General features: G+C 42.7%; 14 protein-coding genes and 2 long non-coding RNA genes across 51 annotated transcripts; 7 read left to right on the forward strand and 9 right to left on the reverse strand.

Annotated features, from left to right (window-relative positions):
* The first annotated feature begins 1,643 nt into the window (after window positions 1–1,643).
* On the forward strand, window positions 1,644–14,872 carry SEMA6C (semaphorin 6C). 8 transcript variants are annotated; one of them, XM_082474287.1, is made up of 20 exons: window positions 1,645–1,903; window positions 3,903–3,952; window positions 5,682–5,853; window positions 7,458–7,572; window positions 7,856–7,919; window positions 8,076–8,132; window positions 8,499–8,600; window positions 8,826–8,916; window positions 9,124–9,243; window positions 9,423–9,511; window positions 9,836–10,053; window positions 10,338–10,469; window positions 10,743–10,895; window positions 11,138–11,311; window positions 11,583–11,729; window positions 12,024–12,101; window positions 12,226–12,281; window positions 12,461–12,505; window positions 12,865–12,960; window positions 13,364–14,872. In XM_082474287.1, the coding sequence occupies exons 3-20, from the start codon at window positions 5,736–5,738 to the stop codon at window positions 14,401–14,403; spliced, it is 2,895 nt and encodes a 964-aa protein (XP_082330413.1). In that variant the 5' UTR covers window positions 1,645–1,903; window positions 3,903–3,952; window positions 5,682–5,735; the 3' UTR covers window positions 14,404–14,872. The 8 variants fall into 8 exon arrangements, with proteins under 8 accessions (XP_082330418.1, XP_082330413.1, XP_082330414.1 ...); XM_082474288.1 differs by having other exon boundaries at window positions 1,645–1,899; XM_082474289.1 differs by lacking the exon at window positions 1,645–1,903 and adding an exon at window positions 2,900–3,238.
* Window positions 7,464–13,339, reverse strand: LOC309667617. The gene is made up of 3 exons (XR_014267847.1): window positions 13,328–13,339; window positions 12,196–12,273; window positions 7,464–7,499 (listed from the first exon to the last, which is right to left on the reverse strand). It is a non-coding gene; the product is annotated as an uncharacterized lncRNA (long non-coding RNA).
* Window positions 14,873–21,036: 6,164 nt separating the features above from the next.
* On the reverse strand, window positions 21,037–48,132 carry GABPB2 (GA binding protein transcription factor subunit beta 2). Of its 4 annotated transcripts, XM_082475062.1 has the most exons (9): window positions 47,994–48,132; window positions 43,833–43,940; window positions 42,242–42,409; window positions 41,491–41,685; window positions 39,415–39,553; window positions 33,283–33,399; window positions 30,616–30,801; window positions 26,627–26,757; window positions 21,037–26,499 (listed from the first exon to the last, which is right to left on the reverse strand). In XM_082475062.1, the coding sequence occupies exons 2-9, from the start codon at window positions 43,938–43,940 to the stop codon at window positions 26,200–26,202; spliced, it is 1,344 nt and encodes a 447-aa protein (XP_082331188.1). In that variant the 5' UTR covers window positions 47,994–48,132; the 3' UTR covers window positions 21,037–26,199. The 4 variants fall into 4 exon arrangements, with proteins under 4 accessions (XP_082331188.1, XP_082331190.1, XP_082331189.1 ...); XM_082475064.1 differs by lacking the exon at window positions 42,242–42,409; XM_082475063.1 differs by lacking the exon at window positions 33,283–33,399.
* Window positions 45,575–51,081, reverse strand: MLLT11 (MLLT11 transcription factor 7 cofactor; the record flags this gene model as incomplete). The annotated part of the gene is made up of 2 exons (XM_082475962.1): window positions 45,575–46,917; window positions 47,994–51,081. One exon carries the CDS (start codon window positions 51,079–51,081, stop codon window positions 50,809–50,811), a length of 273 nt encoding a protein of 90 aa, XP_082332088.1. The 3' UTR covers window positions 45,575–46,917; window positions 47,994–50,808.
* Window positions 51,082–55,637: 4,556 nt separating this feature from the next.
* On the forward strand, window positions 55,638–61,635 carry CDC42SE1 (CDC42 small effector 1). Of its 2 annotated transcripts, none has more exons than XM_082476045.1 (5): window positions 55,638–55,783; window positions 58,940–59,257; window positions 59,787–59,897; window positions 60,614–60,702; window positions 60,972–61,635. In XM_082476045.1, exons 2-4 carry the CDS (start codon window positions 59,204–59,206, stop codon window positions 60,686–60,688), a joined length of 240 nt encoding a protein of 79 aa, XP_082332171.1. In that variant the 5' UTR covers window positions 55,638–55,783; window positions 58,940–59,203; the 3' UTR covers window positions 60,689–60,702; window positions 60,972–61,635. The 2 variants fall into 2 exon arrangements, with proteins under 2 accessions (XP_082332171.1, XP_082332172.1); XM_082476046.1 differs by lacking the exon at window positions 55,638–55,783 and adding an exon at window positions 55,814–55,961.
* On the reverse strand, window positions 61,578–66,060 carry LOC309667179 (protein MENT). The gene is made up of 2 exons (XM_082475501.1): window positions 64,879–66,060; window positions 61,578–63,967 (listed from the first exon to the last, which is right to left on the reverse strand). The coding sequence occupies exons 1-2, from the start codon at window positions 65,884–65,886 to the stop codon at window positions 63,947–63,949; spliced, it is 1,029 nt and encodes a 342-aa protein (XP_082331627.1). The 5' UTR covers window positions 65,887–66,060; the 3' UTR covers window positions 61,578–63,946.
* Window positions 61,578–74,380, reverse strand: BNIPL (BCL2 interacting protein like). 9 transcript variants are annotated; one of them, XR_014267525.1, is made up of 12 exons: window positions 74,161–74,380; window positions 73,504–73,861; window positions 72,596–72,691; window positions 72,326–72,390; window positions 71,890–72,114; window positions 69,168–69,350; window positions 68,885–68,987; window positions 68,590–68,721; window positions 67,550–67,636; window positions 67,262–67,360; window positions 66,581–66,800; window positions 61,578–63,967 (listed from the first exon to the last, which is right to left on the reverse strand). XR_014267525.1 is itself a non-coding variant. In XM_082475415.1 (11 exons), exons 2-11 carry the CDS (start codon window positions 73,545–73,547, stop codon window positions 66,764–66,766), a joined length of 1,071 nt encoding a protein of 356 aa, XP_082331541.1. In that variant the 5' UTR covers window positions 73,548–73,861; window positions 74,161–74,380; the 3' UTR covers window positions 66,199–66,763. The 9 variants fall into 9 exon arrangements, 7 of the variants coding, with proteins under 7 accessions (XP_082331541.1, XP_082331544.1, XP_082331545.1 ...); XR_014267526.1 differs by lacking the exon at window positions 61,578–63,967 and adding an exon at window positions 66,199–66,235; XM_082475415.1 differs by lacking the exon at window positions 61,578–63,967 and having other exon boundaries at window positions 66,199–66,800.
* A 101-nt stretch (window positions 74,381–74,481) lies between these two features.
* On the reverse strand, window positions 74,482–98,181 carry PRUNE1 (prune exopolyphosphatase 1). Its single transcript, XM_082475060.1, has 9 exons — window positions 98,056–98,181; window positions 96,642–97,560; window positions 90,110–90,202; window positions 89,357–89,559; window positions 87,523–87,707; window positions 86,624–86,782; window positions 85,430–85,524; window positions 83,342–83,500; window positions 74,482–76,355 (listed from the first exon to the last, which is right to left on the reverse strand). Exons 2-9 carry the CDS (start codon window positions 96,678–96,680, stop codon window positions 75,927–75,929), a joined length of 1,362 nt encoding a protein of 453 aa, XP_082331186.1. The 5' UTR covers window positions 96,681–97,560; window positions 98,056–98,181; the 3' UTR covers window positions 74,482–75,926.
* On the forward strand, window positions 98,056–106,964 carry MINDY1 (MINDY lysine 48 deubiquitinase 1). The gene is made up of 10 exons (XM_082475009.1): window positions 98,056–98,655; window positions 100,859–101,669; window positions 102,028–102,085; window positions 102,482–102,546; window positions 103,161–103,319; window positions 103,655–103,757; window positions 104,126–104,268; window positions 105,343–105,534; window positions 106,018–106,167; window positions 106,444–106,964. Exons 2-10 carry the CDS (start codon window positions 101,217–101,219, stop codon window positions 106,522–106,524), a joined length of 1,404 nt encoding a protein of 467 aa, XP_082331135.1. The 5' UTR covers window positions 98,056–98,655; window positions 100,859–101,216; the 3' UTR covers window positions 106,525–106,964.
* Window positions 106,965–107,640: 676 nt separating this feature from the next.
* Window positions 107,641–123,962, reverse strand: LOC309667411 (uncharacterized protein). Of its 2 annotated transcripts, XM_082475835.1 has the most exons (7): window positions 119,850–123,962; window positions 112,549–113,951; window positions 112,326–112,426; window positions 111,750–111,840; window positions 111,496–111,583; window positions 108,175–109,206; window positions 107,641–107,948 (listed from the first exon to the last, which is right to left on the reverse strand). In XM_082475835.1, the coding sequence occupies exons 2-6, from the start codon at window positions 112,754–112,756 to the stop codon at window positions 109,134–109,136; spliced, it is 561 nt and encodes a 186-aa protein (XP_082331961.1). In that variant the 5' UTR covers window positions 112,757–113,951; window positions 119,850–123,962; the 3' UTR covers window positions 107,641–107,948; window positions 108,175–109,133. The 2 variants fall into 2 exon arrangements, with proteins under 2 accessions (XP_082331961.1, XP_082331962.1); XM_082475836.1 differs by lacking the exon at window positions 119,850–123,962 and having other exon boundaries at window positions 112,549–113,955.
* CERS2 (ceramide synthase 2) lies at window positions 119,154–127,939 on the forward strand. 4 transcript variants are annotated; one of them, XM_082475365.1, is made up of 11 exons: window positions 119,154–119,298; window positions 124,009–124,182; window positions 124,611–124,728; window positions 124,921–125,039; window positions 125,269–125,326; window positions 125,432–125,482; window positions 125,719–125,811; window positions 125,998–126,126; window positions 126,353–126,459; window positions 126,597–126,750; window positions 126,930–127,939. In XM_082475365.1, exons 2-11 carry the CDS (start codon window positions 124,010–124,012, stop codon window positions 127,068–127,070), a joined length of 1,143 nt encoding a protein of 380 aa, XP_082331491.1. In that variant the 5' UTR covers window positions 119,154–119,298; window position 124,009; the 3' UTR covers window positions 127,071–127,939. The 4 variants fall into 4 exon arrangements, with proteins under 4 accessions (XP_082331491.1, XP_082331493.1, XP_082331492.1 ...); XM_082475367.1 differs by lacking the exon at window positions 125,998–126,126; XM_082475366.1 differs by lacking the exon at window positions 125,432–125,482.
* A 240-nt stretch (window positions 127,940–128,179) lies between these two features.
* Window positions 128,180–162,738, reverse strand: SETDB1 (SET domain bifurcated histone lysine methyltransferase 1). 6 transcript variants are annotated; one of them, XM_082474177.1, is made up of 22 exons: window positions 157,605–162,738; window positions 156,197–156,467; window positions 155,350–155,501; window positions 145,043–145,077; window positions 143,998–144,097; window positions 143,112–143,237; window positions 142,743–142,944; window positions 141,987–142,060; window positions 140,857–141,047; window positions 139,938–140,067; window positions 139,093–139,258; window positions 138,851–139,009; window positions 137,595–138,218; window positions 137,022–137,138; window positions 132,506–132,675; window positions 131,313–131,941; window positions 130,472–130,500; window positions 130,226–130,358; window positions 129,787–129,952; window positions 129,229–129,440; window positions 128,893–128,981; window positions 128,180–128,703 (listed from the first exon to the last, which is right to left on the reverse strand). In XM_082474177.1, exons 2-22 carry the CDS (start codon window positions 156,454–156,456, stop codon window positions 128,586–128,588), a joined length of 3,882 nt encoding a protein of 1,293 aa, XP_082330303.1. In that variant the 5' UTR covers window positions 156,457–156,467; window positions 157,605–162,738; the 3' UTR covers window positions 128,180–128,585. The 6 variants fall into 6 exon arrangements, with proteins under 6 accessions (XP_082330303.1, XP_082330304.1, XP_082330301.1 ...); XM_082474178.1 differs by having other exon boundaries at window positions 138,851–139,006; window positions 157,388–162,738; XM_082474175.1 differs by having other exon boundaries at window positions 157,388–162,738.
* LOC309667571 lies at window positions 129,851–130,836 on the forward strand. Its single transcript, XR_014267818.1, has 2 exons — window positions 129,851–129,987; window positions 130,497–130,836. It is a non-coding gene; the product is annotated as an uncharacterized lncRNA (long non-coding RNA).
* A 9-nt stretch (window positions 162,739–162,747) lies between the features above and the next one.
* CTXND2 (cortexin domain containing 2) lies at window positions 162,748–179,863 on the reverse strand. 2 transcript variants are annotated; one of them, XM_082476068.1, is made up of 2 exons: window positions 179,733–179,863; window positions 162,748–166,503 (listed from the first exon to the last, which is right to left on the reverse strand). In XM_082476068.1, the coding sequence occupies exon 2, from the start codon at window positions 166,428–166,430 to the stop codon at window positions 166,263–166,265; it is 168 nt and encodes a 55-aa protein (XP_082332194.1). In that variant the 5' UTR covers window positions 166,431–166,503; window positions 179,733–179,863; the 3' UTR covers window positions 162,748–166,262. The 2 variants fall into 2 exon arrangements, with proteins under 2 accessions (XP_082332194.1, XP_082332193.1); XM_082476067.1 differs by lacking the exon at window positions 179,733–179,863 and adding an exon at window positions 173,502–173,631 and having other exon boundaries at window positions 162,748–173,183.
* A 14,460-nt stretch (window positions 179,864–194,323) lies between these two features.
* Window positions 194,324–257,897, forward strand: ARNT (aryl hydrocarbon receptor nuclear translocator). Of its 7 annotated transcripts, none has more exons than XM_082474418.1 (22): window positions 194,324–194,495; window positions 218,654–218,765; window positions 222,429–222,473; window positions 227,862–227,906; window positions 230,904–230,948; window positions 233,022–233,235; window positions 236,959–237,172; window positions 238,311–238,449; window positions 241,304–241,369; window positions 241,787–241,872; window positions 243,423–243,499; window positions 244,158–244,292; window positions 246,565–246,639; window positions 248,817–248,968; window positions 251,363–251,473; window positions 251,634–251,706; window positions 251,860–251,983; window positions 252,175–252,277; window positions 252,659–252,806; window positions 253,962–254,121; window positions 254,909–255,075; window positions 255,840–257,897. In XM_082474418.1, the coding sequence occupies exons 1-22, from the start codon at window positions 194,471–194,473 to the stop codon at window positions 255,927–255,929; spliced, it is 2,406 nt and encodes an 801-aa protein (XP_082330544.1). In that variant the 5' UTR covers window positions 194,324–194,470; the 3' UTR covers window positions 255,930–257,897. The 7 variants fall into 7 exon arrangements, with proteins under 7 accessions (XP_082330544.1, XP_082330547.1, XP_082330543.1 ...); XM_082474417.1 differs by having other exon boundaries at window positions 194,325–194,495; window positions 253,959–254,121; XM_082474420.1 differs by having other exon boundaries at window positions 194,325–194,495; window positions 238,347–238,449.
* A 1,307-nt stretch (window positions 257,898–259,204) lies between these two features.
* On the forward strand, window positions 259,205–270,416 carry CTSK (cathepsin K). Its single transcript, XM_082475532.1, has 8 exons — window positions 259,205–259,362; window positions 260,952–261,075; window positions 261,561–261,683; window positions 261,769–261,921; window positions 263,394–263,612; window positions 267,293–267,458; window positions 267,720–267,825; window positions 269,730–270,416. Exons 2-8 carry the CDS (start codon window positions 260,953–260,955, stop codon window positions 269,827–269,829), a joined length of 990 nt encoding a protein of 329 aa, XP_082331658.1. The 5' UTR covers window positions 259,205–259,362; window position 260,952; the 3' UTR covers window positions 269,830–270,416.
* Window positions 270,417–271,522: the final 1,106 nt, after the last annotated feature.

The following is a 271,522-nucleotide window of genomic DNA, read 5'->3' on the forward strand; positions in this document are numbered from 1 at the left end:
GATTTTAGTTGGGCCCTAAAACTTTAAATGAGTTATACCTTAATCCCCATTCACTAATCTATTCAATAAGCACATATTTTAATACCTAAGCCCTGTGCTAGGAGCTGGGGACATTTCTTTCAATCTCTGAGTGCCTCTATATTTTGAGGTGTCTTTCTCCCAAAAACCTCTTTCCAGCCTTTAAAACAGCCCCGACTGACCACTGAACCTTGGACCCAAGACCCCTCTGCAGTTATCTTTGTGTAAGTATTGTTCCATTGTTTCTGATTCTGTTTCTCTCATTGCTTCACCTTCTATTTCTGTCTCTGTGATTGTGTGTGTATATGTCTATATCTCTTGCTTACTTTGGGGCTTAGCCCAGTCAGTGATGTTACCCACCCTGATCTCAGTCCATTAAAGACTGTCCAGAAGTAGCAAACCCCTGCCCCTCTTTTCCTTCAGTCCAGAGACCGGGCCATGTTTGTGTGTGTGTGTGTGTGGGGGGTGCCTGCTTAGATAAAACTATCCAATAATGTCAATGTCTCCCATGCCACCCACTATCCTAGGAATTTTGAGAACGTCTTTTGTCCCAGTCCCCACACAGGGAAGAATCTTAGCAGGTGGGAGCCAAGCAGTGATGTTTGAAGTAGCCTCATTCTTCCTCCCCACTGACATTCCTGGAATCAAAGGGTCTTTATGGAGGGTGGGGATGGAGAAGGAGCAGTTAGTTCTGCTGTTTGGAGGGATGTCCAGGGCCCTCTGAGGAAAGATGGGACATCACTAATCCTTGTCTGCGGGGCAGTAAGTCTGTGTGGTGTTGGGGCAGCTGGTTACTTTCCCTCTTTCAGGTCTCCGTGTTGCTCTTCTTTCTGTGTGACTCTGAGTCAGTTGGTCCCGATCTCCACATCTCTCTTTTGGTTTCAGCCCCACTCACCTGTCCTCTTCCATCAACCAACATCCTCACTGCTGGCCACCCTGGCTTCCTGGCTCCTTAGTTCCTAGCCAACTGGCCCAACCCCATCTTGCTTTGACAGTAGGGGTGGGAGGGGAGATGATGGGGATAAGGAAAACTTCCTAGCGACATCTTCCTTTCCCTTCCCAGGCCTCAAGTCTTCAAGTGCATGCTAGGCCTCCCTTATCTGGGGCAGGATGAACCAGAGGAGGCACATGGGAAGAAATAAAGGGGTTGATTTAAAAAGAGTAGAGAGGAGGAACAGAGGTTTGGGGGCAGAGTAGGGGAGAGGTGTACCCAGGAGCACGGTAGCCAAAGCCATTGGAGAGGAGAAAGGAGGGAGGGAGGGTCACGCCGGCTCTGACAGCCCAGCCCAGCCGAGGTCCTCGGGTTTCCTGTCTCTCCTCCCAGCTGCTGTTCCTTCCTCTCTTGTTGTGAGATTTCTCCCCAGGGCCTCTCCATGTTAAAGCGTGTGACCCCCTCCTCTGTCCGGGTCTCAGCGACTGTCCGTGGATCTCGCGCCTGGCTTTGGTCTCCAGCTCAACCTCCCGGCCAGGCCTTCTCGGTGGGCGGTGCTCCCGGCGTCCCTCCTCCTCCGAGGGCTATTGGTGGAGAGGTGTCGAGAAGGCGGTGTCTAGCCGGCCTCCGAGAGCCGGATTAGTTGTGCAGACCCCGAGGCGGACCGGAGGCGGGTCCGGCCAGGAGGCGGGCGGGGCGGCTGGGGCCCGGCCCAGAGCTCCGGGCGGTCGCATTGTTTTCCTCCGCGGAGCCGCGGCGGGAGTGGGGTTTGCGACTGGGATCCAGGGCTCACCCGACCTGACAGCGCCCGGGAGCCCAGATCCAAGCTCCATCCAATTCAGACGTTCGTCACGTCTCGCTAGAGCCCCAACCACCGATTGCGAACTCGGCGCGGTGCGCGGCCGCTGCCCGCCCGCTGAGATCTCTATTCCACTGACCCGGATCTCGGAGCAAGTACCCCGGAGCAGGGCTGGGGCTGCAGGGCGTCGGGGAGGATCGGGGCGCCTAAGGCTGGGGGCAAGCTTCCGAAGTGCCAGAGGGACCCGCCTGGGAGGGTGCCAGAGCGATGTGTGCTTGGTTGACGGAGAGGGTCAGCGGAGTTGGGGTGCGTGGAGGGAAGAGGGGACCGTGGCCAAGCCCCGTCACGGGACTGTGGGGCGCAGGGTCTGGGCACCTCTTGCGACCCGGCTTCTCTGAGTCGCATCCCTTGGATTGGGGAGCGCGAAAGGAATTATTTAAGGCGCGCACCGTACAGAGGGTGGAAAACCTGGTCTCTTTCCTCTCCAGCAGAGAAATTAAGGCTTCGAGACCCGTGGAGAACTGGACCCTCTCGTTGCCCCTGCAGGGATGGGAAGGGGAACACGTCGTTTCAGACTTTGGTGTTACAGCTGCACCTCTGTCCTTGTGCAAGCGGGAGTCTGAGCACCTCCCAGGGGGTTGGCTTGGGCATAGAGTCGGGAATGGGGCCCCTGAGAAACACCAGTCCTAGTGCCCATATCCTTCCTTCTTCACCCCACTCGCCCTGGGGCTTTGTTAGACCGAGGTCTCCCAAGGAGGAGAGCCCAGCTGGTGACTGCATCTCGAGCCCGCGGTCCCCGCTCAGCCCTGGCCCCAGGCCCGCCCTCATCGGTTCCAAGCCTCTGGCCCTGTTTCCCTGGCCTCGGAGACCCGCCTCCACTCCCCAACCCCCGCTCCCATCCCCATTCGGTCTGCGCCTGCAGGCCCCTCCAGCCCCTCCTCCCGCTAACGTGGCTCTGGGACCCGGTCCCGGCCCAGACTCTCCTACCCGCCCCTCTCGGAGCCCCAGATCCAGTGAGGGGGAGACACGTAGAGCCCCTGGCCTCAGGCCCACCTCATGCGAGGCTCTAGACACCTGGATTATCCTCGTTGGGGACTGGGTGGGAGGGAGGGTAGGTAGCAAGCCTGGGGCTGAGAGCTAATGGTGGGGGCAACTGTCTTGGAGAAGGGAACGTGCCCGTTCCGTGAGGCTCCTTGGCGCGCCCCCCGCTCCTTAGAGGAAGGTGGACTGGGGCGGGCGACCAGCCTGAGGGCTTCCTGCTATTGTCCCCCGCCCAGTCTCCCCTTCTCCATCCCTTCCCCAGCCCCCGCTAGAATCTGGCTTTGACCCGGGCCACTCCCCAGAGGTGGCTGCGGGGCCAGGAGGAGACAGAAGGGCTGTTTCCTCTTCCCAGCAAGGGGAGAACCTAGGAAGGGGAGAAAGAGCCGGCCAGGCCTCCCCCATTCGCTCCAGATGGGGGGTATGAAGCAGCTGGGATTGGTCCCGGCAGGGTAAGCCTTTCCCCAAGCCAGGGGTCGGATGGGGGCCGCTCAGATGCTGCTCCCTAAAATCAGCTATGGGAAGCCCCCTTAAAGATATGTCATAGTTAAGTCTAGGGGGCCAATGCAATGGCCAACCAAGTGTTTTTAGAGGCTGGACTAATCCAGTCTAAGGTGGGGGGTAGGGTGGAGAGAGACTGGGTGGGAGGGAGGCAGGGACTGCTCTCTGGGAAGAAGGAAGGGGCTGGGGGTGCTTGCTATCAGAGCATTTTGCCTAGAAATGAAGAGCATGCAAATGAGATGCAAATTAGCCTCTATTGTCCCCAGCTAGGGAGCTTTTGCTAAGAAGGCTGCTGGATTCTGAAGGTTTTAATGTGGGAGTGGTCGTCATGCCCTCCAAACTCTCCCAGTCACCCCTTTTCCCAAGACTGGTCCTGCAGTTCCAGGAGTTTCTGGGTAGGGGCCAGCACCAGCCCCTGCCCTCACATCTCTGGGCATGAAGCAGCCAGCACCTTTGTAATTAAGCTCAATGTCAACGTGCCCCCGACTTCCAGGGCAGCATCTCCCCTACCCTAGCCTCATTAGACTTCTCCTGAATGTTCACATTCACTTTTATTGGATGTGGTAAGGAGGTATAGCTCAGCCTCTTCCCTCCTTCTGTCCCTTCTTCCATCAGGTCAGAGGTCTCCTATCCCCCTCAAACCCCCACAGGAGTCACCACCCCAGGTAAGGAAAGGGCAACAGCTCCTGAGGGCAGCGGATGGAAACAGGCATGGCCTGGGAGCAGAAAGAGGGTCTGACTGTCCTCCCCACTTGCCTGAAACTGAAGTTGTTTCCTGGGTGAAGATACCAGTTGCCCAGGGCAACCTGTGGGGGAGGGGGCAGGAGGGGGTGGATAGGAGACAAGCTGTGTCCCTTTCTCTTCCCCTGGGAGCACCAACATCCAGAAACATGGGGCGGGGGTGGCAGAGGGAGGCTTGGCCTTTCAGCACCAGAGGGTCTTTAGCTAGCTGACTGCTCTGCCCCTGGGGAGGGGGTCATCGTTAGGTGCTCCTACCCCTTCCCTTCCTCCAGCTCTCTTGGGACCCCATCTGGCGTCAGCCTCCCCACCAGTGACGCTGGATTGTGGGTGGGGTACACGTGGGTCCTGGCTCCGAGAGTGGAGTTGTTGGATGGAATGGGCTAAGCCTGGAAGCCCAGGGTCTCTTCTTTAGGGGACATGGCGGGACAGGCAACTAAGGATTAGTGAAGGATGACTGTCTGTTCACAGAAAGGAAGGAGTCTCACCCTTCCTGACCTGATTTCCCGAGCCTACTCAGCCCTTCACTTCAACTTCAGGGGAAGGCAGGAAGCTGGTGTACACCTCCCACTGTGGGTTCCAGCCAGGGTCAGCTTGGCTGGGGGAGGCTGATGGAGGCTGATGGGTGGGAAGGAGGGCTGTCTCACCGTCCCTTCCACCATATCTATCTTTTCCTGGACTTTGGGCTACAATCGCCTGGCTGTCATTGAATTATTTATATTTTCATTCCAAGGCAGTCCGAAGAGGGAAGGGAAGGGAAGGAGAGACATGTTCAGCCATATCTCCTCACCAGTATAGCCCCTTCTATGCCTGGCTCCTAATAGCGGGTGGGTCTGCTCTTCCCCACATTAAGCACATGCAGTGGTTCTTAGGAGTCAGGGAGGGAACAGGGGGCTAGGGAGGCTGGGAGGGGGCACAGTGGTCGGGCAGACAGCTGCGGCCAGAGCTAAATTTAGCCTCTGATCTGGCTTTGATGCAGATTCATTTTTGGCTAAGACAGCCCCCCTCCCCCACTCCCCTCCCTACTCACTCAGCTTCTCCCTAGCAATGGGAAGGGCCCCAGAAGCGTGAGCTTAGACCAGGACAAAGACCCCTAGGCTGCCTCCCCCACTCTGTTCTTCCTCAACCCTAGACAATGATGGCTGCTTCGCAGCTGCCTCTACCAGGGCACAGCGCCTAAATTGCTCCCGGGTGCCATGGGGGTCCGGGAGGGAGGGGGGAGGCAGACATGGTGCCCTCTTCCTCCTCCCCAGTGCCAAGGAGTCACTATTTATAATTTTAAGGCTTCAGTGTCTAATTATAGCTGAGAAGAGGTTAGCAAGAGGGGGGCCAGGAGGTGTCACCTACTGAATGTCCCAGGCCCAGTCAGGAGAGAGGAGAAAAGGTTGAGTGAGAAGGCTGGGAGGGGGAGCAGGCGGGTCCTGTCCTTACCTGGGGTCATGCTGGCAGGCTTCGTACCAGCCAGTTTGGGCCAGTTGGACAGGGAAGGGCCTTGAGTGACAGTGACAGCTGGCTGGGACTGAGGCAGTGCCAGAGAGAGGGTTCTTCTCCCTACTGCACTGGGTCTTCTGGGGATAGACCTGGGAAGGAGTCCTCCTGCTTCAAAAGGTGGAGGAAATTTGACCCCTTCCCCCACTTTTCTGTCTTCTCTTTCAGGGCCAGCATATGGGTGAGGGGGCACCCCCTGGGGCCTGAGCTGCCCCACACAGGATGCCCCGTGCCCCCCGCTTCATGCCCTTGCTGCTACTGCTGTTGCTGCTGTCACTTCCCCACACCCAGGCTGCCTTTCCCCAGGACCCCCTCCCTCTGCTGACCTCTGACCTGCAAGGTGAGTGCTTGGTACCTCGCCCCCTCTATATGAGCTCACCACTCAGTCTTGGCAGGTACACAGACACTGAGACCCCTGTGTGTGGGTGGCAAGGTGCAGGAAGGCTCTCAGTCTCAAGGAAGCTAAGAGCCTGACCAGAAAAGGGGAGAAGACAGGTAGAATGAGCTGGCACCTCAGGTCAGTCACTTCTCCTCTGTGGGCCTACTTCCTTCACTTCCAGGCAGCATTGTTCAGTGATAAAGGATGTGGACTCTCGGCCAGACCAAACCTTAGCAGGTTTGAATCCCTGCTAAGCTGCTCACTAGCTGTGTGAGCTCTTCAAGTTATTTAACCTTTCTTTGCCTCAGTCTCCTCATCTGCAAAATGAAGATAGTCATAGTATTTTACCGGGAATTCCCTGGTGGTCCAAAGGTTAGGACTCGGTGCTTTCACTGTGGTAGCCTGGGTTCAATCCCTGGTTGGGGAACTAAGATCCTGCAACCCATGCAGTGCAGCCGAAAAAAAAAAAAAAATACTACTAATAATAGTATTCTACCTCATAGAGTTATTTAGGGATTAAATGAGGTAATACAGGTAAAGTTCTGAGAACACTGTCTGGCACAAAGTAAATGATTTATATATGTTTGCTATTATTATTAGCTACAAAAGGAAGGCTTGGGACTAATTCAGTGGTTTCCAACACCTCTTACCTCCCTTTCCACCACGTTATCACTACCAAGTCTAGGTCCCACCATGAGGGAAACCACCAGCCAACTTTTTCTGAGAAGGACCTTTATCTGTTTGCAGGTTCCTGTTATATATGCAGGATTTAGAGTAAAAGTCCTTCGTCCTTAAATTTACTCTAAATCCTGCATATATAACAGGCAGTTAGGTTATTGGGAGTAACTGTTGGGGGATAGATAAGAGCAGCAAACACATGTGCCAGACATGGTGCGAAGCACCATACGAATGTTAAATCATCTCTCTCTGAACTCTGGGGTCCCTTTGAACGCTGATGACTGTGGTTTCCATGATCAGGCCAGGTGGATGCTGGAGTTGGTCAGAGGAGGCAGAAACCTTGGAGGGCTGAGGTGGCCTGTGAAGAGCCTTGAGGGGAGGGTGCAAAGAGAGGGCTGGGAGAAATGGGGTGAGTAAATGGTCCACATGGGACAGTGTACAATGTGGGAGTGAAAGGGAATTGCTAGCCCTAAGGCAGTTCCAAGAAGGGGTTGGGCTCAATTCCGGAGTCAGACAGACCTGGATCTCAATTGGGGTGCCTGCCACTTCCAAGCTAAATGAGCTGTGCAAATTTCTTAATGGCTTTAAGCCTCAGGTTCCTCATCTGTAAGATGGGGCCAATGTTAGTACCTGCCTCATAGGGTTGTTGTCTAAAGTGAGACAATGCATCTAACCTGCTAACATAGTGCTTGGCAGAGGTTAAGTGCTCAGAGTTAGCTGGTATTACATTTATTAATAGCCTTATTAATAGCTTTATTAATACCTCACAACTCATCTCACATATCCATTTTACGTCCGTGGCTGGGTTTCATCTGGTTGGAGAGGGTGTTGAGGGAGTACGTGGTGTTCTGGCTGGTCCTCAGCACCCACCTCTCTGTGCCTTCTAGGTATTTCCCCATTATCCTGGTTCCGGGGCCTGGAGGATGATGCTGTGGTGGCAGAACTTGGGCTGGACTTTCAGAGATTCCTGACCTTGAACCGGACCTTGCTAGTGGCTGCCCGGTAAACTGGCTGTGGCACCGCTGTGGGGCTGACAGGCCTGCTCCTGGGCAGGCATGGGACCTGTGTGGCCACTGCAACATCTTGCAGGGGACACGTGCAGGTGTATAAGCCATGGGACATGGGATGCTAGGACCCAGAGCACAACTGCCAAGCTGTGGAGTAAGGGGGAGGAGAGAGGGCACTGTTTGTCCCTGAGCAGCTGAGCACGTGCAGGGTGGGAGGCTCAGGAGTTCGGGTGGGGATCCATGGCTTGGCTCTGATCCCTCCTTGCCTGTCTCTTCAGGGATCACGTTTTCTCCTTCGATCTTCAAGCCCAAGAAGAAGGGGAGGGGCTGGTGCCCAACAAGGTGAGGGGCTGTGTGGGAGGAGGTTGAGGCATGGAGATGAGGCTGGGAAAGGTCTAACCGGGATCAAGTGGGTAGGTAGAAGACTCCAAGAGGAGCCATAATGTGAGGTGGTTCCAGGTTGCCCCATGATTTTTCCCCTTCTACTTCTCCCTCCAGTATCTAACATGGAGGAGTCAAGACATGGAGAACTGTGCCGTGCGGGGGAAGCTGACGGTGAGGAGTGGGATGAGAATCTTGAGGGAAGGAGATGACCCTGCCTCCAGGCTCTGTCTAAGTGGCCCTCCACTGTGCCCAATTCCCCCCACTTCTCTCATCTTGGTCCACAGAGGAGAATGTACAGGAAAGGGAGTTCATGATTTTTAGCTTCTTTCACACACCTCACACAAAAGGAAAGTGAGGCTCTGAGAGGCCAAAGAACTTGCCCAAGGCCACAGGACTAGGAGTAGATAGCTTAGTTGGGACTTTACCCCACACTGCTCTACCTGGCTCAAGTGGAGTAGCCCTACTTCCTGTGACCCCCCCCACCCCATCCCAGTCCCAGGCAGCCCTGTCACTGATCGAGAATTTTGGATTTTCTAGGACGAGTGCTACAACTACATTCGTGTTCTCGTTCCCTGGGACTCCCAGACACTCCTTGCCTGTGGAACGAACTCATTCAGCCCCGTGTGCCGCAGCTATGGGGTACAAAGGCGAGGGCGGGGCATCAGGACTGGAGTGGGAGAAGAACCCAAGCTGGGCAATCAGTTCAGTGGGGATGGACCAGCAGGGGTAGGGGAACAGGAGTGCCCAGAGTGGAGGGGTCCGGAAGGGGTGGAGCAAGGAGGCAAGGGGACACGAGGAAGTGGGCTATGGAGCCAGACTCGCAACACCCCAAGGGTTCCAAGAACCTGTTTCCTCTGCCTCCAGATAACTTCGCTGCAGCAGGAGGGTGAGGAGCTGAGTGGGAAGGCTCGATGCCCCTTTGATGCCACCCAGTCCAACGTGGCCATCTTTGCAGGTGTGCACCTGGGCATGTGAGCAGCAGGCATGTGGCTGGAGGGAACTCCCACGTTAGCCCCTTTCCTAATATGGTCTTTCCCCCATGCTCCTGAGTGGAGGGTGAAGGTAGGGGCCAGGGTCAGGCCAAGGGAGGGGTGTGGGAGGCCCAAGAAGAGCCAAGATACGGATCCCTGAGCCCTCCCCTGACCCCACCCCACCCCTCCAGAGGGCAGCCTGTATTCAGCCACAGCTGCGGATTTCCAGGCCAGTGACGCTGTGGTTTACAGAAGCCTTGGGCCTCAGCCTCCACTCCGCTCCGCCAAGTACGACTCCAAGTGGCTCCGAGGTCAGGGCGGGCCTAGGGCAGGGAGGCTGCTCTTGGGGAGGAGGTGCAGGGGGCGGTCGATGGCAGGCAGATGGTGGTAGTGGTGAGCATGTATGCAGAGGGGAGAGGCTGTGGGGGGCCAGGAGCTTCTGAACAGGTGTAGTTTCTCTTCCATACCTTTCCTCTCACTCCCCCTTCAGAGCCACACTTTGTCCACGCTTTGGAGCATGGAGACCATGTCTACTTCTTCTTCCGAGAAGTCTCTGTGGAGGACGCCCGGCTGGGGAGGGTAAGGAAGTGGGCACCAGGGGTGGGTAGCTAGAGGGCTCTGCTGGATGGTGAGGAGCCAGTCATTCAGGGGAGAGCTCCTGGCCCTAATCTCCACAACGCAATCCCCTGGACTCTGAGGCCCCAACTTGGAGTAGCCCCCAGGCCTCTGCCCCCGCATCCTGCTAGGTCCCTCACCTTGACCCACACTGACCGACCACACCCTTCCTTTGCTGTGCCCCTAACATTTGTCTCTTGGTGCTCTAACTCACCACATTGCTCTCACCCTGCTGGCCCTGGGGTTCTCTCTCACAGTTCTCCTCGTCTCCAACTCTCCCCCACACAGGTACAGTTCTCCCGTGTGGCCCGTGTGTGTAAGCGTGACATGGGAGGCTCACCTCGGGCCTTGGACCGCCACTGGACATCCTTTCTGAAGCTGCGGCTCAACTGCTCTGTCCCTGGGGACTCTACCTTCTATTTTGACGTCTTACAGGCCTTGACAGGGCCTGTGAACTTGTATGGCCGCTCTGCTCTCTTTGGGGTCTTCACCACCCAGACCAATAGGTTGGTACCAGACTAACCAATGTGGCCCAATCTGTCCCCTGCCCCACCAGCATCCAAGTTCCTCTCTCAACGCCTATTGATGAGGGCAGTGAGCGGAAGCTCCATTCAAAGCCAGTGTGCTGTTCTGCCCACCGTTTTTCTCCTAGCGTGGCCCCCAGGGGCTGCCCCACCCTCTCAGTCTCCGCCCTAATACGGTATATGAAGGGGAGCCGCCATGTCTTACCTAGGAGGAACTGTGCTGTCCCTTCCCACACCTAGCCCACATCCTTTTCTGGCTCCCTCAGCATCCCCGGCTCTGCGGTCTGTGCCTTCTACCTGGATGATATTGAGCGTGGGTTTGAGGGAAAGTTCAAGGAGCAGAGGAGTCTGGATGGGGCCTGGACCCCTGTGTCTGAGGACAGGGTCCCCTCCCCCAGGTACGCAGGGTGGGGTTGGCCTTTGTGGAGGTAGAAACAAGCAGTGTGTGCTCCCCAAATGGGATTATGAGAAGTGGGCAAGGTGTCCAAGGCCTGGGGAGGGGGCTGTAGCGGGTTGGCAGCAGGGAAGGGAAGCAGTAGTGTGAATGTCTGTGCGTAGGCGGAACAAGGGTTACCAATCATGTTTGGGAGCAGTGGGTAGCTGGTGGTCACAGAGCCTAACTAAGCCCCAGCTCCCTGTCCTAAGGCTCCCTCTCCCTTTGTGTCCACCAGGCCAGGATCCTGTGCAGGAGTAGGTGTAGCTGCATTGTTCCCCTCTTCTCGAGACCTCCCTGATGATGTCCTGACCTTCATCAAGGCTCACCCACTCCTGGACCCTGCCGTGCCGCCTGCCACCCATCAACCTCTGCTCACCCTCACCAGCAGGTATGGGGCTAGAAAATGCTGACCACTGCCTTCCCCCCACCAGCCACTCTCTTTCCCTGACCCCACCATGTAAATCATATTGGTAGGAGGAAGAACCCGTGAAAGTGGAAGGGAGAGAGCTAAGAAGGAAACACTGGGCTGGGGGAAGGGCAGAGAAGGGGGTACCCAGACACATGTGCTGTCCTTGAAACACTCAAGCTTCCACTGGTCAGGTTGTCCTGACCTGAGGCCTATCCCTCCAGGGCCCTACTGACCCAGGTAGCTGTGGATGGCATGGCTGGTCCCTACAGTAATACCACAGTCCTGTTCCTTGGCTCCAACGATGGGACAGTGCTGAAGGTGCTGCCCCCATGGGGGCAATCTGGGGGCCCTGAGCCCATTCTGTTGGAAGAGATCGATGCCTACAGCCCCTCCCGGTGAGCCCTTTGTCCAGCAGGCCCCCTGCAGAGCAGGGATGGGATGTGAAGTGGTAGATGGGGATATGGGGATGGGGTGGGGACTCCAATACTGGAAGTTGTGGGGAAGAGAAAGGGCCTTGGCGAGAAGCTGGACACTGTGTTGGGGCAGAGTAGCCCTGTGAGTTGTACTCAGTTGCTTGTATGCCTCCCCCCCTTCTGTTCTTTAACTCACCCAGGGAAAAAGGAGCCTCACCTGCTCCATCTCTGACTCCTTCTGGCCTCACCCTAGGTGCAGTGGGAAGCGGGCAGCCCAAACAGCACGGCGGGTCATAGGGCTGGAGCTGGACACTGAAGGTCACAGGCTCTTTGTGGCTTTTTCTGGCTGTGTCATCTACCTCCCTCTCAGTCGATGTGCCCGGCATGGGGCCTGTCGGAGGTGAGAGGGACCTGAGGTCAGGCCCTGCCTGGGTGGGCTCTCTGGGCCTGCAGGCACACAGGAACACAGGCATTGTGGGTGGCAGGGAAACGCAGGGGATGGTTTGGGGCTGGGTATCTCAAGCATTCTGCAGGTGGGCAGTAACCAGGGACTGGACTAGGGATTGGGGTGGATAGGATGGGAGTATCAGGCTAAGAGCCTCCTGCAAGCCAGGGTGAGAGTGGAAGAGGCAGGGGAATGGAATGTGATGAGGGTGGAGAGGGTCCCAGCCTCACACGACTCAGTTTTCCCTAGGAGCTGCCTGGCTTCTCAGGACCCATACTGTGGATGGGATAGCTCCAGAGGCTGTGTGGATATCAGGGGACCTGGTGGGTAAGTGAGAGGCTCCTGGATCTCCTGAGGAGAAAGTTCCCCACTAAGAGAGGAAGCTGAGGGCTAGGGTGGGGGATGGGGGCAAGATGTATACCTGCACTGAGCCACCTCCATTTCCTCCTAGGATTGATGTGCATCCAGCTGGGAACCAGGAATCCATGGAGCATGATGACTGCCAAGGTAAACAGAAGGGGCAGGGGTAGCTGTAGCCATTGTCGCGCATGGCTCTGATGGCCATAGACACCATCCCAGCTGTGGGCTTTTGTCTTTCTCTCCTTCTGTGGTACAGTCATGCCCATCGGTTCTTCATGAAGCTTCCCTCTGCCCCCATCTTCACCCTCTCTCTCCCTTTTTCATAGATGGAGCTACTGGGAGTCAGTCTGGCACAGGGGATTCTGCTTATGGTGAGTTCTATTGTCCCAACTTCACCTTGCTCAGCCCACACTCACCCAAGTCTGTGCCCCATGGCAGCAGCAGACCAGCACCCTGGACACCCTGAGAGAGTCTCAGAAAAGGGTTAGCATCCTCCAAATACCTAGCATATAGCTCAGTGCTTGGCACATAATAGGGTGCTTAATAGATAGTTTTTGAACAAATAAATGAAAGAATGCCTTGCATGGTGAGCCCTTCCCCATTTCCAGAGGAAAATGAAGGCTGCAGTTCTGGACCTTTGGGCTCCAAAGGGGGTGCGGGGACCCGCTGAATGGGTATCAGAGGTGGAGAGCAGGAGCCTCACTGGCTCTGACCTGGTCTCTGTCACCAGTGCTTCTGAGTCCTGGCCCTTCCCCTGAGACCCCAAGCCCCCCCAGTGATGCCCACCCCCGGCCCCAGTCTTCCACTCTTGGAGCTCACACTCAGGGTAAGGGGGCTGGCTGGGAGGGACAGGAGTGAAGTGTGGGGCTGCTGATTCTTGAAGAATTCTAAGCCCCTCCCTGATCGCTGTTTGGTGCTCACTAATAATGCCTGTTTGGATCCTCCCGTCCCAGCCCCGCCTCCCTCAGCACGGGCAGAGGTTTGCAGTTGCTCTTGGCATGGCTACAGGGGCCAGAGCTGGGATGGGGACTCCCCAGGCCCAAGCTCTAGCTTGCGTGTGAAAGGTAGTTCGGTGGGTTGTGTGTGTTGAGGGGTCAGGGGAGGTGATTCCTGAAGAGGGTCAAAGCTGAGTTGGAGCTAAGCAGCAGCAGGAGAGAGGCGACACTTCGGAACCTGCCATCCCGCTGGCCTACCTTCGCTGAGCCTCCCTCCTTCCTCTCGGTCGGCAGGCGTGCGACGGGACCTCCCGCCAGCCTCAGTCTCCCGCTCCGTCCCCATCCCACTCCTCCTGGCCTGTGTGGCCGCAGCCTTCGCCCTGGGCGCCTCGGTCTCTGGCCTCCTGGTCTCCTGTGCTTGTCGCCGCGCCCACAGACGTCGGAGCAAGGATATCGAGACTGCGGGGCTCCCGCGCCCTCTCTCCCTTCGCAGCTTGGCCCGTCTGCACGGGGCGGGCCCAGAGCCGCAGCCAACGTCCAAGGACGGAGAGGGGGCACAGACACCCCAGCTTTACACCACCTTCCTGCCTCCTCCCGAGGGCGTACCCCCGCCGGAGCTGGCCTGCCTGCCCACCCCGGAGTCCACGCCGGAGCTGCCGGTCAAGCACCTCCGCCACGCCGGGGCTCCCTGGGAGTGGAACCAGAACGGGAACAACGCCAAGGAGGGCCGGGGCCGCGCCCGGGGCGGCAACACGGCGGGCGGCCCCGCGCCGCGCGTGTTGGTGAGGCCGCCGCCGCCCGGCTGTCCCGGGCAAGCCGTGGAAGTCACCACCCTGGAGGAACTGCTGCGCTACCTGCACGGCCCGCAGCCGCCCAGGAAGGAGGCCGAGCCCCCGGCCGCCGCCCCTTTCACCTCGCGGGCGCTGCCGCCCGAGCCCGCCCCCACCCTCTTTGCCGGCCCCAGCCTGCTCCCCCGGGACTGTGCCACGCCTCGGAGGCTGGACGTGCCCCCGGAGGGCAAGCGCCCGGCCCCCGCCACCCGGCCTGCTCTCTCCGCCCCAGCTCCCCGGCTCGGGGTGGGCGGCAGCCGGAGGTTGCCCTTCTCCACGCACCGTGCACCCCCCGCGCTGCTCACCCGAGTCCCCTCGGGAGGCCCCTCCAGGTACTCCGGGGGTGCCGGGAGACACCTCCTGTACCTGGGCCGGCCTGAGGGGCACCGGGGCCGCGCCCTGAAGAGGGTGGACGTCGAGAAGCCCCAGGTGCCCCTGAAGCCTCCCCTCGTCGGGCCTTCCTCGCAGCCGGCCGTCCCTAGTGGCAACCATTTTAACTTTTAAAGGGAGCTGCTCCAAGGCCTCAAATGGGACCCTCGAGGCCCATGCCCTCAAAGGCCGTGAGCGTGGACGCATCTTCAAGGACAGGTCACCTCCCTCTCTCCTTGTTCCACACCTCCAGCCTTCCTGGACTCTGAGAGTCTCCCGGGGTCCCTGCCCGCCCCGGGTTTATTTATTGACTGCCGACTGTCTTTCCCCCTGTCCTCGAGAGAGGAGTGGGAGGTGAGAAGCTCGCCCCCTCAGTGAGCCAGCTTTTCGGGGGGAACTGGCACACTCCCACTCCCCCACCTCCCTCAGCCAAGCTGCCTTAACTCGCCCCTCCGGGCCTCCAGAGACTGGGCCCCGGGCGGGCCGCACGGCGGACGTACGGGGCTGCGCCACGCCCGTTGTGTACAGAGTCCTCGGGCCTCCTGGGACGTGCCTCCTCCTACTGTGTAGGAGCCTCCCCTTCCCAATACAGCTGTGTCCCCGAGCCGCTGCCTGACTTTACTCGCGGAGGGGGCGGGGCGGGAGTCGGTCGGCTGCTCTGAGCCCTTTTTCTCCATAATCTCTGCCTTCAACTTGGCCTTGAGCTCCCTCCCGAGTAATTGGGATGGCTGCGCTCCCACCGGGGTTAATCAGGAAAGATTTCCTGAAGCAGGCAAGCTAAGAAATGGTGCGTAGAGATGAACCAGGGCCCAGGAGACCCCGGCTAGAATTTAGGTGGGGTTAGGGAGGGTACTCCGAGCACGTTTCTGGACCGAGATAAGAGGGACTTTTTCGTAGAATGCTCTGGGGTGGGGGGAGGGTATTTTTGGAGAAATAAAATGAAGCTGCAGCGTAAGTGACTGAAGTTTCGCATCAGGAAATCTTGTCATAAAGGGAATTTGGCTGGAAAAACCTGGGTCGCAAGAGGGGTAGGCTGCAAAAAAAAACCCAGCAAAGTTCTGGTGAAGTTAGGGGTTTGCCCCAGCAGTTCCCTCAGGAGCACTTCCCCTTCGCGGAGCCAGAGGGGTGCCGAGAAGCGTATTTTATTGCACGCATGCGTAGCCTCCTCTCCCGGACTCCCGGGCCGCACTCCAGCCCCGCGCGCGGAAGATCAGCTAGCGTGTGTCGTGAGGTTCCTCTGGCCCGGGCTGGGTGCAGATACCTGTCCGTTACTCCCGAGGGCCAATGAGAGGGACGAACAAGACGGCCTGCCCCGCCCACTACCTGGAGCTAAAGACGCTTAAGGCCTCGCGCGGGCGTTGGCTGCTTTTGCGGCTTTACAAGTCTGGTTTTTACCGGCGCGTGGCGGGGATATCCACCGGGTTGGAGCCCTAGGCCGTCCTGCCGCTGGCGCCGCCTGTAGGCCAGACCACGCCTTGCAGCTAAGGAAGCCTCGCCAGTTCCTCTCCCGGTTTTTTGCCTAAAAGCCCTCGGCAGGAATCCGCTGCGAACAGTTTGAAGAACCCTGAGATGGTTTCTAGCTCCGCCCTTTACTGCTTGTGATCCTGCCTAGTCAAAGCTCTACCCTAAGCCTCCGTTTCCTCACCTGAAAAATGGGGTTGAGAGGCTCAAGTACGATAATGTACGTGAAAACCCTTTCTAAAGGAGAAAACATGGTATCTTGTGAGATGGTGGTTCCTTCAAACTCACCTTGGGCTGTTATTCCTAACTTTGCGATCTGCTTCTACTCAGCAATCCGTTTCCCTTTGTATCCTTACAAACTTCGTTTATAGATTTTACCCTCAAGGTTTTAAAATGCCCTCTGAACACTTCTCATACATCGGATAGCTTGTTCCACCAAATTTGGCTGTCCTCCAGAGTCTACCCTCTTTCTGCTTGGAGCTTGTTTCACCGGGCTGGAGAGGTCCTTTAGATCTCAATTTTTTCTCTCACTGGATGCCTTACTTAAACCGAGATACTTTGAAATCATTGCTAGTTGCTAGATAGTGGAGGAGAGAAAGGAAGAAGTAAAGAATCTTTCCAGTCGCCTGACTTCATTATCCTTTTCAAACCAAGCCAGGACAAAGAAAAATTCTAAGACTGCAACCTTTCATAGCCCTCTAAGGGCCAAGTCTCACAGATACTTCAGTTCTTGCCCTGATGGTGGTCACAAAGGGGTAAAAGATCCTCAGGTTTAACTGTAGACCCAAAAGAGAAGTACAGTAGAAATTTAACCTTGTGACTCTGCAGGAAGCAACAATTTACAGGTTAAAGTCCTGGTTTCAGTTTAATTGTAAAGGATGTTCATTTATTCGTATTTCTAAACTATGGGGACTTTCCTGGTGGTCCAGTGGTTAAGAATCCGCTTTCCAGTGCAGGGGACGCTGGTACAATCCTTGGTAGGGGAACTAAGATCCCACATGCTGTGGGGCAACTAAGCCCGTGTGGCAATGAAAGATCCCGCCTGCGGCAACGAAGACCTGACGCAGCCAAAAATAAATAAATATTAACAAACAAACAAAAACACTATGGCAACTTCTCTAGCCAAGAATGCCTAAGCTGGACTCTCAGAACCTTCTCAGGGCTAGTGAAAGCAACTATGTTGCAGTGAGAGCAACAGTCCTTGGACTCTGCCACTTAATAATTTTATGGGTGACCTTGGCAATTCCACTAACCTCTCCACGCCTCAATTTCTTTTGTAAAGTATGGAAAGAACATATGCCAACATGGGGTTTATAAAGCACCATATAAATATATAGGCTTAAATTAAGTGCTTTGTGGGAAATGGTTATTTGCCCAAAATAGACTATTAAGAATGCAATTCATTAGCACTCATCCTGAAACACCTCATCCTGACAGAGTAGTGAATAATAAATTAGGGATAAACTGAAAGAAATTATTATCACTGTCAACACAGGGATAAACATGATCCTAACCCAGGAATCTGCTGATAGTCTTTTTTTTTTTAATAATTTATTTTATTTATTTTTGGCTGTGTTGGGTCTTCGTTGCTGCATTCAGGCTTTCTCTAGTTGCAGTGAGCAGGGGCTACTCTTCTTTGTGGTGCACGGGCTTCTCATTGCGGTGGCTTCTCTTACTGCTGAGCATGGGCTCTAGGCACGCAGGCTTCAGTAGTTGTGGCTTGCGGGCTCTAGAGCGCAGGCTCGGTAGTTGTGGCACACGGGCTTAGCTGCTCCGCAGCATGTGGGATCTTCGCGGACCAGGGCTTGAACCCGTGTCCCCTGCATTGGCAGGCGGATTCTTAACTACTGTGCCACCAGGGAAGCCCTGATAGTCTTTTTCTAAAATTAGGATATTAGCTCAGACTTCGTCTTTAGAAAAAACAGAATGTACCAACAGGATAAAGTTATCATCCTGAGGGATTTCTAAACTGATTTCTCAGAGGTATCCTGGGAGGTTATGGAGAAACCAGGGCCCCAGTAGGCAGAGTCCATCAGCTTGTATAAAGTTTTGGGGACCTGAAACAGAGAAGGTTCCACAGTCACAAAGCTTGAAAAGCTGTTCAGCATCTTGGGTTCTTTGGTAGCTAAGTCACAGGGGCCTGAGCTATTATTATCTCTCAGATTTATGACTCCTTGATGCTACTACCCCACACTTGGGAACCACACAGGTATGAGTCACTCCCTGTTACTTAATCCAGCAGTTGACCCTTCAGAACTGTTGACTCATAAGAATTTAAGGTCACATGTATGAGAGTAAGATTGAAGTACATGGATAAAATATGAAGTCTATGAATCCAAAAGATCACCTATCTTCACCAGGTGTATTAGGGTCCCAACAGAAAATAGTTGACATGCTCAAAATAATGAAGGGCTACTTTTAAAAAGTGTTGGCAAGGGATAGGTCAGTAACTGGAGGCTAGTAACAGCCTTACACCTGAAAGGACAAAGGGAGGTAATGGCTACTGAGACTTGGAAGGAGAGATTGCATTGAGTGGAGCAGTGGCCTTTAATCAAAGGATACAGCTAGGTCCAGGTGACCCCAAGGGAGGGAACCTGGGAAATCAATACACTGATTTCAGTCTTTTCTCTCCATCCCATCTCCTGCCCAGAGCTCCCTACTGACTGAATCCAACTGGAAGCCAAAGCACAGGGAACCCGTTGATGAAATTCATACAGGTTAGCCTCCCAGGATAGAGAACGAGATACAGAAAGGAGGAAAGTGATCTAAAGGAAAGACAGAAGAATCCAGCACACCATCCATTTCCTGCAAGAGAGGTTATCTTTGGACTCTCCTTGCTCAAGTGTTGCTGACCAGCAGCTTTATGGAGATGCCTCCTGAATTAGTTCTGAAGCAAAACTTAATTTGAGGATTTTGCTAGAAAGGCTGCTTGGAGAATTTACTTCTCTCCAGTTTCTTAACTGCAATTTGAGATGAATTAAGCTGCCCAAAGTCAAGTGAGACGATATTGTGACTAAAGGACAAACTACAGAGGAAAAAACGCTACTAACTCTATGTAGAAACTGTAGTTTTAGAAAGAAAAAAAAAATTTTAAGCTGAGGGACTTGGGGCAAAGTCACAGCCGGTTTTTTAATATCTATATACTGAAGATAATACACACCTTGCAAGATAGGTATGTTTGTGTGTATGCAAAGTTCCTAGCTCATTGACTGACACGTAGCACAAACTAAAAGCATGTTATTATTTATGATATTGGCCTCTAAAATATCATTTTACTTTACAGTAAGAACTTTCTTAAACTTTAGGACTGTTTATGGTAGCAGAGTGCAGCCCCACACAGGGATCAGGGGTCCCCTATAGTCTAAACTTACTGTTAGCTATCAGACATCTTGCATAAACTCCTACATAGGTGTAATTATCACTAGGCTGCTCCCACTTCAACCTTCTCTTGTATTTTCTACCTACTGATCTTGGAGTAGAGGGCTCACTTTCACAGAGAGAGAAAATCTTAGGCAAGTTGCCCTAGTTCATGGTTTTTTCCATCATTTAAGAATATTTACCCTTCAGAGAACTCTAGGTTCCTATCTCTCCAATTCCCTTCCAACTTTCCCATATGCCTGATGATTTTTCTCACTAGGATTTTTTTTAAATTTTTGGCTGCACTGGGTCTTTGTTGCTACACGTGGGCTTTTTCTAGTTGTGGTGAGCGGGGGCTACTCTTCGTTGCGGTGTGTGGGCTTCTCATTGCGGTGGCTTCTCTTGCTGCAGAGCACGGGCTCTAGGCGTGCAGGTTTCAGTAGTTGTGGCACGTGGGCTCAGTAGTTGTGGCTCCTGGGCTCTAGAGCACAGGCTCAGTAGTTGTGGCGCACGGGCTTAGTTGCTCCGCGGCATGTGGGATCTTCCCGGACCAGGGCTTGAACCCGTGTCCCCTGCATTGGCAGGTGGATTTTTAACCACTGCGCCACCAGGGAAGCCCTCTCGCTAGGATTTTAATTCAACACTTTCAGTTCTTTGCTTCTCAAGGCTTTCTGAGTTCCTGCTCTTTTTCTCTCAGCAGAGCAAAGACCATATATACATTTATGAGGTACCTGCCAGATGTACCTTATAGTTAATATGTACACAGTATTGTTTACCAAAAAGCAATTATCCACATGCAGCCTAGTACATGGTAAGTGTTCAATTTCCTAAATATTGACTTTGAGAGCTTACCTGGAGATTCTAATGTTGAACACTGATACTTTTATTTTAAATTTATTAATTTTATTTATTTATTTTTGGCTGTGTTGGGTCTTCGTTGCTGTGCGTGGGCTTTCTCTAGTTGCGGCGAGCGGGGGGCTACTCTTCGTTGCAGTGCGCAGGCTTCTCACTGTGGTGGCTTCTCTTGTCGTGGAGCAGGGACTCTAGGCACGCGGGCTTCAGTAGTTGTGGCTCGCAGGCTCTAGAGTGCAGGCTCGGTAGTTGTGGCGCACGGGCTTAGTTGCTCCGCGGCATGTGGGATCTTCCCGGACCAGGGCTCGAACCTGTGTCCCCTGCATTGGCAGGTGGATTCTTAACCACTGCGCCACCAGGGAAGCCCTACCTTCCTTTATCTGAGAAAGGCATCTTTATTGCCAATGGAGCAGCTTTTGAGAACAGTATACACTAGACTAGAACACCCAAGTAGCCAGCCAGGTGGGTCTGTTCAACCCTGGCTATCAACAGGGATTGCGCCACAACCAGACTGCTACTCATATTTACTTAATAAATATGTGCTGAATTAGACTGAGATAACAACAAGCACCTTATTAACTAAGAGTAGCTTAGAAGCCAGCAGAGCAAATGCACTATGTCCAAGCCTCCCTGGGCCTGATGTTCTTCCCGCACCCCGCCCCTTATCTTGGCATTGACTTTACTCCCACACAAGGCACAGAATCATTTACTTCAGCTACTATTCTCCTCTCTTGGTGGTTTGCTTTTAGGGAAGGGAGTGGGGGATAAAAGAAGGAAAGAAGATGCAAATTAATAAGCCAGTCAAAAGTTCTCTCCATTCTCACTTCTTACCTCAACTTGCTCTGCCTGTTAAGAATACCAGCTGACGAGTAGCTAGATAAGGAAAAGGTAGAGAGTGTGAATGGGTCAGAAGAAGGCACCAAGAGGGGAAAGAAGATGCCCCCCACAAAACCACCCTCCCACTGCTCCACCCTCATTAGCTCAGTAGGATGGGGAAAACTTGCTCTTAAGGATTATCTGTGACCAGGGAGTAGATACAATTTTTGCCCAGGAGACGGAAAAAATTTCAATGACACCTGAAATGGTAAGACTTTGACATTTTAGTAAGAAACATTTTTTTATTTTAAATGATAGTACAAAAATTGTATATATAATATAGATCTGTATAGGTGTACATACACACAAATGCTCACACACACACACACACAAACTTGCTCAACAGAATCAAACCCTATTTAATTAAAATCCTAAATAAAAAAGAGAAGTATACTTAAGTTTTCTTAAAACATACTGTACATAAAGCTGTCAGACAACCTGAAAAACTGAAGATGTTTTGAGAAGAAGCTAGGCACCCCACCTACCCTTTCTCTGCTCCCCCCAACACAGATGGCCTTGGCAGAAGGACAGTACACAGGGCAAAGCCAGAGAAGGGAGCTGCTGCTATCATTACTGTTGATAGAGCAAGATGCCTGAAACCAACTAGGAAGCACAGGATATAGGGTATGACCTAGATTAATTCTCAGAAACAAACCACTTAAGAATAAACAGAAAATATGTGGTAGGGAAGAAGGGGAACAGAAAGAGGAAAGACAAGGCCCATAGATTAGAAATGACCTATTAATTAAATTCTAGTGCCTGGGAAAGACTCAATGAGATAAGAACAATGGGGTCACAGACGCAGAAGTAGTTAGAGGGGAAAGGGGAGGAGAGAGACAGGGAACCACAATTTCCTGCCATTAACAAGCCAAATTGCTATGTAGTAGTCTGGAGTCTAGGGATATCACCCCACCTCCTAATCTTAAGAGAGGCTTAAAAAAAAAAAAAGGCAGCACCAGAGGTTTAAAGCTACTTAATTCGAATTCACATCCTTCTTGCTCCTGGTCTCTTGTTAAATATATTGGCATAGGAAATAGAGTACTAACTCAGAAGGAGAAAAGATCACATAAAGTGGAAATAGATAAGAGCCTAGAGCAGCACATAGGCGGTCTTAATATGTATTCCATTCTAAAGCTCCTTTTCTGGCCATACAGAGATGTCTATATAACAAGTAGAGAACAGGAGGCCATTCTCCAACAAATCTGGACAAAAACCGATTCCCACTCAATATTAAACTTCTGGGAATAGTTCACTATATGCCTCATGTCTTCTAGCTCTGGGGGTGCATAATGTTGTTTGTTAGGAAAGAGCCACAGAAGCTTTCTCAAAGTGATCATTCCTTCAAAGGCTGAGATGTCTAAACTGGGAAGCAGATGTATAGAATGTCTGCTCCTTCTGCCATGGAACTTTATCTAGGGTTTCTTTCCTTTTCAGAGGTGTAAGAAATTATACAAATGCCAGTCAAAACAGCTACCATAGGAGCTGAAAGGAGGTTTGCTCTGTGGAAAGGCAGCTCCATCTCTACCCCTGACCCTGCTCTGAATCTTTCAGTTTACGCGATGTCATCACACTGTATGCTAAAGAAATCTCTGCAAAGCTAGGTACTAGCTCTCCCTAGGGCCTCACTCCCCAGGTTTCTCATTACTGCCTGTTGAGCATGCCTCTCAGAAAAAGGGCCAAAGTAATGCTTTTTCTTCCTCAGTGCTTTTACTCAATTGAAAGAAACCCTCTCTAATGTTTTTAATGAAATAAAAATATTTCCAGCTTTTACCAGGTAATTTAGAGTTGAACCTCAAATAAACAAAGAGAAAAGTGGGAAAATTCATATGTATTTATAAACATACACAATATATACATGCAGCAAAGGGGTGTTAAAAATGCCCTGGTCACAAAACACCTAACTTCAACGGGAGAGCCCTCTGTTAAATTCATTTCTTTTACAGCAATATAAAGAAAGAAAGTCATTTTGCATGCCACAGATTTCTAATATTACTAAGCAGACACAAACATTTTAATAATGCAGTGCTAAGGCTGAAAAAGGGGGAGAAGCAAAGGCAAAAATTACGAAACACAGATCTGACAGAGAAAAAGAACATCTTTTAAGGTGCTGAGTTCAATATACAGAAAACCTAAAGCCAAGTTCTCCCATATTTCAATTAAGAGACCTCAACTCTGGCATTACAATTAAGGGATCCCACAGAGGTAATGATAGGAAGGGAATGTACATTTATACATTTGTAAGTAATTTCCCTGAAGCCAGGAACAAGAACAGAAATATTAAAATTTATTTCTTTCTCCTTTTTAGGGGAAAGCTTAAAACTAAAATGTAAATGTAGGGTCTAATATTCCTATATTAATACTGATATTATTAAAGCAGCTTTATTTTAAAGTAGGCAATCATCCTAGGCTTCAGGTTTCTCCTGCTCAAGTACCATCTCTGAACCATTTGTCTGTTTGATTCTCTGTAATCCAACCTTACCAATAAGCCAGCTGGAATCCCCAAACCCAGAAGACATAGCAACATTTTTCCAACTTCCATGGCTGATCCAGAAAAATACGCAAAATCATACAACGGTACTGCCATTCATGTCTTTAATATTTAATCTAACTACTTCAAGGGATCCTGACCTACCATTCTCTCTATGGCAATACAATTAGAGATCAAGTCCTATTTCCCTTCTCTGGGATGCTAAAAGGTCTATTCCAAGTAAATAAAAACAAATGCCCTTTTGCTACCCACCCCTTTCTAGACATTTCCCTTCTCTCTCTCCCTATCCCAACCCCCCCTTTAACTCCCTATCTCAGAGACCCCATCATCAAAAATGACTTGGGCTGTATTAGATATTTTACTGGGTGGGAATGATAGGCTCTTACAAAAAAAGAATAATAAGAAACTCTAAACAGTTCCCCCAAACAGTAGGGACTCTGTATGCTCAGAAGGGAGTGTTGGATGGAAACTCCCTGCCCTCAATCAGAAGTTACCTCAGAGAGTGAGGTGGTTGGGCCTGCATATTTTCTACACAGTTAACCTCCACTCCCTTAACAGGAAAGAATAAAAGAAGGAATTAAAGTCAATGTATGCACCAAGAACACACACAAAACACATCTAAAATAACACTTGGTCCCTCTATAGTTAAGCTAAAGCTTTGAAATGGCACACAATAGCAGCTTATTGTTAGCACCTGATTCACAAAGGGACTCAGAAAAAGGAAAAATATTGCAAACAGAAATAGGACGATTTGACAGCAGATACCACAATTTTACCCTCTCCCTTACCTAGGCTGCTCCACTGCATTTCTCCATCATCCCCAACAGTGCACACTAATCTCTGATAATCTGGGAAGTGCTTAGTACTTGGTCCATGGAGAAAACCTAGCTATGGTGGCCCACAGACAAGATTAATTTCAAAACTGATATTTTTGGGCCTTCCTGGTGGCACAGTGGTTAAGAATCAGCCTGCCAACACAGGGGACATGGGTTCAAGCTCTGGTCCAGGAAGATCCCACATGCCACGGAGCAACTAAGCCCGTGTGCCACAACTACTGAACCTGCGCTCTAGAGCCCGCGAGCCACAACTGCTGAGCCCATGTGCTGCAACCACTGAAGCCTGCGCACCTAGAGCCCGTGCTCCACAACAAGGGAAGCCACCGCAATGAGAAGCCCGTGCGCCGCAACGAAGAGTAGCCTCCGCTCGCCTCAACTAGAGAAAGCCCGCGCACATCAACAAAGACCCAACGCAGCCAAAATAAATAAATAAATAAATTTAAAAAAACAAACAAAAAAAACTGATATTTTTGCCTATAAACCTCTAATAGCCAATTCTGTTTGTTAAATTTGGTTTGGGGAGTTATGTTTTCAGTCTATTTTGAGCCCCAAATGATTCTGCACCTCTGGAAAACTGCAGCAAATTACTTCACTAATCAAGGTAAACAGAACCATGTTAACTGTCACATTTTATTCCAAATTAAAAATGTATGTTTTCCCCATGATTGATAATTAAGAAAACCATATTCTAAACAGTCATTCAAATGTTTACTTGGCACAGCTCCCTCTGGTTGCTTCTAATTTACAACAAAGCAAGCAAGCAAGCAAGTCCAGGATGATGACCTCTCCATAACCCCTCTCTCTCCATCCGTATTCCCTTTTTTTTTAAAAAAACTCCAAGAAATCCCAGCAATGAAACACTTTCAAAAGTATATAGGCAAAGGGAGCAGGCATAGTGGGAGAGAAGACAGTAAGGTGACGAAGCATCTGGTCAGAATCTTTGGTTCCTTACATTACGGCACTGGTAGTTCTCACTCCCTCTGCCAGCACACACTGAGCACCTATAAGGCACAAAAGCTCTGCACAAGGCCCGACCTTAAGGAAATAGAGCGATTTACTCAATCCAAATAAGATGGAGAAAGCTATACAACGTCCTCAGCATTCATCTCTCCCCCGTCTTTTCTTGCATATGAGAGGATACCACGTAAGTTCCACAGAAAGGCACACTTAGAAAACTCAACAAAGTTTTATAAAATTAAAAAGTTGATATTAAAGCTTGACATTACATAAATAAATGGTTGGAAGCAAGTTGTTCTGACAACAGACTACCCTCCTGATTGCAATTTCATAAAATCCAGCCAGAGCAAAGTTGGTATCTCAGGATCAGATTGTTTCCTAACCCCACGAGCCTCTTTCTGGCCACTTTCCAGCATTGCAGAGGCACAGCCTGGAGGATTTTGGATTTATATACACTTCTCTCCTTTCCAGTTTTTAAAAATTCTATTTCAGTTTCTTAAACTGGCATCTGAGCTATGGACACACAATGGATGCAAATTTAGTCAGGCAATCACACATTTCTTTTCAGTGAAATTAACTCAGGATAGTGGGGAGTGCCTGCCCGCTCCTTCGGAAGTGGAATATATTTCTTTCTCTTCCCCAAAACTTGCGTCTAATCCCTCCTCCCAATTAGGTTTCTCCTCTAACAGGTACACATCATAAACCTAAGGCAAAGTTTCAGGTCACTTGATGGTACAACTATAATATTAAAGGCTCTGGGCGTGTCCATATTAGGGATATTATTTTAAAATCTTTTGATAGAAAGTCAGTTATTTAAAAAACAATCAATCTGCAACATCCAGCATTCTTTTACCTCTATGCTTCAAGCAATGATGTGAGCTGAGAAATCTGGTCCATATTCTTTTGGTCCCTCAGAAGACTTGTTCCCTAAATTTGGCTTTCAATTTTCCAGTTGCATAGAGAGCCTTCCTGAGCCCAAACTCTGTACCCTGCTATAGTTTTCTTCTTTAGGACATTCTTAATTTTTATACAATGTTTGTCCTTTGTATTTTCTTTTAAAAAGAGGAAAAAGATGGACACAGCACAAGCTGTGGCCCTTGCACATTAAGTTGAAACAGTTTCCATGGAAACTCCAGTATGAGGCTCTGTGGTCCCTACTGCTCCAGTCATTTCTGTCTCTCTCTCTTCCATCTCCCCCTCTGTAACTACTACAGCATCTACCTCAGCCACCTCTTCAACCATGGTGAAATCAACTCCATTGGGCTGTTGTCGGGCCATGGCCTCTAGCTTGAGGCGGTACTGTTCTGCCTCCTGCTCTTTCTTTAGGAGCTGGTGTCGGTATTCCTGGGCTCTTCGATTAGCCTCCTGGAGTTGCTGCTGAAGTAGCTCTCTTTCAGTGCCTTCCTGTGAAAGTAAACCACCACAGGTAAGAATTCCTGAGAGTAGACAAAAAAAGAAGGGTTTGGGCCTTGAAAGTTCTGGCTTTTGAATCTTTGCCTTCTCTTCTCTCCACCACTGCTAAAAACATTACCTTGCTTTCCTCCACACTGTTTGTCATCTCTTCTATCCTTGGTTTCTTAGTCAGTGGCAATTTCTCTGCTTCTTCTGCCTCTTCTTCAATGACAGTCTCCTCTGCAACCTGACCAGCAGGTACAGTTAGAACTATAAGCCAAAGGACACCAATTGGAGGTGATGAATACATAGTAAAACAAAGAGACTTTGCTTACTTTGAATCAGACAATAAACTAAAATATAGGGTTTCCCGGGTGGCGCAGTGGTTAAGAATCCACCTGCCGATGCAGGGGACACGGGCTCAAGCCCTGGTCTGGGAAGATCCCACATGCCGCGGAGCAACTAAGCCCGTGCTCCACAACTACTGAGCCTGCGCTCTAGAGCCTGTGAGTCACAACTACTGAAGCCCATCCACCTAGAGCCCGTGCTCTGCAACAAGAGAAGCTACCGCAATGAGAAACCCGTGCACTGCAATGAAGAGTAACCCCTGCTCACCGCAACTAGAGAAAGCCCGCACACAGCAACAAAGACCCAACGCAGCCAAAAAAAAAAAAAAAAAAAAATCATCTAAACTAAAATATATTCTCTGATATCTCACTGTTCATATCTCTTTGGATTTTAGAATCAACAGGCAAGGCATGGCTTTACAGAGAGAAACCAAAAAGATTAGAGGCACTAAGAAGACCTCAGAAAGGAAGGGTGAAGATTTGCAGGTTTGGAAGCCATGCAGTTAAGACCCAACTCTGAGGCTTTTATATAGAAATGTCTGACTGTAGATCAGAAGCGTGACCACTTAGCTTACAATTCTGCAGGAATAACTTATCTAAAATAGGTCTGATATCTTAAATAAGAATTTTGAGAAACCTTTCATGAAAGCAGTTTGCCATTAGCTGTGTCTAATTTAACGATTTCTCTTATAGATAAGTGAGAAAAGGGTCAACACACATATGCACACACCACACATGATGCACTACACACCTATCCGAATGGCTAAAAAAAAAAAAAAATAGTGATACCACCAAACGCTGGCAAGAATGTGGGAAACTGGATTATTAATAAATTGCTGGTGGAAATGTAAAATGGTACAGTCACTGTAGAAAATAGTTTGGCAGTGTTTTATAAAAGTAAACATGCATTTACCATATGACCCGGAAATTTTACTTTTGGAAATTTACCCCAAAATTGAAAACTTATGTTCCCATACAACCTGTACATGATTGATCATAACAGCTTTACTCAGATATAGCCAAAACCTGGAGACAGATTAAGTAGGTAAATGGTTAAACAAACTATGGTACATCCATACCATGGAATACTACTCAGCAATAAAAAGAAATGAACTATTGATACAAACATCAACTTGGATAGACCTTAAGGGAATTATGCTGAGAGAAAAAAGCCAATCTCAAAAGGCTATATACTGTATGATTCCATTTATATAACATTCTTGAAATGACAAAAGTATAAAGATAGAGAACAGATGAGTTAGATAGTGGTTGCCAGTGGTTAGGAATGAGGTGGGAAGGGAAGTGGCTATAACACAAGGGAGACAGAGTAGCACAAGGAATCTCGGTGATGGAACTGTTTTGTATCTCAGCTTTGGTGGTGCTCATGCATTAAATTGCATAGAACACAAACTCACAAATGAATGCATATAAAACTGGAAAAAATCTCAATAAGGTTGGTGGATTGTACCAATGTCAATTTCCTGTCTGTAATATTGTACTAGAGTTATACAAAATGTTACCATTGGGAGAAACTGGGTGATAGGTATACGGGATCTTTCTGTATTACTTCTTACAAATATACATGAATGAGTATATGATTATCTCAAAATAAAAAGTTAAAATTATACTTAGGTTTTAGGATGCATTACAATTTTTGTTTAAAGCAGATTTACCTAGTTATTTGGTTTGGTTGATTTTAAGATTAGCTTGTATTCCTTGAACACTCATCAACTGATAGCAGTAGAAAGCAGCTTGGATATCTGCTAAGTGGAAATGGAAATTCTGTCTGGGATTAAAAATTTCTTACAATTAATTCACAAAATTTCAGCTCTCCTTCTTTGGGCCTGGTTAAATGCATCTGTAAAAAGTAGTGTAGTGGACTTCCCTGGTGGCACAGTGGTTAAGAATCCGCCTGTCAAGGCAGGGGACATGGGTCTGAGCCCTGGTCAGGGACGATCCCACATGCTGCGGAGCAACTAAGCCCGTGCACCACAACTACTGAGCCTGCACTCTAGAGCCCGTGAGCCACAACTACTGAGCCCGTGTGCCACAACTACTGAAGCCCATGCGCCTAGAGCCCGTGCTCTGGGCTCAATGAGAAACCCTGCACACTGCAACGAAAAGTAGCCCCCGCTCGCCGCAACTAGAGAAAGCCCGCATGCAGCAACAAAGACCCAACACAGCCAAAAATAAATAAATAAGTAATTTTTAAAAAAAAAATTTAAAAAAAGTAGTGTAGTTTATCTAGGCAAAACCTCAAATTTTATTTTTTCCTTAAAACAACTTCGTTCTCATTTATTTAACTCCATTACAAGCAGAGTCTCTCACTTACTCAATGAGCCCCCCAAAACTTTAAATGATAATCATGTCCACAAAAATATCAGTGGTATATTTCCAAATAAAGCTCCAAGAACTTACGATACCAAAGCCTGAATTATAAAGGTTTAATTTCTACTCTTTCTTCCCATACTGCAAAGATCCATCAATTCAAATATTTTGAAAATTATAAAATCCCCATAATTATTTAGGCCAAGTCAAAATTTTGATGACACAAAAGGTAATTATACCAACCCTCCTTCTCCAGCATTTCTGAGGAATGAAGTTGTAATGATTAGTTTCTTTCTTTTTTCAAAAAAAATTTACTTATGTATTTTTTGAATAGGTAATACATTCACATGGTTCAAAGATTAAAAGCGATAAAAGCATATACATTGAAAAGCTTCCTATCCATCCCTAGCTACCCAGGTGCCCTGCCACAAGGGAACCAATGTTATCAATGTTGTTTCTGAATGTTCTTCCAGAGATAGTCTAAGTCTATGAACATATTAGCAAATATACATATATTTCCCTTTTTAAAAAATACAAATGTAGCATACTCTACACACCCCTGCATCTTGCTCTTGTCACTTAATATATTTTGGAGATCAGACCATACTTGTATACAAGAATCTTCCTCATTGTTTTTTATAGCTGCATAGTATTCCATTGCCTGGGTGGGGTGTATCATAATTTATTTATCCAGTTCCTTAATGACTTCTACTTAGGTTCTTTTTAATCTCTGATGATTACAAATAATGCTGTAATGAATAATTTAGTATATATGTCATTTCTGTGTGTGTGAATATAAATTCATAGAAAAATAACTTTTTAGCCAAAAGGTATATGCATCTTCAATACTGATATATATTGACAGTTTGCTCTTCAGAGGATGCAGTAATTTACACCCTCACCAGTGGTTTATAAGACTGCCTGTTTCCCCATACCCTTGACAATATAGTGTTTTAATGGTATCTTGCTGCAGTATTTATTTATATTTCTCTTTCATGAAAGAAGTAGGTTGAATGTATTTTCCTATTTTTAAGAACCATCAGTATTTTCTTTTCTGTGAACTACTAGTTGACATTATTTGCTCTTTTTTCCACCAGATTATTGGTTTTACTCACAGATTTTATATATATTAGGAGAGTTAGCCTTTGCCAGCCTGGCTTCTGTTTCTTTTCCTTTTTCAGAGCTTCTTTGTCCCATCTGGCATCTGGCTTTCTCCCATTCCCACTACTTGCCTTAATGTCTCTTTTTTTTTTTTTTTTTTTTTTGGCCATACCACGTGGCATGTGGGATCTTAGTTCCCCAACCAGGGATTGAACCCGCGCCCCCTGCACTGGAAGTGCGGAGTCTTAACCACTGGACCGCCAGGGAAGTCCCCCTAATGCCTCATTTTTAGAGGTGTGTTGAGTGTCTAAAGTATCTTTTAATAAACAATTGTCTAAATGGTATAACTCACCTTGCTGTCCATCTTGCATAGTTACAATAAATGGCTGGCCAATGCCTCCAGTAGGGATTGCAGTTTGGATATTACCCAGAGGGACTCCATCGGTCACTATGGTGATGACCCTCTGGCCTCCACTCCCCACCACTTGCTGGACTGATGAGTCAACAGAATTTCCTTCTATGATTTCCTCTGAATTAGCTACAGATGACAAAAGGAAACATAACATTTCAGCTTTAAAAAAAATAGGAGTATAGTAATTTCAGCCCCCTTAAAACTGATAATATCAGGGATAGAAAAACTTGAAAAAAAAAGTTAGATTCAACAGTTCACAAAAGCAAGCTCCTGTAAACAATGCTAAGTCAGAGGCGAAAAGAAAACAGGGAGGGCTTCCCTGGTGGCGCAGTGGTTAAGAATCCGCCTGCTAATGCAGGGGAGATGGGTTCAAGCCCGGGAAGATCCCACATGCTGCGGAGCAACTAAGCCTGTGCACCACAACTACTGAGCCTGCGTGCCACAACTACTGAAGCCTGCGAGCCTAGAGCCCGTACTCTGCAACGAGAAGCCACCGCGATGAGAAGCCCGTGCACCGCAATGAAAAGTAGCCCCCGCTCGCCACAACTAGAGAAAGCCCGCACACAGCAATGATAGACCCAACACAGCCAAAAATAAAATAAATAAAAATAAATTAAAAATTTTTTTTAAAAAAGAAAGAAAACAGGGAATGCATTAGAACAGTATTTTCTGAAATGTCTTCAGGGACTTCCCTGGTGGTGCAGTGGTTAAGAATCCGCCTGCCAATGCAGGGAACACGGGTTTGAGCCCTGGTCCAGGAGGATCCCACATGCCGCGGAGCAACTAAACCCATGTGTCACAACTACTGAAGCCCGCACGCCTAGAGCCCGTGCTCCGCAGCAAGAGAGGCCACCGCAGTGAGAAGCCCGTGCACCCCAACGAAGAGCAGCCCCCGCTCGCCGCAACTAGAGAAAGCCCAGGCACAGCAACGAAGACCCAATGAAGCCAAAAATAAAAATAAATAAATAAATAAAATGTCTTCATTGACATGTTAGCTTTCACTAAAGATAGGTTCTACGTACAAATACATTTTCAAAATGCTCGTTTAAATATGCTTACATTTTTGTGTTTGTTTATTTTGTAGGAAGTATCAGAGATCCTAATAGACTAATGAGCATTGTGACTCTCTAATATAAAATAAGATATGCTGAATTTCCCAAACATATTTTATCTCGGAACTCCTTTTTCAGAAAGCATCTTGAAAGTCTAAATAACTTTAGAGAGCTTAGAAAAGTAACTATAAATTAGAGTAGATCTATTTCTATAAGAAATAAAGGCATTTAATAGTGAATTAACAAAATAATATGTCAAGAAGTCAAAACATTGAAGAAGTCTGACAGACAAAAATAGTAGATGGCTTCTCTCATCTGACACATCAACAATAACATTAACAGCAATGACACTATGTGCCAGGTACCTTTCTAAGAGCTTTACACGTATCATGTTGAATAAAGAATTCCAGTTTGGTTAGTCAGTATCCCCAATAACTATTAGGGGAAACAGCTCCTACCACTATGAAATTTCTATATCTAAAGAGTCACAAGTAGAACTTTGCAATAAGTGGGGTAGGGACTATCCACATGAGACACATTCAGGCAGTTCAGTGGAAATAGAGCATTCACACCTCTTAGAAAAAAAGAACAGTTAAATGTTATAGCTGAAAGGACGCTGACAGGTAATCTAATCCAACCATCATGTCAGAGATGAGGAGACTGAGACCTGGAGAACTTAAATGATTTAACCAACATCAAAGAACAAATCAAAAGAATAACAAGCACAAGTTTAATACATTGCTTTTTCCTCTGCCATGCTGTTCACTCATACATATCTGAGTAGAGATCTTTATGATTGTTGCCAGTTGGAAAAATAGGATTGGAGGAATGTTCTCAGCATCCGAATGTCAACAGCAGAAAGAAATCAACAATCTGCTTTCATTTATGATGGAGCAGACTGTCAGAGGTTTCCAGAAAGATTCCTAAATGACTACTTAGCCTTCCCTATGACTATTTGTCCCCTACCTATATGAAGCCTTAAGCCTTTTCCCTGTGGGTCACTAGCTCTGGCTAAGTGACCTGAAACCTTTCTGTTTTAAAATAAGAAGGGCACTATACAGAATGTATCTTCACAAGTCCACTGGAAATGCCAAAATAACATCTCCAGTGAAAATAAAAGCAAGCCAACCTGAGGTACAAAGAATATAAAAATGAGCGAGGTAGCAGTCCCATGTATTTTGATGCTTTAATAAAAGATATTTAGGCTGCTATTTTGAATCATTCTATGATAGCATCAGACAAAACATAACATAGAGTATTTCCAAAACTCTGCTAATATAAGACTAAACATTTCAATCTGATGCAACTGGAGTCAGGGTAAACAAACTTGAAGCTGCAAAACTACAAAGGAATAACTTAGTCATTCTCTGATATTATTCAGCTGACTGATTGTATCACTTAGCGATTTTTCTTTCTGATGCTCAATGACTCTACATCCCTTTATCCTAGCTGTCTCTAACCATAATTCTTTAACATTTCATGCAAATTAAATCTGCTGGAGATTCAAAAGCAAAAGAAGAAATGGTGATTCACCCAGCAGATATCCCTTACCTACCTGTGGCTCTGTGTGAGTTGCAGAGGGGGGCTGATGCCTCAGCAAGAGCTGCAAGGGTGGCCAGCACTGAGGTGGTAGAATTTGAGAAGTGTACTGTTGAGGAGGCATGGGGGTCACCTATTTCGGTAAAAAAGGCAAATGAGGTCCAGCGGAGAGAATAAATGGAGATGAACTAAAAATGGCTTATTAAATCAAAACCTCAGCTTTTCACTCTAATGTGCTTAATCTTGCTCTCTAATACAAACTTACAAAAACCAATTATCATGGTGTTAAAACTCTTTTAAGGTTTAAAGTCTTCCCTTTAAAGTGGATTAAGGTAATATGCTTGGTATAGGGCCACACTACATTCCCTTCATTTGATCATTCTCTTGGCATTGCCAATGCTGAGCATCAGTAGCTAACAGACCAGGAGTGCCACCCACTCCCTGGGCTGGCTATGCAGAGCTCTCCTTGGCAGCAGGCAGTAAGCGTACAAAGCATGCCTCACCCCAAACTAAGCACTGGTGAGGGAATAGGCCCCTCCTGGGCTTTACTCAACCATGCTACTTCTATTCATCAGCTAGAGAGGTGAGAAGACTAGGACTGACCTCAAGTGCAAAAACATTAAAAACCTGAAGTTTCACATTTTGAATGTCAAAGGCTAAACAATTACCTACTTTACTTACTTTAGTTATGTCATGATGTGCTTTTAAAAAACAATTTGTTCATAACCTTTTTCTCTTGTATCTGTGTGATATCCTTACAGCTAAGTTCCAAGAGGGAAGTGTATTAGGTCTGGCAATAGGCACTCCTAACTTTATGAACTGAAAAGTATTACTCAACAGTTTTGCATAAATCAAACTTTTATAACATGAATTTCATTTCCCTAAGTCTTTCACTATAATTTCAGAGATACTTATTGTACCAGTTGTGAATTAATTACTTCTTGGCTGCAAATCCACTCTTCTTTGCCATATCTTGTGATACTGAAGCTGGACCCCCATAAATATTTCTTGTCATCTGGCATGAGATTAAGTTTTGTCATACAGAAGTAGCGGCTGCTCCCTATACTGGCTATTCCTGTTTGCTTTAGAGTTCTCCTCCGCTCGTGGTAGTTACTCCACTGTTACTAACAAGTGTTTATAAATTAAGTTTATAAGCTTATAAATTATATACTTATATATATATATATTTTTTATTATATATGTATAATAAAATTACGTATAATAAAACTACACCATACGTAGCTTTGTCTCCTGACTGAAATGTGACTGATACACTTATTTTCTTCTTAAATGTGCTCTTTTTTTTTTTTTTCTTAATTTCATTTATTTTATTTTTGGCTGCATTGGGTCTTCACTGCTGCACGCAGGCTTTCTCTAGTTGTGGCAAGTGGGGGTTACGCTTTGTTGCGGTGCGCAGGCTTCTCAATGTGGTGGCTTCTCTTGATGCGGAGCGTGGGCTCTAGGTGTGCAGGCTCAGTAGTTGTGGCTCATGGGCTTAGGTGCTCGGCGGCATGTGGGATCTTCCTGGCTCAGGGCTTGAACCCGTGTCCCCTGCATTGGCAGGCGGATACCTAACCACTGCGCCACCAGGGAAGCCCTAAGTGTACTCTTAAGTTCTCCTACTACTATGCTTAAAAAAAGTCAATTATCTGTAAAATACTTAAAAAAAACTTAAAGTCCTTTTCTGATATGATTAATCTAGTTAGTTTAACTGGTTTATAAATTTAAATTTCAGAAGATTTTTCCATAAAAAGGTGGATTACTTGTATAATACACATAGCTGCAAACTATCTTAATCAAAGCTTTTGGATGATGACTGTGGGAGTGAAGATAAGGGTAGAGATAGTAATGATATCCTTATTTTAATTTCTCATAAAATACTCAGGGAACCAAATGGTCTGAGTAGAACACAGTGCTTGACCTCTAGAAAGGAGCCTGTGTCTATCTAATGACTTCAGTAAGAGCAAGATTCAGCTATAGCCTATACTCTAATTTTCCTGCTTAGTTCATGTTTTTCTTATCACTCAGACTATCGTACCAAGTGCTGACATAAAACTCAGAGATGAAACAAACAAGGAACAAGCAATTTTCAGATATATGCCTCATGGAGGCTGGAATATATGTGACAATAAGTCACTAACAATAAAAAAAAAAAGGCTGTTATTATTTTACCACAGTTAAAACACACACATACACACACAGACACACACACAAGCAAGGCTGTTATAATTAAAGTTCTAGGACAGGGCTTCTTTGGTGGCACAATGGTTAAGAATCCACCTGCCAATGCAGGGGACACGGGTTCAAGCCGTAGTCTGGGAAGATCCCACATGCCACGGAGCAACTGAGCCCGTGCGCCACAGCTACTGAGCCCGCGCTCTAGAGGCCTCGAGCCACAACTACTGAGCCCGCGAGCCACAACTACTGAAGCCCGCGCGCCTAGAGCCCGTGCTCCGCAACAAGAGAAGCCACTGCAATGAGAAGCCCACGCACCGCAACCAAGAGTAGCCCCCGCTCGCCACAACTAGAGAAAGCCTGCGCACAGCAACAAAGACACAATGCAGCCAAAAATAAAAATAAATAAATTTATTAAAAAAAAAAAAAAAGCTCTAGGACAAACATCAGGTAGGCCACCAAGCTAAAGGAGAAAAGCGGGGTAGAACTGCCTCATGAGAAAGGCATTATATACTTCTTAGCATATAATGGTTCCAACCTAAGGGTGCTGCTCTCCCTTTGATTCAAACATAATGACTCACCCAACTTCCCCTCAATAGCAAAATGAAGAACTTATGTGAAAAATTACGTTTAGTGTTCTGACATATACAGTTGAAACTGAAGAGATGATGCAAATTACCTCTTTAGACTTACCCCAGGGAGTTCTAGGAAAATAAAGTACTTTATTGTCAAGTAATGTTAATTCCTTCATTCTCTTTCATGTAAGACCCCCACATCAAATAAAGTGAAATGTGCACGGTTGCTCTTGTTTTTGGAAGGGAAATGGCATTGTTAGTGACAACTTTTTACCTATTCAGAATGAGGCTTATATAAATAAATAAGCTCTTCAGACCAGGATTTAGGGTAGTGTGCTATGGTTGGCTAGGCAACCTCAGCAAACTAGATCCAGAAAAATTAAGTAACTTGCCCAGGGTCATGCAGCTAGTAAATGTCAGAGCCCAGATTAGAACCTAATTATTAGATTCCAAAGCCTGTACTCTTTATGAACCAACATAAGGCAACTTATATTTGATTTTGCAGTGCATCTTATGATTCTACAGAAACAGGAAATTCATCTTCATAACTTTGTTTTGCTCTGATTAATGTTTAAATTAGTCTGCCTTCCCAAATCACTGCAGTTTGATGGTGGCACTGATGACTGATATCTTTAGTCACAAATGGAAAATTGAAAGCAAACTTTATAATCTGGATTTTGCTATCAAAAATAATCCACCGGGCTTCCCTGGTGGCGCAGTGGTTGAGAGTCTGCCTGCCAAATGCAGGGGACACGGGTTCGAGCCCTGGTCTGGGAAGATCCCACATGCCGCGGAGCAACTGGGCCCATGAGCCACAATTACTGAGCCTGCGCGTCTGGAGCCTGTGCTCCGCAACAAGAGAGGCCGCGACAGTGAGAGGCCCGCGCACCGCGATGAAGAGTGGCCCCCGCTTGCCACAACTGGAGAAAGCCCTCGCGCAGAAACGAAGACCCAACACAGCCAAAAATAAATAAATAAAAACATCTGATTGTCTTTAAAAAAAAATAATAATAATCCACCAAGGACTTCCCTGGCGGTCCAGTGGTTAAGACTCCGGGCTTCCAATGCAGGGGGCATGGGTTCAATCCCTGGTCGGGGAACTAAGATCCCACATGGTGTGGGGCGCAGTAAAAAAAAAAATCCACCAAAATGATAATCCTAGGATACTTTCAGTTAATTCTTTTTTTTTTTTTTAAGGTCTTTTCAGTTAATTCTTTTTTTTTTTTTTTTTTTTTTAAGTATACAATTCCCTATCCTCTCTCAGGTGGTTTGTTTCGTTTCGTTTCAAGGAAATTTCTATATCCTACTCCAGACCTGATATGTTGGACCTTCAGGGAACAGACTCTAGGAATCTGTATTTTTATTTATTTATTTATTTACTTATGGCTGTGTTGGGTCTTCGTTTCTGTGCGAGGGCTTTCTCTAGTTGCGGCAAGTGGGGGCCACTCTTCGTCGCGGTGCGCGGGCCTCTCATTATCGTGGCCTCTCTTGTTGCGGAGCACAGGCCCCAGACGCGCAGGCTCAGTAGTTGTGGCTCACGGGCCTAGTTGCTCCGCGGCATGTGGGATCTTCCCAGACCAGGGCTCGAACCCGTGTCCCCTGCATTGACAGGCAGACTCTCAACCACTGCGCCACCAGGGAAGCCCCAGTTAATTCTTAAAAATATTACTGGATGATGGGAAACAAGAGGCCTACCCCGCCATTCAGGAAAAGAAAATCCTTTAACCCAGTTCAATAACACAACCTGAATTTGGCTTATAACTTTTCTCCTTTCTTTTATCTGCACTGATTAAACATCAGATAGGCCAATCCCCTAAAGGGGAATAGCTAGGTAGAAATGCTTCATGAGTAAGATGACACTGGAGAGATCAGCTCTAATTATGTGACGGTTTAGCAATTTCAATTTGCCGTTATCAACATACAGAAGAGAGAAAGAAGAGTAGGTTTGCCAAAAGCAACACGACAAGCATGATATAGGTCCATGGGAATCAAGGCTAAGAATCTCTATCCTGAATGTCTTCAACTTTGCTTATCATTCCAGATAAGAATCTGGAGAATTTCAGTAGTTAGACTAAAGACTTAACTCTAGTTCTTTTTATTCAATACGTGTTTGTGAACGTATAACTTTATTGGCTTCTACAAACTTTTGGATTAAAAAAGCACTTGTTCTAATCAGTGTGGCCTGAACCACAACAAATCCAAATGGCTGTGAATATTCTGATTACAGTGATTTTAAACAAGTTGATAGTTTACAAAATGAAGGTGACTACTGCCCCCTTGTGGGCATGATGGACTCAACCTTCACTGAGAAGTTATACTTCCACTTAACATTAGCTATTATTGAAGCCCTACTATAAAATGGGTACTGAAATACAAAATCTCAGTCTCACAACAACCTCATAAAGTAGATTATTATATACCAATTTTATATATGAGTACAGAAGGCTTAGAGAAGTAATTTTTCCAAGGTCAAGCATCTTAGTCAAGTAATAAATCAGTATTTGAAAGCAGTTCTGAATGCAAAATTCTAGGTATAGTGTGTATATGTTCTTTCTATTTTACAATGCCTCTCAATAATAATACCTCATTCAAGATCTTCCTTTGATATTTTACAAACTTAACTATGAATACAGTTGCGTATTTTTAAATGAAAGTCAGAAACAGAAAAAGAAACCAAGAGTCAGTAGGAAAATTTATTTAAATGAGGACACAAGTTCCTTCATTGTAAAACAAGTATTTGTAAGGAGATGTTGAAAATAAACTCAATTTGCTCCTTTTTATTTTTATTTTTTAAAAATTTTTATTAGAGTATAGTTGATTTATAATGTTGTATTAGTTTCTGCTGTACAGCAAAGTGGATTTGCTCCTTTTTAGATAGATATTTTTGTTAAAAACATACACGTCTCAAAAGATCAACACCAAGTGCTTTTCTTTGCTATTTTGTTGTTATATATGTTCTCAAGAACAAATCAAGACTCTTACACTTTAGTCAAATAATCACATGTACCTCTTTTATATCAACATTCCAACAACCATTTATGTTTATTCTTCTTTGTTACTGCCTTAGACTATAAATATTTAACTATTTTCCTTAGCAGTACCATATTAAAGCACCCGTACATTTTCATTTTGGAGTCAGACATAACCCTTCAACAGATTAATCTGTAGAATATTTTACTTTTAACACAGCAAACACTTATGTACAATCCCAATGTATGATTTTCCCTTCCCCTAGAAAGAATAAGTGCATTAGCTTTTAAATCTATTATAAATCTTCCATTTGGGGAATACCTTAATAAAGGAGTGGGTATCAGACAGGGTACCTATTCATCTCATAAGAAAACCTGTAATTCTGTTCATTTAAGTCTAAAATAAATGTCACATTATCAGAACATTACCTGAGGTTGTTTTGGTGCTGGCTGAAGAAACAAGGCTTGCAAGGTTGACAACTTCTCCTGACGTGAAGATGAATGGGGTACCCATAGTCACAGGGTTGGCTCTCTCAGGATTAGCATTCACCTGATTCTGCATTGCTTCCTATAAAACAATGCAAGATATTTCAAAGTCAGAACACTTACTAACCAGCCTTAGTTATACAGTTACTGAACAGCCCCCCCCACAATGCTCTGTCAAGCAGAACTAGTTCCGGCGCACAATGTCCCAGGGACCTCACAGTTCTCATTAAGACGACTGTTTTTTCTCAGACCAGGGCAACAGAGACGTTAGATTGCTTTCCCAAGCTTATCTCTACTTTAGAAAAAAAAAAAAAGGCGTTATTATTTGCAAAAACTTCTAGACAATTCACTTAACCTCTCTGGATATTGGTTTTTAATTTGAAAAATAAAGGGGGTGGCCTAAAAAGTAATTTCCAGCACTAATATTCTATGATCAATTATGTACAGCACAATGTGCTAGCTGGAGATCCCTGCAGAGAATCTACAGAGAACAATATTCTCCAGAGTTTTGTCCAACTACTTATTCCATTCTGCCATTGAAGAAATCCCTAAGAGAATATATAACAAGCAAATAAATGAGTGCCGGATTTTAAAGTCTAGTTCCATATGCTGCACTTCTGCTTCTAGAGATATCTGCACAATTTCGGTATAAAGATGCTTATCTTTATTTTATTTTTTTACTTTCATAAGCAGTTTTCTACAAACATGATCACTACTAAAAAAAAGTCGAATTATAAAAGGGCTCTAAACAAGGAATTGAAAGTTGAAGAGAATAACCAGTCTATAGGGAACCATGTCAGAAAAAAACAACCAACCAACCAACCACTGATAATACAGTAGAAATGGCTATTTTTTTTACATATAATTATCCCCTTGCTAAGAGCTTCAATTGAAACGGATTATCCATTCTCTGATTACTGTAAAATTCCTTCTTGAATCTGCCCCTCTACCCTCCATTATCACTACCTTAATTCAAGCCTTCATTGGCTCTTGCCTGGCCTAATGAAGGTCTTCGGCATTAAGTGTCTTCTCTCTCAAGTCTGTACCACACTCCAAAGAATCATCGTTTTAAAAAATCTTATCATATCAATTCTCTACTTAAAAGCTTCTATTGGATACCCCTTGCCCACAAAATAGTCCATACTCTTTTGCATGCCATCTAACAACCCTATGTTCAGAACTCAGCCTCTCAAGCCTTAGCTCCTGCCACTCCCAAACTCTGCTTCTCTTGCCCAATCTCTGGTCACAGAACTACTTACTCCTTCCTGAATAGTCCATGTCCTTTCCCACCTCTGTGTCTTTGATTTGCTTTTTCTAGCCTAGAATATCATTTTCTCACATCTCTGCCTACTACTCCTTCAAAACTCAGTTCAGAGTCTACATATACTTTAATCCTTGCCTTAAGCATTATCAATACTCCCTCCTGTAACACTTCCTAGGTATCTGTTTACCACCATAGTATTGTAATGCTTTATATCTTGTCTTTACCTTCATCATACTGTAAACACTCCAAGGACAGGGCTATGTCCTATTAATCTTTGTATCTCTCATCCTGTTATTTCCTGCTATACCAGTGCTGGCTTAGGAAATCAATGGATGATATCATCACAGCTGATTTTTAATTCTGAGATGGCTTCCTTATGACTCAATATGCTTTAGAGCTATGTACTACCTCACAAGAGCTGATGTATATTCACAAAATATAAAGAGGGTTTTAATATTATCCCAAGTCAAGTTTAATTAGAAAGGGAAATTTTCATGGAGAAAAAACATTCTAAAGCCAAATAAAGCTTATTTTTGTACTGGCCACAACATTGTTCTTCAATCACCATGAATAATTCAGGGCTTTATAGAATATTATTATTATTTTTAAAGATACTAATGACACTGAGTCACAAGATTGAGACATAGTGGAAGTACTACTTTGATAAGACAGAGAAAATTCAGTTTTGATTCAGTTCCTACAAAAAATCCTTAACTTCAACTGAAGTATACTGTTGTGTATAAAAAGAACAGGACCTGAAGGATGACCAGAATCTCAGCATTGTTTTTCTCCAGGGCTATGTCAAAGGCAGATTTATCAAACTTGCTGAAAGCATGGACATCAGCTCCATACTTGATAAGTAGCTCTACAACATCTCGATGGTGGTGCTCTGTGGCCCAGTGCAAAGCTGTCATCTTCAGCATGTCCTTGGCATTCACATCTGCACCATTCTGTCACAGAAAAGTAATTTTTTTCAAAGAGACACTGGTTACAGTAGCACAGGTGCAATATCCCATCACCATATACAGAGGATTTCCATAGAGATTACACATATTCAAATTTAGAAATGTTTAAGAAATATCAAAGGGAAAAACATGTCTCCTGAATTCAAATTCTCCTGAATGCTGATAGACACAATGCCTTAAATGAAAGGACCTTTTAAGGACATAATTGGAAATTATAAAAGATGGGAGAGGAAGGGGAAAAGAACAGATTTTTGTTGCATTTATTAACAGAGAGCTGAGTGCCTGAAAAAATAGGCATAAGACCAGAGAACACCTGCAGAAGAAAAATGAAGAAAGATCAATAAAGTCTGTTTAGCCTTTAAAAAATTAGAAAATAAAATCCTCATAGCCATGATGACTCTTGAAAGAGATGCAATTCAATGCTATAAACTGTCCTAAACTTAATCTTTCCCAACCTAGTTTCCTACCACCTGTTTAAGTAAAAAAACAGGGAGGTATTTGTCTTTTTTACAATATAGACCCCTCACTCTTCTTGCTTTACCCTAACAAGTAGTTCCACGATGTGTGCATGTCCATCAGCTGCAGCCATGTGCAAGGGAGTCCTGTCCACTTTGGTCCGGGCATCCCTGCTAACGCCTGCTCGAAGGAGCACTTCTGCTGTGGAATAATGACCATACTGGGCTGCAAGGTGGAGGGGTGATGTTCCAAGCTGTGGGAAAATAATACTCATTTAATATCAACTGTGTGCAGAGTCCTAAATCATTACTGGAGGGATACAAATGAACAACAGGTGACGCCTAGGTTCCTGTCCTTGGAGCGAGAATCTGTCTGGACAGATAAGCTGAAGAAATTATTTCATTAAAATTAATACACTAATGGACAAATAAATATACAACCAATTAAAGAAGCGCTAAGTATAATGGATTTAAGTCAGGTGGACTTACCAGGTAAAATTCCATAAAGGGTATGATTTTTAAATAGGGCTTAGAAGAAGGTTAAAAAAAATGGATAGAAAAGAGCATTCTGAGTCAGGGATAAAGGAAAGGGATAGGCAAGTTCAAAACAATTCTAGGAAAAGGGCAGAGACTAGAAAGTTACATGTGAAATTTAGGGTACAAATTTAATTGGTTGAAATAGAAGTTTGTTACCACAGTAAAGCAAAGCAAAAAGACTGGTAAGATGAAGTGCCTCCTACCCACACCCGCAGAAAAAAATAGCAATTGTGTGTCAATAGCAATAAGCAAGTCTGTATCATCTCAAAGTAAGTCTTGTTACTAATCACAGTTATCTATCAGCATCCATTTTGGCCAGAGATGTATTCTTTTCTCGTGTTATGCTCTCTGTTTTAAAACCTATTTCGTTTATTCTTTGCTTTTCATATATTCACTCTCTTTACCTGATTGGATTTAATTCACATTGCTCTTTTCAGGTCTATTTATAGAAATGCTAATCTCATGGGTTTCCTTTCTTCCTTTTTGTGAAGTTCTAAGAAACTGCTGGCCTCTAAAGTTATGAATTAATCACCCCAAAATAGAGGACAGTGCTTATCGAATTGTTAAAAATTAGGCAATGCTTACAAAATCTATGAATGCTAAGCAAGCCCATGTTATAACCTGGACCTGGATCTTCTGACACTCTGCTCTCCAAGTTGACTGTCTGAACTCATGAAATTACACCTTCCTCTTTAATGTTTTTTAACAGTGGTAAAGGAAACAAAATGGCTAGACTATTCCTTATTAATGAGGACATTTTAGAGAAAAGGAAACAAGGAGTTTCATTAGTTTAGAAATGCACTCAGTATACTGATTTTGTTCAATTTCTAGCTAATTACAGCCTATAACCCAAGTACACTCCAGGCAGAAGTAAACCTTTAGAAAATACTCTAAAAAAACATTATAGAAAATCACAAGTATATAGTATCTTACAATTACCACCCATATATCCACAGGAGATTCTTTCAATTTGGAAAACTAAAAGAAAAGGAAAACCACATATTCAGATGAGGCAAAGAAAATGAAATGCTTGTAAGGAGACTGAGGCAGAAAGAGAATGAAGAAAAATCAATACAGACTGTTTAGCCTTTAAGAAAAAGGTTGGTAACAGCGCACGCTGGAATAATTAAGAGAGCTTACCCAGTCTGTGGTGAATGGGGCACCATTTGCCATCAATGTTCTCACTTCATCATCTTGGCCTTTTCTTGCTGCTTCTAGCAACCTCTTCCCCAAGTCCACCAAAGACATCTTTATGCATAGGAACACAAATTTTTGGGAAGCTGTCACTCAAACACAAGGAAAGCTGCCTGTAAAATGTTTTTAGAAGACCTCTTGTATGTATGTTTTTAGCAGACCTCTTGTATATATGTAAGATATTCTCAAGCAGACTATCTGATAAGGCACTTCTTTTCTACTTCATCTAACACAAACAGTCAGATATTTGGGAAGTTTCAGGCCCTAAACCATAGTTCCCTCACTTTCAATCTCCAGAAAAATACTTTGGAAATATGTGAAACACATTACTGCCTTTCTAGCTTAAGGAATCAATAAAACAGCATTTCACCCCTTTGAAACAACCATGGGTAGAAATAGTATGTTACAACAAAAAATGAATAGATAAACCAAGGATATTGAAACTCAGGTACATGGCAGACACTTTTTCAAAAATGAACAGAGACGTCACTGCACCTGTTGGAGGTGTCTCAGCAACACCTAGAGTTTTTTTTAAACAAAGTCATCAGCTTGGCCAGATTACATACTTTGTTTAAAAGTATAGTTATAAGAAAAAAAAAAGTATAGTTATGTCTAAAATCATTACAGTTTTTCACTTAATAATGTGGGCATTATTAAATCTTTGTGAAAGCTCGTAGTAAAAAAAGCATCTCAGTAGGAGAGATTTTTTATTCCCTGTAAAAGGCATATAGCCAACTCTCAGTTATTTAGGGTAAAAGAAAAAACAAAACTGTTGCTAAACACATGAAATCAAAGGTAATGGTGGAGATTAAGTCTGAAGAGCATGCAAAATGGTCATTTAAATGGATGGTTACTGGGACTTCCCTGGTGGCGCAGTGGTTAAGAATCCCCCTGCCAATGCAGGGGACATGGGTTTGATCCCTGGTCCAGGAAGGTCCCACATGCCGCGGAGCAACTAAGCCCGTGTGCCACAACTACTGAGCCTGCGCTCTAGAGCCCATGAGCCACAACTACCGAAGCCCGTGCGCCTAGAGCCACGACAATAAGAAGCCCGCCCACTGCAACAAAGACTAGCCCCTGCTCGCCGCAAATAGAGAAAGCCCTCGGGCAGCAACGAAGACCCGCTGCAGCGCCCCCCCCCCAAAAAAAATGATAGTTACTGTAAATTAGAAACTGGCCTGGGTATTAAAGGATACCCAGGATAGTGAGAAGTTCCTATATGCAATGTAGAATTGTCTGAATGGTATATAATCACCACTCACTACAAATCTTCCAACCAACGAGGAAACGGCTATTCTTGATAAATTTAATTTTTATTATCTGTTTCCTTTCATCTTGTACTGTTTTGTCCATATTGTAAAAAGTAATTTCTCATTAAAAAAATGAACAAAGAGAGTCTGCCATTTCAAGGAAGACAATCGGCAGTATTTACTGCCAATTATCAATTATAATTTCAGCTTCCATGCAAAAAACAGAATTTTGGGAATATCCACCACCATGAGTTGATAGCTTACTACAAACTTTTCTCATAAAAGTAGTGGTGATACTAATGAATGTGATTTTTTATATTGTATAAAATGCATCAACATTTGGAGGATGGGAATTATTTGGTGAACCAATATTTTTCAAATGACCGATGCATGTTACAAAATCATGCTCAGGTAAAAAGATTCATTCAAAGTGAAAGCAGATCAATGGGTTTGAAGGTAATCAAGTATAAAACATTCATTGACATGGTTTCAGATTCCTCACTGCAACTAACTTTTAAGAAATTGCCACTTGTTGAGTTTTTGTGTAACATCAAAGAATATCCACAATTACCTGAACAAGCTATTAAAATACTCCTCCTTTCTCCAAGTACATATTGCAAAAGACTGAATGTAGAATAGATATGAAAATAAGGAATACATATGAAAATTATTAAGCCAGAAGTTAAAGAGATTTGCAAAAATATAAAACAATGCCATTCTTTTTTTTTGGCCGTGCTTGTGGGATCTTAGTTCCCCCCGGCCAGGGATTGAACCCAGACAGTGAAAGCGCCAAGTCCTAACCACTGGACTGCCAGGTAATTCCCAAACAATGTCATTCTTCTCACTATTTCTTTAACTTGGAAGTTATTTACTTTCATAAAATTTTGTTATTTATGTTAACATGTAATGGATTTATTATTGTATTTTAATTAACATTTAACAATTAATTTCTAAACAGTAAACAGCAATAGATACAGCAGATTGGAGTCCTTAATAATTTTTAAGAATATTAAAACATGAAAACCAAAAATTTTGAGAATCATCTAGCCACTATGTGATTTAGATTTATTTTATTTAATATTCCAATCTATATCATAGAATATTGTGCTCAAACATGGGTATCCAGGAGACCACCAGGGGAGTTTATTCAAAATGAATATATAGTCCAGGCCCTGTGACTGGACTGGAGCAGAGGATGAATTTTAATACTGTGAAAGTCTATAACCTGATCTAAGTTTTTACGACTTAAGAAAATGTTACAGAAAAAATGATAGCATACCCTTCTTACAGAAAACTTATATTTGCATTCCTCCATGGTTATCTTTCTTTTAAAATATCAAACCTGCCTTTCAATTTAGTTATTACTATTTATTTATTTATTTATTTATTTATTTATGGCTGTGTTGGGTCTTCGTTGCTGTACGCAGGCTTTCTCTAGTTGCGGCGAGCGGGGGCTACTCTTCCTTGCGGTGCTCGGGCTTCTCACTGCAGTGGCTTCTCTTGTTGTGGAGCACGGGCTCTAGGCACGCGGGCTCAGTAGTTGTGGCTCCTGGGCTCTAGAGTGCAGGTTCAGTGGTTGTGGCGCACGGGCTTAGTTGCTCCGCGGCATGTGGGATCTTCCCGGACCAGGGCTCTAACCCGTGTCCCGTGCACTGGCAGGTGGATTCTTAACCACTGCTCCACCAGGGAAGTCCCTACTAATAGTTTTCGTTTTTGGCTGCACCCATGCCCGCCGTTGTGGAAGCGCAGTCTTAACCACTGGACTGCCAGGGAAGTCCCAACTAATAGTTTAAAACAAGAACAAACACTGTTAATCAACTATACTCCAATATAAAATAAAAAGTTAAAAAAAAAACAAAAAATAAACTGACAGAAACAGTGAAAAAAAATAAGAACAAAATTTTAGGTGGTTCATTAGCAGAAATGACTCTCACATTTTCTCAAATTATACTATATATAAAAAGTATATCACCAAGACCTAAACACCTCTACTGGGAATTCCCTGGCGGTCCAGTGGTTAGGACTTGGCGCTTTCACTGCCGGGGCCAGGGTTCAATCCCTGGTTGGGGAACTAAGATCCCACCAGCGCACAAGGCGTGGCCAAAAAAAAAAAAAGGAAAGTCATAGAATGTCCTTTTCCCGAGATGTTTTCAAAAGAGAGATGAGAGAGGAAAGTCCTCCTGGGAAGGGGGAGTAGAATAAGATGATGTCAGCTGGCTCAAGGAAATCTGTGAGAATAGGAGAAAGCTAACGGGAAGGAGAAATGGAAGCGAAGAATCCATGATCTGACGACTTTTTTTTTTCTTTTTCTATTGCACACGTCCCCACTGGGCCGCCAGCTGTATAAACAACTGTGCAAGAACTGGAGGCGGGGCCCTTACTGCTCTTGCTCAGTTTACTGAGCTCACTAATAATCTTTAGGCTATTACTGGGGTCAGAGAATTAGGGTCTCCGTTTTCTCCTCTATCACAACTCATCCCGTGCCTCACAGCGATGTTCTGTCTTTCTGGAAGAAGGGGCAGGGAGCCACGGTCTCAGCCTAGGGGGCAGCCCCCGGTACGGGCTCCGCGCTGCCCCCTAGTGGTCACCTCTGTGGCCTTGGTTTCCCTCGGTCCAGCTCCCCAGCCCCAGGTCTTACACCCACCCCGTTCTTCACCTCCTCCCAGTCCCCTCCCCTTCCTCCCGGCAGCATCCCCTTCCTCTCCTTCCCCCAGCCGCCCCCGCTCTGGTGAAGGGGCACCGCTCAGTCTGCACCCAGAAGTCTGGGGCTGGGCTGGGAAGCGGTGCAAATTTTCAAGGCAGTCTCCCTCCCAGCCGTGACACCCCCCGATTCCACGCATCTCTTCTTCCCCCTCACCTCCTCGTCCGGGACGCTGCCGGCTGTGTTTTCACCGAGCCCGCCAGTTTGGTCCTGTTTCCTTCTCTAGTTAAGACTCCCTGTCACTGACGGTTACTTTTTGACCTTTTCACATATGCATATTTTGGGGGCCTTTAACCCCCCCCCTCGCGGAGAAATGGAGGCAGCAAAATGGCGGACCCGGAAGTGCAGACTCGGAGAATATAATTTCTGGCGGAGGAATCTATGAAGAGAAAACGATTAGAAAACCCACATTTGCATTCAGAAAGAAGGGTGGTGTACCCCAGAGGCTCATTTTCTATGCTCGGAAGGGCTTTGAGATAAAATAGTGTGTATCCGAGACATTTTAGACAGGACTATTTAGCGAGGCGGAGGATTATCGATTACGTGTCTTATAGTTCCGGCAGGGGACGGACCCGATGGTTTGTTTTGGCGCCAAGAACCCCGCAAACCGCTGAGAGATCGGATTCTGCATCGCTCCTGCTCTCTTGGCTGTTTTTAGGGGGCCAGCCTTAGGGTTGATGAGAAAACCCTATTTCTCTGTCTCAACCTCGGGTGAAGATGTTTGGGACATTGCTGGCTTTGCGCCATGAATTGAGCTCTGGTGCTGGACGGCCACATTTCCAGATACAGCCTTAATATAAGGAGCCCAGAGCCAAGCTGTCAGCGCGAATATTGAAACAACGGCTTCATTTCTTTGTGGGGGGCCTGGAAGAGGACGGAGCATGAATTTGCAAATCCATTTGGGTACTTTATTTACCAAACAGTTGATTCCCATCTCCACCCACCGTTCTCCTTGAACTAAAGGACAGCGAGAAGTCGGGAAGGAAGACCTTCAAAAATAAGTAAAAATAGAGGACATATCACTGCTCCACTCTTTATTCGATTTTGGCTTTTGTCTTTGATGGTGGGCCTTTCAAAGTCTACGGGGAAGATTTACATGATTCGTCCTTCTCTGGATTTCTTTCTTTTTTTGTAATTTATTTTATTGTAGTTGATTTACGATGTTGTGTTAATTTCTGCTGTACAGCAAAGTGATTCAATTGTACATATATATTTTTTATATTCTTTTCTATTCTGATTTATCACAGGATATTGAATATAGTTCCCTGTGCTATACAGTGGGACCTTGTTGTTTATCCATTCTATATAGTTTGCATCTGCTAATCCCAAACTACTAATCCACCCCTTTTCTGAATTTCTCTAGATCCTGTTCATGTACTTTAAAGGACTTACGGCATACTGCCCAAATTGGTATTTGCAGCTTCCCTTTTTGAGGGTCAAAATCATTGTCTCATTCTTGTTTACAACCTCTCTGTTGTCCGACTCTGTCTCATATAGTAGGCACCCATAAACTACTTGTAAATTAGTACAAATAGTTTTTTTTTTTTTTTAATGAGGTGAGTTATATAAGCAGATAATGTATTTGGGTTAATTCGTTTATTTTGTTAGGCACCCAGGCTGAGATAATTCAGTGCAGATTTAATGCCATAGGTGCCTTCTGAGGCATCTGGAATTGTTACCTCAAATACGTTGGTAGTCAGTGGGCAAGCACAAGAGTGGTTGGTTACAGCTTTCTCCCAAAATACTTTAAATAATTTTAAGCTGATTTCAGCCTTGTTATCTATCTGTTCAACCTGAAATTCATCATTTTAATGTATAAAGGCTACTCAAACCCTCCTCAAAGTTGAATATTAGATAAAATATATAAGCTGAACTTGGAAGCAAGGCTAATTTTTGAGATCTATACTGCTTCCTTGTGAAGAGAGAAAACTAGAATCCAGTCCTGGGATTGAATGTCTTTATTAAAGAAGTGATTAAGTGGCAGCACAAATCAGCAGCAATAATTTCGGAAGGAGTGGAGACAAGGTGTAGGGTCAGAGTTGATTGTTCATTTCATGGTATCAAGGTAGCTGAAGAACTGTGCCTGAGGCCCATTTGATCATTATTCTACATTGCAAATGCAGGAGGGCAAAACTCAAATACTAAGGACCAAACCCTACTACGCCTTTTAGAAACTGAATAAAACCCTACAAATTATCGTAATAGTCAGCAGGATTGCCTCTTAAGATTTGAAATCCCAGTGGTTTTCCCTCAGCTAGAGTTTTCAGCCCACAGGAGCAAAATTGTAAAGTAAGCTTGAAGAAGGAAAACCCTTTTGAGAGAGCATAGCTATTTCTGAAATGATTCAGTGCTTTCCCCTATTGTCATCTCCCATGATGTATTATTTCCCCTTGTTTTAAACCTTTATCCCCAATTTCTCTGAGAAAAAGAGTGTATTACAAGAAGGAGCAGGATCGCCTTAGCCTTTTAGAGATCCTACAGTCTTATAGCAGATAATCTCAAACTAAAACTTACAGGGTTTTCATCAACCCTTGAAGAAATATTTGTGTTTACTGGCCTGGAGCAAGAAATTAGGAAGGTTTGAGCAATCTCTGAAGCTGATTAAAATGAAGTAAAAAAAAAAATCAGTCCTCCATTTTGCACTCCATACTACTCTCTGGTGCCCTCATCAGGCCTGTTTTCTGGAATTAATATCTGGGGGGAGGAAAGGAACCCCTGTGACCCAATACTCCATTGCTTGAACCCTTTACTTTGTGGCTTGATGGTTTTTGAGAGAAACTGATAAGAAAGAAAAATAGATAGATAAATTAAATAAATAAATAAATAAATAAATCACAACTCTGGCAGATTCATCAGCACCACCTCAACACAATAGAGGGGAGAGAGCAAGACTGATAGGGTAAAAGGGTGGAAAGGAGGGGCTTGAAAGGGCAGGAAAGGAGGGCAAGGTGGTGGGAGAGAGGTCTTGGGCTTAGAGCAAGTCCAATTCAAAGGAGTGGATGCTGGCAATGGGAGCTCTCCAAAAGTTGAAGGTGCTGTACTCGAGGAGGGCATCGCCTTCAGGGTTCTTCTCCTGCTCTGCTCCGGTTGCTTGCCCCGTCGTTTTGCCAACGCTGCTGTCCTTGATCTTGTAGGTGGACGTATCTGACAGACCCAGGCCTTCCAGCTCCGACAGATCCAGTTCTGGAATGGGCATCCTCCAGAAAAGAAAGGAGCTGTACTGGCTACTCACAGGGTCCCTCATAACTTCCTAGAAAGAAACCACTTCATCAGTCTTCATGGTATTGCCACCTCTTTGCGGCCCATGGCCTTTCCTTACTGAGAAACTTTACATCCCCATTTGCCTCTGTACATAATCCAAGTTCCCTAGGACAAGCTTCAGGAATCTTCCTCTATTACCATTTTCTACCATTTCCTAACTCCTCCCCATCTTGGAATGACTTATTTACTGCCTACTGCTTGGGTCTGGTTTTCAAGGCCTTCCAGAATCTGGCCCCATTCTTCCTAGCAGTAGTACATTCTCTGCTACAGCTATGCTTATTCCTGTCTTTCTTAACTCTCTCCACTCTCCACCTTAAAATACTATCCAAGTTTCAAGACTCCATTCAAGTCCCTAGAGGAATCTTTCCCCTGAACTCTTATTATATTTCATATTCTTGATTTCTTCCTGCCTTTGGTTTAATAGGTCATGGTACCTCTGAAAAGAGTTTCCATGATTTTTCTACTTTCTGTTTTCCTCCCTGCTTTCTAAACCCTACTGTAAACTCACCTCTTCCTGGACATCCTTAAACTTACTCAGCTCCATCTACCCTATTTCTTCCAGTATCTCCCACAATGCCTGTAGAGTTTTACCTGACTATATCAGTTTGGGGTTACAGATCACTGTTACATGTCTTGTATAGGGATAATCTTATCTCCTTCAAGGAACTGAGAGTTTCCCCAAGGGTAAAAACCAGTCTACTTTGTACCTTCTTCACAAGTGCTGGGCTTTAAACACAAAAAACACTCAAGGCTGCTGACTAATTTTCCCTTAGTATTTAATACAATGAATACCTTGCCACTCCCATTTATAACCCCACAGATAAACCTTAACAGCCTATCTATTTCTCTCTAGCCTACCTCCCCTTCAGAACAAAATGCAGGTGCTAAAAGAATTTTCCTATGCCATAACAGGATCGCTTCTCTGACCCAGTGCTAGAATACACCTGATGATAGAGCAAATGGATTGGAAATTTCAGGTAAGGAAAGTAAAGTTTAGATTCGAAGGAGAAAATCTTTTAACAGAATTAGATACTTTTCCATGTTTTAATGAGTACTTCTCTCACCTTTCCTGCCCGTTCCACCCACACCCTGAACTTAGACTATTATACCTCCCTGCAGCCTCCACCCTGCTGCTTACTAACCAAGGGAAGGGGCAAGAAGCATTAGTTGAAATGTTCCCAAAGGAGCAGAAAGAACATTCTACTGCCTCCAAAAATAGAACCCCCATTTCACAAGGCCTTCCTCCAACAGAGTCCATTGGCTCTCGCCAGGCCTTGAGACTCCTAAATAGTGGCCTTAAATAGGTTCCACAATGCCCCCATATAATGTGGCAGAAAAAGTAGGCCTTAATCTAGAATTCAGTTATGTGTGAGTGTAGGGCCTTTAGGAATGGTAAGTGGGTAGACTAGAATGTTTTTAATGTTAGAGTTACTCTTTTTCTTCTTAGGTTCAAGCTCCAAAATAAACCCTGGGAACTGAGCATTACTCAGCAGACAAGCTGCTTAAAAGGAGGGTAATTCGGGGGCTGGAAAAGGGTGGGGGAGCATGTTGAAAAGGTGAGGTCATCATCCTATGATATTCAGCCCTGATCATCTCCATAGTAATTTGCAGAGGCAAGTGCACAGAAAGCTACAAAAAATGTTGTTCCTATCAACCAGCCAACCCTGGCTTAGTCTGGGACTGTAGAGATTGTAAGAAGCAAACCTTAGGCGTCAGCAGCATTACTGACTTCTTCCCATGGGAATTTTTTTAAACTAACAGTACTAGTTGTTTCCCAATCTAGCTGGCTTCTTTTATATCCCCTCCCTTACCAGTCCCCTCCAGAGTGAGCTTAGTATAATGCTGGGCACATAATAGGCTCTTTAAAAAATAGAATCATAGGGGGGAAAAAAAAGCATAGAATTTTAAAACTCGAAAACACCTTAGAAATTATCCAGTCAGTTTGGATAGGGTCTCATAATTTCCAGTCTGATTCTTTTTTGATGTGTTGTACATAGATAGTTGCCTGCAGCTTTTTATAATCCTATACCAATATTCTCAAAACTTGCAAGAATTTTTAGTTCCTGAAGAACAGATATTCAGTGGGTTAAGTGTGATTCTGATATGAATGGTGAAAATGCAAAAGGCAGAAGAGAGGAAGATAGGATCTGAGAAAGGGAAAAAGCTCTTTGACAAACTGACTCCTTTTCTTCAAGCAGTATATGTATAAAAACAGTCCAAACAATTCTGAGTGTCTGGCAGAGCTTCTCTTGCAATTAAAAAAGGTAAAGGAAATTGTACAAAATATTAACTTAAAAGGCCCAAAATCTCTAGCCATGCCATTGATTCAGAGACATGTACAGAGTACCAAATGCATTTCGGAAAGGCACTCAATCAAGTATATACAGCATTTAAAATCAAGTCAAGAACATTGACTGCACCGAAAATTGACGCTAAAATACCCGAACATTTTAAATTTAACATAGTATGGATTTAATTCCCAAATACCCAAATTTTGCACAGGGTCCCTTTTCAGCTAGCTTTCTCTTCCCCAAATATTTTCTACCCATAGGTCATCTATCTTTATATCTCTCATTTACTTATCTTAAAGGGCTTGGACAGTGCCTTGTACCACAATATATGTTCAATAAATGCTTCCCACTATCCTTCATTTTAAATTATTCAGGTATTTTAGGCAAAGGTAATTTCTAAATATCACTGTCTAGTCTTAGAGATACACAATTAGCAAATACATAGCATAAAGTGGTTCTCTCTGAGCCACACAGACACGCCCAGATACCCTTTGTCCAGATCCTCAGTGGGACTCTAGGGCCTACCCAACAGGGCCTTGCTGTGTCATGCTGCCACTGTAGAGGGGAGGACAAGGGATGGTGGTGGAGGGGAATGGAACCTCTCTGGCATCTCATTATATGTGTCTCATTCTGCTGCAAATAAGCATTCCTTTTCCAGAATCTGCCCCCATACCTAGCTCTTGTGGACTGTACTGATTTCAGTATGGGATCAGGCAGTTCTCCAGTACAGAAGCCCTTACCTTCCTACCTCAAACTGCCTCTTTCTTTGGAGAAAAGGTTTGGGAATGGGAGAAGGAGACTGTTAAAAGAAAGATCAGGATTAATCTCAATATTATCTCAATATTATCGCGTATCTCTCCCTCCAAACTCCTTCCTATGGAGACAAATAAGTTTGGGGTGAGGGTAGACACATCAGTGGAACACAACAGAAAACATTTGAAAATACAGGGAAGTAGAGGCTAGAGTGGTACAGTAGGACTAGAGATTCATCAAAAACCTGGAAGAACAAATTGACAGCTTGAAAAGGAAGATGTAGATTACTAAACTGAAGATAATAAAATTAATAATTTTATTATCTTCAGGACAATAAGTTATAGGCAAACTGACAATTGAAATAAGGAGATAAATGCTGAGAAATAACTACATGTAAATTGTTAGAAATTAATATCTGTGTAAAGGATTATAAGGCATGGATGGAGATCTTAGCGAAGATGTAAAACGGTGAACAAATAACTACCTATTGTTCACAGCGCCGCCTTCGCTTCTCTTGAACTGTCCCCCAACCCCATCCTCATTTGGGGTCTTCAACCTAACTAGAAGCACCTACTATCTTTTCAGCCCCTTGCCGCCGCCCCGGTTTCGTTTACCTGTTATCAGTGAATTATTAGCGTGTTCCAAAGATGGAGGGAGTACTTCGGGGGCTCCGACGTCTGCTCTGGGCTGGAGAACAAGAAAGCTGTTGGGGCTTTGACGGCTTTGTCTTCTCACTCCCTCTCTGTTCGGTGACTGAGTCAGTCTGCTCAGTCTCCCCCTGCAATGCAGCCCCTCCTAAGAATGGCGGAAGGACTCCCCGCCCCCTCCCGGCCTGACTCGGCTAATTCAAATGATAGGTTCCAGAACACTTGAGGGAGGGAGACAGGACTAAAGCATCTCCGTAGGCTTATTGGTCTGATTCCCGAGCTCTTCCAGCTCCCCCGTGCAGACTGAGGGTGTAATGAATGAGTAGTTAATTGTCCTCTAATTTTAGATGTATGGATTAAAAGTCTTGACTCTAGACAACGTGGAGGAGTGTCCCTTTATTCCCCAATTTAAGGATTTCAGGTTACCCGAAGTGTTTTTGAGACCACAAAAATTTTCCCTCCGTCCCTCCCGATTTGCCTTCCCACCCTCACAATGGGTAAATAAACCTAGCCCTATTGCATTTGCGGTAGGGCACAGGAACATCGGGGATGCGTGTGCTTTTGCCAATCTCTGAACTCGGTGGAGGCCGGAGGATTTGGGGGCTCCGCTTTCGCCCCGCAACGCCTGACGCGCAAACGGAACGCACGATTCTGGAGGGTCCAGCTTGGGTGCCAGGCCTTCCTCGAGGGTCCGCTTTCCCGGGTTTTCCCGGCAGGGGCGGCGGCCCTCGGGGGCTTCCGAGGCCCCTCCCACGTCCCTCCGTCGTGCAGCGCCACCTCAGTCCAGAGCGGGGCTGTGCGCCCGGCTCCCAGCCGGACGGGTTTCGTAATCGCGTCGCGGCCGTTTCCGCCCTCAGCCAGCCGCACCTCTGCCGCTCCGCCCTCGGCTCCCCCACCGCGCCGAGGAGCGAGCCCGGGAACCCCACGCTGGCGGGCACCGAGCGGGAGCCCCCCACCAGCTGGCGCCGGACGCCTGGATGCCGGAGCAGAGCAGGTGAGGCCTCGGGCTCGGTCCCTCGGCCCGTGCGCCCCGCCTGCCCAGTCAGGCGGAGACGCACCGGATGCTGGGGGTGGGGGAGGAGGGCGTCCACGGCTGTCGAGATGCTGGGTCGGTGGCGAAAGGGGTGCGCCGGCTGAGGAGCCGTCCCTGTCCGTGCTCCGGCGGTGCGCAGGTGAGGCCGGTGAAGAGCAGAGGGGAAGACGGGTGTGGAGTGTTGGGGGGGAGACGGGAGGTGGGAAGAAGGTCTCTTTTGAGACTCACCAGCCTCGGTGCTGGCGTGTGCCAGCAAACTGAAGCAGAGCTGGTCCGGGAAGGTCTAAATCTGAGACAGGCAGCCACGCCAGACAGTGACAAAGTCGGAAAGATTCACGGAGAGGCCCAATGTTAGTTCAGCCTTGGGAGGAGCAGAGAATCTCTGGGTAGAGTCCGGGAGTGGGCAGAAATGGAGCCTATGTGACTGAACCTATTGGGCAGGGGGAGCTGAGGGCCTAGCCCTGTTTCCTCTTAAGCCTCCACAGGACCTTGCCTGGGGAAGGGCACGGTCGGTGCTGGGGCAAATGCCTGTCACTTGACTGAAAGTTGGGGGCCACCCCCACTTCTCTAGAGCCCCGCAGCAGCCCTTATGTCTGGAGGTCTCCATAGGGGACCAGCTGCAGCCCTGGGCTCATAGCCAGAATTGCCCGCTCCATTTTCTCAATTCTCTTTCTCTTTCTCTCCAGCTGCTTCTTGTGAAGGCTTGTCAGGCAGCGGGTAGGAGGCCTTGGGGCTGGAGTCAGCGGGACCGGGAAAACCGGTTTGGGGCTAGAACAGGACCAGGGAACTACCTCTGTACATCCTTCCTCCCTGGAACCTTTCTCCCATCCATTCTCCTGCTCACTCCCCAATAGTTTTAAAGCTCTTAAGCTCTACTGTGACCTTGGTGTCTTTTCCAGCTCTGTATTTCACCCTTCCTACTTGGGACTCAGGCCCAGGTCACAGCACTACTTGGCTGTCAGGGTATGGCCTTATACGATCTAATCCTGACCCCTCCTACTGTTTACCCAGCCCTTCTCCTTCATTGTGGAGTTGAAATAGTGTGTAGTGGGTTCAGGTGCCTCTTCTTCCTGGGCTGACCACTTGAGGACTTCATTTTTCCTCAACCCACTCTTCTCTAGATATTTTAAAGGAGAGTGGCAGCCAATCACTCTTACTTCCTTTTCTGGCCTGTTCCCCTCCCCCCTCACCACCACCACCACCACCACCACATTCACCCTGCCCAGTCTTCTCCTCACGCTGACCCCACCCCCAGGTTTCAGAGACCCTTATGTCCTGTGTCCTAGGGAATGGAATTTCCTGGTCACTTCTCATCATCATTGGTCATTTCATGCCAAGTCCCACACACACACTTTCCCTCCACCCAGCCCTGGCCAGGTCCCTGGAAAAGGAACAGAAACGTCCTTGTTCCCTCCACTGCCCCTTTCCCTCTCTCCTCCTCCCCCTCTTCTCTCCTTTTCCCTCCCACCATCCGCTTCTGTTCACTCAGCTTTGAGCAAGGAGGGTGTTGGGGGAGAGTCCAGTCTCAGTACAGCGTGTCTGGTAGTGTTGGGGGTTTCCTCTGATTCTTCATTGTTTTCTTCATCCCCTCCCACCCCCACCCCCAACCCTTACCACCCAACACCACCACCATCACGACAAACCCTGTGACTGACTGACTTCCCCACTGACCACAGCTCCCCTCTCTGGACAGCCGTGTTCTGACTTCCGCCCTGTCTCATTACTCCTCCCCTCCAGTGGTGGGAAGGGAAGTAAGAGAAAGCCTGGACTCTCGGGTCCTTCCATCCCTCAGAAGCTGTGTCACAGTGTTTGTGTGATCTCATCTCAAGGCTGAGAAAAAACCCTCTCAGTTCTTAGATCAGCGTAGGGTGCCAGAGCATCAGGGTTCCAATCTTGGAGGGAGGGGAGATTCCTATTCAGGCTAAAGTGTAAGGTGCATGAAACTGCCCTGTTTGGAATCTTTGAGGTTGGTTGTATTATAGGACTAGGGGAATGCAGTGAAAATAGAGGAAACCTATATGTGCCCTACCCTGGCTGGCAGTAATGAAGAGGGGAGGAAGTTCTTCCTTGGACACAAATGCTGTCGGGAAGTTCCTCATGTCTGGTTGGCTGATGAAGATTGGGGGTGGAAGTGGTAAGGAGGGAAGAGAGAACAGGTCACAGCATGAGGGGAGGAGGGAGGGAGGGAGGCCCAGGCCCTATGGGGTGTGAGACAGAGCAGAGTGGCACGACAGGACATGTGAAGAGGGTGGGGAGGCTGGAAAAAGATTCCTCATGGGACAGAAGATACCTGGCACGTGTACCCACAACCTGTGCACAGATGATCTCCACAAGACACACACATGGTGATAGGGTCATGCCACATACGTGCAAACAGAGGTGCACACAGAGGAGTGCATTGATACAGAACACAGATAAAACAGTGTAGGCAGCCCTCAGGAAGGATCTCAAGGTCAAGTAATAAAGAAACTGCTAAATGGCTTCTGGGAGGGGTTGGATCTCAGTTGAGGGAAATGAGGAGGAACAAGGGCAGGGAACGGAGAGGGAAGAAATTCCTCACTGTAGAAAGTCTTAGGTTCCAACCTGCTGCAGTTGGTCACCTAGGACCTAGGTAGTCAAGACCTCTCTTGGTCTTAAAGAAAATCTAGGTGTTCAGAGTAAGGTAAGGAAAAAGGGAGGGTCAGGGGTGGAGGCCTTGTTTGTGAGAACAAAAAACCACCATTTCCTCTTCAAAGTCGCTTAAATGCCCCTCCCCTTCTGCCTTAAACCAAGGGAGAAGGGAGGTGGAGCTTGTAGCACCCCCAAACTTTGCTCATTTCTGCCAGTATCATTTAGTCCCCTCCCATCCTCTCTTCCTAGCTTCCAGCCCCCTTCCTCTCCCCTCCGTGGGTACCAGCAGCTACTGTTCCTTAACCCTTTGGTGCCCTTTTGGTTCTTTGCCTTTCTCTGAGAGTCAGACTTTGAGGTTCTTATGTTTGGAGAAGGTTAGTGTTGGTTGTAGGACTAGGGCCTTTACAGGGGAGCAAGAAGATATGGGCTCATCAGGAGCCTTCTCAAAGAGTGGGGGAGTGGAGATTTCTCATTAACTTTTCTTCTCTTTACTTTCTGCTCATCCAGGGTTCCAGGTCTGTGGAAGACATAACCTTGTACCTGCTTGCCCACGCCACTCTCCGACCTTGCTAGTCTCTCAGGGTCTGAGACACTGACCTTCACCGCTCAGCTTAAGGGCTCCGAGGACTCCACTTTCTCTAGACCTGTCCAGCTGAGTAAACCCAGGGTGTTGTTACACCTGAGGGGAGTGAGGAGTGGGCGGTCAAGGCACCAGAGCAAGAGCCCTCTGGGGCCTCAGGCAGAGGCGTGAAACTGGAACCATCGGGGAACATGAGTGAATTTTGGCACAAACTGGGCTGCTGTGTGGTAGAGAAACCCCAGCCGGTAAGTCTCCCCCACCCCACCCCAACACACAGAAACCGGTTACCGTATACTGGGGCGTAGATACGTCATTCTAGGATCCGCCGTCTAAAAAGCACACTTCTTGCCTCCTTCTCTGTCAGGATAGCTGCTATGGCCTGGCAGGTGTGTACATGGAATGAAGGGGACTGGGTGAGGGAGGAAGTGAACAGTCCTAGCTATCACTTCTTTTTCCCGTCCATTTTGAGTTGGATGGGGGTTGTAGGTGGAGCTTAATACCTGTCAGTTTTCCCCACTGTTTCCTCATCAGCCAGAGGTGACTTTGACATGTCCTTTCTTTGTCCAGTGTTCACTCTGCAGGCCACTGCCCTTACTACCCTGCCTGTGTCCTCTCTCTGTTTATGTTGTTCTAACCTTGCCTTTCATACCCTAGTGATTTCCCTGTTATAATGCTGTATCCCCTTTCCCACCAGGCCCTTAGCTCTTCCCTTAGTGGTTTTCAACTCTTTTCCCTTTCTCCACTGTGACGTAACTCCCTGTCTTCTCCAATCAGAAGAAGAAGAGGAGACGGATTGACCGGACCATGATTGGGGAACCAATGAATTTTGTCCACCTGACTCACATTGGCTCTGGGGAGATGGGTGCCGGAGATGGACTTGGCATGGTAACAAGGGAATGGGGAGAGGTTGATATGAGGTTGTGGCCTAGAACTGTGCCCTTTTTTGAAAGTTTAAGCTGAGGGCATAACAGAATACTCGATGGGAAGCAAGAAGCTACGATTCTAGTCCTTGTCACAGGCTGCATAAATCTGAGATCTGACATTTCAAGTCTCTGGCCTAGGCTCCCTCATCTTTACAATTAGCAGATTGTTCTTCATTGGATGGAGGATATATATGTCTTAATAGTTACTTGGAGGGCTTTTTTCCAAAAACCATAACCCTTCCTTCTATTAATTAAGAACTGCTGTCTCAGCGCCACACTAAGTCATATTGTGGTTGGGAGTGTTGGGACAGGGAAAAGGCTGAGCACCTCTATCCTAAGTAATGTTTAATATGCATTTCTGCTCTCAAAATAAGGGAAATGGGCTTGGAGGTAGTGAAGGAATCTTTTCACCAGTTATGAAACACAGATAAATATGGGAGAGTCCTTTGTGAGAGGATCTTACTAGTAAAAGACCCACTTTGTCTCATCCTCATGAAGGTCATTGTGAAGGGAGGCATTGAGACTTCCCTTGGAGGAATAGAGATTAGTTTTAACCTTTTCAGATTGATTTTATTGTCAAGGAGATGGGGTCAACCTCTTCCCTGGAGGGCACACGGGAGCTCTTTTACTGTGCCATATGAAGATTTAGGAGAGGGTCTCACATGTGCTTTTTCACAGACAGGTGCAGTTCAGGAGCAGATGAGATCCAAGGGAAACCGAGACAGACCGTGGAGCAATTCTAGGGGCTTGTAGCTCCAATACGACTGGTGAGTGATTAGAGAAACCCATCCAACACCTCCAGCCCCCTGCCTCAGAACCGTGATCCTCTGCAAGAATGGGAAGTGAAGGGAGGAAGAAAGAATTAGAATGGAAGAGTCAAAAATGTAGGATCCAGAAAAGCAGAGAGAAAGGGATGTGCAAACAGATAGAAATAGAAAAAAAGAGCGCACTGTGGAAATAGTTAAGTGTGAACCAGGTGGTACCCTCTCCCTGTTTTCTTCGAGGCTAATCTTCCTTCTTTTTTTCCTTTAATCAGGTTCTGCTGTGTGTCCAGCCTTCACCCTGTCCAGCCCAGAAGAGATGCTGGCCCTACCAGTTTCCCTCCTAGAATCAGTAACCCCAGGGCCCCTCTTTTCCCTATCTGTCTAATAGTGCCTCAAATGGCTTGGGGGCTGGACTCCCTCTACTCCCTCTGGCTGTAGCCCCTCCTGGAGATGGGGTCAAGGCAGCAGGACTGACCAAGTGACTACTGGTTGGCCAGAAGGAGCTCAGCTGAAGCCCTGGACACTATCAGATCTGAGATAGGAGTTTTCTGGGAACTTGGAATGAGTTCCCTTCTCCTGAATGACGGTCTAGGTGCCATATGTTTTTAAACTCTTAACCTGGAACTCCTTAAATGTGGTGGGTAGGTGAGATTACCAAAGCTGAAGCCGGCTTTGCTAAGAAGCTCCCTACCTCCCTGCCCTTATCTTTCGTCCTGGAATGAACTGAAGCAGACGTCAAGCAGGGTCTGGGAGGGTGACCACTGGCTAGTCTACTTTTTCTCTTTAGATCTCAGACTTGAAACTCAGTCCCTCAGTATCTCTCTGCCGATACCAGGGTCTTTCTCTAGGTAGGCCTCTAACCCTATGTTTCTGTAGCATTGCTGGCTCCCTAAGATCTTTCCTTTTTTTTTTAAATTAATTAAAAATTCAATTTAAGATGAGTTCTCTTAATTACCCCCATCCTGCTACTACCTCTATCCTTAACCCCATCCCTGTCAGGAGCCTTATTGTTTCCCACTGGATAAGAGTTAAGAGGTGGGTCTTAAGCTGAAGTCTTGGGGATCTGCCCTCTGCCCACCTCCCCGCTGGCCTAGAGAGCAGGAAGAGGGATCTTGGAGAGAAACCCAGAATGCAGCAAAACTAGGAGTTATGTCTCAGGGTAGACTTACTGATCACTGAGAATGGGAGTGGTGGTGAAATAAATAGGTTGAAAACAATCATCCTTGAGTGATCTTAAGATTCTCCGGCATGAGAGCCGGAAGACCTCTAGAGCAAGTTTTCTCAAACTAGGCACTTTTGACATTTTGGGCTGGATAATTCTTGGTAGTGAGGGACTGTCCTGTGCATTATAGGATGTTTAGCAGCATACCTGGCCCACCCTAGTTATAACAACAAAAAATGTCCCCACATATGGCCAAATGTCTCCGAGGGGGCAAAATCACCCCCAGTTGAGAGCCACTGCGCTATAGAGTCGAGATATTTTTCTCTCAGATGATTTCCACTTGTTCATCCTAAGCCTGAGTCATGGATGAACTAGGGCCCTGTGTAAAGTAGGCTCAATAAGGCTGCACGTAATCTCCGAACACTTCTTTATTGTGTTGCTTGTGCTTGCATGGGTTCATGTCTCTGTGATGGACGTGTACTGTGCTTCTCCATCCTTATGCTCTCTGGAGGAGGGGTTCCTGCAATGTGGAGACATGAACAGGGTATAGGGGGATTGGGGAAGGAAGGGAGTGAAAAACAGTAGAGCCATAGATACCCCAGCTTATCCTCCCCAAATTTTAAGCTCTGTTTCTGTGCCCTAGTCCTAGAACCAGACACAAATAAGACTCAGGGAGTTTTGTCTGAAGACCAGGTCCCACTGCCCACCTGGCTGAAGAGTCTGCTTTAGGTGGGAAAATAATGTAGGAGTAGGGTCTTTAGGCATTTTCAGTTTTCTCAGGTGTTTTGTTCTGGCCCCTTCCTTGCAGGGTGATTAGGAGGGCAGAACAGATGAGCTTCTGCCTGCTCTGAGATGAGAAGGCGGGGGTCTCATTAGCTCAGTAACAGGAAGAATCCTGTTTAATGGTAGTGGGGGTCAGGAATGTGAGAACTAAGATCCACTCTGCTGATTCCACCATCCATCCAGTTTGCCCCCACCTATAGTGACTGAGGTTCTAATTTCAGTGTATTTCCTGCAGATTTTTTTTTTAGTGTTTAAGCTTGGTTATAGAGATACATTCCCAATGTACTCAATTCCAGTCTAGCTAGTTGCTCTGAAAGTAGCTCATCTTGTTGGCCTAAAGTAGCTGAATAGCCTGAGGGTTATACTAGATCTAAAGGGTTAACAGGATAGGGCAGAAAGATGGGGGAACTCCTGGAATCTCCGGTCACCCTGATCTTGAGCCTTATTGTACTGCCTATTCTTTTCTTTTTGGCCACGCCACGCGGCACGCGGGATCTTAGTTCCCGGGCCAGGGATGGAACCCACACCCCCTGCAGTGGAAGCAGGAGTCTCAACCACTGGACGGCCAGGGAAGTCCCTCTACTGCCTATTCTTTAGACACAATCTTTTCTTTGGTGCTCTCTCACCTTTAGCTACCTTCTCTAATGTGTATGCTACCATCACTTTAACAATATTTAGAGTGATGGGAATGGGTTTGAGAGTCATAATTTATATTAAAAATTGTTGGACTTTTAAATACATTTTCAAATAAAAAATGTTTAAGCAAAATAGTCCCAGAGTAATCACTACAGGTGTGTGTTGGGTTAAAGGGTAGACGTGGTTAATGAAGGCAACTCCTAGAAAGTGGCTGTCATGGAATTTTGTGCCAACCTTGCCCTTTCTGAGGAGAGAAGGCCAAGTGTCGTGAAGGCAAGGAGAAGATAACCATCACCTCCCAAGGGCTCAACTCATTGTTCTTCCTGTTCCTTTTTCTTGGCATTCATCTGAGATTTTTCAAGTCTTTAAAGAAGTACTTGTTTAAAAACAACTTTGGAAATGAAGAAGATGAGCAATATCAACATTTTTATCGTGGGGGACAGTGGAAGGGACCAAGCCAGATGCTGCTAGTACACAGTTCAGTCTTAAGGTTCAAGAGATTTATGGTCTCCCCTCCCTCAGGTACCTCTGTAGAAAGACACAAGACCAAACTATTTTTTTTTCTAGTTTTTGTTTTTCTGTACTAAAAATATCCAGTGGGTGCTGGGATTGAAAGGGGAGGAGAGGTTGAGATGCTGACACCTCCTCTTGTGGATGAAGTGGCCATTACCTCCGATTTCTGTTTATCTGGGTAAGGAAACAAAATAGAGAAAAGGGAAAATATAACCATATCCATATTCTTTTCCCCTCCTTGCCTCATCTCCCTCTCCCCACAAACCCTCATTCCCTTAACACTGCTGCCCACTATTTATGCTTCTTTTTTATATTGAATAACGGTATTAGACACAGCAAGGAGAGAGACAAAAACAGAAACTGACAGAATGACCAAGTATACATTTTATTGTCCTTCTCCTTTCCCCAAAGGTCCTGTCATCCTGAGACCTTGAGAATATTTTATCAGGTTGATCAGGAACTTTGGTAGCTCTTTTGGTGAAGTAGAGGACTATCCTTCCCTGAGAATTCTTAAGTTTCTGGGAATAATCCCAGGAGGACAGTTCTTTGGGTTAGTAGTGGTTAAGAGCATTGGCACTAGTGTCAAACAAACCTGGTTGAAATCCTGCTGTGACTCCGCTACTTACTAACTTTGTAAACCCCGTTTCTTCATCTGTAAAGTGGTAATAATAATACCATAGAGTTGTTGTGAGGACTGATCCAGGTAGAGTGCACATAAGAAGACCTCAGATATTGGCAGCTGTTACTGTTAAGCTGCGTCAATAAGCTGAAAACTACGAAATCTTCCACATCCATCAACTATCTCCACATCAAGAGTTCTTTATGTATCTACAGTCTTAACAGTTTGGTCAATAATCATCTAATGACCTACATGTTGCCTAATAGCCAAACAGCAGTTGCTCAAGAAATGATAGGTGGAATCAATGGCTAACAATAATGTGAATAACCAATGCATTTTATGAATCAATAACCAAACATAAGCAACAGTTCACGCAGACACACTGGCTGGCTTAGCAACAGGGTTCTGGATATCAGGACTTTTCAGATGCCTTAACAAAGATGCTGGCTCATCACTAGACACTTACTGGTTGCATCTCTGTGAACACTGTAGACAGACTGTTCCAAATATCCTCCAGCCCAGTCCTGACCCTTTTCCAAAAAGCAAGGGCTGGGTTGGGCCTGAGACTGGGGATGAAGGGGGTGGGTCTGAGTCGGCTCACTAGTGGGGGAAGGGGAGTAGTGGTGGTGGCCCTGGTGGTGGTCTGAGTGGTGCAGCTGGTGTCAGGACAGAGACCTGCATCGAGGGGGCACTCCTCCCGCTCGCGGTTGCAGGGGCATTGGTGGTAGGTGCAAGGCCGGTGCTCAGTGCGGAGTTGGCTCAGCGCCCCAACTCGCAGGCGCCCCGAAAGGCCACGCAGTTTCCCGGCTCGGGTCCGGCTCATGGTGCCGGACTTGCAGTGGCAGTGCCACGGGCCCCAGGGCATCAGCACCAGCCGCAGATCCTCGGGAGCTGGCATGGCTGTGGGCGAGGGCGGTGGCCACTGGTTTCGGGTGGACCGTGCTGTTGACCACTGGCTCAGGGTAGTGTCGGAGAGCAGCTGGTCCACGTTAGCCTTCCAGGTGGAGGGCCGCTGGCTTGAACTCATCCTGATTTCGGAATCCCGGTGATTCGCTGTAAACCCTGGGCTAGGCCCCCCAGGTGTACTGGAAGTCGTATTGTGAGTCTCCAACTCGGTGTTATTCTTTCTGGCGTAAATCACAACCCCCTCTTCTAAAGACCCATCCTCCTCCGCCGACAAACCCGACCGGCTACCTGTGGACACCGTGGAGGCCAAGAGCTCGGCAGCGGCCGGGCCTGCCAGGCTGTCGGCCACGGCCACGACGTCGTCCTCATCCTCCATTGTTACCCTCATCTTCTGGGAAACAACGCTCCGGGTGCTCCGGGCGGTGGTCCGGTAGCTGCGGGTCATAGGGCCCCCGAAGCGGAGACTGTTCCGCGGCATCGCGGTCGAAGTCAGGCCTTCGGCCCCCGCCGCCCGGGGCCCCAGACTCAGCAGCAGGGCCCAAAGCAGCGCGCCGGCGGCGGGGACCATGGGGCTGGACGGTGTGGGGCTGGGAGGGAGGCCAGTGAGGAAGGCCGGGGCTCCCACCTTCTCTCCCTCCCTTCGGCTCTCGACCCACCGGGTCGTTAGAACCGAGGCCCGCGGGGGAGGGGAGGGGGGCTCTGACGCGCGCGCCACGCCCCTCCCCCAGGCCCTCTCCCCGCGGGTCAGCTCCGGCAGGCCCAGGGGCTCATCTGAAAATCCCAGGGAACCTCTGCAGCAAGAACTCCTGTGCCAGAACCGACAGACGGATTGTGATGCAAGGGGCTGGGGAAAGAGTAGTACACTTCCTCGGCGCGGCGCTTGAATCTCTCATCGCAGTTTATTAATCGCTACAGATCTGAATTTACTAAAGAGGACAAAATACAGGTTTTGAAAATGCCCCTCCCCAGGCTCACAGGCAGCAGATGAGACTACTGAAGGAAAGAGGGAAACAGAATGGCTCTTCAACATTTAGGGCACTGACTCCTGGCTCCCAGCAGGAGCCCTGCCCTCCCCATCCACCCCTCACCTTCAGACTGCTAGAATACCCCAGGTGGAAAGGATCTCAGACTCAAAGAGAGGAGGTTATTTGCCCAAGGTTCTACAGCTAAAGCAGCACAGCTTTGCACTGTCCTATATAAAATGCCACAACATGCACCCCTCCAGCTGAAATGAAAGTCACCCAGCACATCAGGTTCCCAACCTCAGAGCCCTGCTTTGAAGTCAGGGTCATGGAAGGAACGACATCCCATTGAGATGTGAAGATCCAGTGGTACTGGGATTGAGGATGAGTTGATTTACAGAACAGCTCAGATGTTTCAGGGTTTAGGGTGTAAGCAGATCAATATCTTTGCTTGGTTCTTAAGCTCATTATTCCAGTCCTATGCTAGGTCCCTCCTGAGCCATGGAGATCCTGGTCCAGCCTAGGAGAAAGAGAGGGGAAAAAAGTGGTATAGGCGCAGACTGGGTTTTACTCAGGGGTTTAGGGAGAGAAGCCAGGTGAACTGGAAGAGGTAGATTAGATGCTTGGGTCGGTCATCATGTAGGATCCTTTGCTCTCTAGCAACCCTCCCCCACTGGATATTCTCTCCTATTCACTGCCAACATATCCCTTCTTAATTTCTAGGGCTGGTCTGAATTTCCTCTAAATTCTGTGCTGTGATTACTCCTTTATTCCTTGATGCACTTATAGGATTAATTTTTTTCATTTGTTCTTGTTGGATACAGTAGTGTCCTGCATGTATGGAGTCTTCCCAGATACACTGAAGCCTCTGAAAGCAGAGCCTCTGTCTTTTAGTTCCTTTGTTCCAACAAGGCATTAAGAAAGTGGGAGTTGGCTCTTACACATCCCATCCCAAACTTTTATCCTTAAGCCAGGACTCACCGTCTGACAGCTTCTGGGATGTGGACCTGATCCAAGGAGATGAGTTGGGCCAGCTCTCCAAGGCTGTTCAGAAAACGGATCTTCCGTGTGAACTTGGAACTAAAAAGAGAGGATCAACCAAGTGTGTTTTATATGGGGAAGAGGGCTCCTGGAGATCCTTACAAAGGGAAACATAATAAGTAGAGAGTGGTTAAGGCTAGAAAGAGTCAGGGTGGGGCAAGAAGTTCTTAATCTTGATTGTGAAAATGGGGAGAGCGGAAACGGGGTCTTTGTCCCCCAAGCTAGTACCTGATGAAGGGCCGAAGCAGTGTCAGGAATGCCTTCACATACCATGTAGCATGGACAACCACCAGGGCATGCAGGTTTTTCCGGAGCCTGAAGAAGAACATGAGACCATTCCACTCTCCTTCCACCTTCATGCCTGAAGATCAGGTGGAGCTACCTTCTGTACTTTAACTTCCTTCCCTTCTTCTCTAATTTCTAGATTTCTCTGATAGTTGGGTCGAATCCCCATTCCTTTAACTACAATCTCAGCTCCATCCATCTTGCTTAGCCTCCTCATTTTTAGGAAACTCTCCTCTTGGAATACCTTAGCCTGGCCTTCTCTACCCCACTTCTTTCCTGTGCCCTACGCTCCCATAGTTCCTTTTGTATACTCCTCCATCCCTCCATGATCAGGTGAAGACCAATGAGGAGAAAAAAAAAGGAACAAGAAGAGAAAAGTGAGCAAATGGAAGATGGAGGGAAGAAAGGAAACAAGAAAAGGGATATCAAGGAAAAAAGGCATAAGGGTCAGGGATGAAGGCAGACAAGAAAAGAAGACAATGGAGATGTGAAAAGTGAAATAAATGGCAAGACTATGAGAAAAGGAAGGCCTGCCTTCCATGTGCCAGGCAATGCGCCATGTTGATTTGATTCAAATACTCAGTGGCAAAGGTATTATCATTGACATTTTACAGAGAAGGAAACTGAGTCCCAGAAAGTTAAGTGACTTGTCCACAGTCATAAAGGTAGTAAGTGATAAAGGCAAGATTTGAAACTAGATTTCCATGACTCCAAGAGAGGACAGAAGATAGGAGAGGCTTGGAAAGGGGTATAGAGGGACAAAGAAAAGTGGAAGAGGGAGTTCCCTGGTGGCCAAGTGGTTAGGATTCCGAACTTTCACTGACAGGGCCCCGGTTCAATCCCTGGTCAGGGAACTGAGATCCTGCAAACCACATGGCGCGGTCAAAAAAAAAGTGGAAGAGATTGAATGGAAGAAAGTATGGAAAGATGGAAAAGAAAAAGATAAGATAGATCGTGGTAGCCCTCTTATCCTAGAGGCTCACCGCCGATCCAGGGTGTGGTAACACTGGCGTATCCAGCTCAGAGGTGGAACTTGGGCCCTACTTGTGCCTCCACTCAGGTGAACAAGCAGATAATTTTCAGCTATCAGCAGCTCCAGAGTACCCACCATATACCTGGGGAGATGAAATTGTCAGGGAAGGTATGCGTTTGGGGTTGTGGGGAGTGAGAGGCACATTACTGTAGACTCTACAATCAGTTACTGATCAGAGAAGGGTTTTTTTTGAATGTTTCCCTCTCTAACATCCACTCTGGAGCACTTTAAGCCTTCCACCTCACCTAAACAAGTGTTCCATGACATAGGTGTAGTCGGGGATGCTGCTTCTGGGTAGATAACAGGAAGCAAAGAGGATGACAACATTGAGGCCATCACCATGGTAGCCTGGGGAGGAGAAGGGGAAAACTCATTCAGTCAACAAATAAGTATTGATGGACAGTACATCTGTTTAGGTTGAGAGACTCTGAGGGTCTCTAGAAGTTGCAGGAAGGATTCTGAACCCATAACTGAATTTCCAGCTTCGGCATTTTACTTAAGAAGTCACAGTTCTTACCCCTCCATTACCTCCATGAGATAGGACTTTCTTATAGGGCTCAATGACGGTCATGTCCACTCGCTGCTCCCGCTGTCCTGTTCGGAACACCCTCCAGCAATGACCGTCTTCTCCAGCCACATCCCACATACAACCCTGGCCCAGCCTTTCAGCTGCCTCACTGGCCCCCAGGCCCTCTGCCTGAGGCAGCTCATCTAAAAAAGAGGGATGGGTAAGGATCAATAAGGCAGAATACATACCTTCAGTATCTTGTAAGTTCCTCAGATTCTTAGAGTTTATTACCTCAACATCTAATTCCTCATTTTTTACCCATGACTCTAGCCCTAGTTTGTCCAATCAACCCAACCCCTTGCTGGTTTCTCTTTCCTGTGACTCATTATCTTCACTTTTTCACTAGACAATGGCCTGGAGGTAACCTTACACTATGGTAGGTTGATGGCCCTTGCCATTTTTCCAGATTCTTTCTGCCCATGCTTTTCCTTCCTTGGGTGAGCTCGTTTATTCCCATGTCTTCAATTACTGCCAGTAAGGCGATGATTCCTTTCTAACCCAGACTTCTCTCCTACCACCAGACCCATATCCCTAAATGCCTAGAGTGGACATCACTATTTTGTGTTTCTCTGTCATCTCCAAGTCACCAGACTCCAAGTGCAACTCAAACTCATTCTCTTCCTCCTCTCTCTCATATTCTTTCTTGATGAATGACACCATCCATCTAGTTTCCTGAGAGAGAAAACTCTTTGTCATCAGAGACTCTTTCTTCTCTACCAGCCGTCAAGCCAACAGGATCCCAGATCCTCCTCCATCTATCTCCATTATATCCTTTTATCATTCTTTCCACTATTAGTGTCCCGGTACAGGTTCTGAGCCTTTCTCATCTGGCCTTAGTACTAGCCTCCTAACTCGTCTCCCTGCCTCTTGTCTGTTTTCCTCCATTCTACCCTTTACACCACTGCTGGAGCAAGGTTTCTTTTCTTCTCTCCCTTTTTCACTCAAATGGCAATATACATAAAATACAATATACTATACTCACTAATTTTGCATGATCTTTCCATAGCAATAAAAAGAACTGCTTCATCTTAAAAAATAGTGCCTAGTATTTAGTATTCCATGGTATGGATGTACTGTAATATTGTAGAACTAACATCCTATTTATGGACCTTTAGGTTGTTTTCAATCTTTTGAAAGCCATCAAATCTGATCATGTTAGTCCCTTGATTAAAACCATTCAAGGGACTCCCCATTGCCTACAGGATAAAATCTAAACTCAATGTGGCAGCAAGGACCTCCATGATTTAACCCTTGCCTACTTAACAGTCTTTTGTCATTCTCTCTTCACCTCCCAGCCACAGAATATATATTATATTCTGTGATATAATAATATATATTTTGGTTTTGTTCCTGGCTTCTAAAACAGCTCCTGATGATAAAGGTAAAAGAGGTATCTTTTCCTATTCATAACAAGCCCCTTTCAACCACAGAAGTTTATATTAATGAGGTGACTTTGGAAAACTTCTGTGGATGAGTGGCTGGTTGCCAGGCCAACCAACCACATGATTAGAGGTTTGGAACTTTTACCCTCTGACCTCTGAGGAGGAGAGAGAGACTGGAGGTTGTGCTAAATCACTAATGGTCAGTGATTTAATCAATCATACCTACATATGAAGCCTCCATAAAAAAAATCCTAACTGAAGGGGTTCTGAGAGGTTCTGGGTTGGTGAACACGTGGAGGTGCTGGGAGGGTGGTGCACCCACGGAGCTCCACACCCCCTTTCACATAACTTGTCCTATGTATTGCTTCCTTCTGGCTGTTCTTGATCTGTATCTTATAATAAACCTGTAATCTAGTAAGTAAACTGTTTCCCCAAGTTCTGTGAGCTGTTTTAGCAAATTATCAAACCTGAGGAGGGGGTGGCAGGCACCTCTGATTTATCACCTGTCGGTCAGAAGCACAGGTGACAACCTGGACGTGGGATTGGTGTCTGAAGTCTGGGGCAGTCTTGTGGGTGAGCCCTTAACCTGTGGTGTCTGTGCTAACTCCAGTTAAGTGTCGTGACTGAATTGTAGGACACCCAATTTGTGTCTGGAGAGTTGGAGAATTGGTTGGTGTGGGGAAAACCCATACATTTGGTGTCAAAAGTGCTGTGAGTAGAGAAGAAACAAAGTTTTCCTTAATACCTAAATAGTCATACTTAATACTCTGAATTCCCCACCATGCCATGCTATTGCCCAATTTGCTTCTTCCACCTAGAATGCCTCTCCAATTACCTGATAAGCTCAGAATGGCATCCTCTGTGAAGTCTTTCTTAACACCTCTCAGGTGGAACTGACCTTTGCCTTCTCCCTGCTTACACTGTACCCTATACACATGTAGATCATAACCTTTAACTGCATTTCTTTGTATATGTGTTTATTTCATACTAAACAGAGAATTCCCTGAGGGTAGGGATTATCTTATTCATCTTTATAACTCAGTTCTAGCTCAATGATAGCAATATAACAGTTATTCAATAAAATTTCCCTCAATAAATGAAGTACCCCCTTCTCCCCCTATACTGACTACTCTCACATTGGACCAATAAGCTCTACCTTTCCATCCTGAGGAAATTTTGCTGGTCTTACCTCTTGGTCCCCACCTTATTAGTTCTAACTTCAGTCCCATTAAGTCCATCCTGAGCTTTTTTAACACTGGCCTCTACTTCTACCAGCTCAGTCTTCAGCTTTCTTTCCCACCTTCCCGTTCAAATTCATGTCCACTGTCCAGCTGCTCCGAGTCTGAAGGTGTCTCCAACTCGTCTATTTCCAGGTCAGAACTGCCATCAGGAGAGGAAGGTACAGAGTGGGTGGGAGAAGCTCCGTTATCTCCAGGTCCCTTAGTCAGATTCAGTCGCAACTCTGGGGCACAAAGACGCTTACGCATGGGGCGCTGGCCACACGGGGCTAAAGTGCTGGGGGTTCCTGGGTTTGGAGGAGGGAAAAAAAAAGAAGAGAAAGATGGGTTTGTGTTGGTGGGGGATGTTAGAATTCCTGTCTATGTAAGTGATAATATGGGGTGAATTCTAAAGAAGGACTAACACGGGACATTTGGGAAGTAGAACCGCAAAGGGATAGGGTGGCATAACCCTTCCCTGGACCAGAATCAGGGAGGCCTGGGTTCTAATTTACGTACCTGCCTGTGAGTCTCTTTCAGGATTATGAGGATCTCCAGAAGGGTCAGCCTCTTCAGGAAGCAATCTAGAGGGGAAAAGATGAAAAGGGGGAAGAAATATAGGCTAAAGGCATTAAGCTGGTATCAACTTATCAATTCCATCTCCCCGCCATGATGTTATCACCTCTTCTCTCTTTTCCCCACCTCTTTCCTTCAAGTCCCAGTTTACCATCGTTGCCCTCCATTTGTGACCAGCCCTCCCTTTTCCCAGCCTCGCTCATACTTCCTCACCTAGGGAATTCTTCATCCTGCCAGTCTTCCTTCAGCTCCAGTTCCCCAAGTCTCAAGGATGCTCCTAGTACAGCTGTTTCTGCACTCTCCCCGACCCTATAGATAGTCTCCCAGAAAAAAAGATTATTATGAGACAAACCAGGCAGTGTCTTAAGGGAACTGGAATGAAGAGCAGTAATGAAGGTACAGAGCAGAGGGCAGGCCTTAAAAAGAAGTCAGATCTCTTGTCTCCTAGATGTTTCTACCACCTTCACCACTTGTTAGAAAGCCATCACCCCTAGTTGGGTTTAGGAGCAGAGCAGGCATGGAAGGTAAAGCTAATTATTTTTACCTGTTGGCAGTTGTTCCACCTGCACAGTAGGGGTGAGAGGTATTTCACATTACAATTGGCTGGAACCCGACAGACCTGCCAAGCTGTCACTGGGCAAAGTTGGGGAAGATGTCACCTAGTCAGGCCTGCCTTTCCTCCACCACACTAGGGAGTGGTGAGGGGAAACCACGGCAGAGGGGTAGGGGAAGAAGGTAAGGAGGAAGAGAGATTTGCTGGGAAGGAGAACCTGGACTTTAACTTAGTTCTGGGTCAGCTTTCCTGATGGCCATTCTGGAGGGTGGGTATTAGAAAGTGGAAAACGGGGCAGATTTATCAAAAACAAAACATAGAAACTTCCTTAAAAAAAAAAAAGAAAGCAATAGGGAATTATCCTGGAATCCCTTGTTCCCTAATTCCCATACCTCACTGATATTTCCTACCTAAAGCCACCTCCATCCCTTCTCTGCAAATTAATTCTCTTACAGTCTTATCTCCTCTAGGAACCCGAGATTTGACTTGGAAAGAGCTGGATGGTGGGAAAGTCCCTTAAGACTATTCACTCCTTGTTTCCAATCAAGTTAGCCAGCGTCTTCCTTACCTGAGATCTAATGTCTTTTCTCCTTCCTCTTGTACAGTTCCCATCTTCAGAAGTCTTCCTGTCGCCTTTAAACAGTTGGAGTTGTCGGGGAGCCGGATGTCTCAGCTCCCCAACACGTCTGTATCCCCTTTTTCTGTCTCAGCTGTTGTTGCTCTCGCCTCCAAGGAGGAGGGAAGGGTGGAAGGGAGGTAAGTAACCTCACCTTCAAACAGGTTTTGCCACTTCCCTTCCCAAGAAGCAGGTTTGCACAAAAGAGAAACCATGCCTATTGAGGCGGGTTCTGGGGAGGAGACTACATATTCTAAAGCGGCTAGTCATGGGTGAGTCGAGGAAGGCAATTTTCTAGACTCCTTAAAACCTTCTGAGGGCTTCCCTGGTGGCGCAGTGGTTGAGAATCTGCCTGCCAATGCAGGGGACACGGGTTCGAGCCCTGGTCTGGGAAGATCCCACATGCCGCAGAGCAACTAGGCCCGTGAGCCACAATTACTGAGCCTGCGCGTCTGGAGCCTGTGCTCCGCAACAAGAGAGTCCGTGATAGTGAGAGGCCCGCGCACCGCGATGAAGAGTGGCCCCCGCTCGCCGCAACTAGAGAAAGCCCTCGCACAGAAACGAAGACCCAACACAGCCATTAAAAAAAAAAAAAAAAAAAAAAAAAACCTTCTGGAAGCTGCTTTAAAAAAAAAAAAGTAATGGTAGCAACCATTTTAGTTTTAAGACTATCGTGGGCCTACTTCTCAAGCATAAGCAAAATCAAGGACACAGAAGTATGTTATAAAGAGGGTTCTGGAAGAAACAAACTAAAGGAAAGGCTGAGGATGAGGGGAGACATAAGACTGTTGCTCCTTATTCCCAGAAAGAGTCAACAGAAGGAAGACAGTAAGTACAGCAGAAAGAAGGGAAATGAATCTTGAGGAGGTTAAAACAATTATCAGAGGGAAAGGCCTGATTATAGTTGTAAAAAGAGACAATAAGGCCCCAAACGGGAAAAAAGTATTTAATACTTTAACAAAATGCAAAATAAAAGTACCCAAGTTACACAACATAAGTTCCTTTGGTTCAGTAATCACGCCACTATTTTACCTTCCAATGGCTACAAACATCCCCTCAAAGTCAAGTCAGTTTCCCTCATATGAAGACATCATGCCAAAACCATCACATACCCCACTGTTCAGCGAAACTGTTGAAAACTTACAGGGAACAGAGCTGTGGGGTAGGAAAAGGGGGAACAGGTTGGTCTGAAGAGAAAAGGGAGACTCTACACATGCAGAACAAGTCAGTGGAAGGGAGCTCTTTGCTGGGTCACTATGGGATGAATCATACCCCTGTACATGCTACATGAGGCTGAGTACCTTGGTACAATCACAAATAAACAGACAATTCAGTGACCCTGAGCATTCCCAGGGAAACAGAAACAAACAAACAAACAAAAAACCAGAGAAGCGGAGGCAAGAAAGGATGGTGTGGCAACAGGCAGATCACAGAAACCAGGGAACATCAGTTTTGCAGATGGGGAAATGAGATCTAAAGAAGTGAGTGTCTGGACAAAAGACACACAGTTTATGGCACTCGGTATGAACTCCATGTTTCCTTCTACTATGCTCAAGGAGAAAATTAGATGGATAAGAAATCGACAGAGCCGGGGGTCTCATTGTAGTTCTACTGTCTTTTGCGAAGAGTGCCCATGAGGTCTTAAGGCTTTCCCAGGTGTCTCCTGAACTCTCAAGAACCAGGGGTCTTCTGGGTCTCTTCAGGGTCCCTGTGGCTCTGAGACAGAGGGATCCAAAGAAACTGACAGCCAGGCCAGCTGATCAGGACAGAAGATAATAGCCTCCAATCTGCTCCCAAACAATCCTGAAACAGTCACAATAAGCTCAGAATAGAAACTTAGCAAACTGGGAATCAGACACCATCACCTAATTGGGGGCAGAAAGAGGAGTCATGGAGGTGAAAATCAACTAAAGGCTAAAAACTGGAAGAAGCTAAAAGTAGGTATTGTGTTCAATAAATACTTGAATTCATAAGAAAATAAATGAACACTGGAGACAATGAATGTTTGGTTCTATAAGAAATACTGGTTCTGTTAAAAAGCCTGACTTAGGGCACTTTTGGGGTATACATTCTTTCTGTGCCACTCTGCTGGAACTGTGTATGTTATTACATCATGACCCTGGCAAATGGAATAGAGGAGAGTCAGTGCAGATTTAAGGAGTTAAATTAAATAATAAAATTTGTTTGATTGGTAGAGACTGTGGGGAAAAGGTAGAAAGCCAGCTCAGCTTTCTTTTACTTCTTTCTCCTCCTAGGTTTATGATAACAGTATACCAGATCCTGGAACAACGAAGACAAAATTGCTGAAACATCTCAAAACATGCATTCAGGGTGGTTCAAGCAATCTCTCTCACTTGCCCCTCCCCTCCCAACAGTCATTTCTTGGACCGGGAGGCAGTGGTAGATTCTGACAGCGAGATCTGACTACATTTCTCAAAGATGACCTCGGCTGAGAATTTCGGCAGCCCCTGATCCAGAGGGCACTCATCCACCAGGCTGTTCATGGGTGTGGGGGGCAGTGGAGGCTCCTCCTCATCTTGACTCAGTCCAGGAATCAGGGAGTTACCTGCCCTGTCCAATTCCTTGTCTACCTGCTCCCTGGACACACCCTCTGTCTCAGGCTGTCCTGAAGGGATGTTCGTGGAGTCAAAATATGCTGACAGGGCTTCCTGGAGCAGAGGCAGAAGTTTCTTTCGAGAGACCTGGGTGTTGCCTTGAAGATAGGCTTGGAGGTTAGGGTGGATGCTTGGGGCAGGGGTCAGCTTCAGGGACGGAGAGTGGGAGCGTTCCAGGACTCCACAGACCTAAAAAGGAGACAAGATGGGGAGGTGGTACATAAGGTGGTGAAGCAAAAAGCTGAGACTTCTAAGAGACTTCTCTTATAGAGGAGAAAAAATATATTTTTTTAATTAAGTCATCCAGGGTTGTTTTATTGCTTACAACAAAGGCACATCAGCTAATACACATAGTATTTTAGAAACAGAAGAAACATTTGAGATGATATATTTCATTTTATTAATAAGTAGACCAAAGCCCAGAGAGATTAAGTGCCTTGAATGTAGATGATGGTAGAGTCTGAACCAGAACCTGGGACTCCCAGCTCCTAGGATACTGTTATTTCCAAGGGTATTCCTGTGCTCAAAAACTTGAACTCTATCCTTCGCAGAAATGGGACAAGCATCTACTATACTGAGGTCAGGAGAACAATACAGGCAGAAAGAATAAATAGATCAAGTGGGGGTGAGAAGTATGCCAGGCATCATGCCACATCTGGCCATTTTCAAATATTAATTTCCTCATTTAATCCTCACAACTACCTTACAGGTTGGTATTACTATTACCTTCATTTACAGGTAGGGAAACTGAGGATTAGATTAGGTAACTTGCCGAAGGTCAAGTTTTTTTTTTTTTTTTGAATTTTATTTATTTTTTATACAGCAGGTTCTTGTTAATTATCTATTTTATACATATTAGTGTATATATGTCAATCCCAATCTCCCAATTCATCCCACCACCACCTCGCCCCCGCTGTCCCCCCTTGGTGTCCATACGTTTGTTCTCTACATCTGTCTCTATTTCTGCCGTGCAAACCAGTTCATCTGTACCATTTTTCTAGATTCCACATATATGTGTTAACATACGGTATTTGTTTTTCTCTTTCTGACTTACTTCACTCTGTATGACAGTCTCTAGGTCCATCCGTGTCTCTACAAATGACCCAGTTTTGTTCCTTTTTATGGCTGAGTAATATTCCATTGTATATATGTATCACATCTTCTGTATCCATTCATCTGTCGATGGACACTTAGGTTGCTTCCATGACCTGGCTATTGTAAGTAGTGCTGCAATGAACACTGGGGTGCATGTGTCTTTTTGAATTATGGTTTTCTCTGGGTATATGCTCAGTAGTGGAATTGCTGGGTCATATGGTAATTCTATGTTTAGTTTTTTAAGGAACCTCCATACTGTTCTCCATAGTGGCTGTATCAATTTACATTCCTACCAACAGTGTAGGAGGATTACCTTTTCTCCACACCCTCTCCAGCATTTGTTGTTTGTAGATTTTCTGATGATGCCCATTCTAACCGGTGTGAGGTAATACCTCATTGTAGTTTTGATCTGCATTTCTCTAATGATTAGTGATGTTGAGCAGGTTTTCATGTGCTTCTTGGCCATCTGTATGTCTTCTTTGGAGAAATGTCTATTTAGGTCTTCTGCCCACTTTTGGATTGGGTTATTTTTTTAATATTGAGCTGCATGAGCTGTTTATATATTTTGGAGATTAATCCTTTGTCCGTTGATTAGTTTACAAATATTTTCTCCCATTCTGAGGGTTGTCTTTTCATCTTGTTTATAGTTTCCTTTGCTGTGCAAAAGCTTTTAAGTTTCATTAGGTCCTATTTGTTTATTTTTGTTTTTATTTCCATTACTCTAGGAGGTGGGTCAAAAAAAGATCTTGCTGTGATTTATGTCAAAGAGTGTTTTTCCTATGTTTTCCTCTAAGAGTTTTATAGTGTCTGGTCTTACATTCAGGTCTTTAATACATTTGGAGTTTATTTTTGTGTATGGTGTTAGGAAGTGTTCTAATTTCATTGTTTTACATGTAGCTGTCCAGTTTTCCCAGCACCACTTATTAAAGAGACTGTCTTTTCTCCATTGTATATTCGTGCCCCCTTTGTCATAGATTAGTTGACTGTAGGTGCTCAGGTTTATCTCTGGGATTTCTATCCTGTTCCATTGATCTATATTTGTTTTGTGCCAGTACCATATTGTCCTGATTACTATAGCTTTGTAGTATAGTCTGAAGTCAGGGAGTCTGATTCCTCCAGCTCCACTTTTTTCCCTCAAGATTGCTTTGGCTATTTGGGGTCTTTTGGGTCTCCATAGAAATTTTAAGATTTTTTGTTCTAGTTCTGTAAAAAATGCCATTGGTAATTTGATAGGGATCGCATTGAATCTGTATATTGCTTTGGGTAGAATAGTCAATTTCACAATATTGATTCTTCCAATCCAAGAACATCGTATATCTCTCCATCTGTTTGTGTCATTGTTGATTTCTTTCATCTGTGTCTTATAGTTTTCTGAGTACAGGTCTTTTCCCTCCTCAGGTAGGTTTATTCCTAGGTATTTTATTCTTTTTGTTGTAATGGTGAATGGGACTGTTTCCTTAATTTCTCTTTCTGATCTATCATTGTTAATGTATAGGAATGCAAGAGATTTCTGTGCATTAATTTTGTATCCTGCAACTTTATCAAATTCATTGATTAGCTCTAGTAGTTTTCTGGTGGCATCTTTAGGATTTTCTATGTATACTATCATGTCATCTGCAAACAGTGACAGGTTTACTTCTTCTTTTCCAATTTGTATTCCTTTTATTTCTTTTTCTTCTCTGATTGCCGTGGCTAGGGCTTCCAAAACTATGTTGAATAATAGTGGCGAGAGTGGACGTCCTTGTCTTATTCCTGATCTTAGAGGAAATGCTTCCAGTTTTTCACCATTGAGAATGATGTTTGCTGTGGGTTTGTCATATATGGCCTTTATTATGTTGAGGTAGGTTCCCTCTATGCCCACTTTCTGGAGAGTTTTTTATCATAAATCGGTGTTGAATTTTGTCAAAAACTTTTTCTGCATCTATTGAGATGATCGTATGGTTTTTATTCTTCAATTTGTTAATATGGTGTATCACATTGATTGATTTGCGTATACTGAAGAATCCTTGCATCCCTGGGATAAATCCCACTTGATCATGGTGTATGAGCTTTTTAATGTGTTGTTGGATTCTGTTTGCTAGTATTTTGTTGAGGATTTTTGCATCTATATTCATCAGTGATATTGGTGTGTAATTTTCTTTTTTTGTAGCATCTTTGTCTGCTTTTGGAATCAGGGTGATGGTGGCCTCATAGAATGAGTTTGGGAGTGTTCCTTCCTCTGCAATTTTTGGGAAGAGTTTGAGAAGGATGGGTGTTAGCTCTTCTCTAAATGTTTGATAGAATTCACCTGTGAAGCCATCTGGTCCTGGACTTTTGTTTGTTGTAAGATTTTTAATCACAGTTTCAATTTCATTACTTCTGATTGGTCTGTTCATATTTTCTATTTCTTCCTGGTTCAGTCTCAGAAGGCTACATCTTTCTAAGAATTTGTCCATTTCTTCCAGGTTGTCCATTTTATTGGCGCAGAGTTGCCTGTAGTAGTCTCTTATGATGCTTTGTATTTCTGCGATGTCCGCTGTAACCTCTTTTTCATTTCTAATTTTATTTTTTTTAAATTTATTTAATTTATTTTTGGCTGCGTTGGCTCTTCGTTGCTGCATGTGGGCTTTCTCTAGTTGCAGCAAGTGGGGGCTACTCTTCGTTGTGGTGCGTGGGCTTCTCATTGTGGTGGCTTCTCTTGTTGCAAAGCACAGGCTCTAGGCGCGTGGGCTTCAGTAGTTGTGGCTCATGGGTTCAGTAATTGTGGCTTGTGGCCTCTAGAGCACAGGCTCAGCAGTTGTGGTGCACGGGCTTAGTTGCTCTGTGGTATGTGGGATCTTCCTGGAGCAGGGATCAAACCCTGCACTGGCAGATGGATTCTTTTTTTATTTTTTATTTATTTTTTCTTATTAGTCATCCATTTTATACACATCAATGTATACATGTCAATCCCAATCTCCCAATTCATCACACCACAACCCCCACCCCCCCGCCGCTTTCCCCCCATGGTGTCCACACGTTTTTTCTCTACCTCTGTGTCTCAATTTCTGCTCTGCAAACCAGTTCATCTGTATCATTTTCTACAGTCCACATATATGCGTTAATACATGATATTTGTTTTTCTCTTTCTGACTTACTTCACTCTGTATGACAGTCTCCAGATGCATCTACGTCTCTACAAATGACCCAATTTCGTTCCTTTTTATGGCTGAGTAATATTCCATTGTATATATGTGCCACATCTTCTTTATCCATTCGTCTGTCGGTGGGCATTTATGGCAGGTGGATTCTTAACCACTGCTCCACCAGGGAAGTCCCTCATTTCTAATTTTATTGATTTGAGTCCTCTTCCTCTTTTTCTTGATGAGTCTGGCTAAAGGTTTATCAATTTTATTTTCTCAAAGAACCAGCTTTTAGTTTTATTGATCTTTGCTATTGTTTTCTTTGTTTTTATTTCATTTATTTCTGCTCTGATCTTTTTCTTTCCTTCTACTAACTTTGGGTTTTGCTTGTTCTTCTTTCTCTAGCTCTTTCAGGTGTAAGGTTAGATTGTTTACTTGAGATTTTTCTTGTTTCTTGAGGTAGTATTGTATTGCTATAAACTTCCCTCTTAGAACTGCTTTTGCTGCATCCCACAGGTTTTGGATCATTGTGTTTTCATTGTCATTTGTATCTAGGTATTTTTTGATTTCCTCCTTGATTTCTTCAGTGATCTCTTGGTTATTTTGTAACGTATTGTTAAGCCTCCATGTGTTTGTGTTTTTTACATTTTTTTCCCTGTAACTTATTTCTAATGTCATACTGTTGTGGTCGGAAAAGATGCTTGATATGATTTCAATTTTCTTAAATTTACCGAGGCTTGATTTGTAACTCAAGGTGTGATCTATCCTGGAGAATGTTCTGTGTGCACTTGAGAAGGAAGTATAATCTGCTGTTTTCGAATGGAATGTCCTATAAATATCAATTAAATCTATCTGGTCTCTTGTGTCATTTAAAGCTGTGTTTCCTTATTAATTTTCTGTCTGGATGATCTGTCCATTGGTGTAAGGGAGGTGTTAAAGTCGCCCACTATTATTGTGTTACTGTCGATTTTCTCTTTTAGAGCTGTTAGCATTTGCCTTATGTATTTAGGTGCTCCTCTGTTGGGTGCATATATATCTATAATTGTTTTATCTTCTTCTTAGATTGATCCCTTGATCACTATGTAGTGTTCTTCCTTGTCTCTTGTAACATTCTTTAAAGTCTATTTTATCTGATATGAGTATTGCTACTCCATCTTTCTTTTGATTTCCATTTGCATGGAATATCTTTTTCCATCCCCTCACTTTCAGTCTGTATGTGTCCCTAGGTCTGAAATGGGTCTCTTGTAGACAGCATATATATGGGTCTTGTTTTTGTATCCATTCAGCGAGCCTGTGTCTTTTGGTTGGAGCATTTAATCCATTCACATTTAAGGTAATTATTGATATGTATGTTCCTATTACCATTTTCTTAATTGTTTTGGGTTTGTTTCTGTAGGTCTTTTTCCTCTCTTGTGTTTCCCACCTAGAGAAATTCCTTTAGCGTTTGTTGTAGAGCTGGTTTGGTGGTGCTGAATTCTCTTAGCTTTTGCTTGTCTGTAAAGCTTTTGATTTCTCCATCGAATCTGAATGAGATCCTTGCTGGATAGAGTAATCTTGGTTGTACGTTCTTCCCTTTCATCATTTTAAATACATCGTGCCACTCCCTTGTTGCTTGTGGAGTTTCTGCTGAGAAATCAGCTGTTAAGCTTACGGGAGTTCCCTTGTATATTATTTGTCGTTTTTCCCTTGTTGTGTTTAATAGTTTTTCTTTGTCTTTAATTCTTGTCAGTTTGATTACTATGTGTCGCCAAAGGTCAAGTTTGAATGAAACAAAGTTGATACTTGAACTCAGGTCTGTCATCAGAGCTGGTGTTCTAAATTACTATATTATACTATTCCTAACAAAGGAGGATGAGAGGAAATGGTAGGGCAGACCGTGAAAAGAGGACTACCATTTCCCAGCACAGAGGCAGCCCGGGCAATGGTAGAGTTATCAGATACCTACAGAGTTCCAGAGGAACCATGGTGGGGAGAAGGAGGGGAGATTTCGGAAGGTGGGGAGAGGTACTTCTTACGGTCAAAGCACCCTTTCCTTCATGACATGATTAGTAAGAGAACATTGTGCCCAGCAATGAACCTTACATATGATATTATGTTTAATGATTACATCACACTAATTAGTAGGTGGTAATATGACATTTACAGAATCAGAAGTCAACTGACTTGCCTTTGGTCAAAGAGCAAGTAAGTGGCAAATCTGGGACAGAAAAGCCTATCTATCTGCCTTTAAAAGCTGTAGTTCTTTCCACAATGCCAAACTACTTTCCACTGCATGAAATTACATTTGCTTCCTGGAGGAGAAGATAAAGGCAAAGAGAGGTGGGAAGGGGCAGACATACCTTTTATGCACAAAAAAGATTATCCAGCTGTATTCAGACCAGTCTGCAGCAGTCCTCACTGCTAAGAAATCCGAAGAATCCCTGGACTGCCTTAAGTCCACTTTTAAATTCTTCCCTGGGCTTATCAGTAACCAACAGAGGAAAAGAAAGGGGAGGAGGTGGGAAAGGTGGCCAAATGGAAGATCAGGGAAAAAAAACAAACCTGCTCCTAGACCACTTCTCTACAGAGTTAGCACAAACTGGTTAAGTAGTAGAAAAGGTTTCTCGTCTGTTTCCAATTTTCAAGGCAATAAGGTAAAAAGAAAGGAATTGATTTTCAGGGGTGAGGAATTAATGATTAAACCAAGAATCAAGTTTTAACTCCAGATTTATAACACGTCCTTTTAACCTGAGTTCAATTCCTTCTAAGTAGGAATTGCGTCTCCAGTTCTCTTTGGAATCTCCCTTTCTCAACAAGAGTATGATTAAGGATATTCACACATAGAGAGAATGGGAAAAAAGCGGGTAGTGGAGATTCTGGAAACAGATCAAGGACCTCTGGATAAATACAAGAACGAAGGAGAGGTCTTTACAGCACAGGACAGTGCGTATAGGCAGAACTCTGTAGGGTCCTGAGGCTGGAGAAGGGACAGGGACTCACCGTCACTCGGAGTGCTGCGTGGGGACAGAAAACTGCCAACTGCCGCACTGGCTCATTGTAAGTGTTGAAAAAGATAGTCATGGCGACCAGGGCATCGTAGCTGTGAGCCTGGCAGAAGGCATGGAGATCTGCAATGAGGCCAGACCTCTGCAGAAAGGCCTAAAACAGAAGAAATGGACAGGGATGAGGGCTGCCGCTGGATCCTCATTATCACCCTCAACAGAAGATGCTTATGAAGGGTTTCTTTGCATGTTAACCTGGGACTTGTACTCCATAAAAAAGGTATCTAATGTTTACTCTGTGCTATTTATGTGCTAGAAGGCAATATATAGAATGAGGAGAATGAGCCTTTCTATGAGGCCATTCTATGAGCCTCACAGAGTGAGGCTTCGGGTTCAGACAGAATTGGTTTGAAAATCAGCTCTGTTACCTATCAGCTATATGATCAAGGATCCCTGGACTTAAGTTTCCTCATCTGTAAAATGAGGATAAATCATTTACCAAACTTGATTGTTTTAAGAATTAAAAAATGATAATGTACGCAATGTGCCTGGTATGTCCAATGCTATCCTGCTCTTGCAATCAATCAAGCAAGGTCTTTACCTTGAGGGTATTTTTATTCTAAAACAGAACAAGGTCGCATACAAATAAGTACAGACACATGACAACTGCATCCTTGGCTCTTCATTCTTTGTCTATCTATCTATATTCTTCTCCAAAATCTCACGCAGTATTTCCTCCAATGAATAATACTACCAGCTGCTTTAGATCAGGGCTTTTCTTTATCCTTAGCATTTCTAATGAGTCAATTTGTACTATGATTATGGTACTCGGCAAGCCTTTTGTGTTCTTATGTTTGGTTACCAAACTAGGTTATAAGTAGCAAGGGAAGAGGCCATGCTATTCTGTTTCAGTTAATTATTTAGTAAAAATTTTTACATGTTATTTAGGAGAAAGCTGTGCAGTCTATGAGAGTACGTGTTCAGATCAGTTGAATGATTTAAACCAATAAGATATGGAACCAGGTATTAAAATACCACTATCAGGGTTATATTCACTCACCCATTTGACAAAATTCACTGAGCATCCACTATGTGCCAGGCATTATCAAAGGTGCTGGAGATACAGCAGAAACAAAAGAAATAGGGTCTCTGCTCTGGTGGAGCTGATAAACTAGCAGAGGAATATAGACAATAAACAAGGAAACCATGAAACATGATTATTTCAGTGTGCTAAGTGCTATGAAGAAAACAAAATGGGAATTCCCTGGCAGTCCAGTGGTTAGGACTCCGTACTTCCACTGCAGGGGGCCCAGGTTCAATCCCTGGTTAGGGAACTAAGATCCCACAAGCTGCATGTACAAAAAAAGAAGTAATATTTAGAGATTTTTGAGCACGGAGGATATTACTTTAGTTAGGGTGGTCAGGAAAAACCTCTTAAAAGAGAAGACACCTGAGCTAAGTCCTGGATGAAAAGAGGGAGCCAGCTCTGCAAAAGGAGTGCAAAGGCTCTGAGTTGAGAGCTAAGAGTGAACTTAATGGTTCTGAAAAACAGAAAGAAAACTGGGGTGGCTACAGTACTGTGAGTGTAGGAATGGGGCTGGAATGAAGAAGAAGTCAGAGAAAAGGACAAGGCCTGATAAAGGAGGGCCCTATCAACCACTGTAAGGCCTTTAGATTTTATTAGAAGTGCAATGAAAAGGCAGTAAAGGGAGGGGGCCAATAGGATCTGACATATCTTTTTTTTTTTAATCTCAGTTCCCCAACCAGGGACTGAACCCAGGCCACAGCAGTGAAAGCATTGAGTCCTAACCACTAAACCACCAGGTTACTCCCCTGGATCTGACATGTCTTAAAGAGATCACTCTGGCTGCTGTGGGGAGAACAGTTTGCAGGGGTCAAAAGTGGAGGCAGGGAAACCAGCATGGGCGCCGTTACAGTAGTGCAGTGAGAGACGATGGACTGTGGAGTAGAGATGGAGAAAAGGAGGGATAAGATACATTTTGGAGGTGGGCCAGGAGTGAGGGGCAAGGTTACATACAAAACTAAAGGTTTTCTCTCTCCACCCACACCTACATCTTGCTCTTACCTCCAAATCCATATATATTGCACTAATGGCCACCTTAGTGCCTTGTCTGGAGATGGTCTTCTGGTCCTTTCTCAGCATCTGCTCTGTGGTCAGTCCTAGAAAGTGGATGTGAGACTAAGGGTGAAACAAAAGAACCAAGAGAACCCAGGGTCCCAAGACCAGGAAGGTGAGGACACCAAGACAGGTCAAGGAAGAGGAAAAACACAGCCTCTCTTTGGGGCAATGAACAGGGCTAGTAACTCAGGATGTAATTATATAATAGAAATTTATTTATTCATTTAAAATAATATTTATTTATTTATTTTGGCTGCACCAGGTCTTAGTTGTGGCATGCAGGATCTTCATTGTGGCATGCATGTGGGATCTAGTTCCCCGACCAGGGATCAAACCCGGGCCTCCTGCATTGGGAGCGTGGAGTCTTACCCACTGAACCACCAGGGAAGTCCCAATAGAAATTTACTCTAAATAAAAAATTACTTTCGATTACTGGGTCACAATAGGTACCTTTAGAGCAAGGGACTCTGGGGAGGAGGGTAAATGGAAGAAGAGAGGCTTTTATTCCTGATTTTCCCCATTCTGTGTTGCTTTACTTTTCTAAAAGTACAAGTGGGACCTCTCTTTTTTTTTTTTACGTCAACAGGCGGTAGCTGGGTAACAAATCATGGAAGTTTTTTTGTTCTCTTCCTTCGTCCTTTGTATATTCACCCTAAATGTTTCTTCTGCTTCCCTAACTATTTATCTAGATCTCACTCTGATAATTCAGTAGAGTTGGCCCTCTGTATCCACAGGCTTCACATTCATGGATAAGGAGGGCCGACTGTATTCATTATACTATGCCATTTTACGTAAGGGGCTTGAGTATCCGAGGATTTTGGTATCTCTGGGGGATCCTGGAACCAATTCTCTGCAGATACCAGGGGACGACTGTATTCCCTCAGCATACTTTATTTATATGTCTATATTCTCTAATTAGACTGGAAACCTCTGAGACTCTTAATATATTCCTTCTCATCCACCCAATAGCCAGGATAGAACAATCCAGTAAATGACTGATTAATTCATGATCAGACTCACACACTACCTAGCTTCTTTCTGGTATAAAGCTTAAATCATTATGAACGCTCTGAAATTGTTTTGATGGTATTCAAGAACATAATGAACAAGGCTTTTGTCCACCAGTTTAACACTTCATACCTGATACATCAAACTTTGCTTTTTGCAGAGAATCAAAGATATCGTTTCTGTTGGGCAGATCTGGGAAGAGGGCCTCTAGTTTCTCCACATACTGGTTGTCCTTTAGGGTTGCCTTTCCAATTTTAAGGTCCATGTTCACACAGTCCAGGATGATTGCTCCTGTGGAGAAGGAGGATGGCAGAACTCAAATCCTGTGGCCTCCATGCCTGACAACTAGAACACACATAACCCTCAAATCAAATGGACACAACACCAAAGAAGACTGTATGGCAACTCACTGAAGACAAAACAAACTGGGACAATGTCCTGAGTAAGACAGCCCAAATCCAAACTAAAATGTAGGCAGGGAAATGGGGAAAAAGTAGAAAAGAAGTGTAAATATCTCAATTCTTGGAGATTTTGAAACCTAGTCAGAGAGAGATGACCTCTCTTCCATAGGCCAAATTCCAGCTGGAAGAGATAGTCTAATCCAATTCTCTCTCTCTTTCTCTTTCTTTTTTTTTTACAAATGGAGAAAATAAGAACAAAAAAGGTTAGGAGATTTGCTCAAGGTCATATAACTACTTCCTGGGCAGAAATGGTATTAGAATTCATTTCCTGCTTCTTTGGCTAGTCCTCTTTCCATTATACAATGCTACTAATAGGCAGCTTCTAGGTCTGTTGTTCTGGGCTTCCTTTCTGCTTTCTCCAACAAAGTATTCCACAGGCCTTCAAAGGACAAAGTATCCCACAGCCTTTTTAATGCCTAACTGCCCCCTGAAAGAATCCCCTCCCTCATATCTACTAAATGGCTTTGAGAGGGTGTGGTCAGGCTGGAAGAGTCTAGACTTCTCCACTTTCCCTTCTCTGGCATGGGAATAAAGGAACTAATCAGGTCCCAACCCCCAAGCCACCCTCACCATGAAGAAGGGCTGCAGTTTGCCTGTCCAAGATCTCTGGTGCCCTCTGCAGGATTCTCTCGGCCACCAGGGTAGCGCAGGACCCCACCAGCTCAACTGAAACATGGCAGGGAGGGCAGTGTTTCTGATCGATGGGCCGATGGTCTAGCACCTCTGCTACTGCCTCCTCTAAGGCTGCGTCACTTCTGTATGGGAAAGGGGGGAGGTGTGGGGGAAAAGAGAAAGAAAGATAGGTAGGGGCACTCCAGCTGCACCTTACTCATGAAGAAAACAGACATCTTAGGCAGACACTTAGACCTTTGATCACTTCTACCTCTGCCTCACTTCTCTCAGTTCTTCTCTTAAATATTATAACTGAAGCCATCTTTAAACATCGTATAGGTGAATTTGACGAAGTATCTGCTACCAGTATCTCACCCACATATTTGATATCCTTTAGGGTTGTCTTTCCAGTTGACACCTGGACACCCAACATCTAAATCTCTCCTGTTCCCTCAATTCACTTAATATCCAAATTTCATGCAGGTCACCTGTGGCTTCTGGCTCAATTCCCATCCATTCCCTCCTTTCCAACCCTCTGCTACTGCCTTATTCTTGGCCCTCAACCTCTCTCATCTGAACTACTCCAATAGTTCCTTAACCAAACACCTCTTCCAGTGCCCTCCTAAACTGTCCTCCATAAGACTACCTGAAAGATCATTTGAAAAATGCAAATTTGGTTCTGCTAGGATCTGGAATAAATAGAATTAACAATAGTTCCCCATGGCTCAAAATAAAGTCTAATCTCCTTGGCAAGGCCTACAAGATCTCCATGATCTGGCCCCTGCCTACTTCTCTAGTCTTATCTTTTTTATGTCCTACTCCTCCCTCATATTTTATGTTCCAGTTATGCAAAACAAATCTCAGTTCTCCCAACTCACCATGCTATTTCATACCTGCCTGCGTTTTGCTTTTCCTAACTACCTCAACTCCTCATTCACCAAGCAAATACCTAGTCTTTCAAGACTGAGATCAAGGATCAACTCCATTAGGAAACCTTTCCTGACACTCCCCTCTACTCTCCTCTCGCATATTTAACCACTCCATCCTGCATGTAACTACTGTCCCCTAGAGTGACGGTCACCACTTACCTCTAACACCCATTACAATGACCTGTTTACCTAGTTCCCTCCTCTGACTGACAGCTTCTTGAGAACAGAGATTCTACCTCACCTTCGTCCTCTAAATAGAAATTTATTAATGAGCGAGTGGATAGATGGGTTAGTATCCTTAGGCTGTCCTCTGTCAATGTCCTGCTATAACCAGTGTGCTTAAGAAAAAATATTCATATTACTATTAGCAGGAGCCAGACACACTTGGGAAGGTCTTGTACTTGTATTGCTTTGTTGGCAGTTTTTTTCCAGTCCTAAATTAGGGATGGGATTATCATAGATGTGTACGTTTGTTAAATAGCATTAAAGAGATATTGCTTTATGGAGGAAATGATATTGCTAACTTTTTAAAAGTTAAAAATGCAGTTGTAACCATTATTCAAAGGTTTCTATTGTAATAAATCTGCCATGAAATCTTAAAACAATGATACCAAAGGTAGATTTACAATATTTCTGAGTCATCCTTTAGTTTGAACTCTCCATGTTTCTATTTCTTTTTATTACTTGTATAACTAGAGAACTGACAATATTTTGTATTGTCTTTCTATATCTGATATCACCCATCAACAATGCTTAGCCTGTGAGATCCTGTGAGAAAACATTCTTTCTTCTACCCTTTAAAAACCTCACTCATCACAGCCCAGGGCACATGGTAAGTATCAGCTTAACTTTCTTCCACTTACTTGGGTAAGACATGATGGTCAACAAGGATGAGGGTGAGCTGGCCAGCCTGCTGCAATGCATGGAGGTCAATCTCATCCCGGAAAATCAAGAGGGACTCTGGAATGTGAGTCTTCTGAAGGAAGAAGACATTGTCACCTCGTAGAGGTAGCTCAGAACGTTTTATATTTAAAACTGGCACAAAGACTTCTTCAGCCTCAGTTGTCTAGAGAGGAAAGTGAAAAGAAGGTATGGCTATGTTATGTAATAGGACAGGAAAAGTCACAAGACTGTTGGGACCAAGGGAGACATGATCTTGGGTAAGTTACTGCCTTCCTCAAAGCCGCAGTTACCCAGTCTTATCAAAATAAAAGGATGACTCTTGCCCTCTCTCCTTCTTAGCAATAGCATGAAGGTCAACAAGACAACTCATGGAAAAGACCTACTTCTAGATGCTGGAGAGAAGGCAATATCAGTCTTCCAGAGCTGACATGGGCATGAGGAACATACACAGACCACTGATACCCATAAGGAATTCAATAATTAACTGTTTGAATATTGTTTTATGGTTTACAAATTCTTCAAAATACATTTGTTCATTTGATCCTCACAGCAACACTGCAAAATATTACCATTTCAGATTTTATAGGTGGTGACAGGAGACTCAGCAAAGTTAAGGGATCTGACTTACCCAAGGCTAAATGCTGTTAAGTAGCAGATCTGGGTCTTGAATCCAAATCTTTTCATTTTAAGGCACTCTGTTCCTAGGTACTCACCTTTGCCAGATAAAAAGCCAGGGCGAGAGCTGACACCATGGAGTCCAAGTCACAGGCTTCATTTCCCAGCACAACATGTATGGGTCGGGACTCCTAGAGAGGCAGGACAGTGGGAAATTAACAGAAGCATCTCTATCCATTTCCGGTTACCTTATACTCATGTAGGGCTGCACACACATCCTCTCACTGATCTCCACAGAGGAGGGAGGTCATATAGTCTTATGGGTCCTCATTTCATGGATAAGGATATTAGCTAAGAGGGCATACGTGTTTTAGCTAAGCTTTAAGCATTCCACGCATATCTAGTTAGTGGAAAAGTGCTCCTTCCTCTCTACTACACTGTCTCCTTGAACGTTAACTTTCAGAAGAACAGCAGTAAATCATTCTCTGATTCTTATGCTTCTTTGGGCACTTGGGGAGAAGTCAAAAGTAAAGCATCTGGGGTAGCTGATGTATTCAAACCATATCAACCCTGGTTTGTACTTTTCCCCCATTTTTAAAATAGGGAAAAGAATCCTTGCACTTCTAAATCATGAGAATAGGTGAACAGACTTTGAAAATAAAGGTAAAAATAAGATCTAGTCCATTATTTAGATATCTAGTCCATGAAAACTCCCCCTACCCAGAGGAGCTTCAACCATAACCAGATATAAACAACACTCTCACACCCAAGAAACAGACACTTTCTGCAGCAGGTTCAGATTAAAGCAAGAACAGTTGCTGCTGCTGCTGGAACTTTTATTTTTAAAGCTTTGGAAAGTTTCTGCTGATAAGAACTCTGAGGAGGGAGGCATATCTGTCGTTATTATTAATCTTGTTCCCTTGCATCTCCCTACCAGAATTTTAAATAAAATTCATTAAAACCTAAAGGTGCCCACAATAGCAAAGAGAGGGGTTTTGTTTTGAAATATCTATTGAGTGTGCCATGTATTAAAAAAATTTTTTTTCGGCTGCGTTGGGTCTCTGTTGCTGTGTGAGGGCTTCCTCTAGTTGCGGCAAGCAGGGGCTACTCTTCATTGCGGTGCTTGGGCTTCTCATTCTGGTGGCTTCTCTAGTCGTGGAGCACGGGCTCTAGGCACACGGGCTCAGTAGTTGTGGCGCGCGGGCTCCAGAGCACAGGCTCAGTAGTTGTGGCGCACGGGCTTTGTTGCTCTGCGGCATGTGGGATCTTCCCGGACCAGGAATTGAACCCGTGTCCCCTGCATTGGCAGGCGGATTCTTAACCACTGCACCGCCAGGGAAGTCCCCCATGTACTGTTCTAATATTTTTACATGCATTAGCTAATCATTTAATCCTCAAAACAACCCAAGGGGTAGGCACTGTAAGAATTATTATTTCATCCCCAGTAGAAGCATTTGGCCAGGTGGAATGAGACTATACAGTCCATGGCTCAGCTTAGGCACAAGGATTCTATCTTACCAGTTTACTTCTGAATTTCTATCTCAGCCTACTCCTGAAAGAGAGGAAGGAATAAGAGAGACAAAAGTGACACACTAGTTTCTTGATTTCAGCACGGGGCTGCTGTCCTGTGCATTGCAGGGTGTGTGGCAGAATCCCCCAAACTCCACCCACTAGATGCTAGCAGCACCTCCAGTCATGACAATCAAAAATGTCTCCAGACTTTGCCAAATATTCCCTGCGGCGCAAAGTCACCCCCAGTTGAGAACTACTGGGTTACAGAAAGGTGAAAATCCACTCTGGCTTCTTCAATCAGGGAAGATTTGCTAGATAGAAGAGTTTAGAAAAGTGGGAAAGGTGTTCAGAGGAGTAAAACATAACAAGGAACAGTTTATCAAGTAATGTAACTTTAGGAAAAAAGAGAATCTAGGAGAACCTAGAATCATCTTCCTTGTATTGGCTGTTACCTACTCCCCTCACTTGCCCAGAAAGCCAAAGCCAGAAAGGGACAATTTTAGAAGACTTCTGGTGGTATAAATTGTCCTATCTCGTAACTAGAAAGGTTTTTATTTTTAAACCACCCTCTTCTCCATCTCCTACTCCCATCCCTAGAGAGAAGGACAAAAGGCAGAGGTTATCTGTCAAGGTTTTGGGCAAAGGGCCTCTGGGGAAAGTCTGCCCTTAGGTTCTCCCCTGTGCCCATTTCTCTAAGCCTATTTCAAGAGGGTGGCAGCCAAGACCCATTCACACTGAACAGCATGGGAGTGGGAAGATTCTTTTCAATATTAAACTCTTTGCCAGCACAATATGAGAATTCTGTACCCAAGACCCAAGGCCTATATTAACTCCTCTGACTTGCAATTCGTCCTCCTGATACCAGAGAAGGCCCCTCTGTTTCCTGGATACCAAGAACTGCCCAGATGGCTGTGGACCAAAGTGGCAACAAAGCACTTGAGATAAGTGGCTGCTGAGATAACTTGATCACTGAAGCAGTAAGGGAGGGCACCATGTTCTCTAGAGAGGGAACTATACAAACATGAGAGGCCATATGGCCCTGACTCTGGAGAATAAAGGGAGGAGGAACAGAGAAAAGGCAGAGCAGGGGGAGAGGCCTATTGCTGGGCTTGAAGAGGCCCTCGGAGAATCTTTCCAAAACTCATGTTAGTGCTGTTTCATTCCAAGTGGCAGCCGAATCAGGATCAGTCAGATCCCCAGCACCAAGAGAAGATAAAGCAGAAAAGCAGAAAGTAGGGACCAAATGCAACTTCATGGCTCTGAGGGGAGGAGAAATGACCCCCAGAGGAAGGTGAATAACTAATCCCTTGTGCTCAGTCAAGCTCAGAGAACGACCAAAAGGAACTAACACGAAAGGAATACTCTGGGACTTTCAGCAAATCTTGGAACAGGAACAACCAAGGGAGGTGGTGGCATTCCTTTCCCCTGTCAGCACCCACCACTACCCCACCCTGACTGGTCCATTTGCCACCCACAATACATGACGTGCACATTCCCAGCTCTGTCCTTTGCGCTATTTGTTCTCCTCTGTCTGAAAGCAGCAGAACTGCCATTTGAAAAGACCACAGACTGGAGCTGAATCTCAGCTCTGCTTCATGTTGTGGGACTTTGGCCTCTCTAAGCCTCTTTTTTCCTCATATAAAAATAAGGATACTACTGTAACCAATTTCATGAAGTTGTTATGAGGATTAAATGAGATCGCACACAAGAGCCTACTCTGTAGTAGTACAGATGAGCTCCCTTCCGTCTTCTCCTTTCTCTAGCCCTTGCTGTCCAGTCAAGCCCGACCGAAAGCCCCTTCTCTCTGTGAAGCCTTCCCTGCACCCGGGCCACAGCAGTCTCTTCCCCTGCACTTCCAGCTTCTGGCACTTGGGATTCTCATACAGAACTTAACTATTACCTTAAGGAGCTCGCTATCTTTTCATGGGCATGTATCACAAATCCTTAACGTAGCATACAAGTTAGGTGACTATATACTTTGTTGTTCAAACCAGTACACTTTTGAGAATGAAAAGGGGTGCATTTAATGATTATGTCTCAATAAACTGACTGTCCTGGGCAAGTCGGGTATATGGATGCCTAACATACAAGGTACCATTCTCCTCTTCGTTTAGGAAAAACATGTGTTAACTCTTAACCCCCACCCCATCCCCCACTAGCTGAAAGCACAAGCTTCAGTTTTCTGACCATCAGAGGAAGAGTTCAGGGCAAATATAGCTATACTTAGAGCATAAGGAAACCTGAGCTGCCAATGGAAGAAATACAATCTGACAGCCACCAGTAGATATAAACTTTTTTTCTTCTTTTAAAAAACCTGGGGCTTCCCTGGTGGCGCAGTGGTTAAGAAGCCGCCTGCCAATGCAGGGGACACGGGTTCGAGCCCTGGTCCGGGAAGCTCCCACATGCCACGGAGCAACTAAGCCCATGCGCCACAACTACTGAGCCTGCGCTCTAGAGCCCGCGAGCCACAACTACTGAGCTTGCGTGCCACAACTACTGAAGCCTGCGAGCCTAGAGCCCGTGCTCTGCAACAAGAGAAGCCACTGCAATGAGAAGCCCGCACAGCACAACGAAGAGTAGCTCCCACTCACAACTAGAGAAAGCCCACGCGCAGCAACAAAGACCCAACGCAGCCAAAACAAAACAAAACAACCCAAAAAACAAAGAAAAACCCACTAGCTGAAATGACTGTATCCTGATGTTCTTTGTGGCCTCAACACGGGGGGAGAGGGGATGGGTTTCAGGGCTGGCAAAGCCAACCACTTCCCTTCCAAGGCTGCATATGGTCTGATGCCTACTCTACAAATTAGTTAATGAGGGAGAAATAAAAAAAGGAGACAAGGAGCCAGAGATAGAGAAGCCTTCCCAGCAGGGAAAATGGGACTGACTGATACTGATGCAAGGACTGCAAATTTCTAAGGATAGTCAGCCACTCCTGATTCCTGCCTCATTCCTGAGAAGTGCAGACAACACAGATTATGCAAAGCTTCTGGATGAACACCTAAACTTGAATGCAGCCCCACCCTGAGCAAAGATTTTTTTTTCCCTACTAAAAGTGAAAGATGACTCACCATGAATAGGACATTAAGTTAAACAGGATTTCTTGTAAATGGAACAACCTACTATCATTGTGGCAGAGACTGTAGAAAATTTCTCTGGTATCAAAAGCTGAAAATATGGTATCAGCAGGAGAGGTGGCTGGTTTATCAGCTGTTTCTGTCTTGTGTAAAAGGCAAGCATTCACAATTTCCTAAAACTTATATGTGGTTTAATAGCAACACTCAAACTTAATGGTGTCTCTGTCTAAATCATGTCTTTCTTTACACAAGAAACAACAGTGTGGCCTCTGGGGAATTGGATAGGGAGAAGAAAAAGGATCTTTTTCTTTTTCTAATTTCATATCCTTTTTGTATTAACATTTTTCCCTATGTACATTTACTACTTCTATAATTAAAAGCAATCTAAATTGTGGGTGTCCACCTGTATGTCCTGCCACCAGTTCACCCACTAACATTGCTAGAGTCTAATTTTCTCATTTCTCCTGGCCCCGGCCAGGTTGTGTGGTAAGAGCGCTAAGATATGACCTCACCTTCACAAGTTCACAAGTTTGGAAAAAGGAAGATCTAGATCTTGCTCCTTGGGGGATGAATGCAGACAGAGAAAGGTCAGGATATCAGTAATACTGAAAAAATCCAGTATTTTTCAGCTTCATATTCCTGAGGAAGATATACTCTTAACCTGGGGCACTTCTGGAGGGTAGATGCTGTAGTCTAGATGCATGCAATGAAATGCTATCTGGTGAGGTTTGAGGTTCAAGGACTCTTTACCAAATGGTGGAAAACAGACTGGTCATTTGGGTTACTGGGGGAAACAAAATCCAACTTCTTGGCCCTTGGAATGGTGCCACAAAGACTCTATATTAGTCCTCCAATGAGTTCCCTGTGGTGGAAATCAGAGGTAACCAAAATGAATTGGTCCCAAATTGCCTTATGCATTAAAACAACTTTCCCCAAATTTGTATTTCAGAAGGAAAAATCTGGTGTAATTGGTGTTAAAATTGAACTTCACTCCTATTCTTCAGGTGAGGACATTCATTTATGACAGCAGCTGAGTCTGCAGGAGGAATTCGGTGACTTTTAGGATTTGTTAAAGACCAGAATCTTATTGCCCAGGGGAGTTTGTAGAGTTTAAGATATTTAAAAAGGAAACAAAGTCAACCATCTGTCTAGGTTTCTCCAGCGGCAGTGTAACTTGAAGTAGTGGGGGCCAGGTGACCTCCTGGAGCCTCTCTCTGGCCAGCTTTTTGCTGCTAACTGTGGATAGCGGCTTAAGGCTGCATGACCAGTCAGCAAGGCTGGGAGATTCCAACTGGCTCAGAGAGTACCAAAAATAAGCCACAAAGCATTCAGGAATCATGCTTATAGTTTTGATTCCAAACACACTTTGTGCTTATCCAGTCCAGGCCATGGATTTTTATGTAATTTGTGTGTGTTAAGGCCAATGAAGAAAACTGGAGGCAAAGGAATGCAGGTTGTCGTCAACAGACATGCCTGCTGTATTGTGTGTGTTTACCTTAAAAACAGATTTAAAGCAAAACACCACGACCACTTTTAATTCAGAATGAGTTAGGCCCACCAGACAGAAACCACCGTTCAGAGGCAACAAAGCCGTGGGCACAGCTTCCCTCGTACCCCCGGGGTTCACCAGTGGGCCAGGGAGGCCTCGTGAGCGGAGAACTGAAAGAGGGGCGGGGAGAAAGGAACAAATACACCTCGCGCAGGCACAGCTCCGATCCTTTTGACGGAACTGACCCAGCGGCAGCGAGCAGCGGCTCAGAGGCAGGACCCAGACCCACAATTCCGCCTCCCCGCTCTCGGGCAGACCCCAAAGGCAGGAGCCCCCAGCTCAGGAGTGGGGTGACTGAGCAGCATTCCCACTCTCAAGGGCTAGGTTCTCGTTCCTCACTCCTCAGGCCCCAAGCCTGATCAGATCCCAAGCCCCCACCCCACAGTTCCGCGTTCCCTCCACATAGACTCTCGGGGCTCCCCAGGTCCCACATCTTCGTCCTTCGGGGACCCCAGGATCCGTTCCTTACGATCACAGACAGGGGTCCGTTACCTGCAGAGCAGCTCGACAACCCTGCAGATAGTCCTCCATGGTGAAGCCCAAGGTGTGCCACCGCCCCTCGCCGCGGAGAGGTTAACTGGCGAATGAGCCCCGCCCCGGGTTCAGGGGCTTGAGGCGAGTCGGGAGGTGGGACTCGAACCCGCCACACCGCGACTCGGCCCGGACCCCGGGAGGAAGTGCGTAAGCAAGGGCCCCGGGAGTCCGACGTCGCCCCGCCCCCAGCGGCGGAGGCCGAGTTCTGCGCCCAGGGACTCACGGGAGGAGCGAAGTGGGGGCCGGAGGCGCGAAATGGGGCGTGGTGAAGGGCGTCCTGGGAAATGTAGTCTCGAAGCGCCGAAATGGCCCCAAGAATTGAGGGAAGGAGAATTTTCTGAGATCACAAGTGTGTATGTGTCACATAACCTATCTTTGTGGCATCTGAACTTTCCCTCTTGAGTCAGGCTAAGTATAGCATCTTTCCGTATATTACACCGCCCATCTGGTTGACATCTTAAATTACACCGGGCAAAAACAGCACTTCATCTCTCTCTCGAATTCTCTTCCTTACCAAACTGACCCATTGCCACCAACTGCGTGATTATCCATGTTATAAAAACATTAGAATAGTCTTTGACCTCTCTTCTTTACTTAATACCTACAGTCTCTCGCCAACTCCTGCTGCTTCTTTTCTGTAGCCTGTTTTTTTCTACAGCGTCGGCAAATGCCTCATTCTTTTCCTGGACTGTTGTAACCTGGGTTCTTTGCTCCCTGCCTCCCTCATTGTTCCAACTGCTCTTTCAGCCTTCGGAGTTGCTTGAAGTTTCATCCTGCGGCAGCCCTGTACGTAGAGCTTGGAGGGCCCTTCGGAACGTAGAGTAGGGTTCCAGCCTCCTTTAACTGCCACCTTCCAGCCCCAGGGTAGTGCAGAGTACTGCAAATAAAGGTATTCTCATCATCAAATGTTCCTCCATTTATTAATCCATCCCTTTATTTCCTACCACCAGCCTCACACCAGCTTTTCCTGCTCCCCAAGCTAGGAATTGAGAGGAGGTGACAGATGAGAAGCTGAGGCCCGTGGTGGGAACAAGGACTAGAGCACAGGGGTATTGGATCTCCTGCTTGCTCAGCTAGTTTTCTCCCTGCTGCACTCTTCCCAGAGCCTGGGGCTTCTTCCACACCTTCTGCATTACCCAGGCACAGCCCAACTGGTTTCATTTCTAGACTAAAAAAATGATACAGTAAGGACTTGGAAGGGATCGGGATTTTTTCACTTTATTGAATAAATATGGAAATATCATGCTCTTTGGCCCTGCTTCTGTGGATCCAGGGCAAAGGACTGCCATGCCCGGGGAGATCCAACAAGCTGCTGCTGTCCAGCCCTGCTCCTCCCCACTCTGCAAGGGCCCTTGCTCTTCCCTATTCTCACCAGAGAGGCACAAGTGCTCAGTCCCTTCCAGCGGCAGGCGGAGGGAAGAGAAAGGGTCTGTTGTTTTTCTCTCCTTGTTTCTCTCCCTCACTGCTGATCACCAAGCTGCTGACCAGGTCAGAAAGCCCTAATGGAAATCCTCCAGTGCTGGGCAGGCTCCTCCTCCTTTGGGGAGCTTGTCCTTGACTGATTTTTCTTTGTCCTGATGGGAAAAAAGAGAGAGAGAGAAAGAAGAAAAAAGAAAACCCACAAACTTCCTTTGAAAACCAGCTTGTAGACAGGGCCTGGAGCGCACGCCCTAGACTCGGCGACTCAGAAACCCCGAAGACGCTCTGAGCGACCTGGGAGCACCTGGGCTGCACCCCTGCCTGCCTGCACCCTCCTCCAGTGCCCCCCGGTCGTGGGCGTGAGTCCGGAAGTCGCCACAATCCAGCCAGGACCGCCGCTCGTAAACCTGGGTAAACCTGTATAAGCTCTGGCGTTGACAGCTGGAAGGCAGCTGGGACTGTGGCGGCGCCCCTCCCTGTACCCACCTCCGCCATCGCATTGCCAGAGTTGAACACCCCTTCTAAGTCCTGGAACAGCACCCACTTCTGTAAGGTAAAAACTGTTTTAACCATTTCCTTCGCCTTTTCTCCTAACCCCCACTGCTCTTTTTCCTCTCCAGCTCTGGGGAGGTGACACTGGCTGTCCTTCCACCTTGGATCTCTTTAAGTCTGGATTTCGAGAGGAGCTCAGGCAGGAGTATGTAAAAGAGATGCTGCTTGGTCCCTACACTTCCTCCTTTTAATGACACCTTCCCCCTCTCCCTTGCTAGCAAGTAGACAGGGCACTGTGGTTGCCTTATTCTGAGGGGAAAATCTGCATCATTAGTTGCGTGAAGATTTGGGTCAGAGTGAGAGGGAGATTAGAGTGGGACAGTCAGGCACTTGAGGGGAGAGTAAAGTTCCTGGGGAGCCAGGGCAGGGGGCGAGGGTATCTTCTTGAAGCTACATACCCGGTTTATATGCTTCTTCCAACTTTTGGCTATTTACTGCCTCTGGCTATAGGGAGGGGCCAGGGCTGTTTTGACTCCCTTACCGCCACCAGAGGATAATTCCAGCTGGAGAGAAAGTGTAGGACTTGAGTTAAGAAAAGAGTAAAAGCATGAAATCCTGATTTGTTTGAGTACCTATGAGTCTCAGAGTCTCTCCTGCTCTGAAATACTCCATGCCCAACCCACCAGACGTGCTCCCTGTAGAGTGGAACTCCTCCATCACACTTCTGGCCCCTCTTCTGAAGCCTTAGCCCACTTAGCTTTTTGCCCACATTCTCTGAGACCCAGCTCCCTCTGGTATCCAGCTCCTGGGTTCTTTTGGCCCACTGGCCTGGCCAACTAGTGGCCCAACCCCCGCTTAATTATTGATCGTTTCTGGCATTGGACAGAAAAGCTAAGAAATAAGCGCTGTTTTTCTCCAAGCTTTTAAAAAAGTGTCCCAGGCTCTGGTTTCTGCTTCTAAGACTCATCCTAAGTGTCATTTGGGAAGGGAGGAAAAAAGGAGAGAGAGGAAAAAAAAAGCATAAGGCCTGCAGGCAATTTTTGCTACTATGATTCTAAATCAACAACATGTAAATGAGATGCAGCTAGCATAAATTATATTCGAATCAGGAGGATGATCAATTTGGGTGACTAGGCTTATTTCGGTGACTTTTCTGTTCCTCAACTTCACCCCCCAGGCTTTACCCTAGCCCTAAATTCCTGCCGGATTGCAAAAGGAAGCATAGTCTCAGGTTAGGAGGAAGCAAGAGAAAAGATTTCTAACAAGTTTAATTTCTCCCCCTTTCTCACCCTGATCAAGGGGGCGAGGGGAGTAAGGAGGTTGAAGGGAGATGTTTTCCAGGGGGCAGGGTTTGTGGCTTTTTATTATCTACGATCCATGGTGTTAATTAAATGTCTATGCTTAGCACTGCTAGAGAGCAGGTTAAACAGGTCCAGAGTTGACATCTAAAATGACCTAGATGGGAATAGATGGAAAGAACATATGCACAGGTAGAGGAGTGGAGACGGAGCATTTTTTGTTTTACAGAAATCAATAATCAGTATTTTCATATTCCATGTAGTGGGCAAGAGAGTATCTCTGGGTTTGGGCAGTTTTTGGAGCATAGAGGACCTGAGGAGACGTTGCTATCCCATCTCTAGCTGTCAAGAGAAGCTTACTGGAAGAATGGGGTCGGGTGGGGTGTGTGTGTGTGTGTGTGTGTGTGTGTGTGTGTGTTTTGTACGTCTAATCTGAAATTACTTATCAGAACCGATCTCTGATTCAAGTCCCCATGGCCTGCATTTCCCCTCTCCAGCCTACAGGAAGCTCCTCCCAGGATCTTTTTGTTGTGGTTTGCGATTGTGTAAAGCTGGAGTTGTGAAGGTGGAGTCCTTTGAGGAGGGAGACTTCTTTCTCACCAGTGTTTTGCCTTTAGGGGCATGGTACTGACTCTCTTTATTCTTCACCCCAAGCACTATATGACTGTTCATCTTTTTGCCCTCGGGATGAGGCAGAGAGAAGATGGCCCTAAAGATATAAGCCACTTGTGCTCAGGATGTTTCCTGAACAGCCAAGGGACAGGGTTCGGGTAGGGCAGAGGAATTACTCTCATTCTGGCTATGGTGGGGTTTACTGACATGATGCCTATTACAGGGTGAGCTAAAGATCACTGTATTAATAATCATTAGTATAGTTTTAACATTTCTTTCTCCTCCTCTTTTTCTTCTTTCTCCTTTTACCCGCCCTTTCTGTCTTGTCTCCATTCCTTGTCCTTCCTGTTTCAGGGAAGCTGACGCCACCCAATGTCTTCAGTCCCACCGGAATCATCCCCCCCAAGCCTGAAAGTCCTGTACCCTCGTTGGTCCTATCTGGTCACAGCAAGTTAGAGGTGAAAGAGCCTGGCCTGGGGCCCTTCTGTTTACCCCAAAGCTGTACTACCTGTAGCCAGGAGTGGCTAACAGAAGCTAACCGAGCCTTCTGCACTACATTCCTTTTCCAAGACTTTTCTGGCTCTGTTTGCGTTCCAGCCCAATGATTTCCTTCTTATTGGATCGTTCTCTCTTTTGCATATCAAGCCTAGATTAAGCCAGTCCCTGAGGACAGTAAAGTCCTTTGGTGGCCCTCAGTTGACCCCTCCCGACCATGGAACACCATCAGCCTGAGCATCCAGTCCGTGGTGAGGCCAGGACTGCAGAGGTGGTCAGCCCTGAAAACCACGAGGTCCTGTCAGAACCCAATGAACCCCCTCAGGACAAGGATGCCGAAGAGGCTGCTGGGGCAGCTGGAGAACAGGAGCCAGTAGATGAAGCTTTGCTGCCGGCCCAGGGCCAGGATAACCTTGAGTCTCCTCCACCTGATGCTAGCTCAAGCCAGCAAGGGCCAGCCCAGGGGACACAGCCTGAGGTAGAGACAGTGGGGGCCTGCTCCTGGCCCCAAGAGCTTCCCCAGTCCCCCAGGGCCCGACAACCTGAGCTAGACTTCTACTGTGTAAAGTGGATCCCCTGGAAGGGAGAACGGACACCCATCATCACCCAGAGCACTAACGGCCCTTGCCCTCTCATCGCCATCATGAACATCCTTTTTCTTCAGTGGAAGGTAAGAGAGAGCTTGGATGGGGGCTCAGAAAACCTTGATCATTCTGATTTTCTCAAACCAAACTTTCCAGATTATTCTTCCTATTTCTCCAGCTTGAACAAATGAGATAAGATATTCGTAAAAACAAAACAAAACAATTATCTGTCCTACTCCTCTGTCTTCTACTGTCTAGCAGATGGGAATGCCTTGCAGTTTTCCACATTCATTCCCTTGCTCCAGTTGCAAGCCTTTCTTTTCCACCACACCTGACTGCTGGACAACCCCTGCCCTCCCCCTGCCTTTCTATGGGTTCCTCCTTCAGTGCTCCATGAAGGAAAGCACACACCTGGCTAACACTTTGATCACTCTTTGCCTCCAGGTGAAGCTGCCACCTCAGAAGGAAGTGATCACATCAGATGAGCTCATGGCCCATCTTGGTGAGTGACGGGGCCTTGAAGAGCAATTACCCAAAAGCTTCCAGTGCTATCTACTCAGCCAGAAATCCAGAGTGTTGAGGGACTCCCCATTCGGGGATCTTATGTGGCAGGGAAGGTAAAGATCTGTGGGGCTTCTCTGCAAGGCTGGGGAATGAAAAGGAAAAGTCAAGGTGTCAGGAGTCCTGGGTTGTCACCCCAATTCTTCCCTTAGCTTTCACATGTGACCTTGCGTGTACCCTTCACCTTTGTGGGCCCATTTCTTCCTCTGAGAAACTAAGGCCCTTTGCATCTCTGAAAATCTGTGGTTCTGTGACATTACCTCCATTCTCCTGGAGAAGAGGAAGCAGCTTTTGGGACTGTTGGCAGGGTAAGCTGATAAGGAATCCTGTCTTGTAGGAGACTGCCTTCTGTCCATCAAGCCCCAGGAGAAGTCAGAAGGACTTCAGCTTAATTTTCAGCAGGTGAGGCGAAAGGTCTGTGGACAGGGGGGTTTGCAGGCTTATAAGGGAACACCCAGGCTATTAAGAGAGGCCTTTCTGATGCTTCTCAGGAGGGTTCCTTGAACCATAATTTCTTTCTGCAGGAGGGGGAGGGTGTCTCTCTGTCCTAGAAAATATGTTCATTTACATAAGATAAAGAAGGGTCGAGACAAGGGAGGAATTTCCATTGTAAGAACACCAGGGAAGAAAAGCAACAAGATTAAAAAAATTTTTTTTTTTCTGGACGTGGGAGTAGAGTGGGGGGAGGGGAGGCTAGAATATCCATCATTTTCTTTTTTTTTCCAGTTTTACTGGGATTTAATTGACATATAACACTGTGTAAGGTTCTTTTTTTCCATTTTATTTTGTTTTTTAAATTGAAGTATAGGTGATTTATAATATTGTGTTAGTTTCAGGTGTACAGAGTAGTGATTCAGTATTTTGCACATTATATTCCATAATAGGTTATTATAAGATACTAGGTATAATTCCATGTGCTATACAGTATATCCTTGTTGTTTACCTATAGCACTGTGTAAGTTTAAAATATACAATGTGTTGATTTGATCTATCCATTATTTTCTTTTCTACCCCAGAATGTGGACGATGCAATGACAGTGCTGCCTAAACTGGCCACAGGTCTGGATGTCAATGTACGATTCACAGGTGTCTCTGATTTTGAGTATACACCTGAGTGCAGCGTCTTTGACCTACTAGGCGTACCTCTGTACCATGGCTGGCTTGTTGATCCACAGGTGAGGGTAGGGGGCGCAAGTGAGACTCAGTCAGCTCAAGCTGAGAGAGAAGCAAAATCTTGTGTGGAGGGGTTTAGGGAGGTAGGGAGTAGATTGGCTCGGGAGGGGCTTAGGGCTTAGAGGCTGGATCCAGTGCAGAATTCCTTTAATTTTCACCTTTTTGGGGGGTAACATTCAAATACAAGCAAACGATATGGAAATAGGTCAATTCTTCAGACCTCAAAAGTTTCAGGAAGCTTTGGTCATAGGGTTGCCGTCCTTGTGGGCTTGCTTCATTTCCTTCCTGAAAAAGATCTCCATTTTTTTGATACCACCCCACCCCGCTGCTCATGCAGAGTCCTGAGGCTGTGAGTGCAGTTGGGAAACTGAGTTACAACCAACTGGTAGAGAAGATCATCACCTGCAAGCACTCCAGTGACACCAACCTCGTGACAGAAGGTGACCTCCCTCCCTTCTCTTCTGTGGCTCTTATGTGGAGGGAATGATGGCTACTTAGGTTTAGTGTTTATTGTCTGTCTCCCCACCATCATGTCCCACTAGAATGTGAGCTCCATGAGAGGGAGTTTGGGGAATTGTCTATTTAGTTCACTGACGTATCCCCCGGTACCTAGTGCGATGCCTGGCAAAAAGTAGCTGCTCAGTTAGAATCTGTCGAATGAATGAATACAGCCAGGCTTCAAGGAAGCGATTTCACAAGGTGGGACTGACCCCTAGGGCTTTGACAGGGGCTCTCTGGATGATCCTACCGTGGACTTTGCATTTAAGCCACCCGCCCCCCCCCCCCCTTTCTTGTGCCCTGCTGCCAGGCCTGATTGCAGAGCAGTTCCTGGAGACCACCGCCGCACAGCTGACCTACCATGGTCTGTGTGAGCTAACAACAGCTGCCAAGGAGGGCGAACTTAGCGTCTTTTTCCGGAACAACCACTTTAGCACTATGACTAAGCACAAGGTGATGAGGGTTTAGGAGGTGGGGGGTTGGAGTGCTGTCATTCCCTCATGCCTTTTTCTTCTGGGTCAGTGTTTCAGTCAGGATAAGGTAGCTTAAGCTGTGATAACAAATGACCCCTGAATCCCTGTGGTTTACCGCAACAAAGGTTTATTTCTTTTTTCAAAAAAATATTTATCTATCTATTTATTTATTTATTTTGGCTGTGCCGGTCTTAGTTGCGGCACACGGGATCTTCGTTGCAGCATGCAGACTTCTTAGTTGCGGTATGCGGACTCTTAGTTGCGGCATGTGTTCGGGATCTAGTTCCCCGACCAGGGATCAAACCCGAACCCCCTGCATTGGGAGCGCGGAGTCTTACCCACTGGACCACCAGGGAAGTCCCCAAAGGTTTATTTCTCACTCATGTGGCACGTCCGCTGCAGATTGGCTGCAGCTCTGTCCCACATCATCCTCACTCTGGGGCCCAGGCTGACAAAACAGCCTTTATCTGGAACATAGGAGGGGAAAGTGCGGGGGTGGGGAACACACCGCACGCGTGCTTTTAGTGCTTCTGCCTGGAAATGACAATGTCAGTTCTGCTAACATCTCACTGGCCAGAGCAAGCCATAAGGAGTAAGCCTGCCATCAGTGGGACAAGAAAGTGTAAATCCTCTCCCAGGAAGGGGCAGTGGAATTTTTGAACAATACTATAGTTTTCCAAAGCTAAAAATTGTCTAAGCTCTCTAGGAATTGAGTAGAAGAGGGAAAGGTCTTTGGTTCTCAAAGGATTTATCCTTATAACCATCAGGCGAGCCCAGAGAACCATGGGAAGTAGGGTAGGAAGCAGGGTCGTATGCGGGACTTTAGCCCGAGGACTCCATGCTTGACCACAGTGACCACCATACTCACATCCAGCTGACCACGACTCAGACAGCCCTTCCTTCTCCCCACAGCCGCGCATATTTATAAAAGATCCCCATCCCCACACTGACACGTTCCAGCTAGCACACCGATTGATTCCAATGGTCTCTGTGCATCTCAGGTAGGTGCCTCTGTCACCTGTCCCACCAATGCGCTTTGTCCTCCTCTTTGCAGGGTCACTTGTACCTACTGGTCACCGACCAGGGCTTTCTACAGGAGGAGCAAGTGGTGTGGGAGAGCCTGCACAACGTGGACGGAGACAGCTGTTTCTGTGACTCTGACTTTCACCTAAGTCACTCCCTAGGCAAGGGACCTGGAGCAGAAGGTGGGAGTGGCTCCCCAGAAAAGCAGCGGCAGGTGGACCAGGTGTGTGGGGCCTCTGGGGAGGGTGCAGAGAGCATGTCTGCCTCAGAGAGCTTCTTGCCACAGGTGCGAGCTGCCTGCATCTTATTATCTAGAGACTGTGACGTATGACAGCCATGCCCCTCTCCTCTCTGTTACCTTTCGGACCATCTCAGCACTTGGTGTGTATTCTCTGGCACCAGAGGTAAAATACTTGGCTGTCTGTGTTGCTCTGGAGGAGAAGGAGCTGGAGAATTGGAAGGATGAGGAAAGGCTGCTTTTGTTGTTGTCGTTATTTATTTATTTATTTTTTTGGCCACACAGCTTGTGGGATCTTAGTTCCCTGACCAGGGATTGAACCCGTGCCCCCTGCCAGTGGAAGCTCAGAGTCCTAACCACTGGACTGCCAGGGAACTCCCAGGAAAGGCTGGTTTGGAAACCTAAACGCAGCCTGGACATCCCCCCGCCCCAGCCTCCCTCACCACCCCCGTCCTTTCCCCTCTCCAGGACTACCTGATCGCCTTGTCCCTGCAGCAGCAGCCGTCGCAAGGCACATTGGGTCTTAGCGACCTGGAGCTGGCCCAGCAACTTCAGCAAGAGGAGTACCAACAGCACCAAGCCGCCCAGCCCGCGGCAGCACGGGCCCTGTCACCGCAGGTGGGTCTGCTCCCCCTGCCCTTAGCGCTGCCCCTCCAGCGTTCCCACATCCCCGGCGTGCCACTCCTGCTTCCCCTGGTCCGGACACTTGTTATTCCTGCCATGTCTCTTCACGGTTTCCCTCAGGGCCTTTCTCCTGTCTGTCCCTCTCCCCTGGGTCCCTTCCTGTCTTTCTCTCCCCACTGCCCCTCCCAATCCTGACCCTGCTTCCATCTAGAGTCTCTGTCCTGGGCTCTTCCACAGTTGATGGGTGACCAATTGTTAAATCTGATACAGGGGAGAGGAGCTGCATTTGGACGCCCAGCTGCCGAGCGTCGGCAAAGGCCGAAGCAAGAGTCCGACTGTGTCCTCCTGTAGCCCCGCTCAGTGCCAGGCTGCCTTGCCTCCGCTTTCAGAGGCTGGGGCTATTTTGCTTGCTCCCCAGCTCAACTTGAGATATGCAGGGTAACTTATTTATGGAACGTTGGGGATCAGAGCAGGCAGTAAATGCCAAGGTCAGACTTGGTGACGTCTTTGCCCTCACGTGCTGCCTCCTGTTCCTCCCAACCATCCCGGGCAACATTGGGGTTGGTGGGGTGAGGATTTCTGATTCCCAACTCCCTTTCCCCAGAATAGTCACATTAATATACAGACTCAGGCTCCAGGGTGAGGTCCCTGTCTAGAACCCATCTCCCCTACTTTCTGCTCCTGCAGGCCCACCCGTATCCATCCGTTTGTTTCAGGGTTTAATTTTGGGTTTCTATCTCCATTATTTGTAATGCCTTCCTAGGGGTTTGGAAATAAAACTTCTTTCCTGAGGTCTGTTGTTTGCCTTACCCTGCAGCTATGGGGTTAAGTATTTGACTCAATTGAGGAATGCAAAAAGGGGGAGGGGGAGGTAAAAAGATGTGAAGGGGTGGCCTGTCATTTCTAATACAAGCAGCAGGGGGAGCCAAAGCCTGCTTTTTCCTTTTTTGTTTTTTACCTGTTTTCGATAGGTCTTCTTTTGGAAGTAGTACTATAATTTGGGAGGTGGGTTTCCAAGTTCCTGCTTTGGACAGATGAATTTGGGGATTGTGCGCCCTGCTAACCCAATCTTCCCATGCAGGGGAGGGGTAGCTTGATCCTCTGCTTGCTTCTCAGGTCATACAGATGGTCCTTTGCTACCTCTAACCATTTCTGACCTCATTGTGGTTCCTGGTTCTCAATTATTTTACCTGAAATTTCCTGGGGAAGAGAGATTAATGGGGGTGAGGGGAGACACCGAGGGGAGGGGGGTTGTTGACAACTGCAGTCTAGAGCCTCAAACAGGACTCCTGTTGAATATCCAAGTGCACATGAAAGGCACCTCCAGCTTCAAGGCCTCCTCCCAGCCCATGTCCTGCTCCACCCAAACTTCAATCAGGGAACACAAATGACAGTGAAGCTTGCCAAAAGAATCCAAATATCAGTGAGATGTGCTGGCCAGAATACGGAAAGAATGAGTAGAGCAGAAACTATCAAAGAGATCCCATTATCGCATACCCAAGACAGAGCTAGGGGACCCAGGTGCAGACATCACTTTGAGATGAGGGAAATTAAGGGATTTAAGAGGAACTTCGAGTTCCAGACTCCACAAGAAGCTGGAACACGTGGTGCTCAAGTGAGGGGTTATCTTATTTGGAGGCCCAGCTGGTCTCCTGCAGGCTCAGCCATCCATGGGAATCTCAGATCCTTGAAGGTCATGTGGGGATGAGGTCTCAAAGGTCTTCAGCCCTGCACAGGGCTAGTAGGGCTGACTGGCAGTTGCCTTTCACTGCATTCTGCAGACAAGAAAGTCAAGTATTAGAAAGACCCACCACCACTATGGCTCAGGTACTCTGTCCTCTCCCTCGTGCTGGCCCAGAGCTTGTGTGGTGCCTGGAGTCCTGCACTAAATTCACCAAAGACCCATGAGTTCTCCAGGACGTGACTATGCTCCACTGTGCGCAGTGTGGAGGTTAGGGGTGAAGCTCCGGGGCTCCAGGTTAAGAACCAGCGAAGTCTCACCTGGAGGGAAGAGTAGAGGGACTTCCCAAATTTCTTTTTGAACTCAACTCGGATACTTAAAAGATCAGTCTCACTTCGAGAAATAAGGATGCGCATCAGGACTTGGTAATTGTCTCAAGTTTCCTGGTGGAGGAAGAAACAGAATGTGGATGTGGTGGTAGTGACATTCTCACAGAGTAGGGATTGGACCGCATGGTGAATTATTCTAGGGAGTGTTGGTGAGGAGAGAGTCAAGGAAAAGAGAAATATGCATTATGTGAGGGTAAAAGTTATCTTTGTCCATCCTCATAGGAGATGATGTGGCAGGAAAGATCGGTTGCTGTGGGGAATATTACTGGAATATTACTTGTTCCATCCATGTCTTTCCTGGCCCTGCCACTAGCTTAGAGCCTCGCTCCAAGGGCAGGTACTCAAGAAAAGATAGAGGAGACTGGCTACCTATAAAGACTTACAGCATGAGGAATTTCCCTAGTGGCACAGTGGTTAAGAATCCGCCTGCCAGTGCAGGGGACACGGGTTCGAGCCCTGGTCCGGGAAGGTCCCACATGCAGAGCAACTAAGCCCATGCGCCACAACTACTGAGCCCACATGCCACAACTACTGAAGCCCGCACGCCTAGAGCCCACGCTCCGCAACAAGAGAAGCCACCGCAATGAGAAGCCCGTGCACCACAATGAAGAGTAGCTCCCGCTCCCCACAACCAGAGAAAGACTGCATGCAGCAACAAAGACTCAATGCAGCAAAAAAAAAAAAAAAATCTTAAAAAAAAAAAAAAAAGATTTACAGCATGAAATCCAGAAAGACTGTTTTTAACTTACAAGTTCGAGAAAGTCCAAGGAGGATACACCCACCCTGTCCTTAAACTGAGTTGATGGGGCTCTGATAGGGAGCAGGGTCATGTGACTTCCCGTTCTGATCCTGACCTACCAGGGTCGTCTTGTTATCCTCATCGTTATACATCAGTTTCTCCTGGTTGGACCCCTGGGGTTCAGCATCATTGTCCTTCTCTCATACCTGCACCAGGCCTCTTGCCTTTTGGTTAAAGATGGTAATGGAGGGTTCAGTTTAGAAATAATAGAGATATAGTACATATTCAAATCATGGGCTATAACTGATTATAATAAAATATTTTGGGGACTTCCCTGGTGGTCCAGTGGCTAAGACTCTACAATCCCAATGCAGGGGGCCCAGGTTCGATCCCTGGTCAGGGAACTAGATCCTGCATACTGCAACTAAGACCCAGTGCAGCCAAATAAATAAATAAATATTTTTTTTTTAAAAAAAGAAAGAAATGTTAAAAAAAATTTTTTTTTGGTTGCAAAAAACCTGTTTGTGTCATGAGCTGTGCACTGGTGCTGTCATCATTTCCTATTATCCTCTTTTTCAGAGTTTTCTCAGTCACTTGACTCCTGAGACCCTTCCCAGAACTGCCTGAAACCTACACTTAGGGCAACCTCACAGATCATAAACTCCCACAAAGAAACCAAAAAAAATGATGAAGTGAATACAGGATGCTATATTTTATTTGGACTCATTCATTACCTAATTGTCAGTGGGCCTGATGGCTACTCTTTGTTTTTTTTGCACTTTAAATTAAATTTAATTAATTAATTAATTTTTTGGCTGTGGCTTGTGGGATTTTAGTTCCCCGACCAGGGATGGAACCCAGGCCCTCAGCAGTGAGAACACGGAGCCCTAACTACTGGACCGCCAGGGAATTCCCTGATGGCTACTCTTTTGAATTCCATGTATCATTGGTTTTATGTTGTGATGAAGACTGCCAAATGCTTCCCAGTATCCATTCTTCCCTTCTTCCAACTCTTGTTACTCCATAGTTATAGAATTGGGGTAGGAGTCACTCATTAACTGAATATTCCCAATGGTGTACCATTACCCTCTACACCAAACCTATATCAAACATAATTCTTGTCTTGTTACTTGAGAATATATTTGGCATCTCATACTACCCTAGGATCTTTATAATGAACCTTCATTTTATGGTTCAGATTGGTCTGAATTTGTCCTGAATCAGCTGTCATTTAAAGGTCATTTTTCTGAATAAATATTCATCACAATTATGTTTTCACATTTCTCTCATAGAAGAATAGTTTGGAAGTGTCTTGACTGAGTTTTTCCTTTTTAAAAATTTGTTCAGAAAAATAGGCCTGTATTATTTTTTGACTCCTACTTCTAAGATAAATCCGGCATTTACATCCAGGAGTCTAGGTCCTGTAATCCAAATACTTTACAATCATTTACTGCTGTGGTATAAGTTTGTTTTTATGACAGGAATTTAGATAACCACAACTCTTCAAATGAATCTTAGTGTTCACTCATTATAATAGTACAGGCTTTATTGGATGAGTACAGTAATCTACTGTCAAAATGGAAATCTCTGGATGATAAAATAAATGCTTCTATGTACTGTCTTGAATAGCTGTTAACAGGCATGATGGTTTCTCAACCAGTATACAAAAAGCTATTCCATCTTCAAATTTTTGGTGAGCTTTTTTATTTATAGGTTTTGGAGACAGTTGTACTAGGAGACCTAGCTCAACGAGCACAATGACCGGATTCTGTTTACGAAATTACTCAAACCAAGATCACCAATTTAAGTTTGGATAACACGGAACAAAGTCTGACCAGTGTGGAGAAAGGTGGTCTTGGGTGCCAAGAGTATGCTATAGCTTATAGGATAGACCAACACCTATGATGTAGACCAGGAGTTGATACATGGCAGTTACATGTCCTATAGGATCATTATGTGTATTGTAGGAGACTAGGTGACTTAATAGCTGTGTGACCTTGGGCACGGTATTTAACCTCTCTGTACTTCAGTTTTTTCATCTATAAAACAAGGATGTGAGTGTGGATATGAGGATTCACTGAAACGTGTAATGTGCTCGGCATAGGCCCTGGCACAAAAGGAGCCCCTAAGAAATGGTGGCTCTTTTGTTATTTTTTCTAGTGTTATCACCATCCTCATTCTGGCAACTGAATCCATATCTGTATTTGGCCACCTAGACATTAATTGGGCCAAAAATTTTAGCTTTGGTGCCCTGGTGGGTCAACTAACCTATCTCTAACCACAGCTCACTCCTCTACTCTTGACAAGACAGTTTGTAAACGTAGGAAAAGAGAGCTGCTCTATGTTTACAAAATAATATGAGATTGTTACATCAGCAGCAGTGTGAAACTTCCTCTCTCGTGCCCAGGAGATACTCTATTGAGTATCGTCAGTTCCTCCTTCCGGGCTCCTTCTTGGTCTACAGACTGGTTTCTAAAAGGTAATATGCCCAAGTGCAGAGGGAAGGGGCTCACCTTGGCCTGCAATGGCCCTCAGCAGCCTCTGCACATCCTTGTCTATACTGAAGCTCAAGAAGGTTCTGAGGGTGCCCCAAGCTGCAGTCTGTAAGAGCACGGGGGTACCAGAGTCTGCCCGTTCCCCAGTGCCCCGGCCAGGCCTTGGGCATGGCCTCAGGGCCAGCTCTCCCTTTCCTATTCCCCGTCCCACCCCCCAGCCCCTGTGTTGATGTAATAAAAAAAAAGATTCCTACAATCCCAGCAGCGCCTACCGTGTTGGCAAGGCCCAGGTGGCTGAGGATCTCCTGAGCCAGGGATAGTCCCATCTTCCCGCTGGTCACAGACATGGTGCAACTGGATGCCCTGGGGGGAGGGACACAGGAGCCAATTCAGGGGAACGTCCCAGCCTTTCTGGGCCGCTTTATGACCCCAGGTCCGGGAGCCTGGACTCCCTTTACCCATTCTTTTCCCTTGTTGCAGAAAAAAAGAACAACCTGCTTGGCAGGTTTGGGAGCCCAAGTGGGCTCGCCTCCACCTTCCCCACCACTCACCATCCTTCCGGAAGCAAGTTTGATCAGGGGTGCTGCTAGAACTAGCACCAAACAAACCCTCCCAGACTCTAGGGTTGGTCCCAAGGCTCCCCAGCCCTTGGTCTGAGGTGGATGATCCCCTTCTGAGGTCACCTCCCTTCCTTCCATGGCCTGGCTGGGTATTCCTGGGGTAGTGTAAGGGAGGCGAGGCGAGGCAGCAGGATTAAGTATGTGCGGCGGGAGGTAACAGCATCTTCCCCCACCTTCAGCCCCAGCCTCCAAGTAAGCCCCCCGCCCTGCCCACAGAGCTTCCACCACTGTGCGCCTTTCACCCTCGGAGTCTCCAGCTGGGATCTTTAGGTCAGCAGGTGCAGTCTCTGAGCTGATATGAGTATGTGTTCTTGTGGGTACATGGGGGCCTGGAGAAGGAAGCAGGCACTCATGTTAGAAAAGGAAAACTCCTTTCTCCCTCGCTCAAGTGAGCAACAAGTTCCTCCCTCCCCCCCGAGCCCCAGCATGAGAGCCCAGGTCCAGTGCTTACCGGAGGTGCTGGGGGTGAAGTGGGTGTCCTCAGAGCCCAGCGGCGCACCGTGTATGGGCACCAGCTCCTGTGTGGCCTGTACAGGGGAGGGTGTGTGTTCAGCCCAAGCTGAACAGCCGGTCAGAGGACCTCTCCAGCAGACCAGCCCAGCTATCCTCTCAGCCCCTCCCAAATGCGGGAGAGGACCAGGCTGCACAAGGTCCCACATGCCAACACCTCCCTACCCAGCACCTCTCCTCCCAGGAACTGGCCTTAACCCATGCGGAGAACTCCGCTGGCCTCTCAGCAGCTCAGCCCCGACACAGGAGGCTTTGTGCACTGCCGTCCCGGCGGGGCCAGGTGGGACCACAGAAGCCCAGTCTCTAAGTCCAGCTTCTGACCTGACTCTGCCTCTGACTCCAGCTCCCTGGAAAGGGGGGGTGGGGTGCAGGTCAGACAGGCTCCAGGCTGATTTGGAGGCTGGTACGGAAAAACCTGTTGGGGCACATACCAGCAGGGCACCCCAGCCTGCACCCCAGAGGGGTATTAGAGCAGTAGCGAGCGGGAGTGATTGGAAGAGAGTAGTAGAGTGAGGAGGCGGGGGGAGGGGACTGTGTAAATCTTCAGGGAAGGAAGGGCACAGGTATTCCGGGGATAGGAGCAGCTCAGAGTCAAGAGAGAAAAATGCACAGGGTGTTCCCTGTGGGCAGAAGCACCATGCTTCCAAAAGGCAACAGGGAGATGAAAGAGGCTCCCTGGGTCCCTGTGTCTTAGATTCCTTGTGTTGCCTTTTGGCCGCCAGGGCTGTTTTAGCTGCAGGTGATGCAACCCCAGCAGCTGGGCTGGAGGCTGTCTGTGCACAGAGCAGCAGGTAAACAGTCTTGGGGAGCCTCAGGGGCCCCTGAGTAGACAAGTACTCGAATCTCACAGCCAACTCCCTAGGGTCTGGGAGCAGTCTCCTTCCTGCTGCCCTAGACAGGTCTGCTGGGGGCTGGGCACAGAAGCCAGAGACCTGTCTCCATTCCTCTGTCACTCTCCCACCCTGGGAAGGTCCTCACTGGTTTTCTGAGGAGGGACCAGCAGCTCTTCCTCAGAGCAGACCAGGCCTAAGGAGATGCTATAAAGGGAGATTTCCACGGTGGGCATCACTGCTTCTCACTTTTCTTTCCTGTTAAAGTGGAAAACACGCACCAATTTTTGCTGGAGAATGTGGGTTCAGTCCCAGCTCTGCCACTTGTTATGTTCTGCAACCTCAGCTAGTCACTTCAGGTCTCTATCATGTCTCTGTTTCTTTTTCTTTTTTTTGGCCATGCCACGTGGCATGCGGGATCTTCCCTGACCAGGGATCGAACCTGTGCCCCCTGCGTTGGGTTCGCAGAGTCTTAACCATTGGATCACCAGGAAAGTCCCTCTGTTTTCTTTACCTGAAAAAAAAAAAAGGGAATATTGGGAGAAGATGAAGTGTGGGGGGGTGGGGGTGGGGAGGGGGAATCCTGGGGCACCTGAGAATAGGCTTCCTGGGAGGATTAAATGAGGTAATATGTGTGATGGCATTTGGCAGAGAAAAGTGCCTTGTAAATTAGGGTTGCCTGATTTAGTAAATACAACACATAATTTGTTAGTATTAAGTATGACCCATATATTTCGTAGGATATACTATGCTAATAAGTTATTTGCTGTTTGTCTGAAACTGTAATTTAACTGAGCATCCTATATTTTACCTGGCAACCTGAAAAATGGGATGCAGTTTCAGCATGGTGATTAAAAGCAAAGGTTCTGAAGCCAGGTTCCTTAGACTTAGAATTCTGGTCTGCTGTGTGACCTTGGCAACCACCTTAACCTTTCTGTGCTCAGTTTCCTCCTTGTCAAAATGGAGATAATAACAGTGTTTATATTATAGGCTATTGTGAGAATTAAATAAATTAATACATGTAAAGCACTTTAGAAGAGTGCTGGGCACAGAATGGTAGGTACACATGTCAAAATGTTAACTAATATGAAATAATTAATATTGTTATGTTATTTTATAGAGATAACTGTTATTAGCATCTCCCTAAGAATTCCAACCTTGGCTCTCTTCTGCAACTTCTTTCTTGCCAATCCCCAATCTGGCCACAAGAGGCCATCGAAACCCACTGAGAGAGAGCCTTGAGACCCCTGGCGGCCACTTGAGGTCTCTGAGGCTCTGGCTCCACCCACAGATATCCAGGGGCTCTCTTGGCCCACTTGTTGGGAAGCGCAGTCTCCCGAGGACATCAGGTTACTAGGTGAACTTGGTGGGCAGGCAGGGTGGGGGAAGAGCCTCAGGTAGACATCTATGCAAGCAACCCTGCTGAGACAGACCTCAGGACACATGCAGGAGACTTCTAGGCTGGGTTACCGTAGTACAGCGGCTCCACAGCCAGGGTCCCTGTGCCTTTGGTTTTCTGTACCCTTCAGAATCTCTTTTGGGCACACGTTCCAAGTAGGCTTAGGGGGAAATGAAGGGCGAGAGAGGGCTCCTGTTTCCGCAGTCCAAACCTCTGCAAGGTACTGCTGGCTGACCTGCAAGGCTGAATCCTGAATTTGGAGGCAGAAGAGTGGTCCCAGTTGCCTAGGAGTGTGTGTGTGATGTGTTTACAAATGCTCGCCTGAAGCTGGTGGAATCTCGCTCCTTTTGTCCCTGGGTTTTGTTTTGTTCAACTCCAGGGCCAGATTGAGGTTGTTTTCAGATTTACTAAATCACCCTCCACCCACGTGCTCTAAATTTTAGAATTTCAGAGTTGGAGGAGATCTTAGGGATGACCTGGTCTACCACCCTCTTGTTACTGACTCAAGGAGGCTGAGTGACTTCCAGAGCCCGTAGTGTTAGAACCAGAATCCAGGTCTCCTAACTTTTCAATGTTTTCCTCATCACTCAGATGAGGGTGTCGACTGAAAAAAAACGCACAACGTAAAAGTTGAGAATTATGTTTTATTTGGCAGACAATACTGAGGGCTTAAGCCTGGGACGCAGCCTCTCAGACAGCTCTGAGGGACTGCTCTGAAGAGGTGAGGGAGGAGCAGGATATATAGGAGTTTTGTAACAAGAACCAGGCAGTCAGAATATCAAAAGAGGGACTTCCCTGGTGGCGCAGTGGTTAAGAATCTGCCTCCCAATGCAGGGGACATGGGTTCGAGCCGTGGTCTGGGAAGATCCCACATGCTGTGGAGCAACTAAGCCCGTGCGCCACAACTACTGAGGCTGCGCTCTAGAGCCCGCGAGCCACAGCTACTGAGCCTGCGTGCCGCAACTACTGAAGCCCGCGTGCCTAGAGCCCGTGCTCCTCAACAAGAGAAGCCACCACAATGAGAAGCCTGCGCACCGCAACGAAGACCCAACGCAGACAAATAAATAAATAATTAATTAAATTTATTTTTTAAAAAAAGAATATCAAAAGATTACTGTTCATTAAAGAAAATAAGACATGTCAAGTTAATGAATTTAGCACTTTTCTATGTATGGAAAGATGCAAAAGTCTGGGCTCACTGAAATCATTCCTCTGATATGTATCTCAGCTATCTGGGGCCAGTATCCTGTGTTTTCCCATCCTGAGTCTCCTCAGGGTGCATTGTTGGGGGTGTGTGTGTGGCTGCAGTGGCTGATAGCTTGATGGTGGGCATCCCGTTTCTGTCCTGAGTTCTCTCAGGATTCACTGTCAGGGCAGCTGTAATGTGATGCCTTTTCTCTTTTTAAAAATTATGTATTTATTTATTTGGCTGCGTCAGGTCTTAGTTGAGGCATGCGGGATCTTTGTTGCGGTACGTGGGATCCAGTTCCCTGGCCAGGGATCGAACCCAGGCTGCCTGCATTGGGAGCTCAGAGTCTTAGCCACTGGACCACCAGGGAAGTCCCTGTAATGTGATGTCTTGCTGGCTGCAACATCCTTTGTTTACTGATATGGCAGGCAACATTTTTTCATTCACAAGGGCATGGCTGACTTGGGGTCCCTCTTAGTGGAATGCAGGAGGATAAGCAGTAAGTAACATACAGAGTCTTAGCTGTTGACTCATGAAAACTTGTTCAACTCTAAGTCCATATTGCTTTTCTGCAAATACTTTGCATTGCATGGTTTCAGAATACATAGAAACTCCTCCTGGCCATTTTTCCTCTTGTTATAAAACTTTTTCTCCCCAGAATTCCTGGCGCCTCAATCCCTCTGCTCACGTACTAGCCATGCTCTACTCTTTTATCCAAATAGGTTTCTGTGTTGCACGAGCCAGCCTGACCTGGGAAGACCAAGATCCACTTTCCACAACTGGGGTCCATGTCTTTGCCTGTCCCAGATACCTAAATCCCAGGCCAAAGGCCTAGTTGTGTCCTCAGCCTCGCCTCCGGACACCTCAGCAGCCCATACAGAGGAAGTGAGTCACAACAAGGCGGGCAGCTTGGGGCACTGTGGGCGTGGCCATGCCAGCCCAGGGTGGTGGGGGATGGGTCAGAGTGATCTAAATCTCTTGGTCCAAAACAGGCAGAGAGAGAGAGAGAGAGAGAGAGGGAGGGAGAGAGGGAGAGAGAGTGTGTGTGTGTGTGTGTGTGTGCACAAGCACGCGCGCACGCGCGCGCGTGTGTGTGTGTGTGTGTGTGTGTGTGTGTGTGTGTTTCTAAACTGGTAGCATCATTCTAATGCTGCCTGAGGCCGTTTCCCTTTCTCCATCCACCTTCTCCTTTGTCTCCTGGGGGAGGGGTACACCCTCTTATCTTTATTTTTCAGGCCTTGTCTATTCAGCTTCTGCCCCAAACTTCCCCTCCCACTGCTATCTTAAAAGAAAGTTAACTGGTCTTCAGTTCTCTGAGGAATCATTTAAAAAGTCTGGTGAAGACTTGGGAAAGTCTAGGAAAAACGTCCGAGAAAAGGGTTCAGAAACTAAAGGAGGGGAGCCAAGTAGGACAGACATGGGGAGGGGGAAGAGGGGTACCCAAAGTTTAGCTGGGGCCCTAAGAGGAGACACTGGAACCCTGCTGGAAAAGGGAATCTGGGGAGGGCACTCAAGACAGATAGAGGGGACTTAGGAATTGGAAGGCAAAGGAAGGGGGGGTAGAAAGATATGATATGCTAATAAAGTTCAGCCTGGGGCAAAGAAATTAAGGGCTGGAGGGGTTGCTGGGAACTGGAAAATCAGGCAAGTCTGGGGCTGAAAAAAGGCTGGAGAGTCCCCTGGGTACCGGTTCAGGGGGCGAGGGGCCAGGGGCCAGGGGGTGGACCAAGTCTCATTTCCCCAATGTAGGCCTGGGCCGGGGTTCCCACTGCAAAGAGCAAAGGAAAAGTTTGTAAGTCAGTCAGCCTCTGCCTCTCTACCTCTCCAGATAGCGTCTTAAGCGAGGGCCAAGCTCTCAAACTGGATTAGTGGGAGGTCACATTCTTTCCTAAGAGAACTGTCAAAGCACCTGAACTTCTCTAGATAAACCATGAAACAAGCTACTGTCACAGGTTCTAACGGTGACAGTATAAAAACGCCATTTCATTAAGGTAAAAAAATAAGTTACCTCTACTAGGCGGGCTCTCTCTCTAAACAAACCCTCAAACACATCTTAGTCACACTCTGTCCTCATTAGGAATCAAGGCCAGTTTTCTAGGATAAACATGTTGCCTCTTCCTGAAACATCAGTTTTACCAGTCCAAGGGAAAAACATTTTAAAACATGAATTTGAATACGGATAAACGTGGTCTGGATTTAAAACTCAAATACATTTTACACAACAAAAGTTGGGGTTTGGCTCCTTCAGAGTCTGCTACTGTAGGTTATGTGTGCCACTGGGGGTAGGTTTTACAGCACTTGGGTGGAAACACTGTGAGTTTTAAGGCAGGTCTTGGGTGGCGGACGCCCTAGGGGTCGCAGGCTCTGCGCTGGGAAGGGCAGCCGATTCTCGAGGGTCCGCAGCCTGGGTCGGCCCTGGAGAGGTGCTCGGCCTCGGCGCGCGGCACTTGGGATGGATTCGCAGAGGCTGTGCCGGCCGGGAGCCGGGGAGCCCCCCTCCCTCCGCTGCCCAGTGGGGCTGGAGGGGGGAAGTGTGGCAATCGGTCGGGCAGAGAGAATTGGGGGCCGCAGCCGGGCGGAGGTCGAGGACCTCAGTTGGGAGCGGGCGGAGTGGTGCAGCGGCCCGACCGCTCCGCGCCCCGATCCCCGGGCACCTCGCGGGTCTGTCCCAGGGTGCCCGGGACTACAGCGCACCTCTAACGGAGAGACTGGGAGAGTCTCCACACTGCCCGCCCTCATCGGGGACTTCTCCCCCAGTGCGGTGATTCTACTGGGCTAGGCCGCCGGCAGGGCGCCGCGAGGGCTCGGGTCCTCGCCTCGGGCTCCGCCGCCCGCCCCGGGCCGCGGGCCGGGAAGGGGGCGGTGGCAGGCGGCGGGGGCTGGGCGCGGCTGTCCCGCGCCGAGGCCCCGGTCCCGCCGCCCGCCCTCCTTTCCCCTTTCGTCGCCGGGCCGCAGGCCCACGCCCAGTCTCCCGGCTCCTGTGTTGCTCGCGGCCTTTCTTTCCCGGGCTGCCTGGGCTCGCTCTCAGTTCGGCTAGGCTCGGCGGGCGGGGGGAGGAGGAGGGAGGAGGGAGGAGGGAGGGAGCGGGCAGGCGGGCGGGCGGAAGGGGGAGGAGGGAGGGAGCTGGCAGGCGGGCGGGCGGAAGGGGGAGGAGAGGAGTGAGCGGAGCCAGTCCGGAGGGGGCCCGGAGCTCGGACGAGAGGAGAGACGGAGCAGCGGCTCCCGGCCCGGCCAGCTCCGCGACGCCGCTGCCGCCGCTGCCGCCGCCGCCGAGTGAGTCGGGACGGCCTCCCGGGACCCCGAGGCGCCGCGCGCAGGGGTGGGGCGGGACGCGGCGCGGAAAAAGTTGGGAGAACTGGGGGCCCGCGAGGACGCGGCTCCACGGACAGGGCCGGCGGGGAAGGCAGCGGGCCGAGGAGGGGAGAGGGGCCCGGGCGTGGGGCACCGCAGCTGGCTCGGGGCCTCTGCCGGGCGCGCTCATGGCGGCGGGCCTGGGGGAGGGCGGGCCGGAGCGCCTCGCGGGAGCGGCCGGGCCCCCAGCGCCGTCCGAGGGCAGGCTGGCCGTGCGCCTGGGCGTCCCCGGGCGCGCCGCCCCGAGCGCGGAGGAGCCCTCCTGGGCAACAGGTAGGGGCCGGGAGGTGGGGACGCGGGGCTGCTCGCGGACAGCCGAGCCCCAGGCGCCCCTTTGTCGCGGAGTAGGCAGCTCCGGTGACCACTTGCATGAGAGCCCCCTGCCTGGCTGCGGGCCCGCGGCGTGGCCCCTGGCCCGGAGGGTCCCGTGGCTATAGAGTGGGAGGAGAGTGGAGGGTCTTGCTTTTTCTTACCGGTTCACTGTGCCCACTCCGGGAGGGAGGTCAGAGCGTCCATGTGCTTAACGGGAAACAGGAAGGTGCGGCTCTGAGTGTCTATCCCGGCCCCCCAAGGCTAAGGCTCTTATACCGTTATGGGGTGTGTGGGGCTGCGGTCGGGGGGAGCTGCTGGTGAAACTGGTTTTCTGGGCCTCACCTCCTGGCTAATTTTTGGCCCGGAAGCTCTCTGGTGAGTAGGTTAATTGCATGTGTGTGATTATAGTCTTTGGCCTCAGCTTAGGGGTTCACTTCCCAAGCCAGGTTCTTGGCATCAAAATCTGGTCTGTCACCTGAGTAGCCAGGTCCAGGAAGCAGGGGGTTCTGAGGATCCTGAGCAATGGATTGAGCCCCTCTTTCCAGAGAATTGAATCAGGGAAGGCTTCCAGCAGGCGATCACTCCCTCCCACATCTGTGTTGGAAGGGTTGCTGTCCCATACCAGAGTCGAGGTGACTGGGCCCGATGTGGGTGGCTGACAGTGCTTGTGATGGGACTCCTAAGGGTAAGGGCTTGTCTGCAGCCTCCTCCCGCTGGGCCTGGCCCTAACCATACAGTGACCTGCACACCCTCTGTTTTGAAGAGAGAGAGTTCCTTGTCTGCCGTGATACCCCACAATCCACTCCCTTCACTGGGGTCTCTGGCCAGCTTTCCCACTGGGAAGGAGGGCCACTTTCCCCTGTCACTAGCCACAGGCTGGCTGATCCTTTACTGTGCCTTCTGCACACACCCACTCCCACCTCCCATCTTCCTCTTCCACCTGCCCCTGGGGGCTGTAGTCTCATGCAGTATTTGGGTGTGTTGGGGCCTCTGGTGGGGCAGCCCAGAAAAACGAAAATTTTGGGACCTATACTGCAGCCTGGAGCAATGACACACCTCTTCTTGGCTTCATCCATTGCTCACTGCCTTCTAGTTCATGACCTGCTGTCGCTCCCTGAAAAAGTTTTCAACAAGGAGGACTATTCAGGTCCTCTTTCACTTCTTTTTTGTAGTCCCTCAGGCTTCAGTGGAAGCTGGGAGTCTGTGGGACCCTCTCTTTGTCACTCTCTCTTCCCTTACTTACTGATCCTGTTATATTTTCCTCAATTATTCCTCCAACCTGAGAGCTGCTGGGACCGTTATCCCATTGAGTCTGTGAGATCCCTTCGTCCCAGACTCAAACTTCTGCCCTCCTAGCCAGCTGGGTCTACAAGCCCCCATGGGGACTTTATGCCCCTTTTCATCCATTGGTGAGGGTCTGGGATAGGTCAGTCAGAGTTGGGGCAAAAGTTGGGGGCTGGGCGGAGCCCTGTTCAAGTTGCTGGTAATCCAGTGCCCACGAAATCTCCGCTCTGCTGGCCCCTCTCCAGCCTGTGCCTCAGAAAGTGGTGTCTGGGTCTCTGGGGCAGAATGTGTGTCTGTGAGAGAGAGAGAGACAGAGACACATACACACACACCCTATTGTCTTGTCGTGTGTGTGGGAGTAAATTCTATAAGTGGAAAAATATCTATAGGTGTGATTTTCTCCACCAGGAGATTAAGTAACGTGACCCAGAAAAGCAGGGTTGTCTCCCTATCCTGAGGGAACATCCCCTTTTCTTGACCCAGCTTTTTGTTTGTGAGATCCCTTTACTTGTCTGGGTGTGCCAGGGATGCCACTGGGAGCAGACTGATTGGTTCTGTGGGGAAGTGTAAATGAGGCCGGCTGGGAGCCCCTGTTGTCTTCCCTTCCCCCTCACATGGAGTCAGAAGTCCTGACCCTGCTGAATCTGGTGCCTCTCCCTGCTGGGCTAGGCCCTGGGGGGTGACGGGCAGGGCCGGGGCAGTTGCTCCTCTGCTAATGGAAGTACTGGGTGGCAAGGGAGGGCTATGGTCACAGACAGCCTGAAACCCAGGTGTGAGAGAGCCCTTGTTCAGAATCTGCCTCTCTGAACTCCTGACACATCATGCCCTCCTGCTCACACCATCTTCCACTCTCCTTGCTTGGAGCAGGAAGGGGACAGGTGCTGTTTTGTGCTGGGGTTGAGATCTTGTCCAGGCGCTTGCCCCTGACCTCTCTCTGACCCTCTGCCTACTTCCCCAGCTCCTCACCTTCTTTGTAGGGATCAGACTGGCATAAGACATTCCTGGACCCCAGGAATCAGGGAGAGGGGCTCCACTCATACCCTCCAGGACCCCAGCCAGCCCTCTGAATCTTTAATCCTCAAAATATCTGTGATGAGAGAAACTTCCCTGCCGGTTTCCACTGACCGAAAACCGGGTCAGGGATGGGACCCAATTTCTAGGCCTGACAGTGCCCTTGGCTTTAAACCTCAATGCAGGAGAAGTTGGGCTCCAAGAGATATAGCAGTGAGGTGACTGGGGCAGGTCTATTTCCTCACCTCCAATCAAGCTAAGCAAAAAAGTTGGAAAAGAAGAGCCAGAGGTGTGCCACCACATCTAGGCATTCTGCCTTGTCCCTTCTCGACTAAATTTTTTACAACTTCTCTCCAGGAGAAGGGTGTGTGTGCGCACGCCTGGTTGCGTGGGGAGAGTTCTACTGTGGATAATTGTGTTTTAATTTTGTTCAGTTCAAAACGCTTCCATCTCTTTAACTAATTAAGTATTTTTTCTGGCTGAGGTGGAGGGGGAAGGGGCAGTACCCTCAGGAGCTGAGGCCTGGAATGTGTGTGTGTGTGTGTGTGTGTGTGTGTGTTGCTGGGGGCGGGTGGAGCTGAAGCTCCTTTACTGTCAGTGCTGACCTCCGAGAGAGCAGTGACCAGGAGTGGGGACAAGAGGGTAAAGTCCTTGAGCTGGAATACAGACCCGTGACAGGCTGAGAGGGATTTCGCAAGTGCTTCTGTGGTGGGTGGGGGCGGAGCCGTCGGAGGAGCAGCCCAGCTCAGCTGTGATATGATCAGCCTTCAGCTGGAGAGCGGCACCAATTGGTCTCCAGTTCACAGCAGAGAACAATCTCCCAACTCTCCTTCCTCCCTGACACCTTCCTTCTGTGTCAGCTTTTAGTCTCAAGGCCAGCCTGGATACCGCCCACTGAACCTCCCTCCTGGGAGGACGAGGGGTCGGGAGCCTGGCAGATTTGCCCTTGTCATCCTACTGGGTTCACTGCTGAGTCCCAGGACTGCCAGGTGTTGTGTGGTCCCAGCATCACTGTCTCTTCAGGATCATCTAGCTGCTTCTCTCAGCTCCAAGCAGCTGCTGTCCCCGCTTGGGCCCCAGATCATTCCCTTCTTCATTCAGGTATTCAGGTAGTCACTAACACCCTGTAGATCCCTTCTCTTTCAGTGGGGAAAGGGGGGAGGCGGGGGAAAGCAGCAGCTCTTTCCTAGCTGAGGGTATTTGTGATGGGTGTTCCCCACGCAGACTAGTATTTTATTTTCTAGATGAGCCTTAATAAGAAATAGCTCCTAATTCTACCAGCTGTCTTAGTCTGCTGTCTCGACTCTCTGTCCCCCAATTCCTGACTCCCTGAAGCCTTGTCTTCATTTTGTTTCTGAGGATAGGCTTCAGATAGGGCTCTTCTGCCTTATGTTTAGGAACTGGATGGCTTGGCATGGGGTATTAATCTTGTGTGCAATATTTTGATGTCCATTGATTGTCCTGGAGCTCAGCATTCTTTGGGAGCATAATTTTGCTTTACTCAGGCCTCTTAATTTTCCCTAGGACCTGCTGCCTCAGTGGGTTATAGGGAAGGAGGAGGAAGGGTTTGCCCCAACCCTGCAATCCTTTCTTGGGCTTCCCTGGCAAGGAAGCTTCCAGTTATGGGTTGCTTGGGGGCACTAGGGGGAGGCTGGAGAGTGCGGGGAAGGGAGGATGCCTCTGACTTTAGTTAAGATTGTTGGCTACAGCTTCTAGGGCCAGATCCCGCCTGTCCTCCACGTGAGGATAGCAAAATGATGGAGAGACCCCAAGATTCTTAAGTCTAGGGAATCAGGACTTCTACGGGGTGTTAGCATCACCTTTGGTTGATGTGCATAGTAAATGTTAGAACTGGAAAGCCACCATATTTCGGATGGGGAAACTGATTTGTCCACACGGCCAGGACCAAAACCCAGGGCTTGAGTCTTTGCCCCTGCTCTTTCTGTTAACACTGAAAATTTTCATCTGTCTCTTCTTGCACTGCTGCCTGCTTTGATGCCCTCTACCTTCCCCTTCCTCACTCAGGATGCTCCAGACCTTATATGACTACTTCTGGTGGGAACGGCTGTGGCTCCCTGTGAACTTAACCTGGGCTGATCTAGAAGACCGAGATGGACGTGTCTACGCCAAAGCCTCAGACCTCTATATCACTCTACCCCTGGCCTTGCTCTTCCTCATCATTCGATACTTCTTTGAGCTGTGAGCATACCAACATACCCCTATGCCTTTCCTGGCTGCCAGCCACACAGTTTCTTGTACTTCAGGTTTGTCTCTTGCTGTTTAATTGGTCCTGGACCCTGGTGTTCTCACCACCCAGGTCCCTGCCTACTGTGCGCCCCCCACTGAAGGCAGCATTGTCTTTCTGAGGGCTCAGCACCCCCGGGCCCTTTCCTTCAATGGTTATTTGTTCTCACCCTCCACCCGCCTGGTCGCTAGTGAACACAGGCAGCTTTGTCAGCTATGGGCAGCCCAAGGCAGCCAGAGAGGGGGTTGCCGGGAAACTGAGGCCCAGGATAAAGTTGTCTGAGCTTGCAGTCCCACCCCGCCAGCCCCCTAGCTTAGGGGCTACCAGGAGACTGAGGTGCTTCAAGAGAGCCCGACGGTCCTCACTCATATCCCTTCCCCAGTTACGTGGCTACACCACTGGCTGCCCTCCTGAATGTAAAAGAGAAAACTCGGCTGCGGGCACCTCTCAACCCCACTTTGGAGCATTTCTACCTGACCAGTGGCAAGCAGCCCAAACAGGTATGAGCTGCAGACCCTGTTCTGGGAGTTAAGAGTTCTGGTGGGGAGTGAGGAGGAGATAGGGTTGGGATGCCAGCTCTGGTGGCGGAAGAGATGGGAAGGCAGTGGGGGCAACTTGGGTCATTACTGGCAGAGGGTGGGGTGCTGCTGAGTTCTGAAGCGGAGTGTAATGGGCTTCTTCACTACACTCAGGCAGAGGTAGAGCTTCTGTCACGGCAGAGCGGGCTCTCTGGCCGCCAGGTAGAGCGCTGGTTCCGCCGCCGCCGCAACCAGGACCGGCCCAGTCTCCTCAAGAAGTTCCGAGAAGCAAGGTAGGGGAGGTTGGAGCAAGAGAAACTGGGCGGCAGAGGAAGGTCTGATGTATTTTGCTGGGAGGGGTGGGTCATAGCTGTACGCAGGGAGATTATACCCGGCTGAGGAGGGAAATTTGGTTATTAATATCCGTGAGAGGGTATCTGGAGGGAGGTACTTGGGGGTTGGTTGGAGGGCTGTGCCATTCTCCCACCCCTCTCTCCTAGCTATTTCTGCTTCCTCTTCCAGCTGGAGATTCACGTTTTACCTGATTGCTTTCATTGCCGGCATGGCTGTCATTGTAGACGTGAGTGGGGATTCCTGGGAGGTGGGAGTAGATTCTCTGGCAAGGTGGGATGAGGCCACAGAATTTGGGTCCTTCCTCCTTTAACCTCTCACCATCTCTCTGCAGAAACCCTGGTTCTATGACATGAGGAAAGTTTGGGAGGGATATCCCATACAGGTACGAGATGGGTCCTGATTCCTTACACGGGGTGATTAAGAGAACCAGTGTAGGATAGGATTAGGACATACACATTCATGTGAAGAGATGATCTCGGAACATGTGACAGAAAGGACTGGAGTCATGGTGCTAAACATAACCTCAGGTTCTGGGAGGGCTGGGTTTGGAGAGGTGAGACCCTTGAGTCCAGTTGCTCTGGGGTCCCTTACCTTCCTCTTTTCTCTCCCCTCTCCCAGAGCCTCATCCCTTCCCAGTATTGGTACTACATGATTGAACTGTCTTTCTACTGGTCCCTGCTCTTCAGCATTGCTTCTGATGTCAAGCGAAAGGTGGGTCAAGGGGCTGTGCCATTAAGCCTAGGAGCCAAAATGAAGCCCTGGGATGAATAGCCTCCCCTTTGACTTCTGGGTGCTTTGGATGGAGTTGTGGGATAAGTAGAATTAAAGGTGAGGGGGAGGAAGAATGGAGGCTAGGGACCAGGAAAAGGTCCTCTGGAGGCTGCATCTTTTCTACAGGATTTCAAGGAACAGATCATCCACCACGTGGCCACCATCATCCTCATTAGCTTCTCCTGGTTTGCCAGTTACGTCCGAGCAGGGACTCTTATCATGGCTCTGCATGACTCTTCTGACTACCTGTTAGAGGTCAGGATTTCTGGGCATTTCTTCAAGCCTAGAGACCCTGGTGCAGGTTCTTCTGTCCCTCTATCCATTTTCGGTGGGGTGGGGGTGGGGGGGTAGTGGTTGGGGGGGGTGGATGTTCCTGGGATCAAGAAGCTGGGGGCACAGAGCCAGTGTGGTAACTGGGGCGTACACATGAACGTATACGGGAGAGTCAGGAGCTCATGATGGATGGGGGCTATCTACACAGTCAGCCAAGATGTTTAACTATGCGGGATGGAAAAACACCTGCAACAACATCTTCATCGTCTTTGCCATTGTCTTCATCATCACCCGACTGGTCATCCTGCCCTTCTGGTGAGTAGGAGGCCACACTATAGTCCTGTTTTCAAGAAATCAGGAGTCTCCCCGCTCCGCACCCACATTTTCAATCCTCCATCTTAACCCCTTCTTTTCTGTGTTCACAGTTCTTGTCTCTCCCTTTTCATCCCAAGGATCCTGCACTGCACCCTGGTGTACCCACTGGAGCTCTATCCTGCCTTCTTTGGCTATTACTTCTTCAATTTCATGATGGGAGTGCTACAGCTGCTGCATATCTTCTGGGCCTACCTCATTTTGCGCATGGCCCACAAGTTCATAACTGGAAAGGTGAAGCTTCTGTCCCCATTGTGTAGGCCCTACTCCCCTCAACTCTAGTACTGCCCAAATTCCCTTCCCGTATCAGCAACCCTCTAAAAACTACTGTGGGGCCCTGGGTGTAGCTGGAAAAAGCCTACGGAGAGAGGCAGTCCTTAGGGATTTGTAACCCTTCCCATCCCTTTCCACAGCTGGTAGAAGATGAACGCAGTGACCGGGAAGAAACAGAGAGCTCAGAGGGGGAGGAGGCTGCAGCTGGGGGAGGAGCAAAGAGCCGGCCCCTAGCCAACGGCCACCCCATCCTCAATAACAACCATCGTAAAAATGACTGAACCGTTGTCCCTGCTGCCCCTCAGATTAAAGCATAAAGCCAAGGAACTACCCCACTCTCCCCACAGGGTCGCCTGAAGTTCTGGGGAGAAAGGAGAAAGCAAGAGGAGGGTGTTCTCTGTGCCCCCACCCCTGCTGCTTTTTCACCCAGTTGCCTTTAAACCAAATGCTAACCAGCCTATCCCCAGGGAAGGGGAGGCTGGTTATATCCTTGTTAGAGGGGGGGATGGTCTTATTTTCCTCTCTACTTTCCAAGTTGTCCTTTCTATTGCTTTCGAGACCTTTCCTCAGCTCCGGGGGTGGGTGTCACAACTCACATTCCTTATTCTTCAGAATCTGGCCCTAGCTGTCTGCCTTTGACTCCCGGACCTCCAGAGCCAGGGTCATGCCTTACTGTCCCACCTGTGGGCCTCATTCTGCCAAAGTTGGACCAAGGCTCACCTTTCTAATCTCCCTAACTTGGACCAGAAACCAAAGCTGAGCTTTTAACTTTTTCCCTCCTAAGATACAAATGAACTGAGCGTAGGAGGGTGCACATGACCCTTATCCTACCTCTGCCAAAAAGTGGGGGCCACAATGGGGACTGTTCAGACAGTCTTTTGTTACTTCTCTGCCAGCTGTCCCTGTAGTCACAGGTCCAAGACCTTACTGCCTCCTTTCTCTGGCCTCTTTCCCTAGGCTAGCTGGTTTGGAATAGAATGGCAACTAGTTCTAATTTTTATTTATTAAACATTTGGGGTTTTGGTTTTAAAGCCAGAATTACAGCTAGCGCCTGGCATTTCAGCAGAGGGACCACTTCAGACCAAAATGTACTGTGTTAATGGTTTTTTTAATTAAAATATATTAAAGATTAAGTAAAACATGGCAACAAGTGTTTGAGACTCTTAAGAACTGAGAAGAGGGATCAACTAAATAAACTAAGGTAGTCTTCCTCATGCCTTCCTCACAGTTATGTAACATTTAAAAATTTCAGATGGCAAGTAAGAAAAAGCAAAAGTAGAGAAAGGTCAAGATTAATGACAGCTGCCCACTGGGGAGGATGGGGGCAAAACAGATCTTTCATCAAAAGACCCAGAATTGGGAGCTGAGGGAGAGAAATCAAATCACAATCTTAGTTTTAACATCTTGTTAAAAGACTTTCAAGAAACAATACAAACCAGGGATAATAAAATACACAGCCCTCATTCTAGGAATAAAGTCTGTTAGAAGCATGAACACGTGAACAAATGTAGGATGGGAGGGGTGAGCAACAGGAGGACTGAAGGGATGTCAGGCCCAGGTTAGAGTGGTGACGTCTCCCACCTCTACGCCTCAGGAGGTGGGGGGGGGGGGCCCTGCCTGCTAGCACCACAGTGGAAGGGGTCTCCTGATCCAGAACCCCCATTTCTATCTACTAGGAGCTGGGGGAGTAGCCAGACTAGAGACTTGGGGGTCAGAATTCATCAGTCAGGAAGACCCAGTTCCTGAGGAAAGGGCAGTTCAGGAAGGGTTGGGAAGGTTAGGAAGAAGGCTGTCCTCTAAAGAAGACGCCCTCTGCATTCGATGGCCCCACAGCAGCAAAGCAGCTCCTTGCCCTCCACGCTGCCCACCTCGTAGTTGTAGTCCCAGGTGAGTTCTGTCCCAGCCCGGATTCTCCTGAAGAGGAAGAAAAGGAAGGAGTGTGGTGAAACAGCAGATAACCCAGGCACCTGGGGTGACTGAGCATGCAGGTGGCGCTGGATCACAGATGGAGGAGCGGCCCTTCAAATTTCTGTAGTCCTTGCCCCTCCCCAACCTTGGGCTTCTTTTCCTACCCAACCATCCCCTTCCCTGACTCCCTCTTACTTGCTGGCAAAGAAGGCCACCCACGGGAAGCGAAGATCGTGAGTATCCACGAAGACATTCTGGACAAACAGGTTGGGGCTGCAGCTGTGCTATAGGGTTAAGGACAGATTCAAATAAGAACTAAGGAAACAGAATCTGGCTTTGTGGGGTGAGTGAGAGTTGGATGAAAACAATGCCATTTGATCCTCCCCATCACAACAGAGAAGTTTTGAAAGATCCTTTGAGATCAAGAATTTATAACAAGAAAAGGTGGGTTTATATAGTTGTGTTAGAAGAACTAGAAATGTGAGGACCATGGGATTATCAGCACATACAGGTGAGGGAAAGGGGTCTCACGTTGAGGTAGCGGCCCAGGTTGCCTTCAAGCTTGGCATCGATGATGTAGCAAGACTCCTCCCCATCGTAGAACTGGCGTGTGTTCTTACGAACAGGTGCACTCTCCCCCTTTTCCACGGATGCCATGTTGGTTGATTTAATGGCAATCCCATGGGTTGATTTAAGAGCAAAACCCCGGGTTGATTTTACTGCCACTTGGCGCTTCATTGGACCTGGACAGGAAGGAGAATGGGGTTAGGCCTGTCCTGCCTCATGACTGGACATTCTACTTCCATTTTTATCCCACCCAGGGCAGCTCAGGAATACCAATAAGCTGGGACTCTGAGGCAAAGAGCCTAGGTGGCATTTTTTCCAAGCAGGATTAGATCTGCTGGATAAAGGAGCTGAGGGAAAAGAGTAGGGAACTGGGAAGAAGAGAGGGAAGGGATGTGTCAAACATTGATATTAACAGTTTAGGTGGGAGTCAGGGAGTCCTCCCAGAGATGCTTCAACTCTCAGGATCTGAATTTTCCCTCCAACTGGTTCTTTCCTACTACCCCCCAAATTCTTCCAGACTACCAGACATGTTCTTCTTGTCCTCAAAGTCATCGCCTTCAGAGCCAGAGGAGATGGTCTGGATATCATCACTGTCAACGGCTGTGGCTGAAGTCTGACCAGCAGTGGGCTTTCGGCTGGTCCCACTTTCCCCCTCACTTTCTGTGCTGCTGGACAGTGTCAGGATGTCCTGGGGAAGCGGAAGGGTGAAAAGAAGGAATAAGGGTAAATGGAGAGGGCCCTTTGAATCCCTGCTTTTACCTATGGTTACGCAGAAAGGGGCTCAGACTATAGCAAGATTAGAGGCTGGGTGAAGGAAAATGAGGCAGGAAGTCAAAGCAGAGAAATAAGATATGTAACAGTAATTATGGTGACAGACTTGATGAGGTGAGAATGTTCCTTTACTCAGACTCTGAATGAAACAGAAGGCTGGGTAAGGTACAGCTTGAGAAAGGTCACTTACGTCAGGGTTTGACTGAGCAGAGGCCATGAGTCGTCGGCTCTGATGCATGCTAGTCTTACTTGGTGGGCGGCGAAGTCCTTCAGCCTTCACGGGACAAGGATTGTAACCATAATTTCGAGAGCTTTCAGTAACTCTGATGGGAGAGGAAGACATGAGAGGGGTCAGGTTACTGGCTGTTTCTTAGGCTACTTCTGTAGGCTTTACAGAAGGTAGACTTGGAAAAAGGTCAAAGAGAGAGGCACTTACATTGACATCTTGTTTCGGTCATCAGGGTCCTGGAAAAGAGAGCAAGTGAAGGGTTAAATGTTTTCATGGTCCTGGATAACAAACCCCACGATGACAGACTTCACCTCAAATGACCTCCAAAGACATTAGCCAGTAAGAGGTACACTATCTAAAGTGGGGTGTGTGTGAAGAAATTACTCTGCAAGTTAAGAGTAACAATCATTCTCATCAGAAAGCCCCCCTGGGAGGGGTCTTTAACCCTTCCCAACAATAGGGCATTAATGTACACGGAAAACACCATGGGCAGAATCTTACGAGGACAAGGGACAGTTCACCACCTGTAATGTGCTAAATTTCAACATCATTAAAAATACACGTACGATCAATTCTTGTAAGATCATTCTACTATACAATTCACGTAAGATCATTCTACTGTAATAAAAGAAAGCAATGATGTAGATAACTTGAAATAGCAATTAAAAAAATTACTTATAAACCCTTCACTTTGGAATAAATCAGATACTTTCCCCCCAGCAGGCTGATTTTAAAATAATTTGGTTCTTTAAACCAACACTAGGAATGTATTAGGGGTAGGTTAATCAGATTTGCCACAGAAATATCCATCAAGTAAATAATCTGCATGTGAAGACTCATGAGGGAATTCCCTGGAGGTCCAGTGGTTAGAACTCCACGCTTCCACTGCAGGGGGCACAGGTTTGATATCTGGTCAGGGAACTAAGATCCCGCAAGCCGCGTGGCACGGCCAAAAAAAAAAAAAAAAGACTCATGGTGAGACTACATTGTTACCACAAAAAAGTTATACAAAAGCCACAATTCTCAAGAGTTTCCTGCCACTGCTTACCTCTTTCTTGGGCTGCTTGATGTCTCCCTCATCCTTGAAGCCCAGCCCTGAGGTGGAAGCCTTCTCAGCCTCCCCTCTGCCTCCCCCAGCGTGACCTTCCCCACCTTCACTGGTTTTGAAGGATGAACGGCTATCAGAGTCAGCAAAGCCACCTTCACTGACACTATTGCAGCTCAACCACGAGGCCACTTTGTTCTTGGGTGTCTCTTCAGAGGAAGGTGGATTGCAGCCACCTACAGGGATCGATGGAGGGACAGGAACACGTGGGGGCCCAAGGTCTGGGGGGCGAGAGTCCTTGGAAGGCATCTCAGACAATCCATTCTCCTTCTGGCCCCGGGTCTGCCGCCGGGTAGCATAGCTGCGCCACACCGAGCTGGTGCTGAAGTCCTCATCCTTACAGAAGTTATCATCTGAGCTATCGTCATTGGACTCTTCGGGGTCCTCTGTACCGCTGTTGCCATCTTCCTGGTCCTTCAAGTCTACACCACTGCTGTCAGAGGAACAGGGGGCATCACTCTCATATCCTTCCTTGAAGTTCTCCACGCTCTCGATATGGTCCAGATTGGCAAAATACTCATCACCCATTTCCAGGCCCTCCTTGTCAGCAAAGTCATCTGTCAGGATTTTGCCTGGGAATGAAGAGAAAGACCTTCCAGGGTTATGAGGTGCTTTTAGAAAGAATAAAGTTCATTCCATCAATATCCAGCCCACCAGCAAAGAGAGTCAAATCGCCTCCATTATGGTGTCTCATTTCTCTTTGATGATACCTCCTTCTTAGTGTCTTAACTATGAGAGTAAAGGGAACTTAACTATAGTTTTAAATCTTGCCCTTTCTGCCATCCCATTCTTCCTCTTTACTTTGTTTACCAAAAGAGAGTTCTTCAGTTATGCTAAATCTCTGGGTGGAGTGGAGTGATGTGGGAAAAAATGACACACTGGACTCTACTATCATGTCTCTCTGCTGAAACATCATGTCCACAATTTCATCCCTTTTTGTTCTCATCCTCCTGAAGCACTTTTGTCCCTTCTTGATCCACCCAGACAGGCACATCGCTCATGCTCTTTATAGAAGAAAATCCTGGCTTCCCCTCCCCCAGTTCACATGTTAAGCATTCTTAAGTTCAACTTGTCTATGATTCAATGTCCCACCATGTCCTAACCCCAGAAAGCAACCCTTTCATTTCATCACCAACCTGCATAAATACAGACAAAGGAGCCTTTGGCAATGTCATCCAAGCAGCGGATACCCCAGCCCTTGTTCTGGGTCTTGAAGAGCTGCAGTCGAACCTGCAGTCCATGCTGCACCAACCGGTTTGTGCACATGTTTGGGTCACATTTGCAGCGTTTGTTACACTCATAAACTCTGGGAGGAGGTCACAATAAAATCAATCATAACACGATCACTAGAGCATCCGTTACATCCACAGAACTTTTATAATTTTTAAGGTGTCATCATTTATCAGGTAATGATCTAAATGAGCAGACTTACTGAACTGTCTATGCTCTTTGATTCATTTGGGAATATAGCCCAAAGAAATAACTCAGAAGGGGGAAAAGTGACTGATACAGATATTTATAGCACTACAGATAGTAACAGTGAATGACAGAATGCCTAACAACTGGAGAAAAGCTAAGCAAACTATGAGGTGAATATGGATTCAGAGCCATTAAAATAAGTCAATTTGTAGAAATAGATACATAAAATAAACACATTTAAGGGACTTCCCTGGTGGTCCAGTGGTTAAGAATCCACCTTACAATGCAGGGAACGCAGGTTCGATCCCTGGTTAGGGAACTAAGATCCCACATGCTGCGGGGCAACTAAGCCTGTGCACCACAACTACTGAGCTCGCGCACCTCAACTAGAGCTCATGTGCCACCAACTACAGAGCCCACGCGCCCTGGAGCCTGTGTGCCACAACTAGAGAAAGAAAAAAACCCTGCACGCCACAACTAGAGAGAAGTCTATGTGCTGCTACAAAGAGCCCATGCGCTGCAACTAAGACCCGATGCAGCCAAAAATAAATGAAAATAAATAAATCTTAAAAAAAAAAAGAAACAAAACATCTTTGTTAGGTCCCTTAAAACCCCACTGGGGTTGGGAAGGTATTAGCGCTCATATCCTCTGTTTAGAGCTGATAAAACAGGATCAGCTTGGAAGCAACAAGGCCAGAATTTGAACTCAGGTCTAACCACCACATGAGATTTTCAGAGTAGCTATACTGAGTATCATTCATTCATTCATTCAACAAAATTTGAATGGTTACTATATGCCATACACTGGGTAAATTAGCTGCTGGTGATACAATGGTGAGCAAGAGAGACAAGGTTCCTGCCCTCATGGAGATTACCTTCTAGCAGAAAAGAGAACAAAAACAAGTCAACAAATAAAATAAAGTTGTCACAGATACTAAAGGACACACTCTCAATGAGAGAATTAAGGGAGTGAAAATGACCTAGTTTTAGAGTGACCAGGAAAGGCTTCTCTGAGGAGGTGAGATTAAAGCTGAGAACTCAAGGTTAAAGAAGATAATCATGCAAACAACAGTGGAAGGATGCCCAGAAGAGGGCACAGTACGTACAAAGCCTCTTGAGGTAGGCTGGCAAACACTGGGTGAACTGGATCCAGGCACTGAAGAATATCAGTGTGGTTGGAACAGTTTTCGAAGTAGAGAGATAGGAAGGGGCCAGATAGTACATTGTCTTGTGATCCAAGATTAAGAGTCAGAATAATATCCAAAGTGCAGTGGAAAGCTTTTAAAGAGTTTTAAGCAGGGGAGTGACATATTTGTGGTTATTTGAAAATATTCTTATGAAACATTTCAAACATGTAAAAAAGATATAATGAACAGGCACCTACTACTCAGCATTATCAAATCTAAATGTTGTTAAAAGATTCAATTTTCTTTGTTTATAATTAAAACATAAATGATACAATGCAGCTAAAGCTAACAGGTGTCTTTTCCTTTGTTTAGTTTTCAATATGCACTCAGCTCAAATTTATGTCCTGATTTTCCCAGTAGTCTCAATCTCCTCTGAAGATACTCAAACCCATCAGGTTTTCTATCAAGCCCCCTTTCCCAGAAGTCTCTCCTGCAGCCAAATCTGACCTGCTCTGACACTGGCCGTTCTCTACATCTGGTGCACAGCTGTCAGCCTGGAAGACCCCCTGACTTCCCTATCATGTGGGATTCCCCTCACTCCTCTTTTGAGCTGGAGCCTCTGTTTCCTGGATCAGTATATGCCTTCTTCTCTCTTGTCTTTTTCCCCCATTTTAGTAAACATTTCCAGTAATTTTCTGAGAGAGAAAATAATGGAAAATTTTGAGGTATTTCATGTCTAAAAAATGTCTTTAGGGACTCCCCTGGTGGCGCAGTGGTTAACAATCTGCCTGCCAATGCAGGAGACAAAGGTTTGATCCCTGGTCCGGGAAGATCCCACATGCCACGGAGCAACTAAGCCCGTGTGCCACAACTACTGAGCCTGTGCTCTAGAGCCCACAAGCCACAAATATTGAGCCTGCGCGCCACAACTACTGAAGCCCACGAGCCCTAGAGCCCACGCACCCCAACTACCGAAGCCTACGCGCTCTAAGGCCCACATGCCACAACTACTGAGCCTGCGTGCTGCAACAATTGAAGCCCGCGTGTGTAGAGTCCGCGCTCCGCAACAAAAGAAGCCTGCGCAACACAATGAAGAGTAGCCCCCGCTCGCCACAACTAGAGAAAGCCTGTGTGCAGCAACGAAGACCCAACGCAGCCAAAACCAAATAAATTAAAAAAAAAAAAAAAAAAGGCTTTAGCCTACTTTAACCAACAACTGATAGCTTTCCTGGGTTTAGAACTCTAGGTTAGAAATAATTTTCCTTAGAATTCTGAACAGATTCCTTAATTGCCATCTAGCTTCCAATGTTATTTTGAGAAGGCCGAAGTCACTTTGAATTCTTTTCTTTTTTTTTTTGAATTCTTGTTTCTTTTGTGGTCTCCTTCTCTTCTCTACAAGGTTTTAGTATTTTCTTTTTGCCCTCAGTGTTCTGTGGACACAACGATCACATTTTATCATCATGTGTTTTAGTGGGGATCTATTTTCATCTGTTATGCTAGGACCTGATTGGCCTTTTCACTTTGGAAACACAGTCCCTTCCATTATGGGAAAACATCTGAATTATTTCACTGATGATTCTTTCCTTTTCTGTCCTCTGTTAATTATGTATCTTGAGCACTAGGCTAATTAGTTCACATATTCATATAGACCCAGCTTACCACATTATATCCCACTTTTTCACTGTCCTCCTCTTTCCCTGACCTGTCCTTCTCAATCTCACACGCTGGCTCCACCTCCTCTGCTCAATTTCTAGTTGGAGAGCCCAGGGCTTACTCTGTGCCCCTTCTCTTTTCTATTATCAATATTCTCTCTAGATGAACTCGTCCAGGCTTTAACTACCACTCCTGAGCTGATGACTCCTAATTCTTTATGCCCAATCCTTACACTTCTCTTCAGAAGTCTCAATGCCTTTTTTTCTTAAAAAAAAAAAAAAATCAAATAAATAAATTTATTTGGCTCCGTTGGGTCTTTGTTGCTGCGCGCAGGCTTTCTCTAGTTGCAGCGAGTGGGGGCTACTCTTTGTTGCGGTGTGCGGGCTTCTCATTGTGGTGGCTTCTCTTGTTGCTGAGCACGGGCTCTAGGCTCGTGGGTTTCAGTAGTTGTGGCACATGGTCTCAGTAGTTGTGGCTCACAGGCTCTAGAGTGCCAGCTCAGTAGTTGTGGCGCATGGGCTTAGTTGCTCTGCGGCATGTGGGATCTTCCCGGGGCAGGGCTCGAACCTGTGTCCCCTGCACTGGCAGCCGGATTCTTAACCACTGCGCCACCAGGGAAGTCCTCAATGCCTTCTTGACATTTCCACTTGGGTTGCCTGACGGGCATCTCAGACTTAACATGGCCAGAACAGAAGCTGAATTTTACTCAGACCTGACACTCTAGCTCTAGTCTTCCATCTCGGTAAAAAGCACCAGCATCCACTTAGTTGCTCAAGTATAAAATTTAGGACTTGTCCTTGATTCTGTTCTTTCCCTCCCATTCCGCAATCTATGAAGTTCTGCAGCTCTACCTCCAAGTGCATCCCCAAGTGTATCCGCTTTCATCTCTACTGCCACCTTCATTCTAGTACAAGCCCCAGCAACCACCACTTCTTACCTATGTTCCTGAAAGTATCTAATTGGTCTACCAAATTCTACTTTTGCTGCCCTAAAGACTTATTTTTCATAGAGAAGTCAGAGTAATCTTTGAAAGGCAGATCACATCATTTGCCTGCTTAAAATTCTCTAACAGCTTCCCATCACATCATGAATTTGACTCTAATTTTTATTCTGATTTACAAAGTCCTATATAATCAGGTCTCCTCTCTGAACACATCTTGCTTGCCAGAGTAAACCACAATGTTAGAATAATCGTACAGCTCTGAAATCAAGGTGATCTTTTACTGCAACAAAAAATTGCTAGATACTATTCAATCATTATATGTATTCATTTCGAGGAAAGCTCAAGGAAGAAACATGTGCTGGGAATTCAGTAACTAAGGCTTAATTGATAAAATGTCTGTATCAGTTATCCTATTTTTGGCTCCAATTTTTAGAATTCTGATGGTTGTTACAAGCACAGAAAAACAAGAATTCAGTCTCTGAGGTGCTTCACTTTCCCCTGACTACTTACCCTGTGGGCAGACACTCTTCTAGTCTCTTGTACTGGTAGCCAGAGTTAGGGTTGATTTGGCCGCCTGGGGTGCAGGCTGTAGCCTGGATAGTTAGCTGATGGCAGGCACACTTAGACCTGTATAAAATAGAAGGGTACAACAGCTACAGCTGTGAGACTTTCTTTAGAGGCAGGAAGTTACTACTGATAAAAGGATGGTGATAAAGTAGTGAAATTTCTTTTTCTTCTTGCATACATGTAAATGAGAAAGGAAAAGACAGTAAGAATATGACAGAGTGAGAATAAGATAAAGAGACAGAGAACAAAACAAGTGGCAACCAAAAGCATAATGGAGGGAAGCAAAAGAAAAGGAGAATCAGAGAAACGAACATAAGACACATGCACCCAAGGTTAAGCTGTGGGGCCCCAGCCTCTCAGTCTCATAGTTTTCATGGAGGCCTTATGGCAGGAGCTCCAGCTAAGGAGGTAAAGGGAGGTGAGGAAAGGAGGAGTGCAGTATAAGGCAAAGAAGTGGAAAGAAAGACAATCACAACAAAGTTGGAGGCATGGCCAGCAATTCCTTAACCAACTCACTTGTCCCGGCACCCATCTTTGCAGTCACAGCCAACCAGAAATTCAGGGCCTGTGTTAATGAAAACACCCTTGCCCGGGATTCGTTCCTTGCTGTAGGCCACCTGAGGTGGGGGAGTTGTGTCAATCTCATTGACACAGGACAGAGGAACATCTTCCTTCCCATAGGTGATGTCCAAAATATAGTAAAAAGGCTTATAGGGCTGAAACTTTCGGTCCACAAGAACATATGGATCCAAACAGAACATCTCCAGGAAGAGGAAGTCACAGCCAGTCTCAAAAAGGTAGCGCTCAATCTCTTGCATTGTCCGAAGGCAGAGGCCACAGGGTGTCTTATAGATAACATGAAAGCCCATCTTGCGGTTAACTCGGCGCCGGGCTGTCATCCGCCGGAAGTCATATAGTAGTGGGACTAGGAGAGGGTTCTTGCCCCGATACTGCTCATTTCTCATAGGTCTGACTCGAGACAGACAAGTATAGCTGCAGACATGAGGTAAGTAGAAAAGCTTCTCCATGGGGGCGCGGTAGGAGGGCTCTGCCGGGGCCCGCTCCAGCATGCCATGGAAGGCTGGGGGTGCTGGGGGAGCTGGGGGTGCTGGGGCAGAGGTTGTGGATCCTAAAGGTGATCTGCAAATGAGATGCAAGAATTCAGATAAGAAAGCAATAGCACCTCTCTGGTGTACACTTAGCCCATCAGCTGGCTCAACCACTTCTCTAACCTTTCAAATAGCTGTCCTCTTAAAGCTAAAGATGATACAAGAAAGTCAAATTTCCCCTTGCCTTACTAAACCTGGACAATGACACGCTCTGGTTACTCTTCAGTGACTGATAATATCTCTATTTCAACAGCATACATTTTCCTAAAATTTTTTTTGCCTGTGACTTATGGAAGTAGAGTCCAGTCTTCTACTAATGCTAGTTTTTCCTGCTATGTGTCCTATAAATGCCCTGACTCCCACGATTCAAGGAAAGAGGCTACAGAGTTCCCTTTCTATTGTATCAATGATGACACCATATTCAATAAGCAATCTTAACAAATGACTTTCTGGTGATTGTATTTTTAGGCACCTAGTTTCTAATTCAATTATTTTTACATTCTGTTTCCTGGAAACGTCCAAGGTTAAAGCTTCCTTTTCAAGTTCAAACTTCTCACCATCATAATCTTAACTAGACCCCTTGTGGCCAAGGAACCTCCCTATACAGTGACCACTCAGTCCACGCTGCCAACACCCCCAACAGAGAGCCTGAGATTTTCTCACCTATGTGTCTGACTGATCCCAGGTTTCCCACCAGGGGCATTTTCACTGAGTGCAGGGGATGTAGGGGAGGAATGACCAGAGCCCACAGATCCTGGCCGGAAGGATGTGCTTTTTTTGGCTACCTGCTTCCGAGATTGGGCAAGCTGGCTTTCCAAGCTTCTAGGAGATTAGAGATCATATAGTAAGGGATACAGAAAATACAATATGAAAGAAACCGGCGAAAAAGAAGGAATAGCACTCACTCACTGTCACCTGCCTGGGGAGACAGAGGTGGACCAGGTGGGGCAGGTGGGGCAGGTGGGGCAGGTGGAGCTGTAGGCTGAGGGGGCTCCACTGGCTTGAACTGGGTGCCAGTACTGGTCAGGTCCTGAGTGTACTGGACCACGGGACCTTTGCTCCTCACAGCACCTATAGGAAAAAGGAAATTGACCATTGAGAAGATGAAAGCTGTGTCATTTATATTCATGCACACATCTAATCCTCAATTTATATAATCTAAAAAAGCAACAATGGAAACATTTTGACTAAGTGCTAAGACTGTCGGATCTCACTATTTACACCAATGAGTGGGAATATTGGCACAGGCTGACTTTTACTTAAATAACAAGATTTTATCTTCCTGCCTCAGACGATTTACATTAGTAATTATGTTATACTTTGGTAAAATTTTTCAAAAACGCATTCTTTGATCAACTAATGTTGTCAGGAAAAATTAACCAAAAAGTATGCCAGGAGTATATAAAAACAAAAACAAAACCGGTTTGGGCTTTAAAAAAATTGACCACAGATAACACACAAAGCATATAATCTTCACGTGGATAACAGAGGTAATTACTACCAACAGTACCCCTAACCTAAGCCAGTTGTTTCAGATTTTTATGTGTTTTTTAGAACAAATCAGAGCCATAGCATGTGGAGGCAGCATCACAACTCCATCACCACTACTGGAAACAATTCAGGGCACACGTCCTGCTTTCAGTGAGTCAGTAGTGTCATCCTGGCAGACAAAGGATATAGCCATTGTACATACACCCCTTTGCTGCTCTGTCCATTTCTTCCTTCTCCCAGGGTATCTTTCAGGACATACCCATATTTGGACGTGTCCTGAGCTGTCCGCCTTGCTTCTTCTCTAGTGCAGAGGCTGAGGATGTCTTCATGCTGAACATGGGCTCCAGCCGTGTGGAGCCTCGATAGATCCATTCACATCTTTTGTCATCCTGGGGGATTGGGAGGAAGGAAAGGTGGCGGGGGGAATGGGTTAAAGGCTAGAATCTACACCGCCGCTTGTGAAGAATATATACTATGTGCTTCCCGTGGGCGAAATCTCCCTGATGAGCCCTGAATTCCCTATCTATTCAATAAACTTATGTGCCAGGCTCCATGACAGGCATCAGGAATTCAACAACAACAACAAAAAAAAAAAAAAACCCCAAAACAAAAACACATACATTCCTTGTGTAAAAAATTATAAGAGGGATAGATGTTTATATGAGTATAAGAAGTGTAACAAGGATCATAAGGCCTTAGGATCAAAGGGCTGAAATAGTTCAGACAAGAAATATAATTCTAAGAAAGGCATGAGACAGAAGAAAAGGATAGGTATAGAAGATCTAAGAGTTAAACTGGGCCTTGAAAGATCATTAAGATCTTGAATTCACTGATCCTTCTTTTCTGTCCCACTATGCTATCAAAGCCCTAACCCTGGCAAACAGAACTAGTCGCCTTCTCTGTACCTACATGCATTGTGGATACTCCTGGAGAAAAACAAAAACACTGTCATGCAGATTAGTGTCATAATTAAATTCAGGGAAATTATTTTTAATAACCACTCATACAGGAACCAAAAAAGAGATAAAGTAAAATTTGACCCAAAACAGCAAGAACAGGTAAGCGGGTAAGAAAGAGGAAAACTATGGCATTTCTACAAAATCATCATCATTATTGCCTCTTATGCTCCCCCATCTCACCCATAGCCCTGCCTCTAAAACTCCAGGGAAGAAGAGTACCAGGAAGAGGATCCTGACTAGGCTGCCGTCCACCTCCTCAACTCGGGACTTCCACCACGTGCCTTCCCACTCAGTCTTGATAAGCTGTCCACTCTTGAGCAAAACCATGGGGCGGTTGGGGTAAGCAGTGATATACTCCTCTATGAAGTCTCGGCAGGAGATGTCTTCTATGTCCTCCCAAGTCTTTTTCACTGTCCCAAGGAAGAAGTAGGGCTGAGAGAGGGCAGGTAGGGCATGTCTTGATAGGGGAAAATGGTTGGCAAGGAGACGTTTGGTATTTTTCAGGTTGGGAGGGAGAGAAAAAATAAACGAAGAAATCATAACCTCAAGGGAAGCAAAACCAAGATCACCTAAAAGTATTGAACCTAATGTGTAGATATACACTCAAATCAAGTAAATACTAAATAAGCAATATGAAAACATAGGTGAGGCACTAATTTCATAAAAATGGATGTTTCTTCTTAGGAAAAGTCAAGTGGAAATTCTTGCTAACTTGGTAAGTCTAAAGGTAAATCAAAAAGAATCAGGTGGCACCATGAAATTGATTTAAAAAAACCTGTCCTTCCTTCTCATGCTCTATCAGGCTTTTAAGGGACCCTGAATGTATTTACTGCCATGTTATGTGGAAACACAGCCATGTTAGTTGACTCTTCTGCAATTAAAAACAGTCGCTTCTGTTAAGAGTCTCTCCCAAGCCAGAGTCACAAGCATAGAGGACACTATGAAGCCCCCATCTAATACAGCTTCTATGGAAAGCACCATGAGAAAGTGCTATGAAAGCACTATGCAGACTACAGATTTATACAAATGTTAGAGTAAGCATGAGACTAGGAAAGAAGTAATATCTTCTCAAACCTAAATCACTCAGAAATGAAATCAAAAGACATCTACAATATGAGCATCCACTCAAGGTCAGTCATGATCTTCTAGTGTCTGACTCTTTGGCTGCAAAGACCCAGCACTAGAGATGAGCAAGTAAAACTGTAACTCTCAAAGGACATTAATCAAACTTATCCTCTTTGAGACTAAAGCACCAAAAACATTAGGGCCTTTTAATTGGTTGTCTTAAGAAGAAATACAAGGTAAAGGAGGAAATGGATAGAACTAAGGAAGAAAGGAGGGACACTCACGTGGCCGGCAAATGGGATACAGTTCAGACTGTGTAACATAGGAAGCGTAGCCATCATCAAAGAAAATGAGAAACCTATAAGGAAAGAGTGATGGTAGAAAGATTGGGGGTTATGATATTTAACATGACCGACAGAAATTATCTTATTATAGCTTCCACGCCTCTGGATCACAAACAGGACACACTCCAGGGAAGATGTTTGGGGCACTACTTTCTTCCTACTATTCTCTCTTCCCACCCCAAGAGTTAAGAATTCTCCCTTAGGTTAGCAGATGCAAACTATTACATATAGAATGGATAAACAATAAGGTCCTACTGTATGGCACAGGGAACTATATTTAATATCTTGTGATAAACCATAATGGAAAAGAATATTAGAATTCTCCCTTAATCTAACCAACATATCCCCACTTTCCCAAAAGCTATTTATTCTCATTACACTGTCGGATTCCTACACTACTGAAAAACATTTAGTCTCCATTTCTTCCTTCTATATGTATTCTCTATTCCCCCTAACCATTAATCAATCTGAATTACTCTCCCCTACCTAGTTTTCCCCTTGAGAAAAGGAGAAAAAAGGGGTGGTGGGGGGGGAAGCGAGAAAGAATCATCCACATGACTCCATGGCAAAGAAAGCGTTTCTGCCCACTGGGGACTAAGAACACAAAAGCTAATTGTGAGATCTGGACTGTGGCTTGAACAGGGCAGGTGCTGTGCTCCCGGCTCCCACTCTCTTTACAATCCTCTGTCCAGGTACCTGAGCTTGTTTTTGACGTTTGGTGTCTCAGCTACAATGCCAGCGTAGAGCCAGACCTGATTCCCATCTTTGTATTTGGCCACTACTCGACTGCCCACATACAGCTTGTCAGCAGGAGGGTGGTAATCATAGGCAATATGGTTCCCTGACAGAAGACTCTTTCCTTTGTTGTCAAATTTCACCTTGTACTTCTTTCCTGGCCCTGAGTAAAAGGGAAAGATAAACAAAAAATTTTAAAAACCATCAGTTTCTGTGTGAATCCTGGTTGCTACGTGAGAGACAAAAGGCAAGGCTATGGGGAAAAGAAACAATCAGCATTGGAGACCTGCAGGTTGTCTTTCATTAGTTCTTCCTCTAGCTTGAACATACCAACCGTCTGGATGGCAATAAGGGTGCCTTTGTGCCACGTCTTAGTTCTCTTCTTGCCCAGAATGCGCATGCTAACTACCAGGTCACCATCTTTACTCAATTCTCCAGACATTTGACTCAAGGTTCCTAGGAAGAAAGCATAAAGAGATATGGCATAGACTGGGGAAAGAATGGAAAAATAAAGAGAGTACTGGGTTATTGGGGCAAGTGGGGTAATCTTTTGATCCTTAGCCACTTTTACTGCTCTCTTGGCCAAGGGCAGAAATGTAAGACACAGCCGAATCAACTGTTTATGCTAACACGAAAAACTTGAATTGAAATTCACATGTAACTCAAGACCATCTCACTTTAACCAAATATTTCCAACTCCTTATTAATAACATTAATTACCACTCATTAAATGCCACGTAGCATTTTATAAAACATTTTCCTGGGAGGGATCTCTTAACAGCCACACTCTACAAACAAAGCTTCCCTCAGACCTCTTTTTAAGGGTTTGAGTTACTCTCTTCTCTTTAACCTTCATCTGGAAGAAGAAATCACGAGCATGGAGCTAAAAAGGTATTTGGACAAAGCCATCACACAGTAGAAAACCAGCAGACAAAAGACTTAAGCCAAGGGACTTCCCCGGTGGTCCAGTGGTTAGGACTCTGCACTTTCACTGCCGTGGGCCTAGGTTCAATACCTGGTTGGGGAACTAAGATCCCGTAAGCTATTCAGCGGGGGGAGAAAAGACAAGCAGACAGCAAGGAAAATCTGTGGTGTTAAAAGAACCAAACAGAGGTGGAGAAGGATTCTGAAATGCTAAAACAAAGCCAGTTATCCATGAAATCTCTGTGTAGGATTTCACGCCCGCACCTATACCAAGGTGCCTCCTGACTCTAACCTTTGTGTAGATCCTGGGAACTGCTCTTCTTGTTGACAGCATCCATGAACTTCTGGACATCTTGAGCTGACTTTCTTAAGGCAGCCATAGCTTCACGGAGCTGTAAGGAAGGGGATGAGGGAAACAAATTTTAAAATAGTAGCACCGGTTCTTTTTTAACATCTTTATTGGAATATAATTGCTTTACAATGTTGTGTTAGTTTCTGCTGTACAACAAAGTGAATCAGCTGTATGTATACATATATCGCCATATCTCCTCCCTCTTGTGTCTCCCTCCCACCCTCCCTATCCCCCCCCACCAGGTGGTCACAAAGCACCAAGCTGATCTCCCTGTGCGATGCAGCTGCTTCCCACTAGCCATCTATTTTACATTTGGTAGGGTATGTATGTCAATGCCACTCTCTCACTTAATCCCAGTTTACCCTTCCCCCTCCCTGCGTCCTCATGTCCATTCTCTACGTCTGCGTCTTTACTCCTGTCCTGACCCTAGGTTCATCAGAACCATTTTTTTTTTTTTTTTAGATTCCATATATATGTGTTGGCATACAGTATTTGTTTTTCTCTTTCTGATTTACTTCACTCTGTATGACAGACTCTAGGTCCACCCACCCCACTACAAATAACTCAATTTCGTTTCTTTTTATGGCTGAGTGATATTCCATTGTATATATGTAGCACCAGTTCTCGAGAATAAGAACTTGTCTTTTAAAAAGCAAAATAGAATGAGTTATGTTTAGAAGCTTATAGTTACTTTATCAGGCAAAACCTGCCCTTTCTTACAAATCTGGTTCAGAAATCAGCTTTAGGAAGCTATCCTTGATTAATTTAACTGCCAAATTCTACATTCATATAGCACTCAGTGCATGCATCTATAAGAAACTTTTGCATTCTTTTAACACCTATTAGAGAACTGCAACCCATAGGGCTGATTATGAAGGGTGAATGATAATATGCTGATGGCTGAACTGACTGAATGGTCAGGCCAAAAGTTTCTCCCATTTTCATAGTCTTATCTCTCACCCTTCTCTTACCCATCCCAACTTACCTTCTGGTCTTTTGGAGTTCTGCTCCCAGCATCACCTACAGATGAGAAAAACTCTGAGTGTAAGGGACTTACACATAAGAATTTCCAAGAAATCAAGAACTAAGCTACTTAACAGGATTACCATGGAAACATTATTGATAACAACTGAAAACTAGATATAGATATACATATCTATGTGAAAGTACCAAAAGCATTCAGAAAGATACACAGCAAATAGGTAACAGTGCTTACCTGGGGATAAAGTACTGGGACAGGTGATATTCTGTGGGATTTGGGGTTTTCAAATATTTGAATTCTTTTTTTTAAAAATTTGTTTATTTTTATTTTTTGGCTGTGTTGGGTCTTTGTTGCTATGTGCGGCCTTTCTCTAGTTGCGGCGAGCGGGGGCTACTCTTCGTTGCGGTGCATGGGCTTCTCATTGTGGTGGCTTCTCTTGTTCAGGAGCACAGGCTCTAGGCACTTGGGCTTCAGTAGTTGTGGCACACGGGCTCAGGAGTTGTGGCTCGCGGGCTCTAGAGCACAGGCTCAGCAGTTGTGGCACATGGGCTTAGTCGCTCCACGGCATGTGGGATCGTCCCAGACCAGGGTTCGAACCCGTGTCCCCTGCATTGGCAGGTGGATTCTTAACCACTGCGCCACCAGGGAAGCCCAAATATTTGAATTCTTATAACAATAATTTATTTATGGGTTATTTGAATGATTTGAAAAATGAAATATAGTCAGTGAATTAAGCAAAAATGTTTCTTCTTGAGTAGTGCTGTCCAACAGAACTTCCTGCCATGATAAACATGTTCTGTATCTACACTGTCCAATATGTTAAAATTTGGCTACTAAGCACGTGAAATGAATTTTAAATTTTACTAAAAAATTTTAAAAAATCAGGTATAATTCACATACCAAGAAATTTACCCATTTAAAATGTTTAATTCAGTGGTTTTTAGTATATTCACAAGGTTGTACAACCACCACCACTATCTAATTCTAGAACATTTTCATCACCCTGAAAAGAAACCCCACTAACGAGTATGGGGTTTCTTTTTGGAGTGATGAAAATACCCATTAGCACTCACTCCCCATTCCACCCTTCCCACAACCCCCAGCAACCATTAATCTACTTTGTGTCTCTATGGATTTGCCTATTCTGGATATTTCATATAAACGGAGTCATATTATATGTGGTGCATCATATCAGATTCATCTATGTTGCAACATTTATCAGCACTTCATTCCTTTATATGATTGAATAATATTCCATTGTATGGCTATGCCATATTTTATTTATCCATTCATCAGTTGATGGACATTTGGGTTGTTTCCACTTTTTGGCTGTTATGAATAATGATGATAGGCACATTTGAATATCAGTTTTTATGTGGGCATATGTTCTCATTTCTCTTGGGTATATGGCTAGGAGTGGAATTGCTAGGCCATAAGGTTTAACCTTTTGGGGAACTGAAAGATTTGTCCAAACTGGCTGTACCATTTTACATTCCCACAAGCAATTTAGAGGGTTCCAATTTCTCCACATCCTTGTCAACACTTATTACTGTCTATCTTTTTAACTACAGCTATCCTAATAAGTATAAAGTAGTTTTGACTTGCCTTTCCTTAACAACTAATGATGTTGAACATCTTTTCATATACTTATTGGTCATTTTCACATCTTCTTTGAAGAAATATCTATTCAAATCTTTTGCCCATTTTTAATTGGGTCATTTGTCTTTTTACTCTTGAGTTGTAAGAGTTCTTTATACATTCTGGAAAATACTAGGCTTCACATTTCACATAATTTATTTTTTTATTTTTGGCCACACCATGTGGCTTGCGGGATCTTAGTTCCCTGACCAGGGATTGAACCTGGGCCCTTGGCAGTGAAAGTGTGGAGTTCTAACCACTGGACTGCCAGGGAATTCCCACATTTCACATAATTTAAATAGCCACATGTGGATAGTGGCTACTGTATCGTACAGTGAAATTTTAGATATTTATAACATATATTTAAAAATGGGGGGACTTCCTTGGTGGTCCAATGGTTAAGAATCCGCCTTCCAACGCAGGGGACGCAGGTTTGATCCTGGTCGGGGAACTAAGATCCCACATGCTGTGGAGCAACTAAACCTGCACACTGCAACTACTGAGCCTGTGCGCTCTGTAGCCCACACACCACAACTAGAGAGAAGCCCGCACACTGTGACGAAAGATCCTGCATGCTGCAATGAAGATCCCATGAGCCACAACTAAGACCTGACGCAGCCAAATAATAAATTAAAAAAAAAAAGGAAGGCAATGGTGGTAATCATTTTGCAATAAACATACATATCAAATCATTATGTCTTATACCTTAAACTAATACTGTATTATTTGTCAATTATATCTCAATAAAACTGGGGGAGGGAGTAGCAAAAATAAATAAATAAATAAAAACAAAAATGGAAAGTAATGTAAATTTCTGAAAATAACAAAAATAGTTAAATAAACTACAACATATCTAAATGAGGTTCATAAAGAAACTTCAATAACGTGAGGCAATGCTAATGATATATATTAAGTTTTAAAAGTTAGGATACGAAATTATTTATTTGATATGAACTCAACCTTGGAGAGAATACACAGACACACCTGTGCATGTGCACACATTCCTCAAAGAACTGTGACTATGGCATATGATTAATACCTGTTATCTTAGAACTCCACAACTGTAAAAGGCTTCAAAACACATGTTCTATATTTGAGGACAAATTAAGGAAGAACGGTTATTAATCTTGCAGGGATTTTTACCTTTAAAATATATTTAGATACATTCATGTGGTAAAAAATTCAAACATTATAAAAGGACACACAATCAAAAATAAGTCTCCCTCCCACCCCTGCTTCTCGTTACTTGCCTCAGAAATAACCAATATTAACAGTATCTTTTGCAGCCAAAGATATTCTGCAAAGTTACATATGTATTCTAGCCTGCCTTCATCCTTTTACTCACACTCAACATGCAGTTTTTTTTTTAATAAATTTATTTATTTATGTATGTATGTATCTATGTATGTCTGTCTGCACTGGGTCTTTGTTGCTGCGCGCAGGCTTTCTCTATTTGTGGCAAGCGGGGGTTACTCTTTGTTGCAGTGTGCGGGTTTCTCATTGCAATGACCTTTCTTGTTGTGGAGCATGGGCTCTAGGTGCGTGGGCTTCAGTAGTTGTGGCACACAGGCTCAGTAGTTGTGGCTCGCGGGCTCTAGAGCACAGGCTTAGGAGTTGTGGCGCATGGGCTTAGTTGCTCCATGGCATGTGGGATCTTCCCAGACAAGGGCTCGAACCCGTGTCCTCTGCATTGGCAGGCAGATTCTTAACCACTGCGCCACCAGGGAAGTCCCAACATGCAGTTTTTTTGTTTTTATTTTTGGCTGCATCGGGTCTTAGCTGCAGCATGCAGGATCTTTGTTGTGGCATGCAGGATCTTTCGTTACGGTGCGTGGGCTCTTCGTTGTGGCACACGGGATTCTCTAGTTGTGGTGCACAGGCTCCAGAGCGTGCATGCTCTAGAGCTCGTGGGCTCTGTAGTTTGCGGCACGCGGGCTCTCTGGTTGAGGCGCACAGGCTTAGCTGCCCCACGGCATGTGGGATCTTAGTTCCCCAACCAGGGATTGAACCTGCATCCCCTGCATTGGAAGGCGTATTCTTAACCACTGGACCACCAGGGAAGTCCCCTTTATGCAGTTTTTATGTTGCTTTTTATCTCCACCCTTAAAATAACTAGGAAAGTATTCCCTATCAGGACCTACAAATCTGATTCTTTTTTCCCCCAATTTTTTTTATTGTGGCAAAATACACATAACACAGAATTTACCACCTTAACCATTTTTAAGTGCACAGTTCAGTGGTATTAAGTACATTCATGTCACTGTGCAACTATTACCATCAGTCATCTCCAGAACTCTAAGTCACCAAGTTAAGACATGAGGAACAGGACAGAGGGAGGCATGAGGGAGTATAGTCATCTGCATGAAAGGTCTGAATTAAATGGCCAGCTTTGCTAAATATAAGCAGAAACTTTACACCAATAAATTAAATACTTAAGAAAAAATATATAAATTACTAGAAAATTACAAGTTACCAAATCTGACTCAAAGAAATAGAAAAGCTTTGCGCAAAGTAAATAGATTCCTAGATGGCTTCACAGGCAAATTCTATCAAACATTCAAGGGATACATAATTCCAATTTTGCAAACACTTCCCAAAAACTAAAAGGAGAAATACTGCCTATTCCACTCTACAAGGCCACCAAAATCTCAATATTGAAATCACAGAAGGGCAGTACCAAAAAAAAAAAAATTATAGGCATATCTCTGTTATAAAAGTGAAGATGCAAAAATCCTAAATATCAGCACAACAAATCCAGAAATGTTTAAAAAAGATATATTTAGTTGGAGTCATCCAAGGACTATAAGGTTGGAAAACTTAGTGATTTAAAGAAAAATATCCACATAATAAATTTACTAGATATATAAGGTATGTTCAATAAAATCAACATCTACTCATGATAAAAACTCCCAGCAAACTAAGAATACGGGACAAGTTCTATTACCTGACAAATGACATCTTCGAAAACCTGTAACAAGCTATCAGCCTTAATAGTATAAGATGAAAACATGCCCTTTAAAACAAGCCACAAGGGCCGCTCTCGCCTTCTGAGATGGCCCACACTCTGTCTGTGGACTGTGTTTCTCTCTAAATAAATCCACTTCTTACCTATCAAAAACAAAACAACCAAAAAAAACCACCAAACAAGCCACAAGACAAGGAAGTCCTTGTCATCATCATCACTCCCATTTAACTATTATAATAAAGGTCTTAGCTGGTGAAATATGACAAGAAAAACAAGACTTATCTGCCATAAGTATAGGAAAGGAGGAAAAACTGCAATTATTTTCAGATGACAGTCTACATAGAAAACTTAAATGAAATCATAGAAATAAAAATTTAGTAAGATTGCCAGATACAAAAATCTATATGCAAAAGTCAACTGCATGTCTATATACCAGGAGCAACTAGTTGGAAATGTATTTTCTTAAAAAAGATATTTTTTGTGGCTACTGAAAATGGTAGTTGGGAATAAATCTGACAAAAGACGTGCAAGCTTTCCGTGGAGAAAATTAATCAACTCTCCTGAAAAATGTTAAGGACTACATAAATGATCTTTGTATAGGAGAGTCAAATACTATGAATTTATCAACTATTCCTAAATTGATCTTGTGATAATGTCAATGGTTTGGGAGTTTTTATTGGTGGGGGGGGGGAAATGGGGAACATGACAAGCTAACTCTCAAATATAAATATAAGCACAACAGGTGAAAAAGAACCAAGACATCTGTGAAGAAGAACAAGAAACTGAGGTTACTAGAGTTAAAAGATATTATAAAGCCACAGTGATAGGCTCTATAGAAACAGGAGGAAATGACAGACCAGTGAAACAGAACAGAAAGTCCAGAAACAAACCCACACAAATATATGGAAATAATTTATGATAGAGTAGGCAATGTAAATCAATAGGAGGGGACGCATTTCAATAATGGTGCTGGAAAACTGTTTAAGAACAACATAAAAAAAGAAAATACCTTGAATATTACACAAAAAATAAATTCCATTTGGAATTAAGACTTAAATGTGAAAGACAAAACTATGAAACTTTCAAAGGCAATGTAAAAGAAGACCTTTATAGACTCAGGGCAGTAAGGATATAAAAAGCAATGACCATAAAAGAAAATGTTAACGTTAGAACTTCTGTTTATTAACAAATAACATAAAAAGTAAAGACAAAACATAAGCTTGGAGTGATATGTGCATTTTATAACTGCAAAGGATTAGTAATTATAATTATAGGAATAATAGGTAGACTTCCTATGAATTAAAAAAAAGTTGAGCAAATGAGCAAGATACATGAACAGACATAAAAAAGAAAACCTACAGATGACTCACAAACACATGAAAAGATTCCCAAGTTCATCTGTAGACAGGGAAATCAAATTTTAAAATGACAGTGCTAAGTGTTGTCAAGGATGTGGAACACAGGCCACTCTCAGCCACTGGTGGTATAAATATAAATTGGCACAACCACTTTGGAAAGCTGTTTGGTCACTAATTATCCAGTAAGGTTGAAAATTCCATATCCTATCTTACAGTACCCTAGGATATCCTAAAAAGATTCTTGCACATGTGCATCAAGAATCATTTACAAGAATATTTAGGGCATTATTTACAATTGCAAAAAAACTGAAAACAAATGAAATGTCAACTCTTCAGAGACTAGATAAACTGTGGCATATTCACATAATGGAACACCATACTGCAGTAGCAACTGAACCAAGCATCACACATCAGCATGATGTTGAAGAAGTCATTGAAGAATGCATACAGTGTCTAAGATTCCATTTATACAGTTCAAAAATAGGCAAAACTACAGCACTTCTGGTAATAGTGATGTGACAAGATTGGACAATCCCCCTATGCAGAAAACAAGTATAAAACCAGACAAAATTGTCAAAAGCAATCATTTCAGGACATCCCTGGTGGTGCAGTGGTTAAGAATCCCCTTGCCAATGCATGGGGTTGATCCCTGGTCCGGGAAGATCCCACACGCCGCAGAGCAACTAAGCCCGTGCACCACAACTACTGAGCCTGAGCTCTAGAGCCCGCGAGCCACAACTACTGAGCCCACGCACCGCAACTACTGAAGCCTGTGCGCCTAGCGCCCGTGCTCTGCAACAAGAGAAGCCACCACAGTGAGAAGCCCATGCACTGCAATGAAGAGTAGCCCCTGCTCGCTGCAACTAGAGGAAGTCTGTGTGCAGCAACGAAGACCCAATGTAGCCAAAAAATTTAAAAAAAAATCATTTTAGGACACTGGAAATTTGACCAAAGGCAAACAATAGATTGATAAGTATTCCTGAAAAACTGCTAAAGCTTCTGGTAACAAAGGTGGGAGTCTATGGATCTCTTGCCTGGGGCAGCTCCCATCCCTGCTCCACCTCTAGCTTGGTGGGCAAAAACTGTAGCTTTGTCACTGAGGTGCTAGCCGTAACAAGCAGCTTTGCTAATTTGAGGTTGTAGCTCTTGTTTAGGGTAAGCAGCAAACCAGTAAATTTAACGAGGAGATTCTGAAAATGAGAGAGCCACAGACAGGCTTAGGTAAATTCTCTATACATTTTTGGGTAACTGCTAAAATATGCATATGCAAAGAGGACCCAGGAGTGCCTGGTTAAAAATGAAACCCAAGGTCAAAGGAAAAAATCACAAAGGAAATTTAAGAAACTAGAAAAAGAAGAGCAAATGAAACCCAAAAAAAGTGGAAGGAAGAAAATAGAGATCAGAGTAGAAATCAATGAAATAGAAAAGAGAAACAGTAGCAAAAATAAATCAATGAATCCCCAATACTGGTTCCTTGTAAAAGAACAAAAATTGATAAACCTGTATCTAGACTAATCAAGAAAAAAAAGAGGAGATCTAAATAACCAATATCAGGAATGAACGGGACACCACTACAGAACCTATAGAAATTAAAAAGGATCATAAGGGAATACTATGAACAACTTTATGGCAATAATTTAGACAACTTTGATAAAGTGAACAAATTCCTAGAAAGACACAAATGAACAAAATCAACTTGAGAAGAAATAGAAAATCTAAATAGATATATCAGGTAAAGAAAATGGATTAGTGATTATATTAAAATAGATATATCAGGTAAAGAAAATGGATTAGTGATTTATCTCCCCACGATAAATTCAATGCGATATCCTGGATTGGATCCTGGAACAGAAAAAGTCCACAAATTGAATAAAGTCTGGAGTTTAGATAAAAGTAATGTACCAATGTTTGTTTCTTAGTTTTGACCAATATATACCATGGTAACATTAACATTAGAAGAAACTGGTGAAAGGTATGCAGGAACTCTCTATTACCTTTGCAATTTTTCCATAAATCTAAAATGATTCCAAACTAAAAAGCTTATTTAAAAAAAATCTTTCCACAAAGAAAAGTCCAGGCCAAGATGGTCTCATTGCTTAATTTATCAAACATTTAAGGAAGAAATAATACCATTCCACACAACTCAGTGGAAGGAACACCTCCCAACTCATCTTATAAGGCCCATATTACCTGCTACCAAAGCCAAAGATATCACAATAAAACTACAAACCAATAGCCCTCAAACATATGTGCAAAAATTGTTAAAACATCTGCAAATCCAATACAGCAACATATAAAAAGGATTATACACTAAGACAAAGTGGGGGGTGGGGATGCAAGAGTTATTCCAGGAACAAAAGATTGGTTTAACATATAAAAAATAATTATTGTAATACATCCTATTAATAGGATAAAGGACAAAAGCCATATGATCACCTGAGGACAACAGAGAAAAAGTAGCTGACAAAATCTGAAATCGAATCCAGCTATTATAAAAACTCTCAGCAAACTAGGAATAGAAGCAACTTCTCTCAACCCGATAAAGGATACCTACAGCTCACATCATAATTAATGCCTAAACATAAAATGCTTCCCTGATAAAATCAGGAACAAGGAAAGGATGTCTGCTCTTTTTTCAACATCATACTGGAGGTTCCAGCAAGCATAATAAGGCAAGGGAAAAACACAAGACATCTAGATTAGAAAGGAAGAAGTAAAATGACTATTTGCAGACAGCATGGTCTAATACATAGAAAATCCTAAGGGAGCCACAAAAAACTTCTAGGAAACTGATAAGCTGATGCTAAAATTTATTTGGATTATATATGAAATACAAATGAATTTGGAGGACTTTCACTAAGCGATTTTAATACTTACTGTAAAGCTACAGTAATTAAGACAGTGTGGTGCTGGTATAAAAATAAACATTTAGTTCAATGTGACCCTCAAATACAACATATGGCCAGCTGATTTTTGACAAGGATACCAAAAGAATAGTCTTTTCAACAAATGGTGGTGGAACAACTGGATAGCCATAAGCAAAACAAACCAACCAACTACCCTCAACTCTTACGTTAAGAATTTTTATTCTTCAAAAGACACCATTAAGAAAATGAAAAGACCACATCTGGGAAAATGTTTGTAAAATAGACCTGATAAATGAATTGTACCTAAAGTATAATAAGTCAGAAGACTTATATATTGATTTAGAAAAGTCAATAATAAAAAGACAACCCAATTTTTTAAAAAAGGCAAAATGATTTGAATAGATATTTCCTCAAAGAACATACATAAATGGCAAATAAGTATGTGAAAAGATGCTCAATGTCTTTAGGAACATGCAAACTACAATCACAATGTGAGGGAGTCCCCTAGTGGCCTAATGGTTAGGATTCCGGCTTTCACTGCTGTGGCCTGGGTTCAGTCCCTGGTTGGAGAACAGAGATCCCACAAGCCACGCAGCATGGCCAAAAAAAAGAAAAGCTACAATCCCACTTTGCTAGTGGGAATGTAAAATGATATGGCCACTTTGGAAAACACAATAGCGGTTTCTTAAAAACTCAAACATACACTTACCTAAGACTTAGCAATTCCACTCCTAGGTGGAGTATCCAACAGACATGAAACATAACGTGGACATTAAGACTTACACACTAGGGACTTCCCTGGTGGCGCAGTGGTTAAGAATCCACCTGCCAATGCAGGAGGCACGGGTTTGATCCCTGGTCTGGGAAGATCCCAAGTCGCACGGGGCAACCAAGCCCATGCGCCACAACTACTGAGCCTGCGCTCTACAGCCTGCGAGCCACAACTACTGAGCCTGTGTGTCACAACTACTGAAGCCCGTGTGCCTAGAGAGCCTGTGCTCCACAACACAGAAAAGCCACCACAATGAGAAGCCCGCATACTGCAACAAAGAGTAGCTCCCGCTCGCCGCAACTAGAGAAAGCCCGTGCGCAGCAACGAAGACCCAACACAGCCAAAAATAAATTAATAAACTAAAAACAAACAAAAAACTGTTAAAGAATAGACAAAACCAAATAATCTGTTTTGAGATATATACATAGGTGCTAATGCCACCTATAAAGAAAAGCAAGGGAATTCAGAATACAGGTTACATAGAATGGGGAAAGGAGAATAATTCAATCAGGAAGTAGCAAGAAGTGAAAATCTATGATATCAATACTAACAATCTTCTATTTTTTTTTTTTCTGTAACAGACAAGTCCAACAGTTAGGAATATGGAGTTAGTGAGAATGGTTTCTCCTCTCTTTTATCTTCTATTTGCTCATCTTCCCACGTTTCAATTTTAATCCTGAGACTTTCCTGTCCATAGCCTCATCTCTTACCTGAATCAATACTGAGGACATCATCATCTTCATCAGGAATCTCAATTATTTCTGTAGGCCGGGAAGCTTCATCTTCAGAGCTACTGTCCCGGTACTGTAGTCCCAGTTTGGAGTAAAAGTCCTTCACCAAAGACTCACAATTAGTCACTGCCCTAATATTGGAACACATGTAGAAAAGGTCAAAGCCAGCAGAAGCAGGTGTAAAAGCTATTAGAATTTATATATATTTCAGTATACACTGACCTCTATTTAAACAGGCCATATTCCAAAGAGTTTCTGTTTTGAATTTTAAATGCTTATCCCATAGAAAAATGTTTAAATAGTGGTTTCCAGACTAGTTCTTCAAAAATCCAAAATAAGCCCAAAGCACGGTCCTTTCAACCCTACCTCATTATTTACCTTGTTGTTATTTGGAAATATGTTCTAAGTGACAACTAGGGCAGGAGAAACAAATCTTCTGGGGGTTTAGGAGTAGAAACAGGGCTCTAGGAACTTATTAAAGCTTCCCAGTTACATAAAACAGCAAGTCTTTATAATATGCACTCCCTAGATGATTCTACTAAGAAAACAAAACAATTGCTCTGAAGTAGAGTGAGGTATAAAGAAGGGGAAGGGAGTCAAGACTTGGACTCCCCTACTGTTGAGCATATTAGCCTCTGATAGATGAATATTATATTATATGGGTGGTTGTGAGGTCAGATTATGGTCCTTAACCCTTGAGGAAGAGTAAGGTTCTACATATCTGTACCTTCTAAAGTACAAAGTGCACAATGTCATGAACAATTATACTACTTTAAAAATGTCTGCCAATAGGTAGATTTCCTCCTATTTCCTACGTGGTTCTTACCTGGATGCATCATCAAAGAGCTGGTCAACATGGGCCACCTCGGATTCCTTCTGTATTACCCACGTCTCCAACTCTGCTAGTTGCTTCTTGCGCTGCTGTATACAGTCCATCTTTTCCAGTTCGTCATCAATGAACTGCCGAAGTTCCTCCATAGAGATACCCAGCTCCTCAACCACTGCTTGTTGCAGCTCTGCAATCTCTTCAGACTCCACTGCAGCTGTTGCTGCATCCAAACCAATGCACCCAGGGAGGGAGGACATACTGTTGTCCTCTACATGGAGCAGGAAACTAGAATTACTTTCGGAGTTATTATGACTGCAATAGAGAATTGCAGTCCCCTAATAAAACTCATTCCTACTCCGCTACTTGTTACTCAAATATACGTAGTTAGGTTTAATTCTATGTTCTCCTTCCCCATTCTCCAGTATCTGAAGCTGAGATTTTGTAGAGTTCTCATCTCCTGTAGGCTATACACTATCGGCCTGAATAAAATGTAAAAGTTTGAGAGGGCACGGAAGACATATATTATGCAACAGGGAGCTACCGAAAATAATGTTTTAGGAAACTGAAGAGAACCAATTTATTGAGGAAGATATTTCTGTGGTCTGTGTTCTTTACCTGACTAATGAGATAAATCTTTGTTTGCACGCTCTGCCTAATTTGAACAAATACTCCCCACCTGGAGGGGAGGGTTTGGTCTACAACTCCCTAATTCGTTGTTTTCTCCTTAATTACTTTTCCCCTTACATTACTTTGCTTTTGTGTGGAAATTTCCTGTTTGAAAAGTCTATAATACTTAAGGACACAAAAGCTTGCAGCAAAGAGGTTTCCCCAAAGTAAAAGGAAATAAAGCAATTTGGGAATAAAAACGTGGCTACCTAAAATCGACAATTCAAATACTCCCACATACAACTCACATTGGTGTTAACTGCTTTTTCGATCAAACGGTTAAAGCAAAACTGATGCCATAACGCCGTGCGACCCCAGCGCCAGTTCTCACTGCCTCCATTTTTCTTTGGCCCACACACCGCCCCACCCCCGCGCTATCCATTTTAGGGGTGCGTCCCACCCACCCGCAAAGCCAGCTCAACCCCGCCCCCGCTAGTCTCCCGGGGAAGACCTCCTTCCCACCCTCGCCCGACCTCCTACCACAAACAAAACATTCCATACAAGCCCTTGGTCTCCAAATACCTCAATTAACAGTATTTCCCACACCTCCCAGCTTCCAGCTATGATGGCTCTTTCTCACCAACCAGAGCCCAGACTCACGACTCAGGGGTCGGCCTCGGTAGGAAAGAACGAAACCAAAGGGAAAAGGGAGCAGGGGGAGGGGAAGAAGCGTGAGGGAGGGAAGGGGAAGCAAAAAAAAAAAAAAAAAAAAAAAAAAAAAAAGACGCCGGAAGCAAACCTGAGGTGCCGTTCCGGTTGTCGCGACGGTAGCCTGACGGGGTCAAACCCAAAGGTGCAGGGCGCCCCTCAAAGGCTGGGCAAACTCAGGCGAGTACGCATGCGTCAAAGCAGAGCCTTCCAGGGCACACGTGAGAAACGGCTGGCCGGGTAAAGTGGGCGTGGCCTAGAGTATATTACAGAAGCTCCGCCTCTTCCACCACCTCCAACTGGTGGCAGCAATACTAAGTTTATTGTGTAAAGGCTCAGTTGGCAAACACTCTTAGGTTTAGAATTGTTTCTCACTTTTACTTGAGTTTGTTTTATTACGTAAGTTGTACAAATTGTAACAAGTCGAATATTAAGATGTAATAAGAAAAATATGAAAATTTCCTCTCCACCCCATCACTTAACCATCCGTTGCTCCTTTGAGATAAAACAGCTTACTTTTCTAGGCTTGGGTGTACAAGGTCAAACATGTGGATTTTTTTGTTATGTTTTGTTTTCATTTAACATGTGGACATCACATGAAGTCAATAAAAAGGATAAAAGTTGTCTTTTTAACAGTTGCATAATATTTCATAATATGGCTAAACCATATTTAGGAATTTAGATTGTTTTCAATTTTTAGGCACTAAAAATAACTCAACAATAAACATTAACATCCGTTTGCAGTAGTACTTTAATTTCTGTGAAAGAGATTCCCCAAAATGGAATCTGAGTAAAAAAATAATGTACTTTCTCCCATTTTTATTAGGATCTGCTGTCAAATTACTTTTCAAAAGGTTGAAACAATTTTTACTTCCACTAGCAAATCTGTGAAAGTATCTCTTTCCCCCACACCCTCATTAGGACTATTTGTTAACTATTTATTAAAAATATTTATTTGGTTGCACCAGGTCTTAGTTGCGGCAGGTGGGCTCCTTAGTTGTGGCATGCGAACTGTTAGTTGCTGCATGCATGTGGGATCTAGCTCCCTGACCAGAGATTGAACCCAGGCTCCCTGCATTGGGAGCACGGAGTCCTATCCACTGCATCACCAGGGAAGTCCCTGGTAACTGTTTAGTTTTTAAGAATTTGATATGTGTTTAAATAGTATCTGTATCAGGAAAGACTATGCTATGTGCAGAAACAACTCCAAAAGCTTAAAACAAAAACACATATTACTTGCTCACACCACATAATCATCTCTAGAAAGTTGACAGTGGAGCTCTGCTCATGATAGCTACTCAGAAACCCAGGCTGATGAGCTGTCCTGCCGAAAGGAGCGAACACTAGAGGGTCTCACGTTGGCAATTACAGTGACTCAGGACACTTTAATTTTCAACTCATTGGCTTGAATGAGTCATAAGGCCCTACCCAAACACAAGGGGGCCAGGAAGAACAGTCACGTCTCATCTCTGGAAGGAGGGAGAAGCAGATGTATTTGATGAATCAGCACTATTGACTACCACAGACTCTCATTATTGCTTTAATTTGTTCAGCTATATTTACACTAACTGCATCTAACTTCATTTAAAAAGTATAAAACAGAACCTCCTTCCTTTTTTTTTTTTTGGCCGTGCCGCATGCATGTGGGATCTTAGTTTCCCAACTAGGGATAGAACCCGTGCCCCCAGCATTGGAAGCCTGGACTGTTAACAACTGGACCACCAGGGAAGTCCCCAGAACCTGCTCTGTAAGACTGGAAATAGGCCCTGAGCAGCCAGGATCATCAGAGTTTTTAAAATCCTCTCCTGGTAACCACACTTTCACCTATGCTCATATCACCTGCCCACCAGTTTCCTGGGACCACGCTAAGTGCCTATTTCTAATTGTTAAGACACCAGGAATTGAGGTACAGAGAAATAAATGTCTCCTCTAGATATTTGAAATTCAGAATATTCCAGACTCACCTCATGATCGTATTATTTTCTAACCTGAGCTAGAAATTTTAGACATATTACTCCTTATAAAACACACACACACACACACACACACACACACACACACACGATATCTATTGAGTGTTTACTTCATACCAGGCACTGTTCTAAGCACTTTACAGTCATTAATTTAATGCTCATAATAATCCTATGAGGTAGGAACTATTATTATTGTCTCCTTTTTTTAAATTAAATTTTTAAAACTGAGGTATAATTGACTTACAACGTTATGTTAGTTCCAGGTGTATCAAATAATTTTTTTGATATTTGTGTATGTTGCAAAATGATCACCACAATAATTCTAGTTAACATGCTACCATACATAATTTTTTCTTGTGATGAGAAATTTTACGATTTTTTTCTTAGCAACTTTCAAATATGCGATACAGTATTATTAACTATAGTAGCCATGCTGTATATTACATCACCATGACTTCTTTATTTTATAACTAGAAGTTTGTACCTTTCAACTCCCTTCACCCATTTCACCTAACCACCCCCCCCGACCCCCACCATGTCTGGAAACCATCAATTTGTTCTCTGTACAAATTGGTTTTTGGTGGTCTTTTTTTTTTTTTATGATTCCACATATAAATGAGATTATACAGTATTTGTCTTTCTCTGTCTGAATTACTTCACTTAGCATTATGCCCTCAGGTCCATTCATATTGTCTCAAATGGCAAGATTTCATCCATTTTTATGGGTGAATAACATTCCATTGTATATATTATTGTCTCTTTTTTTATGGATGAGAAAACTGAGGCACAGAATTAAATAAATTTCCCAAAGCCACAAAGTTAAAAAGTGTCAGAGCACGGCAGTTTGGCCTTACAGCTTGTGGTTTTAAACCTTTATACAATACAGCTTGTTTATCCTAGCTTATGAATGCTTTTTATATCTTTTCCTCCTTTCTTTTCCTATTCTACTGCCTTTATTTTGTTCTTCTTTCTTTCTATTTTTTTTTGGACACACCACGCAGCATGTGGGATCTTAGTTCCCCAACCAGGGATTGAACCCACGCCCCTTGCATTGAAAGCCTAGAGTCTTAACCACTGGACCACCAGGGAAGTCCCCTAGATCTTATTTCTTGCCAGGACAAAATAGTCTCCTAATTGATAGGCCTTATTGTAGATCAGTTCTATCAGTAGCTCTGATCATGTCACTCACCTGCTTTAAAACTGTTTTCTTTATGTTTAAACTTTACAGTATAAAATTTGAGGCTCTTCATAATTTGTCCCCAATTTACCTCTCAGGCCGTGTTTCCCATTTCTCCTTTCACACTCCTGATTATGTGCTATTTACCCAACAGGTTTATGCATTTCACTTATATATCTTCATACTTTTGTTTACTGTGACCTATATCCTGGAATGACCCTTCCCTTTCTGTTGGTGAAATATTAATTCTCTAAGGTCCAACTCAAATGTCTTCTCTGTGAAGTTTTCATAGACCAGCAGTTGTCAAACTTTAGTATGTATCAGAATCACCCGGAGGGCTTGTTAAACCACAGATTGCTGTCCCCACACCACACTTGGAGTAGGTCTGGGTGGAGTCTGAGAATTTGCATGTCTAAGATTTTCCCAGTTGATGCCCATGCCATTGGTACTGGGACCAGAGTTTAAGAATCATTGTTCTAGGGACTTCCCTGGTGGCACAGTGGTTAAGAATCTGCCTGCCAATGCAGGAGACACGGGTTCAATCCCTGGTCCGGGAAGATCCCACATGCCGCAGAGCAACTAAGCCCCTGCCCCTCAACTACTGAGCCTGCGCTCTAGAGCCTGCATGCCACAACTACTGAGCCTGCGAGCCACAACTACTGAAGCCCGCGCAACTGGAGCCCATACTCCGCAACAAGAGAAGCCACCGCAATGAAAAGTGCACGCACCACAAGGAAGAGTACGCCCTGATCACTGCAATTAGAGAAAGCCCATGCACAGCAACAAAGCCCCAACACAGCCAAAAAAAAAAAAAAAAAAAAAATCATTGTTCTAGACCATCATTTACCCCCTGCAGAATTAACTCTTGCCTCTGTTCTTCTGTTACCTTAGTTCCTTTCCACTTGTCTGTTATCTGTGTATGTGTGTTTCCTCTGCTTGTTTGAGATCATCTCAAGGCTGAGTTCCTATCTTAATCATCTTTGTTTCCCCTAGCAACTGACCTATTGCCCCGTACATGCGGTGCTCTGTAATGTGTGATGATTAAAGGGAAATCTTTGCTCTGCCCTGATTATGTTTCTATTAGTTAGATTCCTTCAGCTTTCTGATGTGTGTGTGGGTGGGCTGGGGGTGGAAATGAGGAATGGGGATGTTGAAGAGAAACAGGGGCTATTTGGAGCATCACATTCCAGTCTGATTTCTTCATTGCCCTGAGGAGGTGAAGTGATCAGTTCAGTAGATCAGCAGTGGGACTCAGGGAAGTGTCTTCTAAGGACTTGTTGCTAAACATGCAATCATGGAGCCTGCTAGAGAACCTAAATCTCTGGCCCCACTCCGGATGTACTGAATCAGAATCTGAATTTTAATAAGACCTCCAAGTAATTTGTTTGCTCACTAAAACTTGAGAAGCACTATAGGAAAGGCAGGTTTGAGCTGTATAATCCTTTCCAGGGCAATATTTAGGGAGCCAAGCTCTGGCTTCGTTTTTGTTAAGTATTGAAGACTAACTCTTGTCAGAGATGATGAGGCCCTGATATAAATGACTCACATTATTAAAATTTACAAATTATTGAAGTAGACAGCTTATTGTCAGCTTAATAATATGAAGTAATAAATAACTGATACACCAATTGGAATGCTCATGTTGGTGTGCTCAGCATATTCACTCCTGTAATCTATTGTGATATGTTGAAAAATCACAACCATATGCTACTTAGTACTTGATCATGAGAAATCATAGTATGGGGGCCAGAACCTTGGAATGCCAAATGATCCTTTCCTTGGAGACAGACTTGGGGGAAATTAGATCATAATCTGAAGGTTACTGTGTGATCTCAGAATCAAAACAAAGGAACATAGGGATTAAAAACTCAGAGGGTTTCAGGCATCAGGAAAGTATTGTAAAGGAGCAAAATGGGGTGAGTGAGGACTGTGGTCACCTGGGAAATACGTGTCTCACCTACAGGGAGCAGTTGATGATATTTAGCTCTAGCTAATTTTTGTCCTGTGTGACACATACAATGCTGCCAGATCTCCAATTTTTCAAGTGAACTTAAAAACCCATATTTTTTTTTAATGAAAGCTTCTGAGTTTTGAATATTGACAACTAATTCAAAAATTTTGTAAATTCTGCAATACTCTGAATCAGCATTCAAATTCTAGGAATTAAAATACATACCTTTGAAATGACATACAGTGCTAAATTATCTTCTGCAACATTGTTTGAAATAACAAAATATTTAGAAACAAAATAAATTTTCATCAGCAAGGGTTGGTTAAACAAACTATGGCACACCGAAACAGGGGCATACTTTTCAGCTGTGTTTTTAAAAAAAGACTAAGGAATCTCTTTGTGTATTAATATGAAGTGATCTTTAAGATACTTTATTAAATGAGAAAAACAAGTGCAGAACATGGTATACACCATGCTATTAGTTGTTAAATAATAGTAAAAATATACATTTTTATACATATACATAAAATATCACTGGATGGATACCTAAGAAATTAACACTGGTTGTCTCTGAAGAGGGCAAATGGAAGGGTGGGGGACAAGAGTGAGAGTAAGAGTTTTTACAGTACACCATTTTATACCTTTTGAATTTTGAAACATGAAAATAGTTTATTCAAAAATATTACTTTAAAAATAAAAGGAAAAGAAGAATGTCTGGAAAGATACACATATATGCAAAAACAAACTACTTTAATTGCAGTTAGCTCTAGAAAGAAGGATTGGGAAACAAGGCAATGTCTAGGAACTTTCTGCATTTTTATCCTTAGGTAATGATTGAAAAAAAAATTTTTTTATTATGTGCATTTGTTACTTTTACAATAATAATTTTAAAATGTCAACTCAAAAAGCAAATATAAAACCCAACACACAACCACACACGCTTTGTAGATTACACTGGAGGGGGTCTGGCCCAATAAAACTTCTTTGCAGACCCACTGGATTTCTAAGCCGCCAGTTTAAGGAAAGTGAAAGGAATGTTTAAGGACACCAGATTAACAGAGATAATGTGGGCAATAAAACCAGACAGACCCAAGGTCTGTGGGCTGCAGCTCCCTGAATGTCCACACCAAGGACTATCTGGCTACTGAGCCTAGAAATACTCAGCTGTCCAATGGCTAATTGCCTTCTTTCCTGAACAGCATTCACACTGGCCCTGTGTGAGTTTGCCTTGGGTTGCTCCTCTTTTTCTGCTTCCACATATGATCCATTTCTTCTGACTGATGCATTTTTTTTTCCCTTTGGATAGGTTACTGGAGAAAGTAGGATAACAGTCAAACCTGTCACTCTCTAGCGACTATATATGGATGCTCTCATTAACCATGTGTTTGTCTTGCATTTTATTTTAGAAGGTGGAGAAAAGGTTAATTTCTGAGCTTCTGGAGGGGAACACATGTAACCCTCAAGTACTGCTTCAATCTTAATCTGTTTTCATTTTACCCCGACCTGCACCTTGCCCTGAATTTCTTTTCATCCAATAAGGGTACAATCATCTCTTTCTCTCTTTCTCCAATTTAACCAATACAGCACCATCTGTTCTGGTGAAGGCAAAGTCTAGTATCTCCAGTGGAAGGCTCCAGTTTCCCTGCCTCCATTTTCAAATAATCCTGAGCATTTACTCAGGCCAAGCAGGGGGGCAGCCCTGCTTCCAGGAATCAGGAACACAGACAATTATCAAGTCTCTGCTAACAGTGCATGGCTAGAGTTATGTCTCCATACCATTTCGTATTGCTGGTAAAGCCTGGTTCAGCATGGTCCCAAGCATACAAGTCTCCTCTGAAGTGACTGCATGCTGGTACAAGTCCCTGCACAAGCCCAAGTGATGCCCCACACTTAGCTTCCAAGGTTATGACTCTCTTAGTTCACATTCCTGTGCGAGGTCACTGTTGCCTAGAACATTTGGCCAGCCTGGCTGGACTTGAGAGCTTTAGTCTCTATTACTTACTGTGCTAGAACCAATTCTCTTCAGCCAAACCTGTGTTGAGCCTTGGTCAGTGGCCTAGATGCCTCCTTTCCTTCTAGTGAATTGTCTTATAGACTTTCCTGCCGGTTAGCCCTAGTTCACTCTACCAAATTTCCATAACTTCAGACTTCGGAGAGTAGGCATTATGATTTCCTTCTCTTTTCTCTTAAAAGGTCCCTGGGATGCTGATTGTGACACTCATCATCATCATCATCATGTATTATATATTAACTTCCTGTGACTGCCATAACAAATTATCACAAACTAGGTGGCTTAAAACAATAGAATTTTGTCTCAGAGTTCTGGAGCCTGGAAGTCCAAAATCAAGGTGTTGGCAGGGCTGCACTCCCTCCAAAGGCTCTGGGGAGAATACTTCCTTGCCTCTTCCAGCTTCTGATGGCTCCCACCAAGGATTCTTTAGCTGTGGTTGCAGAACTCCAATCTCTGCTCTCATCTTCACATGACCTTTTCATCTCTCTCTCTCTCTCTCTGTGTGTCTTCTCTTCTGTCTTTTATAAAGACACTTGTCATTGGATTTAGGGCTCACCCCACTAATCCAGGTTGAGTTCATCTTGAGATCCTTAACTTTCCATCTGCAAAGACCCTTTATCCAAATAAGGTCACATTCATAGATTTCAGGGGTAAGGACATGGACATATCATTTTGAGGGCCTCTTTTCTACCCACTAGATGTTATTTTATAAATGAGCAAATGAGGAAATGTAGGCTGAGGGAGATTAAGGGGCTCACCCAAGGCAAATTTGTTCCGCTCTACCACAGAGCTCTGCCTGCTTGAGAAGGGCATCAGCTTTTTTTTTTTTTTTTTTTTTGGCTGCGTTGGGTCTTCGTTGCTGCGCACGGGCTTTCTCTAGTTGCAGCGAGTGGGGGCTACTCTCCGTTGCGGTGCGTGGTCTTTTCATTGCGGTGGCTTCTCTTGTTGAGGAGCTCGGGGTCTAGGCGCATGGGCTTCAGTAGCTGTGGCTCGCGGGCTCTAGGTGCGCGGGCTCAGTAGTTGTGGTGCATGGCTTAGTTGTTCCGCGGCACGTGGGATCTTCCCGGACCAGGGCTTGAACCCGCGACCCCTGCACTGGCAGGCAGATTCTCAACCACTGTGCCACCAGGGAAGCCCCAGGGCATCACCTTTTATAAAACCTCACACACTAAAAAGGTCCTGTAAGACTCTTATCTTATAAGGTTCCTGCTGGCCTTATATTTGCATAACTAAAGGGACTTCCTAGGGCCACCTCTAGGAGGGCTTCTAGTTTTAGATGCACCTTACCAAGCATCATGATATTATATTACATTACCTCATAAAATTATGGCCAACTGTCTTATCTTAAGAATATTAGATACTGGAGGATTGAAACCCATGGCCTTATTTTAATCAATAAGTTCAACCTGTCTCTGTCCCACTTTGGTAACTATTTTCCTGAATAGGAACAACACAGACTGGCTTGTGTTTCATCCTTGTTATTATTCTCAACTTAACCTCATGTGCCTATTGTGGAATGCAAGAGTGAGAAGGCTGAGAAATAGGGAGGTGAAATAATAAAAAGTCTGTTTCATAAATGTCTGTATAAAAGATTTCAAATCTCCTGTGAAGGGAGGTCTACCAGGCTTTTTCATAGTTTAGCTCAGAGATGGTTCTGTGGTTGTAGCGCTGACCTTATAGGGATTCTTCACCAACTTGGCACACCGAAAAATCATCACCATTAGGAACAAAAAAAGAAGAAGAACAAAGGCAATGGCAAAGCCTTTGTCTACATCAACACTGCTGGACAGGCTTGAATCATCCATGAGAACACACACCTCTTTACCCTTGTCCAGCTGTAGCTACTTCCTCAGGAATGTCTTCAGATTTGTCATATTCCTAGACAAAAAAGGATAAAACAAGTTTACTGGTTTGTATATGTATATATGTATTTTCTTAATAATGTTATGTTGAAACCAGAGGGTTTTCAAAAAAAAAAATTAGCAAGATTTATTTGAGGCACTTGTGAAACTGGTAACATTAGTATAGGTGACCTTCAAGAAATACACACATGCAAGATCGGAAGAAATACTCCAAGGCAAAACATGAGCAATTATGTGTATCTCAGAAATCAACTGGGGCTTCCTTGCTCTGTTAAATCCAGGTAAAATTGTCTTGAACACCCCAATTCTGTGTGAAGTCCAAATCGTTCTCTAATATTTATTCAAATTCTGAGTACTTACTCTAGGTAATTTCTTGTAGAGTCTTAACTTATTAGGTATGAACATAAAATTGTTTTATTTTTTCTAATCACTATGTTTGTGCTGTCATTCCCATGTCTTAATTAAAAATCAGGTATGTTGCAGAAGTGATCAGGTTCAGTTATTAAAACTTAATCGGACTTCCCTGGTGGTCCAGTGGTTAAGAACCTGAGCTTCCAATGCACGTGGTGTGGGTTCAATCCCTGGTCAGGGAACTAAGATCCTACATGCCATGTGGTGCAGCAAAAAACCCCCAAAAAACAAAAAACAAAAGACAGCTTAATCCACCAAAACAATACTGAAAAGAACAAAGTCAGAGGACTCCCTCTTCTCAATTTCAAAACTCACCATAAAGCTACAGTTATTGAGATAGTGTCGTATTGGCATAAGGATAGACATATAGATCAATGGAATAGAATTGAGAGTACAGAAATAAACTCATATATGTATTGTCAACTGATTTTTTAGAAGGGTGCCAATACCATTCAATGAGGAAACAAAACAAATGGTGCTTGGACAACTGAATAGCCATATGCAAAAGAATGAAGTTGGACCCTTTCTTCACACCATATATAAATATTAACTCAAAATAGATCAAAGACCCAAATGTGAGAACTAAAACTATAAAACTCAGAAGAAAAGAAAGGAGTAAATTTTCATAACTTTGGATTTGGCAAAGGATTTTTAGATATGACATCAAAATCACAGGCAACAAAAGAAAAAAAAATAGATAAATTGGACTTCTTCAAAATTTAAAACTTTTGAGCTTCAAAAGACACTATCACGAAAGTGAAAAAACCCACACAATGGAAGAAAATGTTCGCAAATCTTATATCTGATAAGGGATTTGTATCTAGAATATCTAAAGTATTCTTACAACTAAATAATAAGACAACCCAATTAAAAATTGGGCAAAGGATGTGAACAGATATTTCTCTAAGGAAGATATACAAATGGCCGATAAGTACATGAAAAAATGCTCAACATCATTAGTCATGGGGAATTACTAATCAAGAGGCATAAAGTTTCAGTGAAGCAAGATGGATAAACTCTAGAGATCTGCTGTATGACATTGTACGTGTAGTTAATGATAATGTATCATACACTTAAAAATTTGTTGAGAAGGTATATCTCATGTTAAGTGTTCTTACCATAGTAAAACAAAATTTGAAAAAAGAAAGAAAGAAAAGAGGTTGGCTGTAGAAGCCTGTGGCAGTAGAGAAGAAGGCAGTGTTGAGATTGAATTGATCAAGGGGAATTTTTTTTTTTCTTGAGGACCAGATATGGACCACAGAGAGGGACCAGCCTGGGGGTCACATAAAAGAGGATCTAGCCCAACAGAGCTTCCTGCTAAGATGACGGTTACCTTAATAGAAAATGGCTGGAGGTAAACTCGGATTCAGCATTGTAAAGACCAATCAGAGGAGAAACATTGACCTGGAGGGATCTGCAGTTAGATAACCCTAGTGAGGGAATTTCTGGGGAGCTCATGAAAAGCACATCATGAGAGAAAGAGCCCTGAACATTATCCAAGCCTAGAGAGAAAAAATGCCGATAGATTTGTTGTGAAAAATGGTTTAATGGGACTTTTGGTGACACATAGAGAAAGCTAAAATATTGTTTTATAAAAGATTAATTGGGATGGTGAGGAACTAAATTGCTCTGTGAAAGAATATCAAGAAATGCGTTCATAATGGGCAGAGTTGTACCTTGGCAGAGAATTGTAAGGAAGTGTTCCTAAACTGAAGATGAGAGAAAACTAGTCTGGTAGCTGGAAAATGGGGGAAGATTGGTAGATATTTGTACCGTCTTTAAGATATGTATCTCATTTACGTATGTATTACATTCTTTATGTGCCTTATCCTTTCTACAGTGCTCTTTCAGGGCAGGGTCATGTGTATTTTTGCGTTCCACATTTCAGTGGCTTATCACGCTCTACCTCTGTTAATATCCTTTTGGGCCTACTTCCCAAATATGTCTCAGATCAATTCCCTTTTCTTTATCCCTATGGCCACCCCTGTGCTCTAGGCCACCAAATGCCAGACACCTGCAAATACTCTCTGATCTCCTGAAAACACTCTTATTCTCCTCCAAACCACAAAGCAATCTTTAACAAATGTAAATCAATCAGTCTTCTGATTAAAATCCTTCATCAGCTTCCCACTGTCTTCAAACTTCTTGATGGGGTTTCAAGGCTGTCCACGATTTGGTCTCATCTTGTTTCTTGCCACTCTCTTCTTTGTACTTTTTTACCCAGCAGTGCTGGGCTTCTCACAGTTCCATGAGTTTTGCATGATCCTCCTTTGCCTCCATGCCTTTTCTATTAACATTATCTTTGCATTACTCCCATCCTTCTATATTCAACTTTTAGGCCTTAGCTTAAATGTTAATTTCCTAGGGAGATATTCTAGTAACATTCACTATAGTTTATTATCATTAGTTTCTGTCTAGTCTCATAAAATAGTAATCCTACATGAGACTAAAGACCCTATATAATTTGTTTTTTTATCTAAAAGTCTGGCATACATTAGATGTTCAATAAGTATCTGTTCAATGAATGACAGTAGCACTACACTTTGCAAAAGTGAGCATGTAAAGATGCTCATTGAATGAATGAATGACTTTGAGAATGTGGCATTGAATTAAGAAAGGAGAAGACTGTTGCTGATGTAAAAGGATAGTGTTAGCTGAGTGGTAAAGAAGGAATCCAGACTTCAGTGGATTAAGCAGGAAAGGGCAGTGAGGAAATGAAGACACCAAGATTTTAAATAGTTTATGAGGAGTTCAACTAGGAAAGAAAGAATAGCGGCTAAAAGCCTATTGCAGAATCAAACGAGGGATTCATTTTCAAAGGCAGAATGGAAAGGTATCAGGTAGGATGTGTTTGGTTGCAAGACACAGAAAAGTCCACTTAAGTGAGATTAAATAATACATGAAATTTATTGACTTATAAGACTGAAGTCCAGAGTAAGGATAACTTTAGGTATGGTTGGATCCAGAGATTCAAGGCGTTAATCAGGGTTCTGCCTTTATATGTCTACCTTTCTTCTATGTTGATTTTATACCGAGGCTGGCTTTCCTGTTGTAACAAGAACGGCTCCAGAAAATCCAGACCTCACATATTCCCCTTTCATATTATCTCCTCTTCATCAATTCCAGAGAAAGAAAGAACACTTTTATATCAGTCAGGATTCTTGTTTGCAAGCGGTAGAAACAGGGTTTCCTTTAGTTAAGCAAAAAAGGGTATTTATTATAAAGAGATCAGGTGGCTTCCAGAATCAAGCAGAAGGAGAACTGGTCCTATAAAACAAGCAGAAACCAAGAGAGGCCAGGCATTGAGAACCACAGCCAAGGTCAGCACAGGAAAAGTCTGGTTAGGGCACTGTCGGCACTGGATACTACCACCACTGGACACTGCTGTTGCTGAGCACTGCTGTTACCGTCATTGGATACTGCTGCCTCTGCCATGCCTGAATTATAAATTGTGTCATCTTTGTGTCATTCAATATTCCAGACCCTGGCTGGAGCATCCGACTGGTCAAGGCTGAGTCATGCCCCAGCACTTTAGCCACCACAGGGTGGAAGAGGGAATATTTGGTATCTCTAGGCGCTGTAGTGAAAATGATGTTCTGCCTCTCACAGACTCACATAAAGGAAGATTTCCCTCAAGTAAGAAGAGGTTTTGGATGTTGAGCAGACAAAAAATGACAAACATCTATTTTTCGGTCTTGGCCCCAATCCAACTATATGCTGTTTATAAGAGACTCACCTAAATTTAAAGGCATAAAAACATTGAAAGTAAAATGTATACTAAGTAAATACTCACCAAAAGAAAACTGAGGTGCTGTATTAATGTCAGACAAAATAGACCTTAAGACCAGAAGCATTATTAGGGATACAGAGGAATAACATTATGATGAAGGGCAAAATTCAGTAGGAAGATGTAACAGTTCTAAATTGTATGCACCTAATAAAATAGTCTCAAGAGAAATAAGAAAACAATAGGACTATAGGGAGAAATTGATAAAAATTGTAGTGGATAATAAACACATTCTTCTCAATGATTGATAGGTCAACTAGACAGAAATCAGTGAAGATATAGAATATTTGATTAATACAATTAACAAGCTTGATTTATAGAACCATGCATTCAACACTGAGCAAACTCATACTTTTCCATATATTGTTTAATCACATTTGAGTTGGCTTTGGGGGGTTTTTTGGTAATGTGAAACTAAAAACATCCTAATTCCATGTATTAAATCCCTTTCTGCTTAGAATAGCTAGAATGGTTTCTGTTCTCTGCAAGTAAGCCTTGATGGATATAGATACCAAGCTGAGTTTATCCCAGAAGTAGAAGTGTAGCATGTATATATATATATAAACCATATGAATACCTCAGTTGTTGCAGAAAAAGCATTTGATAAATTTCAATACTAATATAAAATGCCCATATTAATATTCTTAGCAAAATAGGGGTAGAAGGGAACACCTTTAACCCAATAAAGTTACCAACAACAACAAAAAATGTATAGCAAACATCCTACTTAATGGTCAAAAGTTGAAAGATTTTCCTTTTAAAATCAGGAACAAGACAAAGATGTTCACTAGCTTCACTTTATTCAACATCATTCTGGAGGTTCTAGCCAGTGCAGTAAAATAAGATAAAGAAAGAAAAAAAAGAAAAAAGAAATAAAGATTTAAAAGGAAAAAACAAAAATGTTCATTATTCACAGATATCATTTCCTTCAGAACAGTCTACAGAAAATATGAGAAATAGGCAATTTAGCAAGGTGTCTGGATGAGATACACAAGTCAATTGCATTTCTAAATGCCAGTAACAAACAATAAGCAAATGTAATGTAAAAAAGACACCGTTGGGAATTCCCTGGCGTCCAGTGGTTAGGACTCAGCACTTTCACTGCCGTGGCCCAGGTTCAATCCCTGGTCGGGGAACTAAGATCTTGCAAGCCATGTGACGTGGTCAAAGAAAAAACACAACAACACATTATTTACAATAGCATAAGAATATATAAGGTATTTAAAAATAAATCTAAGAAAAGTTGAGCAGGACCTGTTTGGAAAAAATTATCAAACTTTACTGAAAGTCATTAAAAACACCTAAGTAAATAGAGAGATATGCCAAAGTTATGGATTCAACATGGTAGAACTGTTAATTCCAACTCTCCCCAAATTAACAGAGGCAGTGTAACTCCACCAAAATCCCATCAGGGTTTTTTGAGAAAACTGACAAACTGATTTTCTTAATTGTGTATGGGAGCTCACAGGCCCAAGAATTAAAAAGACATTCTAAAGAAGAAGAATAGGGTGGGGAGATTTCCCATATCAGTTATTAAGGTTTATTACAGACCTATAGTATTTTTTTTTTAAATAAATTTATTTATTTATTTATTTATGGCTGTGTTGGGTCTTCGTTTCTGTGCGAGGGCTTTCTCTAGTTGTGGCAAGTGGGGGCCAGTCTTCATCGCGGCGCGCGGGCCTCTCACTATCACGGCCTCTCTTGTTGCGGAGCACAGGCTCCAGACACGCAGGCTCAGCAATTGTGGCTCACGGGCTTAAGTTGCTCCGCGGCATGTGGGATTTTCCCAGACCAGGGCTCGAACCCGTGTCCTCTGCATTGGCAGGCGGATTCTTAACCACTGCACCACCAGGGAAGCCCGCTATAGCATTTTTGACATGGGGTATATGTGCATGTGTAGATAATAGACCATTTGAGCAGACTAGAAAGCCCAGAAACAAATTGCACATTTAGGGAAACTTGAGTTATAACAGAATGGGCATTTTTGACTGCAGAAAAAGAATGGACTATTTAATAAGTGATACTGGAAAATAGGATATCGATTTTAAAAAACACGTCTATGGTCAAGAGCAAACTTTAAAATGTTTAGAAGAAAATACAGAATGTTTTTATGACCTCAGGATAGGAAAAGATCTCTTAAACCAGACACAAATGGCACAACATATATTTTAAAAGATGGATAAGTTTAACTTCAGAGTTAAGAACTCCTGATCACCACAGACACGATAAAGTAAGTAAAAATACAAATCACAAACTCGGAGAAACATATTTCTAAAAAAGGATTAGTATCCAAAGTTAAAAAAATAACTCCTCCAACTGAATAAGTAAAGGACAAATAATAGGAAAATTAGCAAAAGACATGAACTGGCGTTAAAAAAAAGAAACATTAAAGGTACAAAAATATATGAAAAGGTGTTCAAGTTCACTAGTAATCATTGAAATACAGATATTATTTTTTTATCCACTAGATTGGTAGACATTAAGAAGTCTGATAGGGGCTTCCCTGGTGGCACAGCGGTTAAGAATCTGCCTGCCAATGCAGGGGACACGGGTTCGAGCCCTGGTCTGGGAGGATCCCACATGCCGCGGAGCAACTGGGCCCGTGAGCCACAATTACTGAGCCTGCGTGTCTGGAGCCTGTGCTCCTCAACGGGAGAGGCCGCGACAGTGAGAGGCCCGCGCACCGCGATGAAGAGTGGCCCCCGCTCGCCGCAACTGGAGAAAGCTCTCGCACAGAAACGAAGACCCAACACAGCCAAAAATAAATAAATAAATAAATAAATTTATTAAAAAAAAAAAAAGAAGTCTGATAATACAAAGTGTTGGCAAGGATGTAACTCATGCAAAGTTCTTATACACTGCCCATCAGTGGTATCGAAGTACAAATTGATAAAAATCCCCTGTAGAAAACCATTTAGCATTACCTCGTAAAGTTGAATGTACATATTCTCCACAACCCAACAATTCCACTCCCGTGTATATACCAGGAGAAATATAAAAGAATGCTACTGTGGCATTGTACATACAAGCAAAAACCAAACAACTTAAATGACCACAGCCTGGAGAATTATCACAAAAATTATGGTATAGTCACAATCAAATATTATAAAGCAGTGAAAAGAATGAGTGAACGAACTAGAGTTGCATCCAATAATATGGGTGACTCTTAGAAACATTAGTGAGTGAAAGAAGCAAATTACAGAAGATTGCATACATTATTATATTATTTTTATAAATCTCAAAATAAAACACTATTTACAATAACAATACACTATTTACGGATGCATACCTATGTGATAAATCTATTTTTGAAAAAGCAAAGGAGGGATTTCCCTGGCAGTCCAGTGGTTGAGACTTGACGCTTTCACTGCTGTGGCCCGGGTGCGCAGCCAAAAAAAAGAAAAAGCAAAGGAGTGATATAGAAAATTCATGATAATGATCACTTCTGGGAGGGAGGCAGGAAGATGATTTAAAGGAAAGAACACACAGGTAGATGCACTGAAATGGTAATGCTATATGTTTTAAACTGGGCCATGGGTTCATAACAGTTCATTTATTACTATGTTTCATAACTAATATGTTACATATCTTCATTTGAATGTATCAAGGGACTTCCCTGGTGGTCCAGTGGGTAAAACTTCCTGCTCCCAATGGAGGGGTCATGGGTTTGATTCCTGGTCAGGGAACTAGATCCTGCATGCTGCAACTAAGAAGCCCACATGCCACAACTAAGGATCCTGCACGCCACAACGAAGATCCTGTGTGCAGCAACTAAGACCCGGCGCAGCCAAAATAAATAAATAAATGTTAAAAAAAAGTATTAGGCTTGATGAAGGCAGGGAAAAGAACAATTTTCCTGCACTGCAAGTATATTATCAGAAATCAAAAATTCTTGGGCATACAGAACTCATTGGCTCCAGAGATCACTATGTGTTCGTGGGGGTGTCCTCTGAAGAGCTGAAGAGGGAACAGCTTAGAGAGAGCTCATTGGAAATTCTTGCTTGTCCGTGCAATTCTTGGTTTTGGAGGGGCAAAGGGCTTTCCTCCCAGATAAGTCAACCCCCAATGAGAACAATTCAATAGCAGTCATGAAATATAAGATGGTAGCGGAGAACATGAATTCTGTAGTCAGTCCCTCTGGATTTGGATCCTGGCTCTAATAAAGCTTGGTGATCCTGAGCAAGTTACTTAACTTTTTAGAGCCTTGGTTTCCTCATCTGTAAAATGGGGATAATAATACAATAATCCTATGACGCAGATGTTGAAATTAAATAAATAAGTGTATGTAGAACACAGCACAGTGCCTGGCACTTAACAACTGATATATAAGTGTTCGCTATTATTATCCTCCCTGAGTTTACTATGTTCCTCATTTCTTGCACCTTTTCTCTTGCTATGGAGTGTCTGGAAGTCAATGCTGTTTTACTTTTTCATTCAAGTGGAGTTCTAGAGCAAACTCTTCCCATATCACAGTTGTGCTGTATTGATAGTGTGTAACAGCTGCAGAGAGGGGAGGCTAAGAAGTTCCACAGTTCAAAGTGCTGACAACTACTCTGGGTTACATACGGTTCATTTGGTGCTAGAAATGTAATAGATATTCAATGTATGATATGACTTGAAGAAAGGATTCCAGTTTAAGCTTAGCCTGTGTGTGTCCCAGAATTTAAGTGTCAAAACAAGTCTTGGGACTTCCCTGGTGGTGCAATGGATAAGAATCCGCCTGCCAATGCGGGGGATGCGGCTTTGAGCCCTGTTCTGGGAAGATCCCACATGCCGCGGAGCAACTAAGCCTGTGCACCACAACTACTGAGCCTGCACTCTACAGCCCGCAAGCCACAACTACTGAGCCCACGTGCCACAGCTACTGAAGCCCGTGCACCTAGAGCCCGTGCTCCGTAACAAGAGAAGCCACCACAAGGAGAAGCCCGCACATGGCAATGAAGAGTAGCCCCCGCTCACCACAAACTAGAGAAAGCCCGGCGCAGCAACGAAGACCCAACATAGCCAAAAATAAATAAAATTAAATCTTTAAAACAAACAAAAAAAAACAAGTCTTTATGATGGTTGGGAATTGGTCTTCCAGACATCTGGTTTATTTCTAACTAGAAATTTCCCTGGTGAAAAATTCATCCTAAGGGAAGAGATAGTCTAGGTTGTGGGTTTAGCTAGAGTCAGAGCAGAGGTAATATTCTGACAATACAGTCTCTATGAGGCAAAGTGTTTTTTGACCCACCTCCCCTGAGTTCACTCAAACCTCAGTCCTAGGGTATGGGAGAGTCAAGAAATTCTCCTTTATCATTGCTCTTGTCACTTTATTTTACCTACAGACTTGTGTGGTTTGGGAACTAGAGATTGCAAACAGATCTGTCTCTATTACTATATGAACTCTATCAACTTTCAATTTGCTTTCAGTGCACCATTTACCATTTAATAAGTAAAGCACAAAAACTAGGTTCTGTGGGCATAAAAAGGTATATAACAAGGCCTGATTTCTGTCTTTAGGAAACCTACAGTCTGGTATGGGAGATGACATATCCATACAACTATGACACCGGTATTAGAATGATAAATGCCAGAACAGAAGGTAGTGGGCCTCTATGAAATTGTCTGCCCCACACTTCCCCTCCTGTCCATCCATGTGGCTATTGTGAGAGCTGCCGTGTTCTGACATGGCTCCACCATGCTGGCTGCCACAGTTCAGCAGTCTGGGGTAGACATCCAAGCTGGGCCAAAGCTCTTCTCTTGAATTTTTGTAACTGGAATGGGAAATGCATCCTAGCACTTAACTGGGTATTCAATATGTACTTGCTGATAACTGAGTTGTAGTGAGAAAAGCAATTTCATTGCAGTTTTAATACCATGCCTGTGTCTTTATCCATTTGTATATACCTCAGATGTCACTTTCTAGATATATTTCTTTACTATCTCATTACATTTGCAGGCATGTACCTTCTCTTTATTCATTACAGTCCCTCAAAAAGGTCATATTATTTTACCCTGGTACTTACATATCTCAGTAGACCCTTTACAGTCTGGATAGTTCATAATTTTCCAACTTCTCTCCGTTATTGCGTTTCAAGAGACTTGTGTTTCTATCATTTATTCTCCTTACTACAAATTTCTAGCTATGATTTTATATACTATGTAAACCATCTCCATTTTATAAAGTTAAAGAGAAAAATAAATAAAAATATATACCTCCTGAATGAAAATAAATAATTCCAAAGCAATCGCTGATAAAAGTGTGAAAGGAACCCAAAGGGAAGAATCAGGAAGGTTTCACTGAAGAGGCAAATACCTGAATTGAATTGAGGCCTGAGAATGAGTAGGAGTTTACCAAGCTGATAAAAGTGGGAAAGGGGAGAAGCAGGAGAGAAGATATTTCAAGTACAAACATGAAAGTTTAAGGGAGGACAGCATAGTATATTTGAGAAACAGTAAGCGTTCAGTAAGTATTTGAGATGTATTCTCCCACCGAATGGGCAGAAGCAGTCTCCTAGGGGCCTTATATGTCACTTTAAAGACTCTGGACTCAACTTTGCAATCAGTGGGGAGCCATTAAAAGCTTTTAAGCATGGAAATTATACCATTAGATGGTGGTTTTAGAAATATTAGACTGGCAGGAATGTGGAGGGTGCATGAGACAGCAATTAACCTGAAATTCTTCCATTAATATGAGCTTCTAGAGGGCAAAAATCTAAAAGTTTTTGGTTCTTTTTTTTGTGACTTCTCGCAACATAGATTAACACAGTGCCCACACCTAGTAGGAAATGTTTGTTGATGTAGAGACTCCAGTGTCAGAAGGAACACTCTGCTTCTGTTGGGTGGTGAGAATGGACAGGATGACCCTTGTCTGATTAACAAACTCAGCTGGGGTAGGATTAGTCACAGAAGTCTTTCTACAAGTGATGGTCAAGCTCAATCTGGAGTAAGGAAAGTACACTCCAGATGAAGGAACAGTGATAGAGACAAGGAAGCATGGGAACTTGTGGGGAAATACTGCTTAATTCAGTATGTTGGAGCTGACAATACATGAAAATGAAAGGTATAAAATCATAGAATCTCAGAGTTGGAAGGAACCTTTAAAAGTAATCTTGTCGCATCAGCCTGCTAATCATTCCTGCAAAGCCCCTGGGGGTAGGGTGAATTTAAAGGTACTGGTGTGGCTTATGCTCAGGAGGCAAAAACATGGGACTGAAGTTTAGGCATAAAGAAGAGCGAAATCTTTAGAGCTGATAGTCACCCAAGGACAGGATAGTTGAATCACAGGAGTAGATGAGATGGTCAAAGGAGAATTAGAAACAAGGGAATGTCTGCATTTATGGTGGAGGAAAGAGGTCAAGGAACCACAGATGGAATAGTTACAAGTAGGAAAACTAGAAGAGATGAGAGAATTTCAGGTAGGGGGCGGTTTGCAAACAGCCTTGTATGCTACAGAGGGACGGACAACCTTCAATGTCTGGAAATTTGAAAACGTCAAGTTATCTTTGATTCTTCTTCTCCTCCAATTAAATCTGAATTCCTGAACTTTGAGTCAAAGTTCTCTAGTTTACTTATTCAAACTTCTCACTCATAGCTGCCAAATTTCAACAAACTAATTTTGCCCCTGTTAGGCTATCTTTCCTCTCTCTCCCTTAAAAAGTAAAACACAGGCTTCCCTGGTGGTGCAGTGGTTGAGAATCTGCCTGCTAATGCAGGGGACACGGGTTCGAGCCCTGGTCTGGGAAGATCCCACATGCCGCGGAGCAACTGGGCCCGTGAGCCACAACTACTGAGCCTGCGCGTCTGGAGCCTGTGCTCCGCAACAAGAGAGGCCGCGATAGTGAAGAGGCCCGCGCACCGCGATGAAGAGTGGCCCCCGCTTGCCGCAACTAGAGGAAGCCCTCGCACAGAAACGAAGACCCAACACAGCCAAAAATAAATATAAAAATAAATAAATAAATAAAAGAGCCTTCCCTAAATTAAAAAAAAAAAAAGAAAAGCAGCTTCATTATTAAAAAAAAAAAAAGCAAAACACATTCTTATTGAAAAGAGAAAAGAAAAAGGATGATGTTGTTTTGGTTTCAAGTATGACGTATGTTCTTGGCTCTTATTTTCAAATGTAAGGATCTGATCCAGGTTTTATAGGGTCTGAAGTTTATACAAGTTGGAGGTCTCTCTTTAAGAAAAAGAAAACAAGATTTTTAATACAAAATTAGGTTTAAAGTTTTTAGAATGGGAAAAGATCACAATAAATTATTGGAGACTTGGATATTCAGTTTCCGTTCTTCTGAAAACCCTTAGATAAAATAGCTTTTCTTGACAGATACAAATGACAGATAAAGTGGTAAATTCAAGATCTGTTTTCCAAAGAGAAGAACTGCCCTAGAATTTTTGAAAGTAGCACTTAAGTTCCTGTTTTGTTTGGGTTGAATAGCAGCACTGCTCGGGACTAGCATAGGGAAAAAGAGGTAGGGCCTGAATCTATTGGTTTATGTAAAATTTGGTCTTGCTAAAGTAAGAAACAGAATAACCGTACTTACTTACAAATCTATAGCAATGTCAGTCCCTCTTTCACTTAACACTTTCCAGAAAGATCAATCACCTTCTCCTTTCCTTGTGTTCTCTTCCCAAGTCACTTAATTTTTCCCATCTGTAGTGCCCTATATTTCTTAAAAAAAACCCCAAAAAACAAAAAACCCAAAACTTAAAAAGACCCAGATTCTTTCGTGGCCATAAGTTTAGTCTGAAGGGAGAGGTGATGGTGAAGAAATACAATAATGAAGATTTCTTAACGATAATCCCTAAAATCAAAGACTTCCTCTAGCTAATAGGACTAACAGAAGTTCCCCCTAATTTGCCTCAAACACGACTGTGCCCAAGACATCCCTTCTCAAATGAAAATTTCGCTTTTCAAAAAATCTCTAAGGAAGAAAAGCTCTTTACTTCCCTCAGTCATTTCCCTAGTATTCCCCAAGCTTGTAGAAAGGTGTTATTCAATTCAGAAGAATTGTTGGAATTATTCCCATAAAAACTTTACCAGGAAGGCAATACAGGTAGTTATTTACCTTTTGAGAGAGTGATATCCAAAGCTGGCTGTTGATGGGGCAGTCTCCTCCTACTCAAGCACGTCTCTTGGCAGCCTCTCCTCTTTTCATCAACCCCTTCTTACAAAAGGAGAGTGGTTGGTGGCTCTCTCCCTTCCCCACTCCCACACTGAACTCAGAAGCGTCATGAATAGTTCAACTAAAACAGGATCAAGTTTCAGACACTCCCATATTGAGTGAGAAAATGATCCCACTAGATTAAATTGGAGCCTAGATCAGTAGAAGTATATTTCCACAACTCTGCTGGGGCTGGGGCAGCCAAGGTTAATGGCTCAAGTAATACCTTTTAAGTAGGATCACATGGGTGGTAGAAGTTGGGTCAGTAGCCAGCTTCTTTGGTCTCTGCGATGATTCTCTGCACTAGTAGCATAACCTGAGAAATTGTTAGAAATGTGAATTCTTGAACCCCCATTCCAGCTTTAATGAATCAGGAACTTTGGAGGTGTCAGCACCTGTGTTTTAACCAGCCCTTCTAGGTGACTGCAATGTATGCTCAAGTTTGAGAATTACTTGCCAACAAGAACAGTGAAGCTCTAAAATCTCCCCTTTTCCTCAAAAAGAATTTACTTAGGACATTTGGATCAGAAAAGTCAAAACTATTTCACTTAGCATTAGTTATTATACATGTACATATACTTCAAATGCAAAATTTACTACTATTTCCTCTAAGGTTTTATTTGGTTCATTTAAAAAAACTTCCATAGGATGTGTGTGCATGTGTGTGCGCGTTTGTGTGTGTGTGTGTGTGTGTGTGTGTATGCTTATAAGTATACAGAATATTTCTGGAGGGATGCACTCCAGGGCTTCAAGGTGAGAATTGGGTGGCTTATATTGTACCATGGGCATATCATGTAGTCAAAATTAATTTGTTTCAATTAGACAAAATTTTAAACTATCATCACACCTTAAAAAAGTAACTCTCCTGAAAGATGTGCTATATTTATTAAATATTTACTGAATGCCTACTGTGTGTCAATCACTGTGCTGGATCCTCAGGACAGAATGGAGAATGAGGTATAGTCCCAGCCCCCAAACTTTTATTTTCCCAGGTAACACTAATTATAGCGATTAAAAAATATTTTCAGTTTCCAAATTTCTCTTGCCCTTGACCATACCATTTCAAATTGTGTGAAGGAACTGAGGGAAGGCAAGGGTATTATCCCTTTCTTTCCAGGAAAAACTAAAGCCTGAAACAAAACCACTCACTATAATAGGTACCATCTATTTAGTGATGGACCTTAAAACAAAATTATTATATCTTTCTGTTTTGCATAATTATAAATGTAATGTAAAGTCATAGTACATTCAAACATTACAGAGATACACACCAAAAAGATAGAAATCTCCTATTAATCCCACTCTCTAGAGATATACTGTTAACAGTTTGGTGGATTTCTCCAGCTTCAATTTCTATATTTACCATAATTTATTATTATTTACAAAATAATACTTGTTTTATGCTTTTTCATTTAACAGTATATCTTGGACATCTTTCCATTTTAATACATATAAATCCATTTCATTCTTTTTAATGGCTGCTGAGCACGCAGGTATTCCATTACATAGATATCCCACGGTCCATTTTCTCTATAAATAGGCATTTGGGCTGTCTCAAATTTCTTCTTTTTTTAATTAATTAATTTATTTGTTTTTGGCTGCATTGGGTCTTCGTTGCTGCGCACAGACTTTCTCTAGTTATGGTGAGCGGGGGCTACCCTTCGTTGCAGTGCGTGGGCTTCTCATTGCGGTGGCTTCTCTTGTTGCGGAGCACGGGCTCTAGGCGCGCGGGCTTCAGTACTTGTGGAACGCAGGCTTCAGTACTTGTGGCTCACAGGCTCTAGAGCGCAGGCTCAGTAATTGTGGTGCGCAGGCTTAGTTGCTCCGTGGCATCTTGCTTTGTGGGATCTTCCCGGACCAGCATTGGCAGGCGGATTCTTAACTGCTGCGCTGCCAGGGAAGTCCCTCGAATTTCTTATTGTTATACCAACATTGCAATGGATATCCTGTACATATATCTCTGGGTACTTGTGGAAATATTTTGTGGGCTACATTCCTCAAAATATTAGAAATATAAATGCTGGGTTACAGGATATGAACATCCAGAATTTTAATAGGTATTGCCAAATTACACACCAAAACGGTTATAGCAATTTATGCTTCATTCTTGTTTTTTTAAGTATCACCAATATAGATTACTTTCAATCTCTGAATACTTGTCCATCTAATAGGCAAAAAATAATATCTTATTTTCTTAAAAACTTACATTTCCCTAAATACTATGGTATTTGAAGTTCTATTGTTTGAACATCTTTTGTAGATTTCCTGTAACCTATCCTTTCCCTTCTTTTAACTGGGCTATTCATCTTTCACTTACTGATTTGAAGAATATATGTATTCTTATATATTCTTATATATATATATATATATATATATATATATATATATATATAAATACATATACATATATATTAAAATATATTTTTACTTATAACTTTTTTTGATTTGTGCTTTTCCTCATTCCTATCCTCTACCACTCCCAATCCCTCATTTTTGAATCTGCTCTTTATCAACATCAGCTTCCAGAATTCAACCTCTTTTCTCAGCCCAATAACCTCTTTCTGGCTTCTCTTGTTTCCCTGAGCAGTCTCACCCCCTTCCACACACTTGTAAACTGTACTTCTTCTGCAGCTCTAGAATCTTCCATTCCCAAGATACTGATCTAATTTGTCAGTCATTTCTCCAATTCTGGGTAAATTGCTCTGTTTCCTTTCTTTCCTCAGGCTTCTGAGTATTGGCAGAGAAAGTAATAACAATGCTCCATAGTTTCACGAAACTTTATGCCTTCTCACTTTGGGCCCTCAGAGCATTTGACAATCTTTGTATTCATACTTTTTTATCCATACACTTTCTAACCAATTGCCTACAGCTGTACGGTTGCAACCAACACCATTTCTACCTCTTATTCTCAGTGGAAGTTTCAGCTATTATTTCTCTTTGAGAATTGAAGCCATTGCACATGAGTTGTCAATTTCTCTTTCTTCTAGTTCAAAATGTTTATACATTTTCAGTAAAAGGATGCCTTGGTTTTTCTGAGAGTAACACTTCCGCATGCAGCCCAACCTATCTCCTGGTCCCTACTAAGATCAGTCTTAGTTGTATTCTTGAGCACGTATATTTTATTGCATTTTTTAATTGTACTTTTCATTTGCCCCTTTCCACAAGCTCAGTCTATAGACATATTTTTATATGTCTACCCCTACCCTATGCCTCACCCCAAACTAAAGTTTGATTATATTCTCTTAATTGCCATATTTCTTGAGAAAATGGAGTATGCTAACAACCTGCCTGTATTTACTCACTTTCTATTCACGTCTCACTCATCTGAACTATGGGTTTCACTCCTTCTACTTCCCTTAGGTTTGTTCATCTTCATCTCTGAACATATGATGCTGTTGCTCAAACTCTTTTATCTTGAAATTTCTTTGGCTTCCATTGCCCTGTTCTTTCCAGGTTGCCTCTTCCTTCTTCCATAACCTGAAACAGGCATTTCTTTTTTTTTTTAATTGAAGTACAGTTGATTTACAATGTTGTATTAGTTTCTGATGTACAGCAAAGTGATTCTGCTATACATACATATATATATATATATTCTTTCTCATATTCTTTTCCATTATGGTTTATTACAGGATATTGAATAGAGTTCCCTGTGCTATACAGTGGGACCTTGTTGTTTATCTATTTTATATATAATAGTTTGTATCTGCTACTCTCAAACTCCTAATTTCTCTCTCCTCCCTTTCCCGTTTGGTAACCATAAGTTTGTTTTCTATGTCTGTGAGTCTGTTGCTGTTTTGTAAATAAGTTCATTTGTATCATATCTTAGATTCCACATATATGTGTTATCATATGATATTTGTTTTTCTCTTTCTGAATTACCTCAGTATGATAACCGCTAGGTTCATTCGTGTTGCTGCAAATGGTATTATTTCATTCTTTTTTTTATGACTGAGTAGTATTCCATTGTATGTATATACCACATGTTCTTTGTTCATTCATCTGTTGATGGACATTTAGGTTGCTTCCATGTCTTGGCTACTGTAAATAGTGTCGCTATGAACATTGGGATGCATGTATCTTCTCGAATTATAGCTTTGTCTGGTTATATACCCAGGAGTGGGATTACTGGATAATATGGCAACTCTTAGCTTTTTAAGTAACCCCCATACTGTTTTCCATAGTGGCTGTACCAATTTACATTCCCACCAACAATGTAGGAGGGTTTCCTTTTCTCCACACCCTCTCCAGCATTTATTATTTGTAGACTTTTTAATGATGGCCATTCTGACTGGTGTGAGGTGATACCTCATCGTAGGTTTGATTTGCATTTCTCTAATAATTAGCGAAGTTGAGGATATTTTCATGTGTCTATTGGCCATCTGCATGTCTTCTTTGGAGAAATGTGAATTTAGGTCTTCTGCCCATTTTTGACTGGGTTCTTTTTTGTTATTGAGTTGTATGAGTTGTTTGTATATTTTGGAAATTAAGCCCTTGTTGGTAGCATTGTTTGCAAATATTTTCTACCATTCCGTAGGTTGTTGTTTCATTTTGTTTATGGTTTCCTTTTCTGTGCAAAAGCTTATAAGTTTGATTAGGTCCCATTTGTTTATTTTTGCTTGTATTTCTATTGCCTTGGGAGACTGACATAAGAAAATGTTGCTACAATTTACATCAGAGAATGTTTTGCTTATGTTCTCTTCTCGGAGTTTTATGGTGTCATGTCTTATTAAATATATTTAAGTCTTTAAGCCATTTTAAGTTTATTTTTGTGTAGGGTGTGAAGGAGTGTTCTAATGTCATTGATTTACTTGTGACTGTAACAGGCATTTCTTGAGGTGTTCTTTGTGTCCTTTTTCTTACCTGTTTTAGTTTTTGTGCTATCATCCCTGCAACCACAAGTCTCTTGTTGCTGATGCACAAATTTAGGTCTAGGTCCTGTACTCTCTTTTGCGCAGATGTCCTGTAATTCCGTATGCTTAATAAGCATTTTTACCTGGTTTTCCTACCAACCAATCCAACAACTGAACTTCAACTGAACAAATCTGAACTTCCAGTTAGCATCTGTCTCTGTCATTGATATCATCCAAAAGACTTCTTTGACATCACAGCTTCCTTTCATTCCATATACAATTACATGGTAGGCCTTGTTGATTATTCTGTCACAACAGTATTTGGGGCAATCATTTTCTTTTCAGTTCCACTGACCTATGTCAAATCCTTGTAATTTCTCCCTTGGATTTCTGCAGAAGTAGAATCCACCTAAGTGGATTTCCTGCTTCTAGTCTCTCCCCTCCCCGAAATAACCTGGATCAGTGTTCCTTAAAATCTTAACTTTGAGAAGTAGTATTTCCAGATAAAAGATGAATATTTTTAATTATAAATATGTCACATGCAATATTTAGAACACACTGATACTAAAAAATTATTTGTTGTTTATCTGAAATTCAAATTGACTGGCCAGCTTATATTTTTATTAGCTAAATCTGGCAACTCTACCCGGAGAGACTAAGTAAAACTGATGTACCTGCAGACCACCATTTAAAGTAATTTAAAAAACTGGCTTATCATGAACTTACCAAAAAACTTGTGATAGTTAAAAATTTAATAGTAGTAATGGTGGCCTCCCATCAAGCCTCTTAGATAGCCTCAACCACCAGAGGGCAGTCAGCAGAAACAAGAAAAACTACAATCCTGCAGCCTGTGGCCCAAAAACCACAGTTACAGAAAGATAGACAAGATGAAAAGGCAGAGGGCTATGTACCAGATGAAGGAACAAGAAAAAACCCCAGAAAAACAACTAAATGAAGTGGAGATAGGCAAACTTCCAGAAAAAGAATTCAGAATAATGATAGTGAAGATGATCCAGGACCTCGGAATAAGAATGGAGGCAAAGATTGAGAAGATGCAAGAAATGCTTAACAAAGACCTAGAAGAATTAAAGAACAAACAGAGATGAACAATACAATAACTGAAATGAAAACTACACTAGAAGGAATCAATAGCAGAATAACTGAGGCAGAAGAACAGATAAGTGACCTGGAAGACAGAATGGTGGAATTCACTGCTGCGGAACAGACTAAAGAAAAAAGAATGAAAAGAAATGAAGACAGCCTAAGAGACATCTGGGACAACATTAAACCCAACAACATTCACATTATAGGGGTCCCAGAAGGAGAAGAGAGAGAGAAAGGACCCAAGAAAATATTTGAAGACATTATAGTCGAAAACTTCCCTAACATGGGAAAGGAAATAGCCACCCAAGTCCAGGAAGCGCAGAGAGTCCCATACAGGATAAACCCAAGGAGAAACACGTCGAGACACATAGTAATCAAAGTGGCAAAAATTAAAGACAAAGAAAAATTATTGAAAGCAGCAAGGGAAAAACGACAAATAACATACAAGGGAACTCCCATAAGGTTAACAGCTGATTTCTCAGCAGAAACTCTACAAGCCAGAAGGGAGTGGCATGATATACTTAAAGTGATGAAAGGGAAGAACCTACAACCAAGATTACTCTACCCAGCAAGGATCCCATTTAGATTTAATGGAGACATCAAAAGCTTTACAGACAAGCAAAAGCTAAGAGAATTCAGCACCACCAAACCAGCTCTACAACAAATGCTAAAGGAACGTTTCTAAGTGGGAAACACAAGAGAAGAAAAGGACCTACAAAAACAAACCCAAAACAATTAAGAAAATGGTCATAGGAACATACATATCGATAATTACCTTAAACGTGAATGGATTAAATGCCCCAACCAAAAGACATAGACTGGCTGAATGGATACAAAAACAAGACCCATATATAGGCTGTCTACAAGAGACCCACTTTAGACCTAGGGACACATACAGAGTGAAAGTGAGGGGATGGAAAAAGATATTCCATGCAAATGGAAATCAAAAGAAAGCTGGAGTAGCTATACTCATATCAGATAAAATAGACTTTAAAATAAAGACTGTTACAAGAGACAAGGAAGGACACTGCATAATGATCAAGGGATCAATCCAAGAAGAAGATATAACAATTATAAATATATATGCACCCAACATAGGAGCACCTCAATACATAAGGCAACTGCTAACAGCTATAAAAGAGGAAATTGACAGTAACACAATCATAGTGGGGGACTTTAACACCTCACTTACACCAATGGACAGATCATCCAAAATGAAAATAAAAAAGGAAACAGAAGCTTTAAATGACACAATAGACCAGATAGATTTAATTGATATTTATAGGACATTCCATCCAGAAACAGCAGATTACACGTTCTTCTCAAGTGCGCACGGAACATTCTCCAGGATAGATCACATCTTGGGTCACAAATCAAGCCTCAGTAAATTTAAGAAAATTGAAATCATATCAAGCATCTTTTCTGACCACAACGCTATGAGATTAGAAATGAATTACAGGGAAAAAAATGTAAAAATAGACAAACACATGGGGGCTAAACAATACGTTACTAAATAACCAAGAGATCACTGAAGAAATCAAAGAGGAAATAAAAAAATACCTGGAGACAAATGACAATGAAAACACGACGACCGAAAACCTATGGGATGCAGCGAAAGCAGTTCTAAGAGGGAAGTTTATAGCTATACAAGCCTACCTAAAGAAACAAGAAAAATCTCAAGTAAACAATCTAACCTTACACCTAAAGAAACTAGAGAAAGAAGAACAAACAAAACCCAAAGTTAGCAGAAGGAAAGAAATCATAAAGATCAGAGCAGAAATAAATGAAATAGAAACAAAGAAAACAATAGCAAAGATCAATAAAACTAAAAGTTGGTTCTTTGAGAAGATAAACAAAATTGATAAGCCATTAGCCAGACTCATCAAGAAAAAGAGGGAGAGGACTCAAATCAATAAAATCAGAAATGAAGGGCTTCCCTGGTGGCGCAGTGGTTGAGAATCTGCCTGCTAATGCAGGGGACACAGGTTCGAGCCCTGGTCTGGGAAGATCCCACATGCTGCGGAGCAACTCGGCCCGTGAGCCACAATTACTGAGCCTGCGCGTCTGGAGCCTGTGCTCCACAACAAGAGAGGCCGCGATAGTGAGAGGCCCACGCACTGCGATGAAGAGTGGCCCCCGCTTGCTGCAACTAGAGAAAGCCCTCGCACAGAAACGAAGACCCAACGCAGCCAAAAATAAATAAATTAAAAAAAAAAAAAAAGAAATGAAAAAGGAGAAGTTACAACAGACACCACAGAAATACAAAGCATCCTAAGAGACTACTACAAGCAACTTTATGCCAATAAAATGGACAACCTGGAAGAAATGGACAAATTTTTAGAAAGGTATAACCTTCCAAGACTGAACCAGGAAGAAATAGAAAATATGAACAGACCAATCACAAGTGATGAAATTGAAACTGTGATTAAAAATCTTCCAACAAACAAAAGTCCAGAACCAGATGGCTTCACAGGTGAATTCTATCAAACATTTAGAGAAGAGCTAACACCTATCCTTCTCAAACTCTTCCAAAAAATTGCAGAGGAAGGAACACTCCTAAACTCATTCTATGAGGCCACCATCACCCTGATACCAAAACCAGACAAAGACACTACAAAAAAAGAAAACTACAGACCAATATCACTGATGAATATAGATGCAAAAATCCTCAACAAAATACTAGCAAACAGAATCCAACAACACATTAAAAGGATCATACACCACGATCAAGTGGGATTTATCCCAGGGATGCAAGGATTCTTCAATATATGCAAATCAATCAATGTGATACACCATATTAACAAATTGAAGAAGAAAAACCATATGATCATCTCAATAGATGCAGAAAAAGCTTTTGACAAAATTCAACACCCATTTATGAAAAAAACTCTCCAGAAAGTGGGCATAGAGGGAACCTACCTCAACATAATAAAGGCCATATATGACAAACCCACAGCAAACATCATTCTCAATGGTGAAAAACTGAAAGCATTTCCTCTAAGATCAGGAACGAGACAAGGATGTCCACTCTCACCACTATTATTCAACATAGTTCTGGAAGTCCTAGCCACGGCAATCAGAGAAGAAAAAGAAATAAAAGGAATACAAATTGGAAAAGAAGAAGTAAAACTGTCACTGTTTGCGGATGACATGATACTATACATAGAGAATCCTAAAACTGCCACCAGAAAACTGCTAGAGCTAATTAATGAATATGGTAAAGTTGCAGGATACAAAATTAATGCACAGAAATCTCTTGCATTCCTATACACTAATGATGCAAAATCTGAAAGAGAAATTAAGGAAACAATCCCATTTACCATTGCAACAAAAAGAATACAATACCTAGGAATAAACCTACCTAGGGAGACAAAACACCTGTATGCAGAAAACTATAAGACACTGATGAAAGAAATTAAAGATGATACCAACAGATGGAGAGATATACCATGTTCTTGGATTGGAAGAATCAACATTGTGAAAATGAGTATACTACCCAAAGCAATCTACAGATTCAATGCAATCCCTATCAAATTAACAATGGCATTTTTTACGGAGCTAGAACAAATCATCTTAAAATTTGTATGGAGACACAAAAGACCCCGAATAGCCAAAGCAGTCTTGAGGCAAAAAAATGGAGCTGGAGGAATCAGACTCCCTGACTTCAGACTATACTACAAAGCTACAGTAATCAAGACAATATGGTACTGGCACAAAAACAGAAACATAGATCAATGGAACAAGATAGAAAGCCCAGAGATTAACCCACGCACCTATGGTCAACTAATCTATGACAAAGGAGGCAAAGATATACAATGGAGAAAAGACAGTCTCTTCAATAAGTGGTGCTGGGAAAACTGGACAGCTACATGTAAAAGAATGAAATTAGAATACTCCCTAACACCATACACAAAAATAAACTCAAAATGGATTAGAGACCTAAATATAAGCCTGGACACTATAAAACTCTTAGAGGAAAACATAGGAAGAACACTCTTTGACATAAATCACAGCAAGATCTTTTTTGATCCACCTCCTAGAGTAATGGAAATAAAAACAAAAATAAACAAATGGGACCTAATGAAACTTAAAAGCTTTTGCACAGCAAAGGAAACCATAAACAAGACAAAAAGACAACCCTCAGAATGGGAGAAAAAATTTGCAAACGAATCAACGGACAAAGGATTAATCTCCAAAATATATAAACAGCTCATTCAGCTCAATATTAAAGAAACAAACACCCCAATCCAAAAATGGGCAGAAGACCTAAATAGACATTTCTCCAAAGAAGACATACAGACGGCCACGAAGCACATGAAAAGATGCTCAACATCACTAATTATTAGAGAAATGCAAATCAAAACTACAATGAGGTATCACCTCACTCCTGTTAGAATGGGCATCATCAGAAAATCTACAAACAACAAATGCTGGAGAGGGTGTGGAGAAAAGGGAACCCTCTTGCACTGTTGGTGGGAATGTAAATTGATACAGCCACTATGGAGAACAATATGGAGGTTCCTTAAAAAACTAAAAATAGAATTACCATATGACCCAGCAATCCCACTACTGGGCATATACCCAGAGAAAACCGTAATTCAAAAAGATACATGCACCCGAATGTTCATTGCAGCACTATTTACAATAGCCAGGTCATGGAAGCAACCTAAATGCCCACTGACAGAGGAATGGATAAAGAAGATTTGGTACATATATACAATGGAATATTACTCAGCCATAAAAAGGAACGAAATTGAGTCATTTGTTGAGAAGTGGATGGATCTAGAGACTGTCATACAGAGTGAAGTGAGTCAGAAAAACAAATATCGTATATTAATGCATGTATGTGGAACCTAGAAAAGTGGTACAGATGAGCTGGTTTGCAGGGCAGAAGTTGAGACACAGATGTAGAGAATGGACATATGGACACCAAGGGGGGAAAACTGCGGTGGGGTGGGGATGGTGGTGTGCTGAACTGGGCGATTGGGATTGACATGTATACACTGATGTGTATAAAATTGATGCCTAATAAGAACCTGCAGTATAAACAAACAAACAAAACAACTAATACTAAACTTTCATTGGGGTATTTGTATGGAAATATGTTAATATAAATGTTTCAGACATTACATGAAATTTCTAAAAATCTTATATTTGTATATGTATGGAAAAAAAAATAGTAGTAATGGTTAAGTGTTTAATATTGGCAAGCTGAAAACACGTGCAATAGGGCAGGTTTCACAATCGACTTCTTAATTTTTATTTCTACTAAAATTAGAAAATCTAAATGCACAATGAGCTTGTCAGATATTGCAATGAGTGTTTGGTGGCTACTAGATAATTCTGAACAGTTGAATCTAGCAAGGATCTAGCGTCATGGGGAGCTTCTAATTGAAGACAGCTTTTAGTAGTGTTAGATCCTAAGCAGAAGAGCATATGGCAACCTAAAAAACTGAAGATTTCAATTTGGGAAAGAGTAGTTGTATTCAATTGCATGGATTGCATTCAGCTCTGAAAAGCATTTTTTCCATACAGTTGCAACATTTGGATGTGGTTGAAAATATGTTGAATAATGTGTCATCCATTTTTTTCTCTTAATAAGAAAGAAAATTATCATGTATTGGGAAATAATAAACTCCTGGCAGTAAAGGCATTTGCATAAAAGTCTGGTTTTCTTACAAAATCCTGATACTTTGTTCTTTTTAAAAAAAAATTAATTTATTTATTTTTGGCTGCGTTGGGTCTTTGTTGCTGCGCACAGGCTTTCTCCAGTTGCAGAGAGGGGGCGGTACTCTTCGTTGCGGTGCATGGGCTTCTCATTGCGGTGGCTTCTCTTGTTGCGGAGCACAGGCTCTAGGCGCGTGGGCTTCAGTAGTTGTGGCTTGCGGGCTCTAGAGTGCAGGCTCAGTAGTTGTGGCACACGGGCTTAATTGCTCCACAGCATGTGGGATCTTCCCGCACTAGGGCTTGAACCCGTGTCCCCTGCATTGGCAGGGGGATTCTTAACCACTGCACCACCAGGGAAGTCCCGAAAAATCCTGATACTTTGTTCTTAACATTAAAAATCATGGCATTTAGAATTTCAAGTAATAATTCAGGTTAATAAAAGTAATGAAAATGTTGCTCAGATAAGCCATTTGAACAAGCCTACTTGGAAAAATTAAAATAGTTTTTGTTAGCATTATCTGTATAGTAAAGAAGGGATTTTTACTCCAGCCCTTATTTAGAAACTTGTGAGAGCACCTTCCCCATTACTGGCCTCCATATTTTATTGTGGAAAAAGCAGTGTTCTAACATTTGCCTGTTTCTTCTCAATGATTATGCTTACTGGCTGCTATTACTATATACATAGTGATATATTTACAGTTTACACTACTTTGTTATATGTTGAATCAGAATCAGGAGAAATATTGTTTGACTACCAATGTTCTTTGAATAAAACACGAAGTGGGCTGACATTTCGCTTATTGTAGGAATAATATCCTTTGTACACCCAAAGCTACAACCCCATCAGTTTTGATCATAAGCTACCTTTTTCAGATTTTCTCATACCTCTCAAAATAATTTTTTAAGTAAAAATTTTTCTAAATGAAAATGTCTTCTTCTATAACCTGAAGTTTTAATGATAAACCAAACAGGAAGTTTCTGAGCATTTTTCCTTGTGTACCACATATACACTGTGAAATGATTCATATTGTGTACATCAGTGTGTCCACTCGTAAGATAAACGTCTGTTTAGCAAGTACAGGGTGATACTGCCCTTTCATGTTGTATACCATGATTTTGTATGATATTGATATTTGATTAGGGATTTTTGCCAATAGCTTGTTATACTTTCTCCAAGCAAAATATTTATTATTAACTGTGTAGCTAGTTGCACCAAGTTATCTCTGAAACAAAGTGACCTTTACCATTTTTTTTAAAAATGAGGGATGTAACTTGATCATTTTTTATCCACAAGTTCATCTATTTCATTCTGGAAAACATTACTTTGCTTTTATTCCAGAAAAATACATTTCTTGGCAATGAGGTTATTGTATTTGGGTCAAAACTGACTTGAAGGCTTTGATGGCTTTCCAAGTCATTGACAAAATTTCCTGACAGTCGAGGTGTAGTGGGCAAGGGACAAATGGATGCTAGCCCAATAAAATCCAATTTTTAGATCTTCATAGTTGTACTTCGTATTTACTGTTTATTTTTTGTGGCTTGGATCAACTTACCACATTTAAAGCCACATAATAATTCATATTCTATATCTGCACTGCAGTCTTGTTTAATAGCTAGCTACCTTTAATACGTAATTTGAATTGAAGTACTTGTTACCTTTATTCACCACTACTTCTAATGCTTCAATGTACTTCATTTGAGTGAATGATTTTTCTCTTTTTGGTGAATTGGAAATATAACACAACAAAATGGTAACAAAGAAAAATTTAATTTTAACAAATGTAAACAATAATATACAAATTATGTTAAAATACCTTGGCTGAGATAAACTATACTGATAACTAAATGAGAGAAATGGATCTGTGTAATCTTTGTAGTACATATACAACCTACAAGAATTCAAAGATGCTCAATAGCATAATGGGATTTCTGTTAAAATTAGAATAAATTTATGTTAGACAATTTGTGAAAGATGTGTGAAAAGGTAGTACACTGTAGTGCTAAAACAGGGGGATGGGTGGAATATATTCCCAGAGTCAGCCTTCTTCAGTTTGCCTCCCGCACCACTACTTACCAGCTGGGTGTCCCTTGCTTAACCTCTTTGCTTCTGTTTCCTTATCTGCAAAATGTAAATAATAGAATCTACCTCACAGTGTTGTTATGAGGATTAAATGAGTACGTACTTATAAAGCAGTGTGGACAGTGTCTGGCTCGAAGTGCTCAATGCTTCCTATTATTAGAAAATAAATCTGTGCAATCATCTTACCACTTCTCTACTAAAAACCCGTCACTATGTCCCTATCGTTGATCAAAGGAAGTTATCCCACTCTTAATCAAAATACATTGCCTCCTGTTTAGGCTGTCGGTATCTCCCCTACCAGACATTAAGCGCCCAGATCCTCTTACACTACCAGTTCTATAGCAGGCATTCAAAACTTGCTGAACTTTTTCTCACCAGGGACAAAGGTCCTTAAAAGAGGGAAAAACTAGAAAGGATTACAAATCACTAAGTGAAGTTTAAGCAGTAGGGCACCTAAAGAAGATTTACAAAACAAATCATCTGCAGAGTGGCCAACCAGGCGAATCCACCACCCTGCGAAGCTTTTTAGTAAAATTATTTTTCACTGACGTCACTCGATCGCTGACCTCTAAGGTAGAAGAGGCGGAATTAGAAAGACAGCTGGACTTCTTCCTCGCCCTCCCTCCTCCACTGGACAGGCTGGCGGCTCCGTGGCCAGCCCTGCTTCTGGTCGACTTGCGATTCCATTGGTCAGTTTTCCCGAGGAGGCGGGCCTTGGGGATGACCCCGCCCCCTCTAGGGGCGGGTCTCTCCGTCGTAGGGGCTGGGGACGGTGGGGCGGGGGGGCGGTTGCTGCAGCCGCCATCTTGGATTCCGCGGTAGCGTTGGCGGCAGTACGGCGCCGCGTCTGGGGAGTGGCTCTCCCCTCCCCCTCCCCCCGGTTCCTTGGCGGTGGCTCCTCCCACTGGGGGGGGGGTGCGGCGGCGGTGGCATCTACAGCTATGGCGGCGACTACTGCTAACCCTGGTGAGGAGACGGAGGACTGGGGTGCCTCTCAAGGAGGAGGGGCTGAAGGGGTTGGCAACTGTGTAGACCCAGCGCTGAGGGGCCGTAGTTGCGCCTGAGGGCGCTGGGACGCGCGGGGGTGGCTACGGGGCGGTGGGGGAGGGGAGTGACCTGGGGGAGGGGCCCGCCCCTGGGGAACAGGGGAGACCCGAGGTGGAGGGAGGGAGCAGGCGGGTGGGAGTTGGGGATTCCTTGCCCCGAGTTCTGTTCGAGCAGTTGTCCGTGCGGGGCTGGCCCGCCTCCACTCTTGTGGCGGCGTTCTGGTGTGCGTTATGGTCCTCTTTCAGCCTTCTGCCCACTGTGGACCTGCTTGATGCCGAATAACTGTGGGCAGTGTGGCTCGTTTTACTTTAAAAGTAGTTGGGACTCATAGGACCACGTTGCTGTTTAGCTGAGGTGTTACTTCCAAACGTTTAGATTTTAAATTTTAAAAATCTTTGAATTCATACTCAGTTTCTTAAAATAAAAAAGCTGTACCTCCTCCCTCCCTACCGAGGGCTATCCTTTGAAACTTGTGTTTATGTATTAAGAGGTGCCTCTAGTGTCATTAGCTGCTGAAGGCAGAGGTTTGTGTAATGTTTGAGTTACAGGATAGATCTTGCCAACAGCAAGCATCCAGGACCCAGATTTAAATCTTGTTAGGTGGGTCAAGGCAGTTCCCATTCTTTAAGAAAAGTTCAGTTCATGCTATTTCTCAATGAACATCTCTTCTAAAGTGGGAGCTTGAACGTTAAAAATCTAGTCAGTCATGTCTAAAAGATGGAATGGGGTGTAGTGCAGCAGGTCTAGACAGATCAGGTCTTCAAATTCCTAGTCCCAGTCCTCTTTCCAGTACATTACAGTTATTTCTCCCTAGGAAGTATTTCATTTTAGGGATCCTAGTTTACTTTGCTGACCTTGGCTATTTCCCAGAAATCCCTATCTTTGATAGCCTTAAAAAAGAAGTGAGAGGTGGGGGTGAATAACTTGAAAATATGGTAGTGGGAAGGATTCACTGCTCTTCCCTTGTTAAAACTTAAATTGGATTTTTTTCGTGTCTCTGAAAGGCAGTAGTATTTTACAATACTCAGCTTTTGCTATTACAATTGAGTCATTGAAATTTACTGTCTTTCCTACCATGTTTCTGGGAACAGACCTATTTAAAGAAGTTAATTTGTCACATGTCAATATCATATTTTTAAATCTTTTAAATTTTTTAAGAGGAAAAGGAGATAAAGTTAATGGCTAAAATTGCATTGCAGGAAGTGCTGAGTGATGGAATAAAATCGGAAAGATGCTATTATTATGGCAGACCTGACCTTGAAGTAAAATAACCTGTTAACTAGGGAGTAAATAAACAAGATTTTAAACTGATAACACATTGCAAAATACTTATATAACCCTAGTCAAGTTGCAAAGCATTTCTCTTATTAAGAGGTGGCCTGGGTAAACAAGTTTAGTGCATATGTCAGAAGCTTTTTTCCCAGCAGCGTGGGTGGGGTTGCTTTATTTTGTTTTGTTTTTTAAACAACAGTAACCAGAATGACAATCTCTTGACCACATTTTCATTAGCTGATCAATATCAACTTAAATCTGTAAGCAGAAAATAACATTCATTTTTGCAGAATCCTTGCTTATGATGAAACAGTTACTTTGTTTATTGCCCTTTGTCAGCCTGCTTCTGCAATTTTTAGGGTTCTTTTTTGATGTTGGATAATTCTCCCATCTCTTCCAAGTTATTGATCCCAAGTTCAACACATGATAATTAAATTAGAAAGTGCATTTTCCTCCTTCAATTCTCGTTTTGCCCCTTTGTATCAAAAGGAAGAGATGATAGCTGCATTGTGGAGTTTTGGTAGGCTGTTGCATTTTGGGAAATGAGGACCATAAATGTAGGGACACAGGGTGGAAATGAACTGTGCTCAGTGAAAAGAAAGTAAATGGTTTTCAGGTCAGAATTCTTTGTTGCATGGTCAAACCTTTTCTCCTTAGAGTCATTTTAGGGACTAGGGACATCAGACTGCTTTCTTTGAGTTTTTTCTACTTTGTCATTTTGCTAGTTAAGTTTCCCTATGGTTCTTGTTTGTTCTGTCCTCACATACGTCTGCAAAGAATTTTGGTAATAATTATTTAACTCTTCTAAGCTTCATTTAAGTTAATCCTTAGTGTTAATAACAATACTTGATGATCATTTTGGTTGTATTTAGAGTTTGATTTAGAGACTGTTGGTGGCCCTTCAGGGTCTTGCAGGGGACCTGGTTCCTTTGCATTTTTCTCTATGTCTTAACATGGTGCTGGATCAAAAGAAGAGTAAGATATGGTTTATACTCCACAATCTAAGAGTTATGTTTAAGTAATAGTTCTAATGTGGTGGTGGCTTTTTTCTGCGTAATTGATAATTCTTCATATTCTATTATTTTTCACTAATTCTACTTACCATTGGCAAGTAGAAGTGAGTGGGTATGTGGTCCATGAAGTCTTAGGCTATATCTTTCTTGTCTATGGAATACTAAAAATTTTGAGAAACATTTAAAAAATTTCATGTGTGATTTGTAATGCGTTGGCTAAGGCACTGTTTGGGAACAGATTAGTTATTTGATTTATAATTCAGTATTCAAACCAGAGATGTGAATGAATTTTTAGGAGAGCAGTTTTCTCCTCCCTTGATTCTGGTCTCTTTCCCAGGGACCTCTTTTTGTGGTATTAGGTACCATTTATTGTGGGTAGAGAACGGATAGAAGGCAAAGGAAGGAACACTTGTTTGGGTTTGTAAGGCTGACACTTAGGAAAACTTTTTTTTTTTCCACATAATTTTTACTTCCATAAATTATAGTTTTTAAAGCATCAATTAGCAGAATTCTTACCCATTACCTTTACTTAACCTTTTTCAGATACGGGAAAATAGGAATTTATGCAGTATAAAATTACGATGCCAAGATACTTTAAAAATTATATTGTATTGCAAAAACCTATTTCAAAAGTGTTTAAATATAGTTTACTAATTCAGCAATTGAAATACAATTAACATTTTTGAAAAAGAACCTTAATCCATATACTTTTTATGCTGTTCGAATTGTGGCACCAAACTGAATCTTTTCTGTTTTTTTAGAAATTAAGAAGTAGATACTTCTGCATTCTTGGAACTTTAGTTTTCTTGTTGTTTTGAAATAGTGGTCTCTCACTTTAGTTTTTTGCATTCCAGCCCTACTCCTCTACTCAAACAATCCAGTAACAGATGAGAATACGTTGTTTCATGGATGTTTTGTGAAAGTCTTTTGTGGTTGTCTGCTATGGATGACTTTCTTCCAAGGCAGTAACAATAGGGATTTCCACAGTACCAAGTGGTGGTTGATCTTCAAAAAACTAAATTGCAACACTCAAGGAAACTAAACATTTTTTTCCTTGATTTTACTTAGGTTATGACATTTGGAGCATATTTAGTTTCAAAACTAGTAAAATTTGAATCCTTAATTGTAGAAACTGTCTTTGGAACCATCTTTTTTTTTTTTCCCTTCAGGCTATTTACAATATTTATTTTAAATGTTAATTCCCTGGCGGTATAGTCCTGTATAGAGGTGCAAGGGTGACATTTCTGTCAGTGCTATCCAGTGTCTCTGTGGTTGTATAGCTGATCTTATTTAGATGTAACAGTAAAGGAATACATTTAAAGCTCTTGTGAAATGCAAGGCCTGAGCTCAGTGGAGTCTATTTGGGCCCATCATCCACACCCAGTGATAGGCCCTGCCTGTACAGCCATCTGTTTTTAAGAATGCTGCCTAATATGCTGTGATGATTTCAATAAGTAGACATCAACGAATGTTGGAGTTGGATTCAAGATAACTCCTATCATTTTACATGTAAGAAAACAAACCTAGAGAGAGGAACTGGCACATTTATTAAACATCTATTAAGTTCTTACTACATGCCAGGCTACACTTTCCTGTTTTGTTGGCTATTCTGTATGTTAGAAACCATCTCTTAGTTTCCAAATAAATTCTCTAAATTTGCATCTCTTTTCATCATTTCTTCGTTTTGTATTTGTCCCTTCACATTTTCTCTGTAGTTGAGTAGACAAACTAAGTTTATGACTTTAACAACTTAATTAGAATTTAAGTTCCATGAGAATAGGACCTTTACCTCCCTTGTTCACGACAGCACCCTACTGCTCTCAGGGGTGCCTAGTATGTAGGACTACAGTTCAGTAAATGTTTGTTGAATAAATGAATGTTGTAAAACCTGGCATTGGAGGTTCATATCTTTATGCACTGTTAATATGAAAATACCTTTGAAAGTATAACACTAATTAAGCCATTAACATCATGAATTAATTTATAATAGCTAACAATAATTATATGCCAGATATTGTTCTAAATATATTATCTCACTTAATATTCATATATTTATCTCATTTAGTCTTTTTCTTTAAAAAAATTATTTATTTTTTAAATTTTAGCTGCGTCTGGTCTTAGTTGTGGCGCGCAGACTCCAGAGCACACGGGCTCAGTAGTTGTGGCATGTGGACTCTCTAGTTGTGGTGTGGAGGCTCAGTAGTTGTGGCGTGCGGACTTAGTTGCCCTGCAGCATGTGGGATCTTAGTTGCCTGACCAGGGGTCGAACCTGGGTCCCCTGCATTGGAAGGTGGATTCTTAATTGTTGGACCACCAGGGAAGTCCCCTCATTTAATCTTTACAAGACTCCCATGAGGTATATATTAATATTCTTGTTTTCAGATGAGGAAACTAAGGCACAGAGTGAATAATTAGTTTGTCTGAAGTCACATAGCTAGTAGGGGGTAGAGACAGTTTTTTTTAGGGGGTGGGTAGAGACATTTTGATTGCTGGCAGTCCATCTACACAGTCACATTTTTTTTTATAGGAGTTTTTTTTTCTTTTTTTAAATTAAAATATAGTTGATGTACAATATTATCTGTTTCAGGTGTACAACATAGTGATTCACAATTTTAAAGGTTATATTCCATTTATAGTTATTATTAAATATTGGCTGTATGCCCTTTGTTGTACTATATAGATCCTTGTAGCTTATTTATTTTATATATAGTAGTTTGTAGCTCTTAATCCCCTACCCTTATCTTGTCCGTCCCCTCTTCCCTCTCCCTGCTAGTAACCACTAGTTTGTTTCTATATCTGTGAGTCTGTTTCTTGTTTCTTACATTCAGGAGTATGTTTTATTTTTTAGATTCCACATATAAGTGATATCATACACTGTTTGTCTTTCTCTGTTTGACTTATTTCACTTAACATAATACCCTCCAAGTCCATCCATGTTTTTGCAAATGGCAAAATTTCATTCTTTTTTATGGCTGAATAGTATTCCATTGTATATATGTACTACATCTTCTTTATCCATTTGTCTGTTGATGGACACTTAGGTTGCTTCCATATCTTGGCAATTGTAAATAATGCTGCTGTGAACATTGGAGTACAAGTATCTTTTCGAATTAGTTTTTTTTTTTTTTGGATAAATTCCCCCGAGTGGGATTGCTGGGTCATATGGTAGTTTTATTTTTAGTCTTTTTTGGGAAACCTCCATACTGTTTTGCACAGTGGCTACGCCATTTTACATTTCCACTAACAGTGTCTGAGGATTCCCATTTTTCCACATCCTCACCAACATTTATTATTTGTGGTCTTTACACAGTCAGTATTCTTAATTACTAAGTTATAAGACTTTCTCCATTGTGACTTAAAGTCACTTCCTACAGAAATGTGGCACAATGGATACTTTTTGAGGAGGAGGAGGGTGGGATATTGTCTTTTTTAGTAGATGAAGAAGGTGAAATACTTCATCGGACAGCCAGGATGGCACAGTTGCTTGGATGGAGAAGTGAATGCAAGGTGCTGAAAAAGTTGCTGGAAGAGTGTTGCAGTTCCTAAAATCTTTTCTATAACTTCTTGTATTCTTTCTTCATAGTTGTTTTTCAGCTCTTTAAATAACTTTTACTGGAATCCTTAACTCTTACTGGAATCCTTCTCCTAGTTCTTCATATCCCATAATTGTCCCTTTTTGATGAACTTCTTGAATTTGGCTTCAGAGACACTGCATTGCTTGTTCTTTCTCACTGGCTCTTCCTTCTTTGTTCCTTAGGCCTGCTCATTTTCTTTTTCTTGTTCATTATGCTTCTCCTTTTCTAGTCTCACTCCTGGGACTGGAACTCTTAATTGATTAATTAATTAGTAAGCCAATCAACTTCCTTCATTTCTATTTGCCCACCTACCTGCCTCAATTAAACATTTATTTGGTAACTACTGTATCTCCTTCCCTTCATTTATCTTTTATATATTGAAGACTCTCTAAAATTTTTATTCCTGTCTTCTTACATAAGCTTCTTTTCCTGTATTTTCATCTATTTAAAAAAACCTCTATTTGAATAAGTGTAACATGTTATTTTTACATATATGGTCACCAGTATTTCCTTCAGATCTGCTGACCTTCCCAACTTTTCTGTATCTTTTGTGACTATTGCAGTTTTTCCAGTTCCCCAGGCTAAGCAATTAGATGTGTTTGGATTCTTTTATGTATTTATCTGATTGTTATCACATCTTGGTTTTTTTTCATTAAAAAAAAAGCATTTTTAAACATATAAGGATATTAAAACATATAAAACATTTTAACAATATAAAATGTATACCAAAAAAGATGTATTTATTAATTTTTTAAAATTGATTTTTATTGGATTATAGTTGATTTACAATGTTGTATTAGTTTCTGCTGTACAGCAAAGTGTATCAGTTATACATATACGTATATGTACTCCTTTTTAGATTCTTTTCCCATATAAGTCATTACAGAGTATTGAGTATAGTTCCCTGTGCTATTCAGTAGGTTCTTAATTAGTTATCTGTTTTATATATAGTAGTGTGTATATGTCAGTCCTAATCTCCCAAACTATTCTTCTCCCCCTTTCCCCCTTGGTAACCATAAGTTTGTTTTCTACATCTGTGACTCTTAAAATAGATTTATTTAAACATATATATGTTAAAATTTATTTTAATAAAAATTACCCATGCATATATTTAATGACTTAGTTTTACATGATTTGTTATAAAAACAGCAGTCCTCTACTCCCTTCTCTCAGCTCCTTCTCCCCAATGACATCCATTTTTATTTCTTTTAACCAAACTTTTAACTTTTGATTAAATAAAATGTCCCAGAAGTAAAAGGCAAGAGTTTTCAAATTGAAGGAGCCAGAACAATGAATGAAAAACTCACCCACTCAAGGCACATTATTATGAAATTTCAGTATCAGATACAAAGAGTATCCTATAAGCTCCAGAGAGAAGAAAATTGCTCAGTTAAAAATAAGAAGGAATCAGATTAGTTTTGCTTCTCAGTAGTCACACTGGAAGATAGATGACAATGGAGCAATGCCTTCAAAATTCTGAAGGAAAGTTATCTCCAACTTAGAACTCCATACCTAGGCAAACTATCAGTTAGTGAAGTGGAAGAAAGATATTTTCACATACCCAAGGTCTCCCTTATACTCTTTCTCAGGAACTTACTAGGGGATGAGCTTTACCAATAGGCGAGAGTAAACCAAGAAAGAGGAAACATGGAATACAGGAAAGAAGCAGTACAACAGGATATGTCCATTTTGCATACATTGCTGTTAGTTTCCCTGTTTTCAGTATCGTAACCTCACTTTTAAATTTGCCTGGTGTTCCCCAGTCCAGAGGACCTCTGGTTTACACTCTCCAGAGAATAAATCAGTTTTTTGACTGGGTGGTGGAGGGGCATTTTCCCTCCTGGAAGGGACAGGGAGAGGATCTGGGAATCCATCTGCTGCTTAAACAGATATCAAATTAATCCTTTTTATTTTAGCTTTAGCTTTTGCCCTGCCTTCTACACCCCCCACCTCATTTTTGATTAGTCTAATTAGTTTCCCTGCTTCTATTCAAATTTTAAATCTGTCAAATTAATCTTTTAATTTACATTTTCTTCTTGTCACTCTGACTTAATATATTTTGTCTTTCAGTTGCTTATTGAATCAGATTTAAGATTTCATCTTGGCATTCAAGGCCTTCTTACAGTTGGCTAGCATTTGACATCTTATATTTTCTCCTGAATACAGACTCTATGCTCTTTATAGGCCTGTTTCCCTACAGCTCCTCACAGCTATGTTCATACCTCCCTTTATGATTTGCTCATGTTCTTTTGTCTATGTGGAATGCCTTTTTCCTCTTCTTTAGTTTTTCTGAAGTCCAGCTTGACCTACTTTTCTGAAACTTCCTGGCTGGCTGGCTGGCTGGTGGCTTTATTTCCTTTAGTTTTTCCTTCCTGTTGAGTACCTTCTCTGTGCTAGGGACTGTGTCAGACCTTAATTTAAACCATCTCAATTATCTTTTTTTTCTCTAAATTTCTCTAACCTTTAGATCCCATAAAAACCTATTATTGAAAGTATGGAATTTATTTTTTATGGGAAAATTTTTTTTTTCTTAGGGCAGTTACATATATTAGCTATTTAAAATTTAACTAGAAAATGTTAATAGTAATAACATATAAAGTAAACTCAGTCTTACTAATAATAGAGAAATCCACATCAAACCAACAATGATAATCATTTTATACCTGGAAAATTAGTAAAAATTTGAAGATTGCTAAGGTCCAGTGCTGTTGGAGGTATGGATAATTTGATACCATTGGTGAGGTTCTTAATTGATATGACCTTCTTGGAGGGTAATGGACAGTTTTAAATGTGCTCCTTTAGATCCAGCGAGTCATTTTTAGAAATTTTTTAGTTGTAGGTAATACTGGCATCTTTGCTTAAAGATATACAAGGATGTTCATTGAAACAAATGTCGTAAATGTGTACTTTTGTACTATGAAATACTGTGTAACTTAAAAAGAATGAGCTAACAGTGTTTATTGACATGATATACCTTCCAAGATACATTGTTAATTGAAAAAAATAAAAGTTTCAGAATAAATATAATATGGTCCCTCTCCTTTGTTATGTAAAAATTGCTAAAACCCTGTAATATATGGTGTATAGGGAAAGGTCTGGAAGGATTCATATCAAAATGTTAACAGCAGTTTCCCATGGGGGAAGTTGGGGTATATGTGTGGAGGATTTTACTTTTGACTGTTTGCTTCTGTGTTGTTTGCGTATTTTTAGAGACGTCTACATCTGATTTTCTGTATATCCATATTTTAATATATTACTTTCGTAATGTAAAAATTAGTAATGGCAAAACCAGTTAAAAAATTGGTGGTCAATATATTTTTACAAAGCTACTATTTAAGGCGTACTTTACAATGTGTCAGGCACTATTCACATGCAGTATTTAATTTAATCTTCCCCAAAGGTAGGTACTGTTATTAGCTACATTTTACAGATAAACCCTGAGAGATTAAATAATTTGCCCAAGGTCATATGTAGTAAGTGGTAACCTAAGGATTGGAATCTAGATTTATCTCACTTTAGAGTTTGAGCTGTGTTCTCTCAGATTTTCAACGCATGCCACAAACATAGACACATGCACATAAATTTTCTTTTTAAAAAATTGGGATCATGCATTTTCTGATTGTAAAAGTAATATATGTTTAATGTAAAAGAGAAAACGAAATGGATATGTAGAAAATCAAATATAGGAGTCTCTAAATGCCATCCCATAGATAACCACTGTTAATAGTTTATTGTGTAACATTTGCTCGCTCCATTCTAGCCATGATGTCATCTACACCATTTCTAGAACTTAGGCATGCTCTCACCTCTGGGTCTTTGCACTCTGCCTGGAATGCATTTCTCCCAGATACCTGCATGGTTTGTTCCTTTACCTCCTTCTGACCTTTCCGTAAATGTTAACCTTTTCAGTGAGGTTTTCCCTCAATATCTAAAATTGCTTGAACCTTTATGTATTTCTGAGTTGACTCCCCTAGTTTATTTTTCTCCACATTTATCACTATATAACATATTGTTAGGTCAAACCAAATGAAATGACTATCCATTTTTTACCTATAAAATGTCAGTTTCATATTATCAACCCATTTTATATTTTAATCATTTCTCAATTTATCTTTCTCTTCCACTAACATGTAAAAAAAAAGTTAGGATTTTTGTTTCTTTTATTTATTGTTTTATCTCTAGGGCCTGCAACAATGCCTGGCATATAATAGGCATGCAGTAAATAGAAATGAATTCTTCCAGGCTTTTGTTATGCATATAAACTTTATAAAGGATTATATTATATATAATTTTCTGTAGCTTATTTTTCCATAATCATATATGGTGAATAACTTTCCATCTCAATGATATAGATCCACCTCAGAAATTTTTTTTATATATTGAAATTTTTTTATTGTGGCAAAATACACATAAAATTTGCCTTTTTATGCAGCTCAATAACAAAAAAACAAACAACCCAATCCAAAAATGGGCAGAAGACCTAAATAGACATTTCTCCAAAGAAGATATACAGATTGCCAACACACACATGAAAGAATGCTCAACATCATTAATCATTAGAGAAATGCAAATCAAAACTACAATGAGATATCATCTCACACCGGTCAGAATGGCCATCATCAAAAAGTCTAGAAACAATAAATGCTGGAGAGGGTGTGGAGAAAAGGGAACACTCTTGCACTGTTGGTGGGAATGTAAATTGATACAGCCACTATGGAGAACAGTATGGAGGTTCCTTAAAAAACTAAAAATAGAACTACCATACGACCCAGCAATCCCACTACTGGGCATATACCCTGAGAAAACCGTAATTCAAAAAGAGTCATGTACCAAAATGTTCATTGCAGCTCTATTTACAATAGCCAGGACATGGAAGCACCCTAAGTGTCCATCATCGGATGAATGGATAAAGAAGATGTGGCAAATATATACAACGGAATATTACTCAGCCATAAAAAGAAATGAAATGGAGGTATTTGTAGTGAGGTGGATGGAGTTAGAGTCTGTCATACAGAGTGAAGTAAGTCAGAAAGAGAAAAACAAATACAGTATACTAACACATATATATGGAATCTAAGGGAAAAAAAAAAAAAAAGGTCATGAAGAACCTAGTGGCAAGACGGGAATAAAGACACAGACCTACTAGAGAATGGACTTGAGGATATGGGGAGGGGGAGGGGTAAGATGTGACAGGGTGAGAGAGTGGCATGGACATATATACACTACAAAATGTAAAATAGATAGCTAGTGGGAAGCAACTGCATAGCACAGGGAGATCAGCTCGGTGCTTTGTGACCACCTAGAGGGGTGGGATAGGGAGGGTGGGAGGGAGGGAGATGCAAGAGGGAAGAGATATGGGAACATATGTATATGTATAACTGATTCACTTTGTTATAAAGCAGAAACTAACACACCATTGTAAAGCAATTATACTCCAATAAAGATGTTTAAAAAAATTATTAAAAAAAAAAATTTGCGGGCTTCCCTGGTGGCGCAGTGGTTGACAATCTGCCTGCCGATGCAGGGGACGCGGGTTCGAGCCCTGGTCTGGGAGGATCCCGTGTGCCGCGGAGCGACTGGGCCCGTGAGCCACGGCTGCTGAGCCTGTGCGTCTGGAGCCTGTGCTCCGCAGCGGGAGGGGCCGCGATGGTGAGAGGCCCGTGCACCGCGGTGAGGAGTGGCTCCCGCTTGCCGCAACTGCAGGGGGCCCTCGCGCGGAGACGAGGACCCAACACAGCCAAAAAATAAATCAAAAAAAAAAATTTGCCTTTTTAACTTTTAAAAAGTTTATTTATATTAACAATTTAAAAACAATTTTTATTTTATTTATTTATTTTTGGCTGTGTTGGGTCTTTGTTGCTGCACACGGGCTTTCTCTAGTTGCAGTGAGCGGGGGCCACTCTTTGTTGTGGTGCGCGGGCCTCCCATCGCGGTGACCTCTCCTGTTGTGGAGCCCGGGCTCTAGGCACACGAGCTCGGTAGTTGTGGCTCACGGGCTCTCGAGCGCAGGCTCAGTAGTTGTGGCGCATGGGCTTAGTTGCTCTGAGGCATGTGGGATCCTCCCGGACCAAGGACCAGGGAACCCATGTCCCCCGCATTGTCAGGCAGACTCCTATCCACTGCACCACCAGGGAAGCCCCAAAAATTTATTTTTAATTGAAGTATAGCTGAATTACAGTGTTGTGTTAATTACTGATGTACAGCAAAATGACTCAGTTATACCTATATATGTACATCTTTTTCATATTCTTTTAAACTATTTTTAAGTGTACAGGTCAGTGGCATTAGTATAGTCACATCGTTGTGCAGCCGTCACCACCATCCACCTCCAGAACTTTTTCATCTTGGAAAATTAAAACTCTGTACCTATTAAACAATTACTTCTTGTTCCCCAGTCCCTCCAGCCCACCCCGCCATTCTACACTCTATGAATCTGACGATTCTAGGTACCTTATATAAGTGGAATCCTGTAGTAGTCATCTTTTTGTGACTGGATTATTTCACTTAGCATAATATTTTCAAGGTTCATCCATGTTGTAGCATGTTGCAGAATTTCCTTCTTTTTAAAGGCTGAATAGTATTCCATTGGATGTATATGCTACATATTTAAAAATCCATTCATCTTGATCAACACTGTGTTGCTTCTTCCTCTTGGCTATTGTGACTAATGCTGCTTTGAACATGGGTGTTGTACAAGTGTCTCTTCAAGACCCTGCTTTCAAATTTCAGTTCTTTTTAGTATATGCCCAGAAGTGGAATTGCTGGATTATATATTCATTCTAGTTTTAATTTTTTGAGGAATTTCCATACTATTCTCAATAGTGGCTGCAGCTTTTACATTCCTACCAAAAGTGTACAAGAGTTTCAATTCCCTCACATCCTTGTTAACACATATTATTATTTTTTTTCTTTTTCATGGTGGCCATCCTAATGGGTACGAGGTGATATCTCAGTGTAGTTTTGATTTGCATTTCTCTAATGATTAGTGATGTTAGGCATCTTTTCATGTGCTTATTGGCCATTTGTATATTTTCTTTGGAGAAACATATGTTCAAGTCCTTTGTCCATTTTTTAATTAGGTTGTCTTTTTTTGTTGTTGTTGAGACATAGGAGTTCTTTATGTATTCTGGATTTTAATCTCATAACATATATGGTTCACAACTGTTTTCTCCCATTCTGTGGGTTGCCTTTTTACTTTGTTGATACAGTGTTCTTTGATGCACAAAATTTCTAATTTCAATGAAGTCCAATTTATCTATTTTTTACTTTTGTTGCTTGTGCTTTTGATATATCCAAGAAATTGCCACATCCAGTGTCATGAAGCTTTTTCCCTGTGTTTTCTTCTATGAGTTGCATAGTTTTCGCTCTTACATTTAGGTCTTTGATCCACTTTGAGTTAATTTTTGTATATGAGGTAATGTAAGGAAGGATACAACTTCATTTTTTTTAACATGTGGGTATCCAGTTTTCCCAGCACCATTTGTTGAAAAGATTATCCTTTCCCCATTGAACGGTTGTGACACCCTTGTTGAAAATCGTTTGACCGTATATGTGAGGGTTTATTTCTGGGCTCTGTATTCTATTCTGTTGGTCTATGTGTCTGTCTTTATGCCAGTGTCACACTATTTTGATTACTGTAGCTTTGTGATGCATCAACATTTTAACGGTGAGTATTTGAGTACTCTCTTTGTCCAGTATTAAAGGCAGTTATAAGGCTGGGGCATGGAACAAAAGACATGCATAAAAGAGGTTTTGTATTTTGAGTTTAGATGCGGTTTATTATAAATATAATTTGGAGGTAGGTTTTAGGAATAATAAGTAAAATATTAAAAAACACATCCAGGACTTCCCTGGTGGCACAGTGGTTGGGAGTCTGCCTGCCGGTGCAGGGGACATGGGTTCGATCCCTGGCCCGGGAGGATCCCACATGCTGCGGAGCAGCTGGGCCCGTGTGCCATGACTGCTGAGCCTGCGCTCTAGAGCCCGAGAGCCACAACTACTGAGCCCCTGCACCTAGAGCCGGTGCTCCGCAGCGGGAGAGGCCACAGCAATGAGAGGCCCGTGCACCACAGGGAAGAGTGGTCCCCGCTCCCCACAACTGGAGAGGGCCCGCGTGTAGCAGCAAAGACACAGCACAGCCAAAAATAAAAGTGAGTGAATAAATAAATAGGTTTATGAAAAATAGAAAACACATCCAAAGTGGTTCATATTTTATACAAGGTAGGAATATGATGAATTATTGTTAACAACATTTCTTTTTGAACATTTCATTATCTATTCAACTTTTAATGTTTCGTTTATCATTTCTGTTTTCCTCATTCATGTTTTCAATGACTTAGTTTTATATTATTTCTCCTATTTCAGGAAAGGAAGTCACATTTAGAGGTAGCTTTTTAAAAAATTATTTATTTATTTATTTGGCTGTGCTGGGTCTTAGTTGCAGCACGTGGGATCTTCATTGCCACGTGCAGGATCTTTTTTGCAGCATGCGGGATCTTTAGGTGCGGTATGCGGGATCTAGTTCCCTGACCAGGGATCGAACCTGGGCCCCCTGCATTAGGAGTGCGGAGTCTTCACCACTGGACCATGAGGGAAGTCCCAAGAAGTAGCTTTTCTATAAATTTGGGAGACTGTGTTGACTGACTAAAATATTTACTATTTTTCTGTAATTTCTGTCAAGTTATGATTTTAATAGAAGGTGCTTAAATTCGGTGCACTAAGAATACTCCTTAACTGTGCTACACTTAACATCACACTAAGTTCCTCTTCCATTTAAAAGGAGCTAATCTTAGTAAGTTAAATCTAGAGTATGTTAAAAGAATCATACATCATTATTATATTAGGTCCTTAGGCCTGTAGTGAGAAATTACCACAAACTAGAGGGCTTAAAACAGCAGAAATTTATTCTCTTGCAGCTCTGGAGACTCAACGTCCAAAATGAAGATATTGGCTGGTTAGGTTCCCTCTTTTTTAGCTTGTAGACACATCACTCCAGTCTCTGTATCCAAATGTCTGTCTCATTGCTTTTATAAAAACAGCAGTCATTGGATTTAGAGCCCATCCTAAGATCTCCGTCTTCACTAATTATATCTCCAGAGACCCTATTTCCAAGTAAGGTCACATTCTGAGTCTCTGTGGACATGCATTTTTACACTCTTCAGCCCACTACAATTTATTAAGCAAGATTTATTCCAGGAACTCAAGGATCGGTCACCCTGAGAAAACCTATATACTTTGTGTCATTAACAAACTAAAGGGGGAAAAATGATTGTATCAATAAATGCTTTATAAAAACAGTTGTTTCTGATTTTAAAAAAATCCATTTCTGATTTTTTTAAAAAAAGACTATTAAATCAGAATATGGGAATTCCTGGGCGGTCCAGTGGTTAAGACTTGGTGCTTTGCTGTCACTGCTGTGGGCCTGGGTTCAATCCCTGGTCAGGGAACTAAGATCCCACAAGCTGCATGGCGTGGCCAAAAAAAAAAGTGAATAAATAAAGAGATTCTTAACCTTTTGTATCACGTGGACCCCTATGACTGGTGACATCTGTTGAACCCTTCTTCAACCTCATTGGGTCATTGTGGGAATAAATGAGAGGCACACAAGTTGCCCAGCACAGTGCCTGGCACACAGTGAGGGCTTAGAAAAAAATAAGTTATTATTATCACTGATTATCCATGCACTCACTGTAAAGGCAAGGAGTAACACTTTTGCTTCGAGGCTTCAAAAGTTCTTATCACACTTTTTGTGTTGCATCCATGACTAAATAAAAACCTCCTCTGGTCTGGGCCAAGTTGGAGACCCTGGTGAGGGGCAGAAAGACTTGCACATGGGAGGAAACTCTGGTGAGCTGGTGGGGCAGGTCCCTAGGCCCCCAGATCACCCTGGCATGCAGCTTGCTCTCCCTGTTGAACCCATAGAATGTTGTTCAGAGTGTAAATAACACTACATAGTATTATGAAAAATCAATTCTATTAAAAATATAGTTATCAAAATATAAAAAATTACAAATTTGTAATACAAAAATTAATGTTTCTTCTTTATTAACACAATAAATAAGATGTAGTGACAAGTCTAATAATTGCCATATTCTCAAAGTAGTATTGAATGTAGCAGTAATTCTAGATATCCATAATAACCGTCATGTGATATCTGATTTTATTGATGACAAAATCACAGATACTGCTAAAACTACTGTGTTTTACTGTACTTTCATGATTGAAGGAAATGCTAAATTTCAGTTAGAGATTAATGAAAGTAAAGAAAGAAAATTGTTCTTCATCCAAGTTTACCAGTGGATTTTATCCCTTGACCCACAGATTAAGATCCCTTGCAATAATGCAGTAAGAGAAGGAAACTAAATACTAGTGTAAATATTGAGTAAAGAAAGGTAAAATAATCATTCCTTGCAGATAATGTGATTGTATATTAAGAAAGTCCAATAGGGACTTCCCTGGTGGCACAGTGGTTAAGAATCCACCTGCCAGTGCAGGGGACACGGGTTCGAGCCCTGGTCTGGGAAGATCCCACATGCCGCGGAGCAACTAAGCCTGTGTACCACAACTGAGCCTGCGCTCTAGAGCCTGCGAGCCACAACTACTGAGCCCATGTGCCACAACTACTGAAGCCCGCACGCCTAGAGCCCATGCTCCACAACAAGAGAAGCCACTGCAATGAGAAGCCCACACACCCCAATGAAGAGTAGCCCCCGCTGGACACAACTAGAGAAAGCCCGTGTGCAATGAAGACCCAATGCAGCAAAAAATAAATAAATAAATAAATAAAGTCCAATAAACTAAATGCTTTTAGATAAGGTAATTTAGTAAAGTTATTTGAGTACAATATAAACACACTGAAGTCAATAGCTTTCTCTTATTCTAGCAATAACCAGTTAGAAGTTGAAATGGAAAAGATTTCATTCACAATAGTATTAAGAGCTATAAAATACCTAAAAATAATATAACAAGAAAGATGTAAGACATGTGAAGAAAACTGTAAAATTTTATTAAAGGACATTAGGAAATGTCTGAATAATATTCCTGGATGATGAAATGCAATATCATGCTACTGGTCCCTCAAAATTATTATATAAATTTAATGTAATTGAATTAACCTCAAGCGTTTTTTTGTTGTTAGAACTTTATATAGATTTTAAAGTTCAAAAGGAGGATGAAGTATATGACATTAAAAGGTTTTTAAAACTTTTAAATTAAACTTTCTTTTGAGATGATTTTATATTCATATTCAATTATGAGAAATAATACAGAGATACCCTACCCTTAGCCCAGTTTCCCCCAGTGGTTGTACCTTGCAAAACTATAGTGTAATATCATGACCAGGATATTGACATTGGTACAGTCAAGATACAGAATACTTCTATCATTGCAAGGGTCCCTTGTGGTGCCCTTTTAAAGCAACACCCACGTTCCTCATACTTCCACCCTCTCCTTAATCCCCAGAAGCTACTAACCTGTTCTCTATTTCTATAATTTTGTTATTTCAAGAATGTTCTACAAATGGAATTGTACAGTGTGTAGCCTTTTGCAGTTGGCTTTTTTCATTCACCGTGATACTCTGGAGATTCATCCAGGTTGTGTGTATCAGTAGTTCACTTCTTTTTGTTGCTGAGTAGGGGTATATGTATCAGTTTAACCATTTACTTGTTGAAGGACATCTGGATTTTTTCTCCAGTTTTTGGCTATTACAAATAAAAGCACTCTAAATATTTGTGTACAGGTTTTTGTATGAATGTAAGTCTTCATTTTTCTGGGATATATACCCACAAGTGCAGTGCTGGATTGTATGTTAATTGCATGTTTAGTTTTTAAAGAAACTCCCATACTGTTTCCCGAAGTGGCTGCACTATATTATATTCTCACCAGCAGTGTATAAGTGATCTTTTTCTGTATCCTTCCCAGCATTTGGTATTTATTATTATTTTTTTTTAGCCATTATGATAGGTATGTAGTGCATCTTATTGTGGCTTTAATTTGCATTTCCCTCTTGGCTAATGATGTTGAACATCTTTTCATATGCTTATTTACCATTTGTGTATCTTCTTCGGTAAAATGTCTGTTCAAGACTGTTTGCTTTTTTACTGTTGAGCTTTGAGAGTTCTTTTTATATTCTAGATACAAGTCCTTTGTCCTTTGTTGCAATGTTTTTCCCACTCTGTAACTTGTCTTTTGATCCTCTCACAGTCTTTAACAGAGCAAAAGTTTTTAATTTCGGTGATGTCCAATTTACCAGTTTTTCCTTTCATGGATCTTGCTTATGGTACCAAGTCTGAGAACTCTTTGACTAGCCCCTAGATCCTGAAGATTTTCTCCTATTTTTTAAAAAATTTACTTTATTTATTTTTGGCTGTGTTGGGTCTTCATTGCTGCGCGCGGGCTTTCTCTAGTTCCAGCGAGCAGGGGCTACTCTTCGTTGCTGTGCACGGGCTTCTTATGCGGTGGCTTCTCTTGTTGCGGAGCACAGGCTCTAGGTGCACAGGCTTCAGTAGTTGTGGCACATGGGCTCAGTAGTTGTGGCTCACGGGCTCTAGAGCGCAGGCTCAGTAGTTGTGGCACACGGGCTTAATTGCTCTGCAGCATGTGGGATCTTCCCAGAGCAGGGATCGAACCCGTGTCCCCTGCACTGGCAGGCGGATTCTTAACCACCGCACCACCAGGGAAGTCCATCTCCTGTGGTTTTTTCTAAAAGTTACATAGTTACACTTTACATATAAGTCCATGATCCATTTTGATTAATTTTTGTATAAGGGGTCAAGGTTCATTTTTTTGCCTATGGATGTCTAGTTGCTCTAGCACCATTGAAAAGGCTATCTTTCCTCCATTGAATTGCTTTTGCACTTTTGTCAAAATCATTTGGGCATATTTGTGTGGGTCTGTTTCTGGGTTCCATTGATCTAAGTATCTGTCCCTTTGCCAGGGCCACACAGTCTTAATTGCTGTAGCTATATTAGAAGTCTTTCAGGTAGACTCTTTTCTCCCACTTTTTCTTTGTTTTAGCTATTATAGTTTCCTTACCTTCCTGTATAAATTTTAGAATGGTCATGTTTAATTTTTTTAAAAATTTTTTAGTTAAAAAAATTTTTTTAATACAATTAGTTTTTATTTATTTTTATTTTTGGCTCCGTTGGGTCTTCGCTGCTGTGCGCGGGCTTTCTCTAGTTATGGCGAACAGGGGCTACTCTTCATTGCAGTGCACGGGCTTCTCATTGCGGTGGCTTCTCTTGTGGAGCATGGGCTCTAGGCATGCGGGCTTCAGTAGTTGAGGCACGTGGGCTCAGTAGTTGTGGCTTGTGGGCTTAGTTGCTCCGTGGCATGTGGGATCTTCCTGGTCCAGGGATTGAACCTGTGTCCCCTGCATTGGCAGGCAGATTCTTAACCACTGTGTCACCAGGGAAGTCCCTAGAATGGTCATGTTTATATCTTCAAAAACATCTGGGTAGAATTTTGATAGGAATCAGTTTGAAGAGAATTGACATCTTTTGTTGAGTCTTCCAATCCATGAACATGGTATGTCTCTCCATTTATTTAGGTCTTTGATTCTTTGATCAGCATTCTTTCAGCATACAAATCTTGTGCCTGTTTGATAGATTTACACTTAAATATTTTTTCTATTTTGAAGTGGTTATGAATGGTTTTATATTTTAAATTTTGATGCCCATGTGTTAATTGCTAGTATATAGAAACACAATTGATTTTTGTATATTAATTTTGTATACTGCAACTTTGTTGAATTCACTTATTTGTTCTAGGAAGGTTTTTTTGTTTATTTTGGTAGATTCCTTAGGATTTTCTACAAAGACAGTCATGTAATCTGCAAATGGGGACAGTTTTATTTTTTCCTTTCTGATCTGTATGCCTTCTATTTCCTTTTCCTGCACTTTTGCACAGGCTAGAACTTCCCACACTATGTTTAAATAAGTGATGAGAGTGAACATTTTTTCCTAGTTCCCAAATCTTAGGGAGAAAACATTGTCTTTCACCATTAAGTATAATATTAGCAGCAGTTTTTTTTTTCTTTCTTTCTTTTTGTAGATACTTTTATCAAGGTGAGGACATTTCACTTTATTTTAATTTTTCTATGTTTTTATCAGAATGGGTATTGAATTTTAGCAAATACTTTTTATGCATAGGCTGATATGATCATGTTATTTTTCTTCTTAGCCAATTAATATGTTGATTGATTTTAAGTATTGAACAAGTTTACTTCCCTTGAATAAAACACATATGGTCACGTTGTATAGTTCTTTTGCGTATTGCTAAATTCTGTTTGCTAGAATTGCTAAATTTTATTTACTAATATTTTGTTAAGGATTTTTGCATCTATTTTCATGAGGAACATTGATCTCTAGTTTTTGTTTTGTTTTTATACTGTCTTTGTCTGGTTTTTGTATCAGGGTAATACTAGCTTCAAAAGATGAATTGGTAAGTGTCCCCTTCCTCAAATAGTTTCTGGAGGAGATTGTGTAGCATTGCTGTTAGTTCTTTAAATGTTTGGTAGAATTCTCCAGTGAAATCATTGGAAAAAATTCTAGACCTAAAATTTTTTTTTTTTGAGAGTGCTTAAATAATGAATTCAGTTTTCTAATAGGTATGAGGCCATTCATATCACCTATTTTGTGTTTGGACAGTTGTTTTAGTTTGTATTTTTTAAGGAATTGATCGTTTTGGTCTAAGTTGTCAAATTTATGTGTGTAAGTTTTAGTATTCCTAATTATCTCTTAGATTTCTTCAGGATCTCTAGTGATATCCCTGGGTTTTTTTTTCCTGATTTTGGTAGTTTGTGTGTTATTTGTCTTGCTAGAGGTTTGTCAATTTTATTGATCTATTTAAAGAACTCTTTGTTTTATTTTTAAATTGTTCTTCTGTTTTAAAATTTTATTATTTTGTGTTTTCTATTATTTCCTTCCTTTTGCTTCCTTTGGGTTTATTTATTTATTTATTTATTTATCCTAGGTTCTTGAGGTGGAAGTTTAGATGATTTATTTGACTTTTCCTCTTTTCTAATATAGCATTTTAGTGACTATAGCTTTTGGGGTGTCCCACAAACTTTGCCATCTTGTAATTTCATTTAAAATTTTTTAAAAAAATAAATTTATTTATTTATTTATTTTTGGCTGTGTTGGGTCTTCGTTGCTGTACATGGGCTTTCTCTAGTTGCAGTGAGTGGGGGCTGCTCTTCGTTGTAGTGCATGAGCTTTTCATGCAGTGGCTTCTCGTGTTGTGGAGCACGGGCTCTAGGCACACGGGCTTCACTAGTTGTGGCACGTGGGCTCAGTAGTTGTGGCTTGTGGGCTGTAGAGCGCAGGCTCAGTAGTTGTGGTGCACGGGCTTAGTTGCTCTGCGGCATGTGGGATCTTCCCGGACCAGGACTTGAACCTGTGTCCCCTGCATTGGCAGGCGGATTCTTAACCACTGCGCCACGAGGGAAGTCCTCATTTTAATTTTAGTTCACGGTACTTTTTATTCCCTTTGAGGCTTCCTCTTTGACTGATTATTTAGAAATGTGTTATTTAGTGTCCAAGTGAATGGAGATTTTCCTGTTATCTTTCTGTTACTGATTTCTAAATAGTTTGATTCCACTGTGGTTGGAGAATCCAATCTATGATTATTTTATTTATTTATTTGTTTTTTAAATTTTTGGCCGCACTGGGTCTTTCTTGCAGTGTGTGGGCTCTTTGTTGCGGGCTTCTCTCTAGTTGCGGGCTCAAGAGCACGTGAGCTCAGTAGTTGTGGCATGCAGGCTTCTCTCCACTTGTGGCTCGCAGTTTTGGTTGCCCCGTGGCATGTGGGATCTTAGTTCCCCGACCAGGGATCGAAGCCGCATCCCCTGCATTGGAAGGTGGATTCTTAACCACTGGACCGCCAGGGAATTCCCGCAATTCTTTTATACTTGTTGAGGTTTGTTGAAAGGCCCAGGATATGGTCTGTCTTGGTATATGTTCTGGGGACACTTGAAAAGAATGTTTATCTGCTGTTGTTGGATGTAGTGTTTTTATAAATGTTAATTGGACCCTGTTGATTGAGGTATCATTGAGAACTTCTATATCTTTGCTGATTTTCTTTTAAGTTTTTTTTAATACTTACTTATTTTATTTTTGGCTGTGTTGAGTCTTAGTTGAGGTATGCGGGATCTTTGTTGGCGGCATGCAGGATCCTCCCCTGTGGCGTGGACTCCTCGTTGTGGCGCGCGAGCTTCTCTGTAGTTGTGGCATGTGGGCTGCAGAGTATGTGGGCTCTGTAGTTGTGGTGTGCGGGCTCCAGAGCGTGTGGGCTCTGTAGTTTGCGGCACGCAGGCTCTCTAGTTGTGGCCTGCATGCTTAGAAGTTGCAGCGTGCAGGCTTAGTTGCCCCGCAGCATGTGGGATCTTAGTTCCCTGACCAGGGATCGAACCCGCATCCCCTGTATTGGAAGGTGGATTCTTAACCTCTGGACCACCAGGGAAGTCCCTGTTTAGCTATTCTTTTAGGATAGGTCTGCTGGTGACAAATCCTCCTTAGTTTTCCATCATCAGAGAAGGTATTGATTTCCCACTCATTTCTTAAACTTTTTTTTAATTTTTAAAACTGCTAAAAATTTTATTTATTTATTTTTGGCTGAAGCAGAAGTAGTATATGACATTTAATAAGAAAATTTTGGAAAATAAATTAATGGAGAGTGGAGGACTTTCCTATTAGATAATTCAAATGTACTATAAAGCTGTTGTTATCAAACATGTTCAGTATTGACATAGGAGCTGGAAAATATATTAATACAGAATAAAAGTATAGAAAGAGATCAATTATTTGTAGACACCTAAAAGTAAAGTAAAGTAAGTAAAGTAGTAAAGTAAAAGTAAAAGTAAAGTAGTAAAGGAGTCATTTCCGATAAGTGGGGAAAGGATGGATTATCTCATAAATGATACTAGAATAATTATCTAACCATGTATAAGAAAATAATCAGAGTCCTGCCTTGTGCCAGGTAGGCATAAGTAGTAAAATCCAGATGGATTAAAAATCTAAATGTGAAACACAAAAGTATTATAAGAAAATATAGAAATAATCTCGAGGGTGGGGAGCTTTCCTAGGTAAGACAGAAATCCCAGAATTATTTAGGAAAACACTGATAACTTTTACAGCATAAAATTGTGAAATGTTATATATGTAAAGGCTAAGGTAGGTGATGAAAAAATATTTGTAATACATAACAGTCATATATTATCCTTTATATATTGATATTCTTTAATATCCTTTATATACTGATAGATATTACAAATTCATTAGAAAAAGATATTCAGTATAAAAATATCAAATATATGAAGAGTCACCTCATTGATTTCAGATGACTAATGTAAAAAGATATAAGAATTAAAACAAATACTGTACCATTTTTACCTGTCAGGTTTGGTGAAATTAAAAAGTATAATATGCAGTCCTGGTGAGGGAAATAGGTACTCTCATATCCTGTTAGTGGGAGCAAAAATTGTAGCAGGCTTTTTGGAACATAATTAGCCATGACCAAATGTGCCTGTTTTTGAGCAGAGAGGTAGGTGTATATAATCTGAGGGGAAAAATATGAAATAAAATGAGCTCAACTTAAAAAAAAACCACATTTATTTATTTATTTATTTGACTGCACTGGGTCTTCGTTGCAGCACGCAGGATCTTCGTTGTGGCATGTGGGATCTAGTTCTCTGACCAGGGATCGAACCCGGGCCCCCTGCATTGGGAGTGCAGAGTCTTTACCACTGGACCACCAGGGAAGTCCCTGGTGGGGACTGGTAGTCCCTCTATATAATTTTTTTTGAGTATTGGAATTTAGGTGATTTTTTTATTTTGGGTTTTTTTGTATTTTCCAAAAAAAGTAAATCAGAGGAGCTAAGTTATATATACTTGTTGCATTAGTGAAATATGTAAACCAATTTGTGTGTGTGTTTTAGATTAATATTATGTCACTATTACCAGCTTTTAAAAGAGAAGGCTATAGAATGTAGTACTACCTCTTCCAAACTGTATTAAGTTGGGGGAACTGAAGTGTAAGGACATCTTTTCCCAGGGTAAGAATTCAAGAAAAGCAGTCTGGATGTGAGCATTTTTGGGTTTTCTAGCAAACTCCTGAGATTTTATCCATAGCTTGAGCCTTTCTTCTAGCCAGTTTGATGATGATGATGATGATAAGCAAGGACAATCTTTTTAAAATCTGTATTTCTGTTTTTCTCTGACAGAAATGACATCAGATGTACCATCACTGGGTCCAGCCATTGCCTCTGGAAACCCTGGGCCTGGGATTCAAGGTGGAGGAGCCATTGTCCAGAGGGCTATTAAGCGGCGACCAGGGTGAGTTTGAGCGTAGTATGTTACAAACGTCTCTCCTTTAAACCAGCCTGATTTTGTTAGTCGCTGAACCATCTGTTCCTAACCCTCTCACTTCTTCTGGCTACTTACTACACTCCTATCAGATAACTTTCTTTAGTCCCAGGATTTTTCTCTGTATTGAATTGATTTTTTTATCTTAGTTTCTTAGGAGCAGTTTTGTTTTTTTAAAACAAAAATCTCTAAGAGGTAAAGGACTCTGGCTAAGCCCAAAGATTTCACCATTGCTGAGAAAATTTCACTGCTTTCATTAAGCTTTGTATCTGCGTTCTCAAAATTTTTTTGGTAGGCCTTTTTTTTAAAATTTTATTCTTTTTTTAAAAAATATATTTATTTTATTTATTTATTTATTTATTTATTGGCTGCGTTGGGTCTTCGTTGCTGTGTGCCTTTCTCTAGTTGCGGTGAGCGGGGGCTACTCTTCGTTGTGGTGCGAGGGCTTCTCATTGTGGTGGCTTCTCTTGTTGCACAGCACGGGCTGTAGGTGTGTAGGCGTCAGTAGTTGCAGCACACGGGCTTAATAGTTGCGGTGCAAGGGCTCTAGGGCGCGTGGGCTTCAGTAGTTGTGGTGCTCAGGCTCCATAGTGGTGGCTTGTGGGCCCTAGAGCGCAGGCTCAGTAGTTGTGGCGCACGGGCTTAGTTGCTCCGCGGCATGTGGGATCTTCCCAGACCAGGGATCGAACCTATGTCCCCTGCATTGGCAGGTGGATTCTTAACCACTGTGCCACCAGGGAAGTCCCTGGTAGGCTTTTTACTTTTCTGAATTTAGAGAATGCTGAACTGTAGAATATGTCTCCTTTAAGTTATTGATATGTTGCCTTGTTTGGAACCTAGAGTCCATTCAGTTCCAAAATTATTTATTAGATGCCTCATTAGTGTAAGTCATTGTGCCGATTGCTACTAGGATACAAAGGTAAATAAGGCACAGTCTTCGTCTTTTAGTTGCTTATGTTCTGAAAGAGATAATCATTACACACATAAATATAATTCAAGATAGAATACGCCAGGTTTGCTAAGAAAGGAACAAATACACTGCTGTGTGTTTCAGTGTATGGAAATACCATCATTGGTTGGTAGAAATTGGGAAAGGCTTCAGAAAAGAGGTTGCTTTAGAAAGGCCTGGAAGAATGGGTAGTATTTTACCTACTTTTTAAAGCATTAAAGTATTGAATTTTTTTTCTTTCTTTTGCTTTTAATAATTATGTAGCTAGTGTTATAACTAGTCTTTAAGTTTCCTCTTACCAGTAGTAATGCAAGAGTGATCCCTGGGTTAAGGTGTTAACATGAGTAACATATTAAGACCTGCTATGTCGCCAAGAGCTTTATACATTTTAACTCATTTATTGAGGCAGCTGGTGAATAAGTAACTTACCCAAGGTGTTAAAGCTAGTAAGTGGAAGATCTATGATATGAACCTTGGGAGGTTAGCTTTATTGTCTACTCTCTTAAACACAGTGTTATGGTTATATATAATAGCAAACAATTAGAAGCAGTATTATCAAAATTAGGGGATTGGTTGAGAAAGTTTATTGAAAATGTACAGCTATTAGAAGTGACAAATATGTATTGGTACAGAAAAATGTTTACAGTATATTGAGAAAAGAGGTTACAGGGGCTTCCCTGGTGGCGCAGTGGTTAAGAATCCGCCTGCCAATGCAGGGGACATGGGTTCAAGCCCTGGTCCGGAAGATCCCACATGCCACGGAGCAACTAAGCCCGTGCGCCACAACTACTGAGCCTGCGCTCTAGAGCCCGCGAGCCACAACAACTGAAGCCTGCGTGCCTAGAGCCTGTGCTCTGCAACAAGAGAAGCCACCACAATGAGAAGCCCTCGCACCACAACGAAGAGTAGCCCCCGCTCACCGCAACTAGAGAAAGGCACACAGCAACGGAAGACCCAACGCAGCCAATAAATAAATAAAATAAATAAATATATTTTTAAAAAAAAGAATAAAATAAAAAAAAGAGGTTACAGTGTATGTAATATACCAACTCTATCAGAAAAAAATACATAAATAACGTGTGCATAGCAAAAACACTGAAAGGATACTCATCAGATGTATGGGTGATGGGATTATAAGTGATTTGTTTTTTCTTTTGTTTTTAGTTATTTCTAGATATTCTGAAGTGAGTGTGTTTTATTGATAATCAGGAAAATATATTAAAATAAATAATATACATTTTTTAAAAGAAAGATTGGAAAATATAGAAAGAAGACTAAAAGAGCAATAATCCTACTACCCAAAGTCATCTCCCATCAGTTTTTTTAGTGTAATTACTTCATTCTTTATTCTATATGTAGATTTCTTTAAATAGTTATAATCATATAATTATGTAGGTTTATATAGCCTGGTCTTTTCACCTAATTGTATAAAATAACCTTTTTTCCATATTGTTACATATGCTATAGAAACATAATTTAAAATACTTACATAGAGGGGATGTACTTAATTGCTATTTTGGGACACTTAAACTGTTTTGAAGATTTGCTGTTATATGTAATGCTTAATGAATATCTTTGTACATAATTTTTTTTCTCTGAGTTATTTCTTTAGGATAGATTCTTAGAAATGGAGTTATTGGGTAAATAGGTAGACTTTGACAGGTGATCTGGGGCTACAGAGAGGAAGAGGAATGGACACTTTCAGGGTTGATGCTATGTACTTCATATATAACCCATTTAGAGGCCCATAATATCAGGTTATCACACTAGTAGAGATCATTGGGTTAAGGTGGTAACATGAATAGTGTTTTAGTTTAATGGAGTATAGAGATTAATAGGAGATTGGCCTGTCTCGTTACCTATAATGTTGTCTAATCCCTTGAAATGAAAGTCACCTCTGCTTTCACTAAACATTTAAAGCTTAGTGATTGTGCTCTCCATATGACGCTTTCTCATTCTCACTTGTATGTTTATTTGTCTAGGCAAAGAATCCCTTGAGGGCAAGTCTTTTGTTTTCACCTCATCTAGCACAGTATCCGGAATGTAGCATATATTACATGTTCATTAGGTGAATGAAGGAGAGAAACATTATTTAACAACCTTCGGCGAATCCCCTGTTGGTTCAGTGGTTAGAACTCCGTGCTTTCACTGCTGAGGGCACGGGTTCAATCCTGGGTTCAGTCCCTGGGAACTAAGATCCCACAAGCTGTGCAGCGCAGCCAAAAAACAACCAACCAACCAACCAGCCACCCTCCAGAGGTCTTAAAATCACTCCCTATGGAACATCACTGTTTTGAGAGATGTTTCAGAGAGCTTAACATAGCCTAAAGCAGACTATAGAAGTGAAAAACGGACCTGAATTATTCATATTAATTTTTTCTTGTCTTTTTGAGTTGATCCTGCTCCTTTTGTAGAGGTTGTACTGTGATGTAAAACTTTGGCAAAGGTGGATTGCTACCCTAGGAAAATGAAAGGTAGCAATAGGTATTCCTTTTTGATTGGCCAATTTCTTTGCCCAGTTTGGTACAACAAGGAAGAGGTAATATAGCTTTACTTATTCCACTTCCTCTTTTCCTTCTTCCATCTGAGTGGGTGTTCAGATAGCTTGTGGATTTAGAATTTTAATTTTTTTAATGTTCTGCATTTTCAATAAGCTTATAATATTTTTTGTTGGCTTTCCCCAGATTGGATTTTGATGATGATGGAGAAGGGAACAGTAAATTTTTGAGGTAAGATCTTAAAAAACTTTCTCTAGATTTCTGATATTAAAAATTAGTTCATTATCTTTATATTTCTGACTCATAATATTTTTGTCTTTAGGCCTAAGGAGAGTGCTTCATCCTAAAACTAAAATTACCTATTATATTATACCCCATAAAATTTTCAAGCATTCTGGTAATAGCTCCAGAGGAAAGAGCTCAATGAGGGGAGAGCAGAGAATTTACAAGACCCTCTGTATCAGTTATCTATTGTTGTGTGGCTTAAAAAGAACAATGATTTATTATTTCTCACAATTCTGTGGATTGGTTAGATGGTTATTCTGCTGATCTTGCCTAGACTCACTCATAAGACTGCATTCAGCTGCCTTGTCAGCTGGGAACTGGACTCAGCTGATAAGGCTGGGTATCTCTTTCTTTGTGGTCTTTTATCCTTAAGGAGGGCAGACTGATCCAAAGGGCAAGTCCCAGTCTAAATGCTTATCAAGCTATTGCTTTGGATTGACATTTGCTGTTGTCCCATTGGCTAAAGCAAGTCATATGTCCGAGTCCTGATTCAGTACAGGATGGTGCTACACCAGGTAGTGAATACTGCAAAGTGTAATTAGTTTGGGGGTCATTAATGTACTAATCTTTCATGCCCTGTAATACTCATTGACTTCTCCTACAGAGCAGGAATTGGAATTTGTATCCTTGAGTAGTGAATCTTCTGGAGAACTGAAAATGGACTTTTCAATATATTGATGAAGGAGTTCTTTCAGAGAAGGGAAATTTTTATTTTTGCTTATGACCAGTTACTTGGCTTTGTTTTTAAGTAAGGAAAGCAATAAGAGTCAAAGAATGGAAGATAACCTTGACTGCAACCTGCCTTTTTTCTTTTCAAATTTGAAAATATTACCTAGGTAGTGTCTACATTGCAGAATAACAAATATTTGAGAAATAAATAAAGGAGCCCTGTTTTTTAAACAATTTATTTTATTATGTGAGCACCCAGGCTTCATTATTTGTTTGTTTTATTAACTAAGTTCTTAAAAAAATATAAACATTATATTGCAAAATTTTTAAACAGTGCAAAGTTATATGTAATGAAAGTACATCTTCCCTCACTTCAGACCTTCAGAATCCTTCCCCTTAGACAGTTATAGTTTCCAGTTTATTAAGTATCCTTCTAGAAATATTCAGTGCATATGTAAGTGTATTTAAATGCACGTATATGTGAGCACATACACACACTCATTGTCTCCTCAGGTTTTGTTTTTACACAGAGGATGCCCATATTGTAAACTGCTTGCCATTGTTTAGTTTTATATTGCTTAGTTTAGTCAGTTACATCTATCTGTGTGTCTTTTTTTATTATTGTTGTTGTTTTTGCAATGTTTAAAGTGAAAGCTTGTGTTTCTAGCTACTGCCTAGTCGCGGAACACTGCTATATATTCTTGAAAACAACAACCATGATTTGGCCACCATAAAGAGGTAGTTGCAAAATATTGGAGAAAGCAGTTCTCCAAGAGAGCTCTTGAGACTTAATGAGTGTCAACAAATGTGAAGAGGGGTAGAGATTTCAATTTCTGTTCAAGAATAGACTTTTTTCATACAGTTCCATTGGGAATTCCTCCAATTAGGAACCCCTAATTATAATGATAAATACTGTTAGTGGAACTGTGTTGTGCATATGAATGGGATAGAGGTAAACGCTAGTCTTATTTATACCTATCAGTTAGCTCTATCCCTGAGTCATTGCTTCCATTTCCACAAAATCTGGTAGTCACAAACTATATGCAAATTTTAAAAGGTTTATTTGTCTTTTCCCCAACCATAAAAAAAAGGTTTTCATAATTCATCTTACCAAATAGGTCATTATGCCCAAGTGAGGCATCACCAATTTTTTTTATTTGACCATCAGTACTTTTTTTTTTGGCCTCATGGCTTGTGGGATCTTAGTTCCCCAACCAGGGATCGAACCCATGTCTCCTGCAGTGGAAGCGTGGAGTCCTAACCATTGGACCGCCAGGGAATTCCCAGTAAATTTTTTTTTTTTTTAATTGGAATTCTCCACTTTGGTCAATGAGTGAAAGTCTTATTTGCATTGTATCTGTAAATCAATATTAAATCTCCTTGGTGGATGAAAGCTGTAATTTATTACCTCTTTTCATCACTTTGTTCAAGTGTCATTTTTTTAAAAAATTTATTTATTTAATTTATTTATTTTTGGCTGCATTGGGTCTTCATTGCTGTGCGTGGGCTTTCTCTAGTTGCGGCGAGCGGGGGCTACTCTTCATCGTGGTGCACATGCTTCTCATTGCAGCGGCTTCTCTTGTTGCAGAGCACAGGCTATAGGCATGCGGGCTTCAGTAGTTGTGGCACATGGGATCTACTAACTAACTAACTACTGATAGTTGTGGCTCGTGGGCTCTAGAGTGCAGGCTCGGTAGTTGTGGCACACAGGTTTAGTTGCTCTGCGGCATGTGAGATCTTCCGGGACCAGGGCTCGAACCTGTGCCCCCTGCGTTGACAGGCAGATTCTTAACCACTGTGCAACCAGTGAAGTCCCAAGTGTCATTTTGTTATATTCTCCAGACAACATCTATAAAATAATTTTTAAGAATATGAAGGCTTTGAAATTCTAGGTATAATATCAGAGTTACTAGTATCTAGAATAATGCTTCTCAAATTCAAACAAATGCATGTACAAATCTGCCAGGGGTTCTTGATAAGATAAAGATTATAATTCATTAGGTCTGTGGTAGTGCCCAAGATTCTGCATTCTAATAGATTACTAAGTGATGCTGCTGCTTCTGGTCCACTGACCACACTTTGAGTAGCAAATATCTGGAAGATTCATTCTTGAGATTCAAAATTAATATGAAAGGACTTCCCTGGTAGTGCAGTGGTTAAGAATCCGCCTGCCAATGCAGGGAACATGGGTTCAAGCCCTGGTCCGGGAAAATCCCACATGCCGCGGAGCAACTAAGCCTGTGCGCTGCAGCTACTGAGCCCGCGTGCTACAACTACTGAAGCCTGCGTGCTTAGAGCCTGTGCTCCGCGACAAGAGAAGCCACTACAGTGAGAAACCCACACACTGCAATGAAAAGTAGCCCCTGCTGGCCACAACTACAGAAAGCCTATGCACAGCAACGAAGACCCAACGCAGCCAAAAGTAAATTAAAACAAACAAACAAACAAACTTAATATGTAAATTATAGGTCTCTTTTTTCAGCTTAGATCACTGTTTTCATTAAAAGTTTGTAACATCTGATTTACAGTATATTTTGTGTCTTAGAAACCCTTTGTCCTTGAGCCCAAATTCCACCATACCTCCATGTTTGCCCGTCGTTCTACTTCTGCTTTCCAGTTGTTTTCAAAAATTTTGAAAATTCTTGGGGTCAAATTAGTTGAGGATTTATAGCCTGCGAAGGAGCAGTATAAATTCTGGCTGTAATTTTTTTTTAATTAATTAATTTATTTATGGCTGCGTGGGGTCTTCGTTGCTGCTCGCAGGCTTTTCTCTAGTTGCGGCGAGCGGGGGCTACTCTTCATTGCAGTGTGTGGGCTTCTCATTGAGGTGGCTTCTCTTGTTGCGGAGCATGGGCTCTAGGCATGTGGGCTTCAGTAGTTGTGGCTTGCGGGCTCTAGAGCGCAGGCTCAGTAGTTGTGGGGCACGGGCTTAGTTGCTCCGCGGCATGTGGGATCTTCCCGGACCACAGCTCGAATCCTTGTCCCCTGCATTGGCAGGCGGATTCTCAACCACTGCGCCACCAGGGAAGCCCTGGCTGTAATTTAATAACTGGTTTAACTGCAAATTTTGTGAGTCTTACATATCTCCCAAAAGCTCTTTCTGCCCAAAGTTGATAGGTCTTTGCTATATCCTGTGACAGTGAGTGAGAAGAGGAAAATTTAGATCATCCAGAGAGTAGAGTAATGTTTTCAGAGTTAGGTTTTCCTCCTTCAACACATCCTCCTTTGCGGTTTCTGTAGTAGTAAACAAGATTTATCAGCTTATTAAATAGAAGTTGTTGAGATGAATGGATTGTGTTTCCTTAATCAAAGAGGTATAAAGTTCATTGTTTAAATCATAATTTAAGACTCTTAGAAACTTTTGCACATCAAAGGAAACAGAGTGAAAAGGTAACCCATGGAATGGAAGAACGTGTTTGCCAGTCCTATATCTGTTAAGGGGTTAATTTCCATGATACTTGAAGAACTCCTGCAACTCAATAACAAAAAAACAACCTGATTAAAAAATGGGCAAAGGACTTTTAATAGACATTTCTCCAAAGAAGATATACAAATGGTCAAAAAGCATATGGAAAGATGCTCATGATCACTAATCAGAGAAATGTAAATCAAAACCACAATGAGTAGGCCATTAGGCTGGCCACCATCAAAAAACCCGGAAAATAACAAGTGTTGGTGAGGATATGGGGGAACTGGAACTCTTGTGTACTGTGGATGGGAATGTAAAATGGTGCGGCCACTTTGGAAAACAGTATGGAGGTTCCTTGAAACATTAAAAACAGAATTATCATATGATCCAGCAGTGCCACTTCTGGTTATATATCCAAAAGAATTGAAAGCAGAATCTTGGAGAGATATTTGCACACTTATGTTCACTGCCCGATTTTTCACAGTAGCTCAGAGGTGGAAGCACCCCAAATATCCATTGACAAATGAATAGATAAAGAAATGTGGTGTATACAGCTAGTGGAATATTATTCAGCCTTAAAAAAGAAGGAATTCCATCACATAGTACAACATGGATGAACCTTGAGGACATTATACTAAATGAAATGAGCCAGTCACAAAAAGATAAATACTGTATGATTTCACTTCTATGAGGATCTAAAGTAGCCGAAATCAGAGAGACAGAAAGTAGAATGGTGGTTGCCAGGAGCTGGGCGTGGGATGGAGGTGGGGAGACTGGGAAGATGGTGTTCAGTAGCTATAGAATTTCAGTTTTTCAAGGTGAAAAAGTTCTAGAGATATTTTGTACAACAGTGTGAATATATTGTAGTTAGCACTACTGAATTGTACACTTAAAAATGGTTAAGATGGTAAATTTTGTGTTACACGTTTTTTGCCATAATTAATGAAAAACAAAAACAAAACAATCCCTAACCTCAGTGGTGTTGACAGGGTAGTCAGCTGTGCCCTCATGAGATCATCATCTTTTTTTGGAATGTCTGATAAGTAAGAGTAAAGGACACATTAGAAACCAGACAAATAATAGTCATGGGTTTTTAAGTTCTGTGGGATGCTGTTATTATCTCTATTGCTTTGTGATGCCTTTTCATTGGCTTTTTTTTGTTGAATATTTTTTATCCCTTTCTAGTTTTCCTTTCAGAGTGAAATAGATATAACAAGTGTAATGCCTTGGACTAAGTCCCTTTTTTTCTCCTTCAGGTGTGATGACGATCAGATGTCTAATGATAAGGAGCGGTTTGCCAGGTAATGTAGTAGAGCATCTTGGTCCTTGTCGTGGGACCAGGCGATTCAAAAATACTGAGTTTTAATTTTATCTCAATGAGAGTTAATTTCTCTATCCAGTCTGTTTCTTCTTCTGAAAGCTGGTGAAACTTAGTATTACACTTGTTGTTTACGTTCGGGTAACAGGGCTTCAGACTTACAGCTTCAAACTAATGGTATATTTTACACAGTGTTTTTATGTATGTGATAGATATCTATACAGTGTGCTTGCTGGGTGTCCACAGGGACACAAACAATATGAATTTCTTTGTTGCATTTATTATTAAGTGGAGCTACAAAATCTGTATAGATAATGGTTTTATTCTTTTAAAAATAACAGCAAAGAAATGATTTATGTGAAGACTGGAGTTTTTATTGAAAAAAATATGTTTATCTGTCAAGAGGATGAAAAATACTTTGCTTTATTAAACAGATCCTTCTCAAGTCAAATATTGGTTTATTTTTAGAAAGTTTATTCTATATATTATTAAGTAGTAAATTATTTGTTTTTTAAAAATCGAGTTTGCAGCCATCTCAGAAAAGTCAATAATCCAAAATCCAGTGCTTAACTAATAAGCACTTACTGTTTATTCATTGCTGATACTGCTGGTCTGGGGCCCATACATTGAGAAAAATTGATGTAGAGGGCTAAGAAATATCAGTCAGAGTAGTTTAAAACTACTCTGAAGCAGTGAGATGCCATCATAAGCTTTGAATGAGATGCTACTATATAAAATGCATATGGGATTTTTCTCTAGTAGCATTATATAGGACTGATTAAACAGAAGCACTGTAGTCAGGGAGGTAGATAGTGAGGGCCTGGGCTAGAATGGTGGCAATGACAGTAGGAAAGGAGTGGATTTAAGAGGTTTTTGAAGAATTTGTTTATCGAAGTAGATACTTGTAAACATTTTAGGATGTGAACCATCTCTAAAATGAGAAGTTAATAATAGGGATCTGGGGAGTAGTTTTTCAAAAGCTGCATTAGAAAGTGAAGCCATCAAATAGTAGTGGTGGTACAGGTTCACAGTCTCTTGACTGAAATTCCTAAAAGCTATGAAAACATGAACTGAACTGTTTTAGCCTTCATTTGTCTTGCTTAATGTGAATATTTATACATTCATGTATTTCACTTGGAAATATTAGAGTGTAAGGGATTATGGATCTGTAGGGTTAGGAGTAGTAATAGGAATTTTAGATATTTAACCGTCAAACAAAAGAACTCATTTCTTTTTCTTTTCTTTTTTCTTTTTGGCCACACTGTGTGGCTTGTGGGATCTTAGTTCGCTGACCAGGGGTTGAACCCGTGCCCTCAGCAGTGAAAGTGCAGAGTCCTAACCACTGGACTGCCAGGGAATTCCCAGAACTCATTTCTTTAAGATATGATTTGTTAAGCTAGTTCACCTCACATATCCTCCTTCGGAATTCAGTTAGAGGGTCTTCAGAAGCTTAAATGAATTTTCCCAACTTTTTGAAAAAATGATTTGTAGTTTGTTAAGGAATTATAACAACCCAGTGAACATGAAACTTCACTTAATATCACTGTTTTCTTTCTCTTCTGGTCAGTATGCATAAGTTTTCACATGGTTCTTATCATTACTATGTTATTTTTTGTCTCTCTCTCTTTTTTTTTTTCCTGCTGGCCATTTTTTAGAAACTTTCCCATATATTGATAAAGTCATTATACTTGTCATTTTTAAAAAATTAATTAATTAATTAATTTATTTATTTTATTTATGGCTGTGTTGGGTCTTCGTTTCTGTGTGAGGGCTTTCTCTAGTTGTGGCAAGCGGGGGCCATTCTTCATCACGGTGCGCGGGCCTCTCACTATCGCGGCCTCTCTTGTTGCGGAGCACAGGCTCCAGACGCGCAGGCTCAGTAATTGTGGCTCACGGGCCTAGCTGCTCTGCGGCATGTGGGATCTTCCCAGACCAGGTCTCGAACCCGTGTCCCCTGCATTAGCAGGCAGATTCTCAACCACTGCGCCACCAGGGAAGCCCTATACTTGTCATTTTTAATAACTAGTCTTTCAGCCTGTTATGTCATACTTAGACTTTTTTTCTTACTCTATTTATTGTTAATCTCTTTATATTTATATATATATTTAAGATGGAATTGATTACTGATAAACTGGCCTACCAACACCTTATTTCTTCAGTTGCCACCAACCCTTATAGTATTTTAGTTATCCAGAGAAATTTAGTGATAATCTTTGTAGCCCACTCCAGGGAAGGGGGAGTTGGTACTAGGATCCGGCAATGTTATGGCTTTATTGCAGAGAAATGGGAAAGTGACTGAATAGAAATTTACTACTTTAGGATCAAATCATTGATAGGGGATATATCAGAAACTTAGCTCTTAGTTTTATTTATGTAATTTCTCCAGTGAAGCTGTTTGGCGATTTTGTCTGTGAGTGAATGTGTGCTGTATGTGTGTTATAGAAAGATTGTGATCACTTGTTTGACATTCTTATCATGATTTACTGTTTGATTTTTTTTCATTACAGAATAGCATATGTGGATATCATTTTCTTTTCAGATTGGGAGCAGTGTGTGAGAATGGTATTCCCTTGTTTGTTTATTGTTCAAACTGTATATCCTTGGTTTCTACAGAGAATGATTGGCTTTCTGTGCTCAGATTATGTTAATTTATAATGAATATTGGCCTTGCTTTTATGTTGACCTTTGTCCTGTAAGTTACTTTTTCTTAATCCTAACAGATGGCTTTGTAGAGTTACAGGCAAGGTTCTTGTCCATATTTCCATTTTCCCCTCTCTTCTCTGCATCTGTTTTGTTCTATTTCTTTTCTTTCCTTCCCTTCCCTTTTTTCTCTGTCCCTTCCCTCTCTCCTTCCATTCCTCCCTCCCTTCCTTTCTTCCTTCCTCTCTCTTCCCTTCTTCCCTTCCTCCCTCTCTCCCTTCCTTCCTTCCTTCTTTCTTTTTATTTTACTTTTAGCTTAGTTCGTTAATTCTGTTTTTAGGTCGGATGATGAGCAGAGCTCTGCGGATAAGGAGAGACTTGCCAGGTAGGAGAACAGTGTCTTTTGGCATGATGAAGCAGATCATGCTGCTTTTTCTATCCTTTTTCTTATTCTGCTCTTTTCTTCCCCTTTCTCTTCGTGTTTTTCCTTGTCTGTGGCAAGAGAGGACAAGATTTTTAGAAGTTTGTGTGTAACAGGAACTTTGGCTTCCCCCATCAGAAAGTGGGTGGTTGAGGGAACTTTACTTAGGAATTTAAGAAATTGCTATTAGTTTTTATAGATTTCTCTTTTCATCTTTATCTTAGCACTAAGTTTCACAGAATAAAAAGCTTTCAGAAACCGTGCAGCTGTGCCAGTTGGTGCTTTAGCAGGGAAATACTCCTTTATCAGAAAACCAATAAATATATCTGTGTTTGCAATTAGTTCCCAGTCTTTAGGCCTCAGTATTTACTCCACACCTCTCTAGAAGGCTCACCCTTATTTTCCTATGTAGACTCACAGCCTAGATTACTTTGTCACGGCAGTACTGGTGTTGCTTTGGTGCTTGAATCTTTTGTGTTTCCCAGAAAAGCTTAGCAGCCTAGATGTGGTTATTTAAAAGATCAGCCTTATGGATTTCAGTGTCAGAAATCTGTCAGATACTAGGAAAATGGGTGCTTTATGTTTGAGCGTAGAATTTTGTTTCTCAGGCAAAGTAACTAAATGTGAATCTATGTTGTGAGACCTTTTCAGTAAAGGAGACTATGGAGTTCTCTTTGGAGACTGTTGTCGATAATGTAGAAATACTGTGGAAGAAATGTTGTGCCCAAATTTTCCTGTTTTTTGGTCTCTGATTTGGGATGACTCAGTAGGAGATAGATCACTAATACCAGTACCAGTTTTTATTACTTCCCCCCTCTTACCTACCATTTCCTCTTTCAGCTGGGCCACAAGCTCATTTTGCTGCCATTTCAATTTATGGCCTCCTACGAACTCTTTCACTCTTCATAAAACTGATTGGTGTGGTATGGTGGGAAGAACATTGCATTCATTGGGAATGAAGGCAGCCCTTAGAAGAGTCAATTAGCTGCTTGACCTTAGTTTGCTCTTATCATTAAAAAAGAGATTTATGTTAGATTTGTTGTGTTCTTTTTGTTTTGGCAGAGAACTTTTGTTCCTATAGAATCCTTAAGTGGTAATAGAAGTCAATAAAAAAGACAAAAGCAAAGCTGCTCAAGTAAAAACAGTAATGTAGCATGTTGTTTGGGTCTCTCCTTGAAGCAGTCCCATAGAAGACACTGAGGAACTATTAGGCTTTCCAGAAATCCAGTTTGAAAACTACTGGATTATTATTTTTAACGATGATATTCTGTTTGATTTTGAGGAAGTCATTATTGGAGATATGTTCTACTTACCCTGGTGAGATCCAGATTGTATGTTTTCAGTCTTTAAACATCTTCCTGTCCACTTCCTCCTATTCTCCAGTTCACTTTGTCCCAAATTGGGCGCCCATAAGGGACCTCTAGTAGATGGTATCTTACAAAAATCTCATGAGCTCAGTGTACTGGCACCACATCCAGATAGAGAAGGTAGGGCTTTGTGCATTAGTGGGACAAGTAAAACTTCCAATTCTGCCGTCTAGTGTTGAGAATAAGACAGATGTTTAGAACAAACAGCATTTTATAGACCAAGGGAATCTATACTATCAATTCTTGTATCAGCTGTTGAGCAACATACTTATGTTGGAAAAAATTGGTCATTTTATGTTTTCAGCCTTTAAAAAGTTGAATTGGTAGACATGAAATCAGCCAAGCTGCTTTCAACATTTTTTAAGACTGTCATTTCTTAAAACACATTTTGTTCTGAGGGAGTGGTAATTTACATAGGAAGTGAAGTTTCCAGGAGTTAGAATTGCTGGTATCTGCTTGTACCCTGTCTGCCTCATTAGTTTCTATTCCATACTTGCTCTGCATGAGAAGTTTGGCAAACCTTACTTTAACTTCTGAGACTTAAGCATCACTAAATCTAAATACCACATTTCTTCAGCAGCTCACTTGGTATTCATATCTCTCTCCCAGCTCCCAAATGGCCAGATGTGACCACCTGGATGGGGCTTCTCCTCTCTCTCTCTCCATGCAGGGAAAATCATAGTGAAATTGAACGGCGCCGACGGAACAAGATGACAGCCTACATAACAGAACTGTCAGACATGGTACCCACCTGTAGTGCCCTGGCTCGAAAACCAGACAAGCTAACCATCTTACGCATGGCGGTTTCTCACATGAAGTCCTTGCGAGGAACTGGCAACACATCCACTGATGGCACCTACAAGCCGTCTTTCCTCACTGATCAGGTCTCTGGGAAGCACAGCTGAGAGAGTCTAGAATCTTTTGAAGGTTTTGATCTTTTTGGGGTAGATGACCATAATCCTGAATAGCGCATTATATTGGGAGTCAGAGCAGAGCTGAGTCTGTAGTTTCTTATTTATTTATTAATTTATTTATTTAATTTATTTTTCGACTGCTTTGGGTCTTCGTTGCTGCATGCAGGCTTTTTCTAGTTGCGGCGAGCGGGGACTACTCTTAGTTGTGGTGCGCAGGCTTCTCATTGCAGTGGCTTCTCTTGTTGTGGAGCATGGGCTCTAGGAGCGCGGGCTTCAGTAGTTGTGGCTCGCGGGCTCAGTAGTTGTGGTTTGCAGGCTCTAGAGAACAGGCTCAGTAGTTGTGGCACATGGGCTTAGTTGCTCCACAGCATATGGGATCTTCCCAGACTAGGGCTCAAACCCGTGTCCCCTGTATTGGCAGGCAGATTCTTAACCACTGTGCCACTAGGGAAGTCCCTGTAGATTCTTTAAAGCACAAGAATTCCACTCTGAAGGAAATATTCAGACCATGGGAAAGTGAGTTTTGATCCCTGACTATACCATTTATTAGCTTTGGAGCAGTGAGAAGTAGAGAAGAATTGTGAAAGCTATTTAGCAAAACTTATAGGTACTTTAGAACTGTACTCATGAAGAACAGTGGAATCACAGGGAGAAGAGATGACTGTGTCCATGAACCAGTCCTTTTCCTTGGCTTTAGGGTTGTAGAAGATGGAAGGAATCTATTTTTTATTCTGGAAGCAGCTTCTAGTTTTAGTGATACAAGGAGTCTAATAGGAAGTTGTTGTTGCTTAGAGATGTGCTCTGTTACATTTGATGCACTATGAGAAAAATAGAGAAGGCAAAAACATTTCCAGCCTTTCAGGAACTCAGTCTGAATATGAATATGTGAGTGGTAGGATACACACATAAGTGAAAAATGATAGGAAATGGGTACGGAGAAGAAATGCCTTAAAAAAACTTATTAATAATTTATATAGGATTAGATATGTGTGTGTGTATATATATATATATATATACTAGAGGGATAGCTAAAGTGAATAGAATGGCCAGGCCTGAGTGAGAATAGTCAGCAAAAACTTCAAAGAGTAAGGAAGCCATGTTGTGTTTTATTAAAAATAACACTTGGTTATTGCAGAAAAATTTGTAAAATATAGGAAGTATAGGGAAGAAAAAATTGACCTATGATGCCATGCTTTTATTCAGAGGATTAGAAGGAAAGAAAGAATATAATTTGGAAGAAAGCAATAAGAATTTTCCAAATAGGATGGTCTATATGAAAGTACATATAGCACAGATTTTATATATATGTACATTGAAATAGCTAATCAGTTTGTTCTAACAGAACACATACAGATATTGATTCAACAAACTCCAGTAATGTACATTTTGTAAGCTAACCAGCTGCTTTGTGCTATTAGAAATGTAAAGAATGGTAAGAGATAGTCACTGGTAGAAACAGACATGTAAGTAAATCAATCATAATATAAACACAGAATCAGTTTTGTATCAGAAGGAGGTACAGTAATAAGTCCTGTAGAAGTGCAAATATGGAAAGCGAAGAATAGGGGAATAGTGTTGTAAATATTGGAAATAACTTGATCAAAAGCATAGTGAGAATAATCAGGTTATTCAAGGAAAATCAGGTAGTTTAGCATGCCTTGGGAGATGGTAATAGAAAAGTAGGCTGGGACCTGATGATGGAATATTTAGGTGTTATGTTAAATAATTTAGATTTTAATTTTTAGGCAATGGGGAGCTATAAAAAATGTGGTAGCATTTTAAGGATGGATTGGAGACAGTGAAAGCAGGAAGACCATTTGACTTGGCATGAGATGACTAGGACAGTGACATTGTATTTGAAAATAGAATTGATAAAACTGAGTTACCCCTGGAGTGTGAGAAAAAGGAGTTAGAGTTTTGAGGCCTGTATCCTGAGAGGAAGGGGATACTGTTAATCAAGAAAGGGAATGCTAGAAGAGCACAGAGGATTGTTTTCGAAGGGGGAAATGACAGGTTTTGAGATGTTGAAATTGAATTGCTGGTAAAATGTCTATTTGGAGATGCTTAATAGATTTTAGGCAAGTCTAGGCATATAGATTTGGGTATCATTTCTTAGTGGAAGAGTGGATATGATTTCTCAGGGAGAGAGTATGGAATAGAGAAGAGAACTTAAGATAGAACCTTGGAAATGCCTACACTTGAGACTTGAACAAAGGAAAGGGAATCTGAAACAGAGAAGGCACATTTGGAAAGGAAGTATAAGTTGGAGTGCAGTGTCATAGAAGCTAGGGAGAAATAAAATTTAAAGGATAAAATGAACAACACTATCAGATATGCAGTGAGATTGAGTAAAATGATATGGACTCAGGAAAGGGGACTTGAGTTGGCAGTTAGGAATACATTAGTAACCTGAAAAAACATGAATGTAGTGGTTTAGAGTGAAGATTGCAGTGGGTTTGAGAAATAAGTGAAAAGTAAGAGAGTAGAGCCAGTGAGTGTAACATTACTCTTAATTTAAGCTTGGTGCTGAAAGATGAATTGGGCAAAGTTGAGGGAAGTTTTGTATATAATTGAGAAAACTTGATCATGCTTAAGATCTGAGGGGAGGGACTTCCCTCGTGGCGCACTGGTTAAGAATCCGCCTGCCAGTGCAGAGGACACAGGTTTGAGCCCTCGTCCAGGAAGATCCCACATGCTGCGGAGCAACTAAGCCCGTGCGCCACAACTACTGAGTCTGCGCTTTAGAGCCCACGACCCACAATGACTGAAGCCCGTGCGCCAAGAGCTCGTGCTCCGCAACAGGAGAAGCCACCGCAATGAGAAGCCCGCGCACCACAACGAAGAGTAACCCCCGCTCGCCACAACTAGAGAAAGCCCGCGTACAGCAACGAAGGCCCAACGCAGCCAAAAATAAATAAATAAATAAATTTATTTTTAAAAAAAAAAGATCTGAGGGGAAAGAGAGAGAAAAACGCATATATTTGTAGAGCAAGATCCTAAAAAGAGACCAGAGAGAGTGAGATCAAGAACTCAATTATTTATTTATTTTAAAAATAATTTTTAAAAATTTATTTATTTATTTAATTTATTTATTTTTGGCTGTGTTGGGTCTTCATTGCTGTGTGCGGTCTTTCTCTAGTTGTGGAGAGTGGGGGCTACTCTTTGTTGCGGTGCACGGGCTTCTCATTGCGGTGGCTTCTCTTGTGGCGGAGCATGGGCTCTAGGCACGCGGGGTTCAGTAGTTGTGGCGAGCGGGCTCTAGAGCGCAGGCTCAGTAGTTGTGGCGCATGGGCTTCATTGCTCTGCGGCATGTGGGAACTTCCCGGACCAGGGCTTGAACCCGTGTCCCCTGCATTGGCAGGCGGACTCTTAACCACTGTGCCACCAGGGAAGCCCAAGAACTCAATTATTGTTAATGGTAAGCCTTTTTATTCCCTGTCTTGAGTTCTGAGGTAAAGAGGAGGAGATGGATAGTGACATAGACACATTGAGGAAATACCTATTGGAAAAAACTCTCTTGTCAGTGAAGGCAGTTACATTTAGGTTGCAAAGCCGTGCCTGTGGATTAGACAGAAGCCAGCAATTACTTATGGAGAGATACATATGCCCTGAAGTGTCTTACTTCTTTCCATGAATAATATTTGGTTTTTCAAAAGAGTTCAGTATTAACTTGTATTTCTCTTCCTTGGGCAGGAGCTGAAACATTTGATCTTGGAGGCAGCAGATGGCTTTCTGTTTATTGTCTCATGTGAGACAGGCCGGGTGGTATATGTCTCTGACTCAGTGACCCCTGTTTTGAACCAGCCGCAGTCTGAATGGTTTGGTAGCACACTCTATGATCAGGTGCACCCAGATGATGTGGACAAACTTCGTGAGCAGCTTTCCACTTCGGAAAATGCCTTGACAGGTATGAGTTAATGTGGAAGGAAAATGAATGACAAATTCTTTCTTCTTTTTTTTTCTGAGATAGAAGAGGTGTTTTAACTCTTAAATTTTTTGATTGAATCTGGCAAAACTTTTAGAATTTTCTCCTTTAATGAATATAATCTGTTCTTTTTATACATATGCAGGTAATATATTTTGTAGCTCATCTTTAGAAAATGTTTCATTAGTGACAGTGCTCATAAAAAGTTTACTTTGATCTTAATATTAGTGTAAATACACAGTAAAGGCCAAGCCTACAATAACCCCCACCCTCACCCCTCCAGCCATTCCAGAAGAATGAAATTATCCATGTTTCTGTCTCATTTGTATGGGTAAATACCTGGTATTTTTTCTACCCAGTTGTGCTTGGCTTTGGCTTGGTATTAGGTTCTATGATAGTAGATTTTTATTTTTAGAGGGGAATGATTATCAGTGTATAAGGTGTTTTTTTTGTATTTATACTATCTTTCTGTATTGTTTTTGCCCCCACCTCCATCCCCCATTTAATGTTATTCAGTCCTTCTGCCCTAAGGAAACAAGTCACATCTGCTCCTAAGTGATCTAGAAAAAATTTTAATGTGGAAGCAGATTAAAACTGGTAATTAAAATAAAATCCATTATGGTCATATTAATGTTGGTATTTAGCTTTCATTTATGTTTTTATGGATTTCATTTTTCTAGTTCTTCTTTTTCCCAAAAGTTCCCACTGGTTTCTATATAATAAAGGGAGGAACAATTTTAGCATGAGACAGATGGGTGTTTCTGTAGCATATAAAATTATTTGTTATTAAACCAGTGGCATTCACTCCATGTGTGTGTGTGCGCGTGCATACGCACATGCATGCGTGTTTATAAAAATAATCAGACCTAAGGATATAGCCTTGCTCTTGCTTGCCAACTTTACCTACTTCTACTCCTGTCTTGCCTTGCACAAAGTTATTTCCAGTGCTTTGAACTGAAGAGTAAGATTCACTGATGGGAATTGAGGTGTTTTAGGCTTGAAAAGAATCCATCTCCTACTTGGTTTATTCTCTTATAAGCAAGGAGATTGAAGAGCATGAATAGGCTACTTACTTTTCTTTGCCTGCAGTGTCTCTCTCTCCCTCTTCCCCACACACAAGAATGTACTCCAGACTGTTCTTCACATCCTTCTTCAGGGCGTATCCTTGATCTGAAGACTGGAACAGTGAAAAAGGAAGGTCAACAGTCTTCCATGAGGATGTGTATGGGCTCAAGGAGATCTTTTATTTGCCGTATGAGGTGAGTGTCAGGATGAGGATTGTGATTTGCCATAGGAAGAATTAAGAGCTGAGGGTTTGATTTCTGGTCAGAGGAGTTAAACTTCTAAATCCAAGCTCCAGTTAGATTAAATTTAGCTCTCAAGACCCACGTGAGTTGTAACACAGAATAAAGTGTTAAGGAAACTAACATTCACTGAACTCCTCCTATGCCAAACATTATGATAGGTGCTTTATGTCTGTCATCTCATTTCCCACAACTGCCCAATAGGGTAGAATTCATGGTTACTATTTTGCTGATTTAAAAAAAAAAAAAAAGACTCAAAGAAATTGACTTCCCAGGATTACATAGATAATGTTTGATACAGGATTTTATTTTAATCCATAGTAGCCGGATGCCAGTACCTATTTTTTTTCCCAGTATATCACGAGGCAACATCCATATACTCAGACCATTTCTGCACCCCTCCTTTTTTTGTAGAAATATAAGACTTTATTATGTCTTTCACTTAATATTTAGCATTAATAAATTATATACTATACATTTTAGGATTCTGAAGAAAGGATGGTGATACTTTTCTTCACAGCTAGAGAAAACACCTCTTAAAGTCACAAAATAAATTCAGGTTGTATAATGGAAATTGACTACATTGTACGAGAGGATGCTTCTTAGAAATGATGAATAGGATATTAAGAAAGGTTTCCTGGGGGAGTTACAAAATTGAATATTATGTGGCTTAGTGGTTTAGAGTAGTTTCTGGACCCAGACTACTGGATTTATCACTTATCTTCTGAGACCTTGAGCAGATTAAATGACTGCTTTGTGTTTGCTTTTTTTAAAAAATATTTATTTATTTATTTATTTATTTTTGGCTGCGTCGGGTCTTAGTTGCAGCGCATGAGCTCTTCGTTGCAGTGCGTGGGCTTCTCTCTATTTGTGGTGTGCAGGCTCCAAAGCACATGGGCTCAGTAGTTGTGACGTGTGGGCTCTCTGGTTGTGGTGCGCGGGCTCCAGAGCGGGTGGTCTCAGTAGTTGTGGCTCACAGGCTTAGTTGCTCCATGGCATGAGGGATCTTAGTTCCCTGACGAGGGATCGAACCTGCGTCTCCTGCATTGGAAGGCAGATTCTTAACCACTGGACCACCAAGGAGGTCCCCCTGCTTTGTGTTTTTATTTCTTCATCTAATATTGGGAGTTATATCAACCTCATAAAGTTGTTATAGGATTAGATGAATAAATATATGTAAAGATGCTTAAAATAGTGCATGACACATTTAAAATTCTATGTAAATTTTATTTATTATTATTAAAGAAGTGAAAGAAAGAAAGTAGAGAGGATGGGAGAGAGTGTCGCAGTATGTGGACATGGCTAATGCAAAGACATAGGCAGGAGCAAAATAAATAATAACGAAATATAGCAAATAGATTGTGTTGCAGCATAGTGCTGGAGTCAACAAACCACAACTCTTTGTTTGTAAATAAATCTTTATTAGAACATAGCCATGCCCATTTGTTCACATACTGTCTATGGCTGCTTTTGTGCTATAATAGCAGAGTTGACTAGTTACAACAGATTGTATGGCCCACAAAGCTGAAAATATTTACTGTCTGGTCATTTACAGAAAAAGTATACTAACCCCTGATGTAGAGAATCTCTGCATTTGCAGAGCATGTAGAACATTTTGACTTAAAACTCTGGGACAGTTACAAGTTTTAGAAATACCAAACCTGACTTCTTTATCCTTCCTTGTTAGGAGCATTGTTACCAATTTTCTGTGTCAAGTTGTATTCAGAGCTTGTTATCTGGCTGTTAACTGATGGAAGCTTCTTTGATAGTGTAGTGCAACTTTTTTTTTAATTTATTTTTTTATTGAAGTATAGTTGAATTACAATGTTGTGTTAATTACTGCTGTACAGCAAAGTGACTCAGTTATACATATATATATTCTTTTTCATATTCTTTTCCATTATAGTTTATCACAGGATATTGAATATAGTTCTCTGTGCTATACAGTAGGACCTTGTTATTTATCCATTCTACATATACCAGTTTGCATCTGCTAATCCCAGACTCCCAATCCAGTCCTCTCCTACCTCCCTCCCCCTTGGCAGCCTCCAGTCTGTTCTCTATGTCCCTGATTCTGTTTCTGTTTCATAGATAGGTTCATTTGTATCATATTTTAGATTCCACATATAGGTGATATATGGTATTTGTCTTTTTCTGTTTTACTTCACTTAATATGATGATCTCTAGTTGCATCCATGTTGCTGCAAATGGCATTATTTCATTCTTCTTTGTGGCTGAGTAGTATTCCGTTGTATATATGTACCACATCTTCTTTATCCATTGTTCTTTCAGTGGACATTTAGGTTGTTTCCATGTCTTGGCTATTGTGAAAAGTGCCGCTGTGAACATAGGGGTGCATGTATAATACCTTTTTGAATTATAGTTTTGTCTGGATATATTCCCTGGAGTGGGATTGCTAGATCATATGGTAATTCTATTTTTAGTTTTCTGAGGAACCTCCATACTGTTTTCCACAGTGGCTGCACCAACTTACATTCCCACCAACAGTGTAGGAGGGTTCCCTTTTCTCCATACCCTCTCCAGCATTTGTTATTTGTAGACATTTTAATGATGGCCATTCTAACCGGCATGAAGTGGTACCTCATTGTAGTTTTGATTTGCATTTCTCTAATAATTAGCGATGTTGAGCATCTTTTCATGTGCCTATTGGCCATCTGTATTTCTTCTTTGGAGAAGTGTCTCTTTAAGTCTTCTGCCCATTTTTTCATTGGGGTGTTTGTTTTTTTGTTGAGTTGTATGAATGATAGTGCAACTTAATTGCTTTTAATCTCTCTGTTCATTGAAACAGGTGTGGCAATAGCGCTGTGGACCCAGTCTCCATGAATAGACTGAGCTTTGTGAGAAACAGATGCAGGTGAGATCCTAAGCTGTAAAAAAAAAAAAACCAAAGGGATGGCCAAGTACCTTTAGAGATCGTCACATTTTCAACTATTTTACTATCATACTTCCTTCAGCAGCCCTCACCCTCATCCCTCACTTCCCCGTTACTTTTTTTCTGGCAATATTTTCCTGAACTTCTAAAGCTTTTGCTCATCCTGTTTAAGGAAGTTATGCTACCACTTTACCTATTGATGCTTTCTTCCTGCTGCAGTACCTTTCAGTACTTTGGCAAAGGTAAAAAATATGCTGGTCACTTTTGGGTGGGAAAGGTCCAAGTACAGTCATCCTGTTTTATAAACACCCAAGAGACTACAGTTAAAGGTACTAAGCCAGCATTGCCTTTTAAATGTTACTGGGTAGGGTTTTCTCCTCACACCTGTAATTTTTCTAGGAATGGACTTGGCTCTGTGAAGGATGGGGAACCTCATTTCGTGGTGGTCCACTGCACAGGCTATATCAAGGCCTGGCCCCCAGCAGGTAGGAAAGTTGAATAGTGACTTCTTCCTGGGTGCAGCAAGTTCCTCACAGAGTCCCAGAAAGTTAGCTAATATTTATCATGTACCTGTAGTATATGAAATGTACTTTGGTATAAACTGTAATAGGAAAGAAAAAGTGGACTCCTTCCCTTCCTTTATGGATCTTATATTCCAGTTAGGGAGATGGATTACTCAGACTTGAAAATGATTTGGTGATGGCTGTGTCACAGAATGTAGTTTTTAAATGTCCAAATAGTAATGTATACTGAATACCTGTATCTAAGTATTTGTGTGCAAAGAAGCAGTTGACATTGAATGCAGTTGATTTGGGAAAGTTTTCTAAAGTAGGAGCAAGACTTGGATGGAGAAGGGGGGAAATGGCTTGGTTGTAGTAACTTGTAAAGGGGATATTCTCTGCAAAGACTTTAAATCAGGATGTGAGCAGATTAATTTTACTAGAACTTGAAGTCAAAAAGGGAATGTGAGAAAAGTGGTTGGGGTACAAGGATCAGCCTTTTAACCTGGCTTGTCAGAATTTCCAAATCGTAGCAACTTTATTACCTCCCTGCTGGCTAAGTGTGCCTGGGAAGTGGGGGTTGTAGGGAGATAGAAACTAAGAGAGGCAAGGTGGTGTATTTTGGTAAGAGGTTAAACTTTGGATTTGGAAAAACCTGGGTTTGATTCTGGCATTGTTATTTATTAGTGGTATAACTTAGGGTAAGTTGCTTGACTTTTATGGGGAAAAAAACCACTCAATTTTCTCATCTATAATTTAGAGATAATATAACCCATATAGAGTTATTGTGAGGATTAGATTTAATGTAAGAAAAACACCCAGCCTAGTGCCTGGCATATGGTAGGCACCCAATAAATGGTAGTTAAATGTAATTAAGAAAAATTAATTTTAAGTCGTAATGAAGTTTGAACTTTTTAGTTTATGTACTGTATAAACCATGCATTTGAGATATACATGATCTTTTATACTTCTGTGTAGCTCTCAAAGAAATACTATTTTTCTTGGTAAAAAGAAGAAAAATATGCAAAGAGTAGAGGGAAAATGCAACCTTTTTCCCTTTCCACATAAACATTGAAACACTAGCTTGTCTCTTTTCCAAAAGACATAAATAACTATTGGTGTTTGGTTTAATTTCATTTTTGGTTGTTTGCTTACTTTGAAAGTCACAGGTTAGGCAAGACATCCGTTCTCTGCCTGTGATATGGTCACAGAGTAAATGGCTGTCTTCATATGTATTTGGTTTGGCCAGCATAGTCTTTTAGAATACTTTGAGTGGGACCTGTACTCTGCAGTTTATTATAATTAATGTGAGTATAATATATGAATTAATATATATAAAAGTACTTAAAATAGTACCTGATATATATGGTAAGTTCTTTGGGTTGTTTACCTTTATTCTTATCTTTCAGCAGTCTGTATTGTTTCATACCTAGTCTCTTCATACCTGCATGTGTTTTAAATCTTTACATATCTGACTTTTGAAGGCAATTTAGTTTGAGATACCTGTTAAACCTTTTAACTTCACCTTCCTGAAGGTGTCTCCCTCCCAGATGATGACCCAGAGGCTGGCCAGGGGAGCAAGTTTTGCCTAGTGGCTATTGGCAGACTACAGGCAAGTATGAATTTTCCACATCCATATCACCCATTTTCAGTGGGAGAAAATCTCCTTCAGGATGTGTTCATGTTATTTTTTCTTTTACTCTCTGAATACAAATGAAGAATTCCGAAAAACTCTGAATATTTTGAGGAATATGGTATTCATAGTTAACATTGCTTCTCTTGGATTTAGCAGAAGCTGAAGAGAGTGAGAGAGAGAGATCTTTTCCTCTTTCATACTTTTAGCTTTGCAGTGCTGAATTTTCTATTTCCAACTAATTTCTTTTGCTCCTATACAATAGCAGAGAGATCTTTTCATTTTTCATTACATGACTAACAGTAGAGAATTGGAATTATTTTGATTCTCCTTATAAAAACAGATGTTTCTTGGTTCCTTGGGAGTATAATTTTCCAATCTGAATAATGAATACCACCTAGCTAAATGAAAGTAAGTGGGTTTTAGGTTGAATGAATTGTTATCTTTCTTTACAAAGTTCGTGAAGAATACATGTGTAGGGAATGGAGCTAGGCCTCATGCCCTATCTGTAATGATCACTTTTTCCTTTCTGGATGGGTTGTGAAAGTTTAGAAATTCCTAAAATTGGAAACCTGGTGGGAAATACGTCTGTAAAGAATGGTGTCATTTTATCTCATTTTTATCTCTTTTCTTTCAGGTAACTAGTTCTCCCAACTGTACAGACATGAGTAATGTTTGTCAACCAACAGAGTTCATCTCTCGACACAATATTGAGGGAATCTTCACTTTTGTGGATCATCGCTGTGTGGCTACTGTTGGCTACCAACCACAGGTGAGGAGCTGGAGCTATTACACCACTGATATTTAGGCCTCTGTTTTCCCTTTGCTATGCTGAGATTATTCAATCATATAATTCCAGAGATAGCCAAAACATGTCAGCCCCAATTCAGAAAAAGAGATGATCCTAGTCTGTTGATAGCTAAATATAATTTCAGCTTCCTACCAAGGTTATCATCTGATCTAGAAAAATATGGCTTGTGAAACAGGCTGGAGCAGCAGGTACAAATATGTATTTCTTTTTTGTTAGTGATATTAATACAGATAATGATACAAAAGTGCTCATTTTAACTAGTTATAATGATATGGCCACCTTTAGGTGATTCATAATCATCTAGTTGCATAGTAACCCATAAAGTATGCAAATTTAGCACCAGTTATTATGATTTATTTAGATATCTCATTCAGCAGACCAGGTAACTATGTCTGAATTGAGAAACAAGTCATTATATAAACTTTCAAAATTATAGCTGCCAGGAGGGACTTCTGTAAAGAGGTTGGTGAAAAAGAGATCTTGAAAAAGGAGAACAAAGTCAGAGAGCATTTACACTACCTGATGCAACACCTGTTGTAAAGCTGTTGTTACCAACACAGCGTGGTGTTGGTGTAGGAATAGTTACATAGATCAGTAGATGAGAATCGAGTCTGTTCTCATATTTATGGTCAACTGATTTTCAACAAAGATGCCAAGACAATTCAAGGGGAAAAGAAGCTTTTCCAGTAGATGGTGACGGAACAGTTGGATACTCATAGGCAAAACAAAACAAAAAGAACTTAGACTCTTACCTCACACCGTACACAGAAATCAACTTGAAGATATAAAGGTGTAAGTGCCAAAGTTATAAAACTTCTAGAAGAAAATAGGATAAAATCTTTGTGATCTTGAGTTAGGCAAAGATTTTTTTTTTTGGCCACATTGTGCAGCTTGCAGGATCTTAATTCCCCCACCAGGGATTGAACCCAGGCCACAGCAGTGAAAGCGCCACGTCCTAACGACTGGACTGCCAGGGAATTCCCTAGGCAAAGATTTTTTATATGACACTAAAAGCATGATTCACAAAAGAAAAAATTTGGTAAGTTGGGTTTCATAAAAGTTAAAATTTGCCCTCTTAAAAGGGCATCATTAAGAAAGTGAAAAGGCCAGCCACAAATTGGGAGAAAATATTTGTAAATCATATATCTGAAAAAGGATTTGTATCCAGACTAAAGAACTCTTAGAACTCATTAAGACAACCAGCCAGTAAAAAAGGGGCACAAGATTTGAATAGACATTTCACCAAAGAAGCAATATGAATGGCATATAAATAGTTGCTCGTCATTAGGAAAGTACAGATTAAAGCCACAATGAGATACCACTATATGCCCATTAGAATGGCTATCATCAAAAAGTATTGGCAAGAACATGGAGAAACAGAACCTTCATATATTGTTAGTAGATAAGTAAAATGGTATAACTACTTCGGAAAACCATTTTGGCAGTTTCTTAAAAAGTTAAACATACACTTACCCTACAAATTAGCAGTTCCACTCCTAAGTATTTACCTAAGAGAAATGAAAACATGTTCACACAAAGATTTATACACAGATGTTCATATCTGTATTATTCATAATAGCCAAAAAGTGGAATGTCCATTAACTAGTGAGTGGATACACACTGTGGTATATCCATGTTAGAATACTTATGAGCAATAAAAGGGATATACTATTGATACATGGAACAACATAGATGAACTTCAAAAATATTGTGTTAAATGAAAGAAGCCAGACACAGAAGACTACCTATTGTATGATTCCATTTGTATAGAGAAGGCAAAACTAAAGAAGCAGAAGCAGATCAGTGGTTGGCCAAGGGATTAGAAGCAGAAGGGGCTACAAATGGGCAGAAGGGAACTTTTGGGTGCAAGTGGACATGTTCTAAAACTGAATTGTGGTAATGGTTGTACAACTGTATAGATTTATATTATAGGTCATCAAATTAGAATTATAAAATTCATTAAGAATGAGTGAGTTTATCTAAATTATACCTCAAATCTGTAAAAAATTCAGTTAAAATAAATGTACAATATCCTGAAAAAGAAGAATGCTCTAGAGGTCAGTTGTTTAGCAGATTCCATCTTTTTTTGTTTATCTTTTTTTTCCCCCCCTCCACTCTTATCCATAATCCTAGGATAAAAGCAAGAGAAATGAAATCCAAGTCCCCTGCTAATGGCCCAGGAAAGTTAGATGATCATAAAAGTGTCAATTTTACTCTTCTTTTTCTCTTTTAGGAACTCTTAGGAAAGAATATTGTAGAATTCTGTCATCCTGAAGACCAGCAGCTTCTAAGAGACAGCTTCCAACAGGTAACTTTTTTTCCCGGTTTGGATTGGAATAGTATTTTAATCTAATATCTATTACTACATTCATTCCACAAATATTTATTGACTGCTGATTAATCGAGTACTGTGGCAGGTCCTGCAGTTTTATGTTCTTTAGTACTTAGCTTGTATTTTTAAGAAACAGAAAAGGACCAGTACTTTGAAACTATGGATAATGTTCAAGGTATTTTTGTTTGGCTTTGGCTACTCAGTGTCTTATATCCAAGGGGCTGTCTTTAAAGTATTTAAAATATTCTACACTTCACTGAACAGTGGATAGTAGTTGAAAAATTCATTTGACGGTTCTTTTATAGATAAGTGAAAGTTGGCTCTTAATTGTAAGCAAACTCTTAATTTCAGGCCCTAGATCCTGAAAACATCTGGCGAATTTAATTTCAGGACAGACTTGGCTTTAGATAGTAGCTCTTACTTTATATTAGACTGGTTAATTTTCCTCTTTAAGCCTCAATAGTGTTTTTACTGATACAATGGGTATATAAGATAAAGCATTTAAAGCACAAAGCCCAACTTCTAGAGGAAATCAGACAATGGCAGTAAAAAGTCTCTCTGTCTTTCTAATTCCTCAGCATCACCTGTTCCATCCACTCACATTCCATGTATGGGTAGTCTTTTTTTTTTTTGTATGTGTAGTCTTAGAAAAGCTATTCTGACTTCTGTTGAAACCATTCAAAACTAAGGACGTGGACTTCTGGCAGTGCGAGAAGATGTTGTACAGTATATTTTAAATCCATGAAATTCATAATTCTGATGCTTTGGGCCACAGAGTATCACTTTATCACTTCCAGAAAAATGTTTATTCCAAAGCAATGGGCCATATATACACTCTGTAATCTCATGGTTTTTATTCTGACATCAGTTGCTGCTATGATACTAGAGTACAGAAGCAAAGGTATTTTTTAATGTGCAGACTAGTTGCTGCTTACTAGTTGCTGATTTCTAGATTTTGATGTTTCTTAAGTCTAGATGGATTTGTATTTCTTTTTGCTTTTCAGTACATAAATTTAGTTGCTATTTCTAATGAAGGTTGTTTTCTTCTTTTTTTTTTTCTTCCCATTTTGGTTCTTGTCATGCTTTGTTTCACATTTGATTTTTTAAAGTTTTATTTATGTATTTTAAATGTGCCATTTTATTATTGCTAAGTGAAGTATGTCCCGTTTTCTGTTATAATTATTTCTCAGGCAGATTGTAATGTCAGCAGTTACTGCCACACTCTTGTCAACTTAAACACAAATGTTATCACTTAACTTTTTCTTAAAAAGCAATTTAAAGTGTAGGTATTTTGAATTACTGGGCTTATACTTCATTGGCATGGATATGTACAGTAATAATCAGGTTTCAAATCCAGTACTTAGTTTGTATACAAATGTAATGATGTTCATTGTGCATATGTTATACAGTGAGCACATGTAAGTATTAAAGACTACTTATTATTGTTTAAATGTAGATGTTCATATCTCATTTCTTTTTTATAATGTTAAATAAATGTTGTTCTTAAAAAAAGAAAAAAACACATAGCCTAGTGCTTGACATATAGTAAGTACCAAATAAATGTTAGCTGCTAATATTATTTTTTTTACTGTTAAGGAGGGGGGTTCAAAAGATTATTTTCTGTTCTTTGAGGTTAGAAACTAAAATGATCTAAAATTGCTTTCTTTTAAAAAATAAAAGTAAAACAAAACTAAAGCCAACTTAGTTTTATTTATAGAAACCTTCATGGGTGCTATGAAAGCAGAAATTCTCAGGCTTGGCAGAAAAAGCTAGGATTGAGGGGCAACATGTAAGTTATGTTCAGTGTCATTAAACTTATAAACTAGTAAATTTGCTAGATCAGTGTATCTTTAAGGGACTTTCCAAAGGAAGTGGGGAAAGGTAGTCTTTTCTCTCCTGGAATAATTGTTACTCCTGTTTGATATTGACAAGAGTGGTTAGATAGCTTGGGACTCTGAGAAGAAACATGATAAATATACCTCCTTATTGTTTAGTCACTTATTTTTACTCCCCAAAACAACAAAATGTTGTTTTGTTAGTAACATTGCAAGAGACTGTTACTTCAAGGACAGTGACACAAGGATCTTAAGGTTGGTAAATGTCTAAAGAAAATTTTTTGTGGGTTTCAACTGATAGCATGAAAACTTTTTCAGGTGGTGAAGTTAAAAGGCCAGGTGCTATCTGTCATGTTCCGGTTTCGGTCTAAGAACCGAGAATGGCTCTGGATGAGAACCAGCTCTTTTACTTTCCAGAACCCTTACTCAGATGAAATTGAGTACATCATCTGTACCAACACCAATGTGAAGTATGTACCATAAAGACCTTTTCCAGTGTTGGGATTTCTCACGGGCCAAGTCTGCTTAGCCTTATCAGGTTACCTCCTCTTCTACTTTTCTAGTAGTAAACACCATTATTTCTTCATCTTCCAACTTCTTAGAATTTGGGGTAGTTCATCCAGGTAGAGTAAAATTTTTTTTAATTTAATTTTTTACTGGAGTATAGTTGATTTATACAGGTAGAGTAAAATTTTAACAAACAGTAGCTTAGAGACTAGATTCTGAAATGTGAAGGGTTTGGTCAGTTGACCTCTGAACAACATGAGTTTGAACTGTGTGGGTCCACTTATATGCAGATTTTTTTCAATAGTAAATGCTACAGTACTACGTGATCTGCATATACGGAGGGCCGACTATAAGTTATACTCAGATTTTCGACTGCTCAGAGTGTCGGTGCCCCTAACCCCCATGTTGTTCAAGGGTCAACTGTATTTCAACTTTATGTTTCAACCCTTTCTAGAAAGGATTTTGTTTTATACACCCGTTTATTACTCTAGTCTGACAGGAATTTCTTCTAGAGCAGGTATCTGCAAACTTTCTGTAAAAGACCAGATACTAAATATTTTAGCATTGTGGGGCATACAATCTCTATTGCAGCTTCTCAATTCTGCTGTTATAGCACAAAAACAGTTCTAGACAAATGAAATGAATAAAGATGGCTGTGTTCCAGTAAACTTTTATTTACAAAAACAGGCAATGGACTGGATTTGGCCCATGGACCATAGTTTGCTTTTAGAGCATAGCTATATTCACTCTTTTGTTAGCTTCTCTTTCTCTGTTCCTTGATTCTTTTCTCTTTGAACTTTCTCAGCTTTGTAAGAAACAATTTTATTAAAATAGATTTCATATACCATACAGTTTACTCATTTAAAGTGTACAATTTCTTAAGTATGTCACAGGGTTGTGCAAGTATTACCACACACACACAAAAAACTATTACCTCCAAAGAAATCCTGTACTAATTAACGGTCATCCTCCCCAAGCCCTATGTAACAACTATTCTATTCTGTGTCTCTATAAATTTGCCTGTTCTTATAAATGGAAACATATAATATATGGTTCTTTTGTGACTGGCCTCTTTCACTTAGTATAATATTTTAAGGATCATCCATGTTGTAGCATGTATCTGTACTTCATTTCTTTTTATTGCCAAATAATATTGCTTTGTATTGGTATACCACATTTTGTTTATCCATTCATCAGTTGATGGATATTGAGTTGTTTACACTTTCTGGCTACTAAGAATGCTGCTATGAACATTTGTGTACTAGTTTTTGTGTGAATATGTTTTTATTCTCTTTGGTGTACACCTAGGAGTAGAATTGCTGGGTCACATGGTGACTCTATGTTTGATCTTTTGAGGAACTCCCAAACTGTTTTCCAAAGCTGCTGTACCATTTTACATTCTCATCAGTAATGTATGAGGGTTCCAGCTTCTCCACATTCTTGCTGTCTTTTTTTATTGTACCCATCCTAGTGGGTGTTGGTTGTCAAGGTACTTCTTTTCCATTTAATCTATCTGTGTAGAATTGGCCTTAAACCCATGTGTGAAGATCTGATTATAAATAATTAGCAAGTGTGAATAATATCGGTGACAACATTGAGTCTCTGTCCTCCAATTCTACTTTTAGGGCTTGTAAAGTTTAGTTCTTTGCTAATTAATTTTAGTATAACAGAGTGGATTCAGTTAGAAATTTTCATTAACTTAGGACTCAGGTCATTGTAGTTTTTTGGGTTTTTTATTTTGTATCTTTATATTACAAAACAACAACTGTTTTGTGTTTCTGTTTTGCTTAAATTTTGAAATGTTTAAGTCTTTTTAAGAAGTTGTTTCTGGAAATAATGGCTTTCCCCATTTTTGCATACTACAGTTTTTCCCACTACAGTAAGTTTTAGTTGAGTCTTAATATTTTATTTTGTAATAAATACTCTTTGTAGAAAATTCGGAAAGTATTGAAAATAGTAAAGAGAAGGAAAAAAATTCTCACTATCCAGAAATAGTCTTTGTTAATGTTTCATTGTGTATTTTCAGTTTTTTACTTACGCTTTTTTTAAAACACAATATATGGATATACAACATATACATACACACATCCACAACGACTAGGTATTGAATACCTGGAAGGAGTTAGAGCCCAAACAGGATGAACTCTTGTTCCATAGGACATAGTTTCTGTTTGTACCATGTTTTCTGTAGTGTGAATTATTTGCTGAATCTGAAGTTACAGGTTATCGTAGGATTGGACTTGAAAGGGGAATTTATCAGTGATTACCCCATGTACAGGTGACTCTATAATGTCTTATGTACAAACAGAGTCAGATACTTTTTGTTTCTTTGTTCTCTCTACTCTTCATTTTCCTAGGAACTCTAGCCAGGAACCACGGCCTACACTGCCCAACACAATCCAGAGGCCACAGCTAGGTCCCACAGCTAATTTATCCCTGGAGATGGGCTCAGGGCAGCTGGCACCCAGGTGAGAAATGGTCGAAGAATCATTTATTGAGCAGTGACTAGCCTGCGGTGGTGGCCGTATACAGTCCCACTTTTTTGTTTGTTTGTTTTAAGCCCTTTCCCCAGATTCTTTTTAAAAATCTCTTTTCCCGTTTCTCTCTTTACTTGCCTTTAACATACAGGCAGCAGCAACAGCAAACAGAATTGGATGTGGTACCAGGAAGAGATGGACTAGCCAGCTACAATCATTCCCAGGTTAGTGTGTCTTCTTTGAAGGATGGTGAACATTTCCTTAAGAAGTATCCCCGAGAGCCAGTTAGAGTATATGTGTATCTTTACATGAGTTTTAGGGTTATTGAGTTGTCATGTTAAACCTTCTTGGTTATTTTTATCATTGTATTTCCACAGGTTTCTGTTCAGCCTGTGACAACCACAGGGCCAGAACACAGCAAGCCCCTTGAGAAGTCAGAGGGTCTATTTGCCCAAGATAGAGATCCAAGATTTTCAGAAATCTACTCCAACATCAATACGGGTATGTTTCTTCCTTATTCTTATTTTAAATTCTCATTTTCATCACTTACTAATGGGCCTACAATTGCCCAATCAGTAGTCTCCCAGTATATTTCCATTTAATTCTAATACCTCATGAGTAAATAGGAACTTGCTGAACTAATATACTACAGCCCTTTGACTGGCCCTCCCCCAACTCCTTTTGGTCCACAGATCAGAGTAAAGGCATCTCCTCCAGCACTGTCCCTGCCACCCAACAGTTATTCTCCCAGGGCAACACATTCCCTCCTACCTCCCGGCCGGCAGAGAATTTCAGGTGAGCCCCATATGTGTGTGCTGCTTTACATGGCAACTGAGGGATTCAGTTACTGGATCCAAGTTTTATTCTTCCCTAGCTTTCTCTGGTTATTTCAGACAAAGCAGTGGAACTTGTAGGCCTAGGATGAGACAGGCTTGCTTTTCTTCCTCCTTTTTCTTTGCACCTGTCCTGTTGCCATGTTCTAGGTTCCATCTCTGTGTGTCCTGATCAGTGTGTGACTGTCAGTCTTTCTTGTCTTTTCCAAATTCTGTTATCAAGTTTTCCTTGACCCCAGGGAGTCAAGGGAATCTAGATATAGCACTAGATTGTCCTGTGATTCCTAGATTCTGTGATAAATGCACCTTTTTAATCCTTACCTCACTATTTGTTCACTCCTAGAAATAGTGGTCTGGCCCCTCCTGTAACCATTGTCCAGCCATCAGCTTCTGCAGGGCAGATGTTGGCTCAGATTTCTCGCCACTCCAATCCTACCCAGGGAGCAGCCCCAGCTTGGACCCCTAGCACCCGCCCAGGCTTCTCTGCCCAGGTAAACCTTCTCATCTGTCCCTTGTGTCTGTCCCTTGTGTATTTTTTGTTTGTTTGGTTAGGCTTTTCTACATATGTAAAATTATTGCTGTCTGTCTTAGACATCTTCTTTCCACCCCTCCCATCCCCTTCCTTCCAATTTTTATCTTTATTGGGAGCAGCTAGGTAATTAAAAACCATAGATAATACAAACATCTCAGAGTCCATGGTTTTCACATTCACCTTAAATCAAAATTGGTCACAAACATCTTGAACAGGTTTCAGTTTCAGATTTGTTTTGGAGTAAATTCTGAGAAGTTTCCACTTTGGTTAGGGCTACAAAATACAGGAACAAAGGAGAAAATTAATCACTAATTTATACACAGTGATATCTATTTACCAAAAAAAAAATTGTGTTGAAAAATCCTCATATAGTATATATGTGTATATATAAAATATATGTTCAGGCTAAAGCTAATGTCCTGTCATATGTTGATATATACTTATATTGCATAAGTAATATCTTAAATAAAAAAGCCAAAACCAGAAGTAAGCTCCAGAATTGTTATATGCAGTATGACCTCATTGTATAAAAAATGCATAGGAAAATAAAAACTGGAAGAAGTTATCCAGAAATGTTAACCGTGGGTCTTTGGTGGTAGAATTATGGATGATTATTTCCTTTTTATTTTCCTTCCTTTTGAAAATATCCCACAGTGCATATGCATTACTACTGTAGTGAGAAAAATGTTTAGTTACCAAAACAAAAAAATCATCATTAGGAACAAACAAATGTGGTACAGACTAAATAAAATGATACAAAGTGTTTTTTCTCTATATATAATGCTATACTATTATTAATACCTCTAGTTTTTGTATAACGTTACAGTTTATAAAATGCTTTCGTTTAAGTCATTTTCGTTTAATTCTCACAACTCTAAACGTGTACTATTACTAATCCCATAGTTCTTTGTTTTTTGCAATTTATCACAAGTGTCTAAAAATAGTGTCAAGGGAGATTGGGAGTTAATTGGAAGAAATATACAATGAGATATAAGTAATGAGCTTGGCTCAAAAGAATCCAGTGATTGACAGAGGTAATGTTAACTCACAGGAATGGCCTGTGCAATAATGTTAATGTTCCATTTGCTCTCTACCCCTTTCTTTCTTTTAGCAGGTGGCTACCCAGGCTACAGCCAAGACTCGTTCTTCCCAATTTGGTGTAGGCAACTTTCAGACTCCATCCTCCTTCAGCCCCATGTCCCTCCCTGGAGCTTCCACTGCATCACCTGGTGCCGCTGCCTACCCAAGTCTCACCAATCGTGGATCCAACTTTGGTGAGTTCAGACTAGGAGAAAAATCACACCACTAAAGAGAAAGGATTTTGGGCTTCCCTGGTGGCGCAGTGGTTAAGAGTCTGCCTGCCAATGCAGGGGACACGGTTTCGAGCCCTGGTCCGGGAAGATCCCACATGCCGCGGAGCAACTAAGCCCGTGCGCCACAACTACTGAGCCTGCGCTCTAGAGCCCACAAGCCACAACTACTGAAGCCCGCGCGCCTAGAGCCCGTGCTCCACAGCAAAGAGAAGCCACTGCAATGAGAAGCCCATGCACCACAACGAAGAGCAGCCCCCGCTCGTCGCAACTGGAGAAAGCCTGTGCGCAGCAATGAAGACCCAACGCAGCCAAATATAAATAAATAAAATAAATAAATTTATTTTTAAAAAAAGAGAGAGAAAGGATTTTGTAGTTAAAATGGCTTGCTTTTATCACGGCTGTACTGACCTAATTATAGGAAAATGCAAGGTGACAGTCCATTTGGAATATAAAACCTACCCACATGAAAAAGACTTTAGCACATATAACAAAAAGCATGTAAAGTATTATACATTTAATAATATGCAAGTATAGTCTGAATGAGCAAAGGACTCTTTGGAAAGGATACCTAGAGAAGAAAAATGAATCTGGGACCAGGGTTTGAAATAGAAGAGGCATTGATTTGCAGAAAGAAGGGCAGAAAGTATCTGGGTAAAATTAATGATTTGCATGTGATAATGTGCTAGTTTCTCCTCTCTAGTGGAGTTAGCAGATTGAAGTTGTTTATTCTTCCTTGCTGTATTTTTAGCTCCTGAGACTGGACAGACTGCAGGACAATTCCAGACACGGACAGCAGAGGGTGTGAGTGTCTGGCCACAGTGGCAGGGCCAGCAGCCTCATCATCGTTCAACTTCTAATGAGCAACATGTTCAACAGCCATCAGCACAGCAACCTGGCCAGCCAGAGGTCTTCCAGGTGAGAGGGTGAACAGACTTCAGAAAACCAGAAACTGGGAGAGAGTCAGGGAGGAGAGACAGAGAAGAAAGCATGCATGGATTCAGGTGTTTGATTGAGGTTAGTAAGAAGAGAAGAGTCGAGACATATAGGAATAGATGTCATTAATTGAAAAGATTGTGAACTTAGTGTGCTGCACAGCCTTTAACCAGACCATCATTAGTGATGTGAAGCGCCATGTGAAGACATCAAAAAAAGTAATTTTGGCCCATTCACGGAGAACCATGTACCCACTTGATAGTACTTTAGGTATAAAAATACTGAATACAGCTATTAAGGTCTATTTACATACATCCTGAGGGGACTGCAAGAGTCAGTGGAGTAATCTCAGGTGGGACAAAGGAGGAGCTTAGTTTAAAACACAGGTTGAAAGAAGGCAAAACAAGGTTTTGGTGGAAAACATAATAGGATAAGAGATATTCCATATGTATCCAGAGGGGGGTTTTATGAAATGTGACAAACAGATTTTTCTCCTTTTGAAAATACTGAGGTCTAGAAAAGAGGGAAAATGTGGAACTGTAGGAGGAAGACAGAGAAGGAACTAGGAAAAAAGGTTGTCATCTAAAGGAGTCAGTGTTGCTGGGAGTAAGGAAGGCTAAGAGAACTCAGCGCAGCAGAAACTCTCCGGGGCCAGAGATGACAGTTCAGGGGGATGTTGGGAGGCAGCTTGATAAATGTAAAGGATCAAGGTGTGTGACCCAAACTTATTCTTTTTCTCTTATTAGGAGATGCTGTCCATGCTGGGAGACCAGAGCAACAGTTACAACAATGAAGAATTTCCTGATCTAACTATGTTTCCCTCCTTTTCAGAATAGAACTATTGGGGTGAGGATAAGGGGTGGGGGAGAAAAAAAAGATCACCATTTGTTTTTAAAAAGCAAATCTTTCTATAAACAGAATAAAAGTTCCTCTCCCTTCCCTTCCCTCACCCCTGATGTATAACCCCCTTTTCCTTCTGACCTTTCCCTTGTCTTCCTTGTTTCTCTCTGAGATAACATTTATAGAAGAAATGGAGTGAATCCTCAAGGCTTTGGGGAGCCTTTGAAAAATTGAGACTGGATAAGGTTAAGAATGCCTTTCCTTATGTCTCCTGACCAGAAATTGTGTGCAGAGATGATTTGTGCTGGGTCAAGGGGCAGGTTAGAGAACCTGGCATCCACTATTTGCCTTGGATACTATGGCTTATTTCTGGAAAGAAATTCTGAATAAGGTGGAGGAGGGGAGAAATGTCCTCATGTTTGAGGACCATGAAACATGGTAGGTATACATGGGGCTTTAGGAAGTGAGCATAGGCTCTTTCTGCTGCCTGTGAGCAATTCCTCTGGAAAGAAACATGAGTAAGGAAGTGTGAGAGAGAGAGAGAGGGAAAGAGAGTGTGTGTGTGTGTGTGTGTGTGTGTGCATGCATGCATGTGCACATATGTGTGCATGAGCACGTGCACGTTTGTTTCTGTGTTTCTTTCTCCCTATTGGGGAGTTATGCAAAATTTGTCCCAGATTTTGTCTTTCTTTGTGTTTTTTAAAGAGTCCTAAGGAGTTAACTCTTCCATGTATTTTCCACTTAGTATTGCAGCCAAAGAGTATTTAAATAAATGTCTTTGCTGCACTTATATCTATGCCCAGCCAATAGGCAACTATAAGCAAATATATAAAGTCTTCTATTGAAATCGTTGGTCTCTCATCGAACACATATAGTGATAAAGCTGGGTCATTCCTGCTTTTGGTGCTCTCACCTTATATGGAAGATCTGCAAACATTACAGAAGTAGGCTGGCAAGATAAACACTTTTAGAAACCCCCTACTTGGCCGTAAGGATAATGCTGCATTTTTCTGTCAGAATCACATATGATGTGTGTTCTGTAGAGGTTATATATGCACGGAAACTCAACTTCTTGGATTAGCAGTCCCAGTGAAAATCCTCACTGGTGGAGTTTAAACCAAATACCAAGCCTTCTTGCAAAGTAACCTCTTTCATCCCATTCTCAAAGTATCCAGTCTGCAGGAAACGGAGATTTAGGTCTCTTCTGGGCCTATAGTTCTTTCCTCTTTGCTCCCTTTCCAATCTTGAGATTGGATTTTGCTTTATAGTACAAGTGTAATAAATCCATGTGATAAATGGGACCTGGACTCCCATCCCAACAGGGTCACTTAGCAATTAACTATAGCCATATAAACGCGGATACAGGTTACTACTCTCACTCTTTACCTTCCTCAGGTAACAGCCATGTGTATCGGCCTTTTTTTGTTTATTTGTTTGGCTCGGGCCAGTATCTTAAGTGCAAGATTGAATAAGAAGACATACTAAATGTAGCCATAGGGGACTGAGGAACATAGGTGGCCTTGGAGAGGCTGAAAGAATGTCATTAGGTTTCCCTCCCTTTTGTCTCCAATCTGGTGCCAGGTAGTGGAGTGGAAAAGGAGACAGTTTATTTTTTTATTCTATGTGCACACATACAATATACATATATATTTATATCACAGTTTAAGAAACCAAAAAGTTGAGTTTCCAATGAAATCCTTGTTTTTTAATAATCAGCTGTTTTTAAATGTGATCAGGACTATAATATTGTACAGTTATTATAGGGCTTCTGGGGAAGGGGAGGGGCGGGAGAAGATGCTCTGGGGGTTTTGTTTCTGCTTTTCCTTCAGGGTTTTATTTTTGATTGGTTTTTTTTTCCTTGTTGGCCGTTTCTGTACTGCTGGCATCTGTGCTGAGCCTTACAGTGGCAAAAATAATGACATGTAGCAAAGATTTTAAAACAAAATATTTTTTCCTTTTGTAAACTTTCCTGTGTTGTGTGATCTTGATTGCGGCTTTATTATTCCCTCCCAGCTCATAAACAACAAACAGCCACAACTAGTTGAATCCATAGCTTGCGCTTCAAATATACAAACATAAAGCACAGTATGTCTATAATTTCAGGAATCAGAAATCATAGGGCTCTGATCACTCAGCATTCCTTGGTTGTCCTCCTGATCTTGACTCATTCTGAGTAAAATCATCAGAGACATCTGACCATGGGATGGGGGGTGGGGGATTGCCCAAGTCCTTGGGAGAGGGGGAAAGTTGGGACTTGAGACCAAGAGGGCACTTCTGGATTTAAAGGAATTAGGGATGGGGAAACTTAAACTATTCAGGTCTAGACCTAGTTTCCCTCTAGGACAATATGTTTCATTAGGAAATTTTAAAAACCCATAAGCATAAGCCTGTGTTCTTGAGGGTCTATGTGTGTAATCCAGCTAGAAACTGACTCTAGATCCCATGTGTTATCCTTTTTGTTCCAAGGACCCCTTTTCCTCTTCCCACACATCTGTTTATGGAAGAAAATGTTTGGGGTTGTGGTTTAGGGACTGAACTAGATTCTTATGATCTGTCACATGCCTGGATGTTGAGGGAAGCATTTGGTGAAGCTCATATGACTGGACCTGGATTGGGGACTTTAATAATTGAGACATAATGTTCATCAGGCATCCCACCATCTGAGAGTTTTAGCAACAAAGAAGTCACATGTGAATTTGTCAGTGCTTATGGCATTGATTCAAGTGCTGTCATGAATAACCAGGAATACTGTTTCTGGTTACTTTTAGAACTGGTTTCATCTGGACTTTTCTGGGCGTATCCTTCCTCAGCAAAACCATGTTAGTCTGGGAAAGATATTCCCCTGCCTGGAAGCAATGACAACTTTTAGTCAACACGTTTATAAAATACAAATGATTTTGGAGCCTGTGACTTCCCTTACATACTTTTTTCTAGCCTTTTGTGTTCATTTCCTCATCCCTCATGTGAGGGTCAGACATATTGGAAAACTGAGGTTTCAAAGTTGGAGAGATGAATAATAACAGGAAAGGGGCTGGGAAAGTTGTAATCCACCAGTGTAATAAATAATATTTTGTCCACGAAAGAGAAGGTAAGCCACAACTTGGATAATATGTACTGAGGTCTTTTTTTGTCTGCTCTCAAAGGCAGGCAGCCACGTGAAACTAAATACCTAACAACTCTCTGCCCTGGCACACATGCTCCACATGCACACGCAGAAAGGATGTAAATCTGCTGCCTCCTTCCCTCCTCCCTAATCCCCTTCTCTCAGCATTTCTATTTCCACTGCCCTCCCCATCCAAATTTTCCAGCCAACAGCTGGAGTTGACTTCCGCAATCCTGGTGGAATAAATCCAGCACCCCTAGTCATCCGCCCACATTATCCACACTTCTCTGCTGAGACGAGCCCAGAGAACAGATCCCCATCAGCAGGTAACATTTTCAACTTCCTAGGTCTTTTAGCTTCTCATTCCTTTCAGTTCTCCATTTTTAGGAATATTAGGAATGTAGTGACTTGGGGATCAAAATGAACTTTATAGGCTTTGCAGATGAAAACAGTGATGCCCTTCTTAGGTTATTTCCTGGCTAAGTAAAATCTGCCTGGAAATCTTTAGGACTCCTTGTATGGTTTGTGTGTATGTATACATGGTTATTAGTGAAAGCAAAGAATATAGGGCATCCTTTACCCATCCCTCAAGGAGTGACCTCTCAAGGTTGGTTTTTTTTTGGGGGGGGTGCGGGGGTGGGTGGGCAGGTACCAAAAGGGTTAACTTACTAGCCGGGAGGAGGAGTGGTGCAGGGAGGTGGTAGCTCAGTAAGGTCTTCCTACTGTTTGAGACATCCCAAAGCCCTTAACACTCCAGATTTTAAATGTCCTCCTGGACATTTTGCCACTTTGCAAAGATTACACAAAAATGGACTATAAATTCAAAAATTATGCAAGCTGTGTGACTTGATGCAGACTAACTTGCTCTTAAAATGGAGGGCATGAAATTAGCAAGACACTGTGAGAAGTGGATGAAGCTAGAGTAAACTGAAAAGCTGTGTATCTAACAATCACAGAACATTGCTTTTCTGTCTTACATTCTTCTAACAAACTTTGGTTCTGAGGCTTTTTGTCCCGTGAGGCAGTCACAGAGGTTTTGTGGGGTTTTTGGTCAGAAAAAGAAAGAAAACCTTTCCTGCCCACAGCAGCTGGTTGAGATTAGGACAGTTTCCTGCCTGAGGAAGGAGCAGGAAGAGAAAGGAGGAAGAAATGCATAAGAAGACTGAGGAGACAGTAAACATCTCATAGTTAGAGAATAGGAAATGCTGTCAAGTTTTCCGTTGTCCTCTCCTGGCAAGATCAGGAGAAGTATCAGAATTTAGGCAAGGAACAAAAGAATGCCTTGAAGAAATGATCAGGAAGCAAAACTTAGCTGAAAAATCTCTCCTTTGTGTATTCTCCGACCCCACTCATCCCACCCTGCACTTACCTTGTCTATCTCCTCCAAGTCTGCTGGGGACACTGGAGCAGACAGGTGCTGTCCCATCCTGATTGTCCATTTTCTACCCCATTTCTGGTTATCTGTGCAAGTGCATCTGTGTGTATGTGTATATGTGTGTGTGTGTGTGTGTGTTGAGTCTCCCTAGGTCAAAATACTTGTAACCAGATGTATCAGCATCCCACCCAAACCCAGAACCCTTCTGACTATCACTGTTTTTATCATATGGAAGTCATCCTCAATCTCTGTCTACCTTCCTTATAAAGCCTAGTTTTCCTCTGCCTCGTGGTCCAGAGGAAGGCGTTCTTAACTTCGGGTTCATGAACTCCCCAGAATTATTGTGTGTGCATTCATTTTTCTGGTGAGAGGGACTATAGTGGGTTGAAAATTTTTATTAGCTTGTCATGGGAGTCTATGTGTCCCAAAGGTTAAGAACCACCTGTCTGAGAATATGGTTCCAGCTATTTCCTCATCCCAAGCCAGGTTAGGAACCTCTGGGCAAATAGAAGAGTGTCCCCTAATTATCCCCTTCTCCAGGATGTGGGGGCTCAAGGTTCTACTACTGCTGCCTGTGGTGAGCCTTGCTCTGTACCCCGAAGAGATGCTGAACACCCAGTGGGAGCTATGGAAGAAGACCTACAGAAAGCAGTATAACAGCAAGGTGCCTGGGAAACCTGGAGGGGAACATGGTGGGAGGGCTGGAACCTGAGACATCTAATCCTAGCTTCCAGACTCCCTTCTTCAACCCCAATACTTCAACCACTACAACCAAGCAAACCTGCCCCTGGTCCCTAACTGTTAACATATACTTTCCATTACTACTCCTCAATTCACCCTCCATCAAGTCCTATCCTTCCTTTTCTTCATAACTGTCTTATATTTCTCTTTTGGGAAGCCTTCTCAGATTAATGCTATTAATTCGTAAGCAATTTTTTTCCTATATGTCTCTCCAGAGCTTTGCATTCTATTATTTGTTTTATATATTTCTTTTGCATGCTCTTAATAATCCCATGGTCAGTTCCCCAACTAGATTGTAAACCCTCTATGATTGTAAATTTAATATCTTCTAGAAACCTCCACAGTATTATGTAGATAACTTTGTACATAGGACACAGTCTATGCCAATACTGACTATGCTCTGTTTAGGTGGATGAAATCTCTCGGCGTTTAATTTGGGAAAAAAACCTGAAGCATATTTCCATCCATAATCTTGAGGCCTCTCTTGGTGTCCATACATATGAACTGGCCATGAACCACTTGGGGGATATGGTGAGTTGATCCTTAGCTCCTGGTCTACCTGCCCTGTTTGTCTTGGTTCCCTGCTTATGCCTGGCCTCTTTCTTCTTTGTCCCAGACCAGTGAAGAAGTGGTTCAGAAGATGACTGGACTCAAAATACCCCCCTCTCATTCCCGCAGTAATGACACCCTCTATATCCCAGACTGGGAAGGCAGCCCAGACTCTGTTGATTATCGGAAGAAGGGATATGTTACTCCTGTCAAAAACCAGGTACCCTTTTTTCTCTTGGGTGTGGGTATGGAAACTGGCATGACCTCTCCCTTCTGCTTCTTTGTTCTTAAGGTAGGAGGGCATCAGGCAAAGAGGGCAAAGAATTAAGTTACCTCTCCCCCTGCTAAGAGAATAAAGTCTATTCTGTTATTTAACTCATCATCTGTTTTTGTAGATTTAGGTTATTTCTGTTTTTTCTTCTCTACAAAGTGTTGCTGTAAGCACCTGTGTGCATATATTTTTGTGAATATATACAAATATTTATGCAAAGCAAATCCCAAAATTGGAATCAGTAGGTCACAGAATCCTTTCCAAAAAAGTTTGTACAATCTTACATTCTTACCAGCATGAGAATGTAAGTTTTCCCACAACCTTAACAAGGCTGATTTATCCACCAGATGAACACTTGATTTAACATTCATTCAACAAACACATTTTTTTCAGAACCTACCAGATATAGTGCTAGGCAGTAGAGATTCAAGATGACTAAGACATAACCTGTGTCCTCAAGAAATCCCCAATCTTAAAAAATAGAACAGGAAAGAAAGAAAAATGTATAATCTAGCTGAACAAACACTAATAATAATAGCTAGCACTTTTTGAGAGATTATTATTATACACAATAATTCATCCTTTACATGAATTAACTTTTTAAATTCTCATGATTCCATTAAGTATATTGTCATTATCCACAATTTACACAGAAAGAAAGGTACAGAGAGGTTTAGTAATTTACCCAAGGTTACACATCTAGTGCATTGCAAAACCAGTACAGATGGTCCCCGGCTCCTGATGGTTCACCTTATGATTTTTTGACTTCATGATGGTGTGAAAGTGATAGGCATTCCATAGAAACTGTACTTCAAATTTTGAATTTTGATCTTTTCCCAGGCTAGCGATATGTGGTACGAAACCTTTTCTTGATGTTGGCCTGTGGTAGAGAGCCGCTGCTCCCAGTCAGCCACATGATCTGATCATGAGGGTAAACAACCAGTACACTTACAACCATTCTGTTTTTCACTTTCAGTACAGTATTCAATAAATTACATGAGATATGCAACACTGGATTATAAAATAGGCTTTGTGTTAGATGATTTTACCCAACTGAAGGCTAACGTAAGTGCACTGAGCACATTTAAGGTAGGCTAGGCTAAGTTTTGATGTTCAGTAGGTTAGGGGTATTAAATGCATTTTCGACTTACTATATTTTCAATTTATGATGGATTCATTGGAGGAAGAGCTGTACTCTGCTTTACTACAGCTAATGGTAACAATAGTAACAACAGTTATCAATAACAACAATAGCAATAGAACACTGAAACAAAGGTTAAACGAAGGGAAATAGGAAGACTTCACAGCAAAGGGGACAGGTGCTGGAATTTATAAAACATGGAATTTCATCAGGCAGGTAGAAGGAAGAAACAAAAAGTGTGAACAGCAATGACTGATAGTTTCTCTGTTATGCCTCTCAGGGTCAATGTGGTTCCTGTTGGGCTTTTAGCTCTGTGGGTGCCCTGGAGGGCCAACTCAAGAAGAAAACTGGCAAACTCTTAAATCTGAGTCCACAGAACCTGGTGGATTGTGTGTCTGAGAATGATGGCTGCGGAGGGGGCTACATGACCAATGCCTTCCAGTATGTGCAGAAGAACCGGGGCATTGACTCTGAAGATGCCTACCCGTATGTGGGACAGGTGAGACTGTCCCGTGCAGTCATACAGCTCTGTAATGGCTCCTCCTTCCCCAGCATGACATTTTGTACCGGAAACAAGTCCAGAAATCTTGTTTTCTGTTACCCTATCCAGCCTTCTTGATGGGATAATTTCCCACAGAAGGCCAAGAAGATTCCCACAGTCTGGGAGAATTTGGGGAGCTTAGGCTACCATGGTTCCTATCTGCCTCTCTGCCCTGAAGAAAAAACAGAGGACAGGTTATCCCATACATCTCTGAGTGGGTCTCTGTAACTCTCTGCTCAACTCCTCCACTCCCATCACAAATCTCCAAGCCCACCATGCTAATTTCATGAATCACTTGGCCTTATTTTGTATGATCTCAGTGTGGGTTTGGGGAACATTTAAGCAAATTATGTAAGTTAACATGCTAACATGTTTAAATGAGAGAAAAAGGAAGTTGCTTCATATTTATTGCAGTTTTAGAGATCAACTCACTTCCTCCTATAAGGTCCTTTAGTAATAGGAAGATCTTTCTTATCTAAAAGGAAGAAGATCTGAGGGCTTTTTATATACATGGGGTTGATAGATAATATAATATGGGGCCTTTGCAATAGAGCCTTTGAAGCAGGGATAACAGGTCTGAGTAATACAAATGATGGCTACCATGTGCTAAGCCATGTACTTAGTGCATGTTCTCATTTAATCCTCATAAAAGCCCTGTAAGGTACCCTTATCCTCACTTTATAGGTGAGGACATTGACACTTAAGGAGATATAGTAGCATATTCAAACTCACACCTCTAGTTATGTAGCAGAGCCAAGATCTATCTATTGGATCTGTTTATCTGCTGCAAACATTCCCGGGCATGTCTTCTGTGCACATGTACAAGAATTTCTTTACTGGAATATAATATCTAGGAACAGAATTGTCTGAGTCTTGGGGTATGTGCATCTTCCTCTCTACTAGATAATGTCAAATTGTTTACCAAAGTGTTTGGAAAAATTTGTATTTCCCACCTGCACAGTATAAGAAATCCTATTGATTCATCTCTTCATTGGTATGCTTATCTGGCCATTTGCATTTCTTCTTCAGTGAATTGACTGTTTATATCTTTTCCCATCTTTAATTAGGTTGTGTTCTCTTTCTTACTGATTTTTAGGAATTTAAAAAAGATATTTGGATACTAATACTATGTGTGTTGTGAGTCTATTTTTCTTTTCATTCTCTTTATGATGTCTTTCAATCCAGAAAAGTTCTTAATTTTAGTGTAGAAAAATTATTAATTTTTTTTCCTTTGCAATTTCTGCCTTTAAAAAATCCAGTAACAACGAGTTTTATTTATTCGTGTTTAGTCATCTGAAATGGTATCTCCTGCAACAAAAATGCTTATTAATGTAAATGACTGAACAGATCCATTTTACTGGATACTCAGCAACCTACGTAGTAATGTCACTTCAGCACATCATCGTGACATTGGCCACATCAAAACTACTGCATTTCATAAACGTCATGCCATTAGTATTCCATGTTATGGTTTCTTTACCTGTCAGGTAAGTAAGTCAGAGAAGTTGGAGGTTGTGTGTGGAAAGCTTTTTCTTTACTCTGTGTATAGTTCTCAGAACTGCTGGGTCCCCAGTCCATATTTGACCCTGGGGCTGCTGCCGTAAGGTGCAGCACACTGAAGCTGTCCTAAAAGGTTAGCTTTTGAATTCTGAGTACATCAGGGCAGTCAGTGAGATAACCTGGGCGTGGCAAAATATTCGTTTTTAAACTGTCAAATATTCTTCTGACAACTTTTTGTTGTCACTTGACATCAAAAAAATTAAACACATCCTAACAATGTATACAAAAAAACAGATTCATGTTTATAACTTTTTTCATATTGATTAATCCAGGCAACCAATTTAAAGGGTTGTCTAACTATATTAAAAACATAACTTAAATATTATTAGAGCTAGTAGTTGATCACTTATCCATTGACAGCTTGCATCATTTATTCAGTACTATATTAACCAGTTTGTTGAGAGACAGTTTAATAACTCAGAAACTGAATAATTTAAAGGAAAATTACATAACATTTGAAACCCTATTTTGGAATAGAAGGAGCAATTGACTTATAATCTCTGTTCTCCTACCCCCTCAAATGATCTCGTCAGCATTTTAGAGAAACGTGCAATGATTTTGGTCTCATAATCAATTAAAATGAAGAATTAGCCGTATAAGACATGTGTTCCATTTTTAACATTCTGAATCTTGGACAACTGTTCTCTTTTCTACTTTACAGTTTTAAAAAGCAGTTATTGTCCAAAACTGAAAGAACTTCTTATATGAACGTGTAAATGAATGGAAGGAGGTAAAGAAAAACAAAATTTAAAAAAAGAAGAGATCTGATAGGGCAGCAGCCAGATAATACAGTAATTTAAGTTCATTCCAGCCATAATGCAGGTTATTTTTACTTTAAAGTATCATCACGTGGTATCCTTCCAAATCCATTCCCTAGATATTTTATTTTACTTGTAGATCTATGCAATTTTTGGCACTAGGAGGCATCAAGGGTTTGGATCATATGGCAGATAACAAAGGAATCTTGAGAAATTATTAAGACAGGAGACTACTGTAATCTTAGAATATCATGTCAACTCCTGCCATTATTGTTAATAATTAGATAACATATTCTTTTAGATGCAACTTTAGGGTTTTGAAGGGGTAGTCTGTAGGAAAATGAACTGCCAAAAAGAATACACCGCCTTGATGTGGGTTCCCATTAGATTCCATAATTGTGGCTTGACAATGAAACATATCATCGTTAATTAGACCTGCAAAACATAACATTGGAAATTCACAGACTAAATTGCTAAGTTCTTTATTAATTTGTTTTAGTGTCATGTTATGTGCTTTTATCTCATGAGAGCACAAGGGTCCAGCCAACACTCTTTGCCTGTTATGTGTGCATGGGACCAAGGTCCTCCCTCTAGCTGGGTCTTGGCCTTGGCCTCCTCCCCACACAGCAGCTGCTGCCTCCCTGCCTACTGAGGATCACACATACTACATTGCCGGAAGATGATTTGTGCTTTTAAAAAAATCTTATTTCAGAAATCTTTCTCTACCCTGAGGTAGAAATTAAAAATATTCTCTTTTTTAAGTTTTACAGTGTTTCCTTTCACATTTATGTTTTAAAACCACCTGGAGCTGATTTTTGTGTACGGTACAAGGTATCCACTTTTCATATTCTTTTTTTTTTTAAATAATTAATTTATTTTTGGCTGTGTTGGGTCTTCGTTTCTGTGCGAGGGCTTTCCCCAGTTGTGGCAAGCGGGGGCCACTCTTCATCGCGGTGCGCGGGCCTCTCACCATCGCGGCCTCTCTTGTTGCGGAGCACAGGCTCCAGACGCGCAGGCTCAGCAATTGTGGCTCACGGGCCCAGCTGCTCCGCGGCATGTGGGATCTTCCCAGACCAGGGCTCGAATCCGTGTCCCCTGCATTGGCAGGCAGATTCTCAACCACTGCGCCACCAGGGAAGCCCCATATTCTTTTTTTTATAGTTTCTAAAATGGTGAGGAGAGAACAGACCCTTTCTAGAGACTCTAGTCTGCTGCCCCTGTTAGTGCACTGACATCGCCCAAAACATTGGCAGAATTCCTCACTCACTGATTCGCTGCCTGTTGCTTAGTCCTAGTCCTATTTCAACCTGTTTTTTCCAGGATGAAAGTTGTATGTACAACCCAACAGGCAAGGCAGCTAAGTGCAGAGGGTACAGAGAAATCCCTGAGGGAAATGAAAAAGCCCTGAAGAGGGCAGTGGCCCGAGTGGGACCCGTCTCTGTGGCCATTGATGCAAGCCTGACCTCCTTCCAGTTTTACAGAAAAGGTAAGGCACTGTTCCTGTGGAGCACAATCAACCTTCTCTTATGACGTGGGCTGGGCAGCTTCTCGAAGGGTACTGAGCATTTTCAGTACTTGTTTCCATAACTGAGTCTGCCAGGGAGAAACAACTGCCACAGCACAGAGCATCTCTGTCGTAAGCCCGCCTGACTGGGATGGGATTCTACAGAGGGTCTCCTAGAGTGGGAGACCCCACAGGGCGACCCTTGGATTGCAGAAAGCTTCACCTTGATAGTTTGTTTCCTAGGTGTGTATTACGATGAAAACTGCAATAGCGATAATCTGAACCATGCCGTTTTGGCAGTGGGATACGGGATCCAGAAGGGAAACAAGCACTGGATAATTAAAAACAGGTAATGATGGGAACACTACATGTCATCCTCTTAACACTTACCCTCAACTCCAACTTCCCAATATTTCTTTCTTTCTCGTAAATCAAGAGAAAGTTTTCTCAGATGTTTCAATTCTACCTTCCCAATCAGAGGCTATTAATTCTAACATTTAACGACCAGACAAGAGTACTAAAGGTATGTGTTGGGCAGCTGCTATATGTTCAAGGTGCTTAGTCACATACACAAACACATGAGCAGATGTCTGCCTTCAGTGATCTCATAGCCCCCTAAGAAAGACAGACCTAGCTAATGAGAACATAAAGTAGCACCAAGAACCAGCAGGAGCTTTGGAATTATGTTTTTTTCTTTCTTTTCTCTCTAATGTGATTGATTTTTTAGGGAGGTTTCCATCATCAGTCTGTCTATAAGCAGTAGGGTACAGTATAAACAAAGTAAAAGTTTAATATCCTCTTGTGCATCTTTTTGCCCTTCCAGATACACTTAGGATAGACATATATAAGAACTGGCCAAAGATTTTGAAGGCTGTGAAGAGAAATGCTTTTCAGAAAGTAGATATGAGCAACAACAACAAAAATTAGTGTTTCCCTCTCTATTATTGGGAACAAATAAAACTACACATTATTAGTAGTTGGCTCCCCATTTCTCTTTAGCCCCTTGTGACTTTGTAGGGGAGCAGATTTAGGGTAGTTATTCTTTTTCTTTCCTCATTGGTCAACACCAGGCTAGCAGCAGCACTGATTAAATTTTCTGTCCTTGGTGCCCTCCAAAGAGCAGGGGTCCTAGACTCTGGGGAGTGCACAGGCCAATGCAGTAGTATAACCAAGTTGGGTTTGCTGCCTGGAGGGCTGGCAGGATAGAATGTAAGGCTGGGAGTTGCTTCAAACCTGAAGCAACTTTTTATATCACAGTCCCAATTAAGAGTGAACCTGAGCACCTTTCTAAGAGGATGTTCCTTCTCCCACAGCTTCTGTCTTGTGTTCTCCCTTTCTCGACTCCCAGCCCAAGCACTTACCCTGTCCTTTCTTGATCAAGTGCCAAGAGAGCTGGGAAGAATAAAGGACACACCTAGGCAGGATCAGGATCATTGGGGACCCCTGGAGAAGGGAACGGTGGAAGGGTAAAGGTCTTAAGTAAAATGTACCGGGTAACTGGTGAATTTTCTTGTTGGGGAAAAAGGACAGAAAGCTCATGAAAACAACTTAGGAAGATGTATAGACCAATCTTCCCTCTCTCTGTCTCTCTCTGTCTCTGTCTTTGTCTACCTATATCTAATCTTCCAGTCTCTCCACTTGTCTCCTTAGCAATCTCATCAATTCTCATAGCTTCATTCATTTCTTCTGTGAAACCAAGATCACCAGCTTCAGCCTCTCTTGCCTCTTTCTTATGCTCTAGACTCACGTTTTCAAGATTACTCTTCATAAAACACAAGTTGAATGATTTTACTCTCCCAATCAGAAAACTTCAGTGTCTCCTCTACTATCATGGGCCAGAGTCAAACTCTTTAGCCTGGCAGTAAAGATCACTCAACCTGATCTCCCACTACACCCTGTCAAGCACCCTGTTTTTCAGCTACATGATCCTAACACATGTCCCATGCTTTCCTGCCTCTATTACTCATTTCACACTCCCCTGCTGGCTTCCATTTCCACAGGTCCAAATTCTATCCACCTTTGGGCTCAGCTCAAATGCCACCTTTTTTGTTAAGCCCTTTTTGATCCCCTTGGTCAGAAGCAATTTCTCCTATAGCACTATGTCTCCATTTCTTGACTTTAAACTGTTTAAAGGTAAAAACTGTCTTATTCATATTTGTAAAACATCGGTACCTATACTCAGGTACAATACTCAGTAAATGTTTTATTGAATAAACTGAGGGTACTAAGTATTTTCCTTGCTTGGTCCTACAGCTGGGGAGAAAACTGGGGAAACAAAGGCTATATCCTCATGGCCCGGAATAAGAACAACGCTTGTGGCATTGCCAACTTGGCCAGCTTCCCCAAGATGTGACTTCAGCCAGCCAACCCCATCCTGCTCTTCCATTCCTTCCACAATGGTGCAACATACTGATATACCTTGGAAGGGAATTGGTGTGCCTTTCTTGAAGAAGATGTAATGATACAGAGATTGTCTGTTCAGTTTCCATGTTTGTTTGTGCTTCAAGTGACACTCCTACTACTTTTCTTCTCTCCACCCAAGGTCTTTATTTTTTCATTAGAAATAGGAAATTTCCCTAACAGGTATGCATTCTTAGGCTAAGAGATGTGACTACAGCCTGCCCTGACTGTGTTGTCCTGGGGCCAATGCTGTGTAAATAGAGGCTAGAAATCTTCAGCTAGGCTACATTCTCATTCACAGGGACTAGTTAGCTTTAACCACTCTAGAGGACTAAGGTGACTTGACTTCTCAGTCTCCACATTTACTTCTATATCTTCAAGGTAGAAATTCCACCCCATTAATAAATCTATTCATAAATCTTTGGTACAAGGTTACATGATACAACAAATGTGTTTTGTTTTTCCTTCTTTGCATTTATAAAGTAAACTGTATTTATCGCTTATCTCTAATTTAATAAATAGCTATTTAGTAAACATTCATTTTGTGTCAGATACCATGCTAGGTGCTGGAGACAAAAAGATGAACAAAACATATTCCTTATATGTGATGTGCTCACAGTTTGTCTGGAGATTCTGTTGCATAAACAATTTGTCCTAATTCATTTATTTGTTCATTCCTTCAACCAACATTTTTATTATTTTTTTAATAGATCTTTATTGGAGTATAATTGCTTCACAATACTGTGTTAGTTTCTGTTGCACAACAAAGTGAATCAGCCATATGCATACGTATGTCCCCATATCCCCTCCCTCTTGAGCCTCCCTCCCATCCTCCCTATCCCACCGCTCTAGGTCTTTGCAAAGCACCAAGCTGATCTCCCTGTGCTATGCTGCTGCTTCCCACTAGCTATCTATTTTACATTTGGTAGTGTATATATGTCCATGCTACTCTCACTTCACCCCAGCTTCCCCCTCTCCCGCTGTGTCCTCAAGTCCATTCTCTATGTCTACGTTTTTATTCCTGCCCTGCAGGTTCATCAGTGAGATGAACTTTTTTTTTTTTTTTTAGATTCCATATATATGTGTTAGCATATGGTATTTGTTTTTCTCTTTCTGACTTCACTCTGTCTGACAGACTCTAGGTCCATCCACCTCACTACAAATAACTCAATTTCATTTCTTTCTATGGCTGAGTAATATTCCATGTATATATGTGCCACATCTTCTTTATCCATTCATCTGCTGATGGACATTTACAACCAACATTTTTAAAGTGCTTACTCAGTATTAAGAATTGTACTGAGACTGGTTCAAGATGGTGGAGTAGAAGGACGTGCGCTCACTCCCTCTTGCGAGAGCACCGGAATCACAACTAACTGCTGAACAATCACGGGCAGGAAGACAGTGGAACTCACCAAAAAAGATACCCCACATCCAAAGACAAAGGAGAAGCCGCAATGAGATGGTATCAAGAGCTGCACTGGGGTCTAAAGATTCTTCCCAACCGCTCCTGTTCCTTTTCCCATTACCCTTCAGAAGCATTGACCCCCAGTAACTGTCTTGCACTTCTAATTCCCTCTTGGTGTCTGCTTCTTGGAGGACCTGAACAGACATAGCCTATAAATAACAGAAGACTAGTATCTAGA

Source organism: Balaenoptera physalus (genome assembly GCF_965194825.1).
Source record: "Balaenoptera physalus genome assembly, chromosome: 1".
In the NCBI taxonomy this organism is placed as follows: Eukaryota; Metazoa; Chordata; class Mammalia; order Artiodactyla; family Balaenopteridae; genus Balaenoptera; species Balaenoptera physalus.

What these genes read in the sequence shown, in the direction of transcription:
- PRUNE1 (XM_082475060.1), bottom strand. Translation starts at nt 96,680, where the DNA reads ATGGAGGACTATCTGCAGGGTTGTCGAGCTGCTCTGCAG. An exon ending in TGGCTTTTTATCTGGCAAAG is followed by an intron (nt 89,560 to 90,109) that starts GTGAGTACCTAG and finishes TTTCCTCTCTAG; the next exon opens with ACAACTGAGGCTGAAGAAGT. An exon ending in ACGCAGCACTCCGAGTGACG is followed by an intron (nt 76,356 to 83,341) that starts GTGAGTCCCTGT and finishes TCTCCTTTTTAG; the next exon opens with GTCTGTGGAGTCCTGGAACG.
- MINDY1 (XM_082475009.1), top strand. Translation starts at nt 101,217, where the DNA reads ATGGAACACCATCAGCCTGAGCATCCAGTCCGTGGTGAGGCCAGGACT. An exon ending in TGAGCTCATGGCCCATCTTG is followed by an intron (nt 102,086 to 102,481) that starts GTGAGTGACGGG and finishes CCTGTCTTGTAG; the next exon opens with GAGACTGCCTTCTGTCCATC. An exon ending in CACGGGCCCTGTCACCGCAG is followed by an intron (nt 106,168 to 106,443) that starts GTGGGTCTGCTC and finishes AATCTGATACAG; the next exon opens with GGGAGAGGAGCTGCATTTGG.
- ARNT (XM_082474417.1), top strand. Translation starts at nt 194,471, where the DNA reads ATGGCGGCGACTACTGCTAACCCTG. An exon ending in TTTGTGAGAAACAGATGCAG is followed by an intron (nt 241,370 to 241,786) that starts GTGAGATCCTAA and finishes TAATTTTTCTAG; the next exon opens with GAATGGACTTGGCTCTGTGA. An exon ending in CGGCCGGCAGAGAATTTCAG is followed by an intron (nt 252,278 to 252,658) that starts GTGAGCCCCATA and finishes GTTCACTCCTAG; the next exon opens with AAATAGTGGTCTGGCCCCTC.
- GABPB2 (XM_082475062.1), bottom strand. Translation starts at nt 43,940, where the DNA reads ATGTCTTTGGTGGACTTGGGGAAGAGGTTGCTAGAAGCAGCAAGAAAA. An exon ending in CCCCATTCACCACAGACTGG is followed by an intron (nt 42,410 to 43,832) that starts GTAAGCTCTCTT and finishes ATTTTCCCACAG; the next exon opens with CTTGGAACATCACCCCTCCA. An exon ending in ACAGTGTGGAGGAAAGCAAG is followed by an intron (nt 26,500 to 26,626) that starts GTAATGTTTTTA and finishes TTACTTTCACAG; the next exon opens with GAAGGCACTGAAAGAGAGCT.
- SEMA6C (XM_082474287.1), top strand. Translation starts at nt 5,736, where the DNA reads ATGCCCCGTGCCCCCCGCTTCATGCCCTTGCTGCTACTGCTGTTGCTG. An exon ending in ACCTTGCTAGTGGCTGCCCG is followed by an intron (nt 7,573 to 7,855) that starts GTAAACTGGCTG and finishes CTGTCTCTTCAG; the next exon opens with GGATCACGTTTTCTCCTTCG. An exon ending in GATATCAGGGGACCTGGTGG is followed by an intron (nt 12,102 to 12,225) that starts GTAAGTGAGAGG and finishes ATTTCCTCCTAG; the next exon opens with GATTGATGTGCATCCAGCTG.
- SETDB1 (XM_082474177.1), bottom strand. Translation starts at nt 156,456, where the DNA reads ATGTCCTCCCTCCCTGGGTGCATTGGTTTGGATGCAGCAACAGCTGCA. An exon ending in TATTGCCATCCAGACGGTTG is followed by an intron (nt 142,945 to 143,111) that starts GTATGTTCAAGC and finishes CCTTTTACTCAG; the next exon opens with GGCCAGGAAAGAAGTACAAG. An exon ending in GGACAAGAAGAACATGTCTG is followed by an intron (nt 129,441 to 129,786) that starts GTAGTCTGGAAG and finishes CTTCCTGTCCAG; the next exon opens with GTCCAATGAAGCGCCAAGTG.
- LOC309667411 (XM_082475835.1), bottom strand. Translation starts at nt 112,756, where the DNA reads ATGTGGGACCTTGTGCAGCCTGGTCCTCTCCCGCATTTGGGAGGGGCT. An exon ending in CCGAGGGTGAAAGGCGCACA is followed by an intron (nt 111,841 to 112,325) that starts GTGGTGGAAGCT and finishes CCCTCCCCCCAG; the next exon opens with GGCATCCAGTTGCACCATGT. An exon ending in GAGGGCCATTGCAGGCCAAG is followed by an intron (nt 109,207 to 111,495) that starts GTGAGCCCCTTC and finishes TTTAACCAAAAG; the next exon opens with GCAAGAGGCCTGGTGCAGGT.
- CERS2 (XM_082475365.1), top strand. Translation starts at nt 124,010, where the DNA reads ATGCTCCAGACCTTATATGACTACTTCTGGTGGGAACGGCTGTGGCTC. An exon ending in CTTCTGACTACCTGTTAGAG is followed by an intron (nt 126,127 to 126,352) that starts GTCAGGATTTCT and finishes CTATCTACACAG; the next exon opens with TCAGCCAAGATGTTTAACTA. An exon ending in CTGGTCATCCTGCCCTTCTG is followed by an intron (nt 126,460 to 126,596) that starts GTGAGTAGGAGG and finishes TTTCATCCCAAG; the next exon opens with GATCCTGCACTGCACCCTGG.
- CTSK (XM_082475532.1), top strand. Translation starts at nt 260,953, where the DNA reads ATGTGGGGGCTCAAGGTTCTACTACTGCTGCCTGTGGTGAGCCTTGCT. An exon ending in TTACTCCTGTCAAAAACCAG is followed by an intron (nt 261,922 to 263,393) that starts GTACCCTTTTTT and finishes TATGCCTCTCAG; the next exon opens with GGTCAATGTGGTTCCTGTTG. An exon ending in CACTGGATAATTAAAAACAG is followed by an intron (nt 267,826 to 269,729) that starts GTAATGATGGGA and finishes TTGGTCCTACAG; the next exon opens with CTGGGGAGAAAACTGGGGAA.
- CTXND2 (XM_082476068.1), bottom strand. Translation starts at nt 166,430, where the DNA reads ATGGATGATTCAAGCCTGTCCAGCAGTGTTGATGTAGACAAAGGCTTT.
- LOC309667179 (XM_082475501.1), bottom strand. Translation starts at nt 65,886, where the DNA reads ATGGTCCCCGCCGCCGGCGCGCTGCTTTGGGCCCTGCTGCTGAGTCTG. An exon ending in TGTTCACAGAGATGCAACCA is followed by an intron (nt 63,968 to 64,878) that starts GTAAGTGTCTAG and finishes TTCCTTACCCAG; the next exon opens with ATAAACAGAAATCGGAGGTA.
- CDC42SE1 (XM_082476045.1), top strand. Translation starts at nt 59,204, where the DNA reads ATGAGTGAATTTTGGCACAAACTGGGCTGCTGTGTGGTAGAGAAACCC. An exon ending in TGGTAGAGAAACCCCAGCCG is followed by an intron (nt 59,258 to 59,786) that starts GTAAGTCTCCCC and finishes TTCTCCAATCAG; the next exon opens with AAGAAGAAGAGGAGACGGAT. An exon ending in CCGGAGATGGACTTGGCATG is followed by an intron (nt 59,898 to 60,613) that starts GTAACAAGGGAA and finishes GCTTTTTCACAG; the next exon opens with ACAGGTGCAGTTCAGGAGCA.
- BNIPL (XM_082475415.1), bottom strand. Translation starts at nt 73,547, where the DNA reads ATGGGAACTGTACAAGAGGAAGGAGAAAAGACATTAGATCTCAG. An exon ending in GAAAAGACATTAGATCTCAG is followed by an intron (nt 72,692 to 73,503) that starts GTAAGGAAGACG and finishes GACTATCTATAG; the next exon opens with GGTCGGGGAGAGTGCAGAAA. An exon ending in CAGGATGAAGAATTCCCTAG is followed by an intron (nt 72,391 to 72,595) that starts GTGAGGAAGTAT and finishes TTTCCCCTCTAG; the next exon opens with ATTGCTTCCTGAAGAGGCTG.